Raw genomic sequence first — 288358 nt, 5'->3', positions numbered from 1 at the left:
CCGCCCTCACTGCAGCCCCACTGGAGTGAGCACCTAAGTGAATCATGAGCACACACCCAGGCAGGCTCTAAGGGCTAAGCGAGTACTAATGGGTGCAAAAGGATTAAATATTTCTGTTTTCTCAAAATACTTATTTTGTTTCAAAAAGAAAAGTCATCATCATTTTGTACGCGGAGTGGACAGGTGCATGGCTAGCCCTGGATGTGGTCCTTTCTCTTCTCTTTAGGGTAGTGGTGGGGACTTCAGCCAGACCAGCCACAAGACAGGTCCATTTGGTCTGTGTTGCGTTCTTTTTGATTGACTTTGCATCTTGGCTCTTCCTGGCATTCACTTGGTTTATTAGTGGCAGTGATACTATTTATACAGTGGAGACAATTATCCCAACCAGTTATTTAATAAAGTCTCACTTCAGCTTCCTTGAAACATCCCATTGTAAACTCTATAAAGTGCTCTAAAAATTGGGCAAATAAATTTGAACTACTTATTGAAACAAAAGAAAAAAAAAAAAAAGAAAATGCTCTAACAGAATCAGTCGCCATATTCTTCCCAATTTCCTTTCTATAGATATTTGTGTGAGTGATAGGAGAAGAAAAAAACACATGGAGTTGGATCATGAGGGAAAGGACAACAGGGTCCCTTAGTACAGAGAAAAGTGGTAGAATGAGAAGGCAGCCTGAACACTCAGGTGCATCTGAGGAATGTGGGCACAGAATACCAAGTGCCTGCTTGGCAACCTGATCTCTGACAGGTTGGAATCTCTTTGGAACATCACATGCATGGGGGGTGTGAGGGACCAAACCTGTACTTCCTACATGACTGAAGATGACCAGGACAGCTCAGTGAGGACTAGTGAAAGTATCACAGTCACGGTAAAGAGACACTGAGGTGGAACCCACGTGATGGAGACTCTCATTGTGATCACCAAGTGGAGGGGCATGGCCCTGTACTGACCAAGGGGAAGGAGGGAAGGAGAAGGGAGGGGGGACAGAATAAGAGAGGAGGATAGGGGTGGAGAGGGGAGAAGAGAAAACAAGATGAGATGACTGAACATCAAAGTATTTGGCCAGGGACAGCAGAGGGTAGCCACAGGCCAGATGTCCTGTCTTTCCCATTAACCACAGCCTTGCATGGCAGGATGCCTAAGGGTTTAGAGTTACTTTAGGTAATTAGGAAAATTAGAAATAAATTCTAATTATCTGAGTTATGCACAAAATTACTGAGATAAATTTTGAAATGTTCAAACTTCCTCAGGAGGTCATAGTCAAATGTTGATGTAAAATGAGAATTCTCAGTAGAATTAATAAAAGTTTGTAAGTTTACATGAACATATACTTTGAAAATTATAATAGAGTGTTTGTATGTTAGTGATAGTAACAAAATTTATATATTAGGAAAGAAACTTTTTTAACTATTTCAAAGATATTTATGTATGCATATATATTTTATTTGGTGATCCTGACAACATGGAAAGATAATTAAGAAAAGAATGTCAAACTGTGTCCTAGAATATAGTATGGTGTCAACAAGTTATTTCCCAAAGGTCAATCCATTAGCTAGTGGGGCAAGACAAACCTAGAACCTTGATTGATCATTGACCACTAGTGTGGTTCTTTACCAATAAATCAGCTTCATTTGTACAGTTTATTTAAAAACAATCACTTGGCTAAGCCAGAAAATAAATTGAGACATATGTCATCCCTACAGGTAAATTATGCTTTTAACCAGCTTGAAGGAGACATGCTCTGGACACAGCTGTTCTAGGACAGATTGGGTCTGATTAATCACTATTCAACTAGGTGTTCAGATACTCTCAGTCATGGGCAAAGAGCAGATGTGATATTTTACTCGTATGGGCTTCCAAGGACAAAGAGCTGCACAGAAGAATTAATCAAAAATCTCACAATGTCTCATTCATTTCCAATTATATATTGTACGCACATTAGCAGAAAATTGGCAAAAGTTACATTATAACAATACTAAACATCCTTTCATTATAGATTCTTAAATTAAAGGTTTAAGTGCAGAATTTAGTGGCAGAGTTATATGAAAATTTTCTACAATTGCTACTACCCAGAAGCTCAGCAAGTTCTTAAATGTACTTCCTATGTATGTTCCACTCCATTACCCCCAAAAGAGCTCCTCTTCTTCCCACATAGGACATTTTTTTTTAAAGTAGGAATTAATAAGTTAACAAGTAAACCATCAAGAGTTAAAATATACAGAATCATAGATTTCTGGTTGAGATGGCAGCATAGGAACCACACCAAAACAGCCTAGGGGAGAAAAGGCCAAAAAGAAAAAAAAAGAAAAGAAAAGCAGCAAAATACACTCTTCTACTAAAAAGTGAGGGGTATGTGAAATTACCGACAGCATCAGAGAAGTAGGAGAGAACCAGAGCCCACATAGGCAGGCAGAAGCACCTCCAGCAGTGGCGACACCAGGTCGGCGGGGCCACAGTACAAGGCTCGGCTTGAGCCTCAGGAAAAGCCAGGTGAGGGGATTTTCCACCCACACCATAGCTCTTCACAAACTCAAGAAACTTGAAGGTAGGACTGTAGCGACCACTGGAGGACCAGTTCACAAGGTAGAGGATCACGTGGACTAGAAGGAGAACTAAAACCACCGACACAGCCTCCCCTCCCCCACCACAAGCACAAGTGCCAGCAAGCTCCAGAGACCTGGGGAGGGAAGATCACAGCACCCAGCACCGGTAACCAGAGCAGCGATCCAGTGATTCAGCCAGTATACTTGAACCCACAGAGCACCAAAGAGGGCCCCAAGCAGGAGTGCAGCATAACTGAGACCAAAATCATCCCAAAAGGTAACTGGGACTACACCTGGGCAGTACCCACCAAATAAGCCTGGTATATAGGTTTGATTGGAAGTGCTAATTGCACATTCCATATCAGGATAAATTATATGTTAAATCTGATGGATGCTAGGGTTTACCATTCCTAAATAAACTATATTTTGGGCTTGTTACTTATTCCTTCCTGATTTATAGTGGCTTTGTTTCCTCTTCTGTTGTTCATTAGGGAAGGGTCTCACTTGGCCACCAGCTGACTTGGAACCCTCAACAGACCAGAAATCTTAACCTCCTAGTTGACAGAATTAAGGGTGTGGGGCAACATGCACCCTAAGGGATTGAGATTTTGTTAGAGGATCTGGTTGTCATAACACCTACTCTTACATAAATACTTTGTTGTTTTTCATTAAATGAATACATTGTTTAGTTAAATTTTAGAATCTGCCTGTATTTTGTTCCACTCAGCCTACTTGAATACTCTCATAGCAGGCAAACCCAACACCTAGGGTCACTTTTGTAGTTACTCTGAGAGTCTTAAGAGCCACACCTAGCACATTAAGCTCCTATCCTGAAGATATATAGCATCAGATTGATTGATACATCTAATAATACTGCAGCTAACTAGAAAACCCAAGCATTAAGTTAATCCAAGATGCAAAAATATATACATTATAACACAAGAAACACCAAAAATAAAAACAATATAAATCCACCAAAAAGTATTAAAGCATCAGAAATGACCTCCAGTGAGAATGAGTTACAGGAAATGCCTGATAAAGATCTCAAAAGAATGATTATAAATATGTTCAAAGAAGTCAAAGAGGAAAACAAAGGAATCAAAGAAGACACAGGAAACCAATTTAATGAAATAAAGAGGTCAATACAAGACATAAATAAGGAAATAGAAATAATAAAGAAAAACCAGTCAAAATTACTATAATGAAGAACACAGTCAATGAAATAAAAAACTCTGTAGAAAATCTCATCAGTAGGATGGATGAAGGAGAGGACACAATATCTAAACTAGAAAACCAGATGGCAGACCTAATACAGTCTACCAAAGAGAAAGAGAAACTAATAGGAAAGGATGAGGGGGAATTTCAAGATATTCAAGGCACTATGAAAAGAACAAACATAAGAATTCAGGGTATAGTAGAAGGAGAAGAATTTCACTCTAAAGGCATAGTAGGCATCTTCAACAAAATCATAGAATAAAACTTCCCCCAAATTGCGAAAGAGATGCCAATGCAGATACAGAAATCCTTTAAAACACCAACCAGACAAAACCTGGAAAGAACCTCTCCTCGCCGTATTATAATTAAACTAGCAAACATACAAACCAAAGAAAATATATTGAAAGCAGTTAGAGAGAAAAATCAAGTTACCTACAAAGGCAAGCCCATCAGGATTATAGCAGATTACAACACAAACTTTAAAAGCCAGAAGGACTTGGAGTGAGGTATTCCAAGTTCTGAAAGATAAAAACTGTCATCCAAGGTTACTTTATCCTGCAAAGCTATCCATTGAAATAGATGGACAAATAAGGACATTCCACAACAAAAGCAGGCTAAAGGAATATTTGAGGATAAAACCAGCTCTACAGAAAATACTTGAAAGAATCCTCTGTGCTGAAGATAAAGAAAAGCACACATATAAGGACCTGGAAAAAAAAAAGCCATACTCAAATACCAGTTAATACAAGAGAGCAAAGGTAAAACTGGAAGAACTGAAAAAAAAAATGGCAAAAATGAATACACATCTTTCAATAATGTCCCTTAATATCAATGGCCTCAATGCCCCAACCAAAAGACATAGGTGTGCAGACTGGGTTAAACAGCAGGATCCTTCAATTTGTTGCCTCCAAGAAACCCACCTTTCTACAAAGGATGGACATTATCTTAGGGTGAAAGGTTGGAAAATGGTGTTTCAAGCAAATGGGCCTAGAAAATAAGCAGGGGTTGTTATCCTAATATCTGACAAGGTAGACTTCAGTCCAACGTTAGTTAGGAAAGATAGGGAAGGTCACTTTATATTGACAAAAGGCACACTCCAACATTACAATCCTAAACATATATGTACTTACCATGGGGGCTCCCAAATTCATCAAACAAATGCTAATAGAACTAAGGTCACAGATAACACCAAACATAGTTGTAGTAGGTGACTTCAACACCCCACTCTCATCAATTGACAGATCATCCTGGCATAAAATAAAGAGAGAAGCATCTGGATGTAATTAAGTCACAGAAGAAATGGACCTAACAGATATATTCAGGACATTTCATCCAAATGCTGCAGAATACACATTCTTTTCAGCAGCATATGGAACATTCTCTAAAATAGACCATATATTAGGACACAAAGCAAATCTTAATAAATACAGGAAAATTGAAATAATACCTTACATTCTATCTGACCACAATGGAATCAAACTACAAATCAATAGCAATAAAAGCTATAGAGTATACATAAAATCATGGAAACTAAACAATACAATCTGAAATGATGAATGGGTCAATGAAGAAATAAAGAAGGAAATCAATAAGTTCATAGAGTCAAATGAAAATAAAAGCACAACATACCAAAACCTTTGGGACACAATGAAGGCAGTCCTAAGAGGGAAATTTATAGCTTTAAGTGCCTATATTGGGAAATTAGGAAGATCTCAAGTAAACAACCTAATGCTTCACCTTAAAGCCTTGGAAAAAGAAGAACAAGGCAGACTGAAAATCAGTAGATGGGAAGAAATAATAGATTAGGGAAGAAATAAATGAAATAGAAACCAAAAACACCAATCCAAAGAATCAATGAAACAAAGAGTTTGTTCTTTGAAAGAATAAACGAGATTGATAAACCCTTAGCAAATCTGACCAAAAGGAGAGAAGAGACACAAATTAATAAAATTAGAGATGAAAAAGGCAACATCACAACAGATACCTGAGAAATTCAAAAAAATATACTCCACTAAGTATGAAAATATGAAAGAAATGGATGATTTCCTTGATTTATATGACCTACCTAAATTAAATCAAGATGAGATTAATCACTTAAAAAGATGTATAACATGTATGGAGATCCAAGCAGTTATTAAAAATCTTCCAACTGAAAAAAAGTTCAGGCCAAGATCGATTCACTAGTGAATTTTAGCAGACCTTCAGAGAAGAACTAACACCATATCATCTTAAACTTTTCCACAAAATAGAAAAAGAAGAAATGCTACCATCTCCTTCTACAAAGCCAGCATCACCCTGATGCTAAAACCAGACAAAGACAGAACAAAAAAAAAAAAAAACAATAAAAGAAAATTACAGACCAATATCCCTCATGAACATAGATGCAAAAATTCTCAACAAAATATTGGAAACAGAATACAAGAATATATCAGAAAGATCATTTACCCCGACCAAGTAGGCTTTAACCCACATATGCAGGCATGGTTCAGCATGAAAATTGATAAATGTAATACATTATATAAATGGACTGAAGGACAAAAATTACATGATCATCTCATTAGATGCATGGAAAGCATTTGACAAAATCCAACATTCCCTCATGATAAAAGCCCTAGAGACTGGGAATAGAAGAAACATATCTCAACATAATAAATACTATTTATGATAAGCCTACAGCCAAAATATTAGTAAGTGGGGAAAAACTGGAAGCTTTTCCACTAAAATCAGGAACAAAACAAGGGTATCCACTGTTCCCACTTTTATTTCATGTAGTACTGGAAGTCTCAACCATAGTAATAAGGTAAGAGACATACATAAAACAGATACAAATTGGAAAGGAAAAGATCGAGTCATCATTATTTGCAGATGACATGATTCTATATATAAAGGTATATAAAGAACTGTAAAAACTCTTCCAGCAAAGTATCAGAGCTGATATAGCCAAGTAGCAGGATACAAAACAAACACACAGAAATCAGTAGCCTTCCTCTATACTAACAACAAACACACAGAGGATGAAATCAGAGAATCCCATTCACAAGTGCATCAAAAAGAACAAGAGTACCTTGGAATAAACTTAATTAAGCAAGTGAAGGATCTCTACAATGCAAACTTTAAAACACTCAAGCAAGAAATTGCAGAAGACACTAGGAAATGGAAAAACATCCCTTGTTCTTGGATCAGGAGAATCAATATTGTGAAAATGGCAATCTTACCAAAATTCCAATGGCATTCTTCACAAACATAGAAAAAAAAATCCAAAAATTCATTTGGAATCACAAAAGAATCTCAAATATCTAAAATAATTTTGAGCAACAAAAATAAGTTTGATGATATCACCATACCTGATTTAAACCTATACTACAGAGCCATAGTAACAAAAACAGCATGGTACTGGCACAAAAGCAGACATGAAGATCAATGGAACAGAATAGAAGACCCAGATGTAAGTCCGGGTAGCTATAGCCACCTGATATTCAATGAAAATGTCAAAAATACAGATTGGAGAAAAGACAGCCTCTTCAGTAAATGGTGCTGGGTAAACTGGATATGTATCTGTAGAAGAACAAAAGTAGATCCTTCTCTCTCTCCATTCACAAGAATTAAGTCCAAATGGATTAAAGACCTTAATATCACACCAGAAACTCTGAAACTTCTAGAGGAAAAAGTAGGGGAAACCCTTCAACGTAGTGGTCTTAGAAAAGACTTTCTGAATATAACCCCAAGCAATAAAACCACAGATTAACGACTGTGACCTCATGAAGTTACAAAGATTTTGTATGGCAAAGGACACTGTGAATAAAGCAAAGAGGCAACCTACAGAATGGGTAAAAATCTTTGCCAGCTATACATCTGATAGAAGATTAATATCTAGGATGTACAAAGAATTCAAAAAATTAAATAATAAGAAATCAAACAACCCAACTAAAAAGTGGGATATTGGCCTGATGTGGTGGTACATGCCTTTAATCCCAGCACTCGGAGGCAGAGATATCAGGATCTCCATGAGTTCTAGGCCACCCTGAGACTACATAGTAAATTCCAGGTCAGCCTGAGCTAGAGTGAGACTTGACCTTGAAAAACCAAAAAATAAAAATAAAAATAAAATGGGATATGGAACTAAATAGAGAGTTCTCAAAAGAAGAAATACAGGTCAGTGTCCCAAAACAATGACAGACTTCTGTCATAGTACTTGATGACCCATCAAAGGCCAGTGGTAAGACCCTATTGCTGAAGACTCCATACGCAGCTGACCCGTAAAATGGAATGACATGGCTGGAAGCCAGGAGAGAGTCAGTCCCCAGACAGTCAGCGTGTCTAGTGCCAGAAGGTGCTACATAGGCGACTGGGGGAAATGACCAAGATCTGTCCAAGCAATGCATTGTTTAACCTAATTAGCAACAAATAACCTGATGTGATGCCCACACAAGTGCAATAGTGGTACACAGCCATGGTGAGGAACCAATTGCTCTTGATTTGGCTAACTGATCCACTCAGTGGTGCTAGACCCATAGCTGGAGCTGGGAAACAAGTCAGAACCATACCCAAACACAACCCCACTCTACAATATCAAGCTACCATGAATCACGGGGTATAAGAGGGCCCACACCTATCATACTGTCTATCAAAAAGTAAGTGTTATCTCAATTTTCTGGGTGCTAACTTACTCTCCGTTGGAGAATCTGCTTCTCTTTTCCAGATAGATACAGATCCTAAGAAGAGAGCTGCCCCAACATACCTCAGAAGGGGCCCAACTAAAACTAAGGACAACTGGCGAAATAAGCAAGGGTGATGTTTTCCTGTGAACCGGATACCAGCACAAAGGGGAAGGAGACCACTGCAGAGAAAAATCAACTCCTACCAAATCAGAGAGCCAGAGCCTCAGAGGCCCCCAACACCTCATCACTGAAGCAAAATGAACCCAACATGGCTCAGAGAAATTTTGCGGAAGAGGGGGTGGAAAGAATGTCAGAGTCACATGTTGGGTCATGATTTGCAGAGACATTTATCATACCAACAACTGGGGGCTAACTCCACAATGCACGACCCATTTTCATCAACAAGGAGGGTCCAATGGGAGGGGGTAGATCACAGATGAGCCTAAACAATGGTACCAAACTGCCTGTATTTACTGAAAAGAAAACTAATAAATTAAATTAAAAAATTTAAAAAAATAAGAAATACAGATGGCATATAAAAAATGTTCTACACCCCTAGTCATCAGGGAAATGCAAATTAAAACTATGTTGAGACTCCATCTCACTCCTGTCAGATTGGCTGCCATCATGAAAACCAATACCATAAATGCTGGTGAGGATGCAGAAAAAGAGGAATCTTTCTACACTCTTGGTGGGAATGCAATCTGGTCTAGCCATTATGGAAATCATTGTGGAGGTTCCTAAGACAGCTAAAAATAGATCTACCATATGACCAAGCTATAGCACTCCTAGGCATATATCCTAAGGACTTATCTCACTACCTTAGAGATACTTGTTCAATCATATTTATTGCTGCTCACTTCACAATAGCTGGGAAATGGCACCAGCTTAGATGTCCCTCAACTGATGAGTAGATAATGAAGATATGGCATTTATACAATGGAGTTCTACTCAGTGGTAAAAAAAAAAAAATGAAGTTATGAAGTCTGCAGGAAAAGGGATGGATTTGGAAAGGATTATACTGTGAGGTAACCCAGACCCAGAAAGCCGAGCATCACATGTTCTCTCTCATATGTGGATTCTAGCTACAGATGATTGGACTTCTGTGTGAGTGGGAAGAAAACTCAGTAGCAAAGGCCAGTAAGCTAGAAAATAGATATAAAGGAAAGAGAAAGGAAGGGAGGGGGTACTTGATAGGATGGTAGTGTATATACGTAAGTAGAAGAATAGATTAATGGGGGTGAAAAGGCCCAAGTGAGATCAGGGGAAGAGATTGAGTAAGGAAAGGCAGAGGGAAGGCTAATCAAAATCTAAGAGGATATAAATAAGTCATATTGAAACCTACTCTTTTGGACAATAGAACACTCAGGAGCAGTAAATTGTTACTAGAAAACTTTCAGTGCCAGGAATGGGATACCTCCAGAGAGTTGTTGACCAGGGAGGTCCCTGATGCCCCAAAAACATTACAGGTCATTGCTGAGGCCCTTGGTTCCCCACAAGGAATAGATGGTAAAACCCTATTGCTGAAGACTCCACATACTTGGGCTGCAAGGCCACTGACAACTCCTGCTGGAACTGAGCTTATAAACTCCTCCATGTAGACCAGCTGACAGAAAGTTGGAAGAAGCCATTCTGCATGCAGTTCCATGAGAGAAAGAAAAACCACCAGTGAAGATACTCAACAGTGGAGACTGCAAGCCTCATATTTTGCTAGCCAGGCCAAATGAGCCAACCAGTTCAATAGTGGCACATCTGTCAGGGTGGAAACCAACTGACCTCTAATTGGACTGTAGGCCTATTCCATGGGAGGGAATATATCCCTGATACTGAAAACCTAAAATGAGGTAGTCATGAACCCTAGGGGTGTAATGTCTGCTGCTGTCTGGCTAAATGTATATATTATGCTCATCAAACTGCCCAGTAAGCACTTCTCTTAATGTTCTTACCTATATATTAATGCTATTCTCACTTTTGGTTGAGAACATTCTCTTTTCAGAGGGCACTTACCTTGGCATGACTCAGAAGGCATCATGGTGCTAGGAAGAAATGATAGGAGTGGTCAGCACTACAATATCTCTATCACACCTTCCAAGGCTCAGGGTCCATTGTGAAAGAGGTGGCGGAAAGAATGTAAGAGCCAAAGGAAGGGTCTGACTCCTTACAGTGTGATCCTCCAGACACAAAATAGCCTGGATATCCATGAACTCACAGTGCCTGACACTACCTACAAAAGACCATCATAATAGGAGGAAAAGATGATGATATCAAAATAAAAGAAAGACTAATTGAGAGGAGGGAGAGAGATGATGGAGAATGGATTTCAAAGGGGAAAGTGGCGGGAGAGGGCATTAACATGGGATATTGTTTATAATTATGGAAGTTTTTAATAAAGGAAAAAGAATTTTAAAATAAAAAAATCAAAAATATACAGAATGATAAAGCTCAGCCAGAGTGACCCCTAACAAAATAACTGACCTGAAATTTATGCTATTTTTAAGATAATTAAGTAGTCCGAGGAAGAATGGAAATTAGAAGGCTTGATATGCCCAGATATTATCAGCCTGTTTGGTAAGTTTCTCTTTTCTAGATGTCTTGAAGGGTGGTTATGAAAGTTTGACCAACAAACTCTTTGGTACTTGTGATTTCTGAACAGACCAAGCCCTCTCCTACTTGTATTGTGAGCCTTTTTCTTTATATAGATTATCATATTCCTTCCAGTCACAATCCAATCTTTCAGCTTTGGAGACTAACTGTGCACGTTCTAAACTATTCAGCAGACATGCCAATTCAGAAATTAGTAATTTTCTAATTACTCTTTGTGGAAGATATCCTGCTTTTCTTATTTGTGACATCTGAGAAGACACTCATTGAAATCCCCCCCCCGTTGACATTAGCATTAAAATACCAGTCATAATTCTTAGTCCTAATAAGAGGGCATCAAGTACTTGGAGAAGTATGATAACAAACAATAGTGATAACAACAGTGATAATAGCAGTAATAGTGCAGGGATTTAGTTCTCAGTAATTGGCGAAAGTTATCACCATGCATTATCTCATTGAGGGGGAATGACAGCCTTGTATATTAAAAGAATTTCAGACAGTTATGTGGCTCAGAAGAGCACATGCTGGTAAATTGAAAAGAGCACATGGGCTGGAGAGATGGCTTAGTGGTTAAGCGCTTGCCTGTGAAGCCTAAGGACCCCGGTTCGAGGCTCGGTTCCCCAGGTCCCACGTTAGCCAGATGCCCAAGGGGGCGCACGTGTCTGGAGTTCGTTTGCAGAGGCTGGAAGCCCTGGCGCGCCCATTCTCTCTCTCCCTCTATCTGTCTTTCTCTCTGTGTCTGTCGCTCTCAAATAAATAAATAAAAATAAAAAAAATAATAATTTAAAAAAAAAAAGAAAGAAAAGAGCACATGATTGAAGACTTGGTCATATACTATGACCCAGGACAGGAGAAAAGCACAGAGTACCTAGCTTAAGTTTCTCTAGGGGACCAAACTAAGTGATTTGATTCAGTTTCCAGCTTCAATTGAGCGAAAAGGCATTGGATCCCTTAAAAAGAGGGAAAACATGAGGAAAGGAAATTCATGGCAAACTTCCATAGAAGTACAGCAGATTGAGATGGGTTTTGCTCCAGCTAGTAATGAAATGTGTAAACTGTGGCTTCTCATATTTTTTATTTGACTAGAATTCTAGAAGTGGGTAATTTAAGGATTCCATCATTCAAAAATGACCCCAGGAACTAAGGTTCTATCTATTTCTATATTGGCTCCTCATTCCATATTTTCCCTCCTAATATAACATTCCTGCCTTCAAATGTCATAGCATTGTTCTAAGTAGGAAGAGAAAAGGTGTGGCTTTCTTCTTAGAATTTGGAGCTGAAATTTCCTCAGCAGAGTCACTCTTCATCTTATTGGACAGAATGAAGCCAGGGCTGGAGAGATGACTTAGCAGATAAAGCACTTGCCTGCAAAGTCTAAGGATCCATGTTCAACTTTCCATGTCCTAAGTAAGGCACACACAAATGATATAAGCACTAGGTTGTACATGCACAGAAGGTGGCACACACATCTGGAGTTTGACTGCAGTGGCTGGAGGCCCTGGCCCACCAATTATCTTGCTCTCTCTCTCTCTCTCTCTCTCTCTCTTTCTCTCTCTCACATAAGAAATATTATTAAAAAAAAAAGAGGATGAGGCCACATGTTATTTCCAGGAATAAAAAATAAAAAGAAAGAACATGATAAAGTTGATTTTTATTTTTCTTTTCCTCTTAAGACTAAATTTTTTAAAATTTTAATATCCTAATCACTCCTAGTGCCCTCTTCTCATCTGCTGCTTCGATCACCATGTGGCCAGCACACCACATGCCAAGAGTACCCCACTAATGCCTACCTTCACCCTCAAAAAACTTCACATTTGATAGAAGTGATCACATTCTACAATATTTCCTGAAGAACTAAGTCTACTCTGTAAAACAGAAGCCTTGACTTCCGGTTAAGATGGCGGCGTAGGTACCACGCCAAAGCAGCCTAGGGGGGAAAAAGACCAAAAAAACTCAGCAAAATACACACTTTTACTAAAAAGTGAGGTGTATAGGAAATTGAGACGGCAGCGGAGAAGTAGAAGAGTTCCAGAGCATCCAGAGCCTGCACAGGCGGGAACAGCGGCTCCGGGGCGGCTCGGCCACCCGCCGCAGCCGCGGAGCGGCAGAAAGCCGCCGGACTCTTGGCTCGAGCCGCAGGACAAGCCAGGTGCGGGATTTTCCCCTCACACCGCGCTCTCCACAACTCGGGAAACGTGAGGGGAGAGCGGCAGCGAGCAACGGAGGGAAGAGCAGACAGCGAGGTAGAAGCACACGTGGAACAGCGATACAACCAGAGCAGCCGCGGCTCCCTCCCTCCCCCACCACCTGAACCCAGCTCCAGGGAACACAGCAGCAGCCCGGGACCCGGCCACGCCAACTTGGGCTGACAGCAGGACCCAAGCAGGAGCAGAGTTCGGCAGCAACTTCAGCGGCTCCAGCACCGGTACCAGTGGCCCCAGCAGCAGCGGACCCAGGAGCGGCAGTGGCAGCAGATCCCGCAGCAGCGGCTTTGGGGTGAGCAGCGGCGGTGGACACGGCAGCGGCAGCTTCAGCAGCGGTGGTGGCTCCGGGGCTGGCAGCTACAACAGCAGCAGAGGCAGCAGCAGCGGCTCAGTTTGCCCCATAGGAAAAGCAAGTGCCCAGCTCCAGAAATCAGAACAGCAGCCCGACAACCCAGGCAGCAACTTGACTGAGACCACAATCACCCAAGGTAACTGGGATTGCACCAGGGAAGGGTCTCACTTGGTCACAAGCTGACTTGGATACCTCAACAGACCAGAAATCTAAACCTCTTTGTTGATAGAGGATCTGGTCATTATAATAACTACTCTTGCATACATACTTGGGGCTGTTTTTGATTGAATGTGTACAGTGTTTAGTTAAATTTTAGAATCTACCAGTATTTTATTCCACTCAGCCTGCTTGAATACTCCTATAGCAGGGAAACTCAACCCCTAAGAACATCTTTGTAGATACTCTGAGAGTCTTAAGAGCCACACCTAATACCTTAAGGTCCTACCCTGAAAATGTATTACATCAAATCAATTGATACAGCTAAGAATACACAGCTAGCTAGAAAATCCAAGCATTAACTTAATCAAAGATGCAAAAATATATACATTATAACACAAGAAACACTAAAAAGCAAGACGATATAAATCCACCTAAAAGTATTAATGCATCAGAAATGTCCTCCAGTGAGAAAGAGTTAGAGGAAATGCCTGAGAAAGAGTTCAAAAGAATAATTATAAATATGTTCAAAGAGGTCAAAGAACACATGAAAACAATCAAAGAAGAAATCAAAGAGGAAATCAAAGGAATCAAAGAAGAGGCAGGACACCAATTTAATGAAATAAAGAAGGCAATACAAGACATAAATAGGGAAATAGAAATAATAAAGAAAAACCAGTCAGAATTACTAGCAATGAAGAACACAGTTAATGAAATAAAAAACTCTGTAGAAAATCTCACCAGTAGGATGGATGAGGGAGAGGACAGAATATCTAAGCTAGAAGATCAGGTGGCAGACCTAATGCAGTCCAACAAAGAGAAAGACAAACTTATAGAAAAGTATGAGTGGGAATTTCAAGATATTCGGGACACTATGAAAAGATCCAATATAAGAATTCAGGGCATAGTAGAAGGAGAAGAACTCCACTCCAGAGGCATAGTAGGCATCTTCAACAAAATCATAGAGGAAAATTTTCCCCAAATTGGGAAAGAGGTGCCAATACAGATACAGGAAGCCTTTATAACCCCAGCCAGACAAAACCCAGAAAGAAACTCTCCTCGCCACATTATACTCAAACTTCCAAACACACAAACCAAAGAAAAAATATTGAAAGCAGTTAGAGAGAAAAATCAAGTTACCTACAAAAGCAAGCCCATCAGGATTACAGCAGATTATTCAACACAAACTTTTAAAGCCAGAAGGGCTTGGAGTGATATATTCCAAGTTCTGAAAGATAACAACTGTCAACCAAGGTTACTTTATCCTGCAAAGTTATCCATCCAAATAGATGGAGAAATAAAGACATTCCATGACAAAAGCAGGTTAAAGGAGTATCTGAAGACAAAACCAGCTCTACAGAAAATACTTGATAGAATCCTCCATGCTGAACAAAAGGAAAAGCACACATATAAGGAACCTAGAAAAAACCAGCTATACTCAAATACCAGTTAACAGAAGAGAGCACAGGTAGAACAAGTAACACACACACACACACACAAATGGCAAACATAAATACACACCTTTCAATAATATCTCTTAATATCAACGGTCTCAATGCCCCAATGAAAAGACATAGATTTGCAGACTGGGTTAAAAAGCAGGATCCTACAATTTGTTGTCTCCAAGAAACTCACCTTTCTACAAAGGATAGACATTATCTTAGGGTGAAAAGTTGGAAGACGGTGTTTCAAGCAAATGGGCCTAGAAAACAAGCAGGGGTTGCTATCCTAATATCAGACAGGGTAGACTTTAGTCCAACGTTAGTCAAAAAAGATAAGGAAGGTCACTTTATATTGATTAAGGGCACACTCCAACAGGAGGACATTACAATCCTAAACATATATGCACCTAACATGGGGGCTCCCAAATTCGTCAAACAAACACTATTAGAACTAAGGTCACAGATAACACCAAACACAGTGGTGGTGGGTGACTTTAACACCCCACTCTCATCAATTGACAGGTCATCCAGGGAAAGAATAAACAGAGAGGCATCTGGACTAAATGAGGTCATAGAAGGAATGGACCTAACAGATATATACAGGACATTTCATCCAAAGGCTGCAGAATATACATTCTTTTCAGCAGCACATGGAACATTCTCTAAAATAGACCATATATTAGGACACAAAGCAAATCTTAACAAATTCAGGAAAATTGAAATAATTCCTTGCATTCTATCTGACCACAATGGAATTAAACTACAAATCAGTAGCAAGAAAGGCTATAGAGCATACACAAAATCATGGAAACTAAACAATACACTACTAAATGATGAGTGGGTCAATGAAGAAATCAAAAAGGAAATAAAAAAATTTATAGAGTCAAATGATAATGAGAACACAACATACCAAAATCTCTGGGACACAATGAAGGCGTTCTAAGAGGTAAATTTATAGCCTTAAGTGCCTATATTAAGAAATTAGAAAGGTCGCAAGTAAACGACCTAATGCTTCGCCTTAAAGCCTTGGAAAAAGAAGAACAAGGCAAACCAAAAAGTAGTAGACGGGAAGAAATAATAAAGATTAGGGCAGAAATTAATGAAATAGAAACAAAAAGAACAATCCAAAGAATTAATGAAACAAAGAGTTGGTTCTTTGAAAGGATAAACAAGATTGATAAACCCTTAGCAAATCTGACCAAAAGAAAGAGAGAAGAGACACAAATTAATAAAATCAGAGATGAACAAGGTAACATCACAACAGATTCCAGAGAAATTCAAAAAATCATAGGGACATACTATAAAAGCATATACTCCACAAAGTATGAAAATTTGAAAGAAATGGGTGATTTCCTTGATCTATATGACCTACCTAAATTAAATCAAAATGAGATTAATCACTTAAATAGACCTATAACAAACATGGAGATCCGAGCAGTTATCAATAATCTCCCAACTAAAAAAAGCCCAGGCCCGGATGGATTCACTGCTGAATTTTACCAGACTTTTAAGGAAGAGCTAACACCATTGCTTCTTAAGCTTTTCCAGGAAATAGAAAAAGAAGGAATCCTACCAAACTCCTTCTATGAGGCCAGCATCACCCTGATACCAAAACCAGGCAAAGATAGAACAAAAAAAGAAAATTACAGACCAATCTCCCTCATGAACATAGATGCAAAAATTCTCAACAAAATATTGGCAAACAGAATACAAGAGTATATCAAAAAGATCATTCATCCTGACCAAGTAGGCTTTATCCCAGAGATGCAGGGATGGTTCAACATACGCAAATCTATAAATGTAATACATTACATAAATGGGTTGAAGGACAAAAATCACATGATCATCTCATTAGATGCAGAGAAAGCATTTGACAAAATCCAACATCCCTTCATGATAAAAGTCCTCCAGAGACTGGGAATAGAAGGAACATATCTCAATATAATAAAGGCTATTTATGACAATCCTACAGCCAACATATTACTAAATGGGGAAAAACTGGAAGCTTTTCCACTAAAATCAGGAACAAGACAAGGGTGTCCACTGTCTCCACTTCAATTTAATATAGTTTTGGAAGTCTTAGCCATAGCAATAAGGCAAGAGACACACATAAAAGGGATACAAATTGGAAAGGAAGAAATCAAGTTATCATTATTTGCAGATGACATGATTCTATACATAAAGGACCCTAAAGACTCTACTAGCAAGTTGTTAGAGCTGATCAAAACCTACAGCAATGTAGCAGGATACAAAATAAATACACAGAAATCAGTAGCCTTCGTATATGCTAACAACAAACACACAGAGGATGAAATCAGAGAATCACTCCCATTCACAATTGCATCAAAAAAAATAAAATACCTTGGAATAAACCTAACCAAGGAAGTAAAGAATCTATACAATGAGAACTTTAAAACACTCAAGCGAGAAATTGCAGAAGACACTAGAAAGTGGAGAAACATCCCTTGTTCCTGGCTTGGAAGAATCAATATCATGAAAATGGCAATCTTACCTAAAGCAATCTACACATTTAATGCAATCCCTATCAAAATTCCAAAGGCTTTCTTCATGGAAATAGAAAAAACAATCCAAAACTTCATTTGGAATCACAAAAAACCTCGAATATCTAAAATAATACTGAGCAACAAAAAAGAGGCTGGTGGTATCACCATACCTGATTTTAACCTATACTACAGAGCCATAGTAACAAAAACAGCATGGTACTGGCACAAAAACAGACATGTAGATCAGTGGAACAGAATAGAGGACCCAGATGTAAGCCCAAGTAGCTATAGCCACCTGATATTCGATAAAAATGCCAAAAATACTCATTGGAGAAGAGACAGCCTCTTCAGCAAATGGTGTTTTGAAAACTGGATAAATATCTGCAGAAGGATGAAAATAGATTCTTCTCTCTCGCCATGCACAAGAATTAAGTCCAAATGGATTAAAGACCTTAACATCAGACCGGAAACTTTGAAACTGCTAGAGGAAAAAGTAGGGGAAACCCTTCAACATATTGGTCTTGGCAAAGACTTTCTGAATACAACCCCAATTGCTCAGGCAATAAAACCACAGATTAACCACTGGGACCTAATGAAATTACAAAGATTTTGCACCGCAAAGGACACAGTGAAAAAAGCAAAGAGGCAACCTACAGAATGGGAAAAAATCTTCGCCAGCTATATATCTGATAGAGGATTAATATCTAGGATATACAAAGAACTCAAAAAGTTAACCAATAAGGAATCAAACAAGCCAATCAAAAAATGGGCTAAGGAGCTAAATAGAGAGTTCTCAAAGGAAGAAATACGAATGGCATATAAGCACCTAAAAAAGTGTTCTACGTCACTAGTCATCAGGGAAATGCAGATTAAAACTACATTGAGATTCCATCTCACTCCTGTCAGATTGGCCACCATCATGAAAACAAATGATCATAAATGTTGGCGGGGATGTGGAAAAAAAGGAACCCTTCTGCACTGCTGGTGGGAATGCAATCTGGTCCAGCCATTGTGGAAAACAGTGTGGAGGTTCCTAAAGCAGCTAGAGATTGATCTACCATATGACCCAGCTATAGCACTCCTAGGCATATATCCAAAGGACTCATCTCATTTCCTTAGAAGTACATGCTCAACCATGTTTATTGCTGCTCAATTTATAATAGCTGGGAAATGGAACCAGCCTAGATGTCCCTCAACAGATGAGTGGATAATGAAGATGTGGTACATTTATACAATGGTGTTCTACTCAGCGGTAAAGAAAAATGAAGTTATGAAATTTGCAGAAAAATGGATGGACCTGGAAAGTATTATACTAAGTCAGGTAACCCAGGCCCAGAAAGCCAAGCGCCACATGTTCTCTCTCATATGGGGATCCTAGCTACAGATGACTGGGCTTCTGTGTGAGAATGAAAATACTTAGTAGCAGAGGCCAGTAAGTTGAAAAGGAGACATAAAGGGTGGAGAAAGGAAGGGAGGAGGATACTTAATAGGTTGATATTGTATATATGTAATTACAATGATTGTAATGGGGAGGTAATATGATTGAGAATGGAATTTCAAACGGGAAAGTGTGGGGGTGGGGAGGGAGGGAATTACCATGGGATATATTTTATAATCATGGAAAATGTTAATAAAAATTATAAAAAAATAAAATAAAATAAAATAAAATAAATAAAATTAAAAAGTACCAAGAAAAAAAAAAAAACAGAAGCCTTAAGGATAAGTTCAATTTGGGGTCTGGATGAACAGACAGGGCTGGAGAGATGGTTTAGCTGCTAAGGCACTTGCCTGAGAAGCCTAAGAATGCATGTTTGAATCTCCAGGTCCCATGTAGCCAGACACACAGTGATGCAAGCGTGCAATGTTATACATGCACCATAAGGGGGCACACATTTCCGGAATCTTTTTTGCAGCAGCTGAAGGGCCTGGTGCACTTATTCTCTCTCTCCCCACACCCCCTCTCTTTCTCTCTCTCAAAAAATAAGGGAAAAAAAAAGACATCCAACAACTACAACAGGGAAATGTGATGGTATTTCTATCTTGTCTCTCAACTTCCAGTCCCAGAGAATTCTGAAAGCCTGCTTGTTGTTTATTGTTTTCTTCCTTGTTAAAGGTCACAGAACATCAACTATTCGTAACCCAAACTCAGCACACAGTTATGATCAGCTATAAGGATGAAACATTTATAAGCCATTGCCCTGAAATAATGAATAAGGAACTTAGGCAAAGTCCTGAAAATGAGAAATCAGAGAGCAAGTAAGTGAAAATATTTAAACATTCTGGCAATTAGTGATAATATAGAAAAACAAAATGGTGAATGCTACAATTTTTCCTCACTTCTCCCTGTTGTACCACCACTTCTACTCATGTTGATTATTCACCAAAAAGAGCCCATAATCAGGCATTTCTGTAAGACAAATCAAAAAGCCAGGAAAACAACACCTTGTAAGCTTTATCTAATCTTGAACTAGTGAGACATTTCCCCACTATTGCTCTTCTGAAATATGTAAATTTAAGAAAAGCTAGAAGAAGTTGGATTCTTAAATCCACATAACAAGAGGGGAAACAATTGTCTTTTATTCTTTATCTTGAAAACATGCCCTACCTGTTACTTAAAATTCTCTAAAAGAAATCACACCAAAAAGTGAATGCATAAAGTCAGTAAAGAACACAATGCTTACTGCCTGTCAGAGACACTGTCGATATATGAATATATTACTGTTAGATGAAGTTTCAACTGCCAGCTACTGAAATGACCAAGATAAATCGCAGTGGCATCTCAATCTTCAAAAGGTACTTGTTCCTACTGTCATGAAAAATTCCTTTTCTCATGTGATGGAGTTTACCCTGTAAATTAAATCTCTGAAGTAATGGAAGAAATAACCCATGACACTGGTGAGGGAAATTAAATTAGAGTCACTAATAGCAGGTCAGCCCAGTCTGAGCAGAGGTAATGGAAGTGACCACATGAATGATAAGCAGGTCTTCTGGAGGCTGTGACAAGTGTCTCCCAGGGAGTGTGATGAGCATTCATCTGGGTGGCAAGCAATTCGCAGTCAGGACACTAACATGTTTATAGTGCAGCTCGACCTCATCAATGCCAATGCGCCTGCCTTACTGAGAAGGGTGTTCTAATTCCCCTGTGAAGGCCATTAGGAAGAGTTTAAGGCCAGGCTCCCTGTTTTCAGGGTAAATCAATTTCTCATTGCCTAGAAACCTTTCTGGCCAGAGCAGATGACCTTTAGAAACAATAAGAACCACAGCACTATACTTAAATACCTTTATTCCTAAAGTGTTCAAAGGAAACAAAAGCAGGATGGCTCTGCAGTTCAATAGTCAGAGAGCATCTGAAACAAATGGAGTTATTCTAACCTTGTTGCTCAGGCTTGAGGAGCACAGTGATGCCAATGACAAAAATAGCACATGATGTGAGAAAGCTGAAATGGTACCTTACCCATAGAAATAGCTCTCCTGGACCTCAGTCATGACTCACTTCATGGCGCTCAATCAGGGCGACTGAAATGCTGACATAAACATGATAACCAAGTCAATAACACAGTGGCTGAAAATGGAGACCAGACAGGACGACTTCCAGAAAACCACTGATGGCTGCAAATTAATCTATTCTGTCAATGTGTTTTTGTTATAATTTTAGACTATAAATAGTAAGATAATGGTAAATGACCACTTTTCTAACATTTTACTAAATAAGCTTTGTCTACAATATTTTGGAGGGCATTAACAATTGAAATGTGCAATCCTGTTATCTTATATTTAAGATGGAAATATTATAGTTCATATAATACATTTTCATAGCTCAATATCTCCAGCCTTGCAAAGAGAAATGATCTTCAGATGTTCAGCATTCTACATGCCTTGGGTAAGAAATGCATACTGTTGACCATAGTATTTAGTGTTTTAATATTTTTTAAGAATAGGGGAAAAAAGCACCAAGATAAAAAGTCAACTTATGAGTTTATTTCTACTTTGAAAATGAAGTTTGTTTCTTGTTATTGAAAGCAATATAAAAATAATCTTTTTTTTTTTCTTTTAGGTAGCATGGTCTTTGCACAAATAACCAAGAAAGGTACTAATGTCAGGTTCTGGTAAGATGCTTCACAGGCATCTAAATCAAGTCAAAGCCAGGGCAATAGTTAAAAAACAGAAGTGAATCAGAAGCTAAGACAATGTCTCAGAGAAAAAGCCTGACACAATATCATTTTGGAAAGCATATGACTGGTACATCTTCAGAATTCACTGCTGCAAACCCAATGAGCTTCAAGGAACTTGATAAATCTGTGCCTACAGAATACATGAGACAATGAGTTCTGGGCATTCCTCAATGCTTACTGTCTTGTCTTATTATTGGGTCAAGTCATCTGTTTCTAAGTGTGTTTTATTTTACAGCTATAAAATAAAATTATAAAAATTTAAAAATATCTGCCAAATCTATTTAAAAATAGAATTTTACATGGGTTTTATTGGTGTACTGAACAAAACTCATTAATGTCATAGCCAGAATCATAATAAACAAAAAAGTAAAGCTGTGAATTTAAGCCCCATGTTTAATCAAAAGTGCCCATAAATCCCACTAACTGGTTCTTATGCTTAAAACATTAAGAAAGGGATTCCCATTTAAACAAGGGTAACATTATTTCTTTGAATTATTCATTTTCAATTACTATTCTATTTTTATCAAAATAGAATACTGAAAATGAGGATCTTTCCAAACTTAGCCGTAGTTCTCTTAAAATAGCATGCCTTTAATGTGTGGGGAAAAAAATCACTAAGTCTGAATTGTGAAGCCATACCAATTGAGAAACAGTAAAGGTTATGAAACATACAAAATAAATGTGCCTTTCATTCTATAGTTATGCATTTATTTTTATTCTTTTCTTTATATATATATACATATATATATTACTTATTTTTATTGTTAACAATGTATTTTGTATGGATATGTCATGTGTTGGTATCTCCTCCCTGCCCCTGCTTCCATTCCACTGGGGACCTTCCTCAGAGGGGTTGCAGGCAAACTAATCTTTTTTTCCTAGTGGAGAAAGATCAATTGGTCCTAACTAGATTAGTTCTAAAATTAAAGAAAATACATTCTCTCTTTTCTTTTATAAAATAAAAAATGAATTTATGAGATATCCACACATTTTTACGTGAAGACAAGAAGTCAAGATTATTTTGTTGAAATCTACAGGTATAAGTTAAGTGAACCAGTTACCTTGATCTGATATAATTTATGGGATTCCAGTTCACAATCTGGACTGAATTTTTCCTACTTAGCACTATACTTAGTTTAAGTGTCCTTTATTCCTGGATACTGGCCCTCATTTCCATATCTATTGGCTGGCCATCAAATTTCCAGAAATTCTATATTTTGTTCCAGAAGAATAATTGTTCATATGCAATACACAATTATAAAAGATTTTGGTGTTTGGTAGTAGGTAAGTTACTGCTATTAATCAAGAGTTAAGATGAACTTCATAAGTTAGAAGGGATAAAAAAAAAAAATCTAGAACACTCTTCCTCCTAAAGTACCTTGGTTCAATTCCCCAGGACCCATGTATGCCAGATGCACAAGGTTGCATATGTGTCTGAAGTTCATTGGCAATGGCTGGAGGCCCTGGCTCACCCATTCTTTCTCTCTTTCTCTCCCTCCCTCCCTCTTTCTCTCTCACTTTCTCAAATAAGTAAAAATAAAATAAAATAAAAACATTAATAATTTAAGAAACAAATCACAAGAAGGTTGTTGACTTATAGATATCTGCTACAGAGGCAGAGCCAAGTTCCTATGGGGTTTTGTAGGACACAGGAGCAGTATGGCTTACTCCAAGTGGTATAAAGGTGGGGTAAGCAGGAAAGATGTCTCAGTGGTTAAGGCACTTGCCTGAAAAGCCTAATGAGCCCTTAGATTCCCCAGTACCCACTAAAGCCAAATACTGCATGCATCTGGAGTTTGTTTGCAATGGCTGGAGGCCTTAGCATGCCCATTCTCTCTGTCTGTCTCCTCTTCTCCTTTGTTCCCTTCTTCTTTCCCTCCTTGAAAATAAGCATATTTTAAAAAAGAACTAGTGCCATCTTTATTGGAAGCAGCTGTGACTGCAACAGAGTCCAGAACAAGCTTTGGACCTTTCCCCATAGAAGAGGAGGGGCAGGGAATGATGGTTCCTTCCCTGTGGTCTCAAGTAAACTATGTGACAGCTGTATGCCCTGATGCATGGGGTCTTGTGGACTTGGGGTGGGGGAGGAGAAGGGCATGCCATTTTTAATGAGAATTTTAATAAATGAACATATTGTAATTTGTTCATATTCCCTTCACACAACTGTCTCTTGTCCCCTCTCACCCACTCCCACTCCACTGAGCCCCTGTGGGAGTTTGAATGTATGTCATCATAGACTTGGGTGTTTTATTAAAACTGAGCTTGCAACTTCAACCCCTAGCAGGCCGATTGGGATCAGGGGGCGCATGTCACTGGGGGAAGATCTGAATTCCAGGCTAAAGGTATGCAGAGAGGTTTTGAGCTCTGGCTGTGCTCACTTGTGGTGCCGGCTGTTTGGTGGTATCTCTCTGCCTGGATTTCTGAATGGAAGCCAGCTTCTTCTATCATTTGATGGAAATGTTCCCTGGGTCTGTAAGTTTGAAATAAATCCCTTCTACCTGTAAACTGAGTCTGGTTGGGATGTTCATCCCAGCAACATGACTGACTAAAATAGCCCCCTCCTCTTTCAAAGCCGTTCTTCTATTTTGATATCTCATTCACGTTTTGTTCACTTCTATCCTCTATGACAAAATGATGTGTTCAATCCTGTGCAGACCTTGTGGGGTGACTACATCCACACTGAGATCATGAATGCACGAGTCAGTTTAGGAGGACAATGCCCAGTATTCCTTTACACCCTCTGGGTCCTACATCCTTTTCATCCCCTCATTCATTCACACACTGTTTCATAAGCCTTGTGGGGTATGTTAGAGATGTGTCATTTAGGACCAAACTCTCAACAACTTTTTACTTTCAGCAATTTGATGAGTTTTGAGTCTCCTCCGCGTCTGCCACCATTTCCATGGGCAATATTCCCTTGCTAACAGTAAAAGCAGCGTTAATATTCTCCCCATGACCTCCCTCACAATGTTCACTGAGCATGTGCAATGTCCTAGAGATACCGCATCCAGTTCCAGGCACTAGGCTGTCTCTTTTTCTCATCACATCAATAAGTTTTGTATCTCCTTGAAATTTACTCCCATGTCTGTATAATTCTTTTCTAAAGTTTATTATCAGTTTTTCACACCAGGAATGCCTTTCACAAAACATTTTTTTAAGCAAGGAGTAATATAGGAGGGTAGAACTTAACTATCTCAGTTCCTATTAGAGGGTCATAAGCTAATTTCTGGAGTGCTGTTTGTTCCAACTTGTGAAACTATCTCTGTATCACAGGAAACCTTTCCACTGGGAAGATGCAGACACACATCTTCACCCCAAGTAGGGCTCAGGTAGCAGACCAAAGTGCAATCACAACATCACCAGTTTGGAGAACCAATGACTTTACTGGGGTGGAGCGGCTTACAGAACATAAATAGGGGTTATTTATAGGAATGTGGGGCCCCCCAAAACAACCACTTTGATAAAGATTCTTGTGTCATAATTACTTCTTGGATGGTCCTGCTCAGCCTCAGGATGAGGGCTTCCTTCCAAAGCATCGGGACTCCAGGGCAGCCGCAACACGGAGAAGTCTCATTCCACCCTGAATGACAACTTCCCTGTGGATGCTTCTACATTCTCCTGGTCCCTGTCCAGGAGAGTGAGACCACAGAGCAGCCCATCAGTGGGGTTCACTGCGCTCCCCCCTCAGCCTGGAAATGAGGACTTACTTACAGTGACCCCCAAAGCAGCATTGCAGTGGGGCTCACTACATTGGGATTACCCCTGAAGATGCTCCTCCTCAGTCTCAGGTTGAGGACTTGCTTACAGAGCAAGGTGACACCAGCGGCATCACCTCAATGGAGCTCATTATTCCTAGGTCTTTTCCTTTCCATGTACTCTAGCTCCCCCCTCAGGTCACAAGATCTTGTGCCTTATTGTATACAGCTGGTATAGGGGACACCTAAGTCTCATGTGGGGGGGGTCTGGTGACCCTCCCCACACCAACTCTTGTGAGTTGACCCAGGTGTTTTAAATAAAGCCAGCAATATTTGCTAACACCTTCCAATGCAGAGGAAATTTGCCATGCAACACTCCACCCCTTCCTCCAGCTCTTACATTCTTTCTGCCCCATCTTCTGTGATTTTCCCTGAGCCTCAGAGAAGGTGAGACTGGTGTCCATCTGTGGCTAAGCATTGGGGGACTAAGCACTGGAGAACTATGCCATAACGACATCATTAGTCAAGATCTTGGCCAGTGCATCTTTGCATCAGCATCCGCTGTTGATTGCTAGAAGTTCTCCTCCAACCAAAGCTGACTGCAAGAGTAATGACAGTGGTACTCAATGGGAGCAAGCACAAATGTTTAGCAGGAAATTTGACAGGATTCATCACATCCATCCACCAAAACAATAGTGGTAGTTTCGCCACTGGAGTCTACGACCTCTCCCGCAAAGGCTTTTGACCAGGTTTAAAGTACCAGGCATGAGCTCCCTCCCGCAGAGTGAGCAGTGAATCCAATCAGAAAGCTGTTGGCTGTACTCACAACAGTCACGCCTGTGCCACTATTTCACAGGCAGGCACATGTAGCCTGGCATGTTGGCATTACGACATGATGGCATGACACAGGGTTCAAAGCTGAGCACAAGGGCTGATGACCATCACCGTGAAAAACCGCCAGTGGGGAGCACGTTTCCAGCTCAGGCCCTGCCCGATGTCTCCGCATCCTATAACCAAACCATGCCACGTCTTCAGCAGTAGCGTCTCACCATGTTGCTCTGGAATACAACCAACAACTCATGGCCATAACTTTTTTTTTTTTCAATTTTTTCTTTTTTTCATTTTTGGGAGCCTCATAGGCCAACAACTCTTAGGGAGGTAGCCCATCCCTGACACTATGATCTTTATTCAACAACCATATGACTTACAGGAGTCGCCCTAATTGCTATCTTTATTGTTCTTCCTGATACTTTAATAAACATGTAAGATACTCAGAGGTTAGCACTGTAACATTTTATGGTAGGCAGAATTCTGAAGGCCCGCAGCCATGCATTCAGCAGACAACAGCCGGCCTCAGGCGTCGGCAGCTAAGGGAATACTACAGGAGAACATTCCCAAGGCCCACCACAGCATGAAGAGATTCCATTGCCTGTATCACCTGTTGATTCAAATGCACAGTATTGGAGACAGCACCATAGTTGGGTGGCAGAACCCCACCTAGCTTTCCATAATCTATAGATATTTGCTGTGAGCTCTCCTACTTTCTTACCCTAGAGGGTTTCCAGGGGGTTTCCCTATCCCTCAAGTGCTCAGAGAGGCCCATTCAAGCTCTGTGACCCACCCAGGGCCAAAGCAAAGCCAGGCTTATCTCCAGCCTGTTGTGTTGCCTGTCCTTAGGCTTATTCTTCCCAGTCCCTGGGTTGGACTGACTCCAGGGGGCAGCACTGAGGCAGCAGCCTTGTCTATTGTCTCTCCTTCAGCCTTACCTGGCTGCTGCAATGGCCGCTAGTGAGGTGAGCAATTTCCATCCTCTGCTTATCTTCCTTTCTTAGACAAAGACAACAGCTTTCTCTGGAGGCACAATTGCCCATCCCTGCATCAAGCTTATTTCTTTTCACCTGAAGCACCCTGTCATTCAGACTCCCGGAGAACTGTTCTTCCGGACTTAAAGCCTTCTGGAGGCCCACTAGCACTGCATTTGACTTTCTGTGAATTTTAGCCTTAGCAACTCCAGCTCAATGCAAATCTTGCTACATTTGCTTCCAAGTGACCCAGATAAACCTCTGTGTCTGCTTTGCCTTTCTCTCATCTATAAAGTGCTCTATCAGTTTATGGACACGATTTACATGCTGAATCATGGACCTTCCCTTGCTCTGGAGTAAAGGGGGGAGTTGAGGGGCGTGTTGACATTATTCTCTCCCGCCTCATTGGACTCCTCCCATGGGTTCCACAAAGGGCTCCGCAACATCGATCTAACTTGTGCTTTGTTTCCCTTTCGGCCTGCCAGCCCTGAGAGATTATAAACCAGAACCTCTATTTCATCTTCTCTTTTATCCAATTTACCTGTTGAATCTGAGGCGAACGTAAAGGATGCTCAGCCTGCCCTTTTCTCTTTGTAACTCCTCTTTTAGCGCAACGTGTTCTCTCTGTGCTGTTGTCTCCGCTTCAGCTGTATGCCTTGTTACCCACGACGAGGGCCAGGCTACCCTGCAGCCGCTTGCCCACACTCTCATCTCTCATGTGATGGCACACTCAGAGACTTCAACACATACTCTAATCCTTCTGTTTTTGTTTTCATGGCATCCCACGGTGGACTCCATTCATGGAACATGCATGCAACTCCATACCACATAGAGGAGGAAGGCAATCCTGGAATTCCTCCCCCCGGACACTCTTCCTCCTGGATGGCTCAGCTTGGGTTACCTGTATTACTACCCACAGCAAGACCAAGGCTACTGCCACCACCACAAGAAAACACAGCACTACACGCCATGTGGGAAGGACAGCCCATTGGGACTTGCCCCATGGAAACTCCTTCCCCAGCATTAGTGTATGATGCCTTGCTGACCACAATCAGGACCATGTCACTCCTCCTCCCAAATTCATCTTTGGTTCTACCATGCCCCACTTTGGAGGCCAAATGTCATGGGAAACATTTTCTTGGGGAGTCAGGGGCACACATTTTCACCCCAAATAGGGTTCAGATGGCAGACCAAAGTACAATTATACCAATACCAGTTTGGGGAACCAATAAGTTTATTGGGGGTCACTTACAGAGAATAAAGAGGGGTTACTTATAGGAACATAGGGCCCCCAAAGCAGCCACTTTGAGGGAGATTCCTGTGAAAAAAAAATTATTCCTCAGATGCTCTTCCTTCAGCCTCAGGGTGAGGGCTTACTTAAAGAGGATGGAGGCTCAGAGACACCACCTCATTGGAGCTCATTGTTTCTAGATCTTTTCCTCTCCATATACCCTGTCCCCCCCTCAGGTCATGAGATCTTTGCATTACTGCATACAGCTGGTGCAGGGGGCACCTAAGTCTCAGGCAGGGGTCTGATGACCCTCCTCACACCATCTCTTGAGAGTTGACCCAGCTGCTTTTGATAAAGCCAGTAGTAGGGTTTTTTTTTTTTACACCCTTCAATGCGGAGGAAATTTGCTATACAACACTCTGCCTTAAAGATATGTGGAATTAGATCAAAGATGGCCTATAGACTGCCTCTAGCATATTTTTGTACTTTTTCTGGAAGCTCATCTAGCCTTTAAAATCCCCACTGCTCATCAAATGACTATAATTAATAATAAAGTGTGTGTGTGTGTGTGTGTGTGTGTGTGTGTATTAAAGTAGCTAGAAAATGCGAGTCAGTGAACTTACCATAAAGAACCGATCATTATATATGCCCAAATACCATTTTGTACTCCACTAACACCAGCAAGCATTATGTGTCAATTAAAAAAAAAATCCTTCTGCTTTTCATTTTGGTTGTATTGAGGTCTAGTATTTCTTACCTATTACTTTGAATAGAGCATTCTTTGTCTGTTCACCTTACATGTCTGGCACAGCACTGCCTATCCTGGGATCTCTGCTATACCCCTCCCCCGCCCCACTCATAAGCAAGCAGTACCTTTACTAAACCTCTCTCAGAGTAATCAATTTGCATGTGCAGTCTACTTCCTGCAGAGATGCTAATTGGTACAGAAGCCACAGGAAATGATCCAGAACTAAAGGATAATTATGAGAGCAAAGTCCTTGAGAAGATGTGGAACAGGATACAGAACACAGATGGCTTTGATTAGAACATTTTAACAAGAGAAAAGTAGAGATTCAAGGCTCAGATGCACTTTGTGAGAGATGAGGCAGCTTCAGTCTTACTGCTTTTTACCTCCCACAGACTTATATGAAGCAAGGTCACAACACTATCATCGGCATGTAGGAGCTTTTGAGCAAGGCCCAATGTAGACTCTGTGGTAAGTGGAAAAGGCACAGTATGTTTCATAAGTACATTTTATATGTTCAATCCTATTAGATTTTAGATGGAAACGAATAAGTAGGGTTAGTAATTCTTTCTCTTAGTAGAAGAGTATACTACAAGATTAACCGGGTCAAAATTTGGCTTAACTAATATTGTAGTAGGAAAAAAGAGACAAGGGTATAAAAAAGAGTAATGCAACATAGAATCTTACCTGGAAATAGTGGGACGTGAAGACCTAACATTTAGAATATCATATAAAAAGTATAGTTTCTTGTGATAGGAAAAATACTTAAATAATAGCAGTGTGCTTAACAAATATTTAATGTACTTTTAATATGGTTTATAATTTAATAATAAGATTTGTTTTATATTTTAATACGGAAAAAAAATGTGAAACCCATGTACTTATTGATTGTGTTTGGATAGACGTGGGCTAAGAAGCAAAGGTACAAGGCACGAAAATGAAAGGAAAAGAATGTGTGTCATCCATTCCTCTGATTCAATCCAACTCCAAGGAAGCAAAGATGAATAACTGAGCCTGAGGCTACGGAAGCCTTGGGTCCCAGGGAGATCAACAAGACTCTAAGAGCCCGATCACAGTAGGAATGGCTGTGCCCAGGAGATAGCTGGTTAGGTGATGCAAAAGTACTAAGGCATTATTCTACCTTAAGCACATATGCCTTAAGACAAACTGTGTGAACATATATGTATGTGTTTTTACACACACATAAATAAAATTATTTTTTAAGTCCATGAGAATCAGGACTTGGAGAATTTTTTTCAGTTTCAACAAAACAACTCTCAGTATGCAATACTTAGACACAATGAAATAGCAAAGGCGTAACATTGTCTCTTTTAGCTATGCCTGATCTACAGTGAGATCCTACCTTGAAAAAAATGAAAAAAAAATTATGTTTGTTAATTGACACATAATGTTTGCTGATATTAGTGGAGTACAAAGTGTGTAAATACATATACCCTTATATCCTCAAAGCTAAAGTTTCCTCATATATAAAGAACTGGATTAGAGTTTCTTTGAAATTACTTCTATTCTAAATGTTTGAACTCTATGAAAGTGAATCTAAATATATAAATGTATGCTAATATTTATGATGAAAACTAGAGAGCTTTGCTGCATAGAAAGGGTTGACTATCATAGGTTAGGGAACACAGTTTTTAGTCAGACTGTCCAGATGGAAATCTCAACTACATATACACCACATCCTTGCTACCTGCTTAAATAAGTTAGTTGACCTCTATGAGCTTCAATTTATTCAGCTGTACAGATGGACTAATAACTACATTATAGAATTGTGGTGAGTGTTAATTTTGCTAATATGTATATAACATGCAGAATGGGGCCTGACGCATAGTAAGTACTCAATAATATTAGTCATAACTATTATAACCACCACTAGCAGTAAGTAAAAAGTAGTTATACACCATGTCTGTTGTCTTAAACATATTTAACTATATATAGTTGGAAAAATTTAGTTATCTCTGAGGGTATAAAATATCAATATTGAGCTGGAGAGGGGGTTCAGCAGTTAAAAGGCTTGCCTGCAAAACCTAAGGACCCAGTTTGAATTCCCCAAGACCCACATAAGCCAGGTTTAAAAAGTGGCAAAGGCATCTTCAATTCATTGGCAGTGGCTAGAGGCCATGGCACACCCATTCTCTTTCTCCTCCTCCTTTTCTTTTTCTTCTTCTCCTTCTTCTACTTTCTCTCTTTTTTTCTCTCTCTCTTTCAAATAAAATATTCTTAAAAGCATGAATATTCTAGATCATAATTTAATCTCTGACTCTAAGCCCACTTTATGATCACAGATAAACAAACACATTCTGGAAGTTCTGTGTGTCTTTGGTATGTACAATTATGAATCAAATTCAGTCCATTTTAAATTCATTTTCTAAATTTGGTTTTATGTAATATCAAACTCCATCTTAGGTCTGGCTTAATTAATCCCCTGTGAACTCAATCCTAATATCTTACACTGAAAACTTTATTAATTATCCCAATTAGAATTTAGTAACCCACTTCTCCTTAATATAAGATGTGATGATGTTTACCTTAAAAATGTTAGTGTGCTTAAATGCCAAACATGGTCTTCTAGAAAGTGAATCCTAAAGTCACAGTGTTATCATGAACAGTAATTGGGTACACATGTAATTCACTTTTCTTTAAATCAAACAGATATATATACACCACTTAAGAGGAAGCTTTTTATGATCTATTGATCTAATCATTTTCATCTCTTCTGCATTGTTAGTTCACTCACATTACCACAAATTAAATTAGCTACATGAGAGTGGGGTTATGAAATTAGACTGAATAGATTTGGGATAGCTAATTATAAAGCACCTTGTAGATCAAAGAATTCAAGTATTTGTGATCACTAATGGCAATATATCTCTGTGGTTTCTGCAAAAAGAATATATCATGACCACATGATCATTTCAGAAATATGGCACTGATTTCATGGTTCTGTATTATACCTGCAGCCATAGACACAACTTTGAAATGTAGGGCTTTCACTTTGAATCATACTAAGTTACGTTGTTCTTCATCGCCCTTCCTAACTGCTCCTCCTACTCAGTAACTCGCATTCAGGCAACACTAATTTCCTGATTGGGCCTCCATTTCTTACACACACACACACCATGTTCAATATATGAACAAATGGAAAATATGACCCACTCTCTATGATAACAATTTTCTTGCCAAAATAGACATATTTATGGAACATTTGTTACAACATTAAAATTTTCCTACATTGTCAATAGAAATAAAGAACCATATTTTAAGTAAACAAGATTAGCTTAGGAAGTTGAGCTAGAAGCTAAAATCAGCAGTCTCTCCTGCTAATTTTCTACATTAGAATGTGTATCTTCAGATTGATTCACAACCATAAGCTTACATTTATATACTCATTTGGTCTCTGCAAATTAAAACAAAGGTTGGGGAGCTGGAGAGATGGCTTAGGGGTTAAGACACATGCCTACAAAGCCTAAGGACCCTGGTTCAATTCTCCAGGTCCCACGTAAGCCAGATGCACATGGTGGTACATACGTCTGGAGTTCGTTTGCAGTGGCTAGAGGCCCTGACATGTTCATTCTCTCTCTCTCCCTCTCCCTATCGCTAATAAATAAATAATTTTTTTAAAAAAGGTTGGATAAAGGTCATGACTTTGACAGAAAATGCATCACCTCTCCATTTTGCCCTTAGCCCATGTTACAAAGGTCTTAGAGCATTTATAATGGGGGGTTATCAGCATTGACTAAGGAGCCAGCCATGGAAAGGGATTCAGGGCCAAATGGTGGCTAATTATTTGGGGAATGAGTATTCACAATAACTTATGGGAAGAAGTAAAGGAGCCATTCAGAGGGACAGATAAAGCAGCATTATCCAATTATTTTACATGTTATTTGCTTTGGAGGGGCAGGAATCTTCATATTTAGCAGAATGTATTTATAAAAATTTCACGCAGTCATTAGTTGCTAGTTCACAAGTTAGTACATCTCACTTGATGCAAAAAGCTTTAAAGCATTTTTTTTACATAATGGTACAACACCTCCCAATGTTTGTAAAACACTTCAACATAACAGCAGTTTGTGACTTTTCTCATCTTCACAAGCATTCTCGCAGCCCATCTGGGATTCCATTAATATTGGAGTCATATTCACAGATCTAGCAACAGTACTCATGAGTATCTCAGCATCTACCCCAATAGAGAGGAAAAGAGAGGGAGAGAGAGAGAGAAAGAAAGAAAGACTGTAGCCAGCAAAAAACAAAATCCAAAAATGCTTTATTCAACCAGGATCAAATTTCACTGTAAGAAAACCTCCTTAAACGTAGTATTTGTGATATCAATGTTATTTTGAGAAAATCATCCTAGAGCAGTCCCATTTACTCTCTGAAGGCAGCTGTTATACACTAGTCATTTAATCCTTCATCATGGCGCTCTGCTCCTAAAGGGTGCTGGACTCGGTGCCCATTAAGTCTCTGCTTCCAATGAACCTGTCACTCTGGGTGTCATTTACAGCCATCATTTGGGAGCATGGAAACCATTACTTACACTAATTTCAAATATCCTGAGACTTAGTCCAATGTTTAAAATGTGCTTTTTTCTAGAAGAGCCTCTTAATGTGTCATCACAAGACTAATTTTCTCGCCAAGAATCATTGTGCAGCCCCAGGGCACAGGGCAGAGTTTAATCAGAAAAAAACAAAGCAAAGTTAGCTCCCCCAAGCATAACAGCTGTGCTTCTTTGGAAGAAACACACGATTTTGGATAAGAATCTGTTGTTAGTCTTGTTGTTTGACCTACTGGATAATAAGCTCTGAATTCCAAAGGCCAGACATAGCATGGACCTTGATAAAATATGGGTTTAATTTTTCTCTTTTCAGCTGAAGAGAATAGAAACATTTGGCAGTATTCTGACATCTGCAAGCATTAAGTAGACCCATCAGGATTTTCATTTCTGAAAAGACCCTAGAATCATTCTCAAGCTAGTAACAGATAGAAGAAATTCTAGAGTTGTGACTACACAATAACAAGTCAAAAGCCACTTGTCTTTAAGATGAATATGAATTGCATAGTGTTTGTGGGTGGAAAATCTATTTGAAAGCCTTGGAATGGAGCATACGTTCCAATTTTCCAAGACCTCTGTGCTTTCTATTAATTATACTTGCTCAATTACACAGGTAGTGTTGAGTTTGCAGTGAATGTGTTTTGTTGTAGGAAAGAATATTTATGGACTCTAAAAGGAAAATAATATGTAATTACTGCCTGTCAACTCAGGTGAATCAATTTAAAACCCTGGAAACAAGAAAAGGTCTTTTGCCAATTAGGATCTTCTGTCTTTGTCTGGGGATTATACAAAGAATTTTTTAACAGCTACAGTTTTCTTTTGTTTTAATATTATTTAATGTTTAATTATCCAACAATCATAACACAAAGAAAATTTGGGTATATACAAAAGGTGATATGAGGAAATAACTGCAGTTTCCTTTGTCCAATGTAATCAATCAGTATTCTGAGGTACTTCTCTTTGGTCTTTCATTTTCTATGCATGGTATTATTTTTATGTGTATAAAATCATAATTACTAATCCCTTATATGTGTCTTTAAACACCTCTTAAGTAGTTTAAATGTTCTGGTTTTATAAGTAGTAGTAAGATAAATTATTTTCCATAAATACTGCTTTTTCCATTTACTAAGTATAACATACTTTCTATCTGAAATAATTTAGACTTTTATAATATTTTAACATAGCAAAGTATCCTAAAAAGGTTCTTAATACCATATTTTAAAAATACATCATTTATTTATTTATTTATTTGAGAAAGAGAGGCAGATGGGGGAGAGAGAGGGAATGAGAAGGCGCACCAGGGCCTCTAGTCACTGCAAATGAATTCCAGACGCATTTGCCACCATGTGCATCTGGCTTACATGGGTACTAGGGAATAAAACCTGGGTCCTTAGGCTTTGCCAGCAAGCACCTTAACCACTAAGCAATCTCTCCGGCCCCATAATACCACATTTTTAATGTTTAAAATGACTTTCTGAGTACAGATTTCCAGAACAGAGTCAAATATTGTGAATAATTTTAAGATCTTAATAATTATTAATATGTATCCATAAATATTGAGCCACTATTAATGACACATTTAAGAGTTTCTTTGTAGACTTGCTGATATATATAGCATCAAATCCTAAATATCTCAGTATGGTAAATAGACAGGTAAATTATTATGATCTGTTTTTTGTTGTTGTTGTTGTTTTTGTTTTTGTTTTCTGAAGTAGGGTCTTGCTATAGCCCAGGCTAACCTGGAATTCACCATGTAGTCTCAGGATTGCCTCAAATTCACGGCAATCCTCCTACCTGATCCTTCTATCCCAATTTCTGTGATTAACGGCATGTGCCACTACGCCCAGACTTATGATCATTTTTTAAATATGACCTTCTGTGTTCCCCCCCCCCCAGTGGTTTTCTTTAACTTCAAAGAAAAGTTCAGTGAAACTTCTCAAGTCATCTAGTCCAAATGCTTTATTTCAATATTTGGAAACTAGAGGTCATGGATATAAAGTGATTTGCTACTTGTAATTATTTTGTTTTTAATTTATAGAATAACCAACAATTCCAGTTCATAGGTTCCATCTGATGGGTTATGCTCAGGTGACTATTTATAGAGATACCTTTGGTTTAGACCTTCCTGGTCACACTGTTGCAATGAAGCAAGCTGTGGTAGTCTACATGAGATGTTCCCCATAAACTCATGTGTTTTGAATTCTTGTCCCAAAGCTGGTGGCAATTTGGGAGGTGGAGCTTTGCTGGAGGAGGTGTGTTTGGGGGGTAAGCTTTGAGGTATGATAGCCAGCTTCCTATTGCCAGGGATCATCTCACTCTCTTACTACTCTTTTCCACCTATTGTGGCAGAAGTGATGTTCTGACTCTGCTCATCCCATCAGTTCCCTGCCATCATGAAGCTTCCCTACAAGACTGTAAACCCAAATAAGCTCTTTCCTACCATCGGCTGGTTGTGGTTGGGTATTTTGTCCCAACAATATGTAAGGAACAACAACACAAGCCCAACCAGATTTTTTTATTAAAAATACTTTATTTAAAATATTTAAACATAAAATGTTTAAGAGAGAAAGAAAAAAAAAGAGTAAGTATGCCAGGGCCCCTATCCACTGCAAACAAACTCCAGACACATGTGCCACCTTGTGTATCTGGCTTTACATGGGTACTGGGGAAATGAACCTGTATCCTTAGGCTTTGCAAGCAAGTATCTTAACCACTGATCTCTCCCTCCAGCTCCTCAGCCAGCTTTAATGAGATTATCAGCATAACCTGTGCCCAGCTGTCCTCTGTCGCTTCATTTTCACTTGTAGCTCAGGTGGCCCTTGATTCCAATCATAGGTCAGCTTTCCATGATTCTTGACCTGAAGATTCTCTTAACTCAGCATTAGTTTCTAAATTTTTATTCCCTAACAGACAAGTATCATAGTGAGTCATCCCTTCATCCAATTTTAATACATAAGTTACAGTGTTCATTTCTTCCAACACCACCATCTTTATTAAACTACGCTGGTAGCCTAAGACACACAAAGTTCTTGGCTTTTTGACTGCCTCCTTTCTGAACCTCCTTTATTTTTGACCGTTGTTCCCATAGTTATAATAATGTAACAGAACACCATGAGTATCTATAAATCAATGAAATGTAGGCCTTAAACAACCCAATCTTAGATCACTCTTAGTCTCCTTGTCATGTTTATTCCGTGTCCTCCTTCAAAAGCGATGCCTCCGTCCCTTGACCCTCAACCAGTCTCACTTCTCATCAACTCAACCTAGGTTCAGTTCTCCCAATGCTCATTTAGATCATTTGACACATCATTATCACGAATCTTTTGGAAATATCCTCAAGATACTTACTTCCTCCCAACTTTCTATGTCTTCAAAATACTGAAACTAGTAACATCCAAACATCTGCTTTTCTCATGACGGAACCCAAATTGCTGCACAATGCTAGACAAAAGAAAGCACACCAGCACAAGCCTTCCTTTGAAATTCATGCTCACAAACCTCTACCCAGACAACAACACAATCTAATTATGATTTTCTTTTCCTCTGTCCCAGAAAATAATATATAACTTTATATAAGCATACCCCATCCTCTTTACCCAAATTACAAATGGCAAATTTCACTTCATCTTTCACTGAGAAAATAAAAGCCATCAAGCACAAATGCAAATCTATTTACATGTGAGTCTGCCCTCTTCCACTGACAGCCCTTTATATGAGGAAAATGTAGGCTTGCAAATATAATCTCACAACTTCACAAAGCCTAATTGTATAATTATATCTTTCTGCTCCTACTGAAAGCTCTCTTTACCAGTCTTCTCAGATTTTTGTATAAATATGTAAAAATTTGGTTATATCTTCAAAAATAGAATAAAGAGAGATGATATTGTAATGCTATTAAAAAACCATGCCTGGGTAAATACCTTTTAAAGTATATGATCATCCAATCAAGTTTAGCAAAACAGAAGATTCAAAGTTTACTGACACGGTTTCTGAATTCACACTGGGATTAGTCCTTATGAATTGCCACTTAAAGTTTTATACAGAATAACCAGCTACTCTATGGAGGGTTCTCTGTTCTTCAGCCTCACTGTCCATGTGGCCGGATGTCCTCCAAATGCTTCAGCATGAACAACAAACCCATGATAAACAAGAGGACCAGCTGTCACCTCTTCATTCCTAGACTTGAAGTGCTGAAAAATGAAAACAATGTCACTATGCTCAATATTTTTGTGTTACAGAACAATTTTTCATAAAAGCACTTCTATACTGATATATTTTTGATAATTTAAGTGAATAAATACACATTTTAAATGTTCTTCAGTTTTAATTCCTAATGTGGCAAACACTGGTAGCCAAAATTAATGACAAGTTTCTTTGTGTTCTCCATATTTTCTAAGAATATAAAGTTTCTTGAGGTAAACATTTTTGAACATTTACCACTGGTTTAACTGACTGTCCCAATAGAGCTATAGTCATTTTCTTTATAGTTACTAATTTTTTCTTTCTTACTCTTTGCTGTGTTCTTCTGGTTCATCCATTCTCTAATTTGCAGTTATTCCAAGATCTTTCATAGATCTTCTGTGTTTCTATATTTCTTTTCCTAAAAGATTTCATTTATTAACATGGCCTTAGGTTCTAACTGAACATGTCAAATCCTCAAAGGTCACTATATTATACTTCATTTCCCTGTGAGCTATGGAATTTGCATACAGTCACACATCACATACCCACTTCAGTGACTAAAAATGATTATGTTCTAATATTGCTTGATTCCACTTCCTCAAGCAAGCCCTCCTCTGCACTTCCCCCATAATAACTTCAAACTAAAGACCAGTGGATTATCCTGAAATTTGCTTACCCTTTTCCTGTAACATCCAATCTAATAGTAAATGCTGTATTTTTCTTCCAAAATATAATAACAGGATTTTCCACTTTTTCCCATTTTCAATAATGTCAATTTAATCCAGTCATCATAATTTCTGACATGGGACCAAATGAGAGCCTACTTTCTTTGCACTAATTACTTTTTTGTTATGTATTTTTGAGTTAGGGTCTCACACTAGCTCAGTCTTACCTGGAATTCATTCTGTAGTCTCAGGCTAAACTTAAACTCACAGTGATCCTCCTACCTCTGCCTCCCAAGTGCTGGGACTAAAGGTGTGCATCACCATGCCCAGCTGTACACTAAATTTTGACTCTTCTCTTATTCAATTCATTCTGCTGAGTAATTACCCCCTCTATTGTCTCTAATACATCACCTTTATTTCCCTCCATGCATCTGAAAATGTTAGCTACATTGCTTGTGGTTTGTTACCTATCTTTTATGTAAGATTATAGCTCCATGAGCCCATAGCTCTTGGCTGTTTTGTGTACTGCTGAGTCCAATGGGCTCAATACAATCTCTGGCCTATAACGCAACCCCTTTATTCTTCAATGCACAATGTTAGAAATTCCCTGTGGTGGCTTTAGCTATGTTAATTAAGAGAATGGAATTCCATTTTCTTCATAGTCTCAAGTTCAGGTCAGCCACAATAGGAATGTGACATTTCAAGAATGGAAGAGAAAGAGAATCATCATACTCTGAGATCCGTAGAGAGCAAGCACATGAACGCTGATTTCATGATCTGATGATTCACTTCAAGAGACTGGAGAGCTCTCTCTGCCAGCTTCCACTCCTTCTCCCCATCAGCCTCCATAAATCCTGATTATTATATGAATAACACTAGCATGTTCAGTGGTCACCTGAATCAAGGTTCAAAGGTAAGAACAAGAAGCAGGAGAAAGTTTGGCCTTACTCCCCTCAAAGTTACTGGTCTGCCTTTCCCCTTGTTGTCTCCACCTGACTATTAGTCTTATAGACCCCCAGCTACTTCCGGCCACATGAGATTCAGGAACAATAGTCTTCCATGGAATGTTTCACTGGCTCACCCAATTGCATAACACCTAAGTCATAGTAAAGTTTTACCTTATCACTCTTAGACAAAACCATACCTGATACTTTTCCTATCCAAAAGCTATACAGAAAGCTGCATAGTAATCTCACAATGATCTAGACTTCTAATTTCAATAAACTTCAGCAATCTAAAAATTGAAGGGAGAAAGAAAAAGTTTCAAATATCCCTTCATACATTACTCATTGTCTGTTCATTTACTCTCAGAATAAAAACAAGATCCCAAATTTCAAAGTTAAAGGGAAACCTCCTGTGTCACCAGACACCAAAATTTTGAAATGTTTCTTGACGGTATGAAAACTAAGTGATGCTTATTATTTGATTGGTTGTTTTCACAAAGGCTGTGAAATTGGTGCAGGTGTGTAGTTGTAACAATAATACAAGTAAAAAAAAAAAAAAACTAGGAAGCACATGTTTCTACTATTTTACCAGCTTCCCCACAAATACTAATCTCAGAAGTAGAAAAAAAAAACCTATAAAATCTGATATAGAATCAGATAGCTTTAAAAGGCAGCCTGGACTTAGGACCTGTGCTCTGAAATGGTCATTGCACATCCATATAAGAGATTGGATGCTACAATTTTGGATATGGCAGAAAGCTGGCAGATAAGAGCAAGCCAACAAGCCTTGCTAGTCACCTTAAAAAAGAGTTGCTTGCTGAGTTCAAATTTTCTGCCAACTACTGACACCAATACCAATTATTTTCCCTCCACATGCAGTTGGTGTATGTGGATAAACCTAGGCCTCTCTAGTGCAGCTGTAAATTTTCAGGCTGTAAAGATTTAATGGAAGGACCCTGCCACTGACAGTTCTATTTGTGGTGAGAAAAACCCTAACAGAGTTGATGGAGGTCTGGGGCTCAGGGTCCAATTCAATCCTTTTTATATCTTATCTACTTCCTTGAACTACCCACTGTGAATTCAGGAAGGTTTACTAATAGAATTTCCAAGAATAAGATCAAATTTTACATGTTGCTGACATTATATCACCTTATAATATCATTTTAATAATATTAGTACTTTACAACCTTCCTACTAAGAGGCATGTTTCAGATATTCTTATTTATTTTACTTCTTCTGAGATGAAAACAAACAGGAACATCTATTTTATAAACACTCTGCTACTATGAATGTCTGGCCTAAAATTCCACGGGAAGGGAAAGATGGATCCAAAATTATTTTCAGTTAAAACGCAGCCTTTCTATACTCTACTGTGTCGTTGCTTAATTAACTCTCTCCACCCTTCCTTAGTAATAATAAATTGTTATAATCACCAGCACTAGCAGTTACAGAGTGCTTTACAATGCCTTTATACATCTGCTCACTCACAGCCACCAAGTGGGATTCAGTAAGATGCATTTCATTCTGTGTGCATTGGCTGTACAGACAGAGCATAAAGGGAAGAGTGGGCTGGCATAAGCTCATCTTGGAAGTTGTAATGCATGTTGAATTATCTCCTTAGTATACTCAAGGGCAGGAAACTGTCTATTCCATGGTGTGTTGGAGTTTATCTACAAGTTGGGGTTTTAATTATCAAAAAGCATTTATAGAGCAAATGGTCTTTCTAGCACATTATTGAGTACAAAAGAAGCATAACACAGGCTACTGACCACCTCAAAATTGTTCCTTTAACACAGAATGGAAAGTAAACAGACAGCATTCTCATCCAAGATGAACTAGCCAAAAATGCACTATAAGCTATGGGGATTAATCAAGACAGACATCTGTGTGGAGTATAGAAAATAACTTTGGTAAAAAAAAAAAAAATGTGAGGTTTGGAATCCTAGTATGTCTATCTCTTAAACTGTCTGCAAGACCTGCAACATGTTTATTTTAATCACTCTGAACCTCGGTTTACTCATCCACAAAAGAGTCTAAGGATGCCACTATTTTGCAGCTATCTTGATTAGCATGCATGTATAGATGTGTTTGTATGTATGCATGTGTGTGTGTATATATCTATATATATATATACATATATATATATGTACATATATATGTATATATATACATATAAATACATATATATATATAGATATATATATTAGTGTGTTGTTGCTTAATTCTCTCCATCCATCCTTAGTAATAATAAATTGTTATAATAACCAGCACTAGCAATTACAGAGTACTTCACAGTTGACAATGCCTTTAAACATCTGCTCACATAGACATACATACATACATATGTACGTAAGTACATACATACATCATGCATATGGGTGCAATGTGATATTTCCTGTATCATTCCCTTACAGTGAGATTATGAGACTGTCATCACATAGCAATCGTATAAATTGACTTGTAGAGAGCAGGTATTGGTAACAGCAGCAGTTTAGAGATATTAAAAGGTAATTTCAGACTGAGAGGCAAGAAGAAACCAGTTAATTAGTCAGTGTGCCATAAAATGGTGAAGCTTAAAGTACAGCAGCTGTCCTCAGTCCACAGTGCATAGGTCAAAATTATAATGTATAACTCATAAACTAGACTCCAGATAAAGAATTATAATGGAAGGCACAGTGGTGCTACGTCATGCAAGCATATTGTGCAGAAACATCAATGTCATTGATGTTGATGGATGACCCAACATAGCACAGATAGCAAATTGCCATTTGAATGTCAAATTCTGAGCTTCTGAAGCAGAAACGATCATCTTTCTAACTAGTGTGAGTGACCCCAAAGCAGCACATCAGACTCTTAAGTAAGCTATCATTCCACAGCTTTAGGTCCACCAAAAGCCTCAAGGTTGCTCTCGCCTCACAGAGCATGAAATATTTAACTGATTATTGCTCAGTGACAGATTTAACATTTTAGTGTAATTTCTAATATGTAAGATGAATCTTCCACTTTAAATTAAAAAGAATCAGAGACACCTGGCCCTGCAGGGCTATGAAGAGGTCATTCAAACCATCCCTGCCCAGAGACAGGTCCACATTTACCTTCATAGACATGTGAAGGTCTCCTGCTTTTGAAAGACTTTTCAGCCAGGATGTTCTGCAAGTTTCCTAATGGCCAGGAAATATTAATAGCTGTTACTGTGAGGAATTTTTTTCCCTGACCTTAATGCTGTATGTGAGAGAGAGTATATAGGCTGGAGATCTATGTCAAATATCTTCCTCAATTGCTATCCACCTTAACCTGGAGCTCACCAATTCAACTAGTAAGCTCTAGTTATCTACTTGGGATTATAGCACCCAACTTCCATGTGAGTTCGAGAATTTGAATTCAGATACTTATGCTTGCACAGCAAACATTTTATAGACCGAGCCATCTCCACATTCCCTCCTTCCTTTGATCTTAATCCCTTTAGACTGCCTTTTTAGCACATTGTTATGAAATTACATGGACTTTTCTATATTATGGTTTTTAGCATTTGTTTTTCCTTCTTTCATCGTATACAATGGTAAAGTTCAGTGATGCTGACTGAGCCTTGGAGAGGGTGATGTAAATGACCTATGAAGGGCTGAGCACTCAACAGACATTTATTCTCAGAATTTGACCAAATATGTTTCTTTGCATTAGCCACCATCCAAGGCAAAAAGGGGCTTTCTCTGGGCAATCTAAGTGTAGCACTGATCTATGGTTGTGAACATAAATATTTAGACTGTAGTTGGACATGTCCCTTTAGCAAGACAGTGGTAGTAGTTTCCTCCTCAGAGCCTGTGGCCTCCACTGCCATGGGTTTTTGACAGTACCAAGTATGCATCCCCTTCTGTGGAAGGGGCAGTAAATCCAATCACAAAGTGGTTGTTTATCCCTCAAATAGTCATACTACTATCGCAGTAGTTCGTATATCTTTCCTGGGTGACTGGTTGTGTGGTCCACAGCTAGATAAAACTGTTGCACCCCTCCTCCAAGCAGCCTGTCATAATACCCTCCCTATAGCCTCACCAGCATTCATTTTCTTTTGTTTTCTTGACAACAGCCTTTCTGATTGAGGTGAGATGGAATCTCAAAGTAATTTGAATTTGTGTTTCTCTGATGGTTCAGGATATTGAACACTTAAAACTGTTTATTGCTGGGCTGGAGAGATTTCCCAGTGGTTAAGGCTGAGAGAGCCTAAAGAGTTTGAAGAGCCTAATGATCTGGGTTCAATTCCCCAGTACCCATGTAAAGCCAGATGCACAATGTGGATCACGCATCTGGAATCTGTTTGCAGTGGCTAGAGTCTCTGGCATGCCCATTCCCTCTCTCTCCCTCTCTCTCTCTCCCTCTCTCCCTCTCTCTCTCTCTCTCTCTCTCTCATTCTCTCTCTCTCTCTCAATCTCTCTCTCTCTCCCTCTCCCTCTCTCTCCTTGCAAATAAATAAATAAAATAAAACTAAAATATTTATTGCCCATTTATATTTCTTATTTTGAGAACTCTGTTCAGTGTTAAAACCCTTTTTGTTTTTATTTCTTGTTTCATTTTTAGTGTATTCATTAGCATTTGAATGGAATGTTCTATAGATGTCTGAAATGTACATTTCTCTATGATATCACTTAACCCACATGTTTCTCTATTTATTTACTTATTTTTGGCCAGGATGGCCAGTCAGTTGGTGAGAGCAGGGTGTTGAAGTTATCCACTGCTTTTTAGATTAGGCTACATTTAGTAGTGTTTCTTTAATGGAATTGTGTGTACCCAAGATCAGGCCATATGTGTTTAGAATTGTGATGTCCTCTTGTTGAATTGTCTCCTTAATCAATATAATCTGACCTTCTTTATCTCTTCTGTGCAAGGCTGGATTGAGGACTATCCTGTCAGATATTAGAACAGCAACACCTGCTTTATGCCTAGGTCCATTTGCTTGAAATACCATTTTACATTCTCTCTCCTGACGATATTGCCTGTCTTTGATGGAAATGTGTTTTTCTTAGATGTAACAAACAGAAGTACCCTACCTTTGAATCTATTGTGCTAATCTGTGTCTTTTGATTGGGGCACTGATACCACTGATATTCAGACTTATAATTGAAATGTATATGTTAATTCCTATTATTCTTGTTGATTTTGTGAGTTGCTCTTTTTCTATTCCTCTCTTGCATGAACTGTATTATTCAAGCATGGTTCATGCTTGTCTATGGACCTCTTTATGTGCTTTTCCTTCTCTTCAGTCCAAAGGATCCCTTCAACTATTTTCTATAGAACTGGCCTATGGGTTTTGCACTCCCTTAGCCTGTTTGTATCATAGAACATTCTTCTTTCTCCTTCAATTATAATGTATAGATTTGCTCTACATAATATTAGGGGTTGGCCGCTATGTTTCAGATCTTGGAATACACCATTCCAAGTTCTTCTAGGTTTGTACATTTCTGTTGAGAAATTTGTTATTCTGATGGTCTTGTGTTCATAGGTGGTTAAGTACTTCTCTCTTACCACTTTCAATACATTTCATTAGGTCTGTTTAGTATTTTCATTATAATATGACAAGGAGACATTCTTTTCTGATCTTGTCTGTTTGATGCTCAAAATTCCTCCTGTATCTGTATTGACAAGTCTCACCCAATTTTGGGAAATTTTCTTCTATGATTTTGTTGGAAATACTATGCCTTTATATTGAAATTCTTTTCCTCCTTCTCTTCCTCTGCTTCTTCCTCTTCCTCTTCTTCCTCACCTTCCTGTTTTCTACCACTTCCTCCTTCTTCTTTGCCCAAATTTCTTAGATTTTATCTCTTCATAGTGGTCTCCACTGTCTAAAAATTACCACTCATAGTTTTCTTATTAATTTATCTTTCTCCTTGTTGGAATGTTCCAAATCCTCTACCTTGCCTTCAAACTCAGATACTCTGTCTTCTCCTTAATCTGTTCTATTGTTAAGACTTTCTTCAGTTTATTTTAAATATACTTTATTTATTTGAGAGTGTGAAAGAAGCAGAGAGGGAGAGCAAGAGAGAGAGAATGGGCATGCCAGGGCCTCCAGCCACTATAAACAATCTCCAGATGCATGTTCCCTCCTGTGCATATGGTTTATGTGGGTCCTAGAGAGTTGAACCAGGATCCTCTGGCTTTGCAGGAAAATGCCTTAAACGCTAAGCCATATCTCCATCCCCTTTCTTCAGTTTTTTTTTTAAATTTATTTATTTATTTGAGAGCGACAGACACAGAGAGAAAGACAGATAGAGGGAGAGAGAGAATGGGCGCACCAGGGCTTCCAGCCTCTGCAAACGAACTCCAGACATGTGCGCCCCCTTGTGCATCTGGCTAACATGGGACCTGGGGAACCGAGCCTTGAACCGGGGTCCTTAGGCTTCACAGGCAAGCGCTTAACTGCTAAGCCATCTCTCCAGCCCCCTTTCTTCAGTTTTTTATTTGACTTACTATGTTTTCTTTTTTTGTGGGGGGGGGGGTTCAAGGTTTGGTCTCACACTAGCCAAGGCTGACCTGGAATTCACTATGGAGTCTCATGGTGGCCTCGAACTCATGACAATTCTTCTATGCCTCTCGAGTGCTGGGATTAAAAGTGTGCACCACCATGACCCACTATGTTTTTGTTTGTAATTTCCAGCATTTCCGATTGTTTTTTCTTCTGCATTTATATTTCTTTACTCAGATCTTGTTTCAACATTCTTATTTTTTTAAGTTGTCTCCAGCCCAATTTTCCTATATTCTTTTGTGATTCCTAAAGAAGTTTGTTTTCTTCTTTGATTCCTTTAATTTCTTGGAACATACTGATAATCATTCTTTTGAATTCCTTGTCTGGCATATCATCTGGCCTCACCAGAGTTTATTAATAGTGTGTTATAATTTTGAAGGAGTTTTGCAGTCTTGATTTTTTGTGTGTTTCTACATTAGACTTTTGCATCTTGGTTAATGCTTTGCTTGTTTGCTGTGGTTATCAACTGTATTCATAGACATGTAAGTCATAAGCTATATCTTCAAGGTAGGAGCTCAAGGTGCCTGATGTGGCCTCTATATTAATACCAAAGTAACAGGAGGTATGACTCAAACTAGTGGATATGCCTCCTATTTAAATGTCCTAGTAAAAAATTAACAACAATGGTCATAGTCCTTTTGACATCAATAATTGCTGATGAGTAAATGAGCAGGATTTGGGAGTGAATTTCCATCTCACCTACAGTGAGTTGCAAAACTAGGTCCCTCTTTGATATTTTATGGGCTTGTCTTAAGTAGATATGTCAATCAGAGGCTGAGATCAGCTAGTCTGGATATTTGTGGGGGTGCAAATAATATCCCTTGCCTTCCTTTATCTTGCATGGTGGACCTGGTCTGCTGTATGCAGAAAAGGAAGTCATGGAATGCTGTCCAGAGGTATTCTAGACCTGCCCAGCTGATTCTGGCTGCTCTCTCCTTCAGGCTGTTTTGACTTTTCAGGTCTGCTATGAATGGAGAGAATCTCTTCCCACTAGTTTCCAAGGCTCTTTCTATTTAAGAGCAGAACCAGAAGTGCTTCCTGGTCACAATCCATTGAAGTGAAGCTCAGTCTATGTTGATTGCCTGTAATTCCTCCTGGTTCTCCTCAGGAGTCTCACCTGGATTAATAGGTCCCTTACTCACCTTGACTTTCTGGGAAAGGCAAACTATAAGACTAGTTGAGAGATTGGGGCTGAAATTTGTCACTCAGTGGTTAAAGTCAAGTTTTAGCAAGAACAAGGCCATGTGTTCAATCTCCATACTACAAAAGAAAAAAAAATGATCAAAAATTAGGAGTTTACATCAAAGTGCTGAAAATCAGAGGCTATTGAGAGCCCAGTGCTAAATGAGACACTCAAGGAACATTGTAGAGAGACTGGGAGAGCCACAGCCTGAGAAGGAGTACTATGAGACACCATCCTCCAGACGTGAACAGACCAGTGCATTCTTGGTCTCATGGTGGAAGTTGTTACCCCAGAAGACCTGAATAATATCAAGCCCATCAATATGTTGACATAGAGGATGGAGGAGGACAAAAATAAAAATGAAAGAACTATTTAGAAAGAAGGAGGGGGCTCAGTGGAATGGGGGGGGACAAAAAGAAGGCAATAAGAAGGAATGACATCAAATTAAAGTATGTTCATGTATTAAAATCCTCAACTTAAAATGAAGCAAATGAAAACTGGATATGGTGGCATATGTATTTAATTCCAGCACTCAGGAGGCAGAGGTAAAAGGATTACCATGAGTTCAAGGCCACCCTGAGACTACATAGTGAATTCCAGGTCAGCCTTGACTAGAGTGAGACTATACCTTGAAAAATCAAAAAAAGAAAGAAGAAAGAAAGAAAGAAAGAAAGAAAGAAAGAAAGAAAGAAAGAAAGAAAGAAAGAAAGAAAGAGGAAAAAATTTCCAACAGGAAAATAAAACAAATCAGGGCTTACATGAAAAGTAGGAGAAACAGCTGGATAGCAGAGTTTGTTTTAGAAGAATCAAAGTTTGGTATATAATACTGTAATCACAGACATATGTCATTATACATTTTTCTAAAACCATGGACTGGACAACAGCACAGAATAAACCCTGATGTGAAATACGGACTCTAGTGAATAACAATGAACCAGTGTTGGCTCATAAATTACAGCAAATGGACCACACTAATACAAGGTGTGAGTAATAGAAGAAACAAGGAGGGAGGAGGTTGGAGAAATGAGAAGGGATAGGAGTGTCAGCACTTTACACGGAATGTCCTGTAAGCCTGAAATTGTTAAGTAATGTGTATTAATTTTCAAAAAAATATTAATATCAAAGCTATGTTAGAATCAATGTCACATTCTTATCTTAGACAAATATTTTATCTGTCTTGATGTGATAAAAACTCCAGAACCTAGAAGAATTGTGGCTATGACCAACCTCAGCATAAGCTGACATTCCTAGGTGGAGGCTGCTTTACAACAGAGTTAGTAGGGATCTCTGACCTCCACAAGGTAGATATCAGTAGCAGCCTCCACCCCAACGTGATCAAAGGTATTGCCTCCAGGGATTGTCAGGTTTTCCTGAGGAGACATACAATCATCATGAGTTGAGAGCCCTAGTCTACATTCCCTCACTATCTAGATATCTGTTGTATCAAGTCCACTTTCTTTCTATTTTTTTATTGGGGTGTGTGTGTGTGTGTACATGTGCAAGCCCTGTTCACACAGATGCAGAGGCCAGGGTCCCTCCTGTATCTCTCTTCAGCCTTACTTCCCCGAGACAGTGTGGCTCACTTTTCCTTGACCCCCAGTTGTTGTTGTGTTGGGCTGGCTGACTAGGAAGTCCCACCCATCTTCCCACTTACACTCCTCTCAGCTCTGGGGTTACAGGTGTACGTGGCCATTCTAAGCTTGCTATATGGGTGCTGGGGCTGAACTCAGGTCTTCATACTTGTGCAGCAAGCACTTTTGCCCACTGAGCCATGTCTCCAGTCCCCATTAAACCTACTTCCAGCAAGAATGGTGCAGGACATAATTGAAGATTAGGCTATTTAAAAGTTAAATATGCTATGCTAAAGCTTAATCAAGATTCTTATGGGTTAGACCCAATCAGTTGAAAGATGTGGTATTCTATGAGGATGCATACATATATTATGGTTGTTAACCATGTTAACCCTGCTGTAGTTCTAACCTCTGCAGCTGTCCTCAGTCCTCAGTGTCCCAATGTCCCTCTGTGTAAGCTTAATCTTGCCTTGGTTTCCAAGGTCCTCTTGTTTTTACCTTGTAGTCCAGAGCAATTAACAGCCATGTTTTTTCAAACCTCAGAGTAGTAGAATATTTATTCATGCTTCTATAAATGTAAACCAATTTAATGCTAGTGAAAATTTTAACCTATTGAATTGGGGTGCCATTTGAAAACCAGAAGACAAGTGTCAGAAAAAAAATTTAGGAAATGCTGTGCTCTTTTTTCTATGATGAACCAACAGATTGCTCTGCTTTCAAATTCTTTTCTGATTCTTTTCGTCTGCTAAGAAATAAACTCAATTTTCTACTATATGAGAAAAAATACTCTTTCCTTCAGTTTACTTTGTAATCTTCCTCCTGTCATCTACTAGAGTCCTGCTTGAAAAAAGTAGGTACTTTTGAAGGTCTTCTTTCTCAATTCAATCTATTCTCTAAAGTATTTTCTCTGTCCTAATTCATGAAACTACCTCATAAATAGCCATCAAAAACTCCTAGACTAAAAACTATGGTAGACTATCTGCAGGTTTCATTTCATCTAACCTCTGCTACTCTCTTTATATCTTCTATCTTCTATCTTCCTATCTACCTTCATTTTACCTCCACTACTGTTTTCCCATCTTCCTACTTCTCAAGCCATTTGTTTTTGTCTGCATTAACTTTTAGTTCCCTGTAAATAAATTTCTGCACACACCCAGGATGGCTGGTTGATTTTGTGAGTTATCTCAAACACTTTGCTTGATGAACATTAAACTCATCCACCCTGACACCTCCAAAGCCAATTAATAAAGCCACAAAGAAATATACATGATCTTCCTTCTCATGTCTGTATTAACAATACATGAAAATGTTACCAGCTTCACCCAAAGCAAACATTTGAGGGAATATTTTTCTTATCTCTTTCAAATGATCACAGATCTGTCTCAAAATTTTCTATTATCTTTTTTTCATTTTTGTTGCTTTAGCACAGACCTCTGTTGTCTCTTAGGATAACAATAAGGTTGCTATCCAAACATCAGAAGGTCTGACTTCTTGAATTTCCATCCAAAGTTCATTAGCATCCTACATAACAGCAGTCTACTCTCCTTCCTGGCCTGTCTATACAACCATACAAAGCAGCTTGCATCCGCTGTTAACTACTTTTAAATTTTCTCCTCATCCTTACAAAGTCTTTCTGATCCCTCATTCACATTGTTACCACCCTTCACCCAGACTACTCTTTTATCTTTGTACTATAAGGTTTCTTTTTATTTTACTTCATGGTATCTCCCAAAGCAATGTGAAGTGAGATACTTTTTAAGGTTATAACGTTCTGATTGTAGACCTTTGTGTGGTGTCTGGTAATATTAGTCACTTAACAAATACTCAGACAAACAAATGATTATCATTACTCCTAAGCAAACTCATTTTTATCCAGCTTTCTTTGTCAGGACAGGGGTTTGATACATTTGAAGTGGACACCTGATTTGGGCATGTGTCTAAAATAGGACAAGCTCAGACAAAGTCATCTTTATTCTACTTAAAATTAAACAGTGTTACCACACACATGAATTCTGTCAATAATTAAGGGTGTTAAAATAAATTTAGAATTTATTCTGTAACAAAATCAAGGGGTTTGGATTATCAACACATTAATTCTGTGGAATCAGCAATATGTACTGAATCAATAAATGCAGAAAAATTTTTATTATATTCTTGATCAAATTCCCCAAAAATATAATGGTATTTTATCTTATATCTCATGAAAAAACAGAAGATTGAGACATCCCTTCTTTCTTTCTTTCTTTCTCTCTTTCTTTCTTTCTTTCTTTCTTTCTTTCTTTTTTTCCTTATTTATTACAGACAGACAGAGGGAGGGAGAGAGACAGAGAGAGAGTGAGAATGGGCATGCCAGGGCCTCCAGCCACAGCAAATGAACCTCAGACACATGCACCATCATTTGCATCTGGCTTAAGTAGGACCTGGAGAATAGTACCTGGTTCCTTAGGCTTTGTAGGCATGTGCCTTAACCACTAAGGCATCTCTCCAGTCCAAGGCACCCTTTCTTATAAACTGAACACAATTAAAATTTGTAAAGAAGTAAGGGTTAGTAAGTTCTGGAAAAAGATTATATTTATAAAAAATATAATGAACTCACCCTAGAGTCATCTTTCAAATACAGATGATTTATTTTATTCATCGTTAAAGTTAAGATTTATAAGGTATTTGGAACATATGAAAGGTTACTGACTCCACAAATGAAATAAAACTATGTGAAGGTTCTTATAAAATATATATGAATAAATATGTATCTTTCACATTAGGGTATCAGCAGTTTTGGTCTCCTAAGGCTCTCTCACATATGACCTCTTTTACTTTATTTATTTTTTTTTTTTTTCTTGAGGCAAAGATGAAAGCTTTTATTAGGGAAAAACATGAGCTGCCAGGACTGACTCTCATGAGCAGAGTACAGCCAACATGAGATTCCAGATTGTGGGCTTTATAGGGCTCTTCAGCTGGGGGAAAGTGGGGAAGGAAAAAGCTGAATTCAAAAAAAAGGTTTCTTTAGGGGTGTGACACCAGAACAGTGACCAGGTGACTTGCAAGAAAAGGGAGCAAGAAATCTAGACCTGGGGCATTGTTAGGCAAGGAAGAGATAATGCCTGGGCAGTTTCTTGAGATATGTGGATAACCTTATGTCTCTTTCACCACATGGTGACTCCATTTTGGGAGCCTGTCCCAACCTAACATTCCAGCCTTTTGTTAATGATAACAGACAAAGGTTAATTTCTTCAGGCTGACTGTAGGGGCAATGAGTTCCTATGGGAGAGGCTGGTTAATGCTGACCTCTTTTACTTTCAGGTCACTCATATTCAATAAATATTAACTCCTCTTATAATTGGTTACTTGTGCTTAGTTTGGGGAAAACAGAAATAAGCAAATCTAATCTATCATCAAACTATGCAAACCAGTAAGGGAAGCCAAAAACAAAAAAGAGAGAGAGAGAGAGAAGATTGGACTAGAGCTATGGCTCAGCAATAAAAGGCACTCACTTGCAAAGGCTGACAGTCTGGGTTTAATTCCCCAGTACTCACATAAAGCCAGATGCACAAAGTGATGCAAGCATCTGGAGTTCATTTACAGTGGCTAGAGGCCCAGTCACGACAATACATCCCCCCCCTCCTCTCAAATAAATAAAATACTTAAAAATGAGATTCTTTATACATGTCCTATGAACATTAGTTTAAAAATGAGATTCTTTATACATGTCCTATGAACATTAGTTTAAAAATGAGATTCTTTATACATGTCCTATGAACATTAGTCTATTAACTATTGCTCCAAAACAGTGGCCGTGGTCTCAGAGAAATGGTTAGTAGCTTTACTGATTGACAGTAACTAAAACAAATTAAAATCTCTGACACAGAATGCAGCAAGGGAGTTCTTTCCATCCCCTGTCCCAGGCTTATTTGCAGAGTTTTCTTCTTTATTTTTTTTTTAATTTTTTGGTTTATTTATTTATTTATGTGAGAGAGACTGAGAGTGAAAGAGGCAGAGAGAGAGAGAGAGAGAGAGAGAGAGTGAGAAAGAGAGAGAATGGGCACACCAGGGCTTCCAGCCACTGCAAACGAACTCCAGATGCATGCGCCCCTTTGTGCATCTGGCTAGCATGGGTCCTGGGGAACCCAACCTCTAACCAGGGTCCTTAGGCTTCACAGGCAAACGCTTAACTGCTAAGCCATCTCTCCAGCCTGAGTTTTCATCTTTGAGTAGCACATACTAACATACAAGATTCACGGAATATACTTCAGCAATGGTCAAATAACACTAAAAAGTTCTGTGCAACAGGGGATTTCATGAAACTAGAAATGAGGAAAATATTAAAGAATCAGTAACTTGCCCTAGTGGATGCAGAGGACAAGGGAGAGAAAAAGTCAAGATGACCTATAGCAGAGACCCTTATAGAATTCTGGATATAGCAATGTGATCAGAAAGCCTAAAGTGTATTAAGTCTGTAAAAAAAAAAAAGGCTCAAGGTAAATTCTGCTCCCATGATGACAAACTTGCATTCATGTTGTTTCTTAGACAACCATTAAAGGTTTTGTGGCTATGCAATATTACTGGTCAGAAGATTGTAAAAAGATCTAGAATACAGTTTGAATTCCACACAGAGTTACATCAGTTCTGCTCTCATGACCCTCACTGGTTCTCTATAACTTTTCTCTGTCCCTGAGAAATGAACCTTCATAAGCCAAGTTTAGGGATCTCAACCCTGTTTTATTTCATGTGCCTCTGAATCTTCAATGTGACCTTTCATCTTGACATTGTAACTTGCTTGTAATGGTGTCTTCCCCAGCCTTTTCTATCAAAATCTGGCCTAGACTATGCTGAAACCTGCATGCCACTTGCAAATAGATGTCTACCTGCTTGCCTGGATGTTTAGTTCTCTCCTGCATGGAAACTCTCATTTTGCTGTGTTCTATTTATGGATCATAATACTAAATTTGCTACTTGTGGGTCTCCCCTTTGCATGGGGGAAAATGATGTGTATTGTTTTTGTCATCCAGACTTAGAGTCTCTTTCTTTTTTCTTTAACTTGAAGCTTTTATTCCTCATGTACACGTTAGTTACCTCTCTATTCATTAAGCAGACTCATGAACCCAGTCTGCTTCCGTTTTCTTCTAAAGTTGATTACAAAAAACCTACCAAAAGAATGCTCTTTGGTCCCATTTACAGACTGTCTGAGAAGAAAGATACTGTGTTCCAAACCTGCTTTGCTTTCATGCATTCCAGGACTACATCTTGACTTCCTTTTGAAATGCTATTGCTAATTGCAATAAACTGCAATACATTGCAAAGCAAAGAAGAATGATCATGGAGTAGTGGCAATGTTTGAAGACATCTTTCAAATGTACAACTCATAATTTTGACTAAAGATGATAGTTTCTAATAATAGTAAATAGAATAATAGGAATCTATTTTCATATAGTCCTAGTAATTAGGTGCTTATCTACAAACATATCCTGAACTATCTCTATGTAAATATATATAAACCATTTTCAAAAACTACATCAAATGCAATAAAAAACAAATTAGTTAAAAGATATTAAGTCTTTTCTTTCATGAAATCTAGAAATTCATCTTCATGAAGCAAATATGGAGTTTATTCAGAGCAAATATAAGCAGGAATATTAAGAAAACCATGTAAGAGAAGGACAGTAGTACATGCTCTAGATTAGGCAAAGGTTTCTCCAGAGTCACTTCAGTAGAGGTTTAAGAGTTGTGTATATTTAAAACAAAAATGAAACATCTCTCATTTTTAACTTGATGGGGAAAATGTTAGGCATGCTTGTTCAAACTTGTGTGTCTTATAATAGGTCCCTATCTATTTTTCTGCTTCCGTATATAGATTAGGATAAAGAATAAAACAGTTTATTACACATGGTTCATTGTTCAGGATCTATCCTCCTTAATGATCTACAACCAGAAAACTATATCAATGTTTGTTTCCTGTGAAACAAGACTTTCATAAATGACAAAAAAACCAATTCAAATATTTGAGTATAAGAGAATTTATTCTTTAAATGTCAGAACTATAGAAGACAAGTGATTTGTGATTTCCCATTATAGGAAGATGGGCATAAAAATATGCAACCAATACAAGATTTAAAACAGCCAGGGAAAATTCAAACCCTGTAGCTCCAAGACTCACAATTCTAGCCAGTGAAAAGTGTCTAAGTATAGTAATTCTAACCAGCACTATGTCTCTGGAGTTCCAATTCCACCAGATAGGCTGCTCACAGACCTGGAAAACTTCATCCAGGGCCTTCAGCTTTCCTTAGCTGCCATCTCATGGTCCTGGCATCTCCACTGGGTCTCCATTGCAACCCACAATTCATTCTCACAGCTCCACTGGATTTCTATTCAGGCAATCCGGCTTCACACTGCCTATGGCCATTTCCAAAATATAAGACCACGTTGCAAATTCAATGCCCCTCTCGTTCCTTCACTTCTTATACTCCATAATACCAGCTAAGGTGCCAATTTGTTAATCTAGATGGGGGAGAAAGCAGACTTTGAATAACAGGACACTCCTTGAGCATTCAGGCCCCTTCAAAACACTGCATTCTTTCTGTTGCCCCAATGCAGGTCAGCTTGCCCAATCTCAATGACTGTAATCTCTCATATAATTGCAACTGAATGGGCAGCACTTTTAGCCCAAAGATTTCTTTCTGCGCCATCTCCCTCTGCACACACCAGTCCATTTCTACACACTGCAACCCTGCACAAGTTCTCATGACATGGACATAACAGCAAACTTCTCACATAAACTGCTTCTAGCCCAGTCCAAACAAAGCTCTTTCGCCCTCATAAGCCAAACTTCGCAGTCCATAGTTCTTCCTGCATTCAGGTCTTTTAATTCTGACCAGAATAGTCCACTAGGCTGTATTTACAGCACTGCAAGGCATCTCTCGGGCCAAGGTTTTAAATCCTTCCACATTCCTCTTGGAAATCAGCTCCAAAAGGCCGAAGCGCCACAGTCAGGTATCTAGCAGCAAATGACACCACTCCTCAGTACCAACATTACTGTTGTAGTCAGGTTCACATTGCTGGGTAGAAATCACCCAACCAAGAGCAGCTTGTGAGAAAAAAAGGGGGGGGATTTATTTTGGCTTACAGACTTGCGGGGAAGCTCCATGATGTTAGGGGAAAACGATGGCATGAGCAGAGAGTGGGCATCACCCCCTAGCCTACATAAAATGGACAATAGCAACAGAAGAGTATTCCAAACACTGGAAAGGGGAAACTAGGTATAGTACCCATAAGCCTGCCCTCAACAGTACACTCCCTCCAGGAGGCACTAATTGCCAATCTCCATCAGCTGGGAACCTAACATTTGGAACACCCAAGTTTACCTGGGACATCTGAATCAAACCACCACAACATGTTAGCCCAGGTGGGACACAGGCTCCTCAGTCCCACTATGGTATTACATTGCGTCTATTTATCTTCTAAGTATCTCAATCCAAACTGACACATTGAAAATAATCCAACATTTAGATCCTTTGCAAAATGATCCAAATGTGGAGGAAGCAGGCAGCCTGGCACAACTCAGGCCCCACAGACCTCCAGCTTCGCCTGCCTTGCAGTCCAGATTCACACCGACCTTAGACTTGAGGACTCCAGCAGTCTTACCCACAGAACCTGAGCTCTGGCACCTGCCTTTGCATTCTGTTGTGCTGTCACTGTTCCACTTGATGCCTTGCATTGGCCACATGTGCTCTCTTTGTACACCTGACACACAGGATCAATTAATGTCCTGCCTATTGAATCCAACTGTGTTCTCTCAGATACAAGGAGTCACTACTTGCTCCATGGTATAATAGGATAATAACCCAGAAACTACTGATAACTTTGTATAATTGTATTACATTATTTTTAGTAATTGTACATTATAAGAATTCACATTTTTTGTATCTAGTAGCCAGGTTGACTAAGCCTGTGTTCAGCCAATATTATTGAATATGGTATATAGATACTTTTTGATCTGTGCTGTGCCCTTCCCTAAGCTAGATGGTACCTCCTTTTCCAATAAAGACACTGCTGCCTCTGGTCTCTCTACTCACAATTCATGAATCACAAATCCAGGCACTATGATCCTAAAATTGATTTGCTATTATTTTAATTTTCCAAAATAACTCTTACTTATTCTCTAAAAAAATTTAAAAAATAAAAATGGAATTGCTTAGTATAGCATGGAAGGCTATCTGTGATCTGATGCTGTCTGACCTACTCAGGCTTCTATGAAAGACTACCTCATAGCAGGCAAGTTTTAAACAATACAAACTTATTGCTCATAATTCTTTAGGCTGGACATCTAAGTTCCAGTTACCAGCAGATTTCAGTATTGGGTGAGGGCCCACTTCCTGGCACATAAATGGCTGTCTTTCTTATGTCCATGTGATCTCATCTCTAAAAACACTAATACCATCAATAAGAGATCTACCTGATGATCTCATTACCTACCAAAGAGTCTGTGTTCAAATATCATCATATTGGGAATTACATTTACTAATATCAGTTTATTTTTTTTTTATTTGAGAGAAAAAGACGGAGATAGAAAGAAGATGAAAATGGGCATGTCCGGGCCTCCAGCCTTTGCAAATAAACTCCAGATGCATATGCCACCTTCTGCATCTGGTATATATGGGTCCTCGGAGAATCCAACCTGGGTCCTTTGGCTTTACAAACAAATGCTTAACTGTTAAGCCATCTTTCCAGCTGTAATATCAGTTTTGATACACACAAATACTCAGTCTATAATAAACCTTCAAAAGTATTTCTCCCTACCCCAGGTTTAATCCATTTTCTCACCACTTTTCTCATTTTTGTAGCCCTTTTTTTCTAATCCACACTTTTATTCTTGCTTATAGACACAACCCTTTAAGATTGACCCTTTAAGACCCACCTAAACAAATCTTTTTCCATGATGCCTTTCCTATATCCACAATAAGAGTTGGTCTTAATTATCATAATCTTTACCAAAAGATACAATAATTACAATAAGAGAGAAGAAATTAGTCTTTCCATTTCAAAGTAGTATGTTGATCAAAAAATACCTTCAATGTCATTTACATGGAAGCTTCTATCATAATGGGGCAAAAATAACCATCTTTCTAAGAGGAATTCCAACTCTAAGCACAACACTGATGAGCAAATAAAGAAACACGTGCAGATAGGAACATAGTTACATTTGTAGTACATACATGTGTATGGCATATATGTATGTATATGTATGCAGATTCAAGGCATAAGTCATCCCATCTGAAAAATGTTGCATGTCCCCATTTCATAACTACTAATAGAAACAAACAACACCTAGGGGGATGGAGAAAAGATTTCTTTGCTTCAGCAGAGTCACCTTAATTGACTGTCTGGGTGGTCAGAATGTCCCCTGTCAGTTGTTTTAACTTCAGACCTTCACAATTGTATCTCCATAATGTTGCTGTTAGATAAAGCTTGTCATTGCTTTTGTTGTTGCTGCTGTCATTGTTTGCACATAAAACTTTTAATCCAATGTTCACTTGCAATAAAACTGTCAAGTAGCTTCATAGCTACGTTGTATATTGTAAACCCCTTCAATGTAATCAAGTACATAAGATTTCACATATTACGGTCTTTTATTATATAGGTTATATATTATAGCTTTGAATATATTATTACAAAATCATAACTACACACCATAAATTGTTGTACTATATTTAGCTTATCATACCATTTTTTAAACTTGTTATTGATAATTTTCATACATGTAATATAATGTATTTTGATCCTAATCACCTCGTTACTTTCTTCTGACCCCTCCCTAACCCACTTTTACTGAAGCTTTTCTCTTTTTTATTGGTTATGGACATACTTAGTATGTAAATAGCACTTATTGGGACCATCCTTACCCTCATCACTTCCCCCCCAAAAGGAGCCTCCTCATTGGGGATGCTGGTTATCCCCATGGGGATTGTGGATTGTGTGTTGTGGGGAATTATGGGGAAGAAGCAAGGTCTCTGTGCATAATATCCCAACTTGTGGCTCTAACAATCTGACCACCCCCTCTTCCATGAAATTCTGTGAGCCACATTGGATTCATTTTAGGTCTACTTCAGTGATGAGCTCTTAGGAGCCTCTGGATCTCTGGATCTCTGGATCTCTGGTTTGGTAGGAGTTAAGAGTCCTCAATGTCTACTTTCACCCTTGTGCTGATATCAGGTTCACTGGGAAAGCAGCACTCTTGCTCATTTCCCTAATTTCTTTATGGTTTCAGTTGGGGCCCTGGTAAAGTATGATGAGCTATTTCTCTCCTTGGGTCCTTCTTCCATCTGAAAGAGAGAAGCAGATTCTCCAACATAGAGTGAGGTGAGCACAGGTTAAATGGGATAACCATTGTTGGAGAGAATTTAATGGGTTTAGACCCTCTTGTACCCCAAGATTGGCAGGATTTTGATATTAGAGAGTAAACTCATTACCTGGATATGATTCTGGCTTGTTTCCCAGTTCCAGATATGGGTTCTTTTCCACTGAGCAGATCTGTTAGCCAATCCAAGAGCAGATGGTTACCCACCATAACTGTGTGCCACTATTTCATATGAGCATTACTTCAGGCTGTTTGAGTAGCTTAGAACTCAAGTTGCTTGAACAGATATTGGCCACTTTCCCCCAGGAGCTCATGTAGTGCCTTCTGGTACTAGACAGGCTAACTGTCTGGGGACTAGCTCTCTTCTAGATTCCAGCCAGGTCTTTCCATGTTCCATACCGATAGCATATGGTGTCTTCAGCAGTGGGGTCTTACCATTAACCTCTGGTAGGTAATCAAGTTCTCTGACAGATGTCTGTCTTCTTTTTGGAAACCTTGTAGGTCTCTCTAATCAACAGCACATTGAGGGTGTTAACCTAATGCTGGTACTGGGAATTACAAGCCAGCACCAAGGGAAAAGAAAGGAGAAAGAGAAGGTGTAAAAAGGAAAGAAAGAAAGAAAGAAAGAAAGAAAGAAAGAAAGAAAGAAAGAAAGAAAGAAGGAAAAAAAGAAGCTTGAGAAAATTAAGGTTAGGCTTCATCTCACCCTCTCCAGTGCCCTTCAGGTATTCCCTCTAAGATCCTGATAGGGTTCAACCTTTTATTCTGTATTCTAAAATATATAGGATTTTATGGTACTGGTTCCATCTGGGTTCAGTTTTGTGTCCCCCCCTCCAGCCTTGTCACCCCTCAAGCTATATCTTCCCTAGTATCCCATCCTCAAGATGCTTATTAGGTATGCCAACATCATGGGAAGATCCAGGTTAGGGGCTGAAGATGAGTGGGACCATGCAATGATTGTCTTTCAGTGATTGGGTGAGTTCACTGAGTATGAAAAGTTCCAAACTTGACCATTTTTCTACAAATTTTATTGTGTCATTTTTCTTCTAGCTGCTCATCAGAATTCCATCATATAGATATACCACATTTTGGTTATCCGTTTGTCCAGTAATGGGCATCTGGGTTGATTCCAGTCCTTAGCCATTATGAATCAAGCAGCTATAAACATGGTTGAGAAAATATCTCTGAACTGAGGCATGGTGCTTGTAAGGTAAATGCTCAGTAAGGGAATGACAGGGTCTGTTTGTAACTCCATAGCAAACCTTTTTAGGAGTGTCCATATTGCTTTCCATACTGGTTGTACCAGCTTACATTCCCACCAACAGTGAATGAGTGTTCCTATTTCTCCACACCCACATTAGCATTTGTGTTCATTTGAATTTTAATGTTTGCTGTCCTTACTGGGGTAAGGTGTAATCTCATGATTGTTTTAATTTGCATTTCCCTGATTTTCATGTATTTTCATAACTATGTGTTTGGAATTTGTATTTCTACATCTGAGAACTCCCTATTAAGTTCTCTGCCCCACTTTGTGAGTGGGTTGTTTGATATTTTATTACTTAGATTTTTGAGTTCTTTGAAGATTATAGAAATTAGGCCTCTGTCAGCAGTATAATTGACAAAGACTTTTCCCATTCTGGGAGGTAGTCTACTGGCTCTGCTTATTGGGTTTGTCTATGAAAAAACTTTTTAGCTTCATAAGATCCCAATGGTTGAATGATTGTTTAAGTTCCTGAGCTACTGGGGTTTGTTCAGGAAGTCTTTTCTATTCCTATATCATGGAAAGTTCCTCCGATTTTTTCTTCCAGTAGTAGCAGAGTTTCTGGTCTTATATCGAGGTCTTGATCCATTTGGACTTGATTTTTGTGCATGGAAAGATATGTAGGTCTAATTTCATTTTTCTGCATGGAGTTATCCAGTTTGTCCAGCACCATTTGTTGAAGATTCTGTCTTTTCTCCAGTCTATATTATCAGGGCCTTTTGTTGAAGATCAAGCAGCTATAATTACTTGACCTAAAATCCAGATCCTCAGTCCTGTTTCATTGGTCTAAATTCCTGTTTTTATGCCAATACCATACAGTTTTTTGTTACTGTGGCTTTGTAATATACCTTTAGGTCAGGTATGGTGATGCCTCCAGAGGTGTTTCTTTTGCTGAGAATGTGCTCGGATATCAAGGCCTGCTGCCATTCCATAAGAATCTTAAGATCCTTTTTTTTTTTCTATCTCTGTGAGGAATAATGCTGGGAATTTTATTGGTATTGTATTAAATATGTATATTGCTTTTGGTAGTATTGCCATCTTCACAATGTTAATTCTGCCTGTCTAGGAGCATGGGAGGTTTTGCCATCTTCTCAAGTCTTCTTCAATTTCTTTCTTGAGTGTTTTTATGTTTTCATTATATAAGTCTTTTACAACCTTGGTTAGTATTATTCCAAGGTATTTTTTGTTGCTATTAAAAATGGGACAATGTTGCTAATTTCTTTCTCTGTATCTTTGTCCTTTGCATAAAGAAAGGCTACTGATTTTTGTGCATTGATTTTGTAACCTGACACTTTGCTGAACGAATTAATCACCTTTAAGAGTTTTGAGATGAAGGTTCTCAGATCATTTATGTATAGAATCCTGTCATAGGGTTGTCTGTTGTAATCTCTTCTTTTTCATTTCAAATTTTGTTAATTTGAGGCATTTCTTTTCTTCACTGAATCAAATTGGCCAGGGGTTTGTAAATCTTGTTTATTTTTTCAAAGAACCAGCTCTTTCTTTCATTAATTTTCTTAATTGTTTTCTTAGCTTCCAATTCATTAACTTCTGCTCTGATGTTGACTATTTCTTTCCATCTGGAGCTTTTTGGGTCGGATTCTTCTTGTTTCTCCAATGCCTTTAGATGGATGGTTAGGTTATTGACTTAGAATATCTCTGTCTTTGTTATGAAGGCAGCTAATGCTATAAATTTTCCCCTAAGGACTGCCTTCATTGTGTCCCATAAATTTTTGTATAATGTATTCTCATTGTCATTCAATTCTAGAAACTTTTCAATTTCATTTTTCATTTATTCTACTATCAATTTGTTGTTTAAAGGTGTGTTGTTCAGTCTTCAGGAGTTGATAAGAGTACCTGGCACATCTCTTGTTAATTTGTGGTTTTACAGCATTGTGGTCTGATGTCATGCAGGAAATTATGTCAATTTTCCTAACTATATGGAGGCAGGATTCAAGGCCTAGTGTGTGATCTATTTGGGAGATGGTTCCATGGACTGCTGAGAAGAATGTGTATTCTTTAGATTTTGGGTAGAATATTCTGTAAGTATCTGTTAGGTGTAGTTGATCTATGGTATTGTTGAGCTCTTTTATTTATTGCTGATAGTAGAGTATTGACATCCCTAACTATAATTGTGTTGGTGGTTATTTCTGGGTTTTGTTTTTTTTTTTGGTAAGTAGATTTTTTTTTTTATAAATTGTGATGCTGGGCGTGGTGGCGCATGCCTTTAATCCCAGCACTTGGGAGGCAGAGGTAGGAGGATCGCTGTGAGTTCAAGACCACCCTGAGACTACAGAGTTAATTCCAGGTCAGCCTGGACCAGAACAAGACCCTACCTCAAAAAAACAAAAATAAAAATAAAAATAAATAAATGAATTGTGGTGCCCATGTGTTCCATGCATAAAGATTGAGGATTGTGATATCCTCTTGTTGGCTCATTCCCTTGATGAGTAACAAGTGGTCTTCTTTGTCTTTTTTGATTAATTTTAGTTTGAAGTCTATTTTATCTGATATTAGTATAGCAGCACCTGCTTGTTTCTTATTTCCATTCACTTGGAATATCATTTTTCACCCTTTCACCCTAAGGAGGTGTCCATCTTTAGTGGTGAGGTAGGTTTCTTAAAGACAGAAGACTGAATGGTCCATTTTTCTGATCCACCCTGGTAACTTGTATCTCTTGATAGGTGAATTAAGGCCATTAATGTTTAGGGTAATAACTGGATTTGATTTAATCTCTGCCATATTATGGATATTTATGGGGTTTGGTGTTTTCTTGGACTTTGTAGTTATTTGAGCCTTCTCTGGATTTGGTTATTGTGGCCTGCTTCTTACAGGTTCTTGAGGTTGGTTGTTTGACTCTTCTGTGAGGAGAACTCCCTGAAGTACTCTCTGTAGGTTTGGCTTTCTGTTCATATAGTTGTAGAGCTGACTTTTATCATGGAGAGTTTTTCTTTTGCCATCTGTTATAAGGGATACTTTTGCTAGGTACAGTAGTTTGGGTTGGGAGCCATAGGTTCTTAGACTTCAGTGTTCTATTCCAAGCCCTTCTGGCCTTCAGAGTTTCCATGGAGAAGTCTGAGGTAATTCTGATGGTGTTATCTTCATATGAAATGTGTTGTTTCTCTCTTGCTGCTTTTAGGACTGTCTCTTTGTTTTTGTTGTTTAGAGTCTTAATGATAATATGTCTTGGACGGTTTCTGCTTTGGTCCAGTCTGTTTAGAGTTCTGTTAGCATCTTGTATCTTGATGGGGGTTTCTTTTGAGAGGCTGAGAAAATTTTCTGCGATAATTTTGTCTAATAAATTCTCCATACCTTTGGTCTGAATTTCTTCCCCTTCTGGTATACCTATGACCTGAATGTTTAGATGTTTAAGAGTATCCCACATAGCAGGGCGTGGTGGCACATGCCTTTAATCCCAGCACTCGGGAGGCAAAGGTATGAGGATCACCAAGAGTTTGAGGCCACCCTGAGACTACAGAGTGAATTCCAGGACAGCCTGAGCTAGAGTGAGACCCTTCCTCAAAAAAAAAAAAAAAAAAAAAAAAAGAGGAGTATCCCACAGTTCCTTCATGTTCTGTTCACAAAAAATTTTGAACTTGGGGTGGAGGGATGGCTTAGCAGTTAAGGTATATGCCTGTAAAGCCAAAGGGCACAGGTTTGATTCCCCAGAACCCAGTTATCCAGATTCCCAAGGGGGCACATGCATCTGGAGTTCTTTTGCAGTGGCTGGAGGCCCTGGCACACCCGTTCTCTGACTCTCTCTCCCTCTTTCTCTGTCAAATAAATTAATAAATAAAAATAAAACAACTGAACTTCTTCAAGTCTGTGAACTCTCAAACTGTTTCTTCTGTCTTGTCTTCCAGTTCTGAGGTTCTGTCATTCGCATGACTGATTCTGCTAACTCTGTTCTTAAGGTCTTCTAGAGAGGTTTAGACTCATTCAATTTGGTTTCTATTTTCTATTACCCTTTTCTGTATAGTATCCATCCCTTTGTTGAGTTCCATTTTCAAGTCAGTTTCTGATTTTCTTAATGCTTCTTGGAATTCATCCTTGTATTTATTTGTGTTTTTGTTGAACTTAGAAAGCTGATTACTGAGGTCCTTATTTTTTTTTTTTTTTTCTATTAGATGCAACCTAGTGAGGACAATATTCACATGACTGTTGGTCTTTTGTTGATTTTCTGCAAGTTCTGGACACAAAGCTTGTGACTTCATTTTGGGGTTCTGATCTTGCTGTCTTTTTTATGTTTTGATTAAAGATTTACATCACGGGACTAGGAAACCTTATTGGAGTTACTTCCATTTGATGTTTCATGTTATTCCTTTTGCCCTGTGGTCTGCCAAGCACAGTGTGAGAGTTTTATTTAATTCAGGAGCAAGCTGTATTTTACCACTGAAGTGTGTTCAGTGATTGTTCCCTTTTATGATTGAGTAGGCTAGGCTTTTAATGGCAAGGGGGCCTGTATGCTCAGGTAGAAGGAGCCCAGTAAGCCCTAGTAGGGACCTGGAGACTTGGTGACAGGGCATGGTGTGGAGCCTGGAGAGTGTGCAGCCTTGGAAGTAGGTGGCCAGGCAGGGGGTAGGATGGGGCTAACCCGTAGGCATGTAGGCAGGTGGTAGAAAGAGTGGATGGGACAGCTTGGGGAAACGGGACAGCACAGGCCCAATGTAGACCCAGTGATTCGGACCTGACGGTATGGACTTTGTGATGCAGACTCTGTGACCAGGACCTGATGACATGGACCCTGTGACACAAACCCTGTGACACAAACCCGATAGCATGGACCCTGTGATGTTGACCTGATGGCACAGACCTTGTGATGTGAGCCTGGTAGCGTGCATTGGTGACATGATTCATATGGCACAGACCCAATGGCTTGGACCTAATGGCATGAACCCTGCGATACAGCCCTGATGGCACAGACCTTTTGACATGGATCTGTTGGCACACAGGGGATGGGGGGGGGGGGTCCTGGTGGTGGGGAAAGGGAGGAAAGCTATGGGAGGGAGGAGGAATGAGAGCTTGTTGGCATGCAGAAAGGTGAAGGGCAGTTGGCACAGGGAAAGGTGAGGAGTGCCTGGCCCAGATCCATGGAACCTGCAGGAGCAAAACCTGTCTGTGATGTGGCATCTGGCCCAGTGGCTGGGATGGCTGCTTGAGGGGTTTGGGGGAATGGTGAGCTACCCAAGAACATAGGAATCGGCAGATTCCCTACTGTACTCCTCCACAGACTCCCACTGGAAGTCTGCTAGGACTTGCTGAACCAAAAACACTCACAGATCTTGCCTATCATTGCCAGTGAGGTGAAGCATGGTTAGAGGGACACCATCTTACCGGAAGGCCCAACGTTGCTTTTTCTTATATTTTATTTATTTATTTACTTATCTATGAGAAAAGAGAAAGAGAAAAGCAGGTAGAGAGAAAGAGAGAGAGAAAGGGTGCACCAGGGCCTTGAGCCACTGCAAATGAACTCCAGATGCATGCATGTTCTTGTGCATTCTGGCTAACTTGAATACTGGGAAATTGAACCTGAGTCTTTAGGCTACACAGACAAGCACCTTAATTGATAAGCCATCTATCTCTCCATACTGCCATTGCTTTTACTTTGAGATAATTCCTTCCAGAATTTTCCAGTTTTGTAACCCAAGAATGTTTCTCAAGGATCTGTGAGGCATTTTTGAAATGTAATCATGAAGAAAGGTAACACTCTTAGTGCTTGCTTCAGCAGCACATATACTAAAATTGGAATGACACAGAGAAGATTATTATGGCCCCTGTGCAAGGATGGCATGAAAATTCATGAAGTGTTCCATATTTTTTATGCTGCTCCAACAATGTATAAACCACAAACCCATGGGGAATACCTGCAACCCCACTGAGGATGGTCCCCAATGGAATGGGGGCAGGGATAAGGGAAAGAGTGTACCAACACATGATGTATCTATACAAAAAGTCTTCTTAATAATAAAAATAAACATTTAAAAGAAAAGAAAAGTAGCACCCTTATCTATCCACATCTACAAGAATTTGATAAGCTAACTTTAATGAGCACCAAGAAATAGCCATGACCACTCTCCTTCAGTGCCCTGTATCATCAGCTCTCTGATACTTATAAACGTTTACAAGTTTTGTTTCTGTGGAGTTGAGTAATGGTAATGACTGGGAACAAAGTCTTCCTTGCGTATTTAACTTTTCCAATGCAATATTCCTCTTACGGGATACGTGAGCAAACTAATGCTGCTTATTTCAGTGGTGAGAGTTTTTGTATTTCATCCCCTTTCATCATTTTTTAGAAAAATATTTTAAAAACAATTTTGTGTATGTATTTGCAAACAAAAAGAGAAATAGAAACAGAGAGAGAATGGGCATGTCAGAGCCTCCTATCACTGCAATTGAACTCCACATGCACATGCACTTTCTGCATCTGGCTTTTATGTAAACACAGGGGAATTGAACCCAAACCATCAGACTTTGCAAGCAAGTGCCTTAGCCACTGAACCCATCTCTCCAGCCTCTCTATCATCTTTTGATGAGATTTAAGCTGGGATGACAAAGCTGTTCATGTTCACAATCTCCATGATTCTATGACCATATGCAAAAGATGAATAAGAAGAAAAGAAATAATACTGCCCTATTGCTTCTGAGGAGCAATGTCAATAGAAGAAATATTACTAAAATAAGAAGGAACTTGGTGGGAAGGAATTAATTGTATTCCACTTCCCCTAAACTTTATGATACAGTCCAGCTATAAATATAATCACCTCTTTCTTAGGCTGATGCTCTAATTGTTCATATTAGAGTACACTAATAACTTAAGTTTGATTTATTTTTTCATTGGGTTGTACAGTTTAGGGAAAGAAAATGCACCATTATTTTATTAGACAGCAGAACTTTGTGACCTACAGGCCATTCATATATCTACAGGTTAAAGGAAGTACAAAATAGTCTCTAGCTACCCTTGACCATGTAATGTGTCCATATTTCCCAAAAATGCATGTCTCCAAACATTACATTTGATTTTATTCTGAACCAATTACTTGCTAAAGGAGAAATATAAGAAAGGTAGCTTATTTTAGGCAGTTTCAGTTAGAAATTAAGGTCTATGGCCTAGTGATATGACTTAGTGGTTAAGGCACTCGCCTGCAAAGCCAAAGGACCCAGGTTCAATTCCCCAGGACCCACGCAAGCCAGATGAACAAGGTGACACATAGTTCTGAAGTTTGTTTTCAGTGGCTGGAGGCCCTGGCAAGCCCACTTTCTCTTTCCTCTCTCTGCTTATTTTCTCTCTCTCTCTCTCTCAAAGAAATAAATAACAATATTTGTTAAAAAGAGAGAGAGAGAGAGAGAGAGGAAAGAAAGAAATAAAGAGAAGAAAAAAAGGAAAAGAAAAGAAAAGAAATTGTGATCTGGAGAGAACCAGGAGATGCCACTCCACATAGCCACCCTCCTTGGCAGGAATAGAACTCATGTCTGATCAAGACTCAACTATAACTGGCTACAGTGACCCCTGATGCCCACAGTCTAGCATACTACCTAGATGGGCTACCCTAGGGGATCTATCTTCCAAATCCACAAATCAATCATGTCTTCCTCCTGCATACCTGCATCTGACAAAAGAATACTTTATCAATCACTATAAAGGCTGCAATTGTTCAGCCTCCTTCCCCTCTCTCTGTGTGATTCTCCTGCTTTACTCTGTGCTGCTTGGATACGTATGAGTGTGGCTTTGCCATTCCCCTCCCACCTAGCCTACCTGGGTGGAAGAGCATAATATTGTTTCTTGGTCTGAATAATTCTCCACCTCAGTTTCATACCTTGGGGTAATTTCTCACTTTAATTACATGAATAATTCTCCTCTGGTCTCTGCATCAAAACATGAATATTTCTCATATACTCCAGACCCACCATGTGGATGCTTTTTCTAACTCTAAGCCTGTTAGCTGTGTAAGTTCTCTTTTCTCCTTATGGTTTCTCATCTGGATTTCTTGGTCTCTGTTTTGCTATTTTCTCTCTGCTATTCTTATGTCACCTTATATCCTCATGTCACAGCCATTATTCTTTCATAGGGAAACTCAGGGTGGGTGCTATTGTTATCACTTCTAATCCCCTACACAGGCTGCTAAATTCTATCCTTCCTGGGCTTGTGGCTCTACTCCAGTCTTTTCTTCACAGCCTCAGTTTCTCTTAAATGATCTTTATAAACTCTTCTGCACAGGCTTGTGGCTCTACTCCAGTCTTTCCCTAAAAACCTCAACTTTTTAAAATGATGAACTATGCAGTACCTTCCACATGAGAATGTGTTTCCTGCTTCCCACGTGTTTGACTCTGCTGTAGCCTTCTTTCTAGATCCCAATCTCCTCTAAATAAAACCCGCAATTTGTAATTTCTCCCTAAATAAACTTAATTATTCATAATTTGTCCTTCTTGAGTTCATTTTTATTAATTGATTGTTAAAAATAGGACAGGACCACAACTTGGGGTTCATAAACTTGGGGGACCCCTCCTGAACTCCTAAATCTTGCATCACTTCCCATATCTACTGTATTAGAGATTGATAATACAAGATATATATGTCAATAATAAGTACCCACAACTTCTAAAAGTTCAGGGATAAGACCAATGAACAATGATGGAGACAAATTATACTCAAAATGACATTGAAGTAGTCATAAAAGACAAGTTCTGTGAATCATTTTTGGAAACATATTTGACTCATATACTCTACTCTCTTAAGTCATTCTTTGAATGTTTGTCCCTTTGGACATTTTCACAGTAATTTAGCTAGAAAGCATTAGGTACAGGAGTGACAATTTGTGATTTATTGCTTGTGGTACAAAGAAAGTAAAATAGAAAGGTTGGTTATTTCAGCTGTGAAAAGCAATACACAAAAGATTTCCTACACTAGCACCTGAATTATGTATTAAAACAAGGCTACAAAAGAATTCTGGGTTGAAGTATGTTTTAAAATTCTATTTGTATTCTTTTAAACTTGAAGTAAAGTTCTCTTTACAGGACTTTTATCTTCTCAGTATTAAATGCTAAGCACATAAACCCAATTCAAGTAAATGCAAATTTGAAAATTTTAACTAAAAAAACATACTAAACTATTAACAATGATTGCCTCTAACGAGATAATAGCATAGTTAAAATTTCTTTTTACTTGCTAAATTTTCATTCTCCTTGCCTTTATTAAATGTGGATCAGTTTCACAGTAAAATTTCAGCAAGTTCAAATAAGATATCAGAGGTTATGCATCAAAAAGTTTATAAACACCTTCTGTGATGGTTAATCTTGACTGACAATTTGATTGGACCTGAAATCAATTAAGAGACATGCCTTTAGGCAGATATGTGAACACATTTCCAAGAAGGATTAACTGAATAAGAAAGGCCCTCCCCAGCCTGGGCAGCACCTTTCTGGGCCAATCTACACATAAAGATGCCTCCAAAATATCATTGTCATTTGTTTGCATCTGACCCAGTGTTGTAGTAGCTGAAGCTGCTGCTGCTGCTGCAGTCTCTATCCTCCACTGGCATCAGAATGCAGCTCCTTCGACCTCCCCACGTGGATTCTGCCTCCTCCATCCTCCACTGGCATCAGACAGAACACAGTTCCTTTGACCTCCCTATGTGGACTCTGCCTCCTCCATCCTCCACTGGCATCAAAACACAGCTCCTTCGACATCCCCACATGGATTCTGCCTCCTTCATCCTCCACTGGCATCAGGACGCAGCTCCTTCAACCTCCCCACATGGATTGAAAACCAATGGCTCCCCAGCAATCCTCCAAGCAGAGTGGCACTGCCAAGTATCCAGCCTGCTGGGTTCCAGACCTTCCAAGCATACAGCCAGCCACTGCCAGACTACACAGACAGCAGTATAAGCCAATCAAATCATACTTTTTTGAGCATATGTTCATTCTATAGGTTCCATTCCTCTAGAGAATCCTAACTAATACACCTTACAAAATTTCCTTGTAGGATGCCTTTAAATCATCAGCTTCTACTTGTTCTTAAATACTTGCCTCCTCTTTGTGAAAGTTGTTTCTTCGTACTAGACTTGACATCATTTTCATGTAATTGGAGTGATTTGAAATGTAGCTCTGGACATTAATTGACTGCATCATGAGTTACGTAAGAGGAGGGTGATTTCCAAATACAAATTAATGACTCAAAAGTGGTTCAAACTCTCATAGTGGTGAGTCCAGAATGAAATAAACAATGCTTACAACCATCCACAGATTGTGGGACTTGTCATAATGACAATAGTGAGAGGTGAGAATATTCCCCTCACTACTCTGTTTCAATATTAGGCTAATTGCTTTTCAAGAATTAAACTTATTTACTCTTGAGAACTACCCTCTGTGGTAGGCATCCTCTTTATACATGCAGGCATTCAAAAGAGGTGAGAGGAAGTCAGGTAGCTTTGTTAGGTAGTTTAGGGTGACTGGGTCCCAAAAGTAAAGGCAGGAATATCTGCCTAGGAGTCTTCACTTAGAGATCAGAGAAGTTGTCTTCTTATCTTTTTCCAATAGGAGGAGTTCTCTAGAGCTATTTTTCCACAAAAAAATAGGGAGACCCTCCTGGAACAGAGGTCCACTTTCCTAGAATTTAAATCTAATCTTGACGTTGTGGGGTTGGTCAAGCTCAGTCCCCAGAAAGTAACATCCTGGCTGGCCTCTTCCTGAGCCAGCCCCTGGCCCAGACCAATCAGGTATCTCTCTGGCTCACATGAGCCAGCAGATGAAACTCATCAAGATACAGTTACAAATAGATGCAGGCCAGGGGACAAGCCTCTTTTTCTCAGCTGCCTGTTCATCACTCCTGGACTTCCAGGTTCTGATGTCTCCCCTCCTCTCAGCCCAGCTCAAACCCTGGGCATTTTTGCATTCTCTTCTGTCCTTCACATGGCAGGAGCTCTCTGTACTTTCTTTTCTTCTCTCTCTAAACCTCTGTTCATGTTTTTTTTTTTTTTTCAGGACCAACTCAGACCATGTAGGTTTATCAGTTTTTCTTCCCTTGGTTTTGTACTTCCCTAAATAAATATAATAATTTAATAATTATCCTTCTCAGTTTGGGTTGTCCAGTTCCTTGGTTAGATACAAACATTAACTAAGGGTTTAGGTTCAATGACTTTTGAGGATTCTCCAAAGACCCTGTACCCGAGACTGCCACATCAATTGTCTGTCTAATGGCATCACCATGAGGACTTGGCCAGTTTTGGGCCATAGTTTCTTTCAAACAGAAGAATGAAGGCTGAGCTAGTGGAAACTTTACTCTTGTGAATTGAAGTGACCAGAAAGTGCTTCAGATAAAGCTGAATGGACTAATTGATCTGTAGAGATAGAATGTTGCAGGATCAGAGCCAAATTCCCTAGGTCTATCATTAGGCCTTTAATAGCCATTTATTACCCACCTCTGTCTGATGTAACATCTCAGTGACTATCAGTTGGACAGGTGTAGTCCTTTTTGGAATGCAAGAACAGACCCCAGCCTCCTCCAATCCAAGGGCTAAGAATGACATCAGATAGCATCTGAGGCCCCAGGGTGATTTCCTCACTTTCATGTAATCCACGCCCTGATGCTTCAGCCAATGTATTTGGAAAATGTCTTAGTTATGACTATCTTTTGTTCTATAACTATATAAACTTCAGGAAACTGTTAACACATTGGAACATAGAGTTTTGGTAACCTGAATCTGAGTTCCCTGGCTATGGTCATGCATATTTGGCTCGAGGATAAACTATCTCTTATTTTTCTTTGATGTAAGAGCTGTGTCTTTTGCTTTTATGGAAAAAGAGCCCACTGTGAACATAAGCATTTACTAGTGTCTACATGTCATCCTATAAACACCAAAATAAAATGAAAATGCTGCTAACAGATTACTGATTTTGCCAATATATTAACAGAAAAGCTTGTCTCATAGTACATATGCATAAATGCATTTATTCTACACACTACCTACAGAGCACAGGAGCTAATTTACAGGTCACAAAACTAAAATAGAGTAAATGCAGGGAGTTGACATCAAATCCTTGTTTTTCTGACTTCTTCTGGGACTCTTTTCTCTACTCCATTTTGTATTAATGTTTCCCTCTAATTCTCTGTATTACTATCAGTCACATGGACCAAAAGGATCATAGCTTAGGAGGAAAAAGTCATAGTGCTCATCACAAAACATCACAATGAAACCTCATTCAAGCAAATGCAACCTCCCCCACTACCCCATCTCCCTAAGTCCCCGCAGGATGTTGACAACTTCAGAAGTCTTGCAAAAGTCCAGTGGATAAGGAAAAAAACAAGTTGCCTAGGGCAGCACCTCCTTAATACTGAGCCAAACACAGCAGCCATGAGGGAAGGATTTAAATACCTTTCATGTTATGCATATTCTAATAAGAGCCATGATATCACCAAGCAAAAGCTACAATAATGCATTTCAATCACAAATTGTGGGTTTCTACTTCATCTTAAGGCATTAAATATTCAGTGAGAAATTGACAACCAAAGAAAGCCATCTGAGGGACAGCCAGGTGGCAGTGAGGTGCCATGAAGCTGGAATGGCATTTGAGCCCACTGCACTTCAGTGATCTCTACATGAGGATGTCATTGCCTCAGGCCAAGGCCTGCTCCAAATTCAGGACACACAGTCTCCCAAGCGATAGCTCAACTGAACTCTGGATTGGTGCATGTGCAGCAAAGCAGCTTCGGTGAAGTTCCCGCAGAGAACAACACCCTTCATTGTTGCCGATAACGTGTAGTGCATGCAAAACATTAGAAGTGGCTACTTATAACTGGGGAAAATGTAAATATAGAATCAATACAGCACTTCCCATGAGGAATTTTGTTGTACTGAGACAGGGTCTCAGTCTCTCCTGGGTTTTCTAGAACTCTCTATGTAGCTCAGGCTGGTCTTAAACCTGTGGAGATCCTCTTGCATCAGCCTCACAAATGCTAGAATTATTGGTATCAGCCATCAAATCTGAAGAAAATTTTAATGAACATGACACTTGTTCATTTTCAGGGAAGGAATCCCACAATGTTGCAATCCTACCACCTCTAGTCCTCCTGGTGACTAGAGCTACACACCACCTTGCCTTGAAAAAATTTTAAAGATACAACAAAATGAGAGTCGATCAGCTCCTTACTGTATTGCAGTGACATGGGAATTCTGTGTGTCTTTGAGACCATTGGAACCTCTCTCCAATCTTAGATGGGCAATAACTCAGGAGCTAAAGTGCCAGTCATGATCACATACAACTTCCACTAAGTCCTTGGCCTCTGGAGTCTTAGTGAAGGAGGATATGGGGATTCAGAAAGGTCCTCCAAAATTTATGAATCCTAAGTTTTGGATGCTGTTCTTCCTTCGATAAATAACTAATAAAGATGGACTCAATGATGAGTTATGAATTGTTAAGTTTATTTAGGGGGAAATTGCAAATAATGGGATTTTTTAAGGGAGATTAGGATCTTGGAAGGAAGGCTAGAGAAGAGTCATAAACACACAAGAAGTAGGAAGCACACTCACATGTGGAAAACCCTGCACAGTTTATAAGATTCCTTTTTTTAAAAGTGTGTTTTTTAGAGAAAGACTGGAATAGAGGCACAATCACATGGAAAGTAGAGTCTAGGCATGTGTGTAGGGAGATGTTGCAGTCAGGTTCACATTGCTGGTAGAAATCACCCAACTAAGAGCAGCTTGTGGGGAATAAAAGGTTTATTTTAGCTTACAGGTTTGAGGGGAAGCTCCACAATGGCAGGGATAATTATGGCATGAGCAGAGGGTGGACATCACTCCCTGGCCAACATAAGGTGGACAATAGCAACATGAGAGTATGCCAAAAACTGGCAAGGGGAAACTAGCTATAACACTCATAAGCTCACCCCCAACAATACACTCCCCCCAGAAGACATTACTTCCCAAATCTCCATCAGCTGGGAACCTAGCATTCAGAACACCTAAGTTTATGGGGCACGCCTGAATCAAGCCACCATGGGAGACTTAGGAAAGCATGTGGTTTCTACCATGTGCTTTCCCATGGAAAGAAATTAAGAGAGCAAATGGCGAGAGTCTGTTGCAGTCCAGTTCGCATTGCTGTTAGAAATCACCCAACCAAGAGTAGCTTCTGGGAAAAAGAGATTTATTTTGGCTTACAGGCTCAAGGGGAAGCTCCACGATGGCAGGGAAAAACGATGGCATGAGCAGAGGGTAGACATTACCCCCTGGCCAACAGAAGGTGGACCACAGCAACAGGAGGGTGTGCCAAACACTGGCATGGGGAAACTGGCTTTAATACCCATAAGCCCACCCCCCAACAATACACTCCCTCCAGGAGGCATTAATTCCCAAATATCCATCAGCTGGGGAGCTAGCATTCACAACACCTAAGTTTATGGGGGACACCTGAATCAAACCACCACAGAGTCAAAGTAAGATGAAGGGGCAGATAGCAAAGCAAAGACCAGGAGATTCAGAGGACAAATGAGAAATGAAGAGACTTACACTCATGGTTAACCTGAGTTTAAAGAAATTACACAGGTAGCTTGCCTAGAATTGGTGAGAGCACCAACGTGGTAGACCTGGAGTGAAAGGGAAGTATGCACATGTTAGATTCAGGGAACAGAGGAAAATCATACAGGTAATTAAAGTGATAAATTACTCCAAACTATGAAACAGAGGCAAGCAAAAAACCTCAGCTCAGAAACCGTACTGGGCTTTCCCACCCCCACCAGCCAGGCTGCTAGGGAAAAGGCGAGACGCATGTGTGTCCAGCCAACACAGGGTAAAAGCCGGGAAGACACATATATACCAAGGGTCATGCTAACCGAGAGGGAGGGCATGGCCTTTACAGTGTCAGATTCAGGTATGCAAGGGGGAGACCTGATTGGTTTGTACTTGGAGGGTGGACTCATGGGTCAGCTCACCTGGGCTGTTTATTTAGGTAGTATGTTTGACATGGGCAGGAGAATGCCCTGTAGATCCGTCTCATCCAGACTGAGTTTCATTTCTATCCTTGTGCCAGGGTGAGGTGGCATCTCCTGGTTTTCTCTGGGACTCTATCTCTAACTGAAACTGCCTAAAAGAAGCTAGCTTTATCCTATTATCCTTCATTAGTTTATGAATTTGGATGAATGAAACCCACAAACTGGGAAACAAAGTTTAGAAGGATTTTATTATAGAGCTTATAGACATAGAGCATGTGGAGCTTAAAAGAAAGAAAGAGGGGCTGGAGAGATGACTTAGTAGTTACGGTACTTGCCTGTAAAGCCTAGAGATCCAGGTTCAGTTTCCCAGTACCCACACAAGCCAGATGTACAAGGTGGTACATGCATGTACATTTTGTTTGTAGTGGCTGGAGGCCCTGGGGGAGGGGAGGGAATTCTCCTAACAGGTTCAAAGGCATTCCTTGATCTTTTTTCAGGACTCTGTCACTCCTAAGATATCCTGAACACACCTTTTCTGTTGTAACAGGAATTTGGGGGTTTGTTGACAATATGCCAATACGCAAATAAATTTACAGTACCATGGCTTCTTCACTTATAAATTTAAAGAATTAAAATTCATAGACCAGAAAGTAAGGTTCAGAGAGACCTTATTAGATTGAGAGAAGGAAATAGAAGAAAACGCAGAGCTCTCTTGCCATATGAAAGGCAGGAGGGGCTAGAGAGCCCGTGGGGGAGTACAGGGGATGTCTTCCCTCTTCTCAGCCAGGCTAGGCTGAGATAAACTTTCTAGAACCTGGATGTTCATGGGCCAGCCAAAAGAAAGGCGTGTGCCCTGGTGTGCATTTGTTTACAACCTTATTGTGGTGGGCTTCACTTGCAGGCTCAAGGGAGCCTGAGAGACAGCTGACAGGTCTGGGCTATAGGCTGTCTCGGGAAGAGACTAGCCATGGCACCAAGTTCTGGGGGTTGAACTTGACCAACACAAAGTCAGAAGTAGATTTAAATTCTATGAAAGGGGACCTCCCTCCCAGGATGGGCTCAGGTTGTTTGTGGACAAACAAATCTAGGAAAGTCCTTTAGCCAAGAGATAAGAAGTCAGATCATCCTTTGCTCTCTAACTGTGGAGATTGCAAGGACAGACTTAAGGACATTCCTGCCTTTACTTTTGGGGGTCCAGTTACCCTAACTGTGTCAATAATCTGAATATTGGTTATTTTATATTCTCCTTTCCCATATTGCCAGACTTCTGTGCTCTAAACAGTGACTTTTTGGCAGGGGGTGGGGGTTTCACACTTTGTAGCCATTTACTTTATACACTTGCATGAATCTGCAGGACAATGACATCTTATCAGTTAGCTTTCTTACAAAACTGTCATCATTTTACAAAACTCATCATCTTATAAGTTAGCTTTCCTACAATGTTCTCTTCATGGTGAATTTTCCATCCCAAATAAAGCATTCCCAATCATCCTTTATGACTCTTTCTCCTAAGGTACATTTCTCCGTCATTACTGTCACACTTAATCATCATCTTGGTATGCTTTATGCTAAGTGACAAATTCCACTCGATGATATTAAGTTTCTCTCTTGTCACTGCCATCTTTATAGATCCAAAGTCTATGGAAGTGCCTGACACTGAGCGAAGTTGATTAAAATAAAATGATAAATATAAAATCCACATTAACACAATACCACATACCATTTTGAAGGAGGGTGGGAGAAAGCTAGCTTTTTTTTAGACAATTAAAGTTAAGGATTGAGACTCAAAGAGAACCATGAGATGCCACCCCACAGATGGAACTCGCCTGAAGGCAACCTATCTACAGCACTTCCTGCTGCCCAGTCTAGCAAGCTACCTAAACAGACTGCCAGATGGCCTGGCCCAAGGATCCGCCCTCTGAATTCACCAACCAATCCAGTCTTCCCCTTGCCTATAAAGGCTACCATCTTCTTTTTATCCTGAACCCTGCAGGTCCCTGCTCAGCATGCCTACCTCTCTTCCCTAGGGCCACATGGGTACACATGAGTCCGGATTCCCCCTCTTCCAGCCTGGCTTGATTGGGGTGGGGTGTGTGGGGGTGAGTGTATAAAACTGTTTCTTGGTTTGGACGGCTTTTCTGCTCATCTCTATTTCATAGTTTGGGGTAACTTATCTCTTTTGTTACATGCATGATTTTCCTCTGGTTCCTAAGTCTACCATGTGCTGGTTCTTCCCAAGTTTCTCTACACAAGCTCCTAGATTCCACTTTCCTCATGTCAGCAGCTTTACTCTAATTTCTCTTCAAAAGCCTCAGTTTCTCTGAAGTCCATATGCTACTCCAGTTTTTCCCCCAAAACCTCAGTTTCTCTTAAATGAACCTTATACACTATGCTTGTTTCCATGTGGCAGCATGTTTTCTAAACTCCACAATTTGTGATTTCTCCCTTAAATGAACACCACAGTTTGTGAATTTCCCCTCAATAAACTTAATAATTCATACTTTACCCTTCTTGAGTCTGTCTTTATCAATGCCTTGTTAAAGACAGGACAGAACCCAAAACTTGGGGTTCATAAATTATGGGAGGCCCCTCTTAACCACCACCCCCCAATCCTGCCTCAATTTCATTTCAAACCCATTTTCCATTTGTTGACTGTGGCATCTTGAACTACTTAGCCTCTTTGTGCGTGCATTTCCTAAAATACAGGGTGCTGTAGGATTTCAATGAATTAACCATAACTGAAAGAAAAGCACTTAAAAGCTAAGCGTACTTTAGCTTCCTAGTGAATTGTAGATGATGATGTCATCATCACTAACACCATCCAACAGTATGGTAGGATAGCAGCAGCCAAGATGTTGAGCTCTGTGATATAACTATATATCTAAATTCAAAGCATGGTCCTGCACTTACTAGTTAATGACCTTGGTGGAATTTTAGCTTCTTTCTAGTTTTGTTTGCTTCTAGACTAGTGATAATCAAAGTGGCCACATCATAAAACTTCTGGTGAAGTTCAGTTAAATTATGCATGGCTAAAACGCTCCACAACCAGTTACTTCTGACTGAGTCAGCATGAAAGCCTGTGAGTATTCTCCAAGATGTTCACCCTCGTCTACTTGGTGCTTGCATTCATACCTCATTAGTTGAGAACAAAGAGAAAGGAGAATTTTGTCATTAGGCACATAAATCATGATGCTTTTATGGGATTGTCCTGGAAATCAGATTTGACATTTTCTGTTTTGAACAGATTAGCACTCATCTATACCAGCTCTTGGCCTGCTGGTACTTGAGTCCTTTCCCAGGCTTTCCTGTTATTCTCTGTATACCATGGAACAAGGCATGAAGACTAGCTCCTAGAACGGAAAGGTTTTTGGCATAAACTGGAAAATGGGACCTCTCCCACTGGACACCCGTCATGGTTTCTGTCTCTTTCAACATTATCTTGGCCCCTGAGTACCAGATAAATGGACTGGTGTGAGCAGAGGGATATGGCAAAGAAAGAAATCTTTAGGCTGAAACTGCTGCCTGTTCAACTGCAAATGAGAGATTACAACCATTGAGATTGGGCCAGATGACCTGCATTGAGATAACAGAAAAATGCCGTGCCTTTTTAAGAAGCCAGAACACTGAAGGAGTCTCCTGTTCTTCAAGTTCTGCTTTATTCCCCCCAGGATTCACAAATTGGCACCTTACCTGGAGTATAAGAAATGCAGGAAAGAGAGGGTCACTGAGTTTGCAACTCGGTCTTGTGTTTTTGAAATGGCCATGGGCAATGTGAAGCAGGTTTGCTGGATGCCTGCATGGAGACCTGATGGAGCGTTGATGATGAACCATGGGTTCCAGTGGAGACCCAGTGGAGATGCTGGAACCACAAGATGGCAGCCAAGGAGAGCTGCTAGTCCCAGAGGAAGTTTCCAGGTAGCAATAGCCATATGATATTTGACAAAAATGCCAAAAATACTCATTGGAGAAAAGGCAGCCTCTTCAGCAAATGGTGCTGGAAAAGCTGGATATGTATCTGTAGAAGGATGAAAGTAGATTCTTCTCTCTCTCCCATGCACAAGAATTAAGTCCAAATGGATCAAAGACCTTAATATCAGACCTGAAACTCTAAAAATGCTAGAGGAAAAAGTCGGGGAAACCCTTCAACATATTGGTCTTGGTAAAGACTTTCTGAATATAACCCCAATTGCTCATGCAATAAAACTGCAGATTAACCACTGGGACCTCATGAAATTACAATGAGTTTGTATGGAAAACGACACTGTGAATAAAGCAAAGAGGCAACCTACAGAATGGGAAAAAACTTTGCCAGCTATACATCTGATAGAGGATTAATATCTAGGATATACAATAACTCAAAAATTAAACAATAATAAATCAAACAACCAATTAAAATGAGCTATGGAACTAAATAGAGAGTTCACAAAAGAAGAAATACAGATGGCACATAAGCACCTAAAAAAATGTTCTACACCCCTAATCATCAGGGAAATGCAGTTTAAAACTACATTGAGATTCTATCTTATTCCTGTCAGATTAGCTACCATCATGAAAACAAATGACCATAATCAGTGGCAAGGATGTGGCAAAAGAGGAACCCTTGTACACTGTTAGTGGGAATGCAGTCTGGTCCAGCCATTGTGGAAATCAGTGTGGAGGTTCCTAAAACAGCTAAAAATAGATTTATCATATGACCCAGCTATACCACTCCTAGGCATATATGCTAAGGACTCATCTCATTACCTTATTGCCGCTCAATTCACAATAGCTGGGAAATGAAACCAGCCTATATGTCCCTCAACTGATGAGTGGATAATGAAGATATGATACATTTATACAATGGAGTTCTACTCAGTGGCAAAGATTAATGAGGTTATGAAAATTTCAGAGAAATGGATGGATCTGGAAAGGATCATACTAAGTGAGGTAACCCAGGCCCAGAAAGCCAAATGTCACATGTTCTCTCTTATATGTGGATCCTAGCTACAGATAATTGGATGTCTGTGTGAGTAGAAAGAAAACTCAATAGCAAAGGCCAGTAAACTAGAAAAGAGATATAAAGGAAAGAGAAAGGAAGGTAGGGAGTACTTGATAGGATGGTAGTGTATATATAAGTATATATAAGATGTAAGTAGAAGAACAGATTAATGGGGTTGAAAAGGCCCAAGTGAGGTCACTGTAAGAGATTGAGTTCAGGAAAGGTGGATGGAAGGCTAATCAAAATCTAAAAGGATATAAATAAATCATATGGAAACCTACTTTTCTGGACAATGGAATCCTCAGGAGCTGTAGATTGTTAGTAGAAAGTTTTCAGTGCCAGGGATGGGATACCTTCCAGTGAGTTGCTGGCCAAGGAGCTTCCTAATGCCCCAAAGCATTACAGGCCATTGCTAAGGCCCTTAGTTTCCCACCTGTATTGGTTACATATTTCTTTGCTATGCCCAATGCCATCCTTTTCAGTGTAAATGTTTATTCTGTGCCATTATGATTTTGTTTGTTGTTGTTGTTGTTTTGTATTATGGCTCAGTTAAAAGACCTTGGATTATGGGGATGTTTGAACATCAATAGCATTGATAAAAACTATGGAGACTTTTAAGCTGGGCATGGTGGTGCATGTCTTTAATCCCAACACTCGGGAGGCAAAAGTAGGAGGATTGCCGTGAGTTCAAGGCCACCCTAAGACTACATAGTGAATTCCAGGTCAGCCTGGGCCAGAGGGAGACCCTACCATGAAAATATATGTGTGTGTATGTGTGTGTGTGTGTGTGTGTGTGTGTGTGTGTGTGTGTGTGTATAGACTTTTAATGTTGGACTGAATGCATTGCTTATTACATCATGGATGGTTATCAGTTTATGGGGGCCAGGGGTGGAATGTAGTGGCTTGATTTAGGTGTCTCCCCCATAAACTTAGGTTTTCTGAATTCTCGGTTCCTAGCTGATGGAGATTTGGGAATTAACACCTGTTGGAGGCAGTGTATTGTTCAGAGTGGGCTTATAGGTGTTATAGCCAGTGTCTCCTTGCCAGTGCTGGGCATACTCTCCTGTTGCTATTAACCACCTTATGTTGGCTAGGAGGTGATATCCACCCTCTGCTCATACCATTGTTTTTCCCTGCCATCAGGGAGCTTCCCTTTGCATCTGTAAGCCAAAATAAATGTCATTTTTTCCTACAAGCTGCTCTTGGTCAGGTGATTTCTGCCATCAATGTGAGTCTGATGGCAACAGTATCTTTCCAGCTTGCTTTTGATGTCTGGACTTCCTTGCAATTTCTTATAAAATTCAGTTTGATGTGTTGCCAATGTAACATTTCCTGTGTGGCTTCTGTTTTCCTAGTTAGATCTTGACCGATCCATTGATCTTTCTCCCATTCTTTTCTGGCTTTCCCTTGGTTGATTCTAAAAGTTCTTAATTAGCTTATTACATACATAGAGTAGGTCCTCCTGTTTTAAACAAACTTCTGGAGTCTGGTACAAATAAGTCATAGAATTAGATTCTGAAATGACTTTGTTATCTAATGCAACAGTTATCAACTGGGAAACATTTTCCCTATTCTTACCTTCAGGGTAACTATTGAAACAAGGATTTTAGTGGCTATAAGGGACTCAATTGTCATCTAGTAAATAGAAGGCTAGAATCTTGCTAGACATCCTCCAATGCACAAGGCAGCCCTCACACTCACACAAGGATTATCTAGGCCATCGTGTGAGCAATGCTACTATTGATGAGATGCCATAGTTTCTGAGCTACTAGAGGTAACAGAGAGATTCCTCAGGACCCAGAGCTGTTGAAGTGTCATGCTGTTGAGACCTTGCTCAGAGTAGTCAGTCTTAGTACACAGATCTTGTGTTCTGATTGGCACAGTTAAATTTCACTAGATACTCCTTTGTTTTGTGGATATACACAATCAAGTTTCTAAAGAAAAGAAATAAAGTATCTGAGAAGACCTAGTAGATTTTCAGGTTTCAGATCTTTGCATTAAATATATTTCTGAAATCATATTGCTTGGTTCCCCAGTCTGTGCAGCAAGTGATTGACTCATAAGATACTTTACACGAAAAAGCAATCCAATCCATTGTATTCTACTGGATAATTTGGAATGCTTCCCTTCATGAGATAGAAGCTTTTGGTTGGTTTTCAACATTTTCTCACTCTTGCTGTGTGTCTCAAAGCTCCCTTTCTCCTCCCAACTGACTAAAAATGCAGTCTTCCTTCAAAGGGTCCTCTCTCTCCACCATCTCCATGGGAGACCCAGCCAACTTGTTTCCTCTGAGCATTGTTCTCAGCACCCCACAAGCCCCCCTCCCAATGGCCAGTCCACCATGCCCCAAAGGGAATGGACATAAAAGACCTGGTATATGCTTTCCCTCATCCTCCTCATCTTCTTCTGATGCCCTCTCATCACAGGTACAAATATTTCTTTGTGTATCTCTTTGTATCTCTCTGTCTCTGTACCTCCCTGTTCACATATGCTGTTTCTCTTATCATTCTCTCTCTTCCCCTCTCTGTCTGTATCTGTCTCTCTTTCCATTTCTCCCACTCTTTCCTTCCCTCACCCAACTGACTCATCATATGCTGTTTCTAGTGAGCTCTGTGTATCCACCCTACCCGTCCCTCTCTGAAGTGTTGCAAGCTGAGTTGTAGCACTTCACCTTCTCCAGCTCTTCACCTTCCCTTTTGCCTCTTCTCAAAAGACACCCTTCCCCCATTGCAGAGCCATTAATAAACCCCATTTCTAAAAACTATAGTCCAAGAGTGTGTGCATTCTAACCTCTACTTTGCTTTTTTATGTTTACAGTGTGTCAAAGCATCTATCTTCATTTCTGAAACTGTCCACAATAGCTATGAGGTCTTTGACTGTTTTACCAGGAAATATTTCACTTCCTTTCTGAGGTAAAGTAAGACAGTGGATTAAGTTCAAAGCTACTTTCCTGTAGTAAAAGTTTATGATATGTGTTCAATGTTTGTATAACATGATAATGCATTCTATTACATCCATGCCTTTTTCACTGTCGGGCAGTGAGAACCATCTCAATAAGGGAAGAGGGTGACAGATCCATGCTCCATCCTCCTAGCCCTGTGAGAAGATATATAAGAAAGGTGATTGGAATTTTGACAGGCAGTATATAGTATAAGCCCAGAAAACATTCTTCTGCAACTGTGTAGGGATCTGCTCTTTCCGATTCACTAAGGGGGAATGGAGAAAACTAGATGGCCATTTTAAAAGAACAATGGAAGGAAGTCAACTATGTTCTGCATATAAAAATCAGGTTGATTTTCTTTTAAGATAAGGTTGAGGGAGCTGGAAGTACTTCTGTGGTGGAGGACTTGCCAAGCATGATGAACAAGGCCCTGGTTTTTGATATGGAACATTTATTTTGAAAAGAGAGAAAGAGATAAATTTTGCATTAGAAGAAAAAGCCAAAGAGAAGCCTTTCCTTCAGTGTTTGAGGCCTCTGAGAACTGCAGCTGACAGATACCAAGCACTCTCCTAGCAGGTTCCTTGCCCTCTCCCAGCCAGATCCCAGAGACAGTAGCAAGTCCACCATCCCCAGTGCCTGCTTTTGGTAAGTCTTGTCTGTCTGTTTACTCTGACGAGAAACTTACCTTGTAGAGAGTATGTCTTAATTTTGTTCTTCTTGTATCACTGTGCTTTTTAAATATTAAGCTTAAATTTTGCAAAACCCTTGTGAAATATCACAGTGGATATCATTTCCAATACAGTTTTACTCTTAAATGATGCTAGTTTTTTGGTTGTTTTTTTTTTTTTTTTTTCCTGGGCAGCTCTGCAAATCTGCAGTATGAATGAGCTGGAACTCAGAATCAGAGACCCTGCAGTGCCTCAAAGAAAGAAGTGGGAAGGTGAATAGAGAGATCAGTCAGTTTCTGAGACCTTAAACAAAAGCCTAAGACATGCTTCATTCTGACCCTTCCTTCCTCCTCCTTCACACTCTTCCTCTACATCTGAAGATGAAGGTTAATATTAAGCATCACATTAATGGTTGTCAAATCAATCATGCTTTTCTCTGAATTATGTTACACAGACACAACATGCTTTATCAGAAATCAAAGACAAGACAGTGCCAAAAGTGGATGAGCTAATGTAAAATCACTTACTTGGGCACTCTAGAGATGGAAACCCGTTTAATATTTAATGTAGTCATTAACCTAAGCATGAGAGGAAGAGGGTAATGGATGACCTACTCTATTGGCCTGTGGGACAGGGTACTGAAGTAAGTTGTGCCTTCTGGGATCAACTTCACACATGTCTGAAATCCATAAAGTGGGTCACAGGTGAAGGGAATTGGACAAGTCTCAAAACTCTGTGATGTACTGTTCTAAGAGAACGTTGTATTCAGCAGATGCCTGAAGTTCACTGCACTGCAAGGACTACATGCCCTGCCAGTTGAATTTCTCAATTAGTTTGTTATGGCAACAGACATGCTGTCCTCAGTACATACAGTCAAGCTGCAGCAAATAATCAATTATTGAAGGAAACTAACTCTGAGAAGCATTAATCCATCAGGATATTGAAGGGCTGGTTTCTCCCCCCCCCCCCCCGCTCTCTCTTGATTTGGTTATCATAAAAGAAGCTGTCTGTGTAAAGTCTGCCCAGAATTGTCCCCAGGAGCCAGACTGTCAAAACCAATTGAGAAGGCAGAGGGGGAAATTTTCAGGTAAAGTCTATCACAGCAAAGGCTGATAGAAAAGGAACATTTTCTATATTGAAAATGATAATGCTGTAGGTAACATTTCATTTCTGCAGCATGGATGCACATATAGTCTAGTGCACGTTTAAGCACATTCACAGTAAGAAAGTAATACCTGAATAACTGCTTCACTTACGCTAGAGGATTTCTTCTTAATTTGATATAGGATACTCTAATCCCATATTTGCTGTTCAATTTAATTGTAATTTTTCTATTATATATCTACTTTGGAGTGAATTTCCAGGGTGTTTCCAAGAATTTAATCTCATTAAAAATCAGTTATGATCTTGGGCTGGAGAGATGGCTTAGCGGTTAAGCGCTTGCCTGTGAAGCCCAAGGACCCAGGTTCGAGGCTCAATTCCCCAGGACCCACGTTAGCCAGATACACAAGGGGTGTACACGCATCTGGAGTTCGTTTGCAGTGGCCAGAGGCCCTGGCGCACCCATTCTCTCTCTCTCTCTCTCTCTCTCTCTCTCTCTCTCTCTCAAATAAATAAATAAACAAACGAAAATTAAAAAAAAATCAGTTATGATCTTGTCATGGACATGAAACCAACCAAAGCTACCATCATCCACTTTCTTTACATTTTCCCTCACAAGGTTAAATCAGAATCCTCTCACCCTATAGAGGTTTGTAATCTCCCTCTCCCTCTCTCTCTCTCTCTCTCTTGTTCTCACTCCCTCTCTCATGAAAGCAGGTGATTTCTTTTTTTTTTTTAATTATTTATTTATTTATTTGAGAGCGACAGACACAGAGAGAAAGACAGGTAGAGGGAGAAAGAGAGAGAATGGGCGTGCCAGGGCTTCCAGCCTCTGCAAACGAACTCCAGACGCGTGCGCCCCCTTGTGCATCTGGCTAACGTGGGACCTGGGGAATCGAGCCTCGAACCGGGGTCCTTAGGCTTCACAGGCAAGCGCTTAACCGCTAAGCCATCTCTCCAGCCCGAAAGCAGGTGATTTCTAAATCTAGGCAGAAAAACAAGTGGATCAATGTAAAAGACTTGAGCAGTAGAACACACCTCTGTACAGAGTCCAAGACAACGTGGGCAGGTAAGTAGTGTCCAGGCTTTTCTATCTGAAAAGCCTTTTGGAATCAGGGAGAATTTTATGCAACATTTCAATTGAATTTTCTCTATAACATTTTGCTTTGTAAAAATCAGTTCAATTAAAAATACCAACAACAGCAGTAAATGACTGTCATCATCTACTTTTAATTAAAATTAGCAAATATCTTTTAAAGAAAAAAAAGTCTTAGCTGATTAATCAGATTGCCCCCAAGAAGATGTTTAAATGAATCTATAGTTAAAAGTAAACATTTTTTCATGCTGGGTGTAGCAGTTACTTTCTCATTGCTGGGCAATGCACTAGACCAGAAACAGTTTAAGGATGGAAAGGTTTAATTTTAGTTCACAGTTTCAAGGGGAAGTTTCATCATGGTAGGAAAAATATGGACGAACAGATAGGAGTCACATCTTATCACTCTCGCAGTAAGTACAGTTAAGTATTTTTTCAATTAAAAAGTAGGATATTATAGCTGAGCATGGTGGCATACACCTTTATTCCCAGCACTCGGGAGGCAGAGGTAGGAAGATCGCCATGAGTTTGAGGACACCCTGAGGCTACATAGTGAATTCCAGGTCAACCTGAGCTACAGTGAACCCCGACCTCCAAAAACCAAAAAGAGAAAAGAAAAAAGTAGGGCATTATAGGTTTTAGCAGAACTTCTCTACGAAACAACATGAAATGTAGCAGCAATAATTTTTTCCAAATACCTTTAAAATATTTATTGACTAAATTGTATCCATTTCTCTTCACTTTCACTTTCCTTTCTGCACAAGCCAAACAAGTGCTCAAAACAAAAAGAATGATAAAAGCATCTAGATGTAAGAAAAACTCACTTCAATCTGGTATATTAATACAAGACTTCAAATGTTGCATAAAAATTGACCTAGATCTTCCATGTCTAAGAATTTATCCTAAGCAAAAACATAAAAAATAAATATTGGACCGGAGTAATGGTTCAGTGGTTATGGCACTTGCCTGCAAAGCCAAAGGGCCCAGGTTCGATTCCCCAGGACCCACATAAACCAAATGCAAAAGGTGACGCATGCGTCTAGAATTTGTTTGCAGTGGCCAAAGGCCCTGGCATGCTCATTCTCTCTCTCTATGTGCATCTTTCTCTTTCCCTCCTTCTCAAATAAATAAATAAACATAAAGACATTCATCATAATATTATTTATGATGATGAAAGACTAAAAGCAAGTATGCATTAAGTATCTATCTAAATCTACAATGTAATAAATACAAACATAAAGAAGTCTTTTGGGGCCCATAATATGTGAATACTTACTGACACTCCACAACCTCTGAGCTTGGAGCAATCTTCAAAAGCAGCATTCCTCTTTCACATCATAGAACTCCAGAGGATCAAATGAGTGGCAGGAGTGTCCTTTGATGGTGGCTCCAATATGGGCTCTAAGCCAACTGCTTTGGGCTAAAGTGATAAACAGACTCCTGGTTTCCTGAACCTTGCATGTTTATGTGATTGCCTGTTGTTCTATACTAGCTGACGACTCGGGTCTTCTCTGTGGAAGGAAACATTGCCTTAGAGGTATTGAGCTCTGTAGCACTAAAATACTACAGAAAGTAAGAGTAAGGAAAGTGAGATGTCAAAGAGCAAGAAGCTTCATATAGCCTGGCAAATGAATGGGAGATTTCTCTCCAAGGAAAAGAAACAAGAGAAAAGTCTTTCAAATATTAACTACATGGGGAACCACTATGAAATGTTCCATGAAAACAGCTGCCTCATAGGAAAGTACATCAGTTCACAAATACTATCCCTACAATCACAAGACCAGTGCTTAGCACTGTGAGTTGTTTCATTGTTTCGGTTTTCAGTCCTGGAACTGGAATCCAGGACTCCCTGTGTTGCAGGCAAACACCAACACTGAGCTACCCTGCTGCTCAAGGAGCAGCCAGGATCGTTAGCAACGTAAGAAACTTTTAAAAATGGAACAAGCTTAAAATATGTATGTATGGAGAAATCTGAAAAAATAAGACATGTTTCAGGAAACAATAAAACCATTAAACTACTAGCATGTTCTCCATGAGATAAGTATTTCATTCACTAAAAAGAAGACAAACGCAATTTAAAATGAACCTTCATAAAACACCAAACAACCTTGGAAAAACAAAGATAATAATATTTTTAATGTTACTAATATGCAACTCAAAGCCAAAGTTAAGGAATTCTCATAGAAGGAAGAAAATCAAAGAAAATAAATCATTAAGAAATCCAACATGTAATTAGTAACAATTACAGAAACAAAGATAAGAGCTAACATAATAGAGGAGAATGTTTTTTAAATGTTAAAAAAAATGTTACTGACTTGAGAACTACATATTCAAAGCATCTGTAATGGCTGACATGGACAGCAGTAAAAACCAGCTTCATGAAATTCCAGAGCAACAAGGACAAAGAGCAGCCACTAAACACTTTTGAAGGGAGGGAATTGGTTTACAAAAGCAATTAGAAGAATGTAACAAGGGCTAGAGAGATGACTTAGCAGTTAAGGCACTTGCCTGTGAAGCCAAAGGACACAGGTTTGATTCCCCAGAACCCATGTTAGCCATATTCACAAAGTGGTGCATGCATCTGGAGTTCATTTGCAGTGGCTGAAAGCCATGGCACATCTATTCTCTCTCTTTCTCTCTCACTCTCACTATTGCTCCCTCTTTCTATCTCTCAATAAAATAAAAAAGAAACATTTAAAAAAAAACAGAAGCGTGGAACAAAGGATGACTAAATATCATGTTAGGAATTCAGATATAATTACTTCTGGGCCCCCCTTTTTTGTCCCTTCAAGAGCTGTTTAAAATTGAGTACTTAATATAAGCATATATGTCCTTCAACTTCTGCATCAGAAAAAGAAAAGAAAGATTAAGCTTAATAAAATTTATAAGTTGTTTCCAGATATAAAAATAAATGTACTTTAGTAAAAAAGATTCATAATAATTTCAAAATAACATGAACCTTGTTCCACTCAGTTTACATTTCCAATGAAGAGTAAACAACAACTTGTACAAACCAATTTTGCATTAGTCACTTTTCATGAAAATAAGGCTTTTAGTGGATACCAGGCCCCTGGGCTAGATACTGACCTGAACTACACACTTACAAATTCTCTCTAAACTCTAAGCCTATGAAGATACTGTGAGAATACTTCCAAGTAGCTGTGAAAACTGTCACTTTAACAACTCATTGACATCGCAAGTTGTCAAATATCACCAGGTACTTTGGCTGTAGGAAAGTGGGAAATCAAGCTGGTGCTAAACTGGAAGGCTCCTCCCTGTTGTCTGTCATAATACTACAAAGTACTATAGAGCCTGTTGGAATAGAAAAGTCATCAACAGTCTTAACCAACAGTTGACCATGCAAGCAACACAGTTGAAGAGCCAGGTAAAATGTGCCAATTGGTGCAATGGTGGCATATATATTATGGGGGAAAACCAGGTACTCTCTTGATTTTAGTCTCTCTCCACAGGTGGAAATTCATGCCTGGTATGGAAACCTAGTCAAAGCCTGTAGCTAAAGGCATGTGGGGTCATACTTATAATCCCAGAATTTAGGAGGATGAAATAGGACGTTTGCCATAAATTTGAGGCCAGCCTGGGCTACAGAGGGAGTTCCAGATCAGACTAAGTATGGGAGGGTCTACCCTGATTGACTTCCTAAATATGTATATTATACTCACCAAACTTCCCTTTTAATATTTATGTGTATGCCATATATCAATGCTACTCTCACTTTTTGTTAGAGAAGCTTCTCTTTCAGCACTCAAAATTCATCAAAGTGCTAAGAAGAGATGACAGTGGAGTGTTCAGCTCTGAATGACAAATCTATCATACCCTCAAAGGCTCAGGAACCATTGCAGCAGAAATAGTGGAAAGAATGTAAGAGCAACAGTAAGGGAAGGAGATGCTATCGTCCAGACACAAAGTGGCCATTGTATTCCTTACCTCACAATGGCTGATGCTTTCTATACAAGAACTTCATAATACAAAAGGGGGGATGATGACATCAAAATTGAAGAGGGACTAGTTAGAAAGTAAAGGGGGCTCAGTGGAGGTTGGATACAGCTAGACAGACAAGGAGGGTGGTAGTAACAGATCATGATCAGAGTACATCATATATATATGTGTGTGTGTGTGTGTGTGTGTGTGTGTGTGTGTGTGTGTGTGTGTCATCAATAAAAAGGGTCATAAATAATAGAAAGTTACCAATTCTCTTGGGAATGTAAAATGACCCCATAGGCTTATGTGTCCCCAGCTGGTAGCCCTGTTTGGGAAGGCTGTAGAACTTTTACTAGGTGGAGCTTTGATGAAGGAAGTGGGTTACTGGTGGGGAGCCTTGAATTGTTACATCCTGGCCCCACTTCCTATTGCTGTGCTGCAGTGAGACCCATTCCCATGCTGTCCTGCCGTTCCTTCGCCTCCATCACGGACTTTACCCTCAGGAACTGTAAGGTAAATCAACTCTTTCCTAAGTTGTTTCTGGTTCACAGTAATGAGAAAGTAACTGGTGCATAATACAATCTTTGTCATATTCTTTTTTATTAGAAAAATATTCATTTTGAACTTATGTCAGTGTAAAAGGTCTGCTTTTGAGAGTGTTACTAAGAAGTAAAGGGTTTTACAAATATATATGGAAGAAGTTAAGAGTGATTAGAGCTCGGTCAGGAATATTTGTAAAATAACTTGAATACTTAAATGTTGAAAATCAGGATGCAAGAAGCCTAAATTCAGAGCCTAAATCATTTACTTAAATCTCTAAATTAGCTGTTATATGAAAGACTAACATACTCTACATGTGTAAGATAGCATCAAACTGGAGGGACTTTGCCTATTAAAATAGATAATACAGGGCTGGAGAGATGGCTTAGCGGTTAAGTGCTTGCCTGTGAAGCCTAAAGACCCCAGGTCAAGGCTCATTTCCCCAGGACCCACATTAGCCCAATGCACAAGGGGGCACATGCGTCTGGAGTTCATTTGCAGCGGCTGGAGGCCCTGGAAAGCCCATTCTCTATTTGCATCTTTCTCTGTCTGTTGCTCTCAAGTAAATAAATAAAAAGTAAACAAACAAAATGTTTAAAATAGAGAATACACAAATGCAACATGAAAGGGCATGCAAGGAAATGAATATAGAACAGTGGAATTTTAGACTAAGTGAACTACAAATTTCCATCCTACTCTAGAATTCCATCCATATTACACAGACAAGTTCAAGACAGAAAGCAGATTCCATCAAATGATCAACTCACCAAAAAAGAAAGCAAGTATACCACTTATAGTCACACTGTAAGAAAATTAAAACGAAAGAAATCAGGCTGGAGAGATGGCTCAGCAGTTAAGGTGCTCACCTATACAGCCTGACAACCTGAATTCAATTCCCTAGTGCCCACTTAAGCTAGATGCACAAAGTGACACATGCATCTGGAGTTCATTTGCAGTGGCTAGAGGCTCTGGAACACCAATATTCAGTCCCTCTCTTTCTGTCTCTGTCTCTCTGCTTACAAATAAACAAATAAAATATTTTTAAAAGAAAGAATTCAAATAAGCATCCCAGAACATATCCTAATGATTCATTTTACATGTAATTGTTTCAGGATTGTACCAATGCAGCCCTATTTTATAAATTATAAAGTGATCAGACTATCTTTGTATCCCAAGGAAAATAGCCAAGGAAAGATGTCTTGCCTAAAATTATTAGACTGGGATAGTTAAGGATATTGAACTGCAGAAAGATGAGCCACCTCCAGAATCAATAGCATTTTACATGGGACCTTAAGGGCGTTTGCTGGCCTTATTGACTGTGGCCAGTTCCATTCTGTTAAACCTGTGACAGCTGATGAGACTGTAGCCTGGGGCAAAGTTACTGCCCAATTCATCAGCGATCCTTATTGAGCAGTAACCAGTGAGGGAGATCCTGCAAAAGCTTTCTCACTGCTAAGTTACCCCAATAAACTTAAGGGCTAATTAGTGGAGGGAACTTCATGATATAGACTGTTTCCAGTTACGATATGTAGTATATATCTATGAGTAAAGTGGTCATGACCAATAGAAATATTTAAGGAATTATTTTAAGTAATTGATAATTATTAGGCTATATTAATAGTGATGATTACTTAAAATGGATTTAATATAGTTAAATGGAATCATAACCATTTTTGGTCTTTCAAGGTAGGGTCTTGCTCTAACCCAGCCTGACCTGGAATTCACTACATAGTCTCAGAGTGGACTACATAGTCTCAGAGTGGCCTCAAACTCACAGTGACCCTTCTACTTTGGCCTCCCAAGTGCTGGAATTAAAGGTGTGCATCACTATGCCTGGCCAAATCATAATGTTTTTAAAGTTGTGAAAAGAACACTCCTTCACCTGTAATGAAAGTAAGCAATTGTAACATTAAAATGAAACAGGTTACATAATAAGATCCTGACAAAAGAAAGAAAGATGAAGGAGGAAGTAAAGAATGAGAGGCAATGCTTAGGGGTCATAGCTGTATGGACAAGTTTCAGGCATTAGGGCAAAGAAGAAAAGGTGGCTTTCACTGCCCCACTATTTCATTATTGTTGGGAGCTATGAACCAAACCTCGACCATGTTGACAGAAACCTCCATATAGCAAGTTAAGTTTCTATTTCCTCATCTAATGATCTATTACCAGAAATGGAGGAGCCGTTACGCCTGGGTGACAGCCTTTCCTGGTGCTGCCGGTAATTGATGAAGAAACAAAGAAATTACATTTAACCAGTAACCCTGTGATCTCTGGCCTGGTTATGATTCCTTCCCCCTACAACCCTATAAAAACCTATGTGTAAAAAATAAACTTCGAGACTTTGACAAATACCTAGCTTGGTGTCCTTCTTGTGTCTGTTTGCCTCCCCCATTCAGGTTGGCTTCTCCCCGAGTCCTCCCCGCTGGCCAGGGCACATTATTACCATAAACCTAGGCATCTGCTCACAATTTTAAGGATTGCAACTAGGTCTTTGTGATTATTAATGAGCACTGCCATCAGACTGGACATACCATTCTGAAAATGCTACTTGGGAAGGAGAGTGGATACATTTGCATGGATTGGGCCACCATGCCAACCATCAGGGCCATCACTCTTGGTCCTGCTGCATCCCTCTCCCTCTCCCCAGGGTTTTCCCATGTAGCATGTAGAAACCAGACAGGTAAGCACACCCCTCCTCTTCACCTTGGAGGCATATCAGCTTGGACACAGACTAGAAAGCTGCAGCTGGAGTTTTGCTTCAAGGATGAATCAGATGCAACTTGCATTTTGCCTTTTAAAACATTGACAGATTTTGCTGACTATGCCCAACAGGAATGTGAGTTTGAGTCAAAATAAAGGTTCAGTTTTTGTAAGGCACTTTTGCTTCCCAAAGTGTTGAGAACTAATCAACTAGTACTTGCTACAGTAGTGGGTCCTGGAGATAAGATGAGTCTTCCAAGCCAGGGTCTCTACCTCTAATATTGTGAATACCAGAAGAGATATTTCAGTTCATCTGATCTGTAATTACCACAATTCTTTTAAATATCTTGATTGAAAGAATAATGAGCTAAATTCTATAAAAGAGTGACACAGAATGGTTAACAAGGTGATTTAATTCTGAAATTGCCATTTAAGTTATGAAAACAACTCTCAGCAGAGAAATTATTCAACTTGACCAGTTGATGAACCACCATCATTAGTTTTCTAATTCATCTAGATACCCATAAGCCTTTTGTTAAATGATTTGCTTGAAAAATGTTTTTTTTTTTTAATCTTAATCACATTTTTAAAAATCCATCTTTGGTTGATAAGCTACTTCTGTCAGTTTTTGTAAGAGGATGTAGCAAGATTATTATTGTCTTTAAAGAGTATAATATTCCATTCCCTTTGACTATTTACACACTGTGATGGTTAAGCTCTGCTCTCAACTTGACCTGGTTAGGAATCCATGGATATTTCCCTTGGTTGAGTCTCTGAAGTTGTTTCCAGGAAGGAGTAACTGAAGGACAAGCCCTTTCCCAGGGTGGGTGACCCTCCCAGAGGGAATTTCTATGTAAGGAAGCTCTGGGATCAAAAACCCCCTTACTCCCACCCAGCTGCCAGTGGGGGTCCTACTTGTCGGTTATACCCTCACTTGCATGTGCATCTATCCTGTTTGGTTGTCCTTCCTGGACATCGGAACCAAGTTTCCTCAGCCTCCCAGCATGGACTGAAGACCAGCTGCTCTCCAGAAAGCCTCAGGCCTTCAGCCCTGGATTGGAACTGCTGAGGCATCTAGCCAAGTGAATTGAGCAGCTACCAGATTCCTTAACTCTCAAGCCTACAGATTGCTATTGCTGGACTGACATAAACTAATCCAATAAATGCCCCTTTTAATACAATCCATTCTATCTGTTCTGTCTCTCTAGAGAACACTTACTAACACATATGCTGAAATAGAAGTAAACATTTGATAATTTTCTGCTTTCATATGTGAACACATAGTTATCTTACTGTAATACTATCAAATAATAACTAGTTTTGTGATCTGAGGAAATGGCTCAGTGGGCAAAGTATTTAAAATACAAGCACGAGACATGAGATCATATCCGAGGCACCCATGCAAAATCCTGGTTCAGTGGTACACACCTATAATTCAGAGACAGGAGGATATCTGTGGCTTGCTAGCTTAATCAGTGAGCTCTTGGTTCAATAGTAGAGCAACCTCAAAACAATAAGGTGGAGAGAGATTGAGGAAGGCACACATGTGCTTATACATAAGCTCATAAGTGTGTGCACACTTGGACATGCACACACACGTGTGTGTGTGTGTCCATACATACATATGTATATATGCAAAAACAAGAGTTCTTTTCAGAAAACTATGTTTTTGACTAAATAATTATAATTTTTAACTCAAAACTTTATTTTTCCTAGAAAAAAATTACCAAATTAGGCTTAAAACATCTACAATCTAAACTGTGAATTTTTAAAAGCTAAGATCAAGTAGCTAGAAAGATTGCTAAGCAGGTAAAGATACTTGATTGCAAAGCCTGCCAGCCTGGGTTCAACTCCTCAGCTACTCATGTAAGCTGGACACAAAAAGTTGTGCACAAGTCAGGTATTTACAGCAGAAAGAGGCCCTGAGACACACACATGCACGTGTACACACACCACATACACACATGCAAATAACATAAGATAAAAAAGCTATTCACAGGGCTGGAGAGATGGCTTAGCAGTTAAGCACTTGGCTGTGAAGCCTAAGGACCCTGGTTCAAGGCGCGATTCCCCAAGACCCACGTTAGCCAGATGCAGAAGATGGTGCACACATCTGGAGTTTGTTTGCAGTGGCTGGAGACCCTGGCGCGCCTATTCTCTCTCTCTCTCTCTCTCTCTCTCTCTCTGTCTCTCTCTGTTGCTCTTAAGTAAATAAATATAAATAAACAATTTTTTTAAAAAAGCTATTCACAAACGATATTCTTAAACAGGTAGATAATCTATAATTTAAAATAAATAAAGTAAAAAATAAATATCTAAGGTGCTAGATTATTTTAATAACACCCAAAGTTCCTCAGATTTAGATGGTTTCAATGTCTCATAAGATAGAGCTACTTTAGATGTGGTTCAGTCTGTATCCTTTTGCTATAGACTGATTCCTCACACTGTATAGAAACAGTCATTATTGTAGAAAACCCACAGGAGCCAAATCCCATAATTATAATGTAAATGTTTGGTATAAACACAGCTCTCACGAGTAAGTGGCATTTATGCTAGTTGTGTGAGGATGATAAACAAGAAGGTACAGTTGTCAATCTTACATTCTGATGTTTCTATCCCAGGTTGAAACCATGCACAGTAAGAAGAAAAATTATTCAAAAGTGCTTTCAAAGGGAAATTCTCCCTTATGTTACAAAAGAATTTTATCTTCTAAAGCCATTGGTAGAGTTTCCCTCATATATTCTCTTGTTTTGTAGTACATTCTCACTCAAAAAATAAAAGATGTGGAGCTCCCTCTGTGGAGCTGAGACAGTTGACTCACTAGCTCTTCTTTCTTGTTACACAGTCCTAATTTCACAGGTCAGAAGATGTGTTCAGGCATTCCAGGCAACAAGTATGTATGTGAAGTTACCAAACATGGGCCTCTAGTAACTACTTTGAATCTAGACATCCTATCGAGCTTGTCATAACTCCTTGTCCTTAAAGAGTTTGCCTTCATATTTTCACAGGTTATGCCATGTGCAGACTTAAAATTCCCATTGTGACACTGGCTAGCAGGCCCAGCAACCTCCATGTGTACTCATTACAGTCATATTGAACCAGGGGGCCTAACCACTAACATTGTGACTTTGCTTGGAGACCTTTCCTCTCCTGGGTACCGAAGTGCTATGAAGCCAACTGACAAAGATGCATCAATGTCTTAGGCTGATGCCACGACCAAATTCCTTTATTTGTAATTTGAGCCATTTAAAACCAATAAACTTCCTTTTTAAAAATAAAATAAGAACAAGACAAGCAATTGATGCTCAAAGCTGACATTTAGCTTATATTAAAATGTTCTTTTCACTATGATCACAGACAACTTCCATAACATTCAAATCAATGTGAAAACTATTTCAAATAGTTTAAGGTAGAAATAAAAAAAAAAATCACCTTAGTGGTATAAATGAAACAACAAACTCCAATTCTGTCAAAAGGAAGGCATGGGCTAGGAGGAATTTGTCCTATTACAGGTGTTTTATGTATAGTTTTCACCACTCAGTACATGAGCAGCCCATCATTATTTATAATTTAAATAATCACATTGTTTATTTCTCTGAGTAACTGACATATTGCAGAAGCTGAAAGTAAGATAAATTGGTCATTGCTCTGACTTTTTGAATAGGTAAGAATGTTTAAAATCCTAAGCAATACAGAGGAATTATGTGGGAGTGGAAAAGGTTAGAACATGGAAGAATCTCTGCACAAACACAATAAAGGGCGTTTCTATGCATGGCTGCAAAGGATATATAAAAACACGGGGGCTTTTTTACAGCCAATAAATAAGCCATGTATCATTGCAGAGAGCTAGAATCTTACAAAATCATAACAATGTATGGTATTTTTTGCACAATATGGTGTTAACACAACCTTGAACATTATAAATGGAAAACATTTTCTTCATAAAAGCTATAGTCTGTCTATATCTAGACTTGTTAGTTTTATTGCTAGTCTTAAAAAAGATTGTGATGAAACTCTTCCCTTTTGTGTAGCAGGAATATAAGAAGTAATTCTGAATAGAGAAAAAAAAATTTTAATGGATTTTCTTACATGAAAAAATGGCAATTTTGCTGGCCCTCTTAGCAGTAGAACTTTCCCCAACATGAAACCTTCCATTTGTGTCAGAAACTTCCGCTTAGAGATTAACACCCTTTTTTTCATCCCCTCCAGAGAAACAAGATCTAAGAGCTATCATAATTATCAGGTATCTCTAATTGCACACAAGCAAAAGCACCAACGTCTCCCAGACTTACCTCATTTTTCTATTAGTTCTTTCAAGTAAATTGCTGATTTGTCTTAGTCTTGCTTTATGCACCTTCATCCTCTTTCTTCTCCTTTTCTGTTTTATTTTTATTTTTGAAATAGGGTTTCACTATGTAGAGCAAAATGACTTGTAATTCACCATGTAATCCCACACTGGTCTTTAACATCCAGCCTTCTGAATGCTAGTATCTCAAATGTTCTCTCTTAATTCAAAGGTTTCTACAGATACTCATAGTAATTCCCTGGCTTCAAGTGGCACCTACATAGACATACTGACCACTCCTAGATCTTTATGATACTGCCTACACCTCTATGAGGTTTGCTAATCCTACCTATTTAAAATTCCTTGATTTCTCCCCCTCCTCATACCTATTGTGCCTTAGAAAGACAGCCATAACTTCCCATATAACTATTAGAAGATTGTTTTTTCTAACTCATTCCTTTGCCTCAAATTTTACTTCAAACCCATACTTCTCATTACACTTTCTGAAATAAATCTATAAAATAATTACCACACTTTTTAAACAAGTGCTTCCTTTAACCAATAATAATGTTTCTAATACAGTTGCTTTAGATGGTTGTTTGTTTGTTTGTTTGTTTGTTTGTTTGTTTGTTTGTTTTTGAGAGAGAAAGTTGAGGGATTTGTCTTCACCTTATTCAGTACAATTGGAAAAGGCATGGCAAACTTTGGTCCAGGTGTAGCAGGCTGTGATATGTTAACTTAGTACACACATCCACTTCTATCCTGTGTGTTTGAAGGTGAATGAATAAACTGGAAAGAAGCAATCAGAATGAAGACTGTTTTAGAGTGACGTAGAACAATTTGGCATTTCCTGTGCAAGGGAACTGGTTATCTTGACTTCTGTTTTGTATTTGTGTCATATTGCTGTTCTGAAAGGAGGAATAAAACAACATCCTCTCTGGGGCCAGCTTTTTTGCTATGTCACCCTATTTTTTAAATAATAAGCTTCTCAAATGAGTTGGTTATAGATTAACATTAGCAAACTTAGCTTTCCATCTTAGTCATTTAGAACTCAGAGATGCAGAAATACAAATATATGGTCATAAGTTACATTTCATGCAATTATCAGATTACTTTAGCATAATTGTTTTAATTATTCTTCAGAGCGAATCTTTTAAATTTACCAATCAGAGACACTTTCCTCCAAAATTGTAATAATTGTATAATTTTAATGAAATAAATATTGGTTTGAATTTAGTACAAATGTTTTAAATTCATCCTTGAAATAAATCACTAACCACTCTTGCTGAATCCAAAGTCCTAAAAGCAATAAGCAATCAGGCTTGAAGACTCTGTCAGTAAGTCTAATGTAATTTAGCAGGCTTGACACTCTCTTACTTTGAACACCATTGTTTGATTTTTCCACATTCCTTTGTTGTAGAGGAAAGCTACCTACCTATACCTGAAATGTTGAAAATGTTCTGTCTTCTCTTAATATAATTAACTGTACAGGGACATCAGGAGAATACAACCAGCCATCCCAAGGCTGTTCCAGGCAAGGGAGCAAAAAGGATTATCGTGAAGGGGCCATTACCAAGGATGACCCTTCTCCATGTTTGTGCCACCACCAAAGATTTAAAAGGTCCCAGAAAGGAAGCTTGAGTCATGAGCAGGTGTATATGGGTGGGGAGCATGCTTATAATGCCACTTATGACAGAACAGACATGTGATTCAGAATAAACCAATGAGACTAAAGCCCAAAAGTTAGAGCAGCTTGTGAGAGGAAGGTGTCCTCCTTTCACTCAGACCACGAAACTGGCAGGATAGAAACATGAGCTGCTAGGGACAATTTTGCAACATGACCATCTTGAGAAGGAGCCTTCCTTCCTGAGAAAAAAGCCAATGCAGAAAGAACTGCTGCTGTAAAAGTCTCAAGAGTTAAATTCCTTTTGGTCATTTTGAGACAAGGGCTCATTATATTTCCCAGGCTTTTATCAAACTGTCCACCCTCCTTCTAAGTCTCCTAAGTGCTAGGATTGCAAACACAAGCCACCATACCTGGCTTGAAAGTTGTATCTCTGCTTTCTCAAAAGGAAAACAACCAGTCCAGGCCCAGTCACTTGAACCCCACTAGAGAAGCCAAAGTTCCCAGGAACAACTCTTTCAACCTCTCAGAAGAATTTGCACAGGTATGATGTAATTCTGAGTCCTCTGTAAAACTATTTTGAGATGTTGTCATCAACTTAAACTTCTGTCACTAAAAAAACCCAGTGGGGCACTGGGGTACCTATAATAGGATCACATTAATCATCCTCACTACAGTGGCTCTGAAATATATACCAGCATCCAGTAAGAATCGTGGATATTTATTTATTTATTAAGGTAATGTTTATCCAAAGGAATTAAAATTCACACTAGGGTTAAAAATTGGAGAATATATCCAGGCATGGTGATGCATGCCTTTAATCCCAGCACTTGGGAGGCAGAGGTAGGAGAATGGCTGTGAGTTCAAGGCCACCCTGAGACTACATACAGGTCAGCCTGGGCTGGAGTGAGACTCTACCTCGAAAAACAACAAAACAAAACAAAAGAATTGGAGAATATACATATATTCTCCAATATATTATATTAGCCACTTTGTAACCATCCCTACTAGGAAGTTTGCGTGGGAGTCTTTAAAAATTGCCTAGTAATAAGCACCCCAGAAAAAAGTACAAAAATCCCATGTGGCCCTAAAGAATAAACAGTTATAAAAGACAGAAAAGCTAAGTGTGGTGGTGCATGCCTGTAATCCCAGAACTTGGGAACGTGAGGCAGGGGAATCAGAAATTGAAGGTCGTCCTCAGCTGTGAAATTGAAGTCAGTGCATGAGAACATGTCTCAAAAATAATAACAAAAGACAGAAGGAGAGTTAACGTGTGTGTGTGTGTGTGTGTGTGTGTGTGTGTGTGTGTGTGTATGAGAGAGAAAGAGAGAGAGAGAGAGAGAGAAAGAAAGAGAGAGAGAGAGAGAGAGAGAGAGAGAGAGAGAGAGAAAGAAAGAAAGAAAGAAAGAAAGAAAGAAAGAAAGAAAGAAAGAAAGAAAGAAAGAAAGAAAGAAAGGAAAGAAAGAAAGAGCCATCATCGACAAATGAAATTGCAATGAGCTTATGAGCTTCAGAAGTCTAAGTTACTCAGGTAGGACAGACACCATTCACCAAGGAGGACTGTAAATCACCTTTGCTGATACGGGCACAGCATCAAGGCTAGGGTGCTGACATGGTACTGTTAGAAGAACCCTGAGCACACAGCTCTGTCACCAAAGAAAAATGTGCTTAAAATTTTATGTCTGATGTGTTTATTATTGGGCCATGAAAACGGGGACAGAAGAGGCTTTGAGACTAAGGAGAAAATATCCCCTGTCCCTTAGGACAATATGGTACCTTTGGCTACAGAAGGCATTACACATGGAGTGAATGATGCACAGATGTGAATCCAGTTGGGCTCTACTAGCATGACTACCTCCTTTCCATTCCTTGTTTCTCTACAGCTTCTTCCTCTCCTCCCTACTCCACCTCGAAAGTGTACACATGCTGACACAGGTGGTAACTAGAAGAACTAATAGTAAAACCAGGCTGATTGCTCCTTCTACAAAGGGTTAACTTTGAGAAAGTACAGTGTGCACTACAGAGCCATGAAAACTGATGTTCTCATACCAAATCAGTGAAAGTCAGGTTTTATAAACAATATATATAATCTTTATATTTTGTATCATGTGCATTAAATAAACTTAGAAGGAAATATTACAAATATTAAGCCATGTCTTTAGGCCAATTATGTATGATTTTCTCACTTTAGTTTTAAATATCCCAATGGGCTATTTTATTAGAAGCATCATTACAAAATTTATAGTTATATAAAAATACATTCGTTAGAGATGGAGAAATGGCTTGCAGTTAAGGCACTTGCCTGTAAAGCCTAAGGACCCAGGTTTGATTCCCCAGTACCTACATAAGCCAGATGCACAAGGTGGCACATTTGTCTGGAGTTCATTTGCAGTGGCTAGGGGCCCAGCCATAACTATTCCCTCTCGGTATCTGCCTCTTTCTATCTGACTATCTCTCCCTTAAATAAATAAACTATTAAAGCCAGGCATGGTGGTGCACACCTTTAATCCCAGCCCTTGGGAGGCAGAGATAGGAGGATCGCTGTGAATTCAAGGCCACACTGAGACTACAGAGTGAATTTCAGGTCAGCCTGAGTTAGAGTGAGACCCTACCTCGAGTAACCAAAAAATAAATAAATAAACTATTAAAAAATGCATTCACTTATCCAACAAACATAGCAAGTTTGAGAAATGACAACAACACATATAAGATAAATTTATAAAATGTACATGGTGATAGATTTGGCAGAGATATTAAAGAATCTTTGAATTCCATTAGCTTAAGTATACAGATTGTTTCTGTAAAAGTATGCCCACTCTTATATCCTATACTAACTAAGCTTATAACTAAAAAGTCATTTTGACTGTTTCATAGTTAAATTTTCTATGATTACGCTTTCATGATCATAAAATAGCACATTTTCATTCTGATAGGGTAGAAAATAAGAATCATTTTACGTAACAATAAAATTACCCATAATTTTACCAACCACAGTGAAATGACTTATTTTTTTTCTTCCAGATAAATGGACAATACAGCTATTACTGATTGATCCTGTAATACAATCATGGAATTGAGTGGAGTACCCAAAATGGTAAATTTTATGGAAAAGTACACAAATACGTTCAGAGACTCAAGTTGAATCCAACTTATTGGAGTTACATTTTAGTCTGTCAAGTATAAGTTCAAGAATTCTTCAAACTCAACATGTAAAATATTTTCTTATTTCTAGCCATACTCATTTTGCCTGCTCCCTAACTTCTTATTTTCCTTTCTACCTACCAAAGGGAGTTATTTATTTGGTTTAAAGCAAAAGTGAAACGTCAACTAGTTTCTCAAGTGCATCCATCAAGAACATGACACCCGTACTGTTGACAGGCAGAGTGAGGACCACACTGCCTGTGAAACGGCAAGCATCCCTGTGCAAACTGTGGCTGACCAGCAGGGGCAGCGAGCAGCCTCCAGCAACAAGACTAAAGTATCAAGATGAAACTGTAAAGATCACAGAAAAGGATCACATTCAAAAACAGTAAGTAATGGATTGAGCACAAGTTTTGACAATTTCTTCACCTGTAAAGGAAATGGCGATTTGCCTCCTGTGTTGACTTTTCTCTCCTCTCTCTTACACTGCTGCCCATGTCTGTTCTCAATAGCTCCAGTGGTTTCATATTTTCTCTCCTTTTCCTCACGTTGGTTCTTAGTACAGAGCTTCAGAGTAAACGTGGAATCAAAGCAGAGACAGGTAATTCCACAAGGCAGAGTAAGGGATGCAACAAACCTGGGACAAAGGAGGCTTATTGTCCCTTGTGTTGCTTGTAGGTAAAAGGAAGTATAATAAATACTTCCTTTCATCCTTCCAAAGCACACAATTGATCACTTTCCTAAGTCCAAACTGAAAACTCTATGATAGCTTTTGTCAAATCCTGATTGTGCCTCCTATAATAACCTAATGATCACATGTTGTCCATCATTAAGCTTCTCCATTCTAAAGGTGTTTTTTCTTTTTCCTTAGCAAGAACTAAATGTAATAGATGATATAACTAGGGATGCTTTGGGTTATGCTAACTACTGTAGCCTAAAACTCAATCCCAACATGGAAAAAGCCAAGAAAAATGGAGCTCTGATGCAGTGGAACTACTGAATTTGAGGTGACTTGTGCATTGTTCCTTACAATCTTGTGTGGTACTGGTACAACAAATGAATAAAAGTTCCCTTTTACTCTTTTGCAGAAATGCATGTAATTAATAACTGAAATAGCTCCTAAATGTTTACATTGAACTTTACATTGAAAGACCTTATTAAAAATTTAGACATAAAATAGAAGGTTTATATTATAGAATTAAACCAGTTAGCCCTTCATTATCTTGTTAAAATAATTATATATACAATGCAATTTTTAATAACTTGAATTTTCCTATAATTCTGTTATATTAGAATCGATTGTTTGAATATGTTGACTATCATCTTCAAAGAATTAGAGAGTCAACTTAAGCAGTATGTCCTTGGGTTTCTTAAAGGATTGAATATATTTGCCTAACATTTTATGATATTGTAAGCATCTATTTAGCTTTAAAGAAGTATATATTTAACATCTCATAAAAATGTACACCAAATGGGGATATAGATTAGGATCCTTATTCACAGTACTGATAAAAGGCAACAGAAATGGCCACTCTACATTTCCCTATTTCAATGTAGTGTGTGTGTGTGTGTGTGTGTGTGTGTGTGTGTGTGTGTGTGTGTCTGTGTGTGTTGATTAGCATAATCATTCCTTCTCCTTTGGTCCTCTTTCTTAACATCCAAAGCAATCTGTTTCAGGTATTCATTACTCTTCATCATATTAATGTTTTTGTCAGATTTTCTTTGTGCTATGTTTTTTTGTTTGTTTGTTTTTGGTTTTTCAAAATAAGGTCTCATTCTAGCCCAGGCTGACCTGGAATTCACTCTGTAGTCTCAGGGTAGCCTTGAACTCTCAGCGATCCTCCTACCTCTGCCTCCCAAGTGCTAGGATTAAAGGCGTGCACCACTACACCTGGCTTGTGCTATGTTTTGTACAAAAGTGGTACCAAAAGGTGCTAAAGATAGTGAATCTTGATTGTGAACTTTACAGAAATTGGAATCACATTGGAAACATCTATGTGTGTCTGTAAGAACCTTCCCACATACAGATAGGTTCCCACTAGTGTTACCTTCCTCCCTTTGATTCCTCCTGAGAAACTGTGCCTACTACTGCTTCTACCATCCTCTGCTGACATCAGATTCCAGCTTCTTTGGCCTTCCAGTGTGGGTTGAGTATCAGCAACTCTCAAGGAACTGCCAGTCTTGAGTAGTAGATTAGGACTGTTGAGGCACCTGACTTCACAGACTGAGCTGCTACCACTCCCCTCTCACCCCCATCACAAATGCCAATCCAATACATCCCCTGTGTGCCTTTATACAACTCTGAATAATATAACGCTGAACATAAACCAGAGGAAAATATCCAGATATTTGGACCTCCTTATCTGTGTTTTCTTCATCATAGATTCACCCAACAACAAATATCAAATATTCTTTAAAAAATGAATATGTACTGACAGTACACAGGCTCTTCCCTCATTCTTACTCCCTGAACAATACAGGATAACAATTTTATATACCATTGACATTGAATTTGGTATTATTGATGATCTTGGGAGAACTTTAAAAATACAAGTAGATGTAGTGAGGCTTCTATATGAGGGTTTGACCATCTACTGGCTTGGATATCAGCTGAAGGTTCTGGAACCAAGTCCACAGACCTGGAGGAACAACTGCCTGTTGTATAGGATGGTCCCTATAAACCAACAACCCAGGATTCCCAGTTGAGGTTACAAAGTCTTATCATATGGTAAACTCCAAAACTGTAATAAAAGTATGGTGGCCTTTGGGAGATTTGCGAATAATAAATATTACTTCATTTGAATGGTTTGTCCATAAGACATTAATTTACTAAAGTAAAATAATTTCTCCTTTTGAAGCATGACTTTTTAAAATTCTTTTTGTTGTTATTTTATTTATTTTAGAGCGACAGACAGAGAGAAAGAGGCAGAGAGAGAGAGAGAGAGAGAATGGGTGTGCCAGGGCCTCCAGCCACTGCAATCAAACTCCAGAAGAGTGTGCCCCTTGTGCATCTGGCTAACATGGGTCCTGGGGAATTGAGCCTCGAACTGAGGTCCTTAGGCTTCATAGGCAAGTGCTTAACCGCTAAGCCATCTCTCCAGTCCTGAAGCATGATTTTTAAATACATTGGCTAAATGTGATGTTTTCTTAATGAGTAGAGTGCAAACTATTTTCTAAAGGAACACAAACTCATTTACTGAGAGTAAATCACTGGGAAAATATAGTCCAAAACCAGAATTTTCTTAGAAAGGCAGTCTTCTAAGGGCATAAATGATGTTGGCAAATGATCTAATGATTGCAAAAGGAGGACTGGAGAGATTAAGAGATTAAGGCACTTGTCTACAAATCCAAAAAACCCAGATTCAATTCTGCAGGACCCACATAAGCCAGATGCACAAAGTGGTGTATGCATCTGGAGTTTGCAGTAGCCAGAGGTCTTGGTGTGCCCATTCTCCCTATCTATCTGTCTGTCTGTCTATCTGCCTGTCTATCTATTAACTATCTATCTATCATCTATCTATCTCTATTTCTGTCTATCTGCCTCTTTATCTCTTAAATAAGTAAATGCTTTAAAAAATAGAAACAGGATAAAGATACAACAGGCAAAAGTGAAATTTTTTCATGTATTTCTAGAATATATTTATTGTACATGTTGTTGACACTTTCATACTTGTACACCAAGTATTTTGTTTATCTTAATCTCTCATCACCTTCTCTTGTCCTTCTCTTCCCTTTTTTTCCTTCCTCTTCCCACATAGTACCCTTTCTACTTTCAGGTCATGTGTTTTTAAACTATATTCTTTCTGTGAGTTAAGACATGAGATATTCACACAAGTGCAATAGTGGCACACAGCCATGGTGGGGAACCAACTGCTCTCAATTTGGCTAACTGATCCCCTCAGTGGTAAGGGACCGATAGCTGAAGCTGGGAAACGAGTCAGAACCATATCCAAACATAAGCCTGCTCTCCATTATCAAGCTACTATCAATCGTGGGCTACAAGAGGGCCTACACCTATTAAATTCTCTACAAAAAATGTAAGGGTTATCTCATTGGTCTGGTGCTAATTTACTCTCCATTGGAGAATCTGCTTCTCTTTTTCAGATAGATGTAGATCCTAAGGAGAGAGCCACCCCATCATACCTCAAAAGGGCCCCGGCTGAAACTAAGAACAACTGGGGAAACAAGCAAGGGTGCTGTTTTCTTGGTGAACTGGGTGGTACCAGCACAAGGGTGAAGGAGACCAATACAGAGAAAAATCAACTCCTACCAAATCAGAGATCCAGAGACCCAGAGGCCCCCAACACCTCATCACTGAAGCAAACCAAAAATGAACCCAACAAGGCTCAGGGAAATTTTGCAGAAGAGGGGGCGGAAAGAATGTCAGAGCCACATGTTGGGTCATGATATGCAGAGACATTTATCCTACCCATAACTGTGGGCTAACTCCAGAATGAATGACCCATATACCTCAACAATGAGGGGCCAAGGGGAGGGAGTAGGTCACGGATGAGCCTAATAATGGTACCAAACTGACTGTATTCACTGAGTACAAAACTAATTAATAAATTTAAAAAAAAAAAAAAAACAGGACCCAGGTTTAATTTCTCAGGACCCACATTAGCCAGATGCACAAGAGAGCTCAAGAGTCTGGAGTTCATTTGCAGTGGCTGGAGGCCCTGGCATACCCATTCTCTCTCTATATCTCTCCCCTCTTTCTCTGTTAAAAAAATGATAATAAAATATTTTTAAAAAATAAAAAAGATATGAGATATTTGTCTTTATAAGTCTTAATGAAGGGAAAATTCCTTGAAAAAATTTGAGACATTGATGGGCTAGCTCTTGTGTGCTTTTCTACTGTCTACTGTTTCCTGACACTCTTCTCAGCAGGCTTCTAATGCCACCAACAAATAGCTGTTTGCTGCCATCAGCTGACCCAGAGAGACCTTTCCTGCCACTGTCGCCACCCTGGGCGCTCATTTGCACTCATTGACACCAAAGCAGTTAATTCACCTCCAAGACCTGTCAGCTTCCCCTCAGGTCACTGTACCTCCACCTCTTTGTGACATGGATCTGCCTTTAAAATGGAGGTAGTATGGGAAGCATTCCTCTGGGGGATTCAGCTGTGATTATATAATCTGCCACAGACCAAGAGATTTCACTAAGGGCCAAGTTTAGAATCACTTGTGTCAAAGAACTAACTTGCTTCCCTACAAAGCAATTCTCTATTTTAATTCATGTACAGGAGCATATGATGAGGGATTCACTGTTATCAAAGGGAAGGGAGGAGCTTTTGGCCATTAGCTACACATAATTTGCCAAGTTACCTCTGAATCTAGGCACTGAAGTCAAAGCATACACTTTGGAATGAATGGTAATTGAAGCACCAAGTGATTTGAACAGTGGTAATTGGTGTGTCATTGCCCAACATAAGCAAAAGAGAATACATAAGTGGGAATAATTCTGTCCTAGCCCACACAAAGTTCCCATACATTAAGCAATGAAACTATAATTACCCACAGTCCTGGAGCTTCTGACACATCAATTACATATGTTCTCTTCAACACAGCCCCAGTTTCTACTCTGTGCTCACTGCTAACTTTCTTAAAAATTTCTAAAATGTATGTCCTGTAAGCCACCAGTTTTATATGTGTAATTTGGTAAGGCAATAGTCATCTTGGCTTAAAGTCAATCACCATCTTATGCAGGCCTTAAAGCAATCATGCTGAAAACCAAATCTTGTCTTGCCTTGCACAGGAATGACTGACAGAAAGTACATTCTTCTACACTCACATGCACATTCACCCACGGAATGGCAAACTCTCATGTATGCATGACTCTACACACATAGATAAGATGACAATAATGCCTCCCACAGCTACACTATATATATATATATATATATATATATATATATATATATATATATGTGTGTGTGTGTGTGTGTGTGTGTGTGTGTGTGTGTGTGTGTTACACATTTTTGTGTTTTTTTCTGGGGGTGTGAGGGTCTCATTTAGGCCAGGCTGGCTGCCTCAAACTCTATCTAACAAAGTATGGTCTTGAACTCCTGATCTTCCTGCCTCTAACCACTCTGTGGTATAAATAAAGGTATGTGCCACCATACCCTGCATGATATCCTGCATATGGGCACCTGAGGAGAAAATTATAATCACACCTAGCTTTGTGGAGAAGGACAAGCATAGCATTTCTCCCGATCACTTTTCCCAAGCTATTGCTCCCATGAAATAATGAAAGCCAAGATACCCATGGCCAAATACTCAAGAGAACATAGTGGGGAATTCACCTATCTGGAACTTCCTTTGTGTGCATTAGCCAATCATTCACTAAAGCAATATGTGTAAGTCAACATTGCTCGTATTTGTTTGTTTATTGTTTTCTCCTACTGCTATTATTCCTGAAGCACATTAACTATGTGATAAAAAACTAAGCACAGACTTTATAACAATTATATATTATATAGGATGAAGAAGTGAGGCTAAAACAAGAGATGTACTTGTGGCTATTCATAGAATGTGAAATGATAGATGATCTTAAGAAAGCAAATATTTATCATAACACAGTATAAAATCTGTGCAAAATGACACATTAGTTAAGAAATTTATAAAGCTATTTGTGTTTTTTTTTAAGGCTACTTCTTATAACCAGAAACTTCATGTCAAAAAATAGTTTGTTTCTTGAAAGGTTTAAGATATATTATAAAGACATTAAATCTCAACATACATGAACCCCAGATACATACAGCAAAAAATATTCTTTTCAAAAAAAGGAAGGAAAGAAAGAAAGAAGGGAAAAGAGGGCTGGAGAGATGGCTTAGTGGATAAGGCACTTGCCCATGAAGCCTAAGGACCCATGTTCAATTCCCCAGGACCCATGTAAGCCAGATACACAAGGCAGTGCATGTGTCGAGTTCATTTGCAGTGGCTGAAGCACCCATTCTCTCTATATGCTTCTTCCTCTCTCTCTCTCTCTCTCTCCTCTCTCTCTCTCTTAAGTAAATAAATAAATGTATGTTTTCAAAAAAATGAAAGAAGGAAAAAGAAAGAAGTGAAGGAGGGAGGGGGAGTTAGGAAGGGAGGAAGGGCATGAGGATGAGAGGGGGAAGAAAAGAAGGGAAGGAGGGAGGGAAGAAGAATGGAAGGAAGGCAAGAAGGGAACTCGTGACAAACTTCTGAAAGATAGGTAGAGTTCTAGTGAGATGAAATAACAATTTTGTCTGTAATTTTATAGGATAAAAAGTAAGCCCAATAAAAAGAAAAGGAGGAACTCTGTCCTCCACACTCACCCACATGTCTGCCTGAGAGCAGCTGAGAGGCAAGTATAGTCCCAAAGAGAGTGGAACCAATGCCAGTCACAAGTCGGCCCAAGATGCTTCCCTTTAACATCATTAACAAAAGGAGAGGATCAGAGATCTTGATACAAGGGGAGGAAAGACACCAAACTATAAAAGTCTCTGCTCTCCATAACTATTTCAAAGTAAGTATTATTTTACTGTTTGTCAATACAATAATTTTCTGTCTTCATAATTTCTATGTTTTATTTAAAAAAATAACTACAGGTGGGAAACTGTATAACCAGGAAATCATAGTAAGGTCATCCATGGCAGCACAACAGCTATGAGGCTAGCCTGGGCTACATGAGACCCTGTCTTAAATTTAAAAAAAAGAAAAGAAAAGAAAAGAAAAGAGCAGCAGAATGCTTCTCAATCTCACTTTATTTCTTCGGGTTGAACAAGAGCTCCATATCTGCCTAATTCTCCAAGCATAGTGGACTCACAAATAGCATTTGCAATCACAAAGATCAGTCTACGTCAGTTGTTATCTAATCAGAGAAACTCTTTTTGAAAATGCTTTCTTTTATTTGTTTATTTGAGAGAGAGAGAGAGAATGGACACATCAGAGCCTCCAGCCACTGGAAAAAAAAAAAAAAAACCTCCAGATGCATGCACACCTTTGTGAATGTGGCTTACATGGGTCCTAGGGAATTTAACCTGGGCCCTTGGGCTTTGCAGGCAAAACCCTTAACTGCTAGGCCATCTCTCCAGCCTGAGAAACTCTTAAGAGTGAAAAAGAAGGCAGTATGATTTTGTTAATGAAAGTAAATTAGGATAGTGCTGGACACATGGGGATATATTATTTTGCCATGAAAAGGGGACTCTGGTACCTAGAAACATCACATATGAAATTTTACTCAAGAGTTTTGGGATTGTCCTCGCTACTTATGAGCTCTGTCTCCATTCCTGTCCCATGTGTCCTCAATCTAACATTTAGACGCTACATGTCATCCAAGTGATTTCTCCAATATTTTACCGAGTTTGAGGTAAACCAGTTACTGAGTCAATTTTAAAAGAAGTGTGATAAAACTTTCTAGTAATAAACATGTTTACAGAAGGTGTCAGAAGGTCAAAAAACAGCTCTTTCTTCTCTGCTCAGGCTTTTTTTAAAAGGGTAAAGCCATGGCATTACATTTTTAGATCTATTCTGATTTCTGTTCTAAAAATAAACAATAAAGTAAACCACACTGAGAACATGTAAAGAATGAAAGAAAACTTCAGGAAACTTATACCATAGAAGCAAGGCCTAATCACAGACTCTGCGTAAGCCCCAGAGCTGCTAGCAAGCGATCCAAAGAAACTGACAAAATCTGGATAAGGGCTGGAGAGATGGCTTAGCGGTTAAGCGCTTGCCTGTGAAGCCTAAGGACCCCGGTTTGAGGCTCGGTTCCCCAGGTCCCACGTTAGCCAGATGCACAAGGGGGCGCACGCGTCTGGAGTTCGTTTGCAGAGGCTGGAAGCCCTGGCGCACCCATTCTCTCTCTCCTTCTATCTGTCTTTCTCTCTGTGTCTGTCGCTCCCAAATAAATAAATAATTTTTTAAAAAAATCTGGATAAAATAAGTATGGTGAACTAATAGTTTCTTTTCTTTATTATTGGTTCTTGTTCAGGGGTCATGTACTTGGGCTCAAAGTTAGTCTTCAGATAATTTGTTTTCAAGTTTAGCCTTAGATACAGACCAATGGCATTGTGTTATCAAGCACGTTCCAAAATCTTCCTGGTTTGAAATAACCACGCCACTCCTCAATGGACACTGTAACTCCAAGTTCTCTACTTCCTGATGTCCTCTCTACACTAGCGGCATTGCTTGGCTAGGTCTCTAATCTCTTTTGATAATCCTATGAAAGCAACGGACCCTCCCCTCTGACCCCTCCAGTGAAATGTGCCTACGTGATGTCCACTAAATGCTGTGAATAACTTCAGGAATTTAGGCATATATCCACCCCTGGTCAGTCCCATCCATGGTCAAATTAAAGCTATCGCCCTCTTTTTTTCTTTTTTTTTTTTTTCTGTTTTAAAATGGTCTTTGGGACACTGATGTTTTATACTGTTTATATGTAGTAAACTAGTACAAAATGTCACATGACTGAAAAAATGTGAGGATTGATAAATTTAGGAAAGTTTAACATTTACAGGGACTTTAGTTCTAGCTTTTCTTCATCAAACAACACTTATTAAAATCAACTATAATCCAGACAGTATTCTGGCAAAAATATAATGAAGATTATGTAAGACCAGGTAAGTCTAATTCAAGCTTGACAGGTAATGCTTTCAATAATATGATGAGGTTTTGGAAAAAAATATATTCATAGGGGGAGCATGTATTAAGACCTGGATGTATGTCAAGCTATGTGATTCATCTATTCATCTAGCTTTCAGCCAAGTTTTTAGCAAATATTTTAAGAGAAAGAAGTCTTTTACAATAAAGACAAGACTGAAAAGACCCTGAGAACATTGTGATGGTCACATATATGTTGATGTTCTAAAAACAATAAAAGAAAGTAGAGCAATATGACATCAAGGTTTCAATATTGACTTTTGCCTTATATCAATTTCATTTCCAAAAGCATTCTAGAATCCATGGGTAGCATGACTACAAAAGGAAAGCTGGAGTGAGAGACCCAGGTGAGTCCAAGAGGAGAGCTGGAGTGAGAGGTGACTTCAAGAGGAGAGCTGGAGTGAGAGACCCAGATGACTACAAGAGGAGAGCTGGAGTGAGAGGCCTATTTGTAGTCATATGTTGGTGATACTGACCATGCAAAATGAACAGAAAGAATATAGCTAAAAGAATTGTTTTACTGACTAACTTTTTAAAGAATAAACAGTAAATAAAAGTTTAGATTGACTCCTATGATACTGACTTGGGTAGCTTTGAATATAAAGGTATTGAGACAGTACATGACAAAGCATTCGGTGGCACATGAAATGGTACTGAGTCAAGATTCTTGAGTTGGCAGTGCACACAGCATACCTACAAGACAATTCAAAGCATGGTCTTAGGTTAAATAAAGACTATTGAATTAATACAAGACCTCTAACAGTGCAGCTCTCACATACAAGGCATTCGCCATATACTCTCAGGAAATTATATGGTCAAAGCTACCTAAGAACCTTTCTAAGAGGTAGACTATCTACTTTTTTTCAACTGTTTTGGTCTACATTGACTATGCAATTACAATGCTTAGTAACACCATTGGCACCTTAATGCACAGGCAATACTTGCCTCCATCCGGGAACCTCCAGTATTTGAACAATTTTTAAAAGAGTTTCTAATGAGATGTGTGGTGAAACAAAAAAGAAATTGATTTGACTTTCTGTTTTGATATTGTATCAGGAAACATTTTCAAAATGTCCATAACTCACAATGTGTGATGTTTAGTGTCCATGGATAAAAGATTCATTCAAAGTACACAGTGGGCCAATGGAATAATGCAGCAAATTATAAGAAGTTGTTTGCTAGTATTTTGAAGTCTATCTTGCAATGGCCTTTTCCAAAACTACTTCTTGTTGAGAGTTAGGGCAATATCAAAGAAAACATCCACAATCACATGCAAAGTTATCAAATACACCTCTCTTTCATAAACATTCACCGTGTGGAGTAAAAGTTGTCTTCAGATACTTCAACCAAACCAGCATACCATGTCTAATGGATTGTACATCTGAAGGAAAGTCTATCTTCTATCAAGCTAGCCTTTAAGGACTTGTGAAAAATGAAATACTCAATAAATATGTTTGGGAAAATATTTTCTTTTAAAATTACTTATGTTAGAAAGTAATGATAGTCATGTAATTTATGCTGATAAATAATGGATTTTAATATTCTTTAAAGTTAATAAGTAAATGTTATGGAATCATTTCAATTTCTTTATTCAGTAAAGCACATATCAATAGATATGACTATACAAGCAAAAGCTATTTTACCTTCAATTATTTTAAGAATATAAAAAATTGTTGAGAAGCTTTGAGTATATATATATGTGTATATATATATATATATATACATATATATTACATACATACATATCATATATACATATGTGTAATTAATCATTATATACATGGTGATTGAAGCTATAGACTGGAGAGAACATTATTTTAAGTCACATGAAGTAAGAAATTAATTAAAGCTGTTCTAACCTCTGAGTAGTAATAGTTAAGAGGATTTAAGGCTTAGGCATTATAAAATCAGTTCTCTGAAAGGCTGGGATAGATACAAAAATTCTGAACACAATGGAAAGGATGATTGAAGTACATCAATTGCATTACTTTCTACAAGGTTAAATGATATTTACTAAGTATCTCTTCATGATCAAATCAAGAATAAGCCAAGACATGCACATGAATAACTTGACACCGCATTGCAGGGCAATTCAGTACCTCTAATTATTTTTAATAGAATACTCAACAGACAATCAGTAACAATGTTTTTAACTGAGATAGTTGCTATGACCATTCAGACTATGGAAACACCAATGTGGAAAGGTAGAAAATTGGGAAATATGCATGACAAGGAATTTGAAGCGTTGGACAGATTTCTCAGTGATTAAAGGCATTTGCCTACAAAGCCTAAAGACCCAGCTTTTGTTCCCCTGTACCCACATAAAGCCAAATTCACAAAGTAGCACATGCATATCAAGTTCATTTCCAGTAGCTGGAGGCTCTCGTGTTCATTCTCTCTCTTTCATTTTGTTTCTCTCTCTCTCTCTCTCTCTCTTTCTCTCTCTCTCTCTCATTCTTTCTTTTCTCTGTAATAAATAAATAAATAAATAAATAAATATTATAATATTTCTGTTATTATCATATTATATATATTATAAAAGAATTTGACCCTGGATAAAGAATGCAGATCAATTGGGAGAGGTATTAAATAAGAGTAATTGGGGCTACTAAAGATAAAAAAGGAAAAAAAGTTCTAGATCGTTCTTTAATACGTTCTTTAATACATATCGACAGCATTGATTTCATGTTGCATGGAAAGAAAACAGTTTGTTTTAAAGGGCTCAAGTAATAATTGCAAAGTGATATTGACACTCAAGCATTATCAAGTTTAACAGCCCTCCCTCAGAGACCAAGGAACCGCAAACTAGTGCTTTAATGGGAGTGTTAGAAAGCAAATGGCATAGGTGGGTGCTGTCTTGGTGTCCTGTAAGTGTTGTTCTGGCTTGCACTGGGATTCATCTAGACTGGAATTTTTATAGTCATACCTGGTGACAGAGGTAATGGGAGCTAATACAGTAAAGCATAGTTAGATAAAAATGTTGTGCCCTGAATATCCCTGATTTAACAAATGAAGAAAATGCCATTTCTACTAACAGTGGTTATCTTTAGGCCATTGTGGAGTTTCAACATTTATATGCTTATATATGTGTGTTTTCATGTGTGTGTGCTTGTCATTTATGAAGAATGGGTTTTTTGTGACTTTGTTCATTAAGTTTAAATATATGTAAAGCCTCTATTCTCTTTCCAGTTAGATACATAGAATCGTAGGAATCTGTGAAGCATACTGTTTCTTCCCTTACCACCAGACAATTCACGTTATCCTCCCTAGAGACCCAAGAAACCTCTGAGAGAGCAACACACACCATGGCGGCCCAATGACCCCCTCTAGTGGACAGTCGCCATGCTACACTCTAGAGGAGAGAGAAAAATTAACACATATGTTTGCATTACGTCCCCAGAATAACAAACGGAAGAGTGAATTAGAAACAAAAGGCATTCAGTAGCCAGTTATGTAAAATATCTAAGATTAATTTAGAATTGTATAAATAAAGTACAAGAGAAGTGACCTCAGGGTGGCAGAAGAGCTGTATTGGCCACTCAGAGCTCCAAATGACTTTGGCAAATTCTCCTTCACAACGATCTTCCTTCAGAGACCAGTCACTGTATGCATCTTCACAATTAAATTTTTAAGTGGCCACCCAAGAAAACCAAAGGAAAAAGGAACTTTTTAACGCAGAGTTGTGCTCTATCAGGGTGGCCTCGAACTCACGAAAATCCTCCTTCCTCTGCCTCGCAAGCGCTGGGATTAAAGGTGTGTTCCGCCATGCCCGGCAAGTTTTTTTTTTTAAGTAATTATGGACATACTTAGTATGGATACATCATGTGTTGGTACCATCCTTTCCTTCATCCCTATCCCCATTCTGCTGAGGGCCCACCTGCAGGTTTTTCCCTTTGGAGTTATGGGTTATAAGTGGTGGGAACAGCAGTTAGTTATTGGGGAGAGGAAGTGCCTCTGGACATAATGTCCAAACTTGTGGCTTTAACAGTCTTCCTGCCCCCTATTCTGCAAAATTTGCTGAGCCATATTGGGTGTGTTTTAAGTCTACTTTGGTGATGGGCTCTTAGAAACCTCTGGATCTCTGCTTTGGTATGTGTTAAGTGTCCTCAGCCTCCGTCTCCTTCACCCTGGTGCTGATTGTCAGGCTTACCATGGAAACAGCATTCTTTCTCATCTCCCCAATTCCTGTGTGATTTCAACTGGGGCTTGGCTGAAGTAAGAGAGGTAGTTTATATCCTTGGGTCTCACAACTGTCTCAAAAACAAAAGCAGATTCTCCAACAGAGATTGAAGTCAGCACAGGTTAAATGGAATAAGCATTATTAATTTAGAGATAATTTGATGGATGTGTTCCCTATTTTAGCCCAACTAGTGGGACATTGACATCGAAGAGAATAATCATTAGCCAATCAGAAAGCTATTCGTTACCCACCAAGGCTGTGTGCCACTATTGCACTCATGTGAACATCCTGTCGGAGAGTTTGCTTCTGAGCAGCTTAGACATCTGGATGCTCAGGCAATTGTTGGCCACTATCCCCCAGTAGCTCATGTAGTGCTTTCCAGCACTTAGATGGTCTAAAGGTCTGGCTCTCTTCTGGATTCTAGTGAGGTGTCTCTGTATTCTGAGCAGGTAGCCAATGGTATATTCAGTAGTAGGGTCTTACAATTTACCTCAGTTGGGTAGTCAAGTGCTTTGACGGAAGACTGTATTGTTTTGGGGACCTTGTAGGTCTCCTGGATAAACATCTCACTGAGGGTGAAACCATATTCTGGTGCTGGGAATTATAGGCCAGAGCCAAAGAAAAAGAGGTGGGGGAGGAGAAGGAGAATAAAATTTAAGTTTAGGCCTCATCCCACCCTCTCTAGGGCCCTTGTTTTCAGGTGCTCTCCCCATGTTCCTGTTGAGGGTTCAACCTTTTAGTCTTTCCTCAAGGATAAAGGTTTCTATGATATTAGTACATTTGGGGTTCAGTTTTGTGTTTTTCCCCAATCCCCTTCCCTTTTCCCCAAGCCTTTCCCTCCCTGTTGATACCTCAGGAGGTGTTTCTTTTGCTGAGGGTATGCTTGGATATTTGGGCCCTACTGCCATTCCATTTGAATTTTGAGATCACTTTTCCCATTCCTGATAAGAATGATGTTGAATTTTTTATTAGTGTTGCATTAAATACATATAATGCTTTTGGTAGAATTTCCATTTTCTCAATATTAGTTCTGCCTCTCCAAAAGGCATAACTTCTCAAGTCCTCAATTTCTTTCTTGAGTGTTTTTATATTTTCATCATATAGGTCTTTCACATCCTTGGTTAGTGTTATTGCAAGGCATTTAATCTTTTGTTTCTATTGAGAACAGGACAGCATTGCTAATTTCTTTCTCTGTATATTTTCCATTTGCATATAGAAAAGCTACTGAATTTTGTGTGTTGATTTTGTATCCTACCACTTTACTGAAGGAATTAATCACCTTTACAAGTTTAGGAATGGAGACTTTTGGGTCACTTATGTATAGGATCATGTCGTCAGCAAATAGGACTCACGACTTCTTCCTTTCCAATTTACATCCTTTTTAATTCTTCCTCTTTTTTTTTTTTTTTTTTTTTTTTTTTGCTTGAGATAGGGCTTCTAGTATTATGTGGAAGAGGAGTGGTGAGAGTGGGCACCCCTGTCTTATTCCTGATATCAATGGGAACTCATTAAGTCTTTCCCCAGTGAGTATTATTTGGGCTTTTAGTGCTTTAAATATATCCTTTATTGTGTTGAGATATGAACCATCCATGCCTATTCTCTCCAGTGTTTTGATCAAGAAGTGATGTTGGAGTCAGATATGCTACCATTGCGCCATGAGTTCCTTACCTGAAAAAGCTGGCTATAGAGATACCAACAGACCCAGTTATTTCCTTACTGGGCATCTACCCTAAAACCTTCAAACCACAGACCAGAAAGATTTTCTCAAACATGTTTGTAGCAGCTCAATTTGTAATAGCTAACAGCTGGAATCAATCCAGATGTCCATCACTAGAAGAATGGATAACTAAGATGTGGTATATCTACACAATGGAATTCTATACAGCAGTAAGAAAAAAATGACACAAAGAAATTTGAGGAAAAATGATTGAACCTGGAACAGATCGTTCTCAGTGAACTTAGCCAATCACAGAAAAAAAAAAATTGCCACATAGTCTCACTCATCTACAGCACCTAACCTGAATCTACCCAAGATACCTTACATACCCAGCAAGCATCTCATGGACTAGGCACTAGGATGGATGGGGAGGGAGAGGAGGGCATCAAAGGGGTGGGAAACACTAATCTAGACCCAAATGGCAAAGGTACCATAAAATTCTACTTCCTAAAAGGCAGACCAAATGGCTGAACCTTCACCAGGCCCTTACAGGAAACACCTGAACCACAAGACATTGGATAGGGTAGTATCAAGTCTAACCTAAATCTTCTACATCTTCCCTCCCTCCCTCTCCTTCTCCCTCTCACTCTTGTCTCTCTAACTCTTGCATATTAGTTATCTCTTTCCTCATTTTCTTACTGGGCACTGACCTGTAACTCCCAGTAGCAGCATGGGACTATCATTCACAATGAGCTTTTGATCAGTGAAACCTACAAGGTTTCCTAAAAGAATGACAGATTTCTGTCAGAGTACTTGATGACCCACTAAAGGTTAGTGGTAAGACCCTATTGCTGAAGACTCCATACGCAGCTGACACCTAAAATGGAACAGCATGGCTGGAAGCCAGGAGAGAGTCAGTCCTCAGACAGCACATCTAGTGCCAGAAGGTGCTACATGGGCAACTGGGGGAAATGACCAATATCTGTCCAAGCAACTCATGATCTAACCTACTTAGCAGCAAATAACCTGTTGTGATGACCACACAAGTGCAATAGTGACACACAGCTATGGTGGGGAACCAACTGCTCTTGATTTGGCTAACTGATCCCCTCAGTGGTACCGGACCCATAGCTGGAGCTGGGAAACAAGTCAGAACCACATCCAAACATAAGCCCACTCTCCAATATCAAGCTACCATCAATCATGGGCTACAAGAGGGCCTACACCTATTATACTGTCTATAAAAAAAGTAAGAGTTATCTCATTTGTCCTGGTGCTAACTTACTCTCCATTGGAGAATCTGCTTCTCTTTTTCAGATAGATGTGCACATCCTAAGGAGAGAGCCACCCCATCAAAAGGGCCCCGGCTGAAACTAAGGAAAATTGGTGAAACAAGCAAAGGTGCTGTTTTCCTGATGAACCAAATACCAGCACAAGGGGGAAGGAGACCAACACAGAGAAAAATCAACTCCTACCAAATCAGAGAGCCAGAGCCTCAGAGGCCCCCAACACCTCATCACTGAAGCAGACCAAAAATGAACCCAACATGACTCAGGGAAATTTTGCAGAAGAGGGGGCAGAAAGAATGTCAGAGCCACATGTTGGGTCATGATATGCAGAGACATTTATCATACCAATAACTGTGGGCTAACTCCACAATGCAAGACCCATAAACCTCAACAAGGAGGGGCCAATGGGGAGGGGGCAGGTCATGGATGAGCCTAATAATGGTACCAAACTGCCTGTATTTGCTGAATACAAAACTAATTTTAAAAAAAAGGGAAAAAAAAGAAGTGATGTTGTATTTTGTCAAAGGCCTTCTCTGCATCTATTGAAATGATCATGTGGTTCTTGTGGTTAAATTTATTTATGTGGTGTATTACCTTGATTGATTTTTGTTTGAGCCATCCCTGCATCCCTGGAATGAAGCCTACTTGATCAAGGTGGATGATGCTTTTGATGTGTTGTTGAACTTGGTTTGCAAGAATTTTGTTCAGGATCTTGGCATCTAAGGTCATCAGGAATATAGGCCTATAGTTTTATCTTCTTGTTGCATCTCTGGTTTTGGAATATCATAAAAGGAGTTGAGGCGCTTTCTTTGTTTTCCAACTATGTGGAACAGTTTGAGGAATATTGGTTTCAGTTCTTCCCTGAAGGTTTGATAGAAGTTGGCTGAGAAGCCATCCAGTCCTGGACTTTTCTTTTGAGGGAGGTTTTTTATTACCTTTACTATCTCCATGGATATGATAGGTTTGTTTGGGAGATTAATATGCTCTGAGTTTAGTTTGAGTAGGTGGTATATGTCTAAGAATTCATCCATTTCTTCCAAATTATCTAATTTTGTGGAATAGAGTGTTTATAAGGAAGTAGATCATGATGATTCTTCCAACTTCATTTATGTTTGTTGTTTCTCATTTCTAATTTTGTTAATTTGAAACATCTCTTTTTTTCCCTTGATCAAATTGACCAGGGTTTTATCAATATTGTCTGTTTTTTCAAAGAACCAGCTCTTAGTTTCATCAATTTTCTTAATTTTTTCTTAGTTTCCAATTCATTAATTTCTGCTCTGATCTTTTCTTCCAGTTTTTCCAATGCATTTAGGTGGTTAGCTAGATTATTAATTTGGGATCTCTCTGTCTTTGTTATGAAGGCATTAAGTGCTATGAATTTTTCCCTGAGTACTGCTTTCATTGTATCCCATAAGTTTGGCAAGTTGTGTTCTCATTGTTTTTCAATTGTAAAAATTTTACAATTTCCCTTTTGATTCCTTTCATTACACATTTATTGTCTAAAATTGTGTTGTTTAGTCTCCAGGAGCTGATGGAATTCCTGAAGCTTCTCCTGTTGTTAATTTCTAGCTTTGCGATATGATATTACACACAAAATTATGTCAATTTTCCTGAACTTGTAGAGGCAGGCTTTATGGACTATTATATGATCTATTTTGGAGAAAGTTCCATCGGTTGCTGAGAAGAATGTGTATTCTGTAGATTTTATGTAGAATGTTCTGTAGATGTCTGTTAGGTCTAGTCGATCTTAGGTATTGTTGAGCTTTCTTACTTCCCTGTTGATTTTCTGTTTGGATTATCTCTCTATTAATGATAGTGGAGTATTGAAGACCCAACTGTGATGGTGTTTGTGTTTATTTTCTGTTTTGTTGCCAAGCAGCTTTTGTTTTGTGAACTGTGTTTGTGGCATATATATTTATGATTGTGATGTCCTCTTGTTGATCCATTCCCTAAATAAGTAAGAAGTGACCTTCTTTGTCCTTTTTGAATCCTTTTAGATTTAAGTCTATTTTACCAAATACTAATATATCAACATCTTCTTTTTTGTTATTTCCATTTGCTTGAAATATCATTCTCCATCCTTTCAATCTAAGGATGTATCTGACTTTAGTGGTGAGATAAGTTTCTTGAAGACAGCAACTGGAAGGCTCCATTTTCCTGATCCACTCTGTTAACTTGTGTCTTTTGATAGGCAAATTTACTCCATTAATATTTAAGGTGATAACTGAGGTTTGATTTAATCCCTGCCAAGGTGGGGTGCTTTGTGGGGTTTGGTATGTTCTTGGACTTTGCACTTTTTGGGGCCTTCTCTAGTTTTGGTTATTGTGGTCTGCTTCTTGTAGGCTCTTGAGGTTGGTTGTTTGACTCTTCTGTGTGGAGAATTCCCTGAAGTGTTCTCTGTTTATTTGGCTTTGTGTTCATATAATCATAAAGCTTGCTTTAATCATGGAAGATTTTCCTTTCACCATCTATTATGAGTGATACTTTCGCTGGGTACAATAGTTTGTATTGGAACTGATAGTTTCAAATTTGTGTTTTTATGCTGAGATGTATTTGCTAGAGCAAAACTCTCAGATAAACATTCTTTTGCAAAGAGGTTAGCAAATACATGAATAAGCTGAGAAGAAAAGAGGATCTATAAAGTGTTCTGTCTTGGATGGAAAGCTAAAATTGTGAACATGAGGTGGCACAGTTTGGAGCAGGTTCAAGAGGTATGATAATGTACCATCTCATGGTGGTCAACTGATTAAGACAGTTCTCAAAAGTCTTGTTGGACCCATTGTTTAGCAATGTTTAGCAAAGTATCTCAAAGCTACACAGAACACACTACTGTAAATCAGGATTTCCTGAGCCACCATATGCATAGTCCCTCAGACTACTTTCAGACAAATCTCTAGGCAACCAGGAAATGTCATCAGCAATGCAAGTAAAAATTTCAGATTGATATCAGAACATCATACATGCTTGCCATTTTACATCTCTCTTGATTATTTATACTTCTCCTGAGTAGGTTAAGTGTTTGATAAAGTCCCTTCCATAAAGTGGTTCACTTAAAATATACATATCTGGGCTGGAGAGACGGCTTAGCGGTTAAGCGCTTGCCTGTGAAGCCTAAAGGACCCCGGTTCGAGGCTCAATTCCCCAGGACCCACGTTAGCCAGATGCACAAGGGGGCGCACGCATCTGGAGTTCATTTGCAGTGGCTGGAAGCCCTGGTGAGCCCATTCCCTCTCTATCTGTCTCTTTCTCTCCCTCTCTCTCTGTCACTCTCAAATAAAGAAAAATGACAAAAAATATTTTATTTTTTTGTATTACATAAGCTTTATATGAGTCTATAATCAACTTCCTTGCCCCCAGGAAATAAAATGTTTGAAAAGGAACTGTTTAGATATCTCTGTTGATGCCTTTTGTTTTAAGCTGAATGTGCTTCCCGACAGTTAATGATTATTATATCACTAGAGGCTTGCTAAAAGAATTACAAGTGGCTGGAGAGTTGGTTATGTGGATAAAACACTTGCCATGAAGAAAGAGAACTTGAATTTAAATTCCCAGCACCACGTGAATGCTGGATGGGTGTACAAACCCACCTATAATCCCAACATATGGAGACAGAAGATCCCTGGCATAAGCTGACTATCTAGACTCACTGAATTAATTCTCCCTGTGTTCAAGCAAGAGAGCCTGTCTCAGTAAATAAAATAGAAAGTAATCAAGAAGATACACAATATAAACTTCCACAAGCATGCACACACACACACACACACACACACACACACACACTTGCATGCACACACTCATGCACATGCACACATACACATTCAAAAAGGATTTACAACAAAAACAACAGTTATATAGTGCCTAATTATTGAGTTGTTTTCTAAACTATTTTTATGAGTTTCTAATTCTTAATAGTTACCTAGAGATTTATTTTACTTATAATAAACAAACAAAATTAGAGTACACAGTCTTTTTCTGTAATAAATATTAGAGTGCATGGTCTTTTTGCAAATGTAGATAAAGGTAGCTAATGAAAATACTCAGAAACTTTGAAAAATATATATGTTTTTGTCTGTTTTATCATCTCTCTTCTAATCATGTTTCTGTTTTTTTTACAAGTAGGACAATACACTGACTCATAAAAGTAGAATATCTGCTATGTATTATTGTGTATATGTTATTTGATGCTTAAGAGTCCTAATAAATTGATCAAATACTTTGATCTTGAACCAGGACATCTTTCTTTGTCATTCCCAGATAAAAATGTATTCCAGATGGACTCATACATGCTTTTGTGTTTGGACATGATTTGCCTCCAGAAATGTTAAAAAAGAAATATATGTGTGCTGCTTAGCACTTGTTTATTAGGAATCTATAAAAATCTGTAGTCCCTAGGAAAAGAAAATACTCACTAGAGGAGAAAGATGGGATTTTTGTTGTTGATGATTTTTTTATATCTGTATTTGTTCCCCAGGGCTACCAGCACAAAACAATACAAGTTGGGTAGCATAAGATAACAGAATTTTTTTCTTTCACATTTCTGAGGCTCAAACTCTGAAGTCAGGATGTTAGCAACATAGGTTCTATTGGAGCCTTGGAGGGATAATCTTGTCCAAGCTTTATCCCTATGTGCTGGTAGCTACCAGAAATTCTGGATGTCACTTGACTTCTAGATACATTAATCTCCACCTCCATCTTCACAAGCCATCCTCGGCTATAAGCATTCTATGTGTACAAATGGAAACATCAGTTATTAAGTTAGAGTTCCACCTTTTATCCTAACTGAATTACCAGGGCAAAGGCACTATCTCCAAATGAAGCCATAAGGTGGTTCCTGGCCTTAGGATGTGAAATATACCCTGGAGTTATACAATTTAACGCATAATACCTGGCCACCAAAACATTAAGTAGCTTTCAAATTCCAATTCTCCCATTAAAGTGAGTGGTCTTGTTGAGTGAAAAAGACATTTGATATTTTTTCCTAAGTTAGTACTAAAATAAAATAAGACAGCACCTCATTTAAGTAGTAAGATCTTTTTTTAAAGTGGTATTATAACTTAAGCTAAACACTTAAGAATAATATTTAATAATGCCAGCAACATTTGTACTTAATAAAATACCCATCACAATTTATAAAGGTATAAGAAAGTACAGAAAACCTTTACTCCCTCGCTAAGTTTGTTGTAGACACACAGGTTTCATACACTGGCCCATATGTGTGAGTGACCTCAGAGAAAAGGTTTTAGAAATTAAAGCTACATGTATTAACCAAACTTCCAACTTTAGGTATTTGTTTCACTTTCCTTAGCAGAACTTCTTATGAGTTATCCATAACACAATGGATAAATTTTCTATTCCAACAATTTTCATTTTCCCTACACAGTAAAAATTCAACCTGGCTCTTCTCAGGGAGAACTGAGTTCAAACTTTTAATGATAATTTCAATAACTCTATAACCTTGAGAAAGGTATTTAATCCATTGCAATCCATACACAGTGGTATTGTCATGGAGAGATTAAAGAGCCAGCAAAATAAAGTGGTATGTCAAATTAGATATCTTCTTAGCACCTTCTACTGATTTCCCAATCTTATTCGTGCCCAATCTATTTAGATTTGCCTCACTGAGGAGTACAACTTTTAGTATCTATCCAAGTTCGTACAGCAAAATAATACACTGTGAAATTTTGCTTTCAAATAAGCACTGTCTTTTGCATAATCAGCATAGCTAAAGTAGATGGTTTTTAATAAATAAAATTGTTAATTTTAAAGAAAATTACACAGCAAATACTTTACCATAACCCAGAGAATTAAAGACCCAAACCATCAATTCCATATAGCCAAATGAACAGGACTTTCATAAAAGAATTGCTCTGGCAAACAGACTTAGTCTCTAAATCTGGACTTTCATTGCTTATGTTAGGAACAAAGCATGAAGGTATCTCATGGCCCTTAGTACTTCATCAATCACTACTTCACACCTCCTTTCCTGAAACAACCCTAAGGAATAGAACAGGAAATTCTACTTTCCTTGATGGTCATTTTGATCATATTATTGCAACAAATTCTATAACAAATTACAATCCCTACTCACAAATTTTATTCTGTCAGCCAGAACTGGCCTAACTCTAACCTAACTCATCATTTAGCATAAGTCATCAGCACTCTCAAGAGTCTTCCAGTTTTATCTCTGGGATGTGTGATGTGCCATACTCTGTTACTGTTAGCATACTATAGAAAATGGACTTCATTATTTAATATAAAACCATTATCATAACATTGTGCAAAAGTAGACTGCCAAAGTGGTGACATGCACTTGGGAGCAGAAGAGTAGAAGAACTGCCATCACCCAATAAATAAAATAAGCCACACAACCCTTCTTGCAAGTCCTGCTTACAGCTTTTTTTTTTTTTTTCTACAAAGGATTTCTAGAAATTCTACTGCTGGCTTGATTCTCTCACTAAGGCTGCAGCCATCAGCCTTACTTACATCTTCCATCTACAGTGGGGCATGTGGTGTCTACTTGTGCCTATTCTTCAAAGCTACTTACTCTTCTGTGCTCCTCCCTGTCTCAGTCCTATGGACTTTTCTGTACTACGTATCACTACATTAGAGTATACCTGTATGTATGTGTGGCTTTTCCTTCTGCTATTTCTCAGGCACACAGTACTTTCCGATACTTAGGGAAGCTTGGCATCAAGAACACATCCCTTGAACTAGTTGTTGACATGCCTAAATCAATACTAGATGCCTCTCCTAAAAGAAAGTTATAATCTAATGTGGTCAAAAGTATTCCAAACAATAAGTTCACAGAGCCATTATATTCCACTTGTACATGGCAAGCTCCCCTGGTCTGAACTGCCTATGAAGTAAACTCTCCTAGTGAAAGAAGAAGGAAATATAATATTTCTGTTTTGTAATCTGAAAAGCCTCAAACCATCTTTCTTTTTGAATTGTCATCCCATCATGTCTGAGAAGAGGTAGCTGTTTTGTGTTCAGCTCCATTCATTTCTGTGACACACTTTGATTCTGGACCAGCTCCCTAGCCACCATCCCTCCTTGTCACAGAGGCCCTGCCAGTACAGCTCATTCAGTGGCCATAATCATAGTGAACTATATCCCAGCAGCTCCAGATGGAAGATGGAGGTGAATGGCTCCCTTAAGAGCATTCGCCAATGTGGTGCCATCAATCAGCCTGCAGCTGGGACTGGAGAGCCACTCAGTGACTTTTGGCCAGAAGCAGCACATTTCTTAGAACCCAGCCTTGTTCAAAAGGGAGAATTACACAACTGCATATTTCAGCACTGAGGTTCCCAATAGCTGAACCCTAATTCATGAACCCATGACCGTTAATATTCTTTTTCTATGTCATTTTAAGACTATAGGTATTTAATTAATTTGAGGCTATATCCACTTTTCCTCTAAAAAGAACATCTCCTGTTTCCTTGTTTCTTTAATAAATCAGAATATTTCAAACATCAAATAATGGGTTATTTTTTAATGTTAGTTGGTATATTATTTTTGTAGTTCACATTTATAACCTACTAAAGATAGCACTAACATCTATTGGCTGGTGACTTTAAGCAGTGCTAAATGACTCATGTTTGTTCACAAGTAGAAGGAAGAGGCAGTTAATTTGCAGTTTCTATAAGCAAAAAATAGCCTCAATGTAATATGATATAATCAGCCTCAAATATTATTATAAATTTTATTGTAGAAAATTTCAACCTAAGTTATGGCATCTTATCTACTTAATATTAATTTGATGAGAAAGTAGTAGTAATTTTCTTAGGAAAGATATGTGAGCATAACCTTCTTCCAACTTCTTTAGAGCATTCCTATTTTCTGCATGTGTGACCTATTTTCTACACAATGCTGTGGGTCTCCCCTCTCTAAAAATCTTACACTGTAGACAACGGAAAAAAAATCTCTAGAATCATGTAAATAATCCTTTCCTGTTCAATGAATTCATTTTCTTTTATTCAGTTAGATAACAAAAAAAAAAAAAATCCACCTATAGGTAAAGAAGGTCTACCCTTAGCAACATTTTCCCATTTGTGTTCACTTGTATACTCATATGCTCATTCTCACCTAATTTCTGCTTTGAAACTGTAAGGAATTTCCAGCGCAATTTGGACCCAAGAAGAATGGCAATACCTTTAACTCCATGGCTGTGTCTGCACATGAGAGATTCTGGGAAGGGGGGCATACATATCACATCAGAGAAGAGGATTGAGCTCAATGAGGAGAAAGACAAAGGGATGGTGCCATAATAACCAGATGATAAACTGATGATTGCCATGTCGACATCTTCATTTTATAGCTGAAGAAACTGACATCCGGATATCTGAAGCAATTTGCTACATGATATCACATTAAACAAGCCAAAACATTTTGATTATTTTATGTCAGACTACAGACAACCACTGAAAGAAAAATCTTATGAAATTACGTAGGAAGATATTTCATTCTTAAGGTAAGAACACAATTGTTCAAGTTTTCTCCAAGCATCTATGGAGAAATCAATATATTCAATTATGTGGCTGATAAAAACATGATTTGATAGCTGAAGAGATGGCTTAGTGTTTAAGGTGCTTGCCTGAGAAGCCTAAGGACCCAGGTTCCATTCCCTAGTGCCCACATAAGCCAGATGCACAAGGTGGCTCGTGTGTCTGGAGTTCATTTACAGTGGCTAGAGGCCTGGTGTGCCCATTCACTCTCCCTCCCTCCCTCTCTCTCAAATAAGTAAATAAATAAGTAAAACATGGTTAAATTCCACATATTAATGGAAAGATAAACCTAGACATGACCATAATGTAAGGTAGATTATAAACAAGACATATGTGTACTCACTATAATTCTTACATAAAATCCTCTTTGATAATGGAGACCATAGAATACAAGATGCAAAGTTTGGGATATCTCCAAACTTCTGCTTGTATAATCCGCTTATAATCAATTTCATTAAAATATCACAATTTAATGTACTCCAGTCACCAACAGTTTCCATTATATTTAGTTTCATATCAAAGAATAACCTATACATAAATAAATATATATATTTATATATATATATATATATATATATATATATATATGAGTATTTAAGACAATAAAGTCTTAAATACTCATATTTACAATGAATAATACACCTTTAAGCATGGATGCTCTATTTTTGTTTGATGAATTTTAAAGCTTTGGATTGTATACAGAAGAGGATTTGCCCTAGTTCCTAAAGAAGTATGTGCCCTTTTATTTTAACAACTATCGCCAAAAGACCAGTACATTTGAGGCTCTTCAGAACATTAGATCTTTTAATGCCTCCGAAAGAGTATTGGAACAAGGAAAACAGAGCCTTGGCTAGGGTATCCTTCTATCAAAGGTCTAACAGGAATGGTTTCCTCTTGTATCATCCCTTTTGCACTCTGAGCCGGGATTACACCAGGGTGCACTTGCCTGCTCACCTCACCTTGTTTCTATTCTGAAATTTCCAGGATAATGTGGTGCTCACAGTCAGAGCGGCTCTCTGCCTACTGCTGATTCAAAACATGAAGACCTTGGGAAGCTGATGAGGACACAAAATGTCCTGGAGCTCAGGAATCATTTATAGACTGAGAAAACCAGGTTAGAAGTTATCTATGGAACATGGCATTTAGAAGCTCATTTTACCCTCACCCAGATCCTGGGAGATGTCAGACACATTCAGGAATTTTACTCCCAGCCTCACAGTTGTGAGAACCTTGACTGATAACAAACAAGGGTAGGGAAATGGAGACTCGGACACAGAACTCATGGACGCTAGGCCAAGCTTCTGCCAACCACAGCTCAGATGGAACAAAGGCAAATTATGTTCATTGTAACTTCCTTTTATTGAATTTGAAAAAAATTTAAGAATATACAAGCTAGGTGTGGCAGCACATGCCTTTAATCCCAGCACTTGAACTCAGGAGGCAGAGGTAGGAAGATCACCATGAGTTCCAGGCCACTCTGAGATTACATAGTGAATTGCAGGTCAGCCTAGGCTGAAGTAAGACCCTACCTCGAAAACCCAAACAAACAAAAAAAATGCACAGGGCTGGAGAGATGGCTTAGCGGTTAAGCGCTTGCCTGTGAAGCCTAAGGACCCCGGTTCAAGGCTCGGTTCCCCAGGTCCCACGTTAGCCAGATGCACAAGGGGGCGCACGTGTCTGGAGTTCGTTTGCAGAGGCTGGAAGCCCTGGCGCGCCCATTCTCTCTCTCTCCCTCTATCTGTCTTTCTCTCGGTGTCTGTCGCTCTCAAATAAATAAATAAATAAAAATTTAAAAAAAAAAAAAAAGAATGTACAATGTACCAGATGAGTGCAACAAACTGAAACAAAGTTGTTATATGTTCTCTTTGCAGCGGGGATTTTTAATTGAGGTTAGAAGCCCCCCACACACACCAAAAAAATTGTAAATGGAACACCTAGTAAATAAGTAAATATAGAAATGTTTTAGTTATGGATAAAACAGCCAATATTATGTGACAAAAAATGCAAGCAGAATGTGAAAAAAAAAAGACCTCAGTTGAGATTAGATTGATGGTTCACTCTACTAGTAGAAAACAAGAATTGTTTGACATTTTATTTAAGGAGGTAGGGAAAGGATTAGAGGAACAAGGCTCTGAAGGTAGGCTGCCTAGAAGCCTCATTGTTGTTTGATTTCCACTGATGAAATTTCAAAGACACAAGAAAAGGTAGAACAGAAGCACAGGGTAAATTATTGAAGTGGTTCCCATTTTCTGAGTGGCTGGACTAGTCTGTCCATAAAACATTAACATGACATTTCTGAGTTTTGACAGGTCATTTGGAAGAGACAAGGTAAAGAATCCAGGAACTCTTCAATGGGGATGGAGACATCTGCTCAGATAAAAACAAGCAACCACTAGGCAAGGCTGGTCTGCATGCCAGCTTCCACTGAGAATCAGAAAGAAAACATAAAAATTTAAAGCCCAACACTGAAATGGATTAAAGTTGGTCTGTTCACTATAATATGAACAGGCAGAATTAGAAACATCCAAGGCTTTTTCTCTCTCTTCCTTTACTCTTTTAAAAAAAGATTACTGCCCCCCTGAACTATGTTCAGCATTTAATTTATGTCTCTAGTAAATAATTGAGCAATATGGCCTATGTACACAATGAACTAATGTGTATATCGAGCATGACCAGAGGGGGATAAAGAAATCAAACACTAGCTTCTTCAGTGGGCAAAAGGATCTTTCCTTTTCCTAGTAATAATTTTTCAAAGTTCCAGTTAATAGTCAGGGCCAACCTATTTTCATCTAAACCATCACAAAGATATTGGCAAAGACTATGTGCTACACAAGATTTCTCCACCACATAATAAAAGACACAATCACTTTTTTGAATAGAGGCACTAAGGTTTCAAAATGTCCCTGTCTTTAATGACAACATATTGTTGCAGCAAACATATCACAAAACCATATCCCAATAGTATGAACGTAAATTTGTTGGCCCCTGACATCATGTCAACATAAATAATTATACATAATATGTATAAACTCAACCATGTTTACTTTCTCAAAGAAAGGGTTTTAGTGTCAAAATATCTTCCTGTAGGCATTTGTGGAAATAAACGTCAAGGCATCTTTTAGATAAAAATTCTGTCACATTGTCATAAAACATGTCATAGCAAGATGTGCCCACTGGTGCAGTAGTTGCATGATAATTAACCAATCACTGATTGGACTTGAGACCCATGCCACAGTCAGGGGATCCATGCCAGGTACTGAAAACCTACTCAAAAGCCAGTGTGGGGGAGGGTGTTCTGGAGAGATGTCTCAGTATTTAAAGGTACTTGACTATAAAGCATGACAACCCAGGTTAGATTTCCCAGCACCAACATAAAGCCAGACGTACGAAATGGAGCTTGCATCTGGAGTTCATTTGCACTGGCAGGAGGCCCTGGCGCCCCTATACACACTCTCTCTCTCTCTCTCTCTCTCTCGCTCTCGCTCTCGCTCTCGCTCTCTCTCTATCTCATAAATAAAAATATTCTAAAATAAATAAATAGAGTACCATGCCATGATGGGCAGCCAGCTATCTTCTTGTCTTATCAATGGATAATGGCTCTCCTCTGTTTTCTCTGACATCTGTAAAATTAAACAAATTCTCCAACCAAAAGTGGGAGCACCTTAGATTTGAAAAGGGAGTATGCAAAGTTATTTGAAATATTTTTTGGTGTGCAGACCCCCACTCCAGAGAGCAGTGGAGGCTTCTTCTAAATTATGAGTTTCCTGACCATGGGATTGTAAGTTGTTTTCCAGTACTAGTTATGAGTTCTCTCCCACTGAATGGGCCTCATGCCCAATCAGAGAAGAGCTGGTTACCTGCAGAGGCTGCGTGCCTCTATTGCACAAGTGCCTTACTTCTTGTCCAGCTGGTTGATTTCATAGTCTGCAGGGTCCCCTGCTTATTCATGCTGCTGTTGACCATGGTCCTCCAGTGGCTCCTATAGGGCTCTCCAGCTATTCAAAGGGGAGACAGTTTCCCTTTCAGTTCTGACATGGTGTTCCGATGTCCTGTGACTGTGATGTCTGTATTGTTTATAGCAATAAGATCTAACCTTTTAGCTCTGGAAAGTAATTAAACATTTTGACAATGGCCTACATTATTTTGAGGATCTCATGATCTTTTTGGACATATGGAGGATAAATCAATTCTGAGCCCAGGGTTTCCTGGAATATGGTGTTCAGTGCCTGCCTAGCATGTGTGAGACCCAGAACCCAAAACAAGCAAATAACAAAACAACTTGAAAAAACATCATTGGTTTACTATAGTACCTTTAGCTTCCTCAGATTCCTTATTATGAATCAAAAATTATTTATTTAGATTTTGTGGGGCTATTTTTGTTTATTTTTTTATTCATCTCTTTAGTAATGTGGCATGTGTTGTTCTAAATGCATAGGACACCAGTGAGCAAATCAGATAGAGATCTCTATGTAAGCTGGGATTGAGAGACAATGAGCAATAAATGTAACAAAAAATTGTTGGTATGTGGGAAAGTGATGAGTGTTATCCTTAGATTAGGCTGGTATAACAAAGCACTGTAGATTTGGTAGTTTAAGCAATAGTTATTTTTGAGATTTTGGCACCCAGAAAGTCCAAAAACAAACTAGCAGACCATCTAGTGTCTGTCAGAGGAACTCATTTTCAGTCTTCATTGTATCCTCACAAGCCCAAGATGGAAAGAGAAATAGTCTCTTCTAAGAAAACTAATGACTTCCTAATCATCTCCTAAATGCCTCACTTTTAGACACCATCATGTTATAGATTTGGCTTTCAAGTATAAATTAGGGAGGTGGACAAAAACCTGTAGTCTACTGCAGTACTAGAGGAAAAGAGAGCAATGGAGGCTGGATAGGATTCCTGGGGTAAAGGGGTGATAGAGACATATTAATTAAATCAGCTAGTTTATAAAACATATGAAACATGCAGATGTATATACACACTATTTACACATATATAATTGGCTACAGTAGACTGTGGTGGTTTGATTCAGGTGTCCCCCATAAACGTAAGTGTTCTCAATACTAGGTTCACAGCTGATGGAGATTTGGGAATTAACCTCTCCTGGAGGCAGTGTATTGTTGATGGCGGGCTTATGGGTATTATAGCCAGTTTCCTCATGCCAGTGTTTGGCACACTCTCCTGTTGCTATTGTCCATCTTATGTGGGCCAAGGGGTGATGTCCACCTTCTTCTCATGCCATCATTTTCTCCTTCGAGCCTTTAAGCCAAAATAAACCTCTTTTGTTCCCACAAGCTGCTCTTGGTTGGGTGATTTCTACCAGCAGTGTGAACTTGACTGCAACACAGACCACCAATGATAAATCTAAGGTTGCTATGATGATTCCATGTTGTCATCAGTTCCCCAGCCACTTTGCCATCCTTTTGCTTGCCATCTGCATAGTATCACTGTGCCCCATCCATCATGTATTTACAGCTGAGTAAGATGCCTTAGTAAATGTGATGGTTTTAATGGATGTCCCCCAATAGATTGTTTCAGTAAACCATTCGATCCCCAGCCACGTGGCTGGAGGAGATGTCACTGTGTGTGGACCCTAGGGTCCAGCTCTAAGGTGTGGGAACAGCTCTGACATGTCCATCCAAAGATAAACCAAATACTGGAGCTTTGTCTAGATTTCTTGGAGTGTGCTTGCTGATACTGGTGGCACTTGCTTTTGCTCTCTCAACATGGACCTGTAAAAAGTAGATCAGCTTCTTCTGTCATTATGAAACTTTTCCTCTATCTGTTAGCTTCAAATAAATCCCCTTCCTTCTATAACTGTGTCTGGTATAGAGATTCATCCCAACAATGTGCGGCTGTCTCCTACAGTAAGCACGCCTACTTATACTTCATGAACACCTGTGTCTAAAAGGAGGATGGGAAATATCATGTAAGACAAATTAAAAGCTCCTCAAAGACTTTTATTTAAAAAGAAAAGATCAAGTGTAATAGTTACTTGTCTTTGCCCAACTAAAACTAAAAACTAAAGGTTAATTTCAGGCTTACAATCTTGAGGGGAAGTTTAGTTATGAAAGGAAAGTATAACATCATTTTATAGATCTGGGTGGTAGTAGTTTAAGTGAGCTAGCTGGCACTGGCAAGCTGAGCTGATAAAACTCTGTGTCTTCCCCCAGTAACACACACCTCCTCTAGCAAGGCTCCACCTCCTAAACTGCCACGAGCTGGAATGAGGCTTAATTACAAATACACGAGGTTTTGGAGAGATTTCACATTCAAACTACCACAGCAAATCTGAGTTATTAATAATTTTTTCTACAGTCATTTTAATATGGAATTGTAATTACTCTTAATGTCCCTTTTCCTTGAGAGCTTAACCTAATAACATAAATTTTATAATTAAGTACTTGGGTTTTGTTTCCCTTCAATTATTGCCTTAAACATTCACATACACACACACACACACACACACACACACACACACACACACAAACCACCACCCCCACCCCCACCACCAACAACAATAACAATAACAATAACATCCTTTGCAAGCATTTTATTTCCACAGCTAGGACCAACAATTCTCTTTGAAGATGACTCTGTTATCTGATATCTTGTCTCCACTCTCACTAGCCTCATCTTCTTCCTTACCTATTCAAATGTTAAAAATGCCTGAGAATAAAAACAAAAACACAAAGTAATTAACCCACTTCTATCTAATGAATTTATAACTGATTTTAAGCAACAGATATCATATATGGATTTGTAAATTCCCATTAACTTTGAACAGGTGATGTTAAATGGAGACAAAGTTTCCAGCTCAATAACAAAATATAGTGCCTCATAGGTAACATTCCTCAGATGGAAATCAGACACTACATAGTCTTCTTAGCACATCTGCAATATTGTAACATGTTCTTATTAAATAATGTGTTTTAATATCAAGCACATTTCTTTTAAACGGCATTATTGTGCCTTACTTTATAAACTCAGGAGAAATAAAATAATCTTTATTTATATGCATAAAATCAAAATATAATGATAACTAATCTCTTCAGTTTGAAAGAGAGAGACATGTATGCGGATGCAGAAACAGAGATGCAGGTGACGCAGATGGAGACACAGGTAGAGGACATATCCTGATCACACTTCCCACTGTAGCAAAACAGGCTGATGGTAAAGGGAAGAGGAAGAGGAAGCCATTATCATTTAGCAAAGACAAGCATGATGGAACTCATTGTGGTCACCAAGCTATTGGCTCCTAAGCCACGTGTTACACAAGGACTGGAATCCTTTGTTCTCCCAGCTATCCATAACATAACCCTTAAGTACCACTCACAGACTTAAAAGACAAAGAGAAGAGCACAAGAAATATAATGTTGTCAACACTGAAGAGAAGAGGGAAGAGAATAGAGGGAAGGAAGACAGAGAGTGTGGAATATTAAATATCCATGCACGAGGAACTCAGAAAATTCTGAAAGGTGGAGTAAACTTGGATTGCCACATTGCCTCTTCATCTGGGAGAGGGGTCGTTTGGTCTTTCAGCTTCCTCTTGGCCATATCATTCCTTTGAGAATAATTGAACAAGCAAATGGAGAGGGAGAGGGTGGCTCCAAGTAAAAGCAGTGCCTTAGAAGATGCCCCTTTACTCCTGTCCTCCAGAGAATGCCCTGATTCCTGGTCTCCTGTTTCTAAACTACAATACATGGGGCAGCTATGAATGGTGAAGAGTGGTCTGTGCCAGGGTTCCTAGTAACTGAGAAGTCTTCCCTGCAGAGAAGCAAGATGACACACAGGCTGAAGTCCTGGACTTCAAAGGGGAGTCCAGCTGGCGTGCTCCCAGTCTGCTAGGACAGCCTGCGGGTCATTTAACTTCTCTGGGTTGAGGTTTTAGGTATAAAATTCAACTATTTATTCTAATGAACAAATAACTTACGTGCTAAAGGGTCTTTTAAAAGCATTCTTCAGCAAATTAATAGTAATAATAGGTTAAAGCGATATACCAAACGTAAAAATGTTTTATATCTTAGCGATCATCTTTCAGGTTAGACAGAAGATCAAGCTGAATGCCCCAGATAATTCCCTTACTAAAATAAAGTGAAAATTCTTTAAAAGTAATTTCTCTTAAAATTTATTTTAGAAGGAATTGAAGTAACAGGGGTGATACACAACCATCATTGTGGATTTTATGTTTGCCACAGATCTTGCAACACAAAAACCCAGGTATACAGAGAGAGACTTGCATATGTAAGAGTTAGGCAGCTCGACATGTCAAATGTTGTTCTTGGTCACTCATCAATATGGTGCCAAAGTATAGGGTGTTACAATTTACCTATGAGGCTAACACACACACACACACACACACACACACTCACTCACTCACTCACTTCAAGTGTATGAGTCTCATAATACTGGTAATTAGTATAATGACTTTTGCTAAAGAAAGGAACATATGCAAGATTGTGTCGAGTGTATGCATAACTACATCAAAGAGAGTAAGATGAGCCAGCTGAGCTGTGTGAGAGACAGCACCCCACTGTGAAATGACAGTAGTTTGGAGCCTTCTTCTTCGGGACAAACTTGCTCCAGTTGGTCTCATTGTTTCTGTTTGTCCCTGCCTGCAGGACAGCTCCTTCCACAGCCCCACAGTGGGACCTGGAACCTTCAATGAGGCATCTGGGAAGGCCAGGCCTACTTGCCCGTTCCCTCTGGAGGTTGGTAGCTCTGTGCCACACTTGTCTTCTACGTTATCTGGGGAGTTAACCCCCTAACAGTCTTTCCTGCCTTACTGACTAATCAGGGAGCTGTCTGTACCTTTCTCCTGCTCTGCCAGCTTCTGCCTATCTCCCAATTACAAATCTCCAAGGCAGACAGAGGCTTCCCACGAGAAAAGCAAGCCCCAGACTCTTTTATTAACAAGCCCAAGGACCTTGTGGCTAAATTTAAGAGGAAAAGAAAACTACCTAATTTTATTTATATGCTTTTGAAAATGACTTGAAAATTAAAATATGTAGAAAGAAAATAAATAAAAGAAAAAGCCCAACAATGGATAGACAGATGGCTTAGCAATTAAGGCATTTGCCTGCAAAGCATAAGGACCCAAGTTTGATTCTCCAGAACCCACATAAGCCAGATGCACATACATTTGGAGTTCATTTGTAATGGCTAGAGGCCCTGCCATGCCTATTCTTTCCCTCCCCTTCCTTTCCAATCTCTCTCTCTCTAGTAAATAAATAAGTACATACAAATAAATATCTCGATCACAACTTCCAAGGCTCAGGGTCTATTGCTGAAGAGGTGGCAGAAAGAATGTAAGAGCCAAAGGAAGGGTAGGACTCCTTACAATGTACTCCCCAGACACAAAATAGCCTTGATATCCATGACCTCACAGTGCCTGACACTACCTACACAAGACTATCATAACAACAGGAAAAGATCATGACATCTAAATAAAAGAGAGACTGATTGTGATGGGGAGGGGATATGGTGGAGAATGGAGTATCAAAGGGGAAAGTGGCGGGGGGAGGGTATTACCATGGGATAATTTTTATAATCATGGAAGTTGTTAATAAAAATTTGAAAAGTAAAAACTAAAACACACACATTCAAATATAATAAATAAATAAATAAATAATTTTTTAAAAGGAAAAACCCAATGAATCTTTCAGTATAACAGTCTAAGATTTGGGAGTTAGAGCAATTAATGTAGTTGATCATTGAATAACTATGCCCTCAGGTAAGTTATGTGACCTTACTCTGCTTTTACATGATGAAAAGGTGAGTGTATGTGTAAAAACTCATAAGTCACTTAGCAGTTAGCACTTATCTATTGATATAAAAGGCATCAGAAAACCATTAGTGCTTCTTTGCTGTCTACATTGATTTATAAGAACAAAACCTTATTTAATATCCATACTAGGTAGCAAGCCCTTGTATTAATTCTTAAGGACAAGGACACACACACACACACAAAAGAATTTTCTTCTGTTCAAAGAGATTCTTTCTTAAGATGTGTGAGGAGATTCCTGCAGTCTTGCATCAGGTTTTTATAGCAATCTTTCCTGATTGCTAAGCTCAGAACCATGATGTATCATAACCAACTGTCCAAACTACTTGCATTATATCAGAGTCTCACTACTTACTGAAGGAGAGATAATCAGGCCCTCCCTAAAACAGAGATGTTTGTTGTGGTGGTCCTTAGAGGAACATTGAGCTTCAAGAAAAAGGTACATATAGGTTTGATCTATTTCTGGCTGCAAAACTCTTTTCATGTCAGCATCCTTTCTAAGTAGCCTTTTTAGAGTATTCCCACTTTTATACCCCACCCTTCTCCTTGCTGCTAGAACTCAGCAGCCTTCCTCTCTCCTTCCGGGAGGGTGTTGTCTCTTCCTGCCAGTTCTGGAAATGGGGAGGTGATGTTAAATAGCACTGAAAGGGAAAGCCCTCAGCTTTACTATGCAAAAATATGCAGAAGTAATGGTCCTCCTTTTTAATAAAGGACACAGTTCCATTTGAAATTTCAAGGCCATTATATCTTGTTTCCATGGAACTAATAAGTGGTCATTGTACACTTCCTGGTGTTCAATGTGAAAAACTCCAAGGAGAACATTCCCTCATTAGCTCAGGCAGACCGCTAGAAGCATCTCCCTTACACTGTGCTCAAGGCTGTTAGTTACTCTTGCTCAAGAAAAACAATATTCTATAGTGGTTCAAACATGATAAGGAAGCCTGCAGTGACGCCTTGCCATTGGGGAGAGAGTGCACTAGACTCCAAATACAGCAGAGCCAAATAGGAACGTACAGCCAAGGAACAAGGTGATTCTCTGTATGCCACCCACTCTGCTTCTGAACTTTGAATCTCTTGACAGGTTAAGGTATGTATTATTCCACTTGATTTTCTCAGAATCTGCTACAAGCTATTCTTTAAAAATTCTTCTTGATAGAAGAAACTATTATTTAGTTCTTTAATAATCATTCATAAGGGGTGGGAAACACAAATCTAGACTCAAACAGCAATGGTACCATAAAATTCTTCTTCCTAAAAGTCAGGCCAAATGGCTGAACCTTCACCAGGCCCTTACAGGGAACATCTGAACCACAAGATACTGGAGAGGGTAGGATCAGGGCTAACCTTAATCTTCTACATCTTCACTCCCTGCCTCTCCCTCTCTCTCTTTCTCTCTCTTCTCTCAAACTCTTGTATATTATCTTTTTCCTCATTTTCTTAGTAGGCACTTACCTGTAACTCCCAGAACCATCATGAGGCTATCATCTACAATGAGCATTTGATCAGAGAGACCTACAAGGTTTCCTAAAAAACAGACTGATTTCTATCAGAGTACTTGATGACCCACCAAAGGTTAGTGGTAAGACCCTACTGCTGAAGACACCATATGCATTTGACAGGAAAAATGGAATGGCATGGCTGAAAGCTAGAAGAGAGTCAGTCCCCAGACAGTCAGCGCATCTAGTGCCAGAAGGTGCTACATGGGCAACTGGGGGAAAATATCCAATATCTGTCCAAGCAACGCATGGTCTAACCTACTTAGCAGCAAATAACCCGCTGTGATGCCCACACAAGTGCAATAGTGACACACAGCCATGGGGGGCACCCATAGCTGGAGCTGGGAAACAAGTGAGAACCATATCCAAACATTAGCCCACTCTCCAATATCAGGTTACCATTAATCATGGGCTACAAGAGGGCCTACACCTATTAAACTCTCTATAAAAAAAAAAAATAGTAAGGGTTATCTCATTTGTCCTGGTGCTAACTTACTCTCTGTTGGAGAATCTGCTTCTCCTTTTCAGATAGATGTAGATCCTAAGGAGAGAGCCACCCCATCATACCTCAAAAGGGCCCTGGCTAAAACTAAGAAAAATTGGAGAAACAAGCAAGGGTGCTGTTCTCCTGATGAACTAGATACCAGCACAAGGGGGAAGGAGACCAACACAGAGAAAAATCAACTCCTACCAAATCAGAGAACCAGAGACCCAGAGGCCCCCAACACCTCATCACTGAAGCAGACCAAAATTTTTTTTTAATTTTGGTTTTTCAAGGTAGGGATTTACTGTAGCTCAGGCTGACCTGAAATTCACTATGTAGTCTCAGGGTGGCCTTGAACTCACAGTGATCTTCCTACCTCTGCCTCCCGAGTACTGGGATGAAAGGCATGTGCCACCATGACTAGCTAGACCAAGAAATCTTATTCCTGCCCATGTTCACTCCATTGTCATTTTTCCTGCCATGGACGAACATTTTTGTTGTGTGTGCATATGATGAACATGTGTCCATGTATGTTTGTGTGGATGTGCATGTGGAGGTGAGCGGTCTACCCTGAGTGGTAGTCATCACCTTCCACCATGTTTGAGGTAGGCTCTCCTTTGTTCAATACTGCATACAACGGGCTAACTGGCCTACGGGCCTCTGGATTTTCCTATTTCCCCCTCCCTTCTCACTGTGAGTATACTGAGATTACAGATATATGCGCTATGTATTGAGCTTCTTGTGGGTTCTGGTGATCTGAGAATTTGTCAGGCTTGCACAGAAAGGTCTTTACTCACTGAGCTAAATCTCTCCAGGATACAGAGCACACTTTAAAATTCACTTTTAGTAATTCTGGGCTTATTTATACAAATAAACAAATAAGGTATTTTTTTTCTTATTTTACCCATTTTAAATCAATAAAAATATGTATATTATCCATACTACTATTCATCTTCACTTTTCCTTTAGCACTATATCTTGAATAATCTTCCTAATTAATACACAAAAATTTTCCTTATTTTCATAACTGAAAAGTATTCCATGATGAAAGCCTATCACTATTTATTTAATCAGACTCTAATTGCAGACTGTTGCCTCAGTCCAGTTTGGTATATATTTTGTATCAAATTATACACTCTACTGAGCTAGATCCTCTATTGTTTCAATCATTAAAACTATGGCTGCACCAACCTTAAAGCAATAATCTCACTCTAGTGGCACCATGAATGTACATGCTTTTTTAGAATAAGCAAATTTCAGTCTTTTCCACATGAAATAATACTAAATTGTTTTTCTCTTCTATATTTTTAAGCAATTTGTTTTCATAGATAGGAGGAATCTCACATTTATCATCATGAAATTTCATTCTGTTTGTTTCAATTCATCATTCTCACATCCCAATACTTCTTAAATCTTGACTCTATTATTAATCATATTAGCTGTTCTTTACAGATCGGAAGCATGTATAAATTTGATAAGTGTGTTTCTATTTTTTAACCAAAAAATTGATCTTCTTGGTATGCCAGAATAAATCTCATTCCCAGGGGATCAGATCATCTTCATTCTCATAATTTATTTTTCTTTCTGAAATCAATCTCATCCCTTCAACATTTGCTATGTGCATATTTTTCCAGAACACCTTCACTCTCCCACTTACATTACTCATAGCCTACCTAACCAAAGCACTTCCATTCTTTCTTATATTCACTGTGAGGAACTTCTAGTGGACTGAAGTGATATCTATTTTTCTTTCCTTCACAGGAAAATTTCTCAAATGCATGGTCAGGATTTTGATGGTCTGCTTTCTCCCCTCATCTTGTAGTCATCATACAATCACCAGGCACCTCCAACTCACAAGTCTCTCCAAAGTGTTCTACAGATTTAGACATTTTGGTGATTTGGCTACATGGGGTCTAGGTATTTCCTTGAAAATATTAGGTTGTTACCATTAAGAGCTGTCTATTCTTGATAGAACCTCCTTAAATTCACCACACTTCTGTTGTCTTGCTCTTTCCTCAATGTCCCAAATGCCCAAGTGTGTGATCCTTGCTTTACAGTAGCAATACTCAGTTCTCAATATATTTATTACTTAAATAGAACATTTAACTTAAATTTTAACCAAAGCTTACTTGAAAAGTATAGATTTAAATTGATCAATGTTTAAGGTCAAACACTTTAAATTAATTTTTTATGAATCTGGTTTAGAAGGTAAGCCACCACTTCTTGCTTTCAGTAATGGACTAGTTGTTAGCAAGTATATAGACCACTCAGAACTATAGAAAACATCACTATAAAGGAAGCAGACAATCATGGGAAGACATCAACATTTCTTTGTGTATTAATGAAGTCAGTGTGAGACAGACAACTTTAAAAAGAACTGAGCAGGGATAGAAAGATTGCTAAGTGGTCAAGGCACCTGCCTGCTGAGTCTAAGGACTCATGTTTGAGTCCCCAGTACCCACACGAGCCAGATGCACATGGTGGATGGTGACTCATGCGTCTAACATTCATTTGTATAGCCATTCTCTCTCTCTCTCTCTCTCTCTCTCTCTCTCTCTCTCTCTCTCTCTCTCTCTCCCATAAATTGGTGAAAATTTAAAAAAATTATTGAGCAGCTAAGAAAATGTCTGGTTTTTGAAATAAAATTAGCATAAAGTATTGAAATGATAGCACTAGTCTTCAGATGCATGGATCTGGCTCCAGCCTGCTGCCACCAAGAAGTGCTTCTCCTCACCTTGCCCTGCCTGAGCCAGCAGCAGCAGGAGCTGTGGAAACCACTGAGAAGGGATTCTCCCCACTCACACCAGCCTTGCAATGAAAGGAACCTTACGGAGAGGAGAAGACAATGAGAAGGAGGACCAGCTGAGTACCTCCAGAACACTTCAAGTCGGTATTCAACAAACTCTTCTCCTTCATAGGCCAGCACCAAGAATATCTCCTGAAACTGCAGGACAACAAGGGATCCAGTCACCCCCATATCCACAAACACAGCATCCATCCAGAAGGCTAACCAATCTAGCCAGCTGATAAACCAAAGAGGAGCCAGGCTCACAATTCAATGCAGATGAGATACAAGTTGCCCCAAAAGGTTAAGTGGGATGATTTACATTTAGGGTAATCCCAAATCTGGGCATATAAATTTGAATTGGAAGTGCCACCCACACCTTTCCTACCAGGGCAGGTTGCTAAAAAAATAAAATAAAATTAGAGAAGGAAAGAATTAAACATCTATCCTACCAAGGCAGAAATACTGATGTTAAATATAATATATGTCTAACACACTTTGCCTTTCATAATTTGTATGTTAACTTTTTTAGCTGTGATTCTTTAAGTCTTTTAATGACCTCTTTTTTTATTATTGAGGTGGGGTTTCACTTTGTCTCAGGATGATCTGGAACTCACTACAGCCTTATGCTCCTGGAAATCCTCTTAGTTCAGCCTCCAATGTAATGAGATTCAAGGTGTGAGTCACTATACCCAGATTGCTGCCCTTTTCTTAAATTTCTACTCATGAATATATGCCCCATGCTGTGTTACTTTGTGTTTTTATATTGTTCAGATGGATAGTGAGTTTGTTCTCTATCTTCTTCCACACAGTCTCTTATTAGATTTCTCCATTACCCTTCCCACACACAACTCTGATACTTTCTCTCTCTTTCTAACTTCTTTACCATATTCTCTTCTCCTCATCCCCTCTCTTTTATTACCCATGACTAGAATTTCCATAGCCTCAACCATCTCTAAAATCTATGAAACCTAGTAGTATTCCAGTTTCCCTCTCCCAGACACTTGTACCACCTCTACTTCCTTCACAGTAATCATCCTAACCAACCCTACTCCTCTGCCACTTCAAAGTAACAAAAATCAAGCATACTAGATACCAGGATTGTTATTGAATACAGCTGATAAAACAGAAGGGTGGGCGAGATGGCTTAGCAGCTAGGGCACTTGTCTGTGAAGCCTAAGGATCCAGGTACCCACATAAGCCAGATGCACAAGGTGGCATTTGAATCCAGAGTTCATTTGCAGTGGCTGGAGGCCCTAGTGTGCCCATTCTCTCTCTCTCTCTCTCTCTCTCTCTCTCTCTCTCTCTCTCTCTCTCTCTTTCTCTCTTTTTCTTTCTTTTCCTCTCTCACCCCCTTCCTCTGTCTCAAATAAATAAATAAAATATTTTGAAAATAAATAAAATCTCAGCAATGGAATAACTTGAAGTATGAAAATCCCAATGCAGCATTAATAACAAACACACAAACTCAAAGCAACACAACTGCTCTAGAATTACCTAACAGTAATGACCTCCAGTGAGACTGAATTAGATAAAATGCTAGATTAAGAATTCTAAAGAATGATTGTAGGTATGCTCAAAGAAATCAAAAGAATTTAATAAAGAAACTCCTGAAGGAATCTCCAGGAAGTCAATTTAAAGAAATAAGGAGGTTGATATAAGATATGAATAAGGAAATAGAAATGCTAACAATAAAACAAACTGAAATACTGAAAATGCAAACCATACTAAGTCAAATAAAAAAATCTGGGGCTGGAGAGATGGCTTAGTGGTTAAGCACTTGCCTGTGAAGCTTAAGGACCCTGGTTCGAGGCTTGATTCCCCAGAACCCACGTCAGCCAGATGCACAGGGGGCGCATGCATCTGGAGTTCATTTGCAGTGGCTGGAAGCCCTGGTGCACCCATTCTCTCTCTCTCTATCTGCCTCTCTCTCTCTCTCTCTCTCTCTCTCTCTCTCTCTCTCTCTCTCTCTCTGTCACTCTCAAATAAAATAAATAAAAATGAACAAAAAAATTCTGTTGAAAGTTTTACAAATAGAATGGGTCAAGGAAATAAAATATCAGAGCTTGAAGACAGGTGGAGGATTTAAAGCATTCTAACAAGGAAAAAGATAAATTAACAAAAAGGAAGGAGTAGGGCTCTTAAAACATTCAAGACACTGAAGAAATCAAATCTAAGAATTCTGAGCATAGAAAGAGAAGAAATATCAGTCTAAATGCACATTTCTAACGAAATCATAGATGAAAATTTCCCAAAGTTAGGGAGATGTCAATACAAAAACAAGAGATATTTAGAACACCAAACAGACAAGACCATAAAAGCTACTAAATACACAGATAGTATACACACACACACACACACACACACACACACACACACACAGTCACCATGGCATCAGAATAATATCAGCCCATCAGACTTGAAAGAATCAATATTATAAAAATGGCTATTTAATCAAAGCAATCTACAGAGTTAATGCAATTCTAATCAAAATTCCAATGCTATTCTCCATGAATGCAAAAAATATGTGAAATTAATTTGGAAACACAAAAACCCTCAGATAGTCAAAGCAATCCTGAATAATAAAAATAAGAGTAGAAGTATCACCAAAGCTGATTTTAATGTATATTGCAGAGCCTTAGTAACAAAAACAACATGGCACTGACATGAAAATAGACGTGTGTAGAACTATATGTAAAAGAATGAAACTAGATTGTTACCTCCATACACGAGTTGACGCTAATATTATTCCTAAAACTCTGGAATTGCTAGAGAAAGGGGTAGAAAACCCACTTCAATAAACAGACATACACAATGACTTTCTGAATAGAATATCCCAGTTACTCAGAAAATAAGTCCACTAGTCAACCTATAGGAGCTCATGAAAATAAAAGGCTTTGTACAACAAAGTAACTGCAAATTGGGCAAAGAGGCAATATACAAACTGGGAGGAAAACATTTACCAGCTTTACATCTGACAGAGGATTAACATCTAGGATATAAAAAGAATTCAAAAAATTAAATAAGAAAAACTCAAATAAGCCAATCAAAAACTAGTCTATAGGGCTGGAGATATGGCTCAACAGTTAAGGTACTTGTCTGTAAAGTCTAACAACCCAGGTTCAATTCCCCAGTAAGCATGTACCACAAGATGCACAAAGTGGCAGGTGCATCTGGACTTTGTTTGCAATGGCTGGAGGCCCTAAACTCCCATTCTGTCCATCTGTCTCTCTTCTCTCTCTGCTTGCAATTAAATTATTAATTAATTACCTGGTCTGTAGAACTGAATAGAGAATTCTCAAAAGAAGAAACACAAGTTGTCAATAAATGTTTTGTTAATCTTCAACACTTTTACCCATCAGAGAAATCCAAATTAGAATTGTTTTGATTCCATCTCAATCCTGTCAGAATATAAATGCTGGTGGAAATATAAACTGGTACAGTAAGTATGAAAAATTACTGTGGATATTTTCCAGTCAGCTAAACATAATTTACTGTATGACCCAGGGCTACTAGTCCTGGGCATATACTATAAGGACTCTACACTTTACCTTAGAGTTGCTTGCTCATCCTTGTTTATTGCTGCTGTATTCACAATAGCTAAGAAACAGAATCAGCCTGGATTCCCATTAACAGATGAATGGATAATGAAGATGCCTTACTAAAGAAAAGGAAAAATGAAATGATGAAATTTTCAGGAAAAATGGATGGAACTCAAAAAGATTATACTAAGTGAGGAAACCAAGGCTCAGAAAGTCAAATGTCGTATGTGCATTCATATGTGAATCTTGGTTTCACATTTTTAGATCTGTATGTGACTTGGAATAACAGTAAGTAATATAGGCTAGGAAGATAAAAGTAGGCCACGAGGAGCTAGAAGGATGGCTTAGCTGTTAAGCACTTGCCTATGAAGCCTAAGGACCCTGGTTTGAGGCGCAATTTCCCAGTACCCATGTAAGCCAGATGCACAAGGTGGAGCATGCATCTGAGTTCGTTTGCAGTGGCTGGAGGTCTTGTTGTGCTCATTCTCTCTCTCACTCTCTCTCTCTCTTCCTCCCTCCCTCCCTCTTCCTCTTTCTTTTTCTGACTTTTGCTCTCACATAAATAAATAAACATTTTAAAAAAATAAAAAAAAATTTTAAAAAACAAAATAGGCCATGAGGGAGGGAGGAGAGGATGGAACTTAAGGAAAAGGGATAATGGAGATGTAAGTAGAGGGACAGAATAGTAGGAGTAGAAAGATCTAAGTGTGGTCAGGGGAGAGGGATGAAAACAAGGAGAGGATTAGAGGAGGGTTAATAAAAACTAAAGATATTATGGATAAGCCATATAGGGACCTACTACATTGTTAGCTAATTTTAAAAAGAGAGTTTGTGCAGAAGGACCCAGCAGGGGTGGATAATGATGCACCCAGAACCATAGAGGGTTGCAGAAAATTCCCATTGCAGAGAGTGGGACACTTCCTCGGAGTCATTGGTCAGGGAGGCCCCTAATGCCCCCTCAAACAATACAGGATATTATTAAAGTTCTTGGTTTTCCACAAAAACTGGAAAGTAAGAACCTATTGCTGAAGACACTGCATTCCTCAATTGTAGGACACTAAGAAATCATGCTAGAGCTAAACTGGAAGTTTCCTCCCTGCTGGCTAGCTGCCATACTGCCAGAAAGAGCTGTGCAGCCTACTGGGGAGAATAGTTATCAGTGGTCTTAACTAACAGTGAATGCTACAAGGTACACAACTGGCCAATCAGGCAAGAGGTGCCCAATAGTGCAATAATGGCATGTCTGTTACAGGGGTAACCAAATGCTCTTTGATTGGATTAGAGACTGACTGGGAGGGAACTCATTCCTGATGCTGTTAACCTAGTCAAAACCTATGGTTGAGAATGTCATAAGATGTAGGGGGAAGCTACTACTGTTATTTAGGTAAATATATACATTATGACCACCAAATTACCCTCTAAATATTTATGTTTATACCCATATACTATTGTTGCTCTCCGCTTTTTGTTAGAAAGATTTCTGTTTTCAGATGGTGGTGTCTGCTGTGGAGACTCAAAACTCATCAAAGTGCTGAGAAGTAACCGTTAAAATTTTCATCATTGATGACATATCTCTGTCATATTCTCCAAGGCTCAGGGACTACTGTGGAAGAGGTGACTAAAATAAGGTACTAGTCAAAGGATGGTGAGGAGTGTTTTGTAATACTGTCTACCAAACACAAAGTTGTGGTTGCATTTATGACTTCACAGTGGCTGTTACTACCCACACAAAACCTGCATGATATGAGGGCAAAAATAATGACATCAAAATAGAAGAAAGACTAGCTTGAAAGAAGCAAAGGTTCAGAGAAAGGGAGTATAGGAGGGTGGCAGGTGGAGATTATGATCAGAGTATATTGTGAATGGAAGCTGTCAATAAAGCATTAAATATATATTGATTTTTGGCTCTTCTGAATGTGGTTCAAAATGCATATCAACCCAGGAGACTAATCCCCATGCAGTAATAAAATGATGGCGTCAAGCAGTCCTTACCTCTTTCACTGAAACTGTGCCCTGTATCTATTAAGTTTTTCCATCTCTGCATACATTTGATTGTAGGATCCCTTGGCTTGAGGTGTATTGTCAAAAGGAACTGATGTTGATCTTTGGGAAGATGAGATTTCTGTGTGTTACAACTGTCATATCACTCAACAACAAAAATCTACAAAGCATACATACAGTATTATAAAGGTGACTCCCGGGCTGGAGAGAGAGCTCAGACTTTGCCTGCAAAGCCTAATATCCTGAGTTCAATTCCCCAGTACCCATGTAAATCCAGATACACAAAGAGGCATATATGTTTGGAGTTCATTTGCAATGGCTGGAGGTCCTGGCATGCCGGTTCTCTATCTCTCTGCTTTCAAATAAATAAATAAAAAATATTTAAAGATGACTCCTCCAAGGGGAATTTAAATTGAAAATTACATGGCCACCACCAATGTATTCAAAGAGTTAGAAGAAGCCACATCCTTTTTCCCTCTCTCCCTCAATAAACTTCAAAATGCAACATGGCAAAAGCCACCATAGACTGCCCATCTGGTCTCCTTGGGCATTATTCTACCAAATTAAGCAGACATAGGAACTTTTAATGTTGGGGAAAGGGCCTAGATCTTGAAGAAGATTAAGGCCTGTGCTTCCGCATTGATTGAGATAGAAATGATTCTGAAAGAGACTAAGTACCCTGAGATCAGTAACTATGCACTTCTTCAAAACATTGATTTCTCAATCCTTAATTTCAGACAAATATTGGTGGTTCCTTAATGCTGAGAGGCATAAGTGAAGATTAAGCACTGAGCCATAAAGCAGCTTTGGGCTAAAGGGAGAAATGCAAACTCCATGACAGAATTGAAATCTAAGGGCTAAATAAATTGATGGCAGCTTCACTGTACTCAAATGACTGGGATCTTTTACCATTCCTCGACAGATGAGCTTATGTGAAAGTCACCTAAAAATCATGTGAACCTTAAGCTCACTAAGGAAAAATACAGACCTTGTTCTTCTTACTCTGCATATCTCAAACTGGATTAATGAGTAATACTAGCTTAATACATATATACTAAATAAATGGATTTAATTTTCTTACATTTGTTTCTCATAGCATATACAAAAATCTAATTAGGTGAGGAACTGCTGGATGAAGGAAATGAAATCATGATCCAAACTCCCCTTAAAATAGCCACAACATTCTATTTTGTTGTTATTTGATCACATGATGCAGGTATGAGGAGGAATCAGTCTTCATGTTGACAAATGTATCCTCAACCACAGACATATAATGCCCTTGTAGAATTTATGACTCAAAGCAACAGAAAACCACCTTGAAAAAATATAAGATAAAGAAAGAGAAGGGGCAGACCACAAAATACTTAAATGACATTTCCTTGTTATCATAACTATGGGATATCAATGATATTCAAAAAGAAAATTAGCAAGGAGAAATAATATGGTGACTTCCTCGTACTCTTCCTTCTGAAGCAAGAAAGGGGACATATGAAGATGCTACAGAAGTCAGTGTCCCAGGAAGGAAGAAATGAGTTTATGTGAATGCACCACTGTTGGAAGTGGAAAGATAGTAACATATGTAAGAAGGTTTTGAAGAGGCAATTGACAAGAATTCATATCTGATAAATAGATTAAGACAAAAACTTATCCAGTGCAATATCAAAGTTTATGTCTTTCACAACAATGAGGAGTCCACTGATAGCAATAAAGGTGGTCCTGGGTCTGCCAAATCTGATACTAGACTGCTTTGTCATTGTGCCATAGTTATTTCACCCATGAACTTGAGACAATTGCATGCGAAAATTTTCATAAAGATTAAGTGAGAGAACTTAGTGATTAATTGTTATCTGTGATGCCACAAGCACCATGTTCAAAGGAAATTGGCTTCAGTACCCTACAAGGGATGTTCAAGTTCCTTGATTATATCCTATGTGCAAATTCTCATATACATTAAATCTTCCTTAGATTGTTTATTATATTTAATATAATGCATATGCTATGCATATCACTGTTGTGTTTTTATTGTTTGAGGAAAATGTCAAGAAAAGGTCTATATGTGGTCAGTAGAAATGCAACTTATTTTTTCAAAAAAAATTTTAATCCATGGTAGGTTAAATCCTCATCTATAGAACCTTCAGATGCTGAGTGCTAACTGGACATATATGTAGATTCAGATCTAAAAAGGATGTGTGGTTTTCATTCAAATAATCATATGAGTATCATAAGCCTCATTTTTGCTTTTGATCCTTTGTGTTTGCAAACTACTCTCATCCCTGTCCTTTCCATGGCCAGTTTATTTCTAATTATACAAGTCTTACCTCATTTGCTACCCTCACAGACCCTGAAATGCCCACATGTGCTTGTCTTTTGCACCACTCTATTGGTATCAGAAATCTTACATACGTGGCAATTATTTTCCCTTCTGTCCTACTTTATGGACTGTCCTCACACAGTAGGATATCACACTGTGATGGAAAAGCCACAGAGGTGAAATATTGTCTGTTTCATTCACTGCTGAATGAAACCCTTAGCTAATGTGGTCACTGAAATCCAATGAGAAGTTGCTTCTGTCAGTATCAGGAGGGCTGTAAGGACTAGGGAACTCAGAAGAGACAAAGTCTTGCAAGCTAGCAGCAAAGAAAGTAGCCATCAACTGTAGATATGAAAAAGCAAGAGAAAAATAAAATGAAATAATAAAAATAAAAAGATAAAGCAAGAGAATCAGGCATGGTTATGTACATCTGAAATCTCCACATTTCAGGGGTGTATCCACGAGGGTCACAAGTTAGAGATCCGGGCTACATGAGATCCTGTCTCAGGGAGGAGGAGGAAGAGAGAAAGAAAACTTACCTGAGAGTGGAAGAAATCAGTGAACCAATAAGATGTAAGGTAGATTTTATTTATTTATTTATTTTTTTTTTGAGAGACAGAAAGAGAGAGAAAAAGAGGCAGACACAGAGAGAGAACGGGCACGCCAGGCCTCTCAGCAAACTGTGAACAAACTCCAGACACGCGCATCCCTTTGTGCGCACGTGTAAAATTGCATGCTTGCGTCACATTTGCCTCTGGCTAACTACTTTGGACCTGTAGATTTTGCTTCGCAGGCAAGTGCCTTGACTGCTTAGCCATCTCTCCAGCCCAGCATCTAAGTTTGTTGACAATAAGGTCCTCACAGGATCTTCTAATCTCTAGCGTACGAATCTGCCGTATGCCTCAAAAGGGTAGAATTTAGGGCTGGGAAGATAGATCAGTTGGTAAAGTGATTGCTTCATAAGCAAGAGAAATAGCGTGATCCCAGTACCCTCATAGTGCTCAGTGCGGCCAGTCTAACGAAATTGGTGAGATTCTGGCTAATAAAAAAATCCTGTTTCCAAAAGAGGTAGATATCATACTTGAGGATGTGACACAGATGCTCACATACACCATACATGCATGTACCCACAGACATACAGACATGCATAAACACACAATTCATATTCATATACACATGAAACAAAAGAGTGTAAAAATTTAAAAATATTGTTTTTTTTAAAGAAGGACAGAATTGCTGTTGGTGGTAGCATAATTGTAGAAACACTGCAAACAGAAAACCTTACAAATGAAATCTGTCTAGGTATCAACAGGGTTGTAATTTTGTAGTTTCTCTGTTAAAGAAATGTAGTGGCCGCCAGTGCCCTGCTGCAGCTCTCCTAAGCTATGATATTCTGAGGCTGAGACACTATTAAAATTAAAACTACAGTCTTGGATGGACTAAGAGTTTCAAAATCTAAAGATATAAGCTTTCTCTCATGTCCTAAGAAATGATTCACAGTTTGGAAATGTTCAGTGCAGCTTCTTGGACAAAGTCACCTTAGTTTGAACTCAGACTGGCAGCTCATACTTGTATACCAATATTTTTCCAGACTAAAATTTCTGCCCTTGGGCTGGAGGGATGGCTTAGTGGTTAAGGCATTTGTCTGCAAAGCCAAAAGACCCAGGTTCCATTCCCCAGGACCCATATTAGCCAGATGCACAAGGGGGCGCATGCGTCTGGAGTTTGTTTGCAGTGGCTGGAGGCCCTAGTGTGCCCATTATCTCCCCCTCTCTCTCTCTCTCTCTCTCTCTCTCTCTCTCTCTCTCTCTCTCTCTCTCTCTCCCTCGCTCTCTCTCTCTGTCTCTCTCTCTCTCTCTCTCTCTCTCTCTCTCTCTCCTTCTTTCTCTGTCAAATAAATAATAATAATAAAAAATTAAAAATTGCTGCCCTAAACTTAGTACACAATCCTCTTCAAAACCTGGCTTTGGACATCCTCTTCCCACTCAGACCAACTCCCTACACCGATTTTCAGTATACTGCCTGAGCCCTCATAATGGCCCAAGCATGTCTGGATACCAACACTCACCATTGTATTCACATATTCCTCATAACTACCAGTCCTGGAGGACTGAAACTGGGTCATCACAGGAACCTACATAGCATGCAGAGCCCAATGACAAGCACAGTTCAATGTACTTTTACCACTTAATTCTCAGAACAAGTCCACAACCTAGATAAAATCCCACTTTACAGATAAGATAAAGGGGAGCAAGTCATATATCCCAGGGTAAAAAAAAAAAAAAAAAAACAGTACTTGAAAGTTGGGTGTGGTGGCACTTGCCTTTAATCCCAGCACTCAGAGGCCGAGGTAGGAGTTTGAGGCCACGCAGAGACAACATAGTGAATTCCAGGTCAGCCTCAGTTAGAATGAGACCCTACCTTAAAAAAGAAAGAAAAAGTACTTGGTATGTAGACTTTAAATCCAGTACACCTAACTCCAAAGCCCCACTAGTTAACTACACAGTACATCCTCATATTCCCAAGTCCCAACCCCATCCCTACAGCAGAGGAAATGCTCAGTGGTATTGCACCAAAGCTTGAATTTAAACCAAAACAGTTCCACCCATAGCAAAGCACATCTCTTTATATTTTAACACTCATGGGAGATTTACTGCTAATATTAAATAAGATTGTTTTCTTCAGACAATGACCAACTTGTGAAAGGAGGCAGAAATATGTCAAGTAGCAAGAGAATATCAGTGCAGAACTAGCTCTCCACACATAGGATCCTAAGTGTTATTTACGAGTTTATATTTGATAACATATCTTTAGAGCCAAATAGCTCAAGAGAGTCATTAAATATCTGTGCTTTTATATTCATGAAGCCCTCATTGCAACTCATAAATACTAATAACAATACCTTACTAAGAGCAAAAGAAGCAGGTTATAAAATTAAGTGATGTGACTTGGCAAAGAACTGTCAGCAGACGTGTGGCGAAGACTGAAACGAGCCCTGCCAATCTGTCCATCTCGAAAGAAAACTAGATTTCGTCAAGAGTATTCTGCTAGTCTCTCTGTGTGTCTACATTTGTCTTCTTCTTAGTTGCCTTTCTTTTTCTCTCTGAGCTCATTCTGACCCCTGCACAAACATGCACTGAAAAGGGGAAATGGGCAGCACCTATGTCAGCCACCCAGCAGGTAATTTCTAAATTCCTCAGAGAATATCCACCCTTTCCCTTTCTGGTCCATTCATCTTTCCTACAATAACTCTGTAGTTATACAGTATTACTAGAAACATGGTCTCTTAAATGGGCCTGAAGACAAAATTGTCTCTCAGCCCTTCAGTCTGTCAGAACCTTACTGGGATTCCAGCTTTCTCTGTAGTTTCATCCACATTATCCCCAAAACAATATTAGTAGAATAGACAATCCATCTTCCTTTTGGCATTAACCAAGTTAAACTTTCATAACATCTTATCACAATGAGAACTCTTCAACAAGATAAGCTAACAGTGTCAAAAATGAAAAAGAGGGCTGGACAGATTGCTCAGTGGTTAAGGTACTTTCAGGAAAAGCCTAAGAACCCTGGTTTGACTCCCCAATATCCACATAAATCCAGATGAACAAGGTGGTGCATGCATCTGGAGTTCATTTGCAAGGGCTAGAAACCCTGGCATACCCATTATCTCTCTTTCTATCTTCCTCTTTCTCTTTCTTTCTCTCTCTCTCCCTCAAATAAATAAATAAAATATATTTTTAAAAAAGAAAACGAAAGATAGTTGTAATTAATTCAGAAGATATTCATGAATCTTTAAAATTATTTGTATCATTATAAATCTATTTATCAGGATAGAATAAACCTGAAGGATATAATTCTTCCTCACATTGATCTATAATCACAGTATTGAGCAGATAATAAAGTGCAGATCAATTAGTTTTCAGATACACCAAAAAAGTATTACTGTGATTTAGATACACTAAAAATGTTAACACAAAATCAATATTTGACATATTAATATTTAAATTTTATGCTGAAATGCACTAAAGATTTAGTAGGTAAAAATGAAACCATTCCAATGCCACAAATTAAGTAGAGTTAATACCACAAACAACATACCATTTACACAGTTTCCTGAACTAAAAGTTCTAACACAGTGGAGGAAAATTTTTAAATTTTCACTAGTATTATAAGTTAACTTTCCTAGGATTGAAAATAATGACTGGGATTAGTCAACAATTTACTAGTTAGTATTGAAAATGTGTTATTTGGTATTAATATATTAATACAACAATATATTTTGTATTACTAATCATCCAAATGCCTGCAACTTTAATTAAGTTTTAAAAGCTAATTCCACAGAAGTCTATTCATATTGTTTGTTCAATGAGTGAATAAGCAAAGAATGAAAGAAAAGATATATATTTAAAAACATATATGCATACATATACACACATATATAACATTTCAATGCATCTGAATTATAATTGGCCATGTGGGAAAATATTAATGATGCATCATGTGAAAATAAGATAAGTAATATCAGAATCTACATATGAAAAAGACATATTTTTCAGAGCAATGTGCTATAGATGATTTTTGGGGGGAGGAGTATTTAAAGTTACTTTGATAGAGTTCGATAAGACTTTATAATTTGTATTTCTCTAAATTGTGGACACAGTATAGAGATCTATCATGAATGTCTTTGTTGCACAGGTACTTATGAGCAGGTGAACTTTCCTTCACCATTCATTTACATTGAGTATTACATGAGAATTTCAGGCTATGTTTAAGACTCCCTGATCATAAACTCTTCAGCAGAGTCCCTATCTGCTAGTCAGCTTGAGAACTCATGAAATTAATGTACCCCGATTCCTTGTTGCTATTACTGGATGCTGACATGCATTCCCACTTGCACAACAATATTGCTCAACATATGTGTTTTGTGATTTCAATGAGTGTATACAAAACTAATTCTGGATTTATAGCTTTGTGACTCTCTCTCTACATTAAGTATTGTGAATTTCTTCAAAATATGAGGGAAAAAACAACCGGACACATTATTTTTGTCATATCTTTTCTTGAGAATGTGCATGTAATTCTGCAAGGATATAAAGAGTCCATAAAGCATTTTCATATGATAAATATCTCCCTCAAATGGCTAAATATTTTACTTTATATTACTTTTGTCTCTGAGTTTCATTCCAAAACAGAAAGTCTTCCTGATCATATGACTACTTGATGTCCAAGGTTTCCATGTGTGTTAAAATCTGGTAACTCTGTAAAAATAAACTGAAGAAAATAATTTCCAAGACACATTACAAAAATGGTCTTTTGTCTTTAAGCATTGTCTAAATCCAAACCTGCATTATCCTTAAACAGACCTGCCAGGCAAAGGAAGAATTATTTTCCCAAAGACCTTGATAAAACATTTTCTTAAAATAGCCTCACCTTTCTTTGTTTTCATTTCCTTCTCTTTTTCTCTTTTCTCTTTACTTAGAATTATATTCTTTAGTGTAGCTTAAATATATCCCCTCTGAGATATTAAAACTCAAATTTCTTATCACCTCTTTGACACTATTTTAACATACTCTTAAATGGATTTCATAATTCATCTGCAATGAGCCATATTATTTCATTTAGAACAATTAGGTCTGACATCCATACCCAAGGATCAGACATTTTACTAGGAATTGCTTCCATTTTTGTCTTCATTCTTCTTCTATTTCTCTAGTTAAAACTTCTATTTCTATTAAAAAAAAAAAATCTTCTAACTCAAAGAACATTAGCAAGCCAGACCAGTCTTAGGGAAACAATTAAACCATGAGGCTTAAATGCACAAATTAAATGGTTAATTCTGGAATAAGAAGTTGTACTAGTTCAAAATATGATTGATTTTACTACATTTTAAATTTAAACTTATTAATGGAAAGGTATTTAGATCAATAAGAATGGGCTATAGTATACAATCTGTTCAAATTCAATGTGCTAGATAACACTTGTTATTCCTTAAGATTTATTTTTGAGACACAAAATTTTGCTATGTTGCACTACATACTGTATTCCTGGTGAAATAGCCTCTGGTTACCACCCTGTAATTTGCAAATAAACCTAGTCTCTCCTGTGTTTAGAAACATGTGCCTTGTGAATTCTGCATTCACAGTTGCTCTCTACGTCTCCTCTCATGTTCACACCCACATATCAGGAAAAGTTACTTGTGTCCTAACCTCCTCCTTCTCACTTGGACCTCAGCTGACTGCAGTTGGACTTTATATCTCTCCATCACAGACAAAATGTTCTTCCTTAAGATCCCTGATGCTAAAAAGTAATGGAAAACTTTCACTCTGGTATGTTAAATTCAATACCATTGGCCAGTTGGCAACTCTTCCATTTCTTGATTCTTATGAGAACATCCCCCTAATTTCCTGACCACTTATGACTTTATCACACAATTTTAAAAGTTCCATCTTCCCAGGGACTGATGCAGGAGCCTCCTTGGTTTCATCCCTCAGCAAAACTCTTCCCCTTAACTTTAAGCCTCACCTATTTGAAAATTCTTACTTACATTCTTACTTTTCACTACTATTATACCTTACTTTTTATATTCCAGGCTTAAATATGCCTGCATTATCAACATCATACAGTAGTTTCTGAGACTAACCAGCAAACTAGCTCCTGTGATCACCCCGCCCACCTTCTGCTCTTCTGATATCTTAAGTTTCATTTACTCATGGATTTACAGAGTGTTCCTTCATACCTAAATCTTCCTGATTCACAGGGGAAAAAAAAAGGCTGTCAAGTGCTGCTGGTCTACCTCCATATGCCTATTAGGTTCTTGTTCTCTTCTGTATCTTTTCCATCCACTAGTCTGATCATCCGTATAATCTCTTACTCAGAAAATCTATCCTCTTTTTTCATATCCACTCTTATTCTTACCTAATCTATACTTTGATGAAAACAACATTTTAAAATAAAACTTAGACCATATTACTGACATAGATGTTTCATGATAATAAAATATTATGCCCAGTGGTATCAAGACTAGTAAGCCACTATACAGCTTTCCATAACTGGGACTGCACATGCCTTGTTTACTTTCACATTCTGCTTATACTAGATTTCTTTAAGGTCTTCAGCTTTATTTATTCTTGGCAGGGTCTATGTCTTTGCCATGTCAATTGTCACCCTAGAGCCAGTAAAAATTGTCTCCCTTTAGTCAGAGAGGTAGCACTTCATTACTCCCCAAGTCACAGACCTAGTTATGGGTACTTATTCATTACCTCAGTACTCCACATTTCTCCTTCATAATACTCAACACAATCATAATTAGCTACTTTGTGTACAATTTTTCTTAATGTTCTTATATGGCAGGCAACGACTTTAAGACATTAATGGAAGCATTTGCCATGTATTGTTTTTCATGCGTTGGTTCTCCCACATCAGGCTAACAGACCATGAGACATCTTTTATCAAAGGGGGATTAATTACTATAGTTGAAAACAAAGTCATATTCATATCTTTGGAGTTTTAAAATTCAAGACTTTGAAACACAATCTCAATCTTTGATCCATCTACCCCAACTCAGACACACTAAAAGATTAAAGATCTCAAGGGTACAAAGAAAAGGCTGAGCCACTAGACTGACACTAGACTGACAGTAACCTGTTTGAAGAAGCGAGAAGGGTAAAGGAAAGGCAGGCCTCCCTCTTGCCAACTTTCTGTTATATCCCTTTAGCAACCTTGAGTGGTAAAAGAAGTTAAAAAAGTGTCACCTTCCTGCAGTTCTGCTGTTCATTGTGGATACTACAGAGCAGCTTACTGGAGGCAATTTAATTCTTAGATAGAAGTTTGTGCATGTTAGGATTGTGAGTTGAGATTCATATACTCCATTCTCTTTCCATGGTGGATTATGAATTTAAAGAAAACATGCTCCTTTTCACTGTTGTTCATAATTTTACCCAAACATCTAGCCCATTGTCTGCTACTCAGCAGGTAGTCAAAAAATACATATTGACAATAAGATGGATGGGAGGGCGGGGAGGGAATCAAAGGGTGGAAAACAGTAATCCGGACCCAAACGGCAATGGTACCATAAAATTCTACTTCCTAAAAGACAGACCAAATGACTGAACCTTCACTAGTCCCTTACAGGAAACACCTGAACCACAAGACACTGGAGAGGGTAAGATCAAGACTGACCTAAATCTCCTACATCTTCCCTCCCTCCCTCTCCCCCTCTCCCCTCTATCTCTCTTCTCTCTAACTCTTGTATATTAGTTATCTTTTTCCTCAATTTCTTAGTGGACACTGACCTGTAACCCCCACTTCCAGCTTGGGCCTACAATCCACAATGAGCTTTTGATCAAAGAAACCTACAAGGTTTCCCAAAACAATGACAGACTTCTGTCAGAGTAATTGATGACCCACCAAAGGCCAGTGGTAAGACCCTATTGCTGAAGACTCCATACGCAGCTGACACGTAAAATGGAATGACATGGCTGGAAGCCAGGAGAGAGTCAGTCCCCAGACAGTCAGCGTGTCTAGTGCCAGAAGGTGCTACATAGGCGACTGGGGGAAGTGACCAAGATCTGTCCAAGCAACACATTGTTTAACCTAAGTAGCAACAATTAACCGGATGTGATACCCATACAAGTGCAATAGTGGTACACAGCCATGGTGAGGAATCAATTGCTCTTGATTTGGCTAACTGATCCACTCAGTGGTACTAGACCCTTAGCTGGAGCTGGGAAACAAGTCAGAACCATACCCAAACACAAGCCCACTCTACAATATCAAGCTACCATCAATCACGGGGTATAAGAGGGCCTACACCTATCAAACTGTCTATCAAAAAAGTAAGTGTTATCTCAATTTTCTGGGTGCTAACTCACTCTCCGTTGGAGAATCTGCTTCTCTTTTCCAGATAGATGCAGATCCTAAGAAGAGAGCTGCCCCAACATACCTCAGAAGGGGCCCAACTGAAACTAAGGACAACTGGCGAAATAAGCAAGGGTGATGTTTTCCTGTGAACTGGATACCAGCACAAAGGGGAAGGAGATCAATTCAGAGAAAAATCAACTCCTACCAAATCAGAGAGCCAGAGCCTCAGAGGCCCCCAACACCTCAGCACTGAAGCAGACCAAAAATGAACCCAACATGGCTCAGGGAAATCTTGCGGAAGAGGGGGCGGAAAGAATGTCAGAGTTACATGTTGGGTCATGATTTTCAGAGACATTTATCATACTAATAACTGGGGGCTAACTCCACAATGCACGACCCATTTTCAATAATAAGGAGGGTCTAATGGGAGGGGGTAGATCACAGATGAGCCTAAATAATGGTACCAAACTGCCTGTATTTACTGAAAAGAAAACTAATAAATTAAATTTTAAAAAAAAAAATACATATTGAATGTGTACTCAGCAAATAATGAAAAACCAATGGAGGAATATACATGGCCCTGCACCACTTGGCACCATATGATATTTACTGGTATTTTAATGTAGTGTGACAGTTTTTAGTGATGTTCACTGGGTGGTAACTGGAGTTTTGTGTCTGAGCTTATGGCAGGATTACATAACTAGCATTTGATGACTATGGCCAATGAATGTGAACAGAAGTGATGTGTGTGTCTTCTGTGTCAGAGTATAACCTCCTAGATGAGATCCACAAAGCCTCCTATTCCTACAGAGAGTGACACTCATGATAGGAGAGGAAGGTTTCCCCAGCAGCCTGGCTGCCTGACCAGCAGGGGTTTGTGGTGCCTACAAGATCACAGAGTTCTATGTTACAAACACAAACTCTCTTAATGGAGTCAACTGAAGATTCAGTAAGTTCCTGCTGTGGATCAACAATCAGTTTGACTTATGAAAGTCAACATTTAAATATCAAGTTAAAAGTAATGTTTGATATACTCCATAGTAGGCAATAACAAGTTAAGAAGGTAAAATACTTCTAAGGAAAGTCTTTTCCTCAATATTTTAAAACTTCAGAAATAAAAATTATTTTTAAAATGAAATAGTTGCATCTGGGTCTTGCTGGGCATCGTAGTGCACGCCTTTAATCCCAGCATTCAGTAGGCAGAGGTAGGAGGATCACCATGAGTTCCAGGCCATCCTGAGACTACATAGTGAATTCCACGTCAGCCTAGACTAGAGTAAAACTCTACCTCGAAAAAAAAAAATAGTCTTATATTTTTTGTTACACATGATATATTCACATGAAATTATGTAAGTTTCAAGTGGCATCATGTAGACTATGAATGTATGTGGGACAAAAACTCACTGTCCTATCTTTAAAGTGTATGAGTCTAGTCTGCTTTATTTATCACTTTCCTAAGCTATAAGTATGGAGTCTGAGAATTGATTAAAAGCAATATGTTTTTACCTTGAAATTTTATGAGCCATAAAATTAAATTTAACTTGCTTAATATGAATCCGTTTTTATCTATTACAAACAGTACAATGAAAACCTGTATTTTAATATCTCAGAAAATTATTACAAAACAATATGTTTCTTTTTCCAAAGAGAGCAGTTTTAGTTGTTTTAGCCATTTCCTCTAACATGCAATTTCATGGTCATTGCATTATATGACTTGAATCCTCTGTACAATAATTCATCTAAGTGGACATTTAAGACATTTCTGAATCTTCTGCCCTTATCTGAAAGAACTGATTATTTTCCATGAAATCGACAAAGATACTACATTTTAGCCTATTACTTTAGATGACTAATGGACAAATTAACTACCCAGGCAAGAAGAATAAATGGAAATAATTGGACATCTCTTTCTATATAACCTAGTCATACAATCCCTATGTAGAAAGTGACACTTCAATGTAGTCTGTAAGTACAGTGTTAAAGGCTATGAAATTCTGGTTTTGCATACTATTTTTATTTATAATTATTAATGCATATCAATTGTGTAAGTTAGTCAGCTTCACTGTGATATTACCATACATGAATATATCATGCTTTGATCACATCTCTCTTCTGTCCTCTTTCCTTCCTCTCTAGCCTTCCCCATCCAGACCCCTCTCCTTCTTTTCTATTCTTAATTGTTTTCTAATTTAAGGTCATCTTTTTTAACAAAATGTTTCACATATGGGAGGAAATATAATACTTGCCTTTATATGTCTGGCTTATTTTACTTAATATGATGTACTTATTTCACCTAGCAAACTTCCATATATTTTTCTGCAAGTGTCACAATTGCATTTTTATGACTGAATAACTTATTCTATTTTATTCTCTTGTTTATTTCTAAATACAATCAATAATTTGAAACATTTACCAATATCTTAACATGAAAAAGAGAGTAGAATCTGATGGATATGGTGGTATAATTATAGCATTCTCAAGTCAAAGACAGAATGATTTCAAGTTTAATTCCAGCCTGAGCTACAAAGGGAGACCTTTTCATAAATAATACACAAATAATGATAAAACCCAAAAAGTTTAATAGGGCAATGTAAGGAGGGAAAGATTGGCACTATGGAAATTAAGATACTGCTGAGTCATGATTTAAAAGATTTATGGATAATTTCTACGAAATTCTCCAGCTTTTTCTCTACAACATTAAATTTTTATGCATCACATTGATGATTATAGACAAAAACCCTTCCTTAATGATTCAAGAAAATATAAGAAACAAACATTTCTAGATGAGCCCACTAGTTCACTGGCATTTCCCATCACCAGATGTGCAAATTACATTTAGCTTTTTTCTTGTTTGTTATTTTGCTCTAGCCCAGGGTGACCCGGAATTCATGATGAAGTCTCAAGCCTTGAACTCAAGGTAATCCTCTACCTCTGCTTCCCAAATGCTGGGATGAAAGGCGTGTGCCACCACACCCAACTCCATTTACTTTTCAACACAGTGGTATTTCTCTCTGGGGGAAGATGGTGATGATACAATTAAAATAAGATAATCAAGTCATCACCATTCCCCTTGACATAATGCATCTTTGCAACACATCCTAAAACATCACCACAAATTACCAGCAAGATCATTTGACTCAGATACTATATGCTCAACCAGACCATGAAGTACATGATTGCTAATGAGGAATATGCTTGACATGCCATGAAGCACCAGTTGAACCTACTTCTTCCCAGAAGTTCCAGCTGTGTAACAGTTAAGCATCCTTCTATGGCAACAATTTCCTTCACTATACCAGAGAACCAAAAGATTTGGTACCACTCATGGTTCACTAGATCCACGTGGCCAACACGCAGACGTGTGCGTAGCAGCTGTGAGTGAGGCCGGCATTATCAGCTTGTTTACTGATGTCCTTTGAGTCTCCTGTGCCTGCAGCACAGTTGTAGATTGATGCTCACTGTGACTTTACCTCTGTTTTGATGGCAAAATATGCAGCTTTTCACACTAGCAGGAGTTCATTCTGTACCTCCTTGGCCTTAGATATTTTAAATCTGTTTTCTTCCTTGCCTTCTTAAATTTTCTCATGACAAAAATTCTTAAGGTTTTTGTCAAAAGTGATTTGAAATACCACATAAAACTATGAATGCACGTCCCTCAGCACCACCTCCCAATAACAGGATTACATAAATAAAACATTATATGAAAACTGCTTTGCTACAATTTATAGGAGGTAACTTTAACAAGACCTGGATCATTCTAGAAAAATTCAACTTATCTTTTCTGTGTCCTTTTATTCTATATGGTGAGAGAAATTTATGTCACTTTAAAAAATATATTACTGCTTCTCATAACTGAATCCATTATTTTCCTCCATGATCCATCAGGGTAAAAACAAGAATAATAGATTGCTTTGACAGAACCTTGAGCATAAATGTCCCCAAGAATCAAACACAGTAAGTTAAATGATTTTCAGGTGGCACAAAAAATGGAAAAGGATAATCTTTTGTATTTCAAAACCAAATCTTACTAAAAATTATTACCAGCCACCACAAAAAGTATATCATAGTTGAATTTGTACAATGACATTATAATATTTCTATTCATTTCCACATATGCCAAAGTAAAAATGAACCTGAAGAAAGGCACTCAGAAAAAAGGAGCTATTTTCTTTTCATATTAACCAACTTGTTATTTACAAGCTGATCCTTGTTGCACTTTATTAGATGACTTTAAAGAAATAATTGCAGTTATCCTATTCTCACTCAACTGATTAAAACACTAATAATAACCCTATCTTACAAATATTTTTACTCTCTAACTGATCCTATAATATTTAAAGTCTTCAGCAAAGTAGGAGTGATATATGGATGTGTATATGTGTGTACATGTGTGATGACAGTTAATTCATATCAGATGACTTTTCTAATGAGCACGTATCCAGCAACTAATCTCTAATTTTATTCACATAAGAAGTCTCCTATTTTGTGTGGATGAGATTAATTGCATTCTCAGCATCAGTGGCAGGTCTTTATTTTAAATTTGTTTATGTGTGCGTGTGTGTTGTTATTGTTGCTGCTGCTGCTAAAAACAACTGTCCATCTACATTTATGCGTGTTACTGCAGAATTGAGCCTGAGCCTGTAGACTTTGCAAGCAAGTACCTTTAATTGCGGAGTAATCTCCCTACCCCAGTGGCAGACCTTCTATGAAAGTAAACACACAGCATTCACATAAGGTATATTATTGGTCAAGAGATGGCCACATTACTCATGTGTATCTTGATAGAAAAATGAGAATGGGGCAGAGGAGATAGCTCAGTGATGAAAGTGCTTGCCAAACAAACATGAGGATCTGAGTACAGATCTCCAGCACCCACATAAAGATGGCCATGGTGGTGGTATTCCTGTAACCCCAGCTCTAGGGAAGTGAAGATGAAAGAATCCTTAAGTCTTTCTGGCTCACTAGTCTAGCCACATCAGTAAGTCCTGAGTTCAGAGAGAGAGAACTTGTCTCGAAAAATAAAAGAAGGTGAAGAGTGAAGGACACTTGACATTGACCTCTGGCCATCACAAGTGTGCATACACACACATACCCACACACAAACTTTAGCAGACAGCTTCAGGTTCACTGAGATGAACTTTCAGACTGGGCACAGTTATGAGGAAGGGATATTTATTGAAGCTTATAGATCTAGGGGAAGTTCCATAATGGCAGAAGAAGCTGGCCTGCCTTCATAGGTACAAGCAGAGAGAGAAAGAGAGAGAACCACAAGCCAAAAGCCACACAGCACAGCACACTTCAGGAACTCCAGCTAGCACACTTTTCATATCTTTAGATTGAAATCTCAAAACCACCACCACACCTTAAGATCCACCCAGTGACAGGAGACTGCAGATGCAAACTGCAAACTAATAAAACACTAAATATATTGGGGGCCATCTATTCAAACTACCACACATACAAACATACATGTACTTTCATGCAAATCATACATGCGTAACACATGAAAAAATGAGAATGATTCATAGAAAGCCAGACTGAAGCTCAGGAGAGAGGTTTCCCATTATACCTTGATAGTTAAGAAAAAAATAAGGAGTTCTAGTTACCATTGACAGAAATCTGTGACCAGGAGATTACAATGCTTATAAGTGAGGAGTTGGAAGGACTTGGGTCTGATGTGTTATCACTAAACTATTAATGTCATGTGCCCAAAGTGTCCCTTGCCTTTGATATCCCAATTAGAAGAGTTTACTTTTATTTTTTTATTACCTGCGTATTTTTGTGACTATCTAGATATGCTCTTCTCTTTTAAAGAAAGATGAACTCAAAAGAAAGAATAAACACAAAATATCCTGTTTTGGTTATCTCATTATTGTGCATAAAAAGGCTTTTGGTTAGTTTGTTTGTTTTGGGCTTTTTCAGGGTAGGGTCTTGTTATAGCCCAGGCAGACCTGGAATTCACTATGTAGTCTCAGGGTGGCCTTGAACTCACAGTGATCCTCCTTCCTCTGCCTCCTAAGTGCTGGGATTAAAGGGGTACACCACCATGCTCAGCAAGACTTTTGAATATATATGTAACTTTAGGGAAGGCTTTCTGGTCATCTGATGAAGAAAGAATTTGACATGTCCATTGGTTAGAAGACAGTGTAGTTATTACCAAGATTAATGCAAATTTAATAGTATAAAGCTTCTTTTCCTAATAGACAAAATAATAAAGTTCATATCCAGGTTCAGACATTACTCCTAGCATCTAAATTAGAGACAGATAGTCAATTTAAAACTGGACTGCATGCCAAAGGTACATTATTTATTGTTATTATTAATTACATAGAAAGTAATAGCAACCCTATTGTTCTCTTCTTGTTTTCCTAAACTGCTGTAATACCTGTGGGCAACAAGTTGGTTCCCAGATGCTTATATACACAACAACACGTCTTCACAACTGGATTCCTACCATTAAGAGATTAAAGTGGACATAGATAACTGTCGGTGACACATACTGGGGTATAGAAAAATCCCATCATTTCTTTTTATAAAATTAGAAAGATTTTAATTCTTTTTCTCAACAGCTGCTTCATTTTCTTACACATAGGGAAAATATGTGCAATTGCTTCAAGTACAATCAAGTCATTTAATGTGGCTTTGCCATCATTGTAGTTACAGAATATTTTAAAAGAGAAAAAAGGAAATCTCAAGGCACAGGTCCTGCTGTGCAATAAAACAATCAAATTCCTTCATGATAACAGTCTGATGGAATATAGCAATTGGAGGAATAATGAATAGCTATTCTAATCAGTAAACAGGGAAATGCTACAACAGTCACTGAGTAAAAATTGACTATCATCTGTTGATTCTCTTGATTGACATTTCAAACAATAAATAGCAATGTAAGTATCTCTTAAAAAGAAAAATAACTTCATTTAGTGTGTATGATTTTTCCAGGCAGTGAGAAAATGATCCATTATTTAGACTGTCCTGCAGTGTTTCCCAGTCAACAAAATGTGTATAATCTCTTACATCATACATAGCTGAGTTTACCCTACTACCTGAATATGTCAAAATAAACTGATTTTGTAGTTGGTTGATAAGACTATATTTCTGGAGTGATTATTCAATTTCTGATTGCTTCTTCACAATTGATTCTTTTTCTTCAGTGTTCATCTTATGAAGTTATTTGCATCTGAATAGGAAGAGTCCATTTCAAAATAGTCTTCAAGTTTCCAATGCAGGGTCTCAAATGTTGGCCGTTCCTTAGGCTCCACATTCCAGCACTCCAACATGATGTTGTAGAATTGCTGTGGACAATTAGATGGTTGTGGAAGTCTATAGTTTTGACCCAACAGTTGAATTACTTGAGCACCTGTCATACCTAAAAGATATATATATAGAGAGAGAGAGAGAGAATGTTACCACAAAGAAATAAGTTGATGATCTGAAGCTCTAAATTACTGATAACATAGCTCTAGGTTATAGGAAAAATCAATTTCCTTGGTGAAGCCAAGAAATCTACCATTCTCTTCCCAGGTCGTAGAGATTAAACTAAATCTTATGGAAAGCAATGCCTATAAGACTGCAATTCAAGAGCAAAAGAGAAGAAAGCAATAAAGCACCTCATTAATGCAAATTATCACCATCAAATTTTATCTATCAAGCTCCCACAGGCACATGGTATGGTCAGCCTCATAACTCTGCCCTCTAAGTCTGGGCAAAGCAGTTAAAGTCACACCTAAGTAAGTGACCTGCAGCAGAAAGACCCACTTCAGAATTAATTACTCACCACTATAAGGCATTTTGCCATAAGTAATGATTTCATAAAGAAGGATTCCAAATGACCACACATCAGACTTAATGCTGAATTTATTAGTACGAATGGCTTCGGGTGCAGTCCACTTCACGGGCAGTTTTATTTCGTGTTTAGATTCATAGATGTCTTCATTATCTACCTGTTAATGCATTAAGGATTCAAGCCAAGTTAATTGATTTTTTTGGATGCTTTCATAACATAGAACCTGTTTCACATGAAAATTTAGATAAATACACAAAATGAGTTCAGATCAGTTGATAGTTACAGTAGAAAATTCTGACTTACAAAAACTGAAAAATCTGTGGATTTCACTAATAAAATATGATTTACAAGCCTGGTGTATGCTAGCAACTAACTGAAAGAGCATGCTACTGAATAAGGGAGAATTCATGATAAGTCTGGTCTTTAGAAACTGTAAAAAGGAAACAAAGGATACCTGTTTGCTTGTTTTCAAATTTACTGTTGAAGTTGAAAAGCCACTGGCACTGATACCATGTAATTACTTTCTAATACCGAGGAACAGAATACACATGATTTAAATTAATAAATGGAATCACTGGGGTTCTGATGAATTTATAAAAGAAAAGATGTATTATAAGACATATTCATTAACTTGTTATGTTTTGTTCACTAAATTCCTAATTTTTAGGGAATAATGTGGAAATCTAACTAACTTAAATTCAGAAATTATACACTTCCTCTTAAGTCTTATTCCTAGTGTCTTTGGACTTATTTCACAAAAATCCAGGGACTGGGTATAGTTACGGCAGCATGTGACAATCTTTCCTGAAGTGAGCAAAGTACAGCAGGGTGGCTGTATAAGTTATATTGCTATTTGAAAGGGAAACATGGGAAGGCAAACAGAGGTACTGTTAGCACTTGAAAGACAGACCACAAATTCAACATAAATGAAGTAATGCATTTATCAATCTAGCAAAATATTGATTTCTCTGTTTGTGCTCCCCAGCCCTCTGCTGAAGAAATGGGACCAGGCAGATAGTTTTCTATAAGCTCCTAAGATACCTGGATTTATCTATGGGTCACAGACAAACAACATGGCTTGATTTTGTTTTTGCATTTTTGTGGACAGGGGTTGCTTTTGTTTGGAGGCAGTCTTATGAAGTCTCCCAGGCTGGCCTTGAACTCATGATCCTTCTGCCTCAGTCTCTCTAGTGAGGGTACTATAGCTGCATGCCACCATACCTGGCTAATAAACATAGCTTTAAATAACAATCAGTAATTTATTGGTCTACTAAGCCAGTTTTGAATACACTATAAAGACTAACTAAAGCAAAACTAGACCTACCTTAAAAACTCGTGCAAGTCCAAAATCTGCTACTTTGTAGATGTTATGTTCTCCAACAAGGACATTTCTGGCAGCCAGATCTCTGTGGATATAGTTCTGGGACTCCAGATAGGCCATTCCAGATGCCACCTGTGCCGCCATGTCTACCTGTTGTGTCAGATGGATTTTTGACCCAGCATCATCTAAACAAAAAGAAGAGATTTACTGAGTAACACATTTGAACATATTGATGTGAGTTCTGAGACTGTGGATGGACAATCAATGGAATTCTGTGTTGACACCGATCACCGAGAAGGAGCTGAGGCACCAGGTAATCCACACACAGCCATTATTACCAAGAGTCCAGTTATGGCTGATGCTCAGTAACACAAGTCACTGAATCATCTCTTCACAGAAATTGTCACTTGGGTGAATTATCACTTGGGTGCTTCTGCCTTTCTACAAAATACTGCATAGTTTGGTTTGGTCATTGAACCTACAGAGTAGTAGTAATGTGCCTGGATGAGCTAATGAAAAGTTTTCACTCTCTCATTAGATTTTTCTTAAAAATGAGCTCACTATTCAATTAAGTGCATGTTAGTTGTAAACTGTATATATTGTATTTGTACCAAAACAATCCATGTGTTTTTAATTTCCTTTCCTTAGTCATTATTTCTGGAAAAAGATGTTCATCTCTCCAGACATAGATGTTTCTTCCTTCCTTCCTTTTCTTTCTTTTTTTATTTATTAGAGAGACAAGAGAAAGAACAAGGAAGGGCTTGGGGGGGGGTGAGAATGGGCATGGCAGGGCCTTTCAGCCGCTGTGTACTAGACTTGTGAGCCCCCTTGTGGGAATGCACAACATTGCATGCTTGTGTCACTATTGCATCAGGCTACATGGAATCTGGAGGATTCCAACAGGAATCTGTAGGCTTCACAGGCAAGCACCTTAACCATTAAGCACTATCTCCAGCCTGACTGAGATATATCTTAAATAGATAGAAACAAAACCACCCACCACTCATTTTCTATAATTTCAGGAACTTATGTGCTAAGATAAACATGATGTTTAGTAGAAGGGGACAATAATGTTTTGTGGTAACTTACTCAAATTTCAAGTCATCCATGAATAGGGTTAAACTACCATACTGCTGGTTAGTATCTTCAGATTTCTGGAGAATTTATTTTTAAAGTTTTGCAAGAATCCAAACTATCATGGCCTTTTTCTATGTAAGTGAAATATTATTTCATAAAGTCCATTGGCCCTATGGTCATGAGGCTTAGGCACAAGTCCTAACTACAGGGACGGCTATAGCCTAGGAGTTAGGAAGACTGATTTGAAACTAAAATGTCAGACCTGAGATCAAGGCTATGCCTTATATTGCTATGTGACCTTTATCAAGCTGTTTAACACCCATGAGCTCAATTTCCTAGTCTGAATAAACAGTGATTGTCTTAGAGTATTAGTTTTTAAGGTGATATTTCAAATGAATTAATACATGTAAATCAGTGGCTGGTACCTGAGAACTTAATAGATTCTAGCAAAACTGAAACAATTTTTGACTTCGTTAATTATTTAATCCATGTGAAACTGGCTGAGAGAAGACAATTCTGAAGGTCTAGCACTCAAACACAAGTTTTCAGCCAGAGACACTGACTTCATGGTCATAGTTAATGATTGGGAATAAGTGTGGAAGATCCCTAAGGAAAATTTGTTCAAAAAAGAGGCCAACAGTATGGGTGGGCAGAACAAGATAAGCCTGCAAAAAAACGGAGAAGAATCAGCCAGAATCATGAGAGAAAGAGGATGTTCTAACAAATCAAAGGTTTTGAGAAGAAGAAAATCACTATCATAGTCAAGTTTGACAAATGAACTCAGTGAGATCAATACTAGAAGGTATTTTTGGATACAAAATGAGGAGTCATTGTGACTGTGGTGATGACAAGAGCTGTTCACTTAGAAATAGTGCAGAAGTGTCTGAGGGCTGAATGGCAAAAGATGTGAAGATATGTGGGGTTTTTTTTTTTTGACAAAAACCTTTATTAAAAAAAGAAGGATGGGGCTGAGACTACATCTCAGCCCAGCCTGAGATCTTTCTTCTTATGCAGAAGGCCATAGTGTAATGCCTAGCACTGCAAAGTAGGTAATTAACTACCTAAGGACAGCAAAGGCCTAGCAAATGAAATGTCAAGTGAATGAAATGCAGGGCTAGAAGAAGCTGTGGTTGGTAAAGAATTGGGCATTTCTGGGGTGCCACTGTGCTCTAATTCTCAATATGGTTGCTTGCTTACTTACTATATATTTACTATATGTTTACATGTTAAGCTATTGTATAGGATCTATCTACATTCTGCATAGGTGCTGTCTTTTCCAATAAAAAGGGAAAGAGTTAAGAATTTTTAATGTAAAAGACTAAACAATGTATATGCATGTGTATTTTATAAGGTAGACAGCAATTTAAACATGACTAATTGCTCATAAATCATTTTGTTTCCTCATCCAGGGAACAAACAGATGGCTACACTTAAGTTGGGCCATTTCCCTAACTCTGCAAAGCACAATATGTGCAGAAATGATACACAGCCCCTAAAGTTCCAGCTCTCAAACTCTCCCTCATTTCGGTGGCTAATGTAAAGACTCATGATAGGAAGACTCCAGATCCCTGGGTCACCATGTAAAGGGCAGTCTAGTATATATTAAAATGACCAATTTTGTGTGTTGAAGTCACCACAAGCTTTGAATTGTATGTCATGGCAGCTAACATTACTATCCAGTCTAAAACATGATGTGTGTGTGAAAAGAAGCTGGTAACTGGCCAGATGCAGTAGACATATCTAAAGCAGCTGCCAAAGGGCCCTGGTTCCTGGTATGTGTGCCCTTCTGAGAGTCCCTTCTGTCAAGTTAGGTGGAAATAGTGACCCAAATTTAAGGCAGACTATGAAAAGATGATGTCACAAACCTTACAAGACTACATCATAAAAGACTGTGGGTCCATTACCCTCTGGCTCCCTGTTCTTATTTTCTCATTGGTTCAGTATAACAAAGTAAGCTGCCATATACATCAGCTGTCCAATGAGGCAGGGAACATGGGGCTGTCACCAGGCAAGAGCTGGCAAAGGAGCAACTTTCTCAATCCAACATCCCAGGAAGAACCAACTCCTATCAACACCCACATGGATAGATTTAGAAGTGGACCAACCTCCACTGAAACCTTGAGATAACAGCAGCATCTGCTGACATCTTGGCCATATCTCTAAGGGGCTCTGAGCTATAAAACCCAGAGAGCTACACCAGGATTCCTGACCACAACTACAGTGAGATAATAAATGTTTGCTGTGGAGCAATAGGCAGCCGGCACATGTTTATGTTCAGAATAACATGAGTGCAATGCATGTCATCAAAACCAGAAATCTTAGACCCACACTTCTACCTTGAATAAGTGACTTAACCTCTCATACCTCAGTTTCCTCAACTTTAGATTAAGGATGAAACTTATCTCTGAAAGTGTTAGAAAAATGAACTAAATTAATATGTGTCAGTAATTTAGGAATATATCATGTAGTAGATATTCTAGTATTTTGCTTGTTTATTATTATTTTTTTATTTATTTGCATGGGGTCATAAATGCAGAACAGTCCCTCTTGACACTGCAAATGAATGTCATATGCTTCTACTGTTTTTGCATCTGGTTTATGTGTGTGGCTTGAGAATTGAGCCCAGGCTGGCAGGCTTTGTAAGCAAATTCTTTTAACTTCTAAATCATATTCCCATCCCCCTACAGTGTTTCTCTTAAAAGAATAATAATAATAATAATATATGTCATCTTCTCCTACTATCTCATATAGTTGATTTCTAGTAAGTAACCTAAGATATTGAAAACAGTTACATGAAATATTATTTGCTATTCTCTCTTCTTTACAATATTATTTGCTATTCTCTCTTCTTTACAAGGCTTCCTCCAACTCCTGGGAGTGAATAGTAATATGTATGTTTGAGGCTGAAATTTTATACTCTCAAAAGTTATTCTGTGTTGCTTTAGATGTGACTCTTGGGCACACAAAAGCAGGGATCAACACCCATACACAGATGAAGATCAATGACTATGTAGTTACATACAGTTCCAAGATATCCCAATGGCAATAACATCCCTGTCAGTCTGGATCCATGTCCACAAACTGTCCATGAGAATAATTAGCAGCAAGCCCAACCAAACTAAATAGAATATGAGATTTATCATCTTTAAATTTCAGTAAGAAAATCCAGTCATCAATTATTCTCAATGTTGATGTTTTCTGACAGACTTACCACATTTTGAAGAAAGTTACTACAAAACAATTCATCTAAGGCTAGAGACTACAAAGATTCTTATATAGTGTGTTATTTCAAACATGACATACAATATCTAACTAACCATGTTACAGAAAATACTGGAATGTTTTCATCAGCAAGCACAATGCTGTGTAAAATTTCTTAATACCCATTTGTTCTTCTGAAAACTGAATTGTCCTAGAACCTGCCTAAAAGCACAGGTCTAACACAACCACTATATATCAAAACTGGTGCAATGTTCACAAACTTGTGACATAAAACAACTCAATTATATTCTATTACTAAAGAGCCTTTCAGCTTAGTGTTATTTATCATGATGGGCTACTTGAGAGTGGAAAATTCATTTCAAGATGATTTTATTGAGTTTACACCTCTTGGCTGGAAAGAGATTGTATGTAATAAGCATATATCCACTACTTCTGTCTGCTAAATATCCTTGACAATGAAGGCCTTAATAAAGTTACCTCTGAGAGATTAACCCAGAGGACAAGTTTCATATTTATCCATGAAGAAAATGACATCCATAAGGCAGAGAATTCCTCAATACCAGAGACGTTTTCAACCAGATCTTTTCCAGCTGAAACCAAGAGTCTCAAAATTACTCTCATTCCAAATCCCATTCTTACTAGGTTACAGATGACCTCAACTTATTTGGTCAGTCAACATACAATCAGTATGCAACCAACACTGTTCTGTCACTAAAACAAAGAGGCCTATTTTTAGGAGATACTAAAACTGAGCTAAATCAATAAATAAGTCATGCCATACAAATGGTTAATAACTAAGGAAAACAAAGCAGAAGCAAGAAAGAGGAATATGAATGATCAACAAAAAGAGATTAAATTTTAGAATCTGATGGGTGACCCAGGAGGAATTCACTAAGGTAGAAACACCTGTGTAAAGACTGTAAGGAAATAAGAAATGAGTGTGAAGATAAGTCACAGAAGGAAACTCTGGGTTGAATGAATGAATGAATGAATGAATGAATTTATGAATGCATGAAGGAAAGAAGGAAGGAAGGAAGGAAGGAAGGAAGGAAGGAAGGAAGGAAGGAAGGAAGGAAGGAAGGAAGGAAGGAAGGGAGGGAAGGGCAGAGGAAGGGAGGGAGGGAGGGAAGACAGGAAGGAGGGAGGGAGGAATGCATGCCTGGAAGATATGAAGAATGAGCAAAGAAGACCAATATTAGTGACACAGGGTGCACTGAGAGCAGGTAAAATCCTGGATATAGTTGAAGGAAAGACATTAGGATTTGACAGTTGGTTAGAAGTGGGCTGTGGTCAACAGAATGACTTCAGCATACTAAACCTGAATGTTGACATTATCAGAGGAAAGATGGCAAGAGTGACAGAACACTGAGACTATCAGATAAGTTTGGGCATGTCATTTTGCATTGTATGGGTGTCTATCTAGAATATAGGCTTGTGAACTAGAGGTGTCTTAATGGTTAAAGGTGCTTGCTTTCAATGCCTAACAGCCTGAGTTCAATTCCCCAGTACCCATGTAGAGCCAGGTGCACAAAGTGCCGCATGCATCTGGGGTTTGTCTGCAATGACAAGAGGTCCTGGCATGATAATTCCCATTCAGTGTCTCTCTCTTTCTCTCTCTCTCTCTCTCTCTCTCTCTCTCTCTCTCTCTCTCTCTCAAACAAGTAAACAAAAATAAATATTTAAAAATAATTTAGGTTTTTATGCAAAGATTTTTTCCTCCTTATGAGTGCTTGAGAGGTTTGTGCTTCTGTGTCCGGTTTGTTTGCAAGAAGAGGGCACCACAGTGGCCTCTGTCACTTCTGGTTAGAAACATTAAGGCCAGAGTGAGTTCACTACTCTCTCCTTTTCCTGCCAAGGCAATCAGGAGTAGGAAATGTCAGCCAAGTCCTTTTGTACAAAGAGATGAAGGACAATTAATATTATCTGCTTGTCATGTCTGTGAAACATCAGGGATTTGAAGACCCAGATGAGCTGCAACATGCCCCCCTTATCCAGACTGAAACAATATCCAAGTACAGAAATCAAGAAAGCAATAAAATGCAGTGACTACTTAATACATATGCCTTTAATCAACAAGAGTGGAAGAAATTTAGAATGGAATATAATTATGTTGGAAGAGGCCTGGAGAACTCTTTACACCGAGAAGTCGGAAAGATGAGGAAACACTCACCAACTGAAAAGAACCAGTAACGAGGCAAAACTATTGACCCAAGTATCTTGGAATCCAAATTGGACGAATGAAATATGTCTGATAGTCTTGAATACTTGGAAGTAACAACTGCATTGAATAATGTGGCTATAATAGGCAACATTGACAAAGCACTTTATGAGGCATGACACAGGATTGCTCTTCTGCTGTGTCCTAGGACATGGCTGGAGGAATCAGGGGCTACAGGTAGTCTTTCTGTGGTGGGGGACATGTTGGGAGGCTGCTAAAGTTGGTGACTATAGGCAAGAAAGATAAGTATGTTTCTGTTTTTAAAAGCATTTCATGGGCTATATTACATTCTCTGTTCTTCTTTTATTTTGTAACTTAGACTTATTTTGAATTAGCAGCTTTACAAGTCACCCTGAAGTCAGAGAGCACACACATCCTTCTGAAGTTTTTGTCCCACTCTTCTCACCTGCTCAAACATCCTGTCAGTCTCACTCTGGCATTGCAAGAAATTGGAGAAAATGTCTGGTTTCCAAGTATGAAGTATTCTCTTAGTAATTTATCTCAATTTTGAACATCACGTTTTAATGTTTATTATTCTATTTATTAAATGATTCATTTGCAATAACATCAAAATTTCACAATGCCTTTGTATCTTCCTTGTCTTCAGGAAGCAGAGGAATATAGCACAGTATAGTTCTGAATTTTAGGATGAAATTCTAATTTTGCCTAGCTGTGGGAGTATTTTTAAATACCAGAAAATACAACAGTAACAGATACAAACTAAAAAAAGAAACTTTGATATTCTTTCCTCCAAAGAATTATATCTCCCCAAATTCTATTCCTTAGACAATAGTGACCCATGAATAGTAATGTTCAGTTTGTTAGTCTAGGAAACATTCAAATCATCCTTTCATCAATTTAAGTACTCTGATATGCCTATTGTGAATAATATTCTCTTTTAATAAATAAACATTTGCCCTTCCTCTGAGTACACAGAACATATTCTATTAAATAGTATTTGAGTTAGTTAGTATAACAACATTTGTTCTTACAGATATACCATAGTAAATATCCTTTGGGTCAGAAAAGAGTTGCTAAATTGACACTTATGGTTTTAGCTAAATGAAATCGCTCCTCTTCTTCCTTCTATTTAGCTTACTTTGGAGATATTCTTGCAGACTTCCATGTCTCATCAACTCTGTAATAATATAAATTGGATCTTCTAATGTGCAAACAGCATAAAGCTGGATCAGCTTTGGATGTCTGAGGCTCTTCATTATCTGGGCCTCTCTCAGAAAGTCATTTGGATCCATTGAGCCTGGAACAAAAAGAAGAAGGAGGGAATCACTTTATGTTATCGAGGCATTCCTGTCCCCACAGCAGCCTGGTGGGAATCTCCAAGATTGCTTCTTGCCTTTCAGTAATGTAAGAGTAACAGAGTCACAAATCTTCACAGTTATGGAAGAACACAGTCAGTTCATCCAGGGCAACCTAATTATTAGATGGGATGCAACATCAGAAGTGTGCGGTTTATGTGCTATATGACCAGTAGGTGAAGAGCAGTGGATTCAGGTCCATAATAAAAACGAAGAGAGAGACAAAGACTGACAGCATGACTGATGAAACAAGGTGGATTCATAACTCAAAGACAAGAACATCCTATTAACATAATCCATGCTGGACATGGAATGCATAATTCCTCTAGCCAGAGCCCTTTGTTTCAGATCAAAACAGGGAGGTGCTCTGTCTTTGGTGCTGACTGTGGAACAGCCAGAAAAATACCCTAAAGCAATGACATGTTGCCATACTCAAGTGCTTTGTTCTGCAGGAACATCAGGTACAAGCCAAACAGAAAACCTTCAAGGAACACTATCAGACATTAGTGAGGATTTTTTTAATCCGCTTTAAAGAGTTAACATAAAACCCATATTCAACATTTTCTCTTTCCACTTCCACAGCCTGAGAACTTTGACCAACTAACAAGAGAGATGGTATTGGAGCCTCATTTGAGAATCTTCTAGAGTTAAGCTGTATTAAAATAGCTCAATTTTAATATCATGCAATGTGCAAAATGGTTAATATCAAATACTTGGAGTTTACATTTCATCAATAACTTAAAGATGTATTTCTTGGGGCTGGAGAGATGGCTCAGCAGATAAAGGTACTTGCTTGCAAAGCTCAATAGTGCAGGTTTGATTTCCCAGTACCTAAGGAAAGCCATATGCAAAAAGTGGCACATGCATCTGGAGTTCGTTTGCAGTGGTGAGACCCTGACATGCCCATTCTCTCTTTCTCCCTCTCCCTCTCTCTCTCCCCTGTTCTCTCTCTTTCTCTATCCTTGCAAATAAATAAAATATTTTCTAAAATGAATGTCTTTTTCTTTTTTACATGGTGCTCCAGAAGTATTAGGTAATTGAAATATTGGCAGTTCACATTTTAGCATGAACTCCTGATTGTACAAATATTCCATTGGTAGTAACAGACACCTTTCCATCCATCATCTGTTCCATGCCAGAGACACAGTTGACATTTGAACCCAGGAATGGATAGCTTTGATGGTATCAGGGAAACAATGTCACTCACTGTCAATCAATAAACATTACATGTGACCCACAGATTAAATCAGGCACTTTCACCCTCAGTCCAATCAAAGTGATTCTGAACGAACCTCCTGCGACAAACTCCCTGTATTTAAGTAAACACACCTCTCAGAACTTCAAGATAATCATAGTGCCTGGCATATTTAGGCTCAATGGCTGCAAACTACTACTGCTGTTGTTTTTATTACTTTTCATACTTTTGCAAGGACTAAACAGACCAACTGTAAGTATTTTTAAATATTTAATTTATTTATTTGAGAGAAAGAGGGAGAGAAGGAAGCAGAAAGAGAGAATGAGAATGACACGCCAGGGCCTCTAGCCACTGAGAATGAAGTCCAGGTGTATGCGCTACCTTGTGCTTCTGGCTTACATGGGCACTGGGGAATCAAACTTGGGTCCTTAACTTTTGCTGGCAAGTGCTTTAACTGCTAAGCCATCCCTCCAGCCCAGTAAGTATTATTTCACTAAGTGGGGAGGAAAAGAGGTAAGGTCTTAAGAGGATAAACACTGAGACTGTCCCATTTCCAACTGCATTTGTTTCTGAGCTCCCTCAATTCCAACACTACTTATTGGTATATTATAGAAAATCAGGATTAAAATTTAGAGTCATTGTACAAAAAATGTAGCTGGGGATAACAGACCATAATAAATCAGCATTTTCTTGGTAGTTATACATAACTAGCCTATGTTTAAATATAGATAACAATATGAGCTTCACATGAAAAAAACATCTGGGCTGGAGAGATTGTTCAGTGGTTAAGGTACTGGCAGGTAAAGCCTAACAACTCAGGTTTGATTCCCCAGTACCCATGTAAAGCCAGATGCACAAAGTGCAGTGGCAGGAGGCCCTATAGCACCTATTCTTTCTCCCTTTCTCTCTCTCTCTCTCTCTCTCTCTCTCTCTCTCTTTCCCTTCCTCCCTCTTTCTCTCTGTCTCTCAAATAAATAAATAAAAATATTTTTTTAAATATGTCTCATGAAGCTTCTAATGATAATAGCAATTATGATTACAATTCAGACAATTTATTCTGCATACATAAACCATTCCCAAATCAGACTATCAACAAGCACCAAAATACTGTTATACCAGAAACCTTGCATATGAGGGCTGCTCGCAGCACCCCTCTGTGGCTGTCCTAATGGCTGACCAGCTGCAGAGCAAGGGAGCCCAAGTTTCAACTCAGCTAGCAGAGCAACATTAATTATTAATTTTTGCCTGTCAACACTGCCGTGTGAGTTGATTTGAGGCTCATCTTTATTGTGTGCTAGTCTGCTAGGCAATAAATAGCTGCTAAGATTGATTAATGGCCCCAGTAAAGTGAGGACATTTAACCAATCACCAAAGCTGTTTGCTGCTATTACACTGTAAATCAATAATAATTATTCCTGTTGTAGAGCAAATTATTGTGATTTTTTTATATAAAAAATGTGATTTTTTTTGTCCTGTTTTGACCTCCAGAAGGCCTTCCTTAGAAAGCAATTTTAGGAAGGAGAGCTTGCTATATATTTTGGGGGAAGAACTGATTAGATGAACAATAAAGTTTCGTATCAGTTGTCAACAGGATTATGATGTAAAAGTGGGCACACATGATGATTGTGAAAATCTCAGGTGCTAGAAGACACTGGCCTTGCTGGCAGTAGTCAGGTGGTATCTGGTCATACAAGTGTCTCTATCACGTCATTTGGTAGATGTAGATGCTAAAACAATCTTCTGCATGTGTAAGTTTGCACCAGAATGGTGTATCTGTCTGCACCATTGAAAGCTAATGCTTAGTAAGAACTCACTGTATAATTTTTCTGCCACTGACTCAATTGTCTTCATAAAACTTTTCAAAGTAGACTCTATTATGATGACCACATCCAGATGAGAAGTTTCAGAGAGCTTATTAAACTGCCCAAAGGCACAAAGAGACAAGGATGAGTTTGATGTCAGATTTACCTTACCTCAAATTTTCGGTTCTCCACTGTTAACTATAAAAACCCAACATTTTCAGTTCATAGAATGCTTAGTGTCTGACACTAGAAGCCTCAAGTTTGGCCAGATAGACCAAATGACTGAACGAGTGCAATAGTGGCATGTCTGCTCTGAGGGAAAACCATCTGCTCTCTAATTGGACTGCAAGCCTGCTCTATGGGAGGGAATACATGGCTGGTACTGAAAACCTAATCAAAAGCCTATGACAGGGGAGGTATGAGACTTAGGGGCATAAAGCCTGCTCTTGTCTGGATAAATGCACATATTACTCTCTCACCAAAAATGCCCTGAAATCACTATACTTAATGTTCCTACTCATATATTAATGCTACTCTTAATTCTGGTTAGAGAAGTTTCTCGTTTCAGATGGCGATGACCACTGGGATGACCCAAAAGACAACATAGTGCCGAGAAGAAGAGACAGAGGAGTGCCTGGCACTGAAACATCTCACACCTCCAAAGCTCATGGTCCATTGAGAAAGAAGTGGCAGAAAGAATATAAGAGCCAAAGGAAGGGTACCACTCCTTACATAAAACTGTCTAGACAGAATTTGGCCTCGATATCCAAGACCTCGCAGTGCCTAGCAATACCTACACAGGACCCTCATAATAGGAGAAAAAGATGATGATATCAAATTAAAAGAGAGGCTAATGATAAAAGAGGGGGGGATATGACAGAGAGCAAAGTTATGAAGGGGAAGGTGGGGAAGAGGAGGGAAATACCATGGTTTGTTGTTTGTAAGTATAGAAGTTGTCAATCAAATATATTTTATATATAAAAAAGGTTACAGAAAATAATAAGAAAAGGCATATTTTTATTTTATTCTTAGTCACAATTACTTTCTGAGTAGATATAAGGAGGATCTAAGCAGATCCTGCACAATGTTTTAGATCTTGGCATCAGACTGAGAGATGCTGCCCTCATGCCCTGCTCTATACTGACTTTGGAGTGTTTGTTTGCATTTGATCATAGTAATCATCAAATTGTAGCTTCACAAACATATGTCAGAAAAAGTAATAATCTAAAGCTGAAACTTCCAACTATTTTTTTTTTACTATTTAAATGTAGAAACTGTGTGCTGCATTCCAGATGTCATCTCCAGTATCCCTCAGCTCCTCTTTGAACTCCCTCAATACCTCAGTGTGCATTTGCACTCAATTTGGGAACCACAGTGCTACACTGCTATCCAAGAAATACCAAATGTTCATATCCTATCACCAGGACTCATTCCAAACCTCTAAGTACTCTTTGCTAAGGAAAATAATGAAGTTCCTACAGAACTGTGTAGTCTAGCTGTGCTTATGATTCTTATCTATGATGTTAGAGACAGCTTGAGGATGCATAGCCTCATGTTGCACTTTTATAGAATTCCATTTCCATCCGTGGGGCATGATGCAATAGTGACATGTGGGTTAATTCTCAGCCTTGTCTTTTAATAACTTTGTAATAATAAAAATAATGCATTTTATTGGTCACTTACTATGAACCAAGCATTCTGCAAAACATTCCTGCTAATGACCCCATTTAATTTTTGTCATAATCTTGTTATATTGACCTTTCCATATTCCCATTTTACAGATGATAAACCTGAAGCCTAGAAGTGGCAGTTCAAAACTTGCTCAGCATTATATGAACAGTAAGCCTTAGGGAAGTACTTAACCTCTCTAACTTCTCTACCCCACTGAAAATTGATCTTGGTATACTTTTACTTGCCACTACAGAGAAAAGGAAGGTGGAAGAGTGACTAGTACCCACATTCTCAAACCTACTGGATGGACCATTTCATCTTTAGTCATGTATAATTAGTATTTACTAAAAGTTATTCCTTGCATAATACCAATGACATCAGCTCTTAAATTATCTCAGACATTAAATTTTAACAAAGGTTAGGAATAAAAGGGAAGAAGAAAAAACATGAGAAGATTGAACCCTAACTTTTGAGAAGAAATTCATTGTTGGGATCTTATATTGGGGACATTTTAAGCAGACCTGGGATATCTGCTCTTGTCTTCATATTTTAAAGCTTTTCCATAGGTATTTTAAAGTTAGAATTATGTCCCATGATCCCTTGGGCATTTACAATTTCAAATTATGCTCATAAAAGTCAATGTATGTGGGATTCTGGTTTCTGGATCTTTTTCTCCAAGGAGGAATCTGTGTTCTTCTGCCTCTTACTTTCACTTTAAATCAACCTTACTCTGCTTAAAAAAGAAAACAAACACCACCAACATACCTTTAATCTCAGCACTCAGAAGGCAGAAGTAGGAGGATCACTGTGAGTTCAAGGCCACCCAGGGACTATATATGAACTCCAGGTCAGCCTGGGCTAGAGAAAACCCTACCTCAAAACACCAAAGCCAAACCAAAACAACAATAACAACAACAACAAAATGCATGTCATTTATCCTTTGATATTCTCATACCTGGTTTTAATGTTTTCACAGCTACTGGAGTGGTATTGTTCCAAAGGCCTTCCCATACTTCTCCAAACTGACCAGATCCCAGTCGCTTCAGAAGCTGTATGGAGTTGCGGTCTATCTCCCACTGGTCCACAGTTTTATATGACAAATCAAAGGGAGCTGGGACTTGGGTCTGTTTCACAGAAACAATAGTAATAATTGTAAAAACAGAAGGTACATATAACTTTGGGGTTGGGAGCAACCGTGTTTTAAAGGAAAGTGTAGATTTTTAAAAACAAAATATTGAAAATTATATTCTAACTACTTTATGGTGACAATTGTGGAAGCATACAGGTGCTTTTAACTCAAACCAATCTTCTCCCAAGCCCCGTACCCCAACGTTAATCCATCCCATCTGCACCCAGCGCCATCTTCACACATCTGCCTTGACTTCTCTGTATCTTGGCTTAGCTAGACCCTCTCAGTGTCAAAATTCAACTTAAACACCACTTCATTCATATACTTTTTTGCTACAGTATTAATTATATACCTACTATATTTTTGCAAAATAAAATTATACTTTCAAATTAATTTCTTTGTTCATTCACTAATTTACTTTAAGTTAGAAGTAACTTTTAAGCATGAGCTAGGTGCTAATCAGTCAACGAAATGTACAAGGGCCCTGAACTCCTACAGATCTGTAATGGTTAATTTTTATTGATGTTTATAATTGGATTAAGAAGCACCTAGGGAATTAGTGAAACAAACTTTTCATTGTGTCTGTGGAAGCATTTTAAGATATAGTTAAGTCTACAAGTGCTGACATAATCGTAGGATTAACCCTTGATGCACGCCTAACATCCTGGCATTTTTGGGAGTCGAATAAAGGTAAGAATGGAATCTCTTTGGAGATCATTGAGGAGGCCTCCTTGGCACTATAACTTACCCTAACTCCTTCTTTGCTTGCCCTTTTACTCTACTTCCTGTCCACCATGAGGTGAAAAACTTCTTCCACAACACACTCCTACTGCTGCCACCGCAATATTCAACCCAAGCTCATGGAACTGAGTCACCACGGACAGAGCCTCTGAAGCCTTGAGCCAATGCCAAGCTTTCCTTCTGTTCTTGATTTAGACTTAGCAACACTATGACTAGGGAGGCCCACAGCCAACATTGCTATTGTGTATAATATCTCTTTACAACTATTAAAGTAGCATCCAAAATTAGTAAATGAATGAGCATATCTCTTGAAAAAAAAAAAAGGTACATAAAAAATGAGCATGGGGTGGAGGGATCATTGGTTAAAGATGCTTGTTCACAAAGCCTGACAGCTCTGGGAGTGATTCCCCAGTACCCACAGAAATCCAGATGCACAAAGTGGCACATGTGTCTGGAGTTCATTTGTAGGGGCAGGAGACCCTGGTATGCCCAAAATATAGCTCTCTCTTGCTCTCTCCCTCAAATAATAAATAGAATAAAATAAATAAGCATGAGACAGGATTCACCCATGGGCCATAATTTTTCTAATCCTGCTTTAATGCACCAAATAGAACATTTGTGTTCTGAACTGACGTCACATGACAAATAATTGAATATCTGAGTGGAAATCATTAGATTTAAGGACAAATGAACATAGTTCGAGAACATTTCACCTTTAAGCACGGCTTTTCCAGCTTGACACATAAGCCATCACTCGTTGTGGTATAGTAACTCACAAATTCACTCAATGTTGCAAATGTTTTTCTCCGGGCAAGGAAAAAGCCTCCCTCATCCAGTCTTCTGATTCTGTAGTGTTTCACAACTCCTTCATCTAAAACTGGAACCCAAAATAAATCCTGTCAACAAACTTATTGCCAAAGTCAAACATTTATTCATTTTATTGTAATGTGTAAATGTGTGAATTGAAATTTTTATAAACTACTATGTATTTTTTAACCTTGTCTCAGAAAACATTAAGTACATTTACAAAGGATGCATACCAAAACTGTAGGGGGGGGGGTGCAGAAATCACACTGAAGGAAACACAACAAAAGTTATTACCACTGTAAACATTCCATCCTTGGAAACCCATATACGTCATTAAAACAAGCCATAAAATGAACTGTCATTTTAGCAATGCAAAGAAGAAAACCTTGACAGTTTCAGAAATCAAAGTGCATGTAAGACAAAATCATAAAGGTGTTAAAAGCAGTTCAATTCTTCCTTGTGATTTCTCCCATGAAGTCCAAAAATGTGGAGATTGAAATAAAGTAAAAGGAATCGTCAGAACTATGTTACAATATTACAAGGAATTCAAGAGGGCCGGGCTGTTCATCATGTCCTGCTTCTGTGTGAGCTACCAATGGAGAGTCCTGGTACAGTTCAAAAGGAGCAATTCCACAGGGCCTGAGATGACGCAGTTTACATGTGCCACTTCTGCAATATTGCTTAACGCAGGGGCTAGTCTTACATCTACAGGGATAAACGGCATTACTTTTAAGTAGTCTGACTTATACTTTGGCCTATCTTTTGTTAGCAGCCATCCCACTGTTCCCCAAGATTCCTTGCTCCTCTAAGTACATCTGATGCAACCCTTCTGGAGCTGAATAATACCCGATCAGAGCAATAAAAATGTCTGCATATGGGATGTGCATTGGGGCTCCGGGGATATATAGTCTTGTTACTGATTTTTTTTTCTTTTGCTTTTTATTTTTATTTCTACTAGTGGAAGTTTTAAACTATTGACATAATCTTTGTGTCCAGCTGGAAGCAAATGTACTTAATAAGAGAAACAAAGGCATTCTTGATTTAGAAAGTACAGTTAAGTCCCTGGAGCCAGCCATGTCTGGCTTTTTAACCTCAAATGTGGGTTGTTTTGGGCTGAAATTAGTTTTGAGTTAAGTCTTCTGCACTTGCATTCAAAATATGGACTGATGTGGGCCTGAGGAGATGGCTCAGTTGTTAAAAAGGACTTGCTGCTTAAGCATGAGGGCCTCTTGGAATAGTGTCACCATGTTTGACTCCCCAGAACCTATGCAAAAATTTGAGCATGGCCACACACTTCTGTAACCCCGCTCTGAAGTGTGCAGACCAGAGAACTGCTGGGGCTCATGACAGCCAGCTGCTTCAAGTGGAGGGAAAAACCCTGTCTCAAAGAAATATGTGGATGAGTAACAAAGAAAGGACACTCAATGTTCTCCACTGTCCTCTGCACACAGGTACATAGGGCATGCACATCTACACACTCATGTGCATGAACCACACATCACATACATTATACAACACACATACTGTACACATATACAAAACAAGAAAAATATGCTGACTTTGACTAATACAATTCTTAGTACTCATTTAGTTGACAAAGACACTATTAGCCACTGAACAGCACCAACCATAAATATAGTTATTCTTACTACTTTCTAAGTATAAAAGTTTATGTGCTTCAAATAAGTCAAGATGCAGTAATGTTCCCATGAAAGGAAAGACCAATAAGACATGCCTAATTCCACCACAGATGCATGGAATAGCAAAAACAAGATTTTCTTCAGGAAACAACTAGCACATACCAGATTAGCTACAATGAAATATAAGACTATATCTGATGTTGGCAAGGAAGTGAGATACCTACTCCTGTACAATTGATGAAAGTGCAATTTTACAACCACTTTGGAAAACTATTTGTCATTGCCTATTAAAGTTAAAAGAGTCAGGTTAATTCTACCCCTAAGCATAACACCAATAAAACTCCATAATATTTTATTGACTTTATAGAATATAATTACGTAATTAGTGGTAATTGCACATGACATGAGTGAGTCTCACAGACAAAAAAAGGAAAACCAGTGATACAAGGAGTCAGGCTATGCTGTGCACATAAGATGTCAGCAATATTCTTCTATACCTTGGAGTTGGGTATGATGCATTCACTCTGTGAACACCCATCAGACTCAATTCTTAAGGATTATGTACTTTTACTATGCGCATCACACATCCATTGAAACAAGTACTAAAAACAAGTGGTTATCTACTCCTAGTAAGTCCTCCTACTGTTACATCCTGGTGAATTCTGACCTGTTTTAAGTCTAGAAATTTAAAGTAAATGTGACCTAATTTTCGCCTTGAAGACAAAAAACATTAATGGTAAGCAAATAAATGTCCCTATGAACATTGTGGGAAATGTAGTTATAAAAATCTTTGCTGGGCTGGAGAGAAGGCTTAGTGGTTAAGGTACTAGCCTTGCCAGTGAAGCCTAAGGACCCATGTTCAACTCTCCAGATCCCACGTAAGCCAGATGCACAAGGTAACACAAGGGCACAAGGTAACTGCCAAGTAAGCAAGGTTGCACATGCGCAAAAGATGGTGCACACATCTCAAGTTCAATTGCAGTGGCTGGAAGCCCTGGTGTGCCAATTCGTTTTCTCTCTCTTTCTCACTCTCTCTCTCATAACAATAAATTAATTAATTAAAAGTTTTTAAAAAATGCTAAATGACTCAATGAGTTGATATGTGATATAGATGGGTATTGTTTCAAGCCAGAAAAAAAAATGTAGGAATAAAAATAAAACAAAATAAAAGCTACACAATGCAATACTAAATTTGAAGGTAGCTTTTCCTTAGGAACATTAACAACCCAACCAATACAGCAGATCAACACAACTAAGAATATAGTCACATGCCTTTCATTTCCTTCTTACCACACTTTAGTTTGTAGTCAGTGCAGATGGCACTCCTACCCCTAGATTAAAACCTCTGGAAGTTTCTCTGCTCATGTTCATTCATCAGAAATTCCTACCTTCATTCAAAATCCTAAACATAGTCTCAATTCAAACTTAAAATACCTAGTGAAAGATATGAACCAAAATACTCCATTCCTAGGTTAAACATTCAATTTTCTCCCCCTCCCACAGGCCAAACCTGCATCAAGCTCAAAGGCAGCTGTATAAAAGCTAGGTCAATGGAAACCTTTCTGTGCCTAGCTGTCCACCACCATCCCCTGCCAGTTGATGAGTTATGAGTGACCAAAACAGAAGCAGGCATAAAAGAAGTTGCAACCTGCCAAAGTGCACTTAGGTGCCATCAAGGTTAGTGGGTGTTACATTTGAGCCTGCTGGCTCATCTCTCCTACACCTGCAAGTTTTTGTGAATTTTTGCATCACCCCTAGGGTTCCCACTTCCTGAATCCTATAGGCTGTCAGCCACATTTTCTTCCTAAAGATCACACTCCCCTGGGAGAAGCCCACTTAGGGGGAAATACAACTTCTCCAGATTATGTATCTAGAGTCTGCTAAGCACAGTCACTCTGGAAGGGGGCACACTTGTTTCTCAGGAAACAAGGTAGTCCTTGTTTCCCAACTGATTATATGAGAAGAGGCTCTTCAATCCCATTGCCTCAGCCTCTGTTAGCTCTTCGGCCTGCACTGGGTATGTGTTTTGAATTCCCAACTGTACAGAGAAGAGAGAAGCTCTCTGAGTAGACCTCCTGAAGCTTCCTGTCACTATATAAGGCCCCACTCCTCACAGTGGAAAGAAGAAACTCATAGTGTGTCCATGGCTTTCTTCCCAGTCAAAATGTCCTCTCCAAATTGTTCCTTCCTTCCATTCAGTGTACCTTCAAAACATCATCACAAGCTAAGGAACTCAAGAGTAGTAGAATTACCTATCTTTGACCAATCCCTTTGTAAACTGTGGCCATAGAGATCTGGCTTGGGAATTTTATTTCTGTTTTATTTGATAGTGTTCAGTCAAATATTCCATTTTAAACATTCAGTTGCCATTGCATTTATTAAACCAACCACTATGATAAGCAATGTTTTACATGATCCTGGATCTTTTTAACATTTATGTTAGATAGGCACACTTAAGCCCATTTTGTGACTCATACAATTGAGGAGGTGACACAGTTTTGATTCAGACTTGGGACCGTGGCTCAAAGATTCTCTATAGTGAATGAGTTTCAGATAGTAGATCCACTTGTCCAAGTTTATAACAAAATTATAACAAATCATAACAAAACTGTCTGCATATGGAAAAACTTTTACTTTGGCTGTTGTTAAAATACAGAGGTCAAGAGTACATTTAGCTCTTCTAAAAAAATACCACTTTCTTGATTTTTTTTTATGGTACTTTATTTGCACGTGTGTCAGATTATCTTGCCACTGCAAACAAACACCAGATGACTGAGTCACTGTTTACATCCAGCTTACATGGGTACCTTGGGAATTGAACCTGGGCCTGTAGACTTTGTAGTCAAGAACATTTACTCACTGAGCAATATCCCCCAACATCCTCTTAAATTATAATTTTTAAGTGTGGGGAACTCATTCATATGTCCTGAACTAAGTTACCAATGACATTGACTAAGTCTCTGAGTCAAGGTTAATTGCTTTCTGTCATCCCCAAGTAGAAGACTTTTGTTAAGATAGAAAGCTTATTATAGACTGCTGTATATGAATTAAAAGACTAACAAAAAGTTAAGGAGAGAGCTATAAACATGTCAGATCCAATTCACTTTTCCACAATGTAATATATAAAATTAGAAATAGAAGCATACCAAAATATAAAGTATACTTGCAATTTATATAAATTATTGGCCAGAAAATTTAAGCTTTTTAGCTATCAAAAAGTACATACATTGTAGCTGATTTCTAGCAAGCCAATAGGTCTATAATTGGAAATGAAAAACAATTTTTAATCTTCTTCCTTTTCAAAGAAAAAAGTCCATCTTTTGGTTCCAAAATGAAGTGGACTATGAGTAAATTAAGTGTAAATTTATAGATTTCTGTTTAATTGACCACAAAAGACCTAATAAACTCCAAATTACAGATGTAAGTCAATACATGAATAAAGGGTTAAAATGCTTCTTCTCATTTTCATAATAAGGAATTAAAAATGCAATGATTGATATAGCACTGGCTACTGCTATTGATTAAAAAGAAAGCCTAAACAGATGTTCACCACATCTTGGTAGATAGATATTTAAAGTATCAACTATAGTTTGGCACTACAACTCAAATTTTCAAACATAAGAAGAATAATTTTATTTCAGGTTGGAGAGATGGCTTAGTGGTTAAGGTGCTTGCTTGCAAAGACTAAGAACCCAGGTTCAATACCCCAGCACCCACATAAGCCAGATGCACAAATTGATGCATGCATATGAGCTTGTTTACAGTGACTAGAGGCCCCTGGTGCACCCATTCTCTCTATCTCTCTCTTCTTCAAGGCCACCCTGAGACTGCATAGTGAATTCCAGGTCAGCCTGGGCTACAACGAGACCCTACCTTGAAAGAAAAAAAAAAAAAAAACTAGGGAATGATGATTTTACTATCCCTTTTGTGGTTTCTTATGATTTTTATTCAAATCCTATAACTTATAAGTGAATAATAATGTTTGTGCCATTGTTGATATGAATTGCTAAGAGTACAGATTATTTAAGCATTTTAGTAGCTCAACTACAAAATATAAATATAAGGCTAACTATAAAATATAATGGTATCATCCATCAAAAAAGTCAGTAAATCATGATTGAACTAAGTGAGTATAGCTTCTTTGTTTCCTATCATTTAGACTGTTTGACCTAGGGAGGAAATGTTTCACCTGTCAACTGATTAATGTACCAGAACATGTCTAACAATTTTTTATTACAGATACAGGTAATCATGTATAAGGAGTTCTGTAAATGTTTGTTAACTGTTTAAAGAGTACTTCTGGCTTTAAATATAACTTCTGTATGGACTACAGTTTCCCCCATCATCCCCGGGGCAACTGGCTCAGGGACAGGGACAATATTTGTAATTTTGTTAGGGCCATAGGATTCAGTCTCATTTGCACAACATAACTTCATTTATGTGAAACTGGTTACAGGGAGAGAACCACAGCTTTCTTCTAACAATGGGGTTTTTATTTTACCCAATAACAGATAAAAGAAAGGAGTCTGTCTTTTCTTAAAGGAATGCTATCAGGTATTATCATAAGCAGTTTCAAAAAAATTCTGTCCCAATTCTACCAAATTGTTAGCATAGTATATTAACATATGCAATGAACATTGCATACTAACATAGTAAGCTAACATACAATATTTACTTATTAAATAATTATGAAAGCCAAAATATTCCAATTTTTTTTTGAAAGATGGAAGCTCTAGAAACTACCCATGTAACACAACATAGAGTCAGAGGCTCTGTCTGAAAGATACAACATGCCTAGTCATGTCAATGAAAAATATCAGCATTAAGAAATAGTTGGGTATTTTATAGGAAAACAAATGGCTGGTTGAGCAAATTCTCATTTTTCTGTATGTCTTTTGGCATTATCTGGACATAGCTTTATTCCTACTGGCTGATAATAATCAGTTCCTATACTGAGTAAAACAATATAACTTCCTTGATTGAGCAAAGATTGAAAATCAAGAACTCTCTGCCCTAATCTAATTCTGCCAGTGTTTTGTTCTTTGACCTTAGGCAAGAAATTTCATTTCAGCTTCCTTATCTAGAAAATAGGAATAATGATCTTATCTATGTACCCCTATAGGGATCCTTTGAGTGTCATTGTTAACAAAGAATGATAGATATTTGTAATGTGCAATTTGTACTATATTACAATATCAGTATTATCAAATAGCCTTGTCAACAAAAGAGAGACACTTCTCAAGTAACATTTTCTACTCTTTGCACAATAGTAACATAACATACCAAGCAGAAGAAATTGCTACTAATTCTAGGTGACAGAACCCTGCACTTATAAACTCCTGTTTATTTGGCTTGTCTTGAGAAGTCTTTTCAAAACTATGTCAAAGATAATCTTAATGACTCTGCCTATATCTTTTCCTCAGACTTTATGCTGGTGCTTTTACACCAATGAACAAATAATATATATTTGAGATATTATGTCTTTTCTCTCATTAAAACAGAATTCAAAACACTCATTTTATACTTAATTCTTATTCTTTACCAAACAGACTAGACTTGTGAGTAATTTTGAAAACATAAAGCATATCTGTCTTAAAATATTGAAAATAGCTTCATGGAACAGAATTGTTTCTCTCTTGTGGAGAAAAATATATATTCACTACAGCCGTTGACTTGTATTTTGCATACAACTCAACCAGTGGGTATTTCAAGGGATCTTGTTCCCAGCCAGGCATTTTCAATGTGTTGTGGACAATGGTCAGTTAACTTTTACTGTTAAAATAGAGTTAGATGATGATTCATTAAGAAAATGTTTGGTTTAGTTCACTCAAAAAAGCTTACTAAGAAACTAATTTAAAGATAGAGCTGATCACTCCCATACTCTGGAGACATTCAAGATCATTACTGGTCCAAAGCCCAGTCAAAGTTATTTATATCAGAGACAACTTAATTAGTAACCTCTACAAGCAAAAAATTAGGCATTTCTTCATGGGCAAGGATCACACAGCTATTCAAATACTGATCACATTTTTTTTTTGAGAGAGAAAAATGTTGATCTTACCTTTATGACCCCTAATGACCAAACTCCTTATAGAAATAGAAAATTTTTCCTCAATTTCTAGATCCTCAATTTAATTCAATTTTGTTTACTCCTAAATTTTTATAAGAGAATGTCAGTATTATTGTTTGTATATCTGCTATCTAAAACAGGTAAAGATCTTTTTAAATAGCAATTGATAATTGAAACATTCAATATTTGGGGGCTAGTTTCAGTGAAAATTATCTGTCACATGCAACTAAAATCATTTCACTAGGTTAAGATAAAATGTCACATAACAGCCCCATCTTCTACTTTTCAAAATTTGCCCTAAGTAAATACTTCAAACATTTACAAGCATCTATTTAGTTTTATCTCTGTCTTATTTCAGAAAGGTTTACATAAATTACCAAATATCTCAAAATAAAATAAAATTTAAAATACATGTGTTGGGACTGGTATTGGTGCTTAGTGGCAGAATGCCTGCCTAGCATGCATTGGTCCTGGGCTCAATCTTTAGCACCCAAAGAAATGAACTGAAAAACAGATACTGGAATGTTGTGATATAAAAATAAATTAAATAGTTAGCTAAAGGAAACGGGACAAAAGAAAAGGAAACGATATGCTAACTCTAGGAACTAAGCTAACATGGTGAAATGTGAACGAAAGACTTGACTTTGTGCCTGTTCAGCAGCTTACAGTAAAGACAGAAACACATTCAGTACATTAAAAAAATCAACAATTAGTCCAATACCAATGCACACATACACAGAAAGAGAGAGAGGGGGAGGAGGGGGCTATGTATTTCTGGTAGTAAAATGAGAGAGACATTTCTCAAACTGATTCTCATAAAGAAAACACAGAAAATATAATGATATAATCAAAAACACTGTTAATAGTAAATATAGCAACACACTGTAATGGATTGATTCTTACAACATTCATTCTCATTTACTAACTTCCAACTAAAAATTCAATAAAAGCAGAAGTTAATCACCCCAACAAAGAAAAGCAATATATATAGGGATGTTCACTACAGCAATTTTATGAGATTGAATGACTATTGAATTATAAATTGTAGTAAATCTGAGGATTGAGACTTAATTCTTACAACTATCTAACTTCAAAAACTATCTAGCAATAAGGCAGTACACATAGGATATTAAGTGAAATAAGTAGGATATAAAATTAAGAGAACATTATAATTGTGAAATGGGATTGCATCCAGTAATTCACGTGTCCCGGAGCCTTTACTGCTAAAGGAATTCAGCTGAGGTTCCTCATGGAAACCTTAATTGTGTCTGGACAGAGGTGACTAAATTTTCCACGACATAGATAACCGACCAACTTGCAGCTTTGTGGGTCTTTATGGCTTTCCAGGCCAGTTACAATAAAGGCACACACCTTTAAAATGGAAATGTAAAATGACATTTCTAACTATTTCAGAGGAACAACATAAAAACTAACCACCTAAAGACAATGTCTGTAGATTTGGCTCAAAATATTATCTAGTGTGATATATGACATTCTTTTCATAAAGAAATTATGAAACTTGTTTCTCTTTTAATACTAAAAATTATAATCAACCTTGTTTTTCAGATGCCGGTTAGTAAGAAGCATGATGGTTTTCCCTTATTGATCTATATGCTGGAGAATCTCCAGCTGAGGTAACTTCTAAATTATCATAATTGTCTTCCTTTAGAGATGCAGTAAGATCTAACTCTCAGTTGTTTTGTTTTGCCACTGATTTTGTCTTTTTTAATCTTCAGCTGTATTTCATTTGTTTCAGTGTTCTAAGCCAACTTAAACTCTTCCATAGCTGTAAATAAACGCATGTACAAGGTAAGTGATAAACAACTGATTTCCTGCACTTATTGAACATGAGGAATTTCTTCTGGGACTACAGGCAGGAAATGCCATACTAAGCAACATTTCTAATAAAGTGAACTGCCCAACAATTAAGTTAGTTGGTTCTCAATATGAAGTATTCCCTTAAATTAAAGCACAATTTAAATTAGACATTTTTGACATTTCTGTTAGAGGAAAAAAAAAAAAAAAAACAAGGAAAAGAGAACATGATATGTGACATATAAGAAATTTATAACATGACTTATTGGATGTTTTTAAATTAGCTGTTGAGGAAAATGAAGCACAGAGGTTTCAAGTAATCTGTTAGTTTTTGGTAGAACTGTGGTCCAAGTGCAGCCTTGCAGAGTCACCTACATGTGTCAGAAAGGGGGCAAAGGGAATGTTCTTTTTTTTTTTTTTTTAACTTATTTATTTGAGAGAAACAGAGAGAGAAAGAGGCAGAGAGCAAGAGAGAGAATGGGCGTGCCAGGGCTTCCAGCCACTGCAACGAACTCCAGACGCATGCATCCCCTTGTGCATCTGGCTAACGTGGGTCCTGGGGAATCGAGCCTCGAACCAGGGTCCTTAGGTTTCACAGGCAAGCGCTTAACCGCTAAGCCATCTCTCCAGCCTGAAGGGAATGTTCTTGCTGAGCATCGATGACAACCTATGTTCTAATTCCCAGAACCCACATAAAGCAGAAAGGGGTAGCAACTGACTTATATAAGCCCAGCCCTCCTACAACAAACTAGAAGGCAGAAACAGGAGAATTCTGGAAGCTCCAAGGCCAGCCAGCTTGGTATACGTAATAATTCACAAGAGACTCTGACTTAAGCAAGGTACAAGGTGAGGACCAACACTCAGATATGTCCTCTGACCTCTACACCCACATGCATCATGGCACACACATGCTCATGCTCATATTCACACATAGGAATGCATATAAACATTTCACATACAAATAAAAATAAAAACATTTGTAAAGAACAAATGTTCAAATCAGGAATTCTAGACTCCTTGAGACATTTGTTACTTGTTTTCTAATCGAAGGAAAAGATGGGATAATTTATCAATTCCTAAGAAGGGTGTTATAACATATTACAAAACTTTCTCAGTATCATTCAAAACTCTTTTAGAACTCTCCACCTTCTCCATGATGGTGAACTTAGGTAATTCTTAATCCTCTTTTCCTCATTAAATTATGATGGGCTGCTTTATTACAAGATCAGAAACATGCCAATGACCATGGACTGACACCTCTAAAACCATGAGTCAAAGTACGTCTTTCCTCCTTTAAGTTGCTTTTCTTAAGGTATTTTGTTACAGCGATAGAAAGCTAACATAATCATCTTTCCAAAGGATTAATCTTGCATATTAGCCAATTTGCTTTTACACTTGAATATTGCCTCCTTCCATTTTTTCAACTGAAATGTATATATTAATTATAGCTACCGTTAAGCTAGGCATGGTGCTGCTTTAATCCTAGCAACCAGGTGGGTGAGACAGGAAAATTACTGTGAGTTTGAGGCCAACCTAGACTACAGAGTGAGTTCCAGGTCAGTCTTAGCTAGAATAAGACCATGTCTCAAAATACCAAGGAAAAAAAAAGATAAATATTGGTTAATTCCTAATTATTTATTCTAATTTCCAAAACCATATATCTTTCATTTTCAGAAATGTTAAATGAGGTTCCATGATAAATTATATTCCTGCTATTTTTATCAGACATGTATTTGACCGAGCATACTGGGATACTGAATTTTCATGTGTCAACTTGGGTTGACCAAAGCATCACTAAACACTTAGTACAACATTTAGGGATGTGTCTATGTGCCTAGCTGGTGGTGCTTTATGGGGGTAGAGCCTTGCTGAGGAGGTGTGCTACTGGAGGTAAACCTTGAGGCTGATGAGTCTGCCCCACTGGATGTTCAGAATTGGCTCACACTTGCTGCCTCTCTTTCTGCTGTGGACGTGTGGTGAAGTGAGCCAGCTTCACCCACCAAGAGGAAGCTCCCCCACCACCAAATGATACACCTGAGATATACCCTTTCCTCCCATAAGCTTCAAATGTTCAGGTGACTTGTTCCAGCAAAGTGAGGAACTATTCTCCCTCTTTCAACATCCTCATTGCTGATGTGACCAGGTAATGCCAGATTCCTGCTCCTGCCATGTTTTCCCTGGCATGATGGACACTGCCCTTCCAAAACTATAAGCCTAAATGTAAATACACCCTTCCTTCCTTGAACTGCACCTGGACAGGTATATTGTCCCAACAATGAGAAGGTAACTGATATACTTGTATACAGTCATTTACTACATAACAATGTATATACAGGTCAATAACAAATTGCATATATGGTGATGGCTATACCACATGATATAGGTGTGTAGTAGGATATACCATCACAGGTTGTGTTTCTAGACTATGGTGCTCATACGAATGATAAAATTGCATTGCTTAATAAGGTATTCTCAGGACATATCCCCACTGTTGAGTGACACATGATTGTGGGTGCGTGTGTGTGTATGCATGCATGCACGCATATGTGTCCTTTTGCTTGCGTTTTATGAAAACACTGGCACTCAGTTATACAAGGCAGGTCCTAATTATGTAAATTTAATTTTGTCTATCATGTCTTGGTGCAACTGTGTTCAGGTCATATTTAGGTAAAAACACTTATATAGACAAGCCATCTTCTGGCAGCAGCCTATACTTCAGAAGCTAAAAATCTTGTTCCTAATGACTAAACCATTCATATGTGACCCAAGTGAACAACTGTGAATTACCTGGCACAATCCATTACTACTCCCAGAAAAACAGTCAAAGCACCCATTCTAATGCAAGAGGCACAAACAGCTCTATCTTTCTGTGTAAACATGGCCTTTGTTATGTATAATAGAAGCTATTGAATTTTTATGGCATATTTGCCTTAAGCAAGCATTACACTTACTGCTTACTATGTGATAGTTCATTTAAGCCTCATAACAACCCTATGGGATATGCATATTATTTTCAACATTTGCAGGAGACGGAATCTAAGCTATTAGAGTGCTATAGCTTGAGTCTTAAATATCTCCAAAAGGCTGGTTCTCCAGCATGGCATTTGGGGACTTGATCAAATCTTTAGGAAGTACAGTCTAGTGGAAGAAAGCTAAGTCACTAGGGCATGCTATTGAGAAGGATGTTGGACCTGACCTCCACACTCTCCACACCACAAGGTGAGCAATCACCACATGCTCCTCACCATGATGTCGGCCTTGCCAAAGGCCCAAAAGCAATGCAGCCAGCAAACCATGCACTGAGACTTAGGAAACCAGGAGTCAAAGTAAACCTGACCTCTTAAGGGAAAAGAAGTGATATCAGGTGAGCACTCATTCAAATATTTTACCTATCTGATGCCATGACTCCATTTTTTGCCCTGTATCTTCTCTCCCATCAACTGCTCTTTCAGCGTTGGTTCTAACCTGGGATACGATATAATTTCTGAAAACCCAATCTACATAACCCATCAGCTTCTAACAATGTGGGGAATGAGTAACTCTCCAGTCTCTCTCTCTCTGAAATGCTGTCCTCATTCAGCTTCTGTATCCTTCCAGAAACTTCAAATCAAACAGGCAAGTATTCAGTTTAAAGGAAACAATCAACTGAAGAGACAGTCCACAGAGTGGTAAAAAATATGACAGAAAATTAATATTTAAAATATCAGTAATAAATATAAAATCTAAGCAATGAAAAAAATCAATAAACCTAACCAACAAATGGGCTAATGAAATGAGCAAACAGCTGAAAAGTTGAGGTACAATAGGCCAATAAATGTCTGAAAAAAAAATGTTCAGTATCGCCTGCCATCAAGGAAATGCATTTCATCTTACAAAGGGAAGAATGGCAGTAAATAAGAAAGTAAACTACAACAAAAGCTGGTGAAGATGCAGGTAAGGGAACACTACATGGCTAGTAGGAATGCCAACTAGTGCGGCCACTGTAGAAATAATTTTGTTGGTTCTTCAGAAGACTAAGACCAGAACTACCATACGATACTCCTAGAAACTTCCCCAGATGACTTCAAGTCAACATATAACAGAGAAACTAACACATGGATGCCTTTGCAGCAACCATTTACAATAGCTAAGTTATGGCACTAACCTAGAAGCCTGTCACCAGAGGAATGGATTTTTAAAAAATGCTGTATATATACAAAATGGAATTTTATTTGGAGGAAAATAAGATTGAAATTATGTCCTTTACAGGAAATAGATGGGGCCAGATATTATTCAATTAAGCAAAGCAAGTCAGACTAAGAAAGAAAAATATCATGTATTTTTCTCATTTGTGGGTCCTACATTTATATAGATACACAGAATAATGCATATAATATCAAAATAGAAGTAGAAGCATGTAGATGAAAACACTTTATGTTTCTGTACCTAAAAACAATGAGCTGGAGCAGAAAAATAAAGTATATTCTTTGACCAGTGTAACACCACAAATAAATGATATTCTTCCTAGATGAGTTTGTTTGTCTTTTCTACTGAGCTGTCAGTTCTTCTCTACTAAGTGGGGTATGTGTTTCAAAGTCAAGGACTATCTTGTTTCTCAAGGAAGCCCATCCCTCTATATTTACAGGCACATGGAAGGCACTAAATAAACATTTGATGAATGAATGAATCACAAGTTCTTTAAGGCCTGAATCATCTCTTAGCTCAGGACTATACACATAATAGAGACACAGAAAATGATGCTCACTAAAATTACATAAAAATAGGGGGCATAATTTTGCTTAGTTTTCCTTCTTTTATGTGTTTGCCTTCTCCATGTTTTAGTTTTCACAAAACCTTTTTACTAACATCTGCAGGTGGTAAGGAAATAGCTCTGAAGAGAGAAGAGATTGAAAGAAAGATGCTGCCCTGTTAAAACAAAAAGGAAAATAAATTTAGCCTCTGTCATGCTTAGGCTTTTAAGACAACAGAATGATTTCTTAGACTGTAGTTCCTGTGCCAAAGTTTCTAACAAATTAATGCAAAGCACATTTCTAAAATGCATTAGAAATGACTTCATGATTGATGGGTTGCTGATAAATAGTAGTAAATTACCTCATGCATATATCATTTTAAATACACAGTTTAAAATTAGAACTACTATCTTATTAAATTGGATTGTATCTATTTGGTTCACTTTTTACATAATGAACATATTTTGCATAGTCACATAGAAGCTACATGTCTAAAATCACTAAGAAAATGAAAACCTTAGTCAATCACAAAGATTAATAAAATAAAATTGCTACCAATTGAATGTATATTCATTTATAACACAAATTCCTAGAAATATTTTCAAATTATTCTCTTTCAAATAAAAACAGATAATATTGCACTTCCTGTAATCTAATAGGCTAAGAAAACTACCAATAAAACAAACCAAGCAAAAACTTTGTTTTGCCTTACATAGTGGCATATTAATTTTTGGACACACCACAGAAGGGAGCATGTGTTTGATTGCAAACCCTCCGATGGCTGGGCTTCAGAATGGTGAGCAGAACAAAGCTGCCGTAGTTGGGGGGAGGGGATAAAATAAAGAGCTCTCAAATACTACACACAAAACAGGAGCTGGCAGGGCAATGGGTCGCTGGCTTTCATCTCCATGGATAGATAACCTTAGATGTTTTTCCTTCCCTTCTCCTGTCTTCCACTGCTCAAGACTTTGGAATCTCCCCTTTCTTTTCCAGGATGAGATCACTCCATGCTAGGTTAGGCTCCAAACTAGAGAAGACCGTCTGCTTCATTTCTGGCAGTGTCTTTCTATAAAAAATAATTAGTGCATATTTAATTTATCATGACCACCTTTATAATCGGCATAGTACAGTATCTTTGTTAGTGACTCAAGTTTATTGGTAGTAATGGATGAACAATATAGAGTCCTACATTTTATTTTTAAAGGGTTCAAAAGTGCATTACAGAAAAATATTCCTCCCTTCTCAATTCAAGGAACTTAATATGATCTTTCAAAGTAGGAAAGTTACTGTACATAACTTCTGGGCACACTATTTCCCATACACTTTCACTCACTCACAGAGTGTTTAGTGTGTCTCACATCCTAAAGTCCTACCATAGCAATTCTTTCCAGAATATTAACTGTTCCTTATTCTGAATCTTTAAGCACTGTGTATATAACCAAGTGGTCCTACTTGGCTTATTATAACTTAATTACTTCCTTACATAATTATGACAGAGTAAAGCTAAATAAAATTTCTATCATGAATGAGTGAATGGATAAGTTGGAAAACAAGGAAATGTTAAAAGAAGTAATTGAGGGCTGGGGAGATGGCTCAGCTATTAAAGACACTTGTTTACGAAGCCTGCTGACCTGGGTTCAGTTCCCTAGTACACACATAAATCAAGATGCACAACATAGTGCATGCATTGGGAGTTCATTGGCAGTTGAAAAGGGCCCTGGCATAACTATATCCCCCTTTCTCTTTTTCCCTCACACAAATAAAAATAGTTTTAAATAATATTTGAAAATGTTTTCCTCCCAATATTTTGAATTGTCCTTTTCTTTGTCTGTATTAGTCAACTTTCAGTACTCAGATAAAAATTTAGAAGGAGAGCTGGAGAGATGGATTATCAGTTAAGGCACTTGCCTGCAGAGCCTAATGACTCGAGTTTGAGCCCAGTACCTACAAAAAGTCTAATATACAAAGTAGCACATGCATCTGGAGTTCATTTGCAGTGGCTGGAGGTCCTAGTATGCCAATTCTCTCTGTCTCTCTTTGCTTGCAAATAAAGAAATAAAATTATTTTTAAAAAGTAAAAAGAGCGCTGGAGAGATGGCTTAGTGGTTAAGCACTTGCCTGTGAAGCCTAAGGACCCCGGTTTGAGGCTCGATTCCCCAGGACCCATGTTAGCCAGATTCACAGGGGGGTGCATGCGTCTGGAGTTCGTTTGCAGTGGCTGGAAGCCCTGGCATGCCTATTCTCTCTCTGTCTCTCTCTCTCTCTCTCTCTCTGCCTCTTTCTCTATCTATCACTCACAAATAAATAAATATTTTTTAAAAAATAAATAAATAAATAAATGAAATAAAATTATTTTTAAAAGAAAAAAATTAGAAAGAGTGGGATTTAGTTTGACTAAATTTTTCGGAGGTTTTGATCCATAACTGGCTGACTATTACTCTTAGGCCTGTGACAAAGTAAAACCCTACAATAGAAGTATGTGTTGGAAGAAAATTTGCTCATCTCACGACAGCCATGGAGCAAAAAGAGTGAAAGCTAGAGGACAGGGTTCAGATACACTCCTCTGAGTCAAACTCTTAACTCCTTTGTTCAAGGACATACCCTCGTAACCGCCTACAGAGCCAGGAAATTACAGAAAGACAGTTGTCTGCACACCAGAAAGAAGGCCTTTGTCAGACGCCACATCTGGTAGTACATTTATCTTGGACTTCCCAGCCTCAATAGCTGTGAGAAATAAATATTTTGTGGTTTTAAATTTTCTCAGATTAACTATGATGATAACACTGAGTGGTTAATGTTTGACTAACCAGAAGGATGTACGAAAGCAAGCACAAGAGAATCGAGTTCTTATTTCCTCTTCACATGCCAATCGGTTACACACTAGTAGCACTTACTCATCTTCCATCTGAGTCACTCTTGCTGGGCTGGAAGCTGCTGTTCTGCTAGGATGTAAAAACTCAAGTGGACCCTACAGGTAAGCCCCAGGTCATGGAGTCAGTGCCACATAAGTTGGTAAAGGCTGCTCGGTTTCCACAAGATTATACCTTTCCTCTCCAATGCAGAGCACATGCTGAGTAGAGGCCAGAGAATATTTCCACCTTCTTGACTGCCCTTACCTGATGCCAGAGTCAAAGGTGGTCATAGCCATGTACAACATCTCAACCCATCTACATTCCCATGGAAATGGAAAAATTCCCATACAGATTTTAACAAATCATGGACTCTGTTCACAGGGCTACTGAGACTGTATCTCTTATGTAGATTCTTGGACAGTTAAATAGAAAATAAGTGCATGATGCACACAAGTTGTGGGGGGAATCAACTGCTCGCTGATTGGTTAAGAGGCCCAGCTCAGTGGGAGAGAATTCATGCCTGATACTGAGATACTCAAAAACATATGGCATGGAAGGTCACAGATCCCAGAAGGATGCTTACACTGTTGTCTGGATAAACAGAGACAGTGTGTCCATCAAACAGCTTGCTAAATGGTATGTTTGAGCCATTTGATTAATCCTGATCTCATTTTTGGTTATAGATACCTCCTTATAGATGGTCACTGTTGCAGTCAGCTTTTCATTGATGGTAAAAAGCACCCAGCCAAGAGCAGATTGTGAGAGGAAAGGGTTTATTTTGGCTTACAGACTCGGAGTTGCTCCATGAGGGTAGGAGAAAACATTGGCATGAGCAGAGGGTGGACATCACCTCTTGGCCAGCATCAGGTGGACAACAGCAGCAGGAGAGTATGCCAAACACTGGCAAGGAAAAACGGGCTATAACAGCCATAACCCCACCCCTAACAATACACTGCCTCCAGGAGGCTCCAATTCTCAAATGGCCAGCAGCTGGGGACCTAGCATTCAGAACACATGAAATCTGGGGGGGACACCTGAGTCAAACCACCACAGTCACCTTTTTATAGATGATGGTAAATACCATGGAGACCCAAGACTCATCAAAATGACAAGAAGTGATACCCGAGGGCTTAGCACTAGGTGAGTCACCTCTCACACCTTCCAAGGCTCAGAGAACATTACAAAGGTAGTAGTGGAAAGAATGTGAGTGCTGCTCTCACAGTTAGCTGAGAACAGTCTCTATGGAAATGATGATAGACACTGAGGAGACTCAAAATTCATCAAAGTAGAAAATAGGCTGGGTGTGGTGGTGTACACCTTTAATCCCAGCACTTGGAAGGCAGAGGTAGGAGGATGGCCATGTGTTTGAGGCCACCCTGAGACTACATAGTGAATTCCAGATTTGCCTTGGCTGGAATGAAACCCTACTTCAAAAACCAGGGGGAAAAAGGTAGAAAATAAGAGACTGTTGAGAATTTATCACTAAAGGAGATTACTACCATACCCATGAAGACTCAGGGAACACTGTAGAAGAGGGAGTAGAAATAATGTTAGAGCCACATTACATTTAGTGTAGGTGTTCGGTGGGGCACTGTCCTCTGGATATGAAGTGACTGGGTTCATAACTCACAGTGGTTACCAATATCCCCAGAAGACCAGCATGGCTCTGAGTCCATCAACATTGAAACATACAAGATGGAAAAGGAGAAAAGAATGAGACAACAGAACAGAGGGGGGAATACCTTGAAAGAGGGGGTTATGGAGAAAGGGACCAAAAAGAATAAATGGATGGGAATAAAGTCAAATTACTGTATGTTCCCAATAGAAAAAGGGAAAAAAAGAAAGCAAGGGTATGCCAACTTCAGAGATTGTTAGCCAGCTACTAACATGAGACAAAAAGCAATACTAGACTAGATGTAAAGGAACGATTTGATGGTTAATAAGATGAAAAGGGGACTGAATTATATCAGGAATTACAAAAACAGCAATTCCATTGATCTCTATGCGACATCAACTCCTACTCAGTAACTAAAGTGGTTTCCTACAGTGTTCCATTCCAAGGGCAATAAGATGCATCATTTCCTGTTGTGCTTTCCTTGTAGCAGCTCAAAATGACAATAGAGAAAGTGTCTTACATAAACAAAACAAGCAAAGAAGACTTCCATGAGTCACCATGATGTACGGACCACAGAAGAAAGCTCAGTAAACATTGCTATGGATTCTAGAAATCTAGTCATGGTATTTCAGTTAGGGAAAAGGAAACTTTGCCTGTGTATCTGTGTGTGCATGCAGATGCACATAGATATATGTGCTGCATAATAAAATGTTAATTTTCCTTTATAGAGTACTTAAAACATTTGAAACTTATCAATAGTAATGTTAAAAAAAAGTCAGCATATCCTATAACTCACAGAGAAGACACTAGCTATTATACTCAATGATATTTGCAATTAAGCTGAACACAACTAAATTATGACTTTAATTAAAAGGCATTTTCTAAGGTGGCACCAACATGTTTAAAATTTAATACATTTTATATGAGATAGTGGAGTTATTAACAAAAGATTTCGTTTCTGCAGCATATGCATGTTTGAAAAAAGTAAAACATCTTTAACCAATATCAAAATGCTCCCATGACCCATATAAGTTTCATTACATAATAAATTCAAGAAGCAATTTTTTTCTAGCCATGTAATGCTTACCCCTACTTAAGATACATAATTGTATTTACACTCATAGTTAATAGTAACAGAATTAATGACAAACACTAGTGGTCACAAATTAAAAATTAATTTTAAATGAGGGAGAAATGGATGACTCTGGGAACTGATAATGACACAGAGAAGCATTTTCTTCCAGGCTAGAGGCAAATTTGAATGAATCAGCAAATCTAGGAATATTGGGTTCAATAACAGTAGCTGAAAAGGCTGAATAAAATAGATCTGGGCCTGACAGCGAGCGAGTAAGAGAAAGAGAAAGAGAGAGACAGAGAGGTACACACTAAGGAGTGAGATCCACCTTGAATCTTCTGCAACAGTCTATCTGGAAAAACTGACCTGCCAAGGTGTGAAACTATCTTTCTAAACTAAGTCTGAAACATCACAGATAGGAAGATTATTTGCGCTGCTCAAAGCCCAGTCTTCACAGGTTAAAGGGGGTTGCAATGGCCTTGCTCATCTTAGGCCCTTGGACTCCAGCATAAAGAGGAGAGTGTTAAGAGTGTGTGCCATCTTTACAAAGGTGTAGTTGGATAAATATGGAGGAACAGAAGAAACATGAAACAGAAGCAATAACAAGTGTTCCTTCTGCTAAAGGGCTTTACAGTCCAATTTGAAAAGCACATTTCTACCCACAGTGAGTGTTGCTCCTCCAGGGCGTCCAACCTGAGGCACATGGGCCCTGTGCAACCCAGAATAAGTATAAATACAGCAGAATCATGAATGTACTGAAAACATGAAGAGATTCTTCCACAATTTTTTTTGGTAACCTGATTGTGCAGTTCTCACACATGAACTTTGCAGGGGACAATGTTGTGTCACAATGTCACATAAAATAAATATATGTATGTTCTTGAAACTTATGGGCTTTTGAATATGCAAATTCAACATGAAAGATGGGTGCACATGAGGTCAGCATGAAGGGTACACACGTGGTCAGCATGAAAGGTCCACACAGCAGGAGAGGATACCACCTTTTCTAGAGACGCTGCTAACTGTGTTACTCTCTAAACTATTTTCAAATTATAAAGTGTGCAAAAATGTTTGCAAAGTTATAATTGTATTGTGTCACTTGGATTATTCATCCATGTTACTCAGGAAGTTACTTCAGATAATTGGCCACTCCCACATGTCAACAATACCCCTAATGAACACATAGGAACCGAACAGTCTTTCTGTAAAGGCAGTTCTACTATTTGAGTGATACTTTTAGCAATAATAATCAATTCCTTTGAAGTATATAATATTTACTTAGCTATAAAATTTTGGTATATTTATTTTTAAATTATTGTATGACACTAGAGAAGCACATTTTTTACAAAAATTATTTGAAAGGAGAGAGAGAGAGAGGAGAGAGAGAGAATGGGTATACCAGGGCCTCCAGCCATTCAAACTCCAGATGCATTTGCCAGTGTGTTCCTGGTTTACATGGGTACTGGGGATTTGAACCCAAACTGGCTGTGCAGGTAAGTGCCTTAACTACCAGGCTATCACTCCAGCCATAGAAGCATATCTTACATTCTCAATAAGGACTTCACAGAAGCCATAAGCAACTATAATGAAATACCCACATACTCCGTGGGACCTACATGTTCTCTATAATGGCATTTCCTCACAGAAAATATTCAAAATTAATAGAACTCAGAACAACGTCTGGTTTTCAGGGCTGCTTTGCTTAATTACAATGAGTTAAATAGTTAAAAAAGAAATGACTCAGCACAGAGACAATGAGCAGTAGAGTAGAGTGTCTACCCACTAGCACTTCAAATGACTGACTAAGCAGACAACTGCACTAAGAAATACATCTATGTGTGGTATATCTGACAGTGCTTCGTGACAATCAACAGGCAGTGACTGTATTGTCTGGTTGATTAATATGTATCTATTGAAGATACTATTTCCTCCCCTACATAGCCTTTCCTCTGCTAATATGCAAATTTCCCTCTCAGTAGCACATAATCAGATGTATTTACTGTATCCCCCAGTGAATATACAACAATGAGATAATTTGTTTGAAAGACTAAACTGTTTGACTTCATTGAGAAGGAATCTATAATGATATGACAGTCTCCAAGCAAGTTCTACAAAGCTTCCTAAATCCATCACAAGCTCTAGAGTATTCACAGCACACAGAAGCCAATATCCTTGTAATTTTGTTCTAAGCCTGTAAAGCCGGTTTATTCTACAATGTTCTTCATAGAGGGTTCCAAATAGTCACTGCAGCTTGAGCATTATTCAGAGATATGAGTCAGGTAATTACACTTTCAGTTTGCTTTCTTCATGGAAACTTATTATTCTCTATTTTGTGCTTATCTGAAACTTTAAATCTAGCTTTTGTCTAAATAACTATCACCTAATTTGATACATAAACATTGGCAAAGACAAACAAACAAATATGGATGTATTTTAACAAAGAACTCCCTTATTGCTCATTTTATTGAGGTCATAGATTTCAAGAAGTTTCAATTTTCCTCTTCTGAAAAGTGTTCTCACAGAAATAATCAAATGTTTATTTACAAGCATGTCCACTGTGGTACTTTGAATGTATGACCCCCATAGAATAAAGTGTTTTATTAAAACGAATTTACACCTTCATCCCATAGCAGACAGACTCCTGATACAGGGGAATGTGTCACTGGGAGTGGATCTGAATTCCAGCCTAAAGGTATGCTGAGATGTTTTGAGCTCTGACTACACTTGTTTATGGTGGTGGCTGTCTGGTAGTGTCTCTCTGCTTGAATTTATTATTGGAGTCAGATACTTCCATCACGTGATGGAACTTTCCGTGGATCAGTAAACTTGAAATAAATCCCTCCCATAAACTGTCTGGTTTGGATAGTCAGCCCAGCAACGTGGAAATGAGTACACAAAATGTTTATACAAGGAAGTCCAGTGTGTCATAGTTTATGATAGAAAAATAACTGAAAATAATAAGAATGTATAAAATACTAAGTAGTCAAAATAAAAGAACAATACACTCATCCAAATGCAAAGTTATGTAGCTTCTAGAAGTAATAGTATGAAAGAAGAAGGGAGCTGGACTTCCAGTCAAGACGGCTTCTACCTCACCATGCCTCACCTTCTGGGGAAGGAAAGGCAAGACCTTTAAGTTCATTAGGTTTTTTAGGGGTTTGCAGATTCTAATAGACCTCCAGTGGCAGGGCACGGAGGAGCAAAGTAGGAAATCCACTGATTCCCACGCTCTTGGCTAGCACAGCCATCCCCCAATCCCCTCAAGCAGCAGTCCCAGCTGCAATCCCAGCCCCAGGTCCCTGCTGCATGAACCACAGGCTAAGTGGACCCAGACCAACAGGCTTTCATAGCTCCAAACATGAACGCCATCCCACTCCTGCCAACCCCCACCCTAGGCGTTCCCACCACTGCAGAGCTCCACACACAAGCGAGGTTCCACTCGCAGCTGTCCCCCAGCCCCATGCATGGACCGGGCCAGCAGGCTAGCGTTCCCCCAGGGGACCTCCTCACACTAACACTGTCCCACTCGCTGCTGCCCCTGACCCCAAGTGTGGACCCAGGCAAACAGGCTAGCATCCCCCAGGGGACCTCCTCACACTAACACTGTCCCACTCACCACTGGCTCCCCCACCCCAGCGCATGGGCCCAGACCAGCAGGCTAGCATTTCTCCCCTCCCTAGGCTTTCCTGCCACAGGGGACCTCCACAACCCCCCTGCACAACCTGACCCTCAGCAGTCCCACATCCCCCTTGCCTTGTCATGGGACCCAGAAGTCCTATCCACCCCCTGCTACAGGGTCCCAATGGACCCACTATCCCTTCCTCTCACCCCTCAGTGTCAGGGACCACCACACATTCACATCCTCCCCGCCCTGTCCCCCAACAGCCCCGCAGCAATACCAGTTTGCTTTTTCATACTCTTCCTTAACCCCTGTGCCCTTGGGCCACCTGACCATGCAGTCCCATACCCTGAATCAATGAACAGCAAAACCCTTCATCACGCCCGCAGGCTCGCGCCAGAGATTCACAGGCTTCTTCCCTCTGAGCAGACAGGCCCCAATGCCATCAGAAACCAAGTCAAAGCAAACATAAAAGGGAACAATCACTGAAGACACTTCAAGGGTAGTCTACAGCTTCCTTCTAAATTAAATAAAATTCCTACACTGTGATGGGCAGGCCACAGTGCAAAAGGAATAACATGAAGAATCAAATGCAAGTAAATCCAACAAGATCGCCCAGTCCCACGATGGATGTCACTAATCAAAACATAGAAGAGACAATAGGATCAAAACTCCAAAATGAAGATACAATCTATGCAACCCTGGCCAAGAAAATATCAAACTTGCAGAAAATCAATAAAGGTCCAATAATTGTATGAATGCTATCCTTGCTAGATTAGACCTAATAGAAAAGAACCAGGAGAGGTTCCAAAGATGAATTCCAAGAAGCATTAAGGAAATCAGAAAATGATATGAAAAGGGAATTCAACAGCATGATAGAAACTATACATTAAAAAAGCAGTAGAAAATACAAACCAAGTTGAGCAAGCCCAAAACTATAGAAGGTCTCAAGAATAGAGTCAGCCATGTGGAGGATAGAAACTCAAAAGTGGAAGACAAAACAGAAGAAAAAGTTTGTAAGACCAAAAGTTTCATTAAGTTCAAAGCTTTTTGTGAACACATGAAGGAACTGTTGGATACCCTTAAATGTCCTAACATTCGGGTCATGGGAATGCCAGAAGGGGAAGAAATTCAGACCAAAGGCATGGAGAATTTATTCAACAAAATTATCAAAGAAAACTTTCCCATTCTCTCAAAAGAAAGGCCCATCAAGTTACAAGAAGATAACAGAACTCCAAACAGACTGGACCAAAGAGGAAATTCTCCAAGACATATTATCATTAAGATCCTAAACATCGATAAGAAAGAGAAAGTCAGCCAGGCGTGGTGGCACATGCCTTTAATCCCAGCACTCGGGAGGTACAGGTAGGAGGATTGCCATGAGTTCAAGGCCACCCTGAGATGACAGAGTTAATTCCAGGTCAGCCTGGACCAGAGTGAGACCCTACCTCATAAAAAAAAGAAAGAAAGAAAGAAAGAAAGAAAGAGAAAGTCCTAAAGGCAGCTAGGGAATAAAAACACATCTAAAGATAACCCCATCAGAATTGCTTCAGACTTCTTAATGGAAACCCTGAAAGCCAGAAGGGCCTGGAATAAAACACTGCAAAGTCTAAAACTTTATGGCTTCCAATCCAAACAACTGTACCCAGCAAAAGTATCCCTCATAATATATGGTGAAAGAAAAACTGCCCACGATAAAACTTAGCTTTACAAATATATGAACACAAATGCAAACCTGCAGAGAGTACCAACAGACCCTGTTATTCCCTTACTGGGCATTTACCCCAAAAGCTCCATGCCTCAGTTCAGAGAGATTTGCTCAACCATGTTTATAGCTGCTCAATTCATAATAGCTAAGAGCTGGAATCAACCCAGATGTCCATCATCAGATGAATGGGTAACCAAGATGTGGTATATCTACATGATGGAATTCTACACAGCAGAAAGGAAAAATGACACAATGAAATTTGAAGAAAAATGATCGAACTTGGAACAGATCATTCTCAGCAAACTCACCAAATCACAGAAAGATAATCATCACATGGTCTCATTCATCTGTGGCTCCTAACCTGGATCCACTCAAGATGCTGACAAACCTAGTAAGCATCTCGAGGACCAGACAATAGGGAGGGTGGGGCAGGAGGGGAGGGTAAATGTGTGTGGATGGAGGACACAAAACTGGACCCAAATGGCAATGGTACCCTAAAATTCTATATCATAAAAGACAGACTAAATGGTTGAATCTTCATCAGGTCCATAGAGGGAACACCTGAATCACAGGACCATGGAGAGGGTATGATAAAGACTAACCTTAATCTTCTCCTGATTCTTGTGTGCGCTCTCTCCCTCTCTCCCTCTCTCCTTCTCCCTCTCTCTCTCCCTCTCTCCCTCCCTCCCTCCCTCCCTCCCTCCCTCTCTCTCTCTCTCCCTCCCTCCCTCCCTCCCTCTCTCCCTCTCCCTCTCCCTCTCCCTCTCCCTCTCCCTCTTCTCTCTTTCTCTTATATATTATCTATCTTTTTCCTCCTTATTTTCCCTTGGCACTGGCCTGTAATTCCCAGTACTGGCATACAGTTAACATCCATAATGAGCTGTTCATCAGAGAGACCTACAAGTTTTCCCAAAAGAAGACAGATTCCTTCCCATGTCCAACCTATCTCTCCTGACATTTAGTAACTCCAGGTCTGTGGAAGGATAGCAGGTACCGGTGTTCTTGTCAAAGTTCCAAAACATGGGCTCTGGACTTGCTTCAATATGGCACTGTGAAGAACATCCTAACTTCTTGCACCATGAGCCAGGCAGACCTCATGAGATACACAGGGTCTCATATATTAGGCACTTGTTGCAGGGGAACCAGAATAAAGGCAAGCAGAAGCTCTTCCCCAAGAAGGTTTATGTCTATCCAGAGAACAGAATCCTTGCTTCAAGAGGATGATTATGTAAGTGACAGGCAGACACAGTACAGAGATTGAGACAAAACAAGAAGAAATTCACACTGAGATGAATTAGTGTGGCAACTTGGACATCCTGCAGCATAATAACTCAGGTGAAAAAAAAAATAAAAACTTTTAAAAGAAATGGCATACATGCAATTATCTGTAACCCTAATCATATTTCTCATCTTAACCTTCAGTTTTCCTCAGGCAATAATGCATTTGGATTTGAGCTAAAAATCTATATTTAACTAAATAACCTGCTGTATATTCCATGAGGTTAATTAACTGCATTGCATTCAATATCTCAACTTATTTTCTACTTATTACACAAAGATAAACAAAATGTGAAAAAGAAGGAAAAGGAGGATGAATAGGATGAGGAAGAGGAAGGAGAGATAGAGAAAGATGAGAAAGGATAAAAGAAGTTGCATGTTGGTAAGATCAGTTTGGACCACAGCATAATTTTTGCTTCTTTCTTATCATTTCTCTAAAATATACTAGATCAGACAAAAGTGAAAAGAAATGCAGCTAGACTCTGGACTTTTTATTTCATATCTAGGGTACATAAACTGGAAATTGTTTATACAGACTTTTTTACCTAATTTTTATATTACTCCTGAGATTCAGTATGTTTAATTATGGTGCTATTATGAAGGAAAGAAATACAGCAAGTTTAAGTTACCACATCCATGTTCATATAACAAGTTCATTAAACAAGTTTTCAAACCCATCCTCAAATCACACAAAATGATGCCCCTACCTGAGAGGGAAAAATCCCCCTTCTGGCTTTCACTTTCTCTGATCAGAAAGGCTCCCGTCTGGTTTTCTGAATACAGCAGTTGTCTTTCTGCATCTGCTCTTTTGATTGCTCCAAAGAACCACCTAAAATAAGAGAGATGTAAATCTTAATTAACCAAACAGCTTTCATTTTTAAAAGAAAATAAACTTATAAGGAAGTATTCTAACATCAGAAGAATTTATTTTTATATTTATTTGAGAAAGAAAGGGAGAGCAAGAAAGAGAGGAGCAAAAGAAAATGGGCACGCCACTGCAAGCGAACACCAGACACGTGGGCCACCTTGTGCATCTGGCTTATATGGGACCTGGAGAATGGAACCTAGGTCCTTACGCTTTGTAGGCAAGCCCCTTAACTGCTAGGCCATCTCTTCAGTCCCCGGAAGAAAGTTTCTAACATCAGAAACATTTTATATTCATTAGTGAAATTGTTACAAATATAAATAGTAGCTCTTGACACTTGTGATGGTTCCCAGCATGTCAGTAACACACACCAGAAGTCATAAAGATAAATTACAAAGCAGGAATTTAAGTGATGCCTGTCCGACATGCTTTCCTGTCCCTGTATTCCTTCTGGATGATGTGCTTGTATTATCTGGTACTTTCTCACTGCTGGCCAAAAGCAACTTATAGAAGGAAAAGGTTTAATTCCGCTCATAGCTCCAGAAAGAGGAGCCCACCTTGGTGGTGAACTATGGCAGGGTGCAGTCGGAAGCTATAATCATTCCTGTAGGCAGGAAGCTGAGCGAGAAAGCAGAGCAACAGCAACTGGGATTGGACTATAAAACTTCAAGGCCCGCCCCTAGTGACCCACTTCCTCCAGCGAGGCCCCACCTCCCAAGGACTTCACAATTTTCCCAAACATCATTACCAGCTAGGGATCAAATGTTTAAACCCATGAGCCTAAGGAGGATATTTTGCACCTCACCCACCACAGATTTGGCCAGGTAAGCCTGCATGTTCCAGAATCAAGAGCATCTAGTCATGACCATGGAATGGTCTCCACCACTCAGCCCATACTCCTGAGGGGAAGACCCAAGTATTGTTATTAAAGGACTCATGAGTCTCCCACTAAGGTGTGAACAATTTAAAAATTAACTCCTGCCAGGCAGGATGTCACCCATCTTTAAACTCAGCACTTGGATGGCAGAGGTAGGAGGATCATCCTGAGTTTGAGGCCAGCCTGAAACTTATAGTGAATTCCAGGTTAGCTTGGGCTAGAGACTCTACTTCGAAAAACAAACAAGCAAAATAATTCCTGTGTTTTCTAACATCATCACTGCCTAAGCCTATCATAATATAATATGTTAACATAAGAAAAACTTTAATCAGTGGCCAGATAATGTGAAAGGAAGTATTTTGATGCCACTCCATCTCTTATCTTCACCTTCTCATCCTTCCAGGAATATGAATGGGTCAGGTACTGAGCATAAGTTTGTGAGTGATCAACCTCAAACTATAGATCTTTAATATCAAAACTGGTCCTATACTAAACAAAGTTGTAAATACTCAAGTAGACCCAAGCATAAATTAGTAATTTCAATAAATGATGTTGGTGCCTTTAATAATCCACATGAAAAATATATAGATTCTGGCCAAATATACACAACAATTTCACATAAAGATTTCATGTTAGAATCACACCTTAAAACTTGTGGAAAGCCGGGCGTGGTGGCGCACGCCTTTAATCCCAGCACTCGGGAGGCAGAGGTAGGAGGATCGCTGTGAGTTCGAGGCCACCCTGAGACTCCATAGTGAATTCCAGGTCAGCCTGGGCTAGAGTGAGACCCTACCTCAAAAAAAACCAAAAAAAAAAAAAAAAAAAAAAAAAAATTGTGGAGACATTGGATTAGAACAAAAAGAAAGAAAAAAACAAGCAAAGCTTAATGAAAAAAATCAATTCTTCAACAAAACAATTATTATGAAATAAAATTCAAACACAAGACATGAACTTTGAGAAAATATATCCTAAGTATACAAATAGAAATATAATTGACATCCATACATCCATAATCAAGAAATACAAAAGAATAATATACTGCAAAGGATATAACTGGATAGTTCATCAAAGTGTAAAGGCCAACTTATTAATGAAAATAAAGAAAAGGGGGTGGCAGATGACTTTGCATTTAAGGCACTTGGCTATGAAGCCTAAGAATCCAGGTTTGATTCCCCAGTACCCACATAAGCCCGATGCACAAGGTGGCGCACACATCTGGAGTTCGTTTACAGTGGCTAGAGGCCCTGGTGCACCCATTCTCATTCTCTCTCTCTCTCTCTCTCTCTCTCTCTCTCTCTCTCACACACACACACACACACACACACTCCCTTCCGTTCCCAATCTGTCTGTCTCTCTCTCTCTCTCCCCCTCTCTCTCTCTCTCAAATAAATAAATAAAATATTTTTGAAACTTACAAAAGAAAAAAGGAAAGAAAAGGCTGAGTCATATAATTCAGTGGTAGAGCATATGCTTAGTATGCTCAAGGCCCTAATCCCCACTTCTGCAAAAATAGAATAAAAATAAAAAAGAAGCAAAGCCTGTATCTGTGTTAATAATCAGGTAAAACACATAAAAAGTAGTGCAATATAAATTCACACTTTGCCAGCTGGTCAAAATTTAAAATTCTCACATTATGAGATGTGGTGATTTGAATGTGAAATGCCTCTCCACATAGACTCATGTATTTGAACACTTGACCCTGAGCAGGTGGCACTGATTAGAATATTGTTGAACACTTAGGAGGTGGAGTCTTGTTAAGGAAGTGTGTCTCTGGAGGTGGGCATTGAGTTCTTTTAGCCTGCATTTATGGTCATCTTTCTCTGCTCTCCATCTGAGGATGTGACACCCACTTCCCACTCTGACCTGCCATGCCTTCCCCACCACAAAAAGTACCCTGTGGAAATGTAAACTGAATTAAACCCTTTTCCTTACATAAGTTGCTTCTTGTCAGTTAGTTGTCCCATCAATGAGTCATTAGAAAAAAATGTGAAGCAATTGACATACACAATGGTAGTGGCAATATAATTTGGCATAACTAACTAGCAAGCAATTTGGTGCTATCCACTAAAGCTGAGTATCTGTACACTGCTTGATCTCACTTCCTGATGATCTGTTGTATGAGCTTAAGGCTATATGCAACAAGAATATTCACTGATGAATTCTAACATTGACAAACTGAACAGAAAATGCTGAGGGTGTAGCTCAGTGATAGAATATTTGCCTACCATGCACAAGGCCCTACGATGGAGCCACAGTTATCACTGAAATACAGAGGGAGAGAAAAAAGTTAATACTTAAAATACCCAGTTGTAACCTCATGAAATTACAAAGCTTTTCAACAGCAAAGGACACTGAATAGAGCAATGAGGAAACCTACAGAATGGGAGAAAATCTTTGCCAGCTGTACATATGACAGAGGATTAATAGGATATACAAAGAGTTCAAAAAATTAAATAATAATAAATCAAACAACCAAATTTTTTAAAAAGTTCTCAAAAGAAGAAATACAGATTGCATATAAACATCTAAAAACATGTTCTACATCCCCAGTCATCAGGGAAATGCAGATTAAAACTACAATGAGATTCCATCTCACTCCTGTCAGATTGGCTACCATAATAAAAACAAATGACCACAAATGTTGGTGGGGATGCAGAAAAAGAGGAACCCTTCTACACTGTTGATGGGAATGCAATCTGGTCCAGCCATTGTGGAAATCAATGTAGAGGTTCCTGAAAGAGCTAAAAACAGATCTACCAGATGAACCAGCTATACCCCTCATAGGTATATATCCTAAGGACTCTTCTCACTACATTAGAGATACTTGCTCAACCATGTTTATTGCCGCTGTATTCACAGCAGCTAGGAAATGGAACCAGCCTAGATATCCCTCAACTGAAGAGTAGATAATGAAGATGTGGCACATTTACACAATGGAGATGTACTTGGCAGTAAAGAAAAATGAAGTTAGAAAATTTGCAGGAAAATGGATGGATCTGGAAAAGATTGTTGTTAATGAGATAACCCAGGCCCATAAAGCCAAATATCACATGTTCTCTCTCACATGTGGATCCCAGCTACAAATGATTGGACTTCTATGTAAGTAGGAATAAAACTCAGTAGCAGAGGCCAGTAAGCTAGAAAGGAGATATAAAGGGAATAGAAAGGGAGGGAGGGGGGACTTAATAAGATGGTAGTGTGTGTGTGTGTGTGTGTGTGTGTGTGTGTGTGTGTGTGTGTGTGTGTGTAGAAAAACAGATTAACTGGAGTAAAAAGCCTAAGTGAGGTCAGGGAAGAGACTGAGTAAAGGAAAGGTGGAGGGAGGGCTAATCAAAATCTAAGAGAATATAAATAAGTCATATGAAAACCTACTTTTTTGGACAATGGAACACCAGGAAAGCATAGATTGTAGCTAGAAAATTTTCAGTGCCAGGGATGGAATACCTTCCAGTGAGTTGTTGGCCAGGGAGGTCCCTGATACCCCCCAAACCATTGCAGGCCATTGCCAAAGTCCTTAGTTTCCCACCAGGAATAAATGGTAAAACCCTATTGCTGAAGATGCCACATACTTGGGCTACAAGCTCACTGCCAGCTGACAGAAAACTGGAGAAAAGCTACCTTCATGCAGTTCAATGAGAGAGAGAAATCGCCAGTGAAGATACACAGCAGTGGACACTGCAAGCCTTAAATTTGGCCAGCCAGGCCAAATGAGCCAACAGGTGCAATAGTGGCATGTCTGTTATGGGGGAAACTAACTGCTCTCTACTTGGACTGGAGGCCCACTCCATGAGAAGGAATACATCCCTGATACTGAAAACCTACAACAGGGGTAGTCATGACCCTAGGTGTGTAATTTCTACTGGTATATGGCTAAATGTATATACTAGGCTCACCAAACTGCCCAGTAAGCACTTCTCTTAATGTTCATAACCATATATTAATGCTACTCTCAATTTTGGCTAGAGAACCTTCTCTTTTCATATGGTAGTGACCTTGGGATGACTCAAAAAGCTCCATGGTGCTGAGAAGAAGTGACAGAGGAGTGCTCAGCACTGAAATATCTCTATCACACCTTCCAAGTTCAGGGTCCATTGCGGAAGAGGTGGCAGAAAGAATGTGAAAGCCAAAGAAAGGGTAGGATGCCTTACAGTGTGCTCCTCAGACACAAAATGGCCTGGATATCCATGTCCCCACAGTGCCTGGCCCTAACCTACACAAGACCATCATAATGGGAAGAAAAGATCTCAACATCAAAAGAGAAGAGAGACTGATTAAGAACGGGAGGGGATATTATGGAGGGTGGAGTGTCAAAGGGGAGGGTGGGGGGAAGGAGGAAATTACCATTGGATATTGTTTACAACTATGAAAAAGCTGTCAAAAATTAAATAAAATAAAATACCCCATCATTCTTTTAACTCCATTCCCAGAAATGGCAAGATTTCTTGCTCTAACAGTTCAAACAAAGAAGTAATAGAGATGAAATATACTGATGAGCTCAATGTATTTTTAATTCAGTGGCATTGATTTTGCAACAATATTGAAAGATTTGATAAAATATAAATACATAATAATTAACCAGAACAAAATTTATCTACCAAGTTAATATTTTATTTCCATGTTTTTAATGAAATCTGAAACACAGTTTCAGAAATCCTAAACCAAGAAAAGTCATGGCAGAATGCAATGCAGTACTCTTCTTTATTAGCAAGTTAAACTGTAAAATCATGATTATATCCTTATATGTTGTCTTTGTACATATTTCATATTTTTATATGCACACATTATATTTAGATAACCAAATTTATATGTGTTTCTTCAGACCAGTGTATGTATAAGCAAGTTTTGTAAATCAAATGATTAAAAATAAGGCAATCTTACTACAGCTGTAGAGAGAATATATAATTCTTTTGGGGGGGGGGGGTGAAGTAGGGTAGCTACTTCGATTCCCTAATACATAAAGTCCAGGCTGACATGGAATTCAATATGTAGTCTCAGGGTGGCCTTGAACTCACAGTGATACTCCTACCTCTGCCTCCCAAGTGCTGAGATAAAAGGCGTGCACCGCCACATCCGGCTATATAATAATTTTTAAGTCTACTCCTACCTCAGCAGTTTTGGAGTTTTGCTTCCTAGATGGACACAATTGCTTTATAAGGAAAAAATCACACCACAATTGAATCTATTTTGATGATAAAATAGATATAAATATTTGACTGGATTCATCTTCTTATGAAACACCTAAACTTTTGCTTGGCTGTATTCCCATCAGGAAGGAAAGTCGATAAATAGAAAAATAGTGTTAAGCTTGTAGCGGCACTATAATGCCACCTTCATACTCAAAGATGACCCACTTGCAATGAATTGTGATTGATTTTCAGACCATGTGATATTCTAGAGACCAACGGAAAACACCCTGTGGTTGTCCTCTGACTTCCACATGCATGCTGTGGGGCACATGTGCACACACACACACACACACACACACACACACACACACACACCATACATACTAAAGAAAATGAAAGAAAAATCCCAGAGAATGGGGCCAGGTGATTATGGAGGAGTAGGGAAACAGCTGGAAGCTCAAACACAACAGCAGGGTTTAATATGAACAGCTGCAGTAACACCTCAGAAGGCTGTCAGCTAGTAGTTAAGAGAAATGCACCTCAGTGGGAAACTTACTTAACCTCTCCTCCCTCAACCTCTTTATCTGTGAATGAGAACAGTAATCACAGCCTTGCAGATGTATTTTGAGGTTAAGGAAAATCACATCAGTAAGAAGTTTGATGTCCAGGCCTACTCTTACTCAATGCATGTTATGAGAAATGGCTGAGAGCAGTTATAAATTTGATTAAGACATGTTGATTTGAGGTCATGATGGAGTACAGGGGAATAAATGGACATCTTACCTCTTCAGTTCTGTCTGTACTGATTCTAATCTCAAGTGATTCCTCTGTTGTGCGTGTCAGTCTTTGTGTTGTAGTGTGTGGTGGTAGTGGTGGTGTATGTGTATGTGTATGTGCAAATGTGTGTGCCTGGGCATAGGCAGAGGCCAGAGAACTTCATCTATTCTTCATCTACCTCTCATCCATATATTTACCTGAGACAGAGCCTCTCTGAACACAGAGCTGCAATTTCCGAGACTTTCCAATCTCTGCTCCCCACAGGACTGGGTTACACACTCGTGTGGCCAGTGGGTCCTGGTGAACCAAACTCAGGGGCTCTCTGGCTCTCATGCTTGTTTGTGGCAAGTGCAGTTTACCCACGGAGCCATCTCTCCAGTCCCCTGTCATTCCTGACAAGAACATACTGCCACCAGGTGGCAGTATGACATTTTTACTAATTCAAAAAGAGTAATAAAATCTGCAGAGTGGAAGTTCCATATTGAAAAGAAAAACGAAAAGACAATGTGAGCATTAATTTAAAAAAAAATAGAAGCATGCGTCATCACTGAATACCCACACATAAATAATATAGTTATCAATCAAATGTTACTATTAGGAAATCAACAATAGATATACATGTTATATTCACTAAAATTGTGTTATTTCATTTGTTAAACTTTTGATTGGCAAGAAGTAAGCATCTAAGCCACTAAGCAGATAATGCACACTCAAAAGAAAGAGAAACTCCATGCTCAGTAATTATTAAGGGTTACAAAAGTTAACCTCAAGTTTTTTTCTTCTACTGTCTCCTTAAAAACCAAGGCAACTGGCGTATAGCCACCACAGACAGAAAGACAAGGACGGGAGGAAGGAAAGAAGGAAGGAAGGAAGGAAGGGCCTAAACCAGCCCCTGAAGGAAAATTTGTGTTCCCCTGGGCAGCAGATATGGCTCAGGAGTTAAAGGAGCTTGCCTGTGAATACTGACGGCCTGAGATCGATTCCCTAACACATAAAGTCCAAATGCACAAAATGGTGCATATGTCTGGACTTTGTTTGCACTGGCAAGAGGTCCTGGCATGTCCATACTTTCTCTTTCTCTTTATCTCTCTCTTTCTCCTTGCAGACAACAAATTTTAAAAATTAAGAAAAATAAAAATTTGTGTTACCCAAGAAAATGTGGAAAAGGAAATACAAGTCAATTTGGCAAACAACCATGGGAAAAGTAAGCATAGATACCCCATGTGGTGGTTTGATTCAGGTGTACCCCATAAACTTAGGTGTTTTGAACACTAGGTTCCCAGCTGATGGAGATTTGGGAATTACCGCCTCCAGGAAGCAGTGCATTGTTGGGGGCAGGCTTATGGGTGTTACAGCCAGTGTCCCCTTGCCAGTGTCTGGCACACTCTCCTATGGCTATTGTCCACCTTATGTGGGTCAGGGGGTGATGTCCGTCCTCTTCTCATGTCATCATTTTCCCTGCCATCATGGAGCTTCCCCCTTGAGCCTGTAAGCCAAAATAAACCTCTTTTTTCCCCACAAGCTGCTCTTGGTTGGGTGATTTCTACAAGCAATGCGGACCTGACTGCAACACCCCACCCCAGGGGAGCTAGGTGCTCCAGGTATCTTTACTGTTGTCATCATGGTTGCACATGCGATAGTGAGTAACACAGGTACTCTTCTCACCAGTGTGGCGTGGCCCACTCGAGTGACACTCATTTTCCAAATCACCAACAGTCGTTACACTTGAAACTACATCTAGTTATTTATCATATCTAAATGGAATGCCTCTACTTAGAGGTGCCTTGGGCTATGGTGGGTCTGTCTGTGCTTGAGCAGCAGTGCCTTCCATTCTGTAAACTCTTTCTGGGCTCTCTGTCCTTGGCTCACCATGATTCCTCACATGGGATGATAACAGTAAGGAGAAGAAAATAAAGGTCTTGTAGATTTTGTTGTTTATTCTTTCCACTTTTCTCACCAAAACCTTTGTTCAACTCATCCTCACATGGGCCATGGCAATAAAGCATAGTCTCTTCCATTTAATATTAATGGTTTAGAGCTGGCCGTGGTGGCGCATGCCTTTAACCCCAGCACTCAGGAGGCAGAGGTAGTAGGATTGCTGTGAGTTCGAGGCCACCCTGAGACTACATAGTGAATTCCAGGTTTAGAGCGAGACCCTACCTTGATAAACAAAAAAAAATTAATAGTTTATATTTATTGATCATATACATAAAGGCCCAGGCAAAATTACCCCAGGCCTCATATATATCATCTCAATTTTCCCTACTCAGAGCATCATCACTGGATTTACCCCTCTGAAAGTATGGTCTAGTAGATCTCAGTTGTACATACACATAAAGTCAGGTTGTTTTGTAGTTGTTGTTCACTTGTTTTAGTTTGATTGCTTATGAAATGAAGCCCAATGACCCGGAATTTCAGGCCTTTGATCATGCAGACATTAGCTACTCATTCAACTTCGTCTTCCCTATGCTGCTCCACTGAAACTCTAGTGTTACCACTAGCTGTAGTGGGATCTCTTAAACTTGCCTACTCAGAATGCCTACAGGACAGTCTGACCGGTCTTCCGGATTGACACAAAGCATACACAAGTTGCTGCGTTGGTTTCTATCTACTTGTTTGTTTGGCAGGGTCTCACTTGGGGCTGCGGATCTACATAGGCCAAGGACTGAATCTGATAACCCCGCATTATCTCTTGCAGGAAGCACGGGCCATATGTCCTTTGGAGCTATTAAATAAATACTTGTTGGTGAAAGTAGTCGTTCATGGTACTTTGAAATGTACTTTCAGTCTTTGTGTTTGTACTGCATGTTAAAATTTAGATAATGCCTGTGCTTTCCTGTGATCTTTTCTGTGCTTATCACATAGCTTGCACTAGGAAAGACCTATCACTATGGTCCTATTATATTATAATTCCTTTCTAATTGCTTACTTGCCTTGGAGCACAGATTCCTATCTGACCTCTCTCTTCTCCCAAAGAGAATTTTTGCACAGAAATATAAAGATCAGAAATGAGGCTGGCCTGGAGAAGAACGCTTGCCTCTTGGCTGCACATATGTAAGGAATGTTTGTAAGATGACCTCGCACCAGGTCGGTCAAATTCTGAGATAGGACTCATAATCACATAAAAACCAGGAAGTTCTTGCTTGAGTCACTTGATAGAGCATTTTTTGTTGTTGTTACTATTGCACAGTTTTATAGTCGCCACAAAGGGGGAATTTTCAGGGAACCTAAATGTGCTTGCCTCCCTAAGGGAGGTGATTGGTCATCAAAGAATCTGGTTATGACCTGAGCCCATTTCCCTGAGTCTAGTTTTCAGAAGTACGTAATTTCTCACCAGGAAAGTTTACAAAGAATACCAGAGGGTTCAGACAGACATTCCATCTCAATGAACTGTTTTGTTTCACAACAATACCTATTTGTGTAAAAGGAAGTAGAAGCCAATATTTATTTTTCCTTTAAAATTAAACACAAATTGCATATATATTCATCATACATATATTCATTCAATCATATGTAGACTCAATCATCAATAATAAAGTTAAAATGTAAACTTTAATGCTTTGTTTTTGTACAATATTTGTGATACTACCTGTCCCCAAACCAGAGAAATGAGCTGAAAGCATTAATTATTCAATAGTTTCCATCTCTCAAATCAATAAATAAAATATTTTTAAAATGCCAAGGGGACTGCATTACTTTATAAAATGTCACAAATGGTCATTCCTATTGCTTCTATCAGATTTCAAAATGGAGCATATTTCTTTTTTTTTTTTAAGTTTTGTTAAACTTTTATTTATTTATTTATTTGAGAGACAGAGAAAGGATGGCACTCCCGGGCCTCTACCCACTGCAAATAAACTCCAGACACATGCGCCGCCTTGTGCATCTGATTTACATGGGTCCTGGTAAATCTAATCTGGGTACTTAGGCTTTGCAGGCAAGTGCCTTACCCGCTAAGCCATCTCTCCAGCCCTAAAATTGAGTATTCTTGAGAGATCTGCAAAGTAACTTACTCTTCCAGGAAGTGCACTAAGATACACAAGAGCAGTGTTGAGTTTAGTCAACCGGTAGTATGCATATGGCCCCTTGAGATGGAATAGCACTGCTCCACTTTGGATTTTATAGTTCACCCTTTTTCCTGGATCCAGATTGTTCTGATTGCTGTTGTTGCTCAGACCAGACATAATAGAGTGTCTTTCAGTGAGCATACACTCACCACCAAAAATAGACACCAGCAAATGAGGAGCTTCAAAGTTCCTGCAGTAGTATCTCTTATGTTAACACTAAGCGATGACATGGCTTTATGAAAGTTTTATCCCATATAATGTACTATTAACATCCCAAAGTGATCTTAACCTTCTTTTCACCTAATAAACCACATTACCTATACAACCAGTACTTACTATAGCTTTCTATGTACTTAATATGCTAAAATATGAGCATTTTGCTAAAGAAGAAATTATCTTGTTTTCAGAGTTACACCGTCAACAACGTGAGGGAGTACTCATTTTGTTGTGGAGAGAAATGGAGAATTAAATAAAGTTTGTTAAACTGAACCCCCATATCTGTGAATTGCTAGTGGTGTAGTGGTGTGGAGTCTGTGTGATATCCAAGTAGTGCTGACCTCCACCTGTCCTTCAGGTGAGGTCAGTAGGAGCCAGGCTGCAGACTGTGTCTTCTACTCTGCAATGAAGAGCCATGTGGCAGTAGGGCATGTGGACAGAGCTCCTGTGCAGATAGCACTCTGCCTCTGCTCTCTGCCTGTCCCGGAAAGGTCTTGGCAGGAAAGCTTGAAGCAATAAAATGATCCAGATAACAGTTCCCCATGTGACCAAGGGTCCAAATCTGCCCTGCTACAGGTCAAAAGGTTACAGCTTCCTGGTTGGGAATGACATAGGGGACGCTTATTTCTGGCATTGAAGACTTAAGGTTTTCTTAGATTTTTAATGCACAGTGATTGGTCTTCATTACTTGTATAGAGAAAAATTTTAAAGGAGGGAAGATTTAAGATCTATTCACTTTGAAGAGCACCTATGACACTTTTCAATATGTGATCTGAGTTATTTATTATACTTCATCCAACAGGCTGAAGCAGCTTTAACACGAATATCACATTTTATTTTCAAAGAATTATTACCTATGACCCCTTTGTTAAGGAAAGATACTAATATAAAACTCTTTTATTAAATAATATATAGATGTATATATGTATTTTTGAATCATGTTATAGATTTTGGATGCATATATTGCTTAATAAGTAAACTATTTGGGGGGACAAAAAAAAAAGAAAATGTCTTCCATGTTTTCAGACAGTTCCACATAGAAACTACTAAATTCAACAGAAGATTTTTCAGCAAGTTCCACTGAATATTTAATATGATGAGGAATTTGAAGTTTTGAGTTCAGCGAAATGAAAATGGCATATGCTTTGCTCTTTAAAAACTGTTTAATGAACAAATCTATGAGGTGGAGAGGCAGAGTATGGAGCCAAGGAAAGATTCTTCTACAGGGGAGGGTTATAAGGGAAATTGAGTTCTAGAGCTTTAAGGGATTTTTGTGAAGATCCATATATACAAGTATGTTTTAGTGAGTACATGCATTTGATGGGGGCAGGACTCACTGTTTCATTAGCTTCTTAAAGATGCTTGGGACAAAAATTAATCATCTTCTTCACTAAGCCTGCCCCTTCAAGTCATGCAAAACTGCTCAAAATGCATCAGCACATCCCACCACCACACAATGGTGTTAAAGTAAGGTACGAAGGAAGTAAGCTGCAACTTTTAAAAATTACTCTCAGTGTGCAGCAGTACATGGCAAGAAAAATTTCAGAGGGCTTCCTAAGTGTTCCTAAAGTCACAGTAATCAGAATATATTAGTAAACTGTGAAAGAAAATTGGATATACTATGAGAGCTGTAAATGAATGGGATTATAATCAACTCAAGGATTGAAGGCACTATCCAGATTTCTCAACTACAACTTGGCCAACATCTATTAGCAATTTTTCTAATTAAGAAATAATATCCATTAACTTTGTTTCTATGCCTGATGTATACAGAATTCCACAATACCAGAAGCTAGAAATATTCACCAATGAACCGTGGATCTATAAATTTTTTTATACAATTAAAGGAAACAAATCTGTTTAACAGGAAGAGGAATGTCTTGTGAAAAATAATTAAAGAAAAAATACAAACAATATGTTCAATTATGATAAGCAAAGTAAGAATTTGCATAGATCTCTTAAATTCACATAAAATCAAGGTATTTAAATGAAATTGTCTTTGACATTGAGGAAACATGCAGAGTAGAGCAAAATATCTACTCATTCTAATCCACATGTGGCACAAAGACAAGTATGTTTGTATGTGTGTTACTACGTAGCTTCAGAAACGTATATGATTTTCACTGCCCACTGAGAAAAAAAATCAAATCACGTTCCCCCCAGGTAGGCCAAAAGGGAGACACGGAATCCACCCAAAGTCAAAAGGGACTTACACCTTTTCTCTCCCTTTTTAAAATAGTAAATGCAGTCCTAGTCAACTAGATATTAGATGTTGTATTTAATAACTACCAATTATAACACTATAATCAGTAACTTAACATTGTTTAAAATCAAGTAAGTGCCATTCATTGGACTTTAAAATAGTAGAAGCTTAACATGTCTACAAAGCTACTTGTTCCTAGCCAAAGGAAAGCCAGAAGCAATGCCAGAAAACACACCTTTTGTTTCTGGTATCCACAAACTATTTGTCAGAAAACAAAGAGAAGGCTGGGTCAGCACTGGTATATCTTTCTGAATTCTGACACAGAATTAGAGGAAAAGTCGGTTGCTGTGGAGAAAGGCAACCAGAGAAGTGGCCCACCCCACCCCATCCCCCATGCAACTCAGCCAGGGCTGCCTACCTACAGTGTGTAAATCATGTCCCCGAGAGAGTGTGTACAGTGCAAACACCACCAGAAGATCTGAAGCGGCGCTCAAGACACTACAAATTCCAAGAAGAGCAGGAAATTGTGAAGCTGTCACCCAGGGGCCATATGTACAAAAGCATAGCCCTGGTTACGCAAGGGAGGATCATGGGACATATATCAAGAAAGTGAAATAATGGCTGCCCTACTAATTAGCTAACCGTAAGTCCATATGATTTCATTCCACAGTTTTGGTTATAGGAAGATGTTTCATGTATCATGCTACCCTGTTTGTCTGGAACTGAATGGTAAAACAGGAGAAGAGACTCAGAAAAATTACATGGTAAATGTTGGCCTATCATTCATGACCCAGGAAAGATTTCTTTTAATCGTACAGATTTAAAATGACCTGCTGCTGGTTTGAGGGGACATGACAGGAACGCCCTAGAGAGCTGGGAACAAAGCCAACACAAGGAATAGATTTCTGCAAAGATAAATGACAGTCGATAAACTGTAAAAACTTTCTTCTCAATGACTCCTACTCATCTTTTGGGTGACAGCTCAAAGCCTTGTGGAAAGAAAGCCTTCCACTCCAGGTTAAGTATGTCTAGACACTGTGTTCCGTTTCTTCCCTGCATAGCTCATTCTTTGGTTTATTTTGTCTTGGGTATTATTTGATTAAGTGCTACTCTCTCACACTACTCCACAGGATCCACAAGGCTATGGTCACTGCAACTCCCAGGCCACATACCATACCTACAACTAAAGATACTCTCAATGCTGTAAATTGAGCCCTGGAATAAAGAAGCAGATGATTATTTGTTGATATGAATCTTACAGTTAGAAGTTAAAGCAGACCAAGTAATGGCAGACAGTAGACAAGAACAAGGAGAAGCTTCTGAAGAGAAGTCAGTACAGAGAGCAAATGAGTAAGAGAGGCGTGACCATGCATGAGTGACCTCAGAGTCAACCAGATGACCACAACATATGAGGAAGGTAACAATAACCTTGCGAATAACTTTCGGATTCAACTTTATATTTCACAATGTCGTCATCTACACTATGGCCTCATTCAAATTTTAGTCATCAGAGCAGATGCAATAGCTCATTTTGTGGAGGGGGAAGGAAAGCAAAAAGAAATTGTCTGTTATACAAATAACACACAGCATGCATGTGTCGACAGATGCATAAAGCAGCTACATGTGACTACTCTAAAACTAAAGACTATGGAGTAAGAAAAATGGGTTTGTCCTCAAATCACAATACTGCATTCCAAAGGGGGTGTAAAGTAGTAAACAGTCATGACCTCATAAGAACAATGTTTCAGGTTCTAAACATGTTCCTGCAGAAAAACAGAACAAAACCTTATGAAGTTGAACACTAGCTTCTATCATTGTTGAAATGTAGGCTTGGGTGCATGAGAACTTAAATTTGAAAGTACAAAGCATACTACAATTCAAATAAATACTTATGTAATCTAAAATTATGGGTGATGTTGCATATAATGAACAACAAGGTTCAAAGAAAATTTTCTAAAATATTAGCAACAAAAATAATCAAATATTTCAAAGGCAAAATCTAATTCCCAAATTTGATAGAAAATAGCATTATTTAATTATTTAATTGTCATGTGAAAAAAAAAAAACACAAAGAGAATGAAGTCCAAAATCATAGGAAAAATCTATAGGATTGAATTTGTTGATACCTTACGATTACTATAATGTATATCATTTGTCAGATTCTTTGTTTTTTGTTTTTTGTTTGTTTGTTTTTGGTAAGGTATGTATGGTGTGAACACCACTAATGGAGGCCAGAAGTTGGCATTAGCATAGGATGCTGGGTATCTTCTCCATCTTGTTTTTTATACAGGGTCTGTTGCAGTTACCTTCTCATTGCTGGACAGAGCACCTGACCAGAAGCAGCTGATGGGTGGAAAGCTTTTATTTTGGTTGTTAAGGGGACACGTCATGATGGCAGGGGAAAGCGTGGCATGAGCAGAGGCTGGATATAACCTCTGCTTCAACAGGTAATAAACAGCAGTAAGAGAGTCAGCTGAGCTCTGACAAGGGAGAATTGTCTATCATATCACCAAGCTCACCTTTAACTACACACCTCCATTGTTAGCGAGGTTTCATCTCCCAAGCTGCCAGCAGCTAGGGGCCAAGCATTATTCAAAATAAAAGGATTTATTGGGGACATCTGATTCAAGCAACCACAGGGTCTCTCACTGAACTTGGAACTCACCACTTCAGCAAGACGAGTTAACCAGCAAATCCCAGGGATCATCCTGCTTATGCCTCCCCAGCACTAGAATGACAGGCCAGGGCCACTATGCCAGGCTTGTACGTGGATACTAGAGACCAAACTCAGATCTTTAACTTTACACGGTAAGCCCTGTACTGACTCAGCATCCTTCCAGCCCCAGCTTCTTCAAATAATTTGGAGGGATCTCTTTTTTTTTTTTTTTTTTTTACTTATTTCTTTTTGTCCCCTAACACATGTTTTGAATTCTGGGTCCTCAGCTTGCCACCCTATTTAGAAGGCTTTGGGGCCTTTAGGAGATGGAGTCTGACAGGAGGACACAAGTCACTTTTTAAGTCACTTTTGATGGTGATGATACACAGTCCTGGTTCTGGCCACAGCCACATAAACAATCCACCACTACATTAGATCTACCTGTGTGAAGGAAGATTTTCATAACCAGGAAATTTCAATGATAACACACAGTTTTCTTAGCTCTTTGAGTTTCTATACATGTGCTTATCACAGATATGACCAAAATTGCCAAAAAAATTGAAAGGGTATTATCTACTTTTCCCTAGCACTCATATTCAATCATATACATTTTTGAATCTTACTTTTGTGTAAGATGTCTTTTACATGTGGGAAAAAAAAAACATTTCAAATGAAAAATAATGAAGCACATAGATGTTGATTGAGGAATATTTGGGGGGGGGTGTAGCAGACAGCTTCAGGTTCGCTGAGATGAACTTCCAGAGCAGGCACAATTATGGAGGAAGGGATTTATTGAAGCTTACAGATCCAGGGGAAGTTCCATAATGGCAGAAGAAGCTGGCCTGCTTTCACAGGTCCAAGCAGAGAGAGAGAAGTACAAGCCTAAAGGTCAAAAGCCACAGCGCACTTCAGGAACTCCAGCTAGGCACACTTTGCATATCTTTAGATTGAAATCTGAAACCTATCACCTCACCTTAACCTCCACCCAGTGACATTGCCTCCAGCCAGGTGGCTACAGATGCAACCTATAAACAACTGAATATATTGGGGGCCATCTATTCAAATCACCACAGGGGGGAAACAAGACCATATTCACTTACAAGTTTACATTATAGTTAGAAAAACACAAACATACGCTACTGTAAAAAAAAAAAATAGAGAGGGGAGGAAGAGTTATAAAAAAAAAACTACTTGCTGTGTCATACAGGCATACTGATGTCAGATAATTGAGGAAATGCTTTCTAAGAGAAATGGATCATGGGTAAATGTTTCACAACTGATGTGAATGATCAATGTTCCAATGATACGGACCAAATTTCATACATAATGGCTGATAAGGCAGAGGGTATGAGGAAAAGTTCCTGTACTGTGTAACTGGCTAAGATACATAAGCATATTTTCACCACTAAATTAAAGTGCTATTTTTTTTAGCAGTTTGGTTTGGCAAGAAGGAAATAAAGATTTTTCTGTCTCATAATTTCCTTATGTTGCTTGCAATCTTCAGGTACATTTTATGTAATTAAAATTTAGTTCATAGCAACAGTTCCTTCCTAAAAAATTATAGATAATAAAAATAAGAAGCCTGCAAATCTATTCAGCATAAATTCTTCAAGCTTGTCCTAATGTAAATATTTCTATTGTTTTCAAAAGACTGTAACCAACATGACATTTGAAAGAGCAGAAAAGAAGAACAAATTAAACTGAAAGATATATTTAAAAAGGAAGCAGTGAAAATGGCTAAATAAAAACAAGCAGAAGGAATCAAGAATAAGAACCTATTTTTCAAAGATTTATAAAAGGCATTAGCCTATAGAAATATTTTCTAAATAAAATTATTGAAAACAAATTATCAAAATCAATGTTTCCACACAAGCATGAATAACTGAGTTCAAATCTCTACTTCAAGGATACTATTTTTTTAACAGCTACATTACATATTTGATATATTATATACCAAATATTTGATAATTTAGAGGAAATTTATATGTTACTGATAAAGATATCCAAACACAAGAAGAAACATAGAATTCTTAATTATTCTATGTTTATAAAAGAAATTGTATTCATAACTTAAGGCCATCTCATGGTATGCTTCACGAGTAATTTCTACCAAACGTTAAGGAAAAATTAAAAGTATCATACATAAACTTTTGTTTTCAGAAAAGAAGGAAAAAATTACCAATTCATTTTATCAAGCCAGAATTACTTTGTTACCAAAGCCAAAGATTAAAAGAAAATGAAAGATGATTATCTCACATGTACACTGATGCAAAAGTCCCTAAAATACATTAGTACATGGTATCCAAAAATACATAAAACAAATATATCATAACCAAATGACATTTATTTCAGAAAGATTTATCTGTAGTTGCAAATTACCAGTGTAATTAATCATGGAAACGGATTTCTTTTTAATTTTTTATTTATTTATTTGAGAGCGACAGACACAGAGAGAAATACAGATAGAGGGAGAGAGAGAATGGGCGCGCCAGGGCTTCCAGCCTCTGCAAATGAACTCCAGACGCGTGTGCCCCCTTGTGCATCTGGCTAACGTAGGACCTGGGGAACTGAGCCTCAAACAGGGGTCCTTAGGCTTCACAGGCAAGCGCTTAACTGCTAAGCCATCTCTCCAGCCCTGGAAATGGATTTTTAAAAATTCTATAATCAGCTCAATAGATGCAGGAAAATCTTTAAAAACAATTAACATCTGCTCATAATTAAAAATGAAACTACTTAGGAAAACTGAAATAGAAAAAAGGTTGTTCAACCTGAAAAAGGGAAGAAATAAACACCTTCACCTAATATACTCAATGATGAGCTAAAGGCAGAAGAGAGACACTAGTAAGTACAGACTTGGATAAAGGCACAGTTTGCAGTTTGAAAACCAGGAGAAGGGAAAGAGATGTAAGAGAATTATCTGAGATGATGGAAATTATCTACATGTTAATTGCTGTGTGTTTACATGGGCACATCTATTTATAAAACTCTGTGCATTATAGACATAAGCTGTACTTTGTAAATTTTATGGATGAAACATACTTTCTGGTATATTTTGCTCTAATGTGACTTTTTAGTTAAATAAAGGACATTGTTGTGGCTTTTGAGGTTTTGTCACATTCTCTGACAATGAGGTCTCCTGGCACCTAACCATAACCTTTGCCTCCATCAGAGTCTGTGATGACAAGTATCTCTGTTGGGCCTTTACTTCACCATGAACACAGTGTAGTGGAGTGACATGATTAACATACATTATAATCATGTATAGACATGCCACAGTAAAATCTATTATTTTTTGTACATTCAATAAATGCTAAGAAAAAGTTAAAAATTTTTAAACTATGCTGTATATTTTTATAGCCCTTATATTTCCTTTGTTTACACCTTAAAATAACCAATTGGCTTTTTGAAAAACAAAATCGAATTGAATATCTGACCTCAGAAAAATCCTTCCCATAAAGTATGTTTCTTTGCTGCCATGAGCCTCACACACACACACGCACGCACGCACGCACGCACGCGCGCGCGCGCACACACACACACACACACGCACACCATCGCAAGCCTGACCCATGTGAACTAGTTCTATCTTCCGCTTCTTTAAGGTCTTATTACTGGCAAAGGAGTGGATATGGAAATGTGAGTTGTTTGCAGATAATATCTACTTCCTGGTAAGATATTTACCTTTCAAAGAGAGTTTCTGTAGAGGCCTTTAAAATGAAACAGCAAGAATTTCAGACTCCAGAAAAAGTAGAAATTGGGACCAGTGAAGCCCCAGAATATCTGTCAAATGACATCACACCAAATACTACTGCTTCTTCACTGATGAGGCCACAGAAACACAGTTCTCAGAAGTCTTGTGGGAGCTCAAGCTTGGAGTCAAGAAAGTCACTAATCTATAGTACTTATAATGTAAGTTATATTTCTGATAATCTAGGAGTTTTAGAAAGCATAATTTAGGATTGAGAACAAAACAAAACATTTTGTTTGTTTTCACCTTAGTTTAAAAAAAAACAACTGAGACTTTATCTTAAAATCTATATAGGGTAGCTATGCTGTATTTACCTATAACACTCCATGGAATTTAAATGCTAAGAAAAAGCCCTACACTATTGTTGAGGTAATCATGAAATTTTGTCTGACCATAATCATGTTTTCAAAAGAAGCAAGCTTTTAGTTGGAAAGAAGAAAGGATTCAGTAGAGGGGGATAGAGGATGCAGTCAAATGAGAATGGTGGGAGGGGATTATGATCATGGTATTTTGCGTTACATGTATGGAAGTGTCAACAAAAAGTTTAAAATTGAAAAACCAAGCAAATTCTTTCTAAAAATAATAAAGTTTGTAAATCCATCCTTATAATTTTAACTTGTTAAGTAACTAGTCCTATTAGAAGACCCAAACAGTCAATATATGTGGTCATACCTTCCTTTGTTAGAGCAAATTTCTTAATGTTTTTCCTACCACAAAACTGTGTGCTATGTAATCCTTTTAATGACATGAGTCACATTGCTTCTGTTGCATAGGATAGTAAAGCATATTAGGAGACAAGCTGCCACTATATGCTTGAATCCACATTGTGTGATTTACTCACTGTAAATTAGAATGGTTAATATTGTGTATAACTTCTAGTCTTCATTTTTTTTATCTGTAAAAAACAGGAGTAGCAATCTTGCATTTATTTATCTCATACATTTTTGCAGTGCTGGCAATTGAACCCAGGGCCTTTTCCATGTTAGATAATTGTCCTACCTTTAAGCTACATCCCAACTCAATACTCGAACATTTCTTATAGGCATGTGACAAAGGATAAAGTAGAATTATATAAGAAAATATTTAATATATCAACCTGATGTTAATATTTCTACTGAATTCTCTTCATTCTAGTAATCCAACAATAACTCTACAAAATATAAGAAACAGTGGCTTTATACTTGTATGTTTTTCCTTCCATCATAACCACACCTGCAAAGGGATGTTAAGTCTTTCTTTACAAATGCTCAGAGCGATAAAAATATGGAAAGACTACAGCTGCATAGATTGTGGTTAATTTTCTCATCTATTGATTCATTGGCTTAGGTCTCCACTTTGGAATCAAGACTAGTGGTTTCCGTTTAAAAGTATACAGCATATAATTCTCCAGCTAAACTTCCAAATCACACAACAAAAAAAAAAAAAAAAAAAAAAAAGAGGGCTGGAGGGATGGCTTCTCAGTTAAAGCATTTGCCTGAAAAGCCAAAGGACCCAGATTCCATTCTCCAGGACCCACATTAGCCAGTGTGCAAGGGGGCACACACGTCTGGAGTTCATTTGCAGTGGCTGGAGGCCCTGGCATTCTCCCCCACCCCTCCCTCCTCTCTCTCTCTCTCTCTCTCTCTCTCTCTCTCTCTCTCTCTCTCTCTCTTTCTCTCCTCTCCCTCTTTCTGTCAAATAAATAAACAAAAATATAAAACCTCATCTTTTTAAAAAATAGTTAATCTTCAGGATAAGGATAAGCAAATAATTTTCTCCAGTTTATATATTGAAACTTCTCCAAAGTCTATATGTTAAAGGCTTAGTTTCCAATCTGCAGTGCTACTGAGAGATGGGACTTTTAAAAAGTGAAGTCTCTTGGTTCCCAGCAGAACAATATTGTAAGACCCTATTGCTAAAGACTCTACATTCTTGGTCTGCAGATGACTGAGAAATCAAGCAGAAGCTGAGCTGCTGACTAGCTGTCAGGATGCTGGAAAAAAATCTATGCAGCCGGTTGTGGGGAGGAAAGTCATCAACTGTATAAATTTAGCAGTGAACCATGCAAATTTTACAACTAGCCAGCCAGGTCAAATGTGCCAACTAGTATAATGATGGCATGTCTGCTATGGGAGAAACCAACTGCTATGTGATTAAACTGAAAGTCTGTCCCATGAAAGGGAATTCTTGCCTGGTACTGAAAACCTAATCAAAAGTCTGTGGCTCCAGAAGTCATCAGCCCTAGGGGGGAACTACTACTTTTGTCTGCTTAAATGGACATATTACACCCACCAAATGCCCCTCTAAATACTTATGTTTATACCCACATATTAATGCTACTCTCACTTTCGATTACAGAAGCTTCTCTTTTTAGATGATAGTGGCCACTTGGGTGAGTCAAAAGTCACAGAAAGGATGAGAAGTAACAGTGGAGTATTCAGCATTAAAATGGACATTTCTGTCACATCCTTCAAGATTCAGGGCCTACTGTGGAAGAGGTAGCAGAAAGATTGTAAGATCCAAAGGAAGGAAATGACTGTTTCCACTGCAATCTACACAAGACCTGAATAATACGGAGGGGAAAAAAAAAGAAAATGACATCAAAATAGAAGAGAGACTAGTTGGAAAGAAGGGATTCAAAGGGAAGGAGGGACTTAAGAGGATGGCATTATATATATGTAAGTAAAAGAACAGATTACCAGGGGTGGAAAGGCCTATGTGAGGTCAGGGGAAGAGGCTGAGCAAAGGAAGGGTGGGAGGACTAAGTCATATGGAATCTTAACTTTTTTGGACACTGGTACACCAAGAAGCCATAGATTGTTACTAGAAAATTTTCAGTGCCAGGGATGGGATACCTTCCAGTGAGTTGTTGGCCAGGGAGGGAGATCCCTGATACCCCTAAAACATTACAGACCATTGCTGAGGCCCTTGATTTCCCACCAGGAATGGATGGTAAGACCCTATGGCTGAAGACTCCACATCCTTGGGCTGCAAGGTCACTGAGAAATCGTGCTGGATCTGAGCTGAAAACCTTCTCCCTGTAGATCAGAAAGCTGGAAAATGCTATGCTGCATGCAGTTCCCATGGCAGAGAGAGAAATCTCCAGTGGATGAAAAATAGCAGTGGATACTTCAAGCGTTAAGTTGGCCAGCAAGGCCAAAGGAGCTAACAGGTACAATAGTTGCATGTCTATTACGGGAGCAGACTAGAGGCCTGCTCCACGGCAGGGACTGCATGCCCGATATTGAAAACCTATGACGGCGGAAGCCATGAGCCCTAGGGGTGTAAAGCCCGCTGGTGTCTGTCGAAATGAATACAATATGCTCAGCAAACTGCCCAGTAAGCACTTTTCTTAATGTTTATACTGAAGGGTTAATAGACTTCCCTTAAAAGTAGAGGTATGCACCAGAATGCCCATGGCAGAATTAATTTTGATAAACTGAAAGACATTACCCAGGGCCCCACTAAAATCTCAGCCCTTTTCCTCAACCGCCTCTCTGAGACTATAAGCAAGTTCACTAATATAGATAGATGTAAACTTCCATGAAGACACTTTGCTTCCTCACATTCACTTTCTGCTCCCGACATCAGACACAAACTCCAAAGACTTGAAAAGGGACCTGTGACCGCCCCCCCCCCCCCCCCGCGCCCACAAATGAATTACTTGATCTGGTGTCCAAAGTCTTTAATGGTAGACAGGAGGAGGCCAGAAAAGAGAGAGAAAGAAATTGAGAATGGAGTAGGAAAGAAAGCCAGTCAGGCTTTCAATTCCTGGCTGCCACCTTACACCATTCCCAGCCACAGCCTTCACCCTCTTATCTCTGGGAAGCAGGGTTATCACCACCACCCCCAAGTCCCTGTTTCCACTATGGCCATCCTAGCCACTAGACAAAAGAGTACCCCGACCCTCGGCCCACTTCCAGGGCATGTTGAGCTTGTGGACAATGGAAACACTGGAAAATTGATTGTCTGACTAGCTGCCCAGGTGGCTTCTTTGGCAAACATGCCAAATCCCGCCTCATGCCCTTCTCCAGTGACAGGACCTAGTTCCTGGCCCCCAGCTGAATTAGCACCCGGCTCACTGGAGCTCAGGGTAAAAGGCATGGTGGCTAATGAAGAGATCTCTTTCACCTAGATAGTGGGGCCTCCTATTCTCTGCTTACTTCCTGGAGGGGACAAACACTCCCCGCCGCAATCCTTATTACAGGGGTTTCAGGGACCCCCAATAACCCTTGCTGCACCCCCACCTGTTCTTTGCCAATCTGTGGACCGAACTTTAACTCACCAAGTTAAAGTTGTCATGCCTCAACGTCCACTCCCTCTCCTTGGTGGGGATCTTCTGTCCAAACTTAAAGTTTCCATTTATATACCCCCTCTGAACGCAACTAACACTTTCCTCCCATACATGGATTCAAGTCCATGTGAAGTCTGCTCTCAAACCGCTACCTCTGCCTCTCTATTACCCTCAGCCAATCCTGTAATACGGGATATCTCCCATCCTGCTGTTGCCTCTCACCGCACCCTCACCCATCCTCATAAATCTTAAAGATCCTTCTACTTACATCTCCCAAAAGCAATAACCCCTGGCCCCTGCTGTTCCTCGAGAACTAAAGTCCATAATTCAATGTTTGCTCTCAGCCTCTCTTCTCACCCCCATCCATTCACCCCATAACACCCACATCCTGGGCATAAGAAAACCTAATGGATTCTATTGTTTAATACAGGACGTCTGAAAAAATAAAGTGTGCTATCATCCCAACCTTTCCCGTTGTCGCTAACCCCCATACCTCCTCTCCTCCATCCCACCCTCTTCAAAATATTTTTCTGTTTTTGATCTCAAGGATGCCTTCTTTACTATCCCCCTCCACCCTAAATCAAAAACCACTCTTTGCCTTCACCTGAAAAGACTCTGACACCCAACAAGTCCAACAATTAAGCTGGACAGTCCTGCCCCAGGCATTGAGGGACAGTCCCCACATTTTTGGCCAGGCATTACAAGGAGACCTAGCCACCTTAGACCTCAGACCTAGCCTTCTCCTTCAATATATAGGTGACCTCCTACTTTCCAGCCCTTCCAGGGATCTCAACTTAACACACGCTACCATGCTCCTCGGCTCCTTGGCTTTGGGGATACAGGGCTTCTAAAAATAAGGCTCAAATGTGTAAAACCTCTGTCTTCTCTCTTGGCCTTTCACTGTCACAGGAAGGAAAAACCATTCCTTGCCTCTAGAATTAGAGATCTCATTAATCATCCCTTACCAAATATTAAACGTGAACTCCTTGACTTGCTTCGTCTATTTATTTTTTTCCACATTTGGATTCCTAACTTCTCTCTCGTAACTCATCCTCTATATGAGGCCACCAAGGGGTGACTTGATAAGCCACTCTTATCTACTTCATCCCTTCAGGCCCCAAGAGACCTTCTCAAATGATCTTTATCCACTCTCAACACTCTCTCCCTACCTGATAGTAACAAGCTTTTTTTCTCTTTTCTTACATGTCAATCAGGGGCAAGCCTTAGCCATTCTCTGCCAGAAAGGAGATGATGCTTTTCACCCCCTAGCTTGCCTCTCCAAACAACTGGATATGTTAACACAAGAATGGACCCCCTTGCCTCCAAACACTAACAGCTACATCCCTCCTTGTCCCTGAGGCTAATAAAATATCCCTCCATAGTCCTCTTCATATTCTCACCCCTCACTCTTTAAAGAACCTCCTGAGTCACCGAGCCTTCCTCTCCCTTCCCCCTTCCTGTGTCCAGATACTCCATAGTAACCTTCTTAATCCCAGTCTCCTTTTTGAAGATTACCTCCTCACAATCCTGCTACTTTCTTACCTGCCACCCATTCCTCTACACTATCTGATAGCCCTATTCACGTCTACACAGATATTCTAGGTTTCTCTCTCAACCCATTCATGCACATTCACTACTCCCCCTTACCTGATGCCCCTGAGTAGTTTATTGATGGCAGTGCCCTTAAACAGGAACCCTTTACAGGAGGCTACACCATCCTCCAGGGTGATCGATCCTCAACACCCACAAATCATAAAAACAATGTCTCTGCCTCCACATACTACCTCACAGCAGGCCAAACTTATTGCTTTAATCAAAGCTCTCACCAGGACAACCGCTCTCAATGTAAACATCTATACAGATTCCAAATATGCATACAACATCATACATTCAAATATTCTGATCTGGAGAGAGAGAGAGGCTTCCTTACACAGAAAGGGTCCCCCGACATCAACTCATTTCTTATCCAAGAGCTCTTAGACTCAGCTCTATGACCCACCCAAGCTGCTGTCATTCACTGCAAAGGCCACCAAGGAGACAAACAGTATGTTTCTATTCTCAATAACCAGGCATACACTCTCACCAGCCAAATGGCTTTTGCTTACCCACAGCACTCTTTAAGACAAGCTAACATTTTTCTCCTCTTTCCCAGGCCTACACCTTTTTTCCTAGCCCATAATGCCACTCAGAATACTCCTAGCCCTCCCACTAACGCCATTCTCCCATACCTGCCCTCCCCGTTCCATCCAGCTAACAGCTCTTTGCTTTCCTTCCTTCAGGGCTCTACACCCTTACTCCTGAAGACAAACAGTTTCTCCAAAATTTAACCGCTCCTTGCTCTGTCAAAAAGCTAATCTAACTACAATATACGTCTCCCTCAATTTCCAACCCATCAAATGAGGAGAACCCCCTCCTGCCACGAACTGACAGACAGACTTTACTCACATGCCCTCTGTCAAACGTTACCAATATCTTTTGGTGTTCACTGTTCAGGGTGGATAAAAGCTTTCCTCACCACTAACACCAGGGCCTCAACAGTCGCTAGGCTCCTCCTTACTGACCTGATTCCCCAATTTGGTTTGCCCTCCTCCCTGCTATCTGATAATGGGTCAGAATTTATTTCTGCTTTCACCCAACAAGTAGCCACAGCCCTTTATATAACTTGGAAGATTCAGATTCCCTACCACCACCCCCAATCCTCTGGGAAAGGTAAAAGAGCCAATTGCCCTCCTAAAGGAATCTTAACTGAACTAACTCTGGAATTAAAATTAGACTGGATCAAACTGTCACCCTTAGCTCTACTCCATCTCCACGTCCTCCACCATAAACCAAGAACATCAGTCCTTTTGAATTAATGTATGGCAGACTCATCATCCACCCTGGACTTCACCCCACAAATCCCAACCTGCCCCCTACTCTTGCCCAAGACTTTCTTTCTTTCCTCAGACCAGAATTGTGGAAGACTGCTGATTCAAAACTCCCCAAGCTTTTCCCTAATTGTTCTCTTCCCTCTCCTCAAGTTGGGAACCAGGTTTATATTCTTTCTTTTTTTTTTTTTTCTGTTTTTACTTATTTGGCAGAGAAAGAGAAAGATAGAATGGGTGTGCCAGGGCCTCCAGCTATTGCAAACGAACTCTAGATTCGCGTACCCCTTTGTACATCTGCCTAACATGGGTCTGGGAGAATTGAACCTGGGTCCTTTGGCTTTGCAGGCAAATGCCTTAACCACTAAGCTATCTCTTCATCCAAGGTTTATATTTCTAGTACTCACTTCTCCTTGCAACCTAAATGACAAGGACCTCATAAGGTCATACTCCTTACCCCCACAGCCACCAAACTCCAAATCTTATTCCTTGATTTCATCTTCACATCTCAAAAAAAAAAAAAAAAAACACTTCCCTCCTACTCCTCCACCCTCCTAAATTCCACCAATCTCAAAATTTCTTATCTCCCGTCAATTCTTAAGAGACAATCAAGACCACTATTAATCTTATGCCTCCTTTTCCAGATCCACTGAATGACCCTGAGCCTTCATCACGTTCACCTTTTCCTGATTGACCTGCTCATGGACATTTGGTTAATGTCATGGCCCTTCTACACCTTTGACCAACTGCTCGAGGCTACTGAAATCCTTTGGTTACAGGACACTTGTATGTCATTTCAGCTGCATCAGATTGAATTCTTCACTCTCACCCTTCATTTTGCCCTTCAGAAGGATTGCTCGTGCTCTGCTCCATCCTTCCCCTTGTCCTCATTCTCATCACACCTACAGTCCTTATCAGTGGACTAATCACAGCCATGCCCACTAGCTGGTCCCACGCTAAGAAGAAAGCCCTCACCCTGCTATTATGGTCATATTTCCTTATCATTCTAATCATAAAATGTCACCCCTACATATTCATGTTACTCTTTCTACCATTCTCTACCCATTTCCAACTCCTCCCAAAGGCTGTAACTTCTGCTTACACATTACCTAACACATGTGTCCCCTCTGTATCCCTAACAGGAACTGTCACTGCAAGATCTCCTTTAATGCTAAACTGTACCTTTTCATGTCCTGACATCATAATTGGCCCTATTAGATGGTATAAGGATGATCAAGAAATATTTCATCAAGGTATCATGCAGGGACCATGGGAAAATCTCACAGATCAATCTAAAAGAGATAACATAAGCTATGGTATCTATAAAACTCCTGCTTACCCTCAAGACTCAATTGAGTTGTGTTTTCAATAAGACTGCTAATCTCACTACATGAGTTCTGACAAAAATTAATCAAAAAAATGAAAGCACTCCAAATTTCAATATTACAAAATAAAGCTACTATTGATTTCCTATTATTAAAACACCATACTAGATGTCACCAATTCCCTGTAATGTGCTGCTTCAACATTACAGATAATTCTAATATTATTCAACAACAGATAGATAAAATCAAACAAGAAATTAACAAAATCCATGAGAGTACTTTTTGGTCAAATTTAGGGCAATGGTTTCCATGGTTACGCTCTTTATTGAGCCCCATTGTTATGATTCTACTAATTCTCCTTTTTGGTCTTTGCATACTCAGATGCCTCACTAAATTCTTCCAAGACAAAATACATACCTTCATTTCACGGAGAGTCACTGAATTCCACATAACTACTGAATACCCACCCCTGAGCCTCCAACCTCCACTGGGCTGCGTGGGACACCTTGAGAGATCTATAGCCCCCCCCCCCCCACGCCCCAGCTTGAAGTAGTTAAAAAATGAGTATCCACCCACATTCCTGCCCATGCAATCCTCCCCTAAATTCCCCACATTCCCAATTCTCCCCAACCTTTTGTATCTCTCCAGAGTCTGGACTGAAGGGTTAATAGTCTTCCCTGAAAACTAGAGGGAACTAAAGAGTTAATAACTATCCCTAAGACCAAAAAGCCAAAAAACTTCAGAAGCATGGCTTTGGCAGTCCTGTCCACTCCCAAATGATAAACTAAACCTCCCTTAGCTCAGAAAACCTTGAGGGAACAGAAACCGTCTGGTGTGATATCCTCCCTAGACAATTTTTGCTTACTCTGGGTAAAGACACAAGTAACTATAGTTCCTTATCCTTATTCTTGGACCTACAGCTGGTACAGTCTGTGTTTTCCTTAGAATCCCCTTTATAAACTTACACCCCAGCCTGGCTCAGCACTTCAACCTTCATCACATGGGAGAGCTGGGACCCCTTGCTGTTCCAATAAACAGTCTGTCTGTAGAGATCAAGTCTGATGTTTTCTTTTGTATTTCTCTTACACTTCCCTTACACATACCCACACATTAATGCTACTTTTATATTTGGCTAGAGAAACTTCTCTTTTCAGATGGCAGTTGCCTCTGGGATGACTTAGAAGGCACTGTAGTGCTGAGAAGTGACAGAGGAGTGCTCCTCACTGAAACATCTCTATCACACCTTCCAAGGCTCAGGGTCCATTGCGGAAGAGGCGACAGAAGGAATGTAAGAGCCAAAGGAATGGAAGGACTCATTACCATGCATTTTTCCAGACACAAAATGGCCTGGGTATCTCCATGACCTCTCAGTGCCTGACACTACCTACACAAGACCATCATAGTAGGAGGAAAAGATGATGACATCAAAATAAAAGACTAATTGAGAGGGGGGAAGGGATATGATGGAGAGTGGAGTTGTGAAGGAGAAAGTAGGGGGAGATTACCATGGTTTATTGTCTGTAATTATGGAAGTTGTCAAAAAAAAATAATAAGTAAAAAAAAAGTGGAGGTGAGATTTGGGAGGGAGAAAAGGAAGGATGGTGGGAGGGAATTATGATCATGCAATAGTGTTAATGTTTATGTAAATTACCAATAAAAAAGTTTTAAAGATAAACTAAAATAAAAATGAAAAAATAGAACACATAGAGAGAAAGTTATGTCATTGGAGGTGTGCCTTTAAGAGGATATTGAGACCCCCGCCTTTCTCTCTTTTCTTCTGGATGCCACAAAAGGAACAGGCCCATGCACTGTGTACCCTACTATGATACAGCATGCTGCCACATACTCAAGCAAACATAGACTGAAATCTCTGAAATCAAGTTAAATTAACCTTTTTCATTATAAGTTGTTTACCATAAGGGCTTTGTCACTCTGACAGAAAACTATCACAGAGAAAAATATAATAATTAAATCTTAACATAATGAAAACTTTTATGAGCTAATTAAAAATTGCATATTTAGGGCTGGAGAAATTGCTTAGTGGTTAAGACACATCCATGCAAAGCCTAAGGACCCAGTTCCATTCCCCAGGACCCACACAAGCCAGATGCACAAGATGGTGTATGCATATGGAGTTCTGCAGTGGCTAGAGGGCCTAGCATGCTCGCTATCTCACTATCTCTCTCTCTCTCTCTCTCTCTCTCTCCCCGCCATCTGCCTCTCTTTCTCTCAAATAAATAAATACATATGATATTTTTAAATTGCATATTTACATTAATTAATATCTAGACTAATACCTAGAATTATAAAGAAAAAGTCCATCCCCCTAATTTGGGTGAAAATCATAAAGAGATATGTATTGGAAGATGAAATATGGAGATAAATTAAGCTAGGTGTGGTGGTGCACACCTTTAATCCTAGCACTTGGGAGGCAGAGGTAGGAATAATAGTCTTGAGTTCAAGGCCAGTCTGAGAATACGGAGTGAATTCCAGGTCACTTTAAGCTAGAGTGAAATCCTACCTTGAAAAAACAACAACAACAAATTAAATATATAAAGAGATATTTAGGCTGGGCTTGGTGGCACACACCTTTAATCACAGCACTTGGGAGGCCAAGCTAGGAGGATCACCGAGAGTTCAAGGCCAACCTGAGGCTACATAGTGAATTGCAAGTCAGCTTGGGCTAATAGAGTGAGACCATACCTTGAAAAAGCAAAAAATAAAATAAAAAAGAGAGCGAGATGTTTAGCATTATTCATTAAGGAATGCAAATTAAATTCAGACAAATCATTACCACAAGAATTACAAAAGTAAAATGTAACAGCCCCAGAGGCCTCAGATAATTGGCTTGACAAACTTATTCATGGTAGTAACAAGAAAATAGCCCAGTTACTTTAAAACCATGCCTATAATCAAAACCCCATTATAGGGGCTGGAGAGATGGCTTGGCTGTTAAAGGTACTTGCTTGCAAAGCTTGATGGTCCTAGTTTGATTCTATAGTACCCACATAAAGCCAGACACACATAATGGAGCATGCACCTGGAGTTTGTTTGAAGTGGCAAAAGGCCCGAGCCTGTCCATACTCATTCTGTCCCCCTCTTTCTTCTCTCCTCTCTCCTCTCTCTTTCCCTCTCTCTCTTGTCTGTCTCTCTCTCTCTCTCTCTCTCTCTTTCTCTCTTTCTCTCTCATCTTCTCCCTCTCCTCTCTTACTTTCTCTCAAATAAATAAAACTATTTTTTAAAAACTCCATTATAGCTAAAACCCAGCTTTCCCATTGTGGTGCTTCTGGTTGGGTGTTTGTCCCAGAACATAACTGCAAAGCCTTTATTTTCCCAAGCAGCTAAGAAGGAGGGAATGAGAGTGGCATAAATTTTCGTTCCCTTTACATTTTCGTTCTGGTAAAAAATAAATAAATAAGAACAATAGAACTTCAAATACAAGAGGACTGCAATTGTAGCATTAGTAGGTGACAGACAGTTCAAAGAGCTCCATTATGGATGACCATGAAGATTATACTTCTAGTGAGAGAAATATAGGGTGACAAGAAAGACCTATCCTGAGAACTAGGGAACATGGGCCCAAGTCCTGACTCCTTGATATCTCAGCCTCTGGATTGCTTTAATAGTAAAACAAGTCGTACGCAATAATTTAAAGTACTAAAATCTATTATATAGATACTCTAAAATCTGTAACATTGGATTCTGTATATATAACCATACTGATTTGGGGGGAAAACTCTGAAGATTAAATGAAATCACATGACATCAACTTACGGGAAAATAGCATAGAGCTTAGTATGCATTACATCATTTGTTTATATTAACTACTTTGCATGATAGATATTAGCATGACCACCAGTTCACAAATCAGTATGCAGAAACTCAGAGAAGTTGGTTATGTCTCAAGTCACACTTGTGCTATTTTTAAACTGAGAACCCTAAAAGATCTGAGTTCAATGCCCATATTAATAAATTCTGCACAACACAGCCATGCTGATAACGCATGTGTGAGCATGTATAACTTAACAGATCATTAAGAATGACATAATGCCTCAACAATCAAAAAAATAACAGCAATCCTAAATGCTGATGAGAATATACTAATAGGAATAGAATGCTACAGTACATAGTTTGGTAGATCTTTATAAATAGTAAACACACAAGTAACATAAGACCCAACAACTCTTGAGCAATCATTCCCAAAAAATAAAAGTTTATGCTCAAACAAAACTCCATATAAAAATGTTTATCATGTCCTCTGCCCAGATATTATGTATGAGTTATTATTTATTAAATTATATATGAGAAATTATATGAGCTCATATCTATGGCAGGAGCATAATAAGACAATTAGAGGAGCCACCACAAATCAAATACCAGATACTATAAAAAGTACATACTCACAGAGAGAGAGATACATACATACACACACACACACACACACACACATATGAATACACATTCATATTGTATGATTTAAATGTGAAATATCCCCGATAGGTTCATTTATTTTGAACATTCGATCCTCTGCTGGTGGTGATATTTGGGAAGATGTGGAACCATTAGGAGGTGATGTAGCCTCATTGAAAAAGTGAGTCACTGGAGGTGGACCTTGAGGTTCATAGTCCAACACCACTTCCTGTCTGCTCTATGTTCCTGGCTATAGAAACAAAGAGCCAGCTGCCTCACACTCCTGCTTTCATGCCTCCCTTTCCATCAGTAACACCAAGATTAGAAATGAAAACAAAGGGCTGAAGAGATTGTTTAGTGGTTAAGGTGCTTGCCTACAAAGCCAAAGGACCCAGGTTCAATTCCCCAGAACCCATGTAAACCAGATGCACAAGGTGGCACATGTGTCTGCAGTTCATTTGCAGTGTCTGGACACCCTGGTGTACCCATTCCCTCTCTCAAATAAATAAAAATAAAACATTTTTTGAAAAAAGAAATGAAAATGACAACATCACAACCGGCACACAATGAATTTGGAAAAATCATCAGGATGTATTTCAAAAATCTGTATTCTGTAAAATTGGAAAGTCTGGTAGAAATGGACAAATTCCTTCCAGAAATGAATCCAGAAAAGATAGACTTCTTAAACAAACCCATTACTTCCAATGAAATTGAAAAATAAAAAAAATCTCACAACAAAAATATCCCTGGCCCTGATAGATTCACCACTGAGTTCTACCAAACCTTAATTCAAGAACTAAAACAACTTGTCCTCAAACTATTTTGCACAATTGAAAAAAAGAGAGAATGCTCCCAAACTTCTTCGGTGAAGCCACCATTACTCTAATACCTCAACCAGCCAGAGACCTAAGAAAAATAGAAAATTACAGACCAATATCCCTAATGAACTTGGAGGACACAAATGCTCAATAAAATCCTTGCAAACTGAATTCAGGAACACATCAAAAGTATCATCCACCACCTCCATCAAGTAGGCTTCATCCCAGGGATGCAGGGATGATTCAACATACAGAAAATGATTAACATAATTCACCACATAAATAAACTTAAACACAAGAATCATATGATTATTTCAATATATGTATAAAAGGCCTTTGAAAAAATACAACACCACTTCATGATAAAAACACTGTTAAGAGTTGGTATGGAGGAAGGTTATCTCAACATAACAAATCTGAGGCCCAGATCACACTAAATGGAGAAAAACTTTAAAAATTCCCATTATGGTCTGGAACAAGACAGAGGTGCCCACTTTCACCATTGCTTTCCAACATAGTACTTGAAGTCTTAGCTCAAGCAATAAGACAAGTGAAACAAATAAAAGGGATATAAATTAAGGAAGAATTCAAATTATCCCTATTTGCAGATGGCATGATTTACATATGTGACCCAAGAGATTCCATTAAAAAAAAAAAACAAACAAACTTCTAAATTGGGCGTGATGGCACACACCTTTAATCCCAGCATTCGGGAGACAGAGGTAGGAGGATCGTAGTGAGTTCAAGGCCACCCTGAGAATACAGAGTGAATACAGGTCAGCCTGAGGTAGAGTGAGACCCTACCTTGGGGAAAAAAAAAAACACTTCTAAAAGTAGCAAACCTTTCCAAAGATAACATAATGTAAAACATTGGCAGATAATATTGCATAAAAACTAAAACTGGGGCTGGAGAAATGGCCTAATGGTTAAGCGCTTGCCTGTGAAGCCTAAGGACCCCAGTTCGAGGCTCGATTCCCCAGGACCCACGTTAGCCAGATGCACAAGGGGGCGCATGCACCTAGAATTCCCTGGCATGCCCATTCTCTCTCTTCTCTCCCTATCTGCCTCTTTCTCTCTCTGTCACTATCAAATAAATAGATAAAAATAAACAAAAACATTAAAAAAAAACTAAAACTGTACAGCAAAAATACCATAATAATCATCTAAATGTCTAAACACAAATCAAAACAAATAAACATTACTTGCTATACATGATATATATATGGAAACAGGTACTTTCCTTAAAATGTTGTCTGACATGAATATACATGAGTAAGACAAGACCACTGCCACCCAAGAGAAACAGGGACAAGCACTTGAATGACAATTCAGTAAATGAAGATTAGAAATGACCAATTAAGGGCTGAAGGGATTGCTCAATGGTTAAGGTGCTTGTCTGTAGAGACTAACGACCTGGGTTCCATTACTTAGTACCCATGTAAAGCCAGATGCCCTGAGTGGCACATGCATCTGGAGTTCATTTGCAGTAGCTAAAGGCCCTGGTGTACCCATTCTCTCTCTCTCTCCTTGCAAATAAATTAATAAAATAGAAAAATATTTTAAAAATAACCAATTATAGCCATGCATGGTGGTGCACACCTTTAATCCCAGCACTGGGGAGGCAGAGGTAGAAGGATTGCTGTGAGTTCGAGTTCAAAGCCACCCTGAGACTTCATAGTGAATTCCAGGTCAGCCTGGACTAGAATGAGACCCGACCTTGAAAACAAAACAAAACAAAACAACAAAAAAAACCAATTACAATATTTAAATATATCCAACTAGCACTCAGGAGGCAGAGGTAGGAGGATTGCCATGAGTTCGAGGCCACCCTAAGACTCCATAGTGAATTCCAGGTCAGCCTCGGCTAGAGTGAGACCCTACCTCGAAAAACCAAAATAAATAAATAAATAAATAAATAAATGTGTCCAACTAATTAGAAAATAGAAATAAATATGATTAAACTAGTTTTATCAAGCAGAAATGTAAAGGTTTATGATAAAGCTTTATATATCTATCTATCTATCTATATGTATGTATGTATAGAATTATGCAACCTACATATATATTAAGATCTCATTTTCTTTTAAAAAACCCATACAAATACTTAATTCCCCATAATACATATAATTTCTATAAAATTTGTGTTCACTTCTGTGGTGGTTTGAATAGATGGCCCCCAATATATTCAGTTCTTTATTGTTTGTAGTTTGCATCTGCTGGCTATCTGGCTGGAGGCAATGTCACTGGGTGATCTTAAGGTGTGGTGGTGGGTTTCCGATTTCAATGGAAAGATATGCAAAGTGTGCCTAGCTGGAGTTCCTGAAGTGTACTGTGCTGTGTGGCTTTTTGGCTTTTGACCTTTAGGCTTGTACTTCTTTCTCTCTCTGCTTGGACCTATAAAGGCAGGCCAGTTTCTTCTGCCATTATGGAACGTCCCCTGGATCTGTAAGCTTCAATAAAGCCCTTCCTCCATAACTGTGCCTGGTCTGGAAGTTTATCTCAGCAAACATGAAGCTGTCTGCTACAACTTCCTACATGCTGTATATGTGATAAGTATGGACACACAATTCTTAAAAGACTGATATGTAATTGAATAATTTCTAAAGGAAGACAAAAATAAAAATGTGGTTGGTTACCATCTCTGATATTCATAGTTTTTCCCTCACATTTTTCAGTGTTACCTGAAACTCTGTGTAGTGAGCACATAGTCAGAAAGTGTCAAACACGTCCATTTTTAAAACATGCACTGTTACATAGCCAACATCAATCCAAAGCAGCTTTGTTGCTCCTAGATCCACCCTCCAGTTGCCTTCTCACCCTGATCTGGATCCTGTCTACATCCTGCAGACTTCAATCACCCCACAGAGCTGCCTCCAATGACACAATATTCCAAGGAAGATAAAATAACTATAGAATGAATATAGAAGAGAAATTGCTACCCATGTGATAGGTTTAAAAAACACATTTAAGAATATAAAATTCACATTTATTTCCTCATAAATATGAGGTGAGCTGCTGAATGTGGTAATCCATCCACACAGCTATTACTACACTGCATGTTTAAACACTTTGCATTCTTAATGTTGGGGAATAGCAGAGGTCTTACTAATTACAACTAAAATGTCAAGTGGCTTTACAGAAAACACATGTACATTTATGTTTCATGGCTACATATAATTTCATAGGGAAGGGAGACATAAATTTCAACAAGTGATTTTTGTGTGGTGGCACTGAAGACGTGACTCATGTTATGTTTCCTTATTAAAAGCTACTTTAGAATATATTGGCATTGAGTTCTCCTTTACAGATATATGCAAAGTTCTCCTTTATAGATATAAATTGAAATACAATTAAGGATTTTTAAATGCCAAGACTGAAATCTAGATAGCTTTCTGTTTAATTTATAACACAACTAATTGTTGTCAGAAACACTGGAGACTATTTTCTTCAACTTTCAAATTTCCCTTCTTACAGCTCAAAATCTTTGATTAGGAAAGATTGTGTTGTCAAGATTATGTTATGAAACTTAACCAGCCACTCTCTAATGTGGATTAATATCCACTTGCAGTCCCAGACACAAATGCAATCTCAGCACTAGATAATTAAAGGACTAAGTAAGAATAGAAGCTTTTCCTGCAATATCAATAAAATTTGAATCTGGTTGGTTTCCAGTATTTTAAGTGTAAGTGTGTATATACATTATTAAGGACTTACAGATCAGGGGATTAGGATGAGCAAGATGCTTTTCTATGGGACGATTCACAGAGTTCTCTAGATTTTAAGTTATATTGGAACCAAGAACTTTTCTCTCCAGTTCTTGTGACTTTATAGTCATAAAATTCAAATCCTAGGCTCTGCAAAAATTGTCCAAAGTGAATTTTCAACAGGTCTTCACTTCCTATCCCAGCAGCAGAAGTGAAAGAAGTCAGGATGTGAACAATGAGGGCTAAAGTCAGGAGAGATGACAAAGCAGATCTATGGGATCAAGTACGTCACTTGCAAACAGATTCAGAGGCTACCTGAATGAGATAAGAAGCTACCAGAGAACTTGAAATATAAAAGGGTTAAAAAAAATAACATTTTGGCATTTCAGTCACTCTGCCTATGGGGTGGAGTACATTGTTTTTAGGGGAAGATATGTACCAGGTAAGGCCATGGTAAGTCTATGTCACTAAGCCAGACAGAAAGATCTAACATCACAGGTAAGAGCAGAGCCTGGGTAGGGATAGAACATTTGTGGACATATATTGAAGGAAATGGTAACATATACTGATTGACTATATGTATGGTATGAAAGGAAAATGCATATCAGAATGATTCCTAGATATCTGTCCTTAGTAAGTGGGCCATGGAGCTAGTGGACACTGGATAGGACAGAGGTACATTGGCCATGGACAGAACTAAGGGAGACACCAGCTGTGGTGGTGCACACCTTTAATCCTAGCACTCGAGAGGCAGAGGTAGGAGGATCAGGGTAAGTACGAGGCCACCTTGAGACTACAGAGTGAGTTCCCAATCATCCTGGGCTAGAGTGAGACCCTCAAACAAACAAACAAACAAAAAAAGAACTGAGGGAGACTAGTACGGTTCATGAGAGCTTGACAGAAGGAAACAAGATTATTTCATTTTTTAAGGGTGATCATTATGACTATTTGTTTTAGAGCTTTTTTTAAGTATACAAAAGAATCAGCAGGTAAAATTATATCTGGGACTTGCTTCAAAACACTGCAGAAGAAGGTAGAGGCAGGAAGAAGAAATTAAAAGGTAAGATTGTCCTGTCACTTTTGCACTTTCAGTGATGGGAGGGTGCATTGTTTTCTATAATGTTTTATATTTTCCATACTAAAAAATTTAAAATGAGAGAAAAAAGAAATAGGACACTGAGTTCAACTTTTCAGAGTTCTGCTATTTGGGAGAGGAGCTTTAATGTGCAGTAGCCAGAGGGGAAGTGGAGTCAAGAATTATTCTATAAGAGTTAAGAATATTGATTTTATCTGTTTGCTGCCATGTGGCCTTCCAGGAAGACATTAGTTCTGAAAAATAATTTAATTTCTTATTAACCAGAATTAAAATTATGGTAGTAAACTTAAGAGCAATCAAGAATTTTTATAAGAAATCAATAGCCATGAATACAATCTCAGCCAAGCCCATAGAATGCTTAAGAGTCAGGTACATTCCAAACTTGCTAACAACCTTATTCCTTTCCAATTTAAGTACAACCATTCCCAGTCTTACTCTCCATTTGCAACATAGTTTCAGAAACTCTCTAACAACATTGACCGAAGACTCTGTTTCAAAGTGACCATCTTCTTCTATATTTGTCTAGCTAAGTGTTGGTGCCTGATAGCTGGGAACCTTGAACTAGATACAGCAGATGCCTGGACATAGAAAAGGAAAAAAGTTTCCTATCTAATTCATGAGCTTCTCTACAGAAGCAATGCTCAACTCACTGGTCCCTTAAGAGAGTTATTATTAAATGTCTTCCTTAATCCCTACTAAATTTTTTTCCCAATATTGGTGTGTGAGCTAACAGGTGCAACAGGCTGTGTTGCAACAACCAATGACCATTGTATAAATACTGAGCCAGTGATTAACTGTTTCCATGGTTTCTATTTACAGGAGAGAACATTCATAGTGGTTTCTTGACAGTTGGGACTTTCCTTGTAATAGAAATTTAAGTTTTACCTTCACTTTTATTGCTTCCAAGGTTCTCCTCCACTGTCTCAGTCCATTTATTTTCTCTCTTCCTACGGACCCCTTTCTCAATCACCATTACCTGTAAGTTCCACTAAACATGATAGAATTTCTGTTGTCCCTCCCAGGAAAAGCATCTGGACAGAACAGGAATAGGCAGTAGGAGACTAATAATTCATTTTAAAATAAGCTTGAGCAAATACCTTGCTTCTGAAAAATAGAGGGGGAACAAACGACCAAGTTCCCTTCCTTGTTTAGACAAAGTCTCTTTCCATGACAAATCACAACAAAGGGCTGGTCTGCTTTCTCTCAGCCTGTGCTGAGATCCACAGGCTAAAGTAAGTTCTGGAACCTGGAATTCAGGGAACCACTTACTCCAGCTCTTCTTACCAAATACATAGACTTTCTTCCAGATCAAACAAAACCACTTATTTAAGCTACAATTTCTTTTCAGTGGTACAAAATGGTGCTAACTAAAAGTTGCTAAAATATGTCAAATGGATAACTAAAAATATAGGTTTAAAAAATAAATTGGTATCATTTTTCTCATAATACTTGTTGCAGTCAGGTTCACATGTTAGGTAGAAAACACCCAACGAAGAGCAGCTTGTGTGGAAAAAAAAGGGGGGGGGGTTGATTTTGGCTTATAGACTCAGGGAGAACGTCCATGATTGCAGGGGGAAATGATGGAATGAGCAGAGGGTGGACATCACCTCCTGACCAACATCAGGTGGACAACAGCAACAGGAGAGTTTGCCAAACATGGCCAAGAGGAAGCTGGCTATACCATCCATAAACCTACCTCCAAGAATACACTACCTCCAGAAGAAATCAATTCCCAAATTGCCATCCACCAGGGACCTAAGCATTCAGAAAACATAAGTTCATGGGGGACACCTGAATCAAACCACCACACCAAACCTGGCCCTCATAAACTGATAACCATACATGCTGTAAAACCCAATGCATTAAAAGTCCCCATACTTTTTATCAATCCCAATGATGTTTAAACATCCACATAGTCCAAGGTCTTTTAACTGAGCCATAATGCCCCCCCAAAAAAACATAATGGCACAGAGTGAACATTGACACTACAAAGATGATATTGAGCAAAACAAAGAAATGTTCAACCAATACAAGATTTAAACAGGACATACATCAAACTCTGTAGCTCCAAGTCCAACTCTAACCAGTAATGAGTTTCAAAGTCAATTCTAACCAGTGACAAGTCTCTGGAGTTCCAATTCTACCTTTTCAGCTAGGCTACTCACAGTTCTGGAAATCTTCATCTGGTGCTAGCAGCTCTCCGTGACAGCCATCTCATAGTCCTGGCATCTATACTGGGTCCCCACTGCAACCCACAGTTCATCCTCATGGCTCCACTGGGTCTCCAAACAGGTAGTCCAACAAGCCTACTTCACACTGCCCATGGCCATTTCCAAAATACAAACCCGTGTTGCAAATTCAGTGACTCTATCTTTCCTGCATTTGTTATACTTCATAATACTAGGTGGGCTACCAACTTGTTAATCTGGTGGGGAGGGAGAGAATAAAAGCAGACTTTGAGAACAGGACACTCCTTCAGAATTCAGGCCCCATCCAAAGAGTCTGCCTTCTTCCTGTTGTCCCAACCCATATCAGCTGGCCCAATCTCAAAGGTTGTAATCTCTCATAAAATTGCATCTGAACGGTCTGAAGTTTCAGCCCAAAGATTTAATTTTCTCTGTACTAGATCCCTCTGCTCACACTAGTCCATTTATATGCAGTGAAACCCTACAAGGTTTCTCAGAACACAGGCATAACAGCAAGCCTCTCACATAAACTGCTTCTAGCCCAGTCCAGGCAAAACTCTATCTCATCCTCATAAGCCAAACCTGACAGTCCATAGTTCTTACTGCATGCAAGTCTTTCAGCTCTGATGAGAATAATTCAACAAGCTGTACTCATAGTACTGCAAGGTGGCTCTTGGGAAAAGGTTTCAAATTCATCCACATTCTTCCTGCAAAGCAGTTCCACAAGGCTAAAGCCATAGACAAGTGTCTAGCAGCAATGACTTCACTTCTTGTACCAATTTTACTATTGTAGTCAGGTTCATATTGCTGGTAGAAAACACCCAACCAAGAGTAGCTTATGGGGAAAACAGGGATTTATTTTGGCTTAAAGACTCAGGGGGAATCTCCATAATGGCAGAGGAAAATGATGGCATGAGTAGAGGGTGGACATCACCTCCTGACCAACACCAGGTGGACAACAGCAACAGGAAAGCAAGACAAACACTGCCAAGTGGAAGCTGGCTATAAGACACTGTGGGTCCTCTGCCTCCAACAATACACTGCCTCCAGGAGGATTCAATTCATAAATTTCCATCAGCTGGAGACCTAAGCATTCAGAACACATAAGTTTATGGGGGACACTTGGATAAAATCACCACAATACCAATGATACAAAGCTAAATCACTAAGTATGTCAAATGATCTGCCAGAATGCAATGGTGCTGTTAGTAATGTTAACAACAAAACACTTTTTTGGAATATCTTATCTTCATAGTACTGTTGAGCAAACAGTTTCTGAGATATATCTTCTTTTGCAGTAGAGGAAGATTCACTTCTGTAAAGGTACTTTCAAAGTTGAGCCAACTAACACTATTTCTTTGAAGAGGGGAAAAATAGTGCTTTGTCCACTAAAGAAATGTGAAAGCTTTACAAGTTGAGTAGTAGTCTACTTAACTGTAAATATAAATAAACAGAGAGGCTAAATGTTAGATCCATGCAAAGGTTTCTATAGTCTTTCCCCAATCCATATTTAACTTTTCAAAAACCAATTTCCCATTCTACTTATAAACATGCCATCAGAAAAAATGTCATTTGCATTATTATTAACATAGTATTTCTTTGAGCACCAAATCATTAATAATATATTTAAATTTTGGCCTAATGAAGACTGTCAAGCCCATCTGAATACATCAGTGTTTTCTTTGCGATTTCCTAAATTCCTGAGCAACAAAGTAAAGCTATTAACTTACTCTAATTCCCAAGAGAAGTTTTTTGTTTTCCACCTTGTCTATATAGCCAATTTTCCATTAGCCAATACAAAACTTCTTATATCAATATCAACTGGCTTTAACCAAGTTTTCCCACAGTATAGTCCAATGCGTTTTTTAAGTCCTTGAAGTCACTCGACTTTATTGCCTATATGACAGGTTTGTGCCTATCTGGCTTTTCTTTTTACTTTGTTAAAGATAGCCAACACCCAAATGTAAGAGATTATTTGGATGCTATAAGGAAAGGAGAATAAAGGAAGAAATGGGCTTAATTCTTTCAGTGATAATGATCTGTATTGTATTTTCTTTACTATAGATATAGCATAAAGTATATGTTAAAGATCCCCATTTGCCCTTAATACATAACTACACAACACAAATGTGATTTCTCCAGTGAATTTTTAGGTACAGTTAAAATAAAATATTCTTAGAATTATAAACCTTCCTGAATGCTCACATTTGCCTGAATTGTTTTCATACTTAACACAGATTCTTGGTCTCCTCAACCCAAAATGTGTTAGTGCTATTATCCACTCATCAGCCCCTCTTATCTCTCGACTTGTTCATATATTCTTCCATAGCTTCTTCTCCTTAAATATTAGCCTATTTTCTTTGAATTTTGCTTTATTCTTATACCTTCCTTCTATCTGCCTTTCTTTTTACCTGCACTTCATATTACTGCTCTTCCTGTCTTGGCCACTTGTTTTCCTTTGTACCTTGTATTCCTCCTATAATATACCTGGCTCTCATAGAAGGCTAAACACCCTAAGGAAATCACTTTCCTACGTCATTCTACAGATCAAAAGATGACTACAATGGGGCTAAGGAGATGGCTTCACAGTTAAAGGTGCTTGCCTGTAAAGCTTGTTAGCCTGGGTTCAATTCCCTAGCACCACACAATGCTGGATGCAAAGCTGCATTTATGTGGAGCATGTACATGACCCCCCCCCACACACACAAATGCATTTTAAAGATGACCAGGATGAAATGTGCATTAACACATAAATGTGATGGAGAAGAAAGCATATGTCAAATTCTTCAGTGGACAAAGATGTGCCCAGGTGAAACTGGAAAGGAATGGCATGAACAACGCAAGCAGCAGAGGAGATGGTTAAAAGCTAGAACAGTGGGTGCCTGGTATGAAAAGGCTGCAGTTTTACCTCATAGCAATTAACTGATATTCCTGGCTCAGAATTAATCTCCCAAATAAGCTAGAAAGCCAACTTTCAAAAATGGACTCTGATTAATATAGAGATTGGGATAAATTATTTTTATTTGTAATTTTGAGTCTTAACATGTAAAACATGTCTACACTATATTATTTATGCATTAAAGGAGATTTCAATAAAGAATCATTCAACAATTCAATATATGTTCAGCTAAATAGGAATTTTGAGGATTTCTAAAAGTGAAATGGATGAAAACAAAAATAAGATTAAGGTAAGATATGGTTATTAGGAGTAGGCATATAACTGAACTCTGGTCTTCTTGGCAGTTCAGCAAAAAGAAGATTGAACAGTAATAAATTTTAAGTACCTGCTATAAGGAAATAAATTGCTTTTCAAGGGAAATAAAACTTAAGCTTTGGTACATACTAATTTCAGAAAACACATTCTTATACTCTTAAAAATGATTTCTTTTTTATCTAAGTTTTCACTTTTTGTTTAATTTTATTTACTTATTTGAGAGCTATAGACAGAGAGAGAAAGAGGCAGAGAGAGAGAGAGAATGGGTACACCAGGGTCTCCAGCCACTGCAAACGAACTCCAGATGCGTGTGCCCCCTTGTACAGCTGGCTATCATGGGTCCTGGAGAATAGAGCCTCGAACCTAGGTCCTCGGGCTTCACAGGCAAGTGCTTAACTACTAAGCCATCTCTCCAGCCCTAATATGATTTCTTTTAAAATATCATAAGACTTATAATGCCTTATCCTGAATACATCATACTGATTCTGTCTAATACCTCAGAGGGTTCATGAGGTAGCTCAAATGTATCTCTGAAACTCAGTGTCCATGGTAGACAGGTTAAGGATTCTTGGAAGTCTTAAAAGTCATAGTGTACTATGACATCAGAAATTTGTACAAGCCACCTGTTTTTATATCTTCTCTGCTTATGTTAGGACAATCAGTGAAAATAACATTGTGAAGAAGGCAAGTCACGAAATATGTATGCTCAATTGCAACTGCACAATTTGATTCCATAGATCATATTTGCTCCTTTTTAGTTTTCATGCCATATGTGACCTTTAGTAATTATTTGAGTGATTCTTTTTGACAGTGTTATGGTTTGAACTTGAGGCCTCATACCTGTGAAGCAAATGGTCTACTGCTAAGCTCCATCCCCAGCCCTGATAATTAACAATTTCCTTAATCTCTAAGACCCAGATAAGTGAACAAAATAGCAATATACTTATCAGTAATTTCTTTTATTTTATGCTTTACTATAAGATGTCTGTCCAAAAAATGTATTATTTTGGTTTTCTTGTTTAAGTACTTTATACCAATAGACTCATATGCAGTGTCTTGAAAATTGCTGTTTGTTTTTGGGAGGGAAGTGCTTTGTTTATATGTTTGTTTGCTTGTTGAGGCAGTCTCATGCAGTAATTTAAGCTGGCCTGGAATTCACTATGTAGTTCATGCTAGTGTTGAATTTTAAGCAATCATCCTGACTCAGCTTTCTAAGTGCTTGAACTATAGGCATGTGTCACCATGCCCAGCATTGAAATTCTTTTATTCATGTTTCAATTTATTTTTTAAACACAAAGAATAGGTGAAATGTTCTAACTCAACATATTGCTTCCAAAATTAAAATAACACTGCTTGTCAATTCACTGTTTGCACTATTGTGTTTCATTGAGCAAACCAAAAAGTATCCCTCTTTCATTAATGGACCTGTGGATTGTCACAGCTATTTGCTATCAGAAAGTGAACTGCTATCAGCATTTTCTGAGGAGAAATAAAAGTTTCTACACCGAGGGTAGGAGCAGAACAGCAACCTCAAAGGCTATGAGCAATGGTTTAAGTGTGGGACTCTAGTGAATACATGTGGATGTTCGTTTATCATTTATTTTAAAACTACTCTAAAAGCTACACATATTCTTTTGTATTTATCAGACATTTTAAAAGAAAAAAATTAAAATTAATTCGTAAACCAAATGTTCTAAAATACTTAACAATTTTTAATGGACTTGCAGGCTTTAAAAAAGAGCCAGGCACTTAATCCCAGAATTCAGGAGGCAGAGGTAGGAGGGTTACTGTGAGTTCAAGGCCACCTTGAGACTATATAGTGAATTCCAGGTCTGCTTGGGCTAGAATGAGATGCTACCTTGGAAACAAAAAACAAAAACAAAAGAGCTAGGTGGGGGCTGGAGAGATGGCTTAGAAGTTAAGCACTTGCCTGTGAAGCCTAAGCACCCTGGTTCGAGGCTTGATTCCCCAGGACCCACATTAGCCAGATGCACAAGGGGGCGCACGCGTCTGGAGTTCATTGGCAGTGCTGGAGGCCCTGGCGCGCCCATTCTCTCTCTTCTCTCCCTGTCTGCTTCTTTCTCTCTCTGTCACTATCAAATACATAAATAAAAATAAACAAAAAAAATTTAAAAAAAAAAGAGCTAGATGGGCTAGAGAGATGGCATAGCAGTTAAGGCGCTAGCTTGTAAAGCCAAAGAGCCTAGACTCAATGTAAGCAAAAGATGGCACATGTGTCTGGAGTTCATTTGCAGTGACTGGAGGCCCTGGTATGCCTATTCTCCTTTAAAAAAAATAAAAAGTGTATGAAATACAGCCAGATTTCACTTAGCCACCAAATTATCAAAAGTGAAAAATCATCTATTAGGATTCCTTGGTCTCCACTAATTGTCATGTAAAAATTTTGCTTTCTGTCACTTTAGCAGAATCAGCTAAATGAATAACATGACTTTTCATTTTTCTAAACTATTACTTCCTTAAATGAAACTTCTGATGAGATAGGGCACAGAGTTCAAAGTGATTCAGCAATCAAACCAGTATCTGCCTGTTTTGCTATCAACCATTACATAACATAGTGATGCAAGCTACTGAGATACTCCTGTACTGTTTTTATCTGAAACATCACTGCATCCACTGTATCATAACAGACTGGGGCTAAACAGAGAAATGCTAACTACAGTGCACCAAAGAAGAAAGCCAGGGCTGACCTAACCCCCATCCCAGGAGATTCCAGAACGTATACAGGAGGCCCATGGAGTGGTTTTATGTGTAGAAGATTTCTAGCATAGGTGGCTCTAAGGGCATTCCTCAGCTTTCACAAAATTGTGCTATGAATATACCATCAAAAAGGAGTTTTAAAATGTAGACATAAACCAGGAATGGTGGCTCACTCTTTTTAAGCCCAGCACTTGGGAGGCAGAAGTAGGAGGATGGTTGTGAGTTCGAGGCCAGCCTGGGACTACAGAGTGAGTTCGAGGTCAACCTGGGCTAGAGAGAGATACTACCTGGAATTAAAAAAATAGAACAAACAAACAAAAAAAAAAAAAACTTATAGATATAAGGTTTATAGTTACATACTGAAGTATTTTTAAAGTTATTAGCCCAACTCAGTATTTCCAAATAAATTCCAATTCTGATACCTCCTGTGATGGATAATCTTAATTATCAACTTAAATAGAATTTATTACCATGGAAACAAATCCCTGGGCATGTCTATGAGGGACTATTATCTAAAGGACCAAGCAGCCCTTTAGGATGCTGCAGACTCTGCTTAGCAGTGAAGACAGCTAGACTCTACGGCCTCTGTGGCTGTAATGTTCTCTCAATTCTACCCTCAAGATTTAACTGAGCCTAGCCTCCTGTGTAAACCCTACGGTTCAGTTATATTTTCTATGACTCAACCAGACTAAGGCTCTGGGTACGTAATCCCAGAAAAGGCGATTCTCTTATACCTATTTCTTTCTTGCTTGCCGTTACCCATCATTACTTTATGAAACTACTGTCCAATATCACCAATAACCCTCAAGACAACTTAATGGCCATCGCTTTGTTTTCATCAACCTGTCCTGCCTTTACATTTGACCCAAAACCTTCTTGACATTTATGAACTTGTTTTGAAAGAGATGCTTTTGGTTTTTCTTCTGTTTTTATTGGTTCATTATTTCCTTTGGTGGCTCTTCTTCCCTGCATTTAGGTTTGCTTCGTAACTGTTATTTGGTTAACTCACAAATTGTACTGATTTGGGATGGGCTCCATTCATCAATGCTAGGTTTATCATGAGTCATCAGGGACCAGTAAAGACTCCCCTCAGTCTCTTCCTGGAAACTACCTTGGTTTTTTTCATCCTAGCGATAGAATTCCAAGAGCCATGAAAAAGCAAACCATGATTTACAAGCTCTCAATTGTTGCTCTTGTCTTATTTTCTACTATCCCACTGAACAGTGCAAATTAATTAATCAAGCTGATTATCAATAAGATAGGAGGCTACCCAAAAGTATAGACAATGAACTCATGAACAACAGGGTGATTTCCACAATCTACACAGCACACTTGCTCAGATAAACAATGGGTATTTCTATTCTGTCTCTTAGGCTTTATGGTTCTTATGACATCTACAGCACTATGTTATATTCTTGTGACAAATATCACATCTTCATGTGAATGACTTCAAAATCCATCTTCACAGAATAGACTTGCCCCTCTTTACATTTCTGTTTCTAAATTTATCCTGGACATTTTCATTTTTTAAGCCTACCAGGACATCAAACTTGGCATGCCTAAAATTAATGCATGAAATGAAATTACTGTATGAAATGAATGTTTCTCATTAATGTTTCACCTAGTCCAAAAATCACATAATTTATTTCATCTCTTCCTTTTATCTTTCATCTAATTCAGTTTGACCTCTTCTACTGACCAGATAGGATTACTCTAGAATCTATTTTATTTTAGTTTTAGCTTTTCAACCCTAAAACAGTGATATGAGAACTTTCCAGAATTACTGCAAGGATTAAATTAGTTTTGTGTGCTTACTATTTCAAAGGTACCAAAAATGTTAATTATTTCCTTTTCCCTTAAGTCTTATGTTTGCTTATGAGATTGTTCACCTCTATACTCACTTTTTTTCTTATATCATGGCCACAAATCAAAATTATGCTCTAATAATCTCCTGCTGAGGAGTTTATTTAGCATTACCCTCCACATCAACAAATGCAAATGAGTATAATAAAGACATTTAATTCATTGGGTTGTTGTAAGATAAGAAATAATACAAGTTGTTAATTATGGTTTTGGTAATGCACTTATAAGTCCTTGATAAATGTCAATTATTATAACCTATTATTCTAATAACAATAAGCACAAAATTACAGAAAAACAGATTATGGATTCTCTCTATGAAGAATTCTTTTTAGAATCATGTGAGCTGAGTCCTGAAAGTTATGGAGCCCCCATACTGAGACTCATTTCGTCTGTCTATACCCATTCTTTTATGTATTAGTTTAGTCATTCATACATTAAATAATTATGTTATCAAGAGTGCATTACATAACAGACAGCTTTTGTTAATATGTTAAGCAGTATCTGTCTATGCTAAAAAAAAAAAAAAAAAAATGTTGAGCCGGGCATGGCAGCACATAACTTTAATCCCAGCACTTGGGAGGCAGAGGTAGGAGGATCACCGAGAGTTTGAGGCCGCCCTGAGACTAGATAGTGAATTCCAGGTCAGCCTAAACTAGCATGAGACCCTACCTTGAAACTGCCCCCCCCCCAAAAAAAGTAAAAAGTAGCCTGGTACATGATCTAGGCTTTGGTGTTCCCTGTTGAATATAAACAGTCTCACAAACCACCAACATCAGGCTCTGTACCATGATGGACCAAGGCAAAAAAAGAGCAGATAATTGCATAGCCACATGTGAACATACACAAAAACATAGGCATTATCCAACCACAAAAAAAAGCCAAATATCCATCAATTTTAGTTTACCTGTGTAGCTATGTTTTTACCAATTACATCTTAAGTGTCTGATTAGTTTTGCCTCCTCCACAAGCTTGATTGATTCCCAGTCATACATGGTTCTCTACTTCCTGACAGAATCTAATTCAGAGCAAAGCCCTGCTTCCTTAAACTCTCCCCAGAGTGACACCTTCAAGCTTAGAAATCCTTCTTAATCCTCTCCTACAAGGTAATCCACTCTCCCTGGGATGTGTCCTCTTTCTCCGTGTATCACCACAGATGTGCTCCTAGAGGTCTCCTGCTACAGGACACTTACATAGCATTATCAGTTTAGTAGTCTTTCTGTAACGGTGTAACTCTGAGGAAGTACCATCTCTATCCAGGATAAACAAAACTGCCTCTGTTAAGGGTAAGTGCTCAGAAAAAAAGATTGTTGATTCACTTAGAAATCTTTTCCTTCAATGATGAGAAATGCTGAAAAGACTTCGGTAGTCCATCCACCTTCCCAGAGGGACCTTAGGCAGCCTCTGGAAACCACTCCCGGCAGTGGCTTTGCAAGCATCACAAAGCTGAGGCTTGAGCACAGTCTTTGAATGGTAACATAAATATTCATAAGCGACAAAAGCCATATGTGGGGTGAGGAGATATCTCAGTGGTTAAAAGCGTATGCCCCCAAAGTCTGTAAATGGCTTCAATTAAATGGTAGCCACTTAGAGCCAAATGCAAAACATGGCATGTGAATCTGGCATTCACTTGCAGTAGCAAGACTCTAGTGCACCAGCTACATACCACACATGTGTAAATAAATAAATAAAAATATCCAATTTTAAAAGATGTATGTGCTTTCAGAATAGCATTTACAATGACTTTAAATCTATAAAAAAGATCCTTCAGAGGACCCATATGAGATTCATCTGAACTATCCAAATCAAGGTGCCAGTGATCTTTGCAATATTTGTGTTAGTGGAAGTGTTTGTTTTGATATGATTCTAAATTCCTTTCAACTTATGTACATAGTATAAAGTTCAAAAGTTCTCAGTAAATGAATTACTTGAATTATTTTTTCTTTCATTTTATTCTCATTCACAGAAATCAAGAAAAATCCCTAATTAAAAATTTTGTCCGAATTTGAAGGCATTATAGAGTGTTATTTTGAAAACACTAAAGACATTGGCATGAAAATTAACTTAATATTTAAATAGAATAATGACTAACTGAAAAAAAATTTGTAGAAAAAATTATAAGAGAAAGATCTTATACAGGGAGAGTTTATTATAATATCTGAATTTAGCTAAATAAGCAATAACGTGGGTAATGCAGCCACATGATCAGCATTCACATCTATGCATTCTAGCAAAAGTCTTCCATTACATTAATCTTCAAAGAAACAGTGACATACACTAATACTAAAGTTGCCAGCGTTGGAAAATAGCTATGAGGAGACCAGAAATACCATTAAAGCTGCCATTAATCTACATAACTGCCTTCCCTAGAGAAGGTGGCTCAGTGCTTTCAGGCCTAAGGACCCCTTTAAGAATGAGAATTAGAAAGAATACTGCAGCAAAATTAGTTAGAAAATTAGCAAAAATAAGATTTAATTATTTTATTTGCTGATGTTTTAGAATGTAACAGTAAACATCTATTAATATCCACTGGAGTCAAATTTTTAGCACATATAAACTGAAAAAGTATTGCATAGACATACTAATTTGAAGTTATGTATGCTGATCATAAAAACTGAAATTACAAGTCTGGCCACACAACATTAATTTTGGAAATTGGATTTGGTTTGATTTCTATTTTAAAGCTCTTTTACTTTGAATATAACCACAGTATAGTTTCGTGTGTATATACAATTTTAGATGCTTTTTCCATGAGATATAATCTCTTCCTGCCTTAATCTTCATTCTACATTATAAAGAATATTTTAATCAGTTGTGACTCCTAAGTATTATTTCACAAAATGTAGACTAAAGCAACAGATTTCTGGGAGACTAGAAATTATGCTATTATGAATGTGAGTCTAACCAAAACTTGAGGTGTGAATAAGTCAAGGGAAAAAAAATGCATAATGACTGATGCCTTTAATATGAACTTTTCTAATAGGTTAAAAAAAAAAAGCAACTCACAGAGGAACAGTTGAAAAGATAACTTTGTCAGGTGTTTATTAAGAGACCTGAGATTTTCAGCAGCCATTTGTTCAATTATTCATTTACCCAAAAGTGCTTATCATGCATAGCCATCCCACTAAACTCAGGGCAGAGCCAAAGCAGTGGCTCCACTTTCCACCATTTACATCCCAGAGCTTATCATCTTGGAGAGAATAGATTTTCAGTGACAGCCATTAATTTTGGGGCAATATATTTCTCATATTGTTATTTTACATTACAGCAAATAGTATATGATGGCAAATATTTCCATGGATGGAGCAAGTGAAATATAGCGTAACTCTATAGATAACAAAGTCATTTCATAAGATACATTCCTAATTGATATGCTTTTGACTCATTTGAATTATTGGTTCTAAAATTCTTACCTTGGATATAACCAATATATTTTGACAAACAACATTATGCATGTTTAAAATGTATTTTATTTTTATATGTATAAACCTCTTTATGCTTGGCTCCTAAAATTATGAGATGTAAATATATTTAGAGTAAAAACTAAAAATCCTTTATGTCATTTTAAACATATGCATATAGTATTCTTTGAAGATAAACACAAAAGGAAGGAAATAACATAGACAAAGAACAATCGTGTCGGACTGTGTTGAGTGACTTTCTACTGGCTTAGCCCCTCAGTGTAGGCAAAATCTGTTGTGTAAATAAAAACCTTAATTATTAGTAGTAATTTTAATTTTTAAACTACATTGAGGGCTGGGGGATGGTTCAGCGGTTAAAGCACCTGCTTGCAAAGCCTCCTTGCCTGGGCTTGATTTCACAGGTAAAGCCAAATGTGCAAAGTGCTGCATTTGTCTGAAATTCATTTGCAGTGGCAGGAGGCCCGGCATGCTCATAATCTCTCTCTCCCTCCCACTCCCTCCCTCAAAATATAAAATATCAAAACATAAGTAAATAAACTACATTGTTTATCTCCAAATAACTTAAGTTTCAAATGCAGCTGAGAGAAGTCTGTTAGTACCTACATGGGCAATGACAAGGAACACCACACACAGCTTGCATTTGACAATTACAAAGTTCAGAAATATTAAGTCTCCAGAGAGAAGCCTCACTGTGAAAGTGGCAGCAAGAGAATATTTCTGAGAATATGCCACTGTCTTCCAGCATGCTTCTTTCTTCAAGCCAGGCAAATGGCAATAACATTACATTATATAAAGTCTCAGAAGAGTTCTCCTCTTATATGGTAAAAATGAGCACAACTAGGAAAACATGCTCACAAAGGGCAGAGAGAAATTTCATGACTTTATGATCATAGCGTTCTAACATTTTATCACATAAGTGTAGGCTACAAAAAATTTACAACAAATACCCTTGCTTGCTTTGGCAGGGCAGTCCCTTTAATGATGTGCAAGCTCAGGTGCTCACAAGCAACACAAAGACTCTTCTGAACCCCTCTGGCCCTACTACATACAAATTTAGGGGACAAAGACAGACTTCATACTCTGTATAGTTTCATTGACAGGTGCTGAGTCACTTCTGAACATAAAGCCATGTTTTACACCCACAAAGCAAATACCAATTCTTTAGACTTTGCGTAGTCAGTCTCTCAGGACCATGTCAGGTTCAAGGCATGACCTAGAACAGAAGTACTGATTTTTAAGAGCACATGCAAGAAAGTGAGATGGAAAGATAAGAATCTTTTTAAACATTCTATTTATTTACTTAGAAACAAAGAGATAGAGGGAAAGAATGGGCATTCCAGGGCCTGTTGCCACTGCACGTGAACTGCAGACACATGTGCCACTTAGTACATCTGGCTATACAAGGGTACTGGGGTATCAAACCTGGCTGTTGGGCTTCTCAAGCAAGCACCTTTAACCACTGAGCCATCTCTCCAACCCCAGGATCTTAATAAAAAATAAAACTAAGAGGATTATTTGTTTATTTTCACATTCATGTAGTGGGTTTATCCCAATTTAATTTATGTTATTTTATTATTTTGTTTTTGTTTTTGTTTTTCAAGGTAGGATTTCACTCTTGCCCAGGCTAACCTGGAACTCACTATGTAGTCTCAGGGTGGCCTCGAACTCCTGGTGATCCTGCTACACCTGCCTCCCACGTGCTGGGATTAAAGGTGTGTGCCACCATGCCCAGCTCCAACTTAATTTTTTATTGAGAACTCTAACATATGAACATATAATAATTTGATTGTATTCACATGGAGCTTTTAAGTCTACTGATTTTTGTTTTGCTATTTGTGGTGGTTTGAAGGTAAAAATGCCCCCCCAAAACCCTAAGAGTTTGTGATTCAGCTTCCCTCTTAGTCCCCTGCTGGTAGAGCCTAAGGGTGGTGGATGGAGCCTTTCTGGAGTGGGTATGTCAGTGGGGGAGGGCCTTGAGGGTTAGTACTCCAGCCCTGCCCGTGCGGAGAGCTAGCTCACTCAGATGGTGTCTTTCCTGCTCTGTGTAGAGATGGGATGCCCCAGTCCCCTGCTCTGCCATGATGTCCTCCATTACGAGGAAACTTTCCCCTGAAACTGTCAACCTGAAATAAAACTTTCCTCCCAAGTCAGCTGCTTCTGGTCAGATGTCTTGTCCTAGGAGAACAGAACTGCTACCCTATTGCTACTTTTATGGTTGGCAGTGAAGTATGGAACCAAGGGCCTTGTACATGGGAGGTAAGTGCTCTACCACTGAGCTACGCCTCCAGCTCTGATTCCTCTAGTGGAACCTTAATTTATGCCTTTGAGATGGTTAAAAAGTCGTAAGTATAGACATATATTTCATTGTTGTTTCTTTAACTTAAGAACTTGCTTCATGCAAAGGGGATCAAATTGGTTATCCTAACTGCTTCTGCTTGGCTAGTTCAATTCGAAGCAGAAATAATCAGTTGCTTGCTAATGTGGTCATGTTCCCCCCATTGCCCTCTGCATTACCCTCTTCAGGATTCTGAGCTAACCTGTGTCTGATCATAGCTCAATTTCACATAAAAGTGCATGAACTAGGGGCTGCAGAAATTGCTTAGAAGTTAAGGCACTTGCCTGCAAAGCCAAAAGACCACAGTTCAAATCCCCAGGTCCCATTTAAGCCAGATGCACAAAGTGCTACACGCCCCTGGAATTCGTTTGCAGCAGCTGAAGGCCCTGGTGTGCCCATTCTCTCATTCTCTTTCTCTTTCCCTCTCTCTCTCAAATAAATAAAAATAAAATAGTTTTTTTAAGGGCATGAACTATACCAAGTCACATGTAATTAGGTAAACAACTTTTAGCTTTGGAGGTAAATGATAGCACATGTAAGTTATACTATTGCTAAGCCTAATATTTTTCATCTATGTCATTATTTTAACTACATCTTTTTTCAGATATTTTTACTTATTTATTTTCAAGCAAAGAGGGGGGAAGGGAATGCATGTGCCAAGGCCTCTGACCACTGCAAGCGAACTCTAGCTGCATGTGCCACTTTGTGCATCTGGCTTTCAGTAAGCCACTAAGTTTTGCAGGTAAGAACCCTAACCACTGAGCTATTTCTCCAGCCCAACTACATCGTTTTTAGGAAACAAAAATGGAAAATTTCTATTCATCACATGATTTTTGTAAGCTTCAGACCAAGATTAAGTTGGCCCTAGTACTTTGAACCTCAGATGCAGCAGCACGTCACAGATGGAGTGTATAGTGAAGCAAACAACTCGCATCATAGAAGTAAGGAGAAAGGAAGATACAGGGACCCCACAATCCTCTGAGAAGATACACTTCCAATTATTAAAGGACCTCCCACCATCCCATGACAATAATGCCTTTTAGGGACCAAGCCTTCAGCACATGGCCTTTAGGGAACATTCAACATCCAAACTATAGCAACCATAATATTAACTGTATCTTTTAAAACACTGAAATAATATATTGAAAGAGAGTTATTTATGTGTAATAAAACTTTTTAAAATATTTTTATTTATTTGAGAGGAGAGAGATAGATCAGATAGATAGATAGATAGATAGATAGATAGATAGATAGATGATAGATAGATAGATAGATAGATAGATAGATGATAGATAGATAGATAGATAGATAGATAGATAGATAGATAATAGATAGATAGATGGAGAGAGAGAGAGAGAATGGGTGTGCCAGGGCCACTAGCCACTGCAAAAACATTCCAGACAACATGTGCCATCTGGTGCATCTGGCTTTACGTGGGTACTGAGGATTTGAACCTGGGTCGTTGGGCTTTATTGGTAAGTGCCTTAATCGCCAAGCCATCTCTCCAGTCCAGTTAAACGTTAAGACTAGGGTTTGTGGGTAACTGTGGAGATAAAGTACTTACTGCACAACTCTTGGAATCTGAGTTCAGATCTCCAGACTCCATGTCAAAGACAGAAGCTGTCATTAGGCTTCTTTAGTCCCAGTGTGCCTATGGTAAAGAAGGAAGTAGAAACAGGAAAATTTCTTGGAAGCTCATGGACAACAAGCAATAATCCTGGCTCAACAAGATGGAAGGCAAGGACCCATCAGGAAATCGTCTTCTGACCTCCTCACATGAACTGTGGCACACGTGCTACCATAGGCACAAATAGACACCAATTTAAAAAAAAAAAATCTAAAAATAGAGCTTTTTGGTAGATTCTAGGCAGAAGATAAAATACCCATCTATAAGAGAATCTAGGAACAAACTCAAATTGAAGATAATATAAGTACAATGATTCTTCATAGAAACAAAGTTCTTTTCAAACTGGGTTATTGTATCACTTAATATACTCAGGAAAGTTAAAATATTTTGAAGTGAAGTAGTAATTGGTAAATTGGATTTATTTTTAAAATAGTCCAGTTTTTATAACATTCCTACCTCTGGGGAAGGAGGGGGGAGGGAAGGAGAGAGGGAGGGGAAGAGGGATGAAAGGAGGGCAGAAAGTTAAAGAAAGAAATTCACTAAAACCTTCAACTGATTTTACCTGGCACTAATAACTACGAAAGTGTTTACATGTTAATGCAAGTCAATAATAAAAGCACAATCAGATGGACTAGCAAACACTTCTTTACTCTGGTCTAATTAAAAATTAAATGAATCAACTTTACTAGTTTCCCATGGTCTACTCATCTACCCTAAGTGAATGTAGACAATAACCATTCTTTAATTCTATTTAATAAGCTCAATTAACTACATTAACTTTCACAATACTCCTAAGGAAAATAAATTACAAGTTGAAAAACTTCAATAAAGATAATATAAAAAGTTGTCCATATATGATTCCTTGAGTAGTGAAGTACTGTGTGGGCCTGTTGGATGCTTTAATTCCAAAAACTGCAAAGTTAAAAATCATTTCTCTTGTAAGTGGAATGAAAGTACTTTTAGCTACCTGTGTGAAAAAGTTCTAAATGGATTCAGCCATATGGTGGCATTAACTTCAGAAGTAACCAGGTGTCCAGGTGCATTGAGAAGGAAACAGGCAACCTGTCCTGGCAGAGGAAGAATGGAAGTGTCTTCTGGCCTCCTGTTTTACGCAGGAGGACCTCAAGGGAAGCTCTCTATGGAGGCCTGGGTTGACAATGGCAGATGGAAACACTGCTAACAGCCAAGTCAAGAGGTAAGGTCTGGAATTATGGGCAGAGGAGAAAAGTTTTCTTGGCTAATGACCACATTTGAGAATTGAAAAACACCCATGATATTTTAGCTGTCTTATCCTGTGTACATATTAGTAAGGATGCTTTGGCCACGCCTTCACCCAGGATATGTTCACCTTGGATTGCTCATCTTATTTCACTTGACTAGTCTTCAGCCTTTCCCATCTGATCAAAGATGAATGCATGACACATAAAACATGAGTTTGTGTTCCCACATCATCAGGAAAACCAGAAATCTAGGCAACCCCAGAGACCTCACAGATGAAGAACTGGAGACCCTAGGCTGTGGAATGAGTCAAATATATTCAAGTAATAGTTTATCGTGTGTTCAAGGGACCAAGTATTTGTAGCAATTTTTTTCTAATATTACACTGAATACATAATATGCACACTTCCATGTTACACAGAAACCATGTACTAGTAAAAAACAAATAAATATGCATACATGAGCATTTATTGTATAAGTAAGGCATATTTTTTTAAGTGTGCACCATGTACTTTTATGTGTAATTCAGTAAGAACAGATACAGATTTGCTGCTCTCAGCTTTGGTCAGAGAAGTTTCTTCTCCCACTGGGTATCAGTTTCTGGAGAGACTCATAACTGGCGAAAGTGCAAAGAATAAGTGGCTACTGAGTACTCAGCCCCAAGTGAGACACTGCATCACCCCTCCAAGACTCAGGGAGCATCACTAAAGAGCTAGAGGATGACACTGCATCACCCCTCCAAGGCTCAGGGAACATCACTAAAGAGCTGGAGGATGACACTGCATCACCCCTCCAAGACTCAGGAAACATCACTAAAGAGCTGGAGGATGACACTGCATCAGCCCTCCAAGACTCAAGGAACATCACTAAAGAGCTGGAGGATGGGAAGGAGTGCTGTGGAATGCTGGCTTCCAGACACGACACGACCACTACAGTCATGAACTCACAGCAGATGTGGTTATCTACACAAGACCTACACAAGATTGGGCCTGTCAACATTCTGTCATGGTTGGGGGAAGATCTTGTTCAGGAGGGTCCTCCACTACCTGAGGAGTTATTTATTGGTAGTTAATAGGTGCTGAGGAAGGGGGAAACATTTTCTTTTCAGTGAACATTTTCAGTGGTTTGGCCACTGATAAATTCCCCATGCCCAGGCTGACCTGGAATTTACTATGTAGTCTCGGACTGGCCTTGAACTCACAGTAATCCTCCTCCCTCTGCCTCCCAGGTGCTGGGACTAAAGGTGTTCACCACCATACCCCACCTCCTAAAGATTCCACAGCCTTTCAAAACAGCACCACTAGCTGTGGAACAAGGTTCAAAATGTGAGTCCATAGGGGACATTTCAGATTCAAACCATAAATCACGATAATCAGATTGACTCAGTGAGTTTTCCTAACCTATAGTAACAAGACTAGGTAAGTGCTGGCCACCGTGATGGCAGGCAGCTGGGCTAGAAGCACTGGGTGTCCTCCTGGCGAGGCTCTTGGTATTTTTTTTTTAGGAGAAAATCTTTATTCCCTCTCTGAGGAAGTATTGTCATTTCTTAGTCTATACCTGGCCAGTTTTAATCATAACAATCAAAAGGCATCAAGATTTAAGTAACACATTTCAGAATTTAGGACTTCAAAGCAAACTTTATGATCTCACCAGACAAACCGGTATTGTGCAGTTGTTATCTTTTGTGTTGGCTTATGAGTGATCTCAGGAGAATGAAAGGGACTGTGATTAGTGTTAGGATTTGAAGTTTTACTCAAATCCTAATGTTTAAAAGGGAATGTTTAAAAAGTCAAAAATCAATAAAGTGAGCCAAACTTTCCACTTGGATGTATGGTTTCGGAGAGATGTGTGGATTATTAGCAAATGAAATGCAGTTCGGCCTTTACAGTGAGGCACTCACAAGAGTGTTAAATGCACTGCAGGAATGCATCCTGTAATCAAAGTCACTTCCTCAATTATCTGCCAGCTTCACTCTCACTTTGTAAAAAAAAAAAAAAAAAAAAAAAAAGTATGTTTCAATTAGTGGCTTTTGACCAGTACTTCCGCATACTCTGGGCCACTCTGGAGATGAGAAGATTGGGGATAAGGAGGGAGGAAGGAAACTCCTCGCTAGCAGGCCTGAAAGAGTTAAACGTGTGGTCTGTGCTACTCACGGCTCGGCCTCGAGACTGTGGTCCTCAGCCACGTAGTTGGAGGGAATGTAGCCCTGCAGCTGCTGGTCGGAGCCGGAGCCGCCTTCCTTTTTCTCCAAGTGTCTGGCCAACCACCAGCCCTCGTGGGACGTGTCCAGGACTTGGAGTTTGTCACCTGCGCGGAAGCTCAGGTCTTCTGCAGTCCGAGCTTCGTAGTCATACAGAGCCACAAAGTAGTGGCCATGGCTTCTCTGGGGCTCCAGCGAGCTGGGAGCTTCGGGGGGACAGTGGGCCCCTGGGTTCTCAATCACCACCGACTTGTCTGCTTCCCGGGCCAGGCAGGGTAGGCAGGGCTGCAAGTATGCCCAGAGCCTCACGCCGATGTTGCCCATGGTGCCCTGGCACAGCAGGGGAGAGGAGGTCCCTCTCCCCGCAGTCTCCGCAGATCCACTTTCTGTGCCTCTTGGTCAGCTCCAACTCACCGCACTGGAGAGCGCACAGTCCCCTGCGCGGTCCGCGGGCAGCCGGGGGCGCGTTCCGCGGAGGCTCCCGGCTTGGGAGGCTGCCGCGCTGCCCCGGCAGAATCAAGTGGGGACTGGGCAGTCGCTGTGTGGGAAAAATGCTTCTTCTTCCTGTCTGCTTTGGAATCCCAAACCAAAAACACAAAATGAAGAGGGATTTAATTAGACCTTCAAGTGAGAACAGAACCCAGCCACATCTGCTTCCTTCCAAGAGAAGCTTGGACAGGTACTGACTGCAGGTGAGTTCTCCACACCTGGCCCACGCTAGCTGGACCAGCCTGCAGCCCCGTTTCCCTCCGCGCCGTCTTCTTCGCTAATGAATAACCACACAGCCAGCCGAGGCTACTGCCTTTGATATCCTGAGCCATGGACCGAGGGCAATAATTTCTTCTTACTTACTTCCTGGTTTCTTTTTAGTTTGTGATCTACTTTGGCCTCGTGGACTCTTTACCCCTCCCTTCTCCCACACCCAGGATAGACCAGCCCCCTTGCCAGGGAGCCAGATTCTTAAAGAGGCCTCCAAACCCCACAACTCCTTTCCTCCTGAAGAAACCGGCTGGCCTGGCTTAGGTGCCTTTTTTTTTTTTTTTTTTTTGGCTTGCTGTGTTCTCATAGCACAGCATTCAGGACAAAGATTGCTCTCCCCACAAATACAAGTTGGAAATGAGAAAAAGGAGAATTGGGATGTTTAGGTCTTTGTTGCCAGACACGGAGAAATTGGGAAAGAAACACGGTACCCCTAACTTTAAACATAAATAAATAAATAAATAAATAAATAAATAAATAAATAAATAAAACTTTATTTGCAAGCAGAGACAGAGAGACAGACTTAGAGAATGGGCTCTCCAAGGCCTCCAATCACACTGTAACTGAACTCCAGACACATGTACCATTTTGTGCATCTTTAGGTGGGTACTGGGTCCTTGTGACTGCTGAGCTATCTGTCCAGCCCTCTAACTTTTTTTGTTTGTTTTTAATCGCCAAAAATAGATTTTAATAGCCTCAGAGTGCATTCATGATCTGAAAAAGTTAAGACAGCAGCTGACTATAATGTTGTGAACTCAAAACATTGCTCTTTCCCACAGAGACATTTAATTTCCCATCCTTCACTTACTATTTCTGAGTGGCACACACAAGCACAGACCAGATGTCCTAGAGAAGAAAACCAAGTAGGAGAAATTTTTCTGTGGACTCTTTCTGCTTGAGCTAGACCTCAGGGCCACATGAATTCTGACTCAGTTGGGTAGGGGGAGGGCACAGGCATTGCAAAATTGTCTATGATGTGTCATTTGTTTTGTTTAAGGCATATATATATATATATATATATATATATATAAAATTTTTATTTATTTATTTGAGAGCGACAGACAGAAAGAGGCAGAGAGAGAGAGAGAAACAGAGAGAGAGAGTGAGAGAATGGGAGCGCCAGGGCCTCCAGCCACTGCAAACAAACACCCTCTTGTGCATCTGGCTAACGTGGGTCCTGGGGAATCGAGCCTTGAACCAGGGTCCTTAGGCTTCACAGGCAAGCGCTTAACCATTAAGCCATCTCTGCAGCCCGTTTATATATTTTTGATTCTCTGTCCCCTGCAGATATAACTCAGTGATAGAGCAGGAGGCTTTGAGTTCAATCACTATCACCTCAAAAAAATCAAAATTCTGGTCTGGAGAGATGGCTTAGCGGTTAAGATCTTGCCTGTAAAGCCTAAGGACCCTGATTCATTCCCCAGGACCCACATTAGCCAGATGCACAAGGGCGCGCACCATCTGGAGTTCGTTTGTAGTGGCTGGAAGCGCTGGCATGCCCATTCTCTCTGTCTCTACCTGCCTATTTCTGTATATCTCTGTCTCTCAAATAAATAAATAAATAAAAATAAAATATTTTTTAAAAAACACAAAGTTCTCTCTTCAAACAATTGTACTAACATTGCCAGAGCCTTCAGCCTAGGTAACCTAGCCCTGAGATAACCTCAAAGCCCCTGTTCTTAATTCCAGGACATTCTTGTCAATTAGAATACTCAAACTCAAACAAAAAGAAGGAAAGAGAAAACCAGAGAAATGTGCCTTCAGCCTCACTTATTACCTTGGTTTCTAAAAGGAGGCCCTGGGGACAGACCAACTGATTTGAACAAGTTCATGGACCAGGCTTCCAGATTTCTGCGTTTGTCTCCAGAGTAACAGTAGAAGTGATACTTTGAAGGAATAGAAAAGCCAAAAACTGAGCTAAGTTTTTTTGTCTTGTTTTAATAACACAGAACATAAAAGATAATGTATAGGTAATTCTGTATTTTAGACAGATAATAATTATATATTATATATTATATACATTATATTATATATTATAATATAATATAATTATAAGAATATAATATAATAAAAGAAGATAATAATTATGTAATACTGATAAAGCATGAAGGATATCTGTGCCACACACAATATGAATTGTGGAAGTGGAGGATGCTATTAATGCCCCTGAGCAGCGGAGCACATGGTGAAGTTTATCTTGAGCCATCTCCACGATCCAGAAAGGGAAAAAAAGCAGCCAAGAAACAAGGAACATATTACTTAATCCTGGTTGTGAGGCTTTTAAGATTCTAAATTCAAACATCCCTTCTCTGTGATTAGGACAAGGTGTCCTGGAAGCAAACAAAGCAGCCAAGTGTACAGCCGTCACTGAGAAAGCAGATGAAATTGGAAAGGCAGCCAACCAACCTGCATGTCAGCTCTCAGAGCAGGGGCCTGAGAAAGAGCCTGGAGAGCAAAAAGGTTTCCTCGGAATGGTACCAGAAATTTGTGAGTCACCCAGGCTGGAAGCCTGGAGGGGATCTTTCACTCACTCACTCACTCCCCACCTCCCTCACTCCCTAATTTCTTTCAGCCAGTTAATCTTGAAAGGCCACTCAGGCTGCCTTTTCATTTATTCCACGAACTTTCTTTCCTTTTTTTTTTTTTTAAATTCCAGCTGAATGGCAGCTGGGAACTGAAGAGAAAATAGAATACCCTTCTCTAGGTTACCCCAGATTTCTCCTCACTGGTCTCCCTCCCTCTGGCTTCTTCCTCCAAACTCTTGCAGAGCAAAATGAAGGTTTATAGCATAGGAATTGCTATGGCTGAGATAATATGAACACTAGTTATAGCTGGTTTTGGAGGGAATTATCTGTGCCAATAATCATGCTAAGAATGTCACAAATGATACATTTAATTCTTACAAAATTAAAACAATGCCTACGAAGAAGGTAGTATTAGCTTTAAGAGAAGAAACTAGGGCTTAAGGTAACTTGCCCAAGTTCACAAAGTCATGAATCATAAACTCAATCTGACCCCAGAGCCAAAGTCTCTAAATCTTTAGTTTTTGCAGACTAAAAATAATGTGCTATTCTTCTGTGTTAAATCTTTCCATAAACGTCCAACATATCTGAAATAAATTCTAAACTCTAATTCATCCAGTCTAGAGATCCCTCACTCCTGCAAGTAACATCATTTAGTTCCTCAAACTCGCTGGAGCTCCCGAGGAACCTGGCTCTCTCCCCTGCCTCAAGTCTGCATCGCCTTCCCCTGCTCCTTGCCAGTTTTCCATGCAGTGTTCAGGTATCACCTTCTCTGGTACAATAAGTCAATTGTGTTTGGTGTACCTGAGGACTAGCGCATACTTTTACATGGCTCTTTGTTGAGCTCCTCTAGGTTCCCTTATTTGTTTTAGTTTCTTGGGAGAATAAAGTTCTCTTCTCTAAATAGTTCAATGCCTTATACAATGTCCAGGACATATGTATGTAAATAGTATATACCCAATAAATATTTATTGAAATAGCTATTAAATAGTGCGGCGAACCCCCTGACCAGCAGGAGAAGAACGACCAGCAAACGAAGATCCTTCTTGATCACACTTTATTGGAGAGCCTCTTGGTTAACAGGAAAGCTGATGGCGAGGGGCGAGGGGCGCAGGAGTGTAGCTACTTTTATAGGGCAGAATACTATGGGGCACCTGTTGGTTGGCTGCCACAGGCTCACCCGCCCACCGGAGCCATGGGATAGGCTCGGGACAAGGTGCGTCAAGCGCATGCGCAACCTCAAGTGAGGTTGGCGCCAAGGCGCTGCCTAAATAAGGAATTGATTACCTCAAGACTGGCAGGAAGCCAGTGCCATCTTTTAATGGCATAGCTCAGGAAAAAATAGCCACCTTCCCGATCAGGTCCGCACCTCATGATGTGTTGACCGATCAAGGGAAGAAGTTCAACCTCCCCTTCCTCAGTGCAATGGGACAGATCCCCTGAGAGTGCAAAGGCGGCGGTCAAACGAAAGCTACCAGATCCCTGCCCATCCTTGTGCAATGGGTACTCTGAGACCCTGAGGGTGCAAGGGCCAGGGGAGCTATTTGTCTTTTAAAGCTGACAGCCAAATTTGGGGGGAGGAACCACTTTCCAAGGCAGCGAGCGCTTGAGAAATGACCATCTTGTCCCTCCTGGTCTGGGCTCGCAAGTGGCAAACCAACCAGAGGCAAAGTACGCATCCTCCCAGGCAGCACACCAGGAACATTCCCACTCCTATCCATTCCTTAAAATAAGAGAACACTCTTTAGATGGGAATTTGGGGCTGTCTGAGTCTCCAGGGCCACGGTAGTGGAGGAGGCCAAACTATTCAAAGTTTCAGCAGTCTGTACCGAAGTGGCCATGGCCACACCGGCTGCTGTGGCAGCAGCTGCTATTGCGGCCACAGCCGCTATCACCGCTGCCGTGATACCAAAATCTCTTTTTTGTCTGAATAGCGATAGCGTGCTGGGGGCCTCTACAGGCACGGGGACCCACCGGGGCACCCTAAGGACCATAGCATTCTTGAATACCTTGGCATTCCAGCATTGAGACAAGTAACAGGAAGCATTGGTACAATTACTGAAAGAGAAGTTACTAAGAACGAACAGAAACGGTGGATGAACACACGCCAGTGCAGGGGCAAAGGAAGTATTCCTCCCACAGCCATATCCAATGTCATTAACACCCTCTTCCACTTGATTCTCCATATGGAGGGTCCCGGGCACATTATTGCAAGCTACAAGTCCTCCTTGTAACAGTACAAAGGGTGTAAAGTCCGTGCAGCTGCCATTTGTTCCACATAAAATCCACTTTGAAAATGGAGTTGTAAAGAAGCGAGGGAAGACCGTGGCAGAATGGAGCACCAGCATAGGTTTGGGAAAGGTTGACAGAATACCCCAACGTGGCTCTCCTTTAATGGATTCCAGGCACAGGAGGAAGATTGTCCATAAGACCTTTATCATCTCCGCCCTGATGGACCTTACTGTCTTCTGGACCCTCCTCCGGAGATCGCTTGACTGTCCTCACCAGCCGGGCTGGAACCCAATGAGGGGAATCCTGTTCCTGTGGAAAAACACAAACATCTCCCCTGGATCTTATTACAACAAGATCCGGTCCTTTCCATTTATTATCTAAGACATCCTTCCACATCACCATCTCACTGGATGATTGAATCACATGTTGACTGTGCCTGTCAGCTGCAGATTTATTATTATTATCCAAGATTAAAAAATTAAGGGTAAAGAGAGCTAAAGACACTCTTTCCTTGGGAGTTTCATTTTCCGCTATACCCCCTTTTTGTTTAAATAAAAGAGCTTTTAGACTTTTATTGGCTCTTTCTACTATACCTTGACCTTGTGGGTTGTGGAAGGCCAGTGGTATGAGCAACCTGCATTTGGGCACAGAAGGCTCGAAAGCCACCAGATGAGTACGCTGGGCCATTATCAGTTTTTAGGGGGTGTGGCTTTCCCCAAGCAGCCCAGGCCTCTAGGCAGTGAGTTTTGACATGAGAGACCTTTTCACCTGCCAATGGAGAGGCAAAAATAATACCTGAGCACGTGTCCACTGAGACATGTAGGTATTTTACTTTCCCAAACTCTGGAAGATGTGTTACATCCATTTGCCAAAGGTCTCCAGGACGTAGGCCCCGGGAGTTAACACCCACATGTGGGGAGGGTAGAAAGGTGACACAAGACTGACAAGATTTTACAATGTCTCGTGCTTCATTTCTAGAAATAGAAAATTTCTTTCTCAAGGTGTTTGCAGGAGCATGATATAGTCTATGGAATTCAGTAGCTGAAGCTTTTGTATCTTCCAGAGAAATCATGGCGAGCCTAGTGGCCCGGTTCACGAGGTCATTAGCCTGTGATAAGGGGCCAGGCAGTAGTGAATGTGCCCGAATATGAGTTACATAGAAAGGGCAAGTTCGCTGTAAAATTAAAGACTGAAGTTGTAAAAGAATATTAGATACTAGACTAGCAGAGCGAACCGAAGCGGCAATCTCTAGGCCAGCAACCGCATTAGCTACATATAGGGAATCCGTGAACAAGTTAAAAGAAGTAAAGAATGTCCAAAAGACCTCCAAAACAATTAGGCATTCAACAATTTGAGGGGAATCGGGTCTAAACATTTTTACTATAGGCTCCAAGCCCTGTACCAAGTAGGCCCCACGACCAGACTTTGAACCATCAGTAAAGATGGCAGGGGCTGATGTAATAGGCTCTTGAACAGTGATTTTAGGAAAGTAAACCAGATTATTTTCAACAAAGGACAAAATAGGGCTCTTTGGATAATGATTATCTATGACATTTGGGAAAGCGCACATGAGAATGCTCCAGTCATCAGCGCAACGGAATAATCTGCACCTGGTACAAAATCCTTGACAGCCTGAACCAAATCCTTCAGTTGTTTATAGGGAACTGGTTCATGTCTCCTTTGTTGAGTTACTGGGTCCTCAAAAACGGGAAAAGCGGAGGCCAGCCGCGACCAGGTTTTTGTTTTAATGAAGCAGCATGTGTCCCCAGGGGAGTTATAGGGTGGGGGTGCGGAAGGCTCTATTGACTGTAAAGGACCACACCCTTGGCCTTTAGGCCCCTTTGTCTGCTCCCTTTTATAACAGGTGGTGGCCTCCTTTAGTCCTTCCTCTTCCCCTTTAAATAATTCTTCTTCTTCCTCCTCTGCAGAATCGGAGCTAGCCTCCTCATCTGTGTCAAGTACATTTAAATGTGTAAGCTCCTCAATGGGAGGATAGAGCCTGTTAAAGGCTCCTTTTTCCCCCTGGGGGGGGGGGGGCAATTATAGATTTCACCTGTTTTTCTGAGCTCATCTTGTAAACCTTTTTCTTTGTTTAATCCCTTCTTTTTTATTTTTTTTCTTTTTCTAGGCCTAGTTTTTGACTCCCCATTTGAATCTGACTCAGAAAGACTATCCTGATGCCTTGCGAGAACTTCCCGTCCCCTTCTAATAAGTTCCATGTGGTTTTCTTTACTTAAGCAAGAGTGAATCAGCCGCCAAAACGGCAGTGTACCCTTACCAATTCTGTTCTCTTGTTTTGCTGCCTCCAATTTCTACCTAATTTCTCCCAAGTAGGGAGAGAAAGGTCCCCCGAGACTGCAAACCGGGGCGCGATCGTATCTAGGTCTTTAACAATCTTTTTAATTGTTGCAGAGGAGACCCTAATGTCCCTCTGCTTAAGCAATTCCTTTATCGGCTGGACAAAGTCAACAGTCACAAAACTCGCACCCTGAGAATTGCCCATGTTGCACTCACAGCAAACGACAAGGACAATAAACCACACAGGAATGAAAATAACAAGGATCAGGTAGGGATCTAAGTGAAAAAGCATTATGACTGGGGATGACTTACCGACGTCTTCCTCTCTGTGTGTCAAGTTCTGGATCCTCTTCGGCCCCTCGCCTGGTGACCACAAAGCACCTGGCGTCCCGGGATTTCGGCACCACTTTGGGGCGAGCCCCCTGTCCTTCAGGAGAAGAACGACCAGCAAACGAAGATCCTTCTTGATCACACTTTATTGGAGAGCCTCTTGGTTAACAGTAAAGCTGATGGCGAGGGGCGAGGGGCGCAGGAGTGTAGCTGCTTTTATAGGGCAGAATACTATGGGGCACCTGTTGGTTGGCTGCCACAGGCTCACCTGCCCACTGGAGCCACGGGATAGGCTCGGGACAAGGTGCATCAAGCGCATGCGCAACCTCAAGTGAGGTTGGCTGTGGGAAGCCATGCTGGCTTCGTCAGGCTTTGCCATGTCAGCTTGTTTACTGCTTTTGTATCCTAATTGTCTGCGCATGAGCACATGATGTTATTCTAATATGGTTGCTCACCCATCCCGATTGGGTGATGCAAAATCATCTGATGAGACTTAAGCCAATCAGACGACGCTATACAATCACATGACCATAAGTATATAAGCTTGGCGCTCCATAGGGTCAGGGTCCTTCTCTCTTTCAGTTTGGAGCTCCCAATAAAGTGTGCTTGAGAAGAATCCTGTTGTTGTCGTTCTTCCTGCTGGCGGGAGGGGCGCAACAGTTGGCGCCAAGGCACTGCCTAAATAAGGAATTGATTACCTCAAGACTGGCAGGAAGCCAGTGCCATCTTGTAATGGCATTTGCATTGGCTCCCTACAAAATAGAGAGGCACTCACATGTGCGCATGCACACTCAGAGAGAGAAAGAGAGAGAGATTGAGGTAAGAGAGGGAGGGAAAGGATGGAGGTGGGAAGGGAACAGGGTAAAACAAACACTTAGGAGATATGAACCTCGGAGTGGAAGTCTATAGCATGAAAATTGTTTGGAGCGCAGTGAAGAAAATGACTTTCTGTATGTACATAGTCTGTGGCAGTTGGATTCAGGTGTGCCCCATAAACTTAGGTGTTCTGAATGCTAGGTTTTCAGCTAATGGAGATTTGGGAATTAATGCCTCCTGGAGGCAGTGTATTGTTGGGGGCAGGCTTTTGGCTGTTATAGCCAGCTCCCCCTTGCTAGTGTTTGGCACACTCTCCTGTCCCTGTTTTCCACCTGATGTTGGCCAGGGGGTGATTGATGTCCACCCTCTGCTCATGCCATCGTTTTACCTGCCATCATGGAACTTCTCCCTCAAGTCTGTAAGCCAAAATAAACCTCTTTTGTTCCCACAGCTGCTCTTGGTCAGATGATTTCTACAAACACTGCAACAGTAAAGTGGTACCGTGGAGTGGGATTGCTGCTAGACACCTGACTGTGTGGCTTTGGCCTTTTGGAGCTGATTTTCAAGAGGAATGTGGAAGGATTTGAAGCCTTCACCTAAAACATGTCTTGCGATGCTGTAAGTACAGTTTGATGGACTATTCTGGTCAGAGTTGAAAGATGGAATGCATTAAGAAGAATGGACTGTGAGGTTTGCATTATAAAGATGAGAAAAAGCTTTGCTTGGACTGGGCTAGAGGCAGTTTGTGTGAAAAGCTTGCTGTTATGCCTGTGTTCTGAGTTAGTTGTGCAGGGTTGCTTTGAAATAGAAATGAATTGGTGTGAGCAGAGGGATATGGTACTGAAAAAAAGAAATCTTTGGGCTAAACTGCTGCCCATTCACCTGCAAATTGTTTAAGACATAACAACTATTGAGATTGGGTCAGCTGACCAGCACTAGGGCAGCAGGAAGAATGTAGACTCTTTTGAAGGGGCCTGAGTTATCAAGGAATGACCTCTTCTTCAAAGTCTGTTTAATTCCCTGCCCCCCCCCCCCCCGGATTAACAAATTGGCACCTCACCTGGTATTGTGGGGTAAAAGAAATGCAGGAAAGAGAGAGTCATTGAGTTTGCAACACGGTCCTGTGTTTGGGAAATGACCATGGGCAGTGTGAAGCAGGTTTGCTGAATGCCTGCATGGACAACCAATGGAGGCTCAATGGTGGATTGCAGTGGAGATGCCAGGACCATGAGATGGCTGCTAAGGGCCCAATAAAGTTTTCCAGGACCGTGAGTAGCCTAACTAGAGGGGCAGAAGTGGAACTCCAGAGACTTGTTGCTGGTTAGAATTATCAGACGTGGAGATATGTCACTGACTAGAGTTGCTGGACTTGAAGCTACAAAGTTTGAGGTTTGCCCTTATTGTTTTAAATCTTGTATTGGCTGAATATTTCTTTGCTATACCCAGTGCCATCTTTTGCAGTATGAATGTTTCTTCTGTGCCATTATGGGTCTTGAGGGGGCGGGGGGGATTTATTTATTTATTTGTATTATAGCTCAGTTAAAAGATCTTGGATTATGGAGATGTTTGAACATTAGGATTGAAAAAATATGGGGATTTTTAAAGATGGATGAATGTATTACATTTTACATCACATATGGCTATCAGTTTATGGGAGTCAGGGGTAGAATGTGGTGGTTTGATTCAGGAGTCAACTATAAATTTAGGTGTTGTGAATGTTAGGTTTGCAGCTAATGGAGATTTGAGAATTAATGCCTCCTAGAGGCAGCGTATTGTTGGGAGTAGACTTATGGGTGTTATAGCCAGCTCCCCCTTGCTAGTGTTTGGCACACTCTCCTGTTCCTGTTGTCATTCTGATGTTGGCCAGGGGGTGAAGTCCACCCTCTACTCATGTCATCATTTTCCCTGTCATCATGGAGCTTCCCCCTCAAGCCTGTAAGCCAAAATAAACCTCTTTTTTTTCCCACAATCTGCTCTTGGTCAGGTGATTTCTACCAGCAATGCAAACCTGACTGCAATACAGTCATTTCCTCTCTTCTCCTTGATTCCCTGACTATGGTTCTGCCAGCCTCCTAAACCAGTTTTCCTGACTCTGGTCACTGTCCCTTTCATCCTTATAACAAACTCCCTCCATACTAATCTTAAATCACTTTCCTTTACAACAACCATCAATGCATCCTCGTCATCTGGGAAACATGGCTCGGAATCAAAGCCAAGGAACTGGCGCTTATCCAGTCTCTATCAGCTGTACCCTTTGAACATACCCTTCCATTAGGGCCTTGCATTAGCCTCATGCTCAGGCAAATTGGGTCATTAAGTCTCCCAATAAGCCTTATCTGTTCCCACATCTGGTTCTGTCTCTTTGACATTCTTTTGCTGTATATTCCCTCTCCTCCCACAGACTCTGGCCTGCATTGCAAGGTCTGCATAAAAATCCCATACCTCCTGCAGGCCTTCCTCATTCTGCCAAAAACAGCTTCTCTCCCTCTTGCTTTCTCTAGCTCTGTACCACCCCTACCCTCAGGATACACAATCTTAAGTGAATTTAACCCGTTTCCAATATCTGGATTGCTGCCCACTGCTACACAAAATCCTATTGCTGTTCAGTTTCATACTAGGCCTCAGCACAGCTCCCCAGTAGTTTATACATTAGTAGGCCTCCATTCTCAATTTCTCATAACACTATTAATCACACACCATTCTTCTCAAAGTCTCTGTGGACTCTCCCTTTCTCTGGTGACCTTGTCACAGAAACCCAGTAATATTCAAAATCTACTTGATGTTTACTAATTCAGTTTCTTTTGCTTGCATAAAAAAATGCATTGCCTCACAAGTACCAGAACTGTCTTTCCTCCTGAGACAAAATCTTATGTCTATTTTTCCTTTTCTTCTTTACTATAGAATGATACTTTCATAGAAGTAAAAGTTTAGAGGTTGTATTTACTTGCCTCCTTCAAAGCTAGGAATCGCCAAGAAATAAATAAATCCAACAAATAAAGTAGAAATCTTTCTCTTTGTTGGACTGTATTAGATCTGCCACCTGGTCTTCTAGCTTAGATATTCTATCCTCTCCTTCATCCATTCTACTGGTGAGATTTTCTACAGAGTTTTTTATTTCATTAACTGTGTTCTTCATTGCTAATTCTGACTGGTTTTTCTTTATTATTTCTATTTCCTTATTTATGTCTTGTATTGCCTTCTTTATTTCATTAAATTCGTGTCCTGCATCTTCTTTGATTTTTTCTTTGATTTCTTCTTTGATTCCTTTGATTTGTTCTTTGACTTCTTTGAACATATTTACAATCATTCTTTTGAAGTCTTTCTCAGGCATTTCCTCTAACTCGTTCTCACTGGAGGTCATTTCTGATGCATTAATACTTTTAGGTGGATTTATATTGTCTTGCTTTTTAGTGTTTCTTGTGTTACAATGTATCTATTTTTCCATCTTGGATTAAGTTAATGCTTGGATTTTCTAGCTAGCTGGGTATTCTTAGCTGTATCAATTGATTTGATGTTATATATCTTCAGGGTAGGAGCTTAAGGTGTTAGGTGTGGCTCTTAAGACTCTCAGAGTACCTCCAAAGGTGTTCCTAGGAGTTAAGTTTCCCTGTTATGGGATATTCAAGTAGGCTGAGTGGAATAAAATACAGGTAGATTCTAAAATTTAACTAAACACTGTACACATTCAATCAAAAACAGCACTGAATATTTATGCAAGAGTAGTTATTATAACGACCAGATCCTCTATCAACATAGAGGTTAAGATTTCTGGTCTGTTGAGGGATCCAAGTCAGCTTGTGACCAAGTGAGACCCTTCCCTGGTGCAATCCCAGTTACCTTTTTGGATGATTTTGGTCTCAGTCAAGTTGCTGGCTGGGTCGTTGGGCTGCTGTTCTGATTTCTGGAGCTGGGCACTGGCTTTTCCTGCAGGGCAAACCAAGCCTGGAAACTATGACCCTACAGGTCGGCAGCCCCGCTGCTGGAACCACTACTGCTGCTCCTGAAGCTGCCGCTACTGGGTCTGTCACCACTGCTGCTGAAGGTGCTGCAGCTGGATCCACCGCTGCTGCCTCTGAAGCTGCCACTGCTGGATCCACTGCTGCTGCCGCTGAAGCTGCCGCTATTGGATCCGCTGCTGCTGGGGCCGCTGTTGCCGATGCCAGAGCCGCTGATGTTGCTGCCAGACTCTGCTCCTGCTTGGGTCCTGCTGTTGGCTCAAGTTGGTGTGGCTGGGTCCAAGGACTGCTGCTCTGTTCGCTGGAGCTGGGCTCAGGCGGTGGGGGAGGGGAGGGAGCCGAGGCTGCTCTGGTTCTCTCGCTGCTCCATGTGTGCTTCTACCTCGCGGTCTGCTCCTCCGCTGCTCGCTGCCGCTCTCCCCTCACGTTTCCCGAGTTGCGGAGAGCGTGGTGTGAGGGGAAGCGCCCACACCTGGCTTTTCCTGTGGCTCGAGCTGAGCCTGGCGGCTTTCTAGTGCGCTGCCACCGCTGCAGTTGGCAGACCTGCCGGGGCCGCTTTTGCCGGCCTATGCAGGCTCTGGATGCTCTAGATCTCTTCTACTTCTCCACTGCCATTTCAATTTCCTATACACCTCACTTTTTAGTATTTTGTGTGCATTTTGCTGAGTTTTTTTTTGGTCTTTTTCCCCCCAGGCTGCTTTAGCATGGTACCTATGCCGCCATCTTAACCGGAAGTCCAAGTAGAAATCTTTAGGTGGAGTTTCAGGAAAGGGCTATGAGGGAGGCCAACTAAGCTAGGAGACCTACGCTTTTTCTCTCTCCTCTTTTTCTCTTGCTTGGAATTAATCTGAGATAGTTGTACTATAAGCAGGCATCCTGAAACATGTACTGAAACAAAAAGTAGGAAGATCAAGCCACGTGTTATAGCACACACCTGTAATCCCAGCACCCAGGAGACAGAGGTAGGAGACAAGAGGATCGGGTGCTCAAGGTCAGCCTGGGATATATAGCAAGATGAAATCATCTCAGGCTACATGAGACCCTGTCTCAACACACACACATCCACGTGCACACACATATACACAAAAGAGCAAAACATCAAAGGAACATGTGTCCCCAAGGCCTGGAAATACCTATGTTCAGACTTCCTTGTAATATGACAGGTAAACTATCTTCTCTCTATTTAGGATGCATTGACTTTTTTATATGCAGCCAGGAATAAGTTGCCTATTAGGATTTCAATGGGAGGAAACATGGTTAACTCCTCTCATGCCTATGTGCTACCATCCTCTCATGAACCAGAAGCCATCAATTAGCTCTCCTGTCTGCCTCAGAAGCTCAAGTCTCTCAAAAGCAATAAAAACAAACCAAAAAAAAAAAAAAAGGTGAGAAAAAGAAGATGAAAGAAAGGAGGAAGAAGAAAATGCTTAAATTCTTATTTACACTGAAGGCACTATGCCCTTGTCTTTCCCTATCTCTCAGCCAAATTTCAAGAAATACTGAATGTCCCCTCCCCAACTTTTTTCAGCTTTAAAGGTACAATCTGGATTTGCCTCATGCTGTATCACTGAAGCCCATCTAAGCAATGTCACAAATACCTTGCCCTCTGCCAAATCAAGTCACCTGTTCCCTGCCTCATTTCACTAGCTGATCATCAGGACTGGACAGAGACAGATGCTTAAAACCTTCCATGATGCTATCATCATTGCCTCAGTTACCTGACACTTCTCAATGTCTTACAGATTGCTCCTCCCCATCCTGTGTCAGTGTTGATATTTACTGACTATAAGCACAGGCCGGGAGGCTTTCCTGCCTCTGACAAACATAGGGCAGCCATAACTTTGGTTTCTAGCACTTGTTGCTGGTGACTCTTAAGCCTGAATCTCCATCTGGACTGAACTGCCCTTCTATAAAGACATAAAAGATATGTCCGGCCACCAAACTTTCTGGCTTTCTTGCTGGGTTTCTAAGCTTACTCTTTACCTTTCCCATTAATTCTAAAAGTCATTTGAATTGTTTCAGTATATTCATCATAGGTTAGGCAGGTTGGTTTATTAGTCTGCACAAGAACTCTTACTGGTAAATAAAGGAGGGGACCAGTTATTAAGGGTGAGAAGATGGAAGGCCTTAATGCCATGTTACTTTTTTATTAATTATGAATTTTACTGTATAAACAAATAGCATGTTGGTCCCATTCACCTTGTGTTAGCTTCTTATATTCCCTCTTATCTCCTCCCATTCCAATGAGGGTCTTCCTTAGTGTAGTTGTTGGTACTCACCATGGAGTTATAAATGCACCAGCCAGTCTCTGTGAGGGTGGGGACAATGCCTCAAGATATTCCTTTCCACTCTGTGGCTCTTAGAATCTTTTAACTCTTTCTTCCTCAATGTTCCCTGAGTCTTGGCAGGTGTGTTATTAGTCTACTTTAGTGATGAGCTAGCTCTCTTAAACTTGTGGATTTCTGCTTTGATGAGTTTTGAGTGTCCTCAGTGTCTATGACCATCTCTCCCTAGAGCAGGTTGTCAGGATAGCAGAGACAGCAGCACTCGTGTTTAAATTTTACTTCCTCTGCAATGTCTCCTGTGCCCTGACCAGTGTACTAGAGGCAGTCTGATATCTTTTCTCCTCATATTGATGGACTTAGTTCTCGCCAGTTTTTGCTGCCATTTAAAAAAAAATTCAACAAAAAGTGATAAAGTGAGAGCAGCAATGATGAAAAGGTGTAAGCATAGTTAGTTAAGAGACATTTTAATGGGTGTAGCCATACTTCTTGGCCAAAACTAGTAGGAGCTTCTCCCTAGACACTATTACCATCATATCCATAGGATTCTAACTTGGTTCTTAGTACCATCTATGAGTTCTCTCCCACTGAGTGGGCCTTTTATCCAATCAGACAGCTGTTGATTTCCCACATAGGCTATTTGCCATTATTGCACAGGTGTGTAATACTGTATACACAAATAGTTTGCTGGTCCCATCTTGTGCAGCTGGTTTACTTTGTGGACTGTGAGATACCCTGCTTATTCACACTGTTGGTGGCCATTATCCCCCAACAGCTTGCATAGCTCTTTCCAGCACTATGAGGGTTACTCAGCAGAGAGATTACTTCCATCTAAATTCCAGTGTGATTTCTCCATTTCCTGTGTCTGTGAACGTGGTGTCTTCTGCCAGAGGATCTTGGTAAATGCTTTGGCAATAGCCTGCATTATTTTAGCAACTTAATAGATTCCCCCAAGCAACAGTACACTGTGGGATATAATCTAGTTCTGACACTGGGAATTATGAGCCAGAACCCATGGTTTTAAGATTAGAATTTTTCTAGCATGTCCAGGACCCTTATGACAGAATGATCCCCCTCCCTCTTATTAAGGGTTACAACTTTTAGTTTGCTGTCCAGAAGGAAGGCTTCTGTAGTACTGTTTTGTGTTGTGTTAGTTTTGAGTATATCCTTCTACCCCTGTGTCCTGTATCTTGAGTTGCCGATTAAGTATTGCCTCATCTCCTCCCTCCCAATTTCTACTTTCTCCTAGATTTATTCTAATTCCCTGCTAATAGATGCTTGCCACAACTTACCCAAGACTTAAGCTATTCCAAGTTAGGAACTACACATTAGGAATAAAATGTGGCATTTGCTTTTCTGTGCTTGTGTGACCCCACTTAGTATATATTTTTTTTAATTTTTTTTTAAATTTATTTATTTGAGAGCGACAAACACAGAGAGAAAGACAGAAAGAGGGAGAGAGAGAGAATGGGCGCGCCAGGGCTTCCAGCCTCTGCAAACGAACTCCAGATGTGTGCGCTCCCTTGTGCATCTGGCTAACGTGGGACCTGGGGAACCGAGCCTCGAACCTGGGTCCTTAGGCTTCACAGGCAAGCGCTTAACCGCTACGCCATCTCTCCAGCCCTGTCGCTTTTTTTAAAAAATGTTTTTGTTTACCTTTATTTATTTATTTGAGAGTGACAGACAGAGAGAATAAGAGGCAGAGAGAGAGAGAGAGAGAGAGAGAGAGAATGGGTGTGCTAGGGCCTCCAGCCACTGCAAATGAACTCCAGACATGTGCACCCCCTTTTGCATCTAGCTAACATGGGTCCTGGGGAATCAAGCCTCAAACCGGGGTCTTTAGGCTTCACAGGCAAGCGCTTAACCACTAAGCCATCTCTCCAGCCTGACTTAGTATAAATTTTTTCCAGGCCCATCCATTTTCCTACAAATTTCATTATGTCATTTTTTTCCTTACCACTAAGTGGAATTCCATTAATCATTCATTCATTGATGATCATCTGGGTTGATTCCAGTTCCTAGATATTGTGAATAGAGCAGCAGTAAACATGGCTGAGCAAGTATCTGTGTAAACAGGAGTAGTCTTTAGAGTGTATTATGCCCAGGGGTATAGTTGGATCAAAATTAGGTCTATTTTCAGCTTTCCATAGTGGTTGTATAAGTTTTCACTCCCACCAGCAGTTAAGAATAAGGGTTCCTCTTTCATTACATCCCCATCAGCATTTTTTTGTCATTTGATTTTTGGATGATCACAATTTTGACTGGAACGAGATGGAATCTCAAAGTCATTCTAACTTGCATTTCCCTGATTGCTAAAGCTGTTCAACAACTCCTTAGTGTTTATTGGCCCATTGAATTCCTTCCTTTGAGATCTCTTGGTCCAATTCCCTGCCCTATTTTTTAGTGGGTCACTTCACTTTATTGCTTAGTTTTTTGAGTTCTTTGTAAATTCTAGATATTAAACCTCTGTTGGATATGTAGCTTGCAAAGGTTTTCTCCCATTCTGTAGGTTGTCTGTGTTGGAGTGTTCTCCCTAGTTTTTCTTCTACATGTTTTAGAGTTTCAGTTTAATATTGAGGTCTTTGATCCATTGTGAACGTTGAGAGAAGAGGGTCCAGGTTCATTCTTCTACATGTGCCTATCCAGTTTCCCCAGCATCATTTGTTGAAAATGTTGTTCTTACTTCATTGTGTGTGTTTGACCTCTTTGTCAAAGATCAGGTAGCTCTAGTTACAAGAATTTATACCTGGGCTGGGTGTGGTGGCACACGCCTTTAATCCCAGCATTTGGGAGGCAGAGGTAGAAGAATCACCATGAGTTTGAGGCTACCTTGTGACTACATAGTGAATTCCAGGTCAGCCTGGGCTAGAGCGAGACCCTACCTTAAAAAGCCAGGAGAAAAAAAAAGAAATTTATACCTGGATCTTCTATCCTATTCCATTAATTTATGTATCTGTTTTATGCGAGTACAATGCTGTTTTTATTCTTATGGTTTTTTTGTGATATATCTTGAAATCGGGTATGGTGATATCACCAGAGGTATCCCTTCTGCTAAGAATATTTTTGGCTGAGGCCTTTTGTGCTTTCATATGAATTTTGAGACTATTTTTCTTTTTCTTTCTTTTTTTATTTTTGCTTTTATGTTTTTTTGAGGTAGCCTCCCAAATGCTGGGATTAAAGGCATGCACCACCATGCCCAGCGAGACTATTTTTCGTAAGTGAAGAATGCTGCTGAAATTTTGATTGGAATTGCATTGAATCTGTATATTGATTTCTGTAGTGTGTCCATTTTCACAATATTAATTCTACTGATCCATGAGCATGGGTGCTCTTTCTATCTTCTTATTTCTTTTTCAGTGTTTTTATGTTTTCATTGTAAGGTGTTTTACTTCTGTGGTTAGGAATATTCTAAGATATTTAAATTTTGTGGCTATTATAAATGGGACTACTTCCCTGATTTCTTTCTCCATATTTTTGTCATTGATATTTATGAAGGCTACTGACTCTTGTGAAATTTTATAACCTGCCACTTTGCCAGAAGAATTTATCACATCTAGAGTTTTTTGAAGTCTTTTTTATTACTTATGTATAAAATCATGTCATCTACAAATAAACCTAGTTTGACTTCTTTCTTTCTGATTTGTGTCTCTTTTATTTCTATTTTCTAGCCTTA

The 288358-nt window shown here is 39.0% G+C and overlaps 1 protein-coding gene and 1 non-coding gene across 2 annotated transcripts; one reads left to right on the top strand and one right to left on the bottom strand.

The window, feature by feature from the left end:
• The first annotated feature begins 66262 nt into the window (after window positions 1–66262).
• Window positions 66263–66369, top strand: LOC123462464. The gene has a single exon (XR_006638286.1). It is a non-coding gene; the product is annotated as a U6 spliceosomal RNA (small nuclear RNA).
• A 99240-nt stretch (window positions 66370–165609) lies between these two features.
• Frk (fyn related Src family tyrosine kinase) lies at window positions 165610–270289 on the bottom strand. Its single transcript, XM_004660648.2, has 8 exons — window positions 269444–270289; window positions 210393–210514; window positions 183190–183353; window positions 181562–181730; window positions 175722–175880; window positions 168109–168290; window positions 166776–166941; window positions 165610–166367 (listed from the first exon to the last, which is right to left on the bottom strand). The coding sequence occupies exons 1-8, from the start codon at window positions 269812–269814 to the stop codon at window positions 166156–166158; spliced, it is 1545 nt and encodes a 514-aa protein (XP_004660705.2). The 5' UTR covers window positions 269815–270289; the 3' UTR covers window positions 165610–166155.
• Window positions 270290–288358: the final 18069 nt, after the last annotated feature.

Source organism: Jaculus jaculus, chromosome 7 (assembly GCF_020740685.1).
Source record: "Jaculus jaculus isolate mJacJac1 chromosome 7, mJacJac1.mat.Y.cur, whole genome shotgun sequence".
Classification (NCBI taxonomy): Eukaryota; Metazoa; Chordata; class Mammalia; order Rodentia; family Dipodidae; genus Jaculus; species Jaculus jaculus.
This window is presented reverse-complemented; position numbering and strand designations above follow the sequence as displayed.

Bases quoted from the DNA above. Each gene is read 5' to 3' on its own strand.
- Frk (XM_004660648.2), bottom strand. From the start codon at position 269,814: ATGGGCAACATCGGCGTGAGGCTCTGGGCATACTTGCAGCCCTGCCTA. The intron at 183,354-210,392 runs GTAGGGGCATCA...TTTGGGTTCCAG, and splicing joins GGGGGATTTTTCCCTCTCAG to TTTTAGATGAAGGAGTTGTG. The intron at 175,881-181,561 runs GTATGAGAATAT...TTTTTGTTCCAG, and splicing joins TGTGAAAACATTAAAACCAG to GCTCAATGGATCCAAATGAC.